General features: G+C 47.3%; 7 protein-coding genes and 1 pseudogene across 13 annotated transcripts; 3 read left to right on the top strand and 5 right to left on the bottom strand.

Moving 5' to 3' along the window:
• Positions 1-16,095: 16,095 nt before the first annotated feature.
• TXNIP (thioredoxin interacting protein) lies at positions 16,096-22,755 on the bottom strand. The gene is made up of 8 exons (XM_026717634.2): positions 22,263-22,755; positions 20,994-21,066; positions 20,736-20,883; positions 20,273-20,375; positions 19,393-19,649; positions 18,504-18,660; positions 18,097-18,248; positions 16,096-17,794 (listed from the first exon to the last, which is right to left on the bottom strand). The coding sequence occupies exons 1-8, from the start codon at positions 22,510-22,512 to the stop codon at positions 17,756-17,758; spliced, it is 1,179 nt and encodes a 392-aa protein (XP_026573419.1). The 5' UTR covers positions 22,513-22,755; the 3' UTR covers positions 16,096-17,755.
• An 8,094-nt stretch (positions 22,756-30,849) lies between these two features.
• On the bottom strand, positions 30,850-41,782 carry LOC113447421 (intelectin-like protein). Of its 4 annotated transcripts, none has more exons than XM_026717636.2 (8): positions 41,645-41,782; positions 40,284-40,357; positions 37,885-38,043; positions 36,926-37,173; positions 35,811-35,969; positions 35,216-35,336; positions 34,307-34,410; positions 30,850-31,121 (listed from the first exon to the last, which is right to left on the bottom strand). In XM_026717636.2, the coding sequence occupies exons 2-8, from the start codon at positions 40,342-40,344 to the stop codon at positions 30,969-30,971; spliced, it is 1,005 nt and encodes a 334-aa protein (XP_026573421.2). In that variant the 5' UTR covers positions 40,345-40,357; positions 41,645-41,782; the 3' UTR covers positions 30,850-30,968. The 4 variants fall into 4 exon arrangements, with proteins under 4 accessions (XP_026573421.2, XP_026573420.2, XP_087769899.1 ...); XM_026717635.2 differs by having other exon boundaries at positions 41,590-41,727; XM_087913773.1 differs by having other exon boundaries at positions 37,885-38,034; positions 40,284-40,355; positions 41,590-41,703.
• Positions 41,783-46,119: 4,337 nt separating this feature from the next.
• On the bottom strand, positions 46,120-47,591 carry LOC113447462 (interferon-inducible GTPase 5-like; the record flags this gene model as incomplete). The annotated part of the gene is given in 2 exon segments (XM_026717683.2): positions 46,120-47,456; positions 47,458-47,591. Coding segments are annotated over 2 exon segments (1,059 nt in total), but the record flags the coding sequence as incomplete, so codon positions are not given.
• A 14,634-nt stretch (positions 47,592-62,225) lies between these two features.
• On the bottom strand, positions 62,226-98,494 carry MAP3K11 (mitogen-activated protein kinase kinase kinase 11). The gene is made up of 10 exons (XM_087914128.1): positions 97,309-98,494; positions 81,753-81,933; positions 80,442-80,590; positions 76,753-76,928; positions 75,388-75,628; positions 73,551-73,664; positions 70,252-70,378; positions 68,494-68,585; positions 65,649-66,017; positions 62,226-64,134 (listed from the first exon to the last, which is right to left on the bottom strand). Exons 1-10 carry the CDS (start codon positions 98,027-98,029, stop codon positions 63,695-63,697), a joined length of 2,610 nt encoding a protein of 869 aa, XP_087770254.1. The 5' UTR covers positions 98,030-98,494; the 3' UTR covers positions 62,226-63,694.
• Positions 98,495-101,774: 3,280 nt separating this feature from the next.
• PCNX3 (pecanex 3) lies at positions 101,775-157,495 on the top strand. The gene is given in 37 exon segments (XM_087914120.1): positions 101,775-102,789; positions 113,362-113,555; positions 115,000-115,102; positions 116,525-116,564; positions 117,511-117,606; positions 118,511-118,550; positions 118,552-119,807; positions 120,907-121,036; positions 121,132-121,271; positions 121,274-121,300; positions 122,281-122,377; positions 123,369-123,504; positions 126,134-126,294; positions 127,329-127,482; positions 129,442-129,474; positions 130,051-130,222; positions 131,626-131,736; positions 132,535-132,626; positions 134,009-134,118; positions 134,267-134,372; positions 136,290-136,382; positions 137,795-137,945; positions 139,149-139,296; positions 140,808-140,985; positions 141,782-141,890; positions 142,745-142,874; positions 145,151-145,209; positions 145,832-146,047; positions 147,410-147,663; positions 148,295-148,525; positions 148,686-148,789; positions 151,321-151,468; positions 152,217-152,447; positions 153,103-153,377; positions 154,440-154,633; positions 154,932-155,344; positions 156,808-157,495. Coding segments are annotated over 37 exon segments (6,480 nt in total). The 5' UTR covers positions 101,775-102,636; the 3' UTR covers positions 157,003-157,495.
• Positions 157,496-160,870: 3,375 nt separating this feature from the next.
• Positions 160,871-212,036, top strand: SIPA1 (signal-induced proliferation-associated 1). 3 transcript variants are annotated; one of them, XM_087914146.1, is made up of 17 exons: positions 160,874-161,004; positions 172,214-173,430; positions 176,178-176,302; positions 179,000-179,188; positions 180,657-180,831; positions 181,678-181,781; positions 183,276-183,433; positions 189,211-189,811; positions 192,782-193,056; positions 193,373-193,600; positions 196,258-196,348; positions 197,466-197,640; positions 198,523-198,621; positions 199,147-199,222; positions 203,072-203,153; positions 204,668-204,752; positions 209,714-210,211. In XM_087914146.1, the coding sequence occupies exons 2-17, from the start codon at positions 172,515-172,517 to the stop codon at positions 210,085-210,087; spliced, it is 3,753 nt and encodes a 1,250-aa protein (XP_087770272.1). In that variant the 5' UTR covers positions 160,874-161,004; positions 172,214-172,514; the 3' UTR covers positions 210,088-210,211. The 3 variants fall into 3 exon arrangements, with proteins under 3 accessions (XP_087770274.1, XP_087770272.1, XP_087770273.1); XM_087914147.1 differs by having other exon boundaries at positions 204,619-204,752; positions 209,714-209,926; XM_087914148.1 differs by lacking the exon at positions 204,668-204,752 and having other exon boundaries at positions 160,871-161,004; positions 209,714-212,036.
• A 6,286-nt stretch (positions 212,037-218,322) lies between these two features.
• Positions 218,323-221,711, bottom strand: LOC148124548 (insulinoma-associated protein 1a-like; annotated as a pseudogene).
• A 9,180-nt stretch (positions 221,712-230,891) lies between these two features.
• Positions 230,892-282,181, top strand: LTBP3 (latent transforming growth factor beta binding protein 3). 2 transcript variants are annotated; one of them, XM_087913770.1, is made up of 27 exons: positions 230,892-231,362; positions 238,343-238,633; positions 240,778-240,992; positions 242,610-242,715; positions 243,749-243,823; positions 244,986-245,108; positions 245,625-245,783; positions 246,763-246,951; positions 251,598-251,614; positions 253,596-253,674; positions 254,689-254,781; positions 256,538-256,663; positions 258,708-258,839; positions 259,793-259,921; positions 260,417-260,536; positions 261,664-261,786; positions 263,275-263,397; positions 265,741-265,860; positions 268,171-268,299; positions 268,399-268,560; positions 269,526-269,609; positions 270,561-270,689; positions 271,482-271,619; positions 277,831-277,992; positions 278,883-278,960; positions 280,516-280,647; positions 281,718-282,181. In XM_087913770.1, exons 1-27 carry the CDS (start codon positions 231,035-231,037, stop codon positions 281,861-281,863), a joined length of 3,708 nt encoding a protein of 1,235 aa, XP_087769896.1. In that variant the 5' UTR covers positions 230,892-231,034; the 3' UTR covers positions 281,864-282,181. The 2 variants fall into 2 exon arrangements, with proteins under 2 accessions (XP_087769896.1, XP_087769898.1); XM_087913772.1 differs by lacking the exon at positions 261,664-261,786 and having other exon boundaries at positions 230,942-231,362.
• Positions 282,182-283,240: the final 1,059 nt, after the last annotated feature.

Below are 283,240 nucleotides of genomic sequence, written 5' to 3'. Positions count from 1 at the left end.
TAGAGATGGTGTGAAGTCTCCAGCCTTGAGCAGGGGGTTGGACTAGAAGACCTCTGAGGTCCCTTCCAGCTGTCAACTCGTAAAACATTCCTATGATTGTTTCCGAGTTGCCATGGGGGCGGGAACCTGAAGGAGCAGATCTGCAATTAAAACCAGAAGTGCATTCCACGCTTATCTTACAAAGATTGTAGCTAGGTTACCGGATCTTCTGCCCACGGAAATCCTTCATGGGAGAATCTGATTGATGACACATGGGGTGGGGGGATGTCATATCCCTGGTGGAGACTGACTCTGAGGGAGGGGAGGTGTGGCTCCGGAGGTTGTGGAGGAGGCTGGGGAAGGGCAGAGGCCGGCTGAGCAGTCAGAGGAGGACCCAGGCCCATCCCCTCTCCATCCTAGGGCACGCAGGGAGGAGAGGATAAGGGAGAGACGTGGTCTACTCAGGAGGAGAGGGCCTTGATCCTCTTCATGGGCTGCAACTGTGACATAGGATAAGAGGACGGACATGTGTACGGGCGAATGCTGGAAACCAAGTGTGGAAATATCTCTAGTTTATTGTTCCTCTCTGAGTTTGGTGTCCTTCCCAGTGTGTGTTGTTATCTGTGGTTGTCCTCCAGCCCTTATCTTGCCTGGATATTTGAAGCTTGGAAGTAAAATGAAGGAATCAAAGGGACTTCACCTGTTTTTTGTGACTGTGTTTATTTTGTATCCTACCCTGGGTTATCACAGGGAAATTTACGGTGACTGTAAATTATGTATGTCAGAGTTTGCTTCATACGGGTTAATGGCGGCTTGTTGCTCCTAATAAATATTTTGGGTTCTTTTGAAGCTTGGCTCGAGGCTCTTGATTTAATTAGAGCAATCGCCAGAATCCTGACACCAGCCCTATGCTTCTATGTTCTATGAAAAACCATTTTGAGTGTGGTAGATCCAGAGCTGTGCAGCCTTTGAACTTCAAAAATAATAATTCTTGGTCTACAAAACCAACCTATTTTCTCGGGACACTCAATTTCTCTGTGAGAACAAAATAAATGAGATCAGCCTTTTCAACTTTTCGATCCGCAGAAGCTTCCAAGAACCACTCTCACTTTCCACAACATCTCAAGGTCATCTGACATTGGAGACGTGAAGCCATCAAGACATTCTTGATCAGCCTATCTCAACCGTGGCCAGTTGAACATGGGTGGACGTCAACTCCCAGAAGTCAATATGGGTAGACTTTATGGATGGGTAGACTTCAACTTCCAGAATTATAGAAGGGTGTTTTCAACCTTGACCACTTGGAGTTGGGTGGACTTCAAGCCCCAGAATTCTTACTGACTGGGGAATTCTGGGAGTTGAAGTCTACCCATCTTCAAGTGGTCAATGTTGAGAAACGCTGCTCTAAAATATTTATTTACCGAAGGGATTGAGAAGGAATTCTATGGATGCAACTACGCCAACATGGGATTTGTCTGCAATGCGTGTGTATGCAAGAGGCTGTTACTATTAGGTTACTCCTAGCAAACTGACCTTTGTACACACAATAGCTTCCTGTTGCTCTGATAGGGAAAGTTGTGGAACACAACAAAGCAATAAATCATGGTTGTCCATTCCTTGACTCTCTCTACTCATAGATGATGTTTCAAGTGGCTATTTCAATCATGTACAAGCATGCGGGATTGTACGAGCTCAGGATAGTATTTTAAGGTCTTGAAAACCTCCATGTTTATTTCATATTTAGAGGTCTTGAGCCCCGGTGGCTGAGAAGTTTTGTTTAGTGGTATGGTGGCTGTTGGTTGAGTTTTTTTCTGCTTTTTTTCCACCCTCTTTTTTTTTGTGTGTGTGTGTTTTTAATAGCTTCACAGTGACTTCTCAGAAAAATAGAAAAGGCATGGAAAACATGTGCAGAAAATCTCTTATGCGCAGCCTGGCTCTGCGTTGGCGTCAGAGGCAACCTCAAAATGGCTGCTCCAAATTCCAGGTTCTTGTCCCGGACAGTGAAGGTTGGCACACATGGTTTTGGGCAACATACAACAGTCCTCAACATGTGACCACAGTCGAGCCCGACATTTCCATTCCTAGGTGAGACAGTGATTAAGCAAGTTGTGGGCCCATTTTATGACTTTTCTCGCCAGAGTTGTTAAGGGAATCATGGCAGTTGGTTAGGTTAGGAACACGGTCGTTAAACATGTCAGAAGGTCGCCAAAGGGGGAAATCACATAACCCCAGGACACCGCGACTGTCGTAATTATGAGTCAGTTGTCAAGCGCCAGAATGTTCATCATGCAACCACGGGGGATGCTGCAATGGTTGGGCAGGGGGTTGGACTAGATGACCTACAAAGTCCCTTCCAACTCTGTTAATCTGTTATGTATCAGAAATGGTGTAGGGCAGTGGTGGCTAATCTTTTTGGGCTCGTGGCAAAAATTGTGCGCACGTTTGCATGCTCGCGCTCACATACACCCAGAAGGCAATGCACGCCCCCCCCCCAGTCAGCACCCCCTGCTGCCCCCTTAACTGCACTGCACCTCACAGCTGATTTTTGGCTGCTTTGAGAGGCCTGAGGAAGGCTTCTGCAGGCTTCTGCAGGTTTTGCAGGCCGAAAACTAGGCCCCTTTCGTCACTTCTGGTATTTCCAGAAAAACAGGAAGTGATGAACTGGGCCTAGTTTTCATCCTGAAAAGCCCGCAGAAGCCTGCAGAAGCCTTCTTGAAACCTCTGGGAGGCCGAAAAAGGCCTCAAACCGGCTGAAAATCAGCTGTGAGGCATGCGCATGCGCTGTGAGGTAAGTTTGCCTGCAGCTTACGTGCCAGCACAAATGGCTCTGTGTGCCACCTGTGGCACATGTGCCACAGGTTTGCCATCCCGGGTATAAGGTCTCCTGCTTGGGCAGGGGGTTGGACTAGATGACGTACAAGGTCCCTTCCAGCTCTGTTATTCTGGTTGTACGTATGAAAAATGGTCATAAGTCCCTGCTTTCACTGTCATTGTAACTTTGCACGGTCACTAACCAAATGGTTGTAAGTCAAGGATTTCCTGTACTCCTGTTAACTAGGGGAGGGCCATTTGACCCCACCCCTCCCAAACAATGGCTTCCCTTAATGACATCATTCACTTTATGACTGCGGTATCCCCTTAATGACCATTGTAAAAAAAAGGTCATAAAACCAGTTCGGTCATCCAATGACCAGTTTTTGTGATGGTCACAACTTATGACCATAGTTAATAGGCTCATTTACGGTCATAATTCGAGGAGTTCCTGTAGAGCAGAGCAGAGCAGAGAAAAATGCTTTTCTTAACTAATGAATCCTGATCTCTTACTGAAAAATCTTCCATCTTGTTCTTTCTTGGACTTTCTGGCATGTTTACTTGGCTACTGTTGTGGCCCGCCAATAGCCAGTGGAGCTGGTGGCAGATTCGAACAGTGAGGAGGTTGGGGAGAAACATGGGCCAGTCCTGGAGTCGGGGAAGGCTCTGACGAGGGCTCTGCGTCGGAGGCAGAGATGGGGCCAGTGTCATCCGACGGTTATCAGCTGACTTCAGAGTCAGAGATCAGTGGGGAAGAAGAACAGCTGGAGCCTGTTTCGACTACGCACATGCGCAGAGCTGCCAGACGAAGGGAACAGCTGAGGAACAAGGGTTAACTTGGGAGTAAAAGCACAGGTGGATGGTGAATGGCCCCTCCCATAGGGAATAAAAGAGAAGTGAAAGGGGAGTGGGGTTTGCAGGAGACAATTAGTTCGTTTAATGAGTGTGAAGATTTGTTCCTGACTCCTTGCTAAGTAATTGCTGCTACAGCCTGGCGTTTGGAAGCTACCGGCCTGGCAACTCTCCAAGCCTGATAAAGGTCTGTGATTGTAAATCAACTTTGAAAGATTGTTTTGCCAGGACTTTGCTGGATGTGAATGAGAGGAATTCACATTAGCCTAAATAGAAGGTTTTTTTGTCGGGACGAGGGGTGTGCTTTGGGATTTGGGAAAGACTCGGCCAAAACAGCTCCTGAAGGATAGGCCTCACATGAAACTAAGAGCGCAGCTCATTAAGCGTCCTGGCCTGGGGCTTTCCTGGGTCACAGTGTGGGAAAATATCATTAAAAAGGTTTCCGCTTAGAAAAAGAAAAAAAATAAGGCTCTGCAATTACGGTGTTTTTGCTGCCAAGGCATCTTAAAAAAAACAACACCTGAATGTATTCTGGGCCAAAGCGATGCGCGTTTGTTTGGCCTCTACTGCATCATTTCTTTCCCAAAAAGATTTTCAAAATTGCATTATTTATTTATCTGTTTGTGTATTATTACATTTTTATGACACTCATCTTGCCTGGAAGGTGACTCTTGGCAGGTTGCAAGTTACAAAACAAGTAGGAAAATCATTAAAACTTAAATCATTAAAATCGGGAGTCTCCAAACTTGGCCGCTTTAAGATTTGTGGACTTGCTGGCTGAGGAATTCTGGGATTTGAAGTGCGTATAAAGTGGCCAATTTTGCAAACGGCCGTTCTGGACTGTTGCAGGATGCAACCAGAGTCTCCCATTTTGGATCGCAGGATATGACAAGCCTGTACAAGTCATCTATGCGAGGACAGGTTGCAGAATTCTGTTTCCCTCAATGCCGTGACTGCGAATGGTTTAGCAGTTGCTAAATGAGGAATAAGCTTAAGGCTACTCTGCCTTCTTGCCTACTAATAGCCCGGCTGGTTGGTGAGAACTGAAGTCCAACCGTTCTTCAAATTAGTCTTTTGCTCTCAGCAAAATTATTTCTTATCACATGCAAAATGCTGATTATCACTTCTCCATGTTCAGGTGCAGGCAACACAAGTGGGACTCATTATTATTTTATTTTATTTTATTTTTTTAAACCCCAGGCACCGATCATTCCTATTATTCCTTCCTCTCCCTATTTTCCCCACAACAACAATCCTGTGAGGTAGGCTGAGTGAAGAGAGAAAGACTGTCCAAGTTACCTAACTATTGTTCCTATGGCAGAACTAGAACTCACCGTCTTCTGGTAATTGACCCGAAGTCGCCAGCTGGTTTTATGGCTAAGGTGGAACTAGAACTCACTGTCTACTAGGGATTGGTCCAAAGTCACCTAGCCAGATTTCATGGCTAAAGTGAAACTTGAACTCACTGTCTCCTGGTGATTGGCCCAGGATCACCCAGCCAACTTTCATGGCTAAGGCAGGACTAGAACTCACCGTCTCCTGGTGATTCACCCAAAGTTGCCAGCTGGTTTTATGGCTAAGGTGGAACTAGAACTCACTGTCTACTAGGGATTGGTCCAAAGTCACCTAGCCAGATTTCATGGCTAAAGTGAAACTAGAACTCACTGTCTCCTGGTGATTGGCCCAGGATCACCCAGCCAACTTTCATGGCTAAGGCAGAACTAGAACTCACCGTCTTCTGGTAATTGACCCGAAGTCGCCAGCTGGTTTTATGGCTAAGGTGGAACTAGAACTCACTGACTACTAGGGATTGGTCCAAAGTCACCTAGCCAGATTTCATGGCTAAAGTGAAACTAGAACTCACCGTCTCCTGGTGATTCACCCAAAATCACCCAGCCAGCTTTCATGGCTAAACAGGACTAGAATTCACCATCTCCTGGTAACTGACCCAAAGTCATCGAGCTGGTTTTATGGTTAAGCGGGAACTAGAACTAATCTTCTACTAGTGATTGGCCCAAAGTCACCTAGCTAGCTTTCCTGGCATAGGCAGGACTAGAATTCACTGTCTCCTGGTGATTGACCCAGCCAGGATCACCCAGCAAACTTTCATGGCTAAAGTGAAACTAGAACACACTGTCTCCTGGTGATTGGCCTAAAATCACCCAGCGAACTTTCATGGCTAAGGAACAACTAGAACTCACCGTCTCCTGGTGCCTTAAGCTTTAGACCAAACTGCAAAATGGGAGCTGCTGGGGGCTCCCCGGTGAAAGAAAATGTCACTCTAATTCCCAAACGCCATTTTTAGCTCCAGAGCATTGGTCGGCTCTGGCCAGCATGCGCTGCACTGGGTTGCGCTATGGGCCCTGTTTCCACCGCAACCCTCCACATCCTTTCTCCTCCCGGCCTCCCCTTTGCCCCGGTTGGCTCGCAAACCGCCTTCCCCACCTGTCCCGCAGGCTGGCCGTGCCATGGAGTTGATCCAGGACAGCCCCCATTGCGGAGCTGATCTGGGCGTCAGACGCCCGCTTGGCAGAGGCCGGTCATCGAAGGATATTGGACAAAGGTCAGCCTCTCGGTAGCTGCTGAGTCCGTCCCCAGGCAGGGGGCAAGGAGAGAGAGGGAGAGAGATCGAGATCCAACCTAGAACGAAGGAGAAATTTCCTGACATTTAGAACAGTCAGTCAGTGGAATGGCTTACCTCCGGAAGCTGTGGGTGCTCCGTCACCGGAGGTTGTCAAAATGGCAGAATAACGGAGTTAGAAGGGACCTTGGAGGTCTTCTAGTCCAGCCCCCTGCTCAAGCAGGGGAACCTATACTATTTCAGACAGGTGACTGTCTAGTCTCTTCTTGAAAGCCTGCAGGGATGGAGCACCCACAACTTCTGGTGGCAAACTGTCCCACTGGTTAGTTGTTCTCCCCGTCAGGAAATTTGTAATTAATTCCAGACCGCTTCTCTCCTTGATGAGTTTCCACCCATCGTTTCTTCTCCTGCCTTCTGGTGCTTTGGAGAATAGCTTGACCCCTTCCTCCTCTTTGTGGCAGCCCCTCAAATACTGGGGGACTGGTATCGTGTCCCCCCCACCAGCCCTTCTTTTCACTAGACTAGCCAAACCCAATTCTTGAAGCCGTTTTTTGTATGTTTTTGCCTCCAGCCCCTCATCATCTTTTTTGACCAGAAAACCATTTATCTGAAAGGCTCTATGGAGATTGTCAATCATTCATGTCATGGGAATCCCCCAAAATTGCTTTTCCAAAGGGAAACTGGACTGTCTCGATAGTTTTCCTTGCAAACATTTCAATTCTCATCCAAGAACCGAAGAAGCTCCTTGGATGAGAAGCGAAACATTTTCAAGGAAAAACAAAACCAAACACAAGGAAGTCCAGTCGCCTTTCGAAAAGCACCTGCGGGAAATTTTTCAGACCTGGTACAGGGTCTCCTGCTTGAGGAGGGGGTTAGACTAGAAGACCTCCAAGGTCCCTTCTGCCTCTGCTGTTCTGTTATTCTAGGGTTTCCCTGTAGCTGAGCAGAAGCTTATTTAGCCTAACTTTGATTCTGTAGCAGTAGCACCTGCTCTTGTGGCTCAAGGGACAGTCTCAAGGCACAAGAGCCCCCGCCTTTCCTCCTGTGTGGGGGGGTTGCAGGGAGACCCTTTGCAACAGGCCCCCAAAGGCAGTCAGATTAACAGATCGACAGATTAACAGAGTTGGAAGGGACCTTAGAGGTCTTGTAGTCCAGGCCCAATGGGCCGGGGACCACTGGTGGTCTGCAAGAAAATGTTTGTGGTCCACAGAGAAATGTGCCCCCCCAAGCAATTAATCCAGTCTGTGCGGGAACACAAGGCTACAATGCCCACATGGCGTGCGGGAACACAAGGTTTGCACCGCTTGCATTGCGAACAACACGAGGTAGTGAGGGGAGATGGGAAAGGGGGGGAACTTTCCCCACGCGCCTGGCCTGGCCACCGGGCTGCTTCTTTCCGCTTCTTTCTTCTTCTGCTTTTGGCTGCACGCAAGGAAAGTAGCAAAAGTCTTTCTTTCTCTCCCCCAAAGTCTGCCAGAAATGAGTCTTTGGGACCCTGCAAGGCCTCCTGCTCCAAGAGGCTGCGCCGGCAAAGACTCATTTCTGGCAGAGTTTGGGGGAGAGAAAGAAAGACCTCTGCTGCTTTGCTGCTTTCCTTGCATGAAGCCAAAAGTCTCTCTCTCTCTCTCTCTCTCTCTCTCTCTCTCCCCAATCCCGAGACGGAGCTGGAGATGGTATCTTGCGATCCCAAGTAAAGAATGATTGATTGGTAGGAAAACGAGGTGGGGAAATTTCCTGCAGACTTTTTGGGGGGGATTTTCCCAGGGTCTCTGGTCTGCAGGATTTAAAATGATGAGTTTGGTGGTCCCTGAGGTCCAAAAGGTTGGTGACCCCTGATCTATCCAACCCGCTGCCCAAGCAGGAGACTCTATACCAGTGGTGGCTAAACTTTATGGGCTCCTGTGCCAAAAATTGTGTATGCACTTGCACACTTGCGTGCCAGTACCCAGAAGGTAATTTCCCCCCCCCCCAAGCCCCCTATGCATGTGTGCACAATCCCCACCCACCCACCTCCGCCACCCCTTTACCTGCACTGCACCTCACAGTTGATTTTCGGCTGATTTGAGGCCTTTTCCAGTATTGTCGGAAAAACAGGAAGTGATGAAACAGGCCTAGTTTTCAGCCTGCAAAGCCTGCAGAAGCCTTCCTCAATCCTCTGGGAGGGTGAAAAAGGCCTCAAACCCGCTGAAAAACAACTGTGAGGCACATACATGCACAGTGAGGTACGTCTGCCTGCAGCTCGCATGCCGGCACAAATGGCTCTGTGTGCCACCTGTGGCATGCGTGCCATAGGTTTGCCATCACGGCTCTACACCAATTCTGACCAATGGCAGCCCAGTCTCTTCTTGAAAGCTTCCAGGGATGAAGCTCCTACAACTTCTGAGGGCAACTTCTGTTCCACTGGTTGATTGTTCTCACTGTTAGAAAATTTCTCCATATTTCCAGGTTGAATCTCTCCTTGTTCAGTTTCATCCATCCAGTGTTCCATCCATTCAGATGCCTTGGAGAATAGCTTGACCCCTTCTTCCTCCTCTCTGTGGGAGCCCCTCAAATATCGGAAGGCTGCTATCCTCTCTTCCCTGGTCCTTCTCTTCCCTAGACCAGCCAGGCCCAGTTCCTACAACTGTTCATCATATGTTTCAGCCTCCAGTCCCCTCATCATCCTGATTGCTCTTCTCTGCACTCTTTCCGGAGTCTCCAATCTCTTTTTTATAGTGTGGTGACCGATACTGAATGCAGGTGTGGCCTTACTAAGGCTTTATAGAGTGATATTAGTACCTCCCTTGATCTTGATTGCATCCCTCTGTTAATACAACTTAGGATTGCATTGGCTTTTTTGGCTGCCGCTGCACACGGCTGGCTCCTATTTAGCTGGTTGTCCACTAAGACTCCAAGATTCCTTTCCCCATTAATGCTACTGAGCATGCTGGAACACTACTGGAAGGCTGCTCTCCTGTCTCCCCTGGACCTTCTCTTCCCTAGACTAGCCAGGCCCAGTTCCTGCAACCGTTCATCGTACGTTTCAGCCTCCAGTCCCCTCATCATCCTGGTTGCTCTTCTCTGCACTCTTTCCAGAGTCTTGAGATCTTTCTTATAGGGTGTTGTCCAGTCTAAGGAGAAAGAGTTGTTTTGCCACAGACATGGAATCTCAAATCCTCCCTTTGGAAGAACAAGAGCTGAAGACACGTGGACGTCTCTAAACGGTTGAAGACGAACGGCTTCCCTCCAGAAGTTGTGTTTTTTCCGTCACTGGAGGCTTTTAAGAAGAGCCTCTTGCCTGAAATGGTATACAGTCTCCTGCTCAAGCGGGGAGGGGTTAGACTAGAAGACCTCCGAGGTTTCTCCCTGCCTTAGGATTCTATATTCTATGAGACTGGTTTGGCTCGGGGCTCCTCCTTTGCAGCTCAGAACGGGACTTTTGGGTGCAGGGCTGGCTCTTGGCTCCCCAAGCGAGATTTCACCGGTTTTGTGGCTTCCACAGGGCTTGTTTACCCTCCTTCCTACCAGAGCTGGCAGCTTACCCATATAAACAGTCAGCTGGGGCAGCTCCAGATATTTCTCTCCTTTTATTTGTTTTTTTCCCCGCTGTTGAGGAACCCACGGAGTGAGTCACTTAATAGCCAGTCCCCAAGGTTGTTCCTGAAGGAGAGGAGAGGCTGGGTGAAAGCAAAAGGGAAACGTTACAATTTTCTGCGGGGGGAAAACAGGTGTTTTCTGGCCCAAGACTTTGGAATCTTGACTCAACAGGCAGCAAACTCGTCTTCTCCTGGTGGGAACTGCAGCCGAATGAATCCAGAAGTTTAAAGTTTGCATCTCCCCAGCTGACGATTTGGAAAGATATTAACTTCTGGCTAATAATTCCACAACATCAGGAGCATTCATTTGAACATCATCCCGCGGCACTGACATGCTCAGCATCAGTCAATTGCAAAAGGGGGGCCGTTTTGAGAACAGTTTCCATCCTGAGACCTTGAGCCCCATCGAACCAGAGGTGGCATTCACCAGGTTCTGACCAGTTCTGGAGAACCGGTAGCGGAAATTGTGAGTAGTTGAGAGAACCAGCCAATCCCACCTCTGACTGGCCCCCATCTCTTCTCTGCCTCTCATTGAGTCCCAGCTGATCGGCTGGGTCTTCTTTGGTTGCCCTGCACAGGAGAATGGAGCTGGAAAGCAGGTTAGTGGGGTGGGGAGGGAGGGGGATTTTGCAGTACCCTTCCCCTGCCACACCCACCAAGCCATTCCCCCAAGCCTCGCCCACAGAACCGGTAGTAAAATAATAATAATTCCACTACTGCTGATCAAGCACCCACATCTGTCTATCCCAGGGAAGGGCTCCAGAGGTGTACAAAAAGGTCAACTCCAGTCTCAACATCTGGCTGACTGTATGACAAGCCATAACAATGGTGCAAGAAACACCGTTTGCCTGTGAGTAAGAGCTGGTGAGATATTAAAATAGAGAAAGACCTAGAAAATAAAGACATGACATTGTTCTGGGACTTTAGACTTCCGACAGAAAGGCACCTCCTGCATAGCCTGCCAGACTTAACGACTGATTAAAAGAGACAAAAAGAGTGCAAACAGTGGAAGTGGCAGTAGCTGGAGAGAAGGCACTGGAGAAAATAATAAAATACAAAGACCTGGAAATAGAAATAGAATGACCGTGGCAAAAGAAAACAAAGGTAGTAGCAATAGTGACAGGCACCTTGAGGGCAATAGCAAAATATCTGGCACGTTATTTGAACGCCCTCATAATTGACAAACTCAATGCCCGTCAATTGCGAAACAAACTTGGAACAGCTTAAAATCCTGCAATAATATTTGTAACCCCCATCTGCCTATCTCAGGTCCTCGAGGCGAACACAAGAGGTAGACAAAAATGCCGTAAGATCCTGGCATGGCGTCTCCGCAATACCCTTCCATTTTCGCCCTTTCAACATGCTGGGTTTTTCCAGCAGGACGGCTGCCTTGAGGGGACGACCCTTCTCCACACCATTCTTTGAAGGGTCCATACAAAGCGTGGGCCTTGTGCAATGCTGTTTCCGGATATTGCCAAGGCGTTTGATACCATATCCCATCACACATTGTTTCGTGTCACTGTAGCTGCTGGTCTACCACCTGCCTTGGTGTTGTACCTTCAGCACCTTTGCGGTTCCACAGTCTAACTGGCAGGAACCACTACGACTTGTGGTCAGGGCGTCCGGCAAGGCAGTCCTCTGTCTCCGCTTCTTTTCATCATGGTCGTGGAGGACATTGTCACAGCTTCTCTGCCCAGCATTGGATAGGACCTCAACGGCCGTCGGATTAGCAGTATTGCTTATGCTGATGACCTGGTTCTGTTTGTGGAGGAAGTCCCCTCGGCTTCAAGAAAAACTACATCTTTTATCCGAAGCCCTTACTCAAGCTGGAATGGCATTCAACGCCAAGAAGTCCCTGGGCCTCACCATCGCCAGGGATGGAAAGAGAAAGTGCGTGGCCCTGTTACCAACCACCTACGAGTGCGAGGGGGGCAGCATCAGCCCTCTTGAGCCAGGGGATTCGGTTCGCTATCTCGGCCTTCAGTTTAACCAGAAAGGCCGCGTGATCCCCAAGCACACTGGCAAATTGGACTCTCTGCTCCAGGGGCTCTTGTGGGCGCCGCTAAAGCCGCAACAGCGGATGCTGTTACTACGAACATTCTCGGTGCCCAAATTCATCCGTGAGCTCATACTGGGTCACGCGCACAGGAACACTCTGTGAAAACTGGACCGTCTGATCCATGCGGCGGTGAGGCACTGGCTGCGATTGCCCAAAGAGATCCCCTTGGGCTACTTCCATGCACACATCAAAGTTGGAGGCCTGGGGCTGCCTTGTTTTTCTATTTCTTATCTCATTGCTCCAGGTGTCACGACTCGAGAAGATAGCAACCCATCCCACCACGCTGTTTCAGATTGTTCAGCGCCAGGATGCACTTGGTTTTCTGCAGTGCCGGATGAACTGGCCGTGCAGAGTTAACGCTGCTGCTGTAACAACGAAGGCTGAGGCACGGGCGGAGTGGAAGACTGCGATCCTGACATCCTTCGACGGTCGGGAGCTGGGGGTCCCCAGGATCGACGCAGCCAGCCACGATTGGCTATTATGCCCCTCCCGAGTGTTCCCCCACCTGTATCTAAGGGGGATCCAGTTGAGGGGCGGCGTGCTCCCTACGAGATCAAGGAGTGCGTGGGGTGCCGATCGCCAGACCACCGACAAGACTTGTAGGGGAGCCTGCCAGGCCTTGGAGACGATCAACCACGTCCTGCAAGTTCGTGAGGTGACACATGATGCCCGATGTGCACAGCACAACCATGTGGTGTAGCACCTGGATCAATTCCCATGATGGCAGGACCTCTGTCTGAGTGTCGAGCCCATCATAACATCCGGCACTTCATTCATTAAACCGGGTTTACTTGTGGAGACGATGAACCGGCTCTGGGTTGCGGATGTCTCCAAAGTGTCCGGTTACCGAATGCGGGAGACCCGGGACATCAAGGCCTCCAAATACAGACAGCCTGACCGCATCGCCGATATTCACGGATGGGCCGCTATTTCCCCTCCTGTCTCGGTGCGCTACCTCCCTGTCATCACTTCTAACCTGGGACTGCTCTATGAACCATCCGGTGCTGGGCTACGGACTTTGGGCTTGGGCCGCAGGGACTGCCTGGACGTTGATCTCCTGACCATCGCAGGCTCGCTCAAATGTTACAATGTTTACACGCGTGGAACTGGGAAAGGTTGATTCCGGATCTTGGGTGACATGTGATTAATGACACTGCCATAAACGGCGACTCCACTAGTGTCACCATCTTTAGCGGATTTTCGCTCTCAGAGAGGTTCCTCCCTCTGATAATTTATGATAAATATAGGGGTGGCACACTCTCATTGGTAATTGTGGGGAAAACCTTTTTGAAATGTTTGAATTGAGATGGAATTTTTGAAACGATGAAATAACAATACGCGATGCAGTTGCAAATCTGACAGATCAAAGTACAAAGCACAATGAATATGAAGGTATGAGAATTATTTAAAGTTAAAAGAAACAGGTCAAGAAATGAACTGAACATTTATTAAATAAGCTTGAGGAAAGTATTTGAGAAAATTAATAGAAAATATGTAAAGTAGTGGTAAGATATGAAACTAAATGTGAAAGATGAGTATGTAATCAAAGTCATGTTTGTATGGGAATGTGAAAACCCGGGATCACGCTGTTCACTAAAGAAAGTTGTTTTTAAGACGTGGAAAACTGAAATTAAACTTTTACAAAAAATAAAATAAAGCCAAATCCAGTCTCAGCACCTGACTGATTGCATAATCAGCCATAATAGTAATAATTAACAGTTCAGTAGGGCCTTTTGCTCGAGCAGGTTGGACTAGAAGACCTCTAAGGACCCCTCCGGCTCTGTTCTGATTATGATTCTGAGTCGAGCGTGCCTCCAGATGTGGTGGGTGCTCCATCACTGAAGATTTTCAAGAAGAGACTGAACAGCCACTTGCCTGAAATGGTTGCAGGGTCCCCTGCTTGAGCAGGGGGCTGGATTAGAGGACCTCCAAGGTGCCTTCCAACTCTCCTGCTATTCTGTCATTCTGCTGGGAGCTGAAAAACAACCCCGCCCCACCTATCTCACAGCCTCTCCTTGCTCCCTCAACAGCAGATCTGACCAAAGGAAGTCCCAAAATAGGCGCAGCAAGAGGAACATTTCCACGAATTCTCTCCTACGTCCTTTTTGGGAGCATTCGAATCTCCAGGGATCAATACATCGATTGATTAATGCCTTCCTTCAAGGCCAGGGCTTGGGAGACCCACGTTCCTCAGGGCAGGCCAGGATGGAGGCTTCACTGGGCCCAGCCTGGTTGCCAGAGTTGGCGCACTCTTCGCTCAAAATCGACTTTCCAATACCGTTACAGGCATTCCTCGACTTACAACCGCAATTGAGACCAAAATTAGGGTCACAAGTCAAGGTGGTTTTAATGCCAGGTCACCAGGGAAAGGGCCGGGGGGGGCTGAAACTGATCTAAGTTTGTGCACTCAGTCCCTTTGTTCAGTGCCATGATAATTTTGCTCGCTGAAGGGGCGTTAAGCGGGGAGGAGTACCTGCATTGGGTTGGCGTGTTGAAGTTGCATCGGGGGAGAAAAGACTAGAAAATAAACTAGCACTTAGAAAAAAGGATTCGCACAACACACTCGATCCAGGTGGATGAAACACAAATACAATGTGGGTCCAACCGTGGCAACTTTTAAGTCAGGTGGACTTCAACTCCCAGAATCCCCCCAAACAGGAAGCTTTAAGAGGGGCGGATTTCCAACTCCCAGAATTCCCCATCCAGTAGGCTTTAAGAGAAGTGAACTTCAAGTCCCAGAACACGCCCCCCCCCCGCCACCCCCAGCCAGCAGGCTTTGAGGGGTGGGTTGCATTTCCCAGAATTCCCCAGCCAGCATGCTTTAAGACGCGGATCTTCAAACTCGGCAGCTTGAAGACTTGTGGACTTCAACTCCCAGAATTCCTCCTCTTCCTCCTCCAGTCATGTTAGCTCAGGGATTCTGGGAGTTGAAGTCCACAAGTCTTAAAAGTTGCCAAGGTTGGGCACCCCTGTAGTAGACCCAAACCAGATTATGTCTGCCTGTGATGGATGACCTACTCCATACACTATGCTGAACCACAAACGCATCCTGGCTTGCTGTGCAGATGTTCCCATTTTGTGCGGGAGAGTCCGAAGAACTGAAAGTAGAGTAGCTACTGGGAGAGTAGCCAAACGGAGACTTCCAGGTTACACAACCAACAGTATCAGCAGGATGATGATATATCCAAACGCCCAGTTTATCAGTTAAATTTTACTTTGATTCCCACCCAACCCTTGGTGCCAAGGAGTTATGGGTGCATCACTGGAGGCGAAGACTAACTACTGCACGGTATAACTAGGAGAATAATGGTTGTAATTATGATGTAAAATGTATATTCAAAAGAAAACCACATTGTATGAGAAAAATGGTTGCAATCAGGGTGTATAAAACTTATGTGTACTTAAAATGAGATTTGATACAACCATACGCTGGCATTGCAGAAATGGAAACGTGATGTATAATAAATGAAAATGTATAATAAAAAAGACCAGACAATTATTTGTCCAGAATATCGATCTCTCGCTTGGTTGGGACTAGATGACCTCTGAAGTCCTTTCCAAGAGTGTTGTTATTCTGTTCTTCCTGCCTCCTTGCAGGAGGAAAATTTTTGGAAGGAAACATCGCTGGAAAGATTTGAGGCATAGAATGATTAAAGTGGGATTTTGTTTTCCAGATCTATCTTCCACTTATGGCTGTACTCATTTTTGCCAGTATCAGGATGTTAAAAACTTCAGTCTTTTCAAAGTTAGGGCAGAGCCCACCCCAAAGGGTACTAATGACCCAGTTTTCACCCCCACTCCCACCCAAAAACTACTTACAAACTGGCTTCAAAGTTTCAAGCCACTGCAGGACCCCCGCATCCGTGTTCCTACACCCTTACAACTGACCGCAGGGACGTAGTAGCCCCCATCCTGCTGGGTGGCTAGCCTGAAGGGGTGAGAAGCAGGCCCAAATCTTGCAGTGACCCCTGAAAAAATAACCTTGTGCTCCTCTTTTAAAGAGAAACACTCACTTAACGTCCAGAGTCAAGAAGAGTAAGGGTTCAAGTTGTTAAGCGAGACCATCCCTTTCCAGGCTCTATTTGGATTGCAATCATTACGGTCACACAACGTGTAAAGAATCACCTGCAAATTAAGTGCTTACATACTTGCATGTATTTATTTGCACCTGTAAAATTTTGTTCAGAGACACCAATCTTGAGCCACGATCCCCCCAAATCAGAACCAAAAACACTTGGCAGTTTTAATGTTTTGATAATTTATTAGGAAAAAATGGCTTTTTATATAAGTCCTAGTTCAACGGTACAAAATATAATTAAGTTGCAGATAATACAAAAACACAAGCAGAACAAGTGAAATGAAAACACATTTTTAAGAAAGAAAAAAATAACCAGCACACCCATTTGTGACACACACAAAAGTATTTGTGGCGACAACATCTGGGATGAATTAACACTTTGGCAATGCAGTGCAGTCATTTCAAGTGCATTTTTTGTTTCCCCGACGGGGAGAAAACACACAAAAGTCGACACAAAGTCATCGGGAGTGTCGCAGGACGGCCAGTGACCAAAAATAAACGCTTTCCCACACGGCTTTTCTCAAAATCTTGAAGCTCTTGCTATGGATCATCATCTCTGCGTACATTCATTTATTTTTTAAAAATGCAGATTTTCTGGCACCCATTTGACAAGAGCGTTTTTGGTCTCCCGAGGCCCCCGGAAAGGGTGGGGTGGGGGGGTTCAATGGGGCCGCTGAACCTCCTCCTCCCATCTATGACCTCCCACCTCAAACCTGCCGACCTATGCCCCCCACCCTACCTCTGAACCAGAACACTAACACTTATCCCCACCTATCAAGGAGATCCTAGGCAAAAGAGGGATTTCTCCCTTGCGGACGACAGGTGGGGTTTGCTTAACAGGTTTATAGACAAAAGGAAAAAAATACAGGATTTAAGTGCTATAAAAAATACAAAAACAACCCAGGAGGACCCAAGTCAGCGCTCTTCCCCTTGCATTGTTCAACAAGCTTTACAGACTATTTTATTTTTTGCAGATTTAGGCTCTTCCGCCTTTGGATGCCTCGCGGTTTATTGCTTGTACAGCGGTTCCCCGCACACTCCTTCTCTTCTCTCACCTCTTCTCCCACCTCGAGGCTGGTGAGAAGGAAGCCCACTCCTCACACCACCTCCTCTTTCCGGCCTCCGATCCCCTTTTCTTCCTAGCCCCCCTTCTTCCCTCCTGACATGCTCCTTCCCTTTCCAAGGTTGGTGGGGTTTGAACAAACAAAAAAAAACACCGAAAAGGCTGGAAAAAAAACCAGCCCCCACCAATATGAGCAGCTCAAAAGAAATTCTCCCCTATCAAAACCCTCCAGGCCTGCGCCATCCACGTCACACACCGCCTACAAAATCTGTAGAGCGGACTACCAAGCCCCCCCCAAAACCTTGAGCCTTCCTCCCCCCTTTTCCTTGTCAAGGAGGGGGACAAAACAATGAGACACACAAACAGGACTTTTCTTCCAAGAAGCTGCCTCTTAACACCCCCTCACAATCGCATCGGCACCGGTCAGTTTGCAGGGGGGCGCGTGCTCTGCCACCGAGGGGCTCTGAGGAAGGAAACGCCCCCTCCCTCCCCTCATACACGCCCCCATTTTTTGGTCATCTGGAACCCAGGTGTGCTAAGGCACTAAGGAAGTCGGTTTCGGCTCCTCCGCGGCGACTTTTGTTTCCTGAGAGGTCAATTTGACAACCTGGAAGGTTTTTTTTTTTTTCCTTCTGTGCCTTTTCTTCTGCTGCGTTGCAGAATTGCTACCAAGGGCAATTTTTTTTTTTTTGAAAAAAGAAAAAGTCCAGAAAGAAGCTGGATAAAATCACAGCCACACCGGAGTTTCCTTCAGCGTTCACTGGACAATGTTGTTGTTCACAGTGCAAGGATCGACCTGGGTGGGGGGGAAAAAACGTGTAAAATGGAGATGAAATATATGTGCAAGCTAAAAAGATCTAAGAGGTTTCTTAAGAAGAGGCTGGACGGTCAGTCACTAGTCTGGGATGGTCTAGGGCTCTCCTGCTTGGGCAGGGGGCTGGACTAGAAGACCTCTCAGGTCCCCTTCCAGCTCTATTGATTGAACTCACTCGCAATGGAAAGACCCTGCCTGCTCGCTTACAAGACCCAATAACTTGCCCTACCCAAAACTGACTTGGGTAGTAGCCCCTCCCCACTTCCCTTCAGAAGCAGCCTCACCTCTGTGTAGGTTGGTGGCGGCATGAATTTGAACTCGGGAGCGTACATGAAGATGGGGCTGTCGAAAGAATTGTCCAGCTCATCCAGGAGTGGAGTGGTGGGGCTCTCGATCCGGTGGTCTTCAGGGATGATATCCAGGTAGCACGGAGGTGCTAAGAGGGGAAAGAGAGCAAAGGTCAGTTCTGGAGGGTCGAGGGGCTGCAGAGGACACCGCAAGGTTTAGATCCTTTGCAACTACAAAACCCATGAGAGAGAGAAGGCTCATAGGGCGGTGGGTAGAGGCTCCTCAGAAGGCCCCACCACCATCACAGCCAACCTCCAAACGGAGGTCGGTGCGGAGACTTTCCCTTCTCCCCCTGGACGTTGAAGCAGGCGGACTTAAAGGACCTCGGAGAGGGGCTCCTCACCTTCTGGAGTATCGGGGATGTTGAGGTCCACCCAACTCATCTCGGAGCTGGTCTGGCTGGCCATGCTGGAATTGCGGCTGCCAAAGCTGGACTTGTTGCCAATGACCAGGGGCAACTCCAGGATGATCTTCTTGGAGCCGGGGACGCTGACGTAGATCTATGGAAGGGCAAGAGGAACACGGGGTGAGGGGGCTTGGCTTGGCGGGAAAGTCACACCTGGTTAAGGGACTCCTTCCTCCAAAGTTTAATCCCACAGGCAGCCAAAACAGGGGCACTCCGGAGCACGTCCTTGGAGGAAAGTGGCTTAGGGTGGGGCCCTGGGCTTTAGGCTCTGGGGCCAAGCCAGAGCCAGTTTGAAGCTGGACAGGACCAACAGCTTAAGGAATTAAAAACCGGGCCCCGAGGCTTGATCTAAGTGCTTGAAGAGGGCTCTGTGGTTAGCTCCTAGCGCTGATGTTAACTAGCTCAGGGGTCTCTCCAACCTTGGCAACCTTTTAAGACTGGTGGACTTCAACTGGCTTCCCTGGCTGAGGAACTCTGGGAGTTGAAGTCCACCAGTCTTAAAAGGTTGCCAAGGTTGGAGAGACCCCTGAGCTAGATGGGCAATGAGACCAGCTGCAAGAAAACCAGCAAGCTCAAGACAGCCCCAGGGACACCCCTCCCCGCCTCACCATCTTCCTCTTCACAATCCCCACCTTCCTCTATGAAGACCAGATGAGGTTCCTGGCTGCGTTATGAAACGTCCGCCAGGAAACCAAGCAAGCTCACAGATAAAACCCCGAGCTACAAATATCCCCCCCTCTTCTACTGATTTAACTAGCTCTAACCCGACCTGCAACAGGGGCAAGAGTCGTGGGAGCGGGCCTCTTTTGCCTCCAAGGTGGCTCACCTGCAGGAAATACTCCACTCGCAGGATATTGCAGCCCAGGATGGATGGCTTGATCTTCCTGACTCGGAGCGTCTTTCCCCGCCAGGACTCGGACATGCCGGAGGTGATGTGGTTGCCTCGGACGCAGGAGAGCTTCTGGGAGAACATCTTGGTCTGCCCGTTGGCCAGGTAGGTGTGCTTGGCCACAATGGCTGCCTTGGGCACCACGATCCGGGAGCAGGTGTTCTCGAAGTCGGCATTGATGCAGATGTCATCGCCTGGAGGAAGGCAGAGGAGAGGACGGTGTTAGACCCTCAAGAGCCCCCAAAAGCCTCTGCCCTGAGAAAAAAAGACCCTGTATTCCAGTCACCTATAAATCCCTCAAATTAATTCAATGTTTCCCTGTGAGGTTTTCTAAACAAGACACCCCCAAGATTTCACGTTTGAATGCAGATTCTACACAAAAACCTAGATACGTTGTTTATCTATTTAAGGCAAGATTTTTCACTCAAATCAACCCAGATCTACACACACAAAAACCCTAGGTAACCCCTTCCAACCTTTAAACTAAATGTTACCTAGTGTTTTCCACACTTATCAACCCAGAATCTACGCAAACACCTAAGATAACAAATGAGCCTTGAATGAAATTACTTTTACCTATTAAACGTATGCAATATAATGTCATGAACATAGAAAAGCTTAAGATTTTGGAATGAAAACACCCAGAATCCCAGACAGAGATCAAAACCCCAGATCTGGACTTAAAAACTCAAGTGTTGGCAACCCTGTTTTTTATATCTGCTCCGCCTTCAGTGGGTGAGCTAAATGAATTTTACCAACAAGGTTTACCAGGTGGGAGGTAAAATGCAGAAGAATTGCCATGCTGCAGGAATCTCACCTTCACAGAATCCTTTGCGGTCAATCCTGGCACTAACAGAGACGTGTCCGTCTGGGATGAACATACAAGAAACTTTCTTCTCCTTTTTGGCTGAGACAGGAGACTGGAGAGACAAAATAAAAGTCAGGTACTTGATAACAAGCATCTGATCCACTCTAAATTATGTTTGACTGGATTTTTTTTCCCCTTGCAAACTCTTCCCTAGCCAACTTCCTTCAAGTCATAGTTAGAAACTAATGATCCAGAGACGTTCTGCTTTGCTTCCCTTGGACGCAAGCGATTAACTCCCATCCAAGGAAGTCACTGCACAAGCCCAAAACTTCACCCAAAAAGTTTGGGAGAAGATTGGCAGAAAAAGACAGAAAAACATCCAGGCATTTAAAGTTGCAAATTCTAACTAATGTAACCCTGGCGTGATTGATGGACAGCAAAGCTCAAAGTAAACCAACAGGGGGATAGTTACCATCAGATCTGGAGTGTTGACGTCAATCTGATCCATCACTTCAAAGCGCTTCTTCACCTCTTGAGTTGGGAAGGAGGGGCGATCCAAGAAGGCCTTCACCCAGTAATCCACACAGCCATACTTGCCCTTAAAAGTGGTGCCGAGGGGCCTGAAAGAAACCCAAGCAGGAGGTCAGACAAAGGAGAACAAAGGCCGATCCACGATGGATGGGAAGATTTTACCCCGATTTAAATAGTCTTTACTTGATCTCTTACTTACCCTTGGGGCAGTTCAAAGTTGAACTTGTATTGGTAGGTGTTTCCAGGTCTCAGCAAAACTGAACCATCTTTATCTAGAAAAATACAAGAAACAAAAGAAAGGGATCAGATTTGTGGATTCTTTTTCACGCTGAAAATTAACCTTTGCAGCAGCAAAGAGGAACCTTCCTCAAAGGGTTTCCAGAGGTTTCCCCATTTTAAAATTTAAAAAAAAAAATGCAACAGCGTTCATTCACCTTCTTTAAAAACTCAGAAAGGAGTTAGCTGTGATCTCCAGCCAAGTTTTGACAGCTAGAGCCTCTCTTCTAAAGGGAACACCTGGGTAGTTTGGGGAATTCGCTTCCGATTAAAACGGATTGCCAGAATTGCCTCCTGCCAGGGACATCCTGTACCACCCAAAATGTCTTGTCTTGGGAAACAGCCAACTCAGGCAAAATTTAAAAACTCCAGGATGCCCCTCCTCCTCCCAGTTCCCTCTCTCACATGTTGGAAGGGACCTTGGAGGTCTTCTATCCAACCCCCCCCCCCTTGCTCAAGCAGACGACCTTGTACCACTCCAGGCAAGTGGGGGTCTTTTTCTTAAAAAGGGCATTTTAAAGACCCCCTAGGGAATTGCTCTCTCCTTGGTGAGCTCTTCTTGGTTTATCAAACTTCTCTAAAAGAGGATCTGTTCCTCCTCGCACCTAAAACCTTCCTTCACTCCAAAGGTGGCAGATTCACTTGGATGAACTGGGTGGCTGTAGAAATTGAATATACGCATTCAATATATTTGCAGACCCAGGCAACTCAGGGGTGCAAAACTGGGTTTTGCTTAGGAAAATTGGGACCTTAAAAGTTTTGGAAGCCTCGGCCAAAAGCTTGAAAGTTTTTTTAAAATTCGACTTCATTTAAGTTTTAAGGTCCTGGAAGAGATTTTTTAGCAGAGAAAGATTGCTATTTCTACTCCAAAAGCTTGTTTCATTCAGCCCAGGGCAGGACTAGAGCCCGGCCACTCTTTAAAGAGGATCGGACTACAACTCCCATAACTGCGCTGGGGAGTCCTGGGCGTTGTAGTCCATCCTCTCAGAAGCGGCTGAGGGTCGAGACGCCCCGATCCGGAGGATGCCCACTCGCTCCCAGCCATGCCAAACATGGAAAGCCACCGATAGGGGCGCTCCCCACCCCCCCCCGCCTCAGGTGCATGGGACTTGGAGTCCCCCACTCCCCAAGCAGCCCCCCCCCCCAAAAGAAAGAAAGCCGAACTCCTCGGCGAAGCTCCCCGCTGGCTCACCGGTGGGCTGGTCCTCCAGCTGGAGCACCGATTCGTGGCGCAGGTACTCCATCTCCTGCTTGCACTGCTGCGGGCCCCGGATCCACAGCACGCGCGCCACCCCGCAGGCCAGGAAGCGCACGGCCGAGACACGCGTGACCTCGGCCACCTCCACTTCCACGCGGCCGGCCACTTTCTCACCGCTGGAATACACGCGGCCGTTCTCTTCGAACTCCAGCCGGAACGCCTTGACCCGCTTAAAGACCACCATGGTTTTGTGGGTCGGTGTATGTCAAATGGCAAAAACGCGAAGAGATTGCAAAAAAAATAAAATGCAACGCCTCTCCGGACTCCCGAGAGGTTCCTTTTTAAAGAACTAGGAAGAGCGAGACAGAACGAGCGGCGTATGTCACTTTTCGGAACGAACGCAAACACCTGCTCTCGCTCAGCTGCTTCCCAGCTTCTGGCCGGGTCCGTGCCGCAGGCGGGGCTTTTATACCCGCTCCCGCCCTCCTCTCCCCGCCCCTCCGTTGTTGATCTCAGCGCTCGCCATGCGGCCGGCTCGTGGACCCGCGTGCTGAGCTCGTGAACAGCGCTCCCATTGGCTCCCTCGCCGAGTTTACGATCCCGGCAGCCAATCGGAGACCAGCCGGCGGCGCGTGGACACCGTGTGTGGAAAGCCCTTGCCGGCCGTGCTGAACACCCCAGCAGCCGGGAAAGACCCATCACCCTGAGTGACGGTTCAGGCGACCAATCCAAATCCGACAAAAGAAAAGAACGCTACGTCCTTCGCCAATCAGGTGCGGCGTCTCGGGTGGGGTTGTTCTAATTGCAGAAACTTCTGCTTTCTCACCTCCTTGCTTGCGTGATTCAATTTCAAACCTGAATACGTATATATAAATATTTTATCTCCTATCAATAATAACACAGGTCAGCATATTTGATAAAGGGACTGTAACCTTGGCTGGGGAACCTCTACGTTGCAATTTCCAGATTAAGGCTAAGAAGGAGCAATAATTTTGGCCAAAATAAATGGCATAGCAATGCTAAAAAAGATCCTGAGGTAAATGCGCGACGTTTTCTCAACCGCTTCTCCAATGAGGGACAGGGGTGACCCATAAAAATAACATAAAAATAAAACTCAGGGCTAAAAAGTGGCCCTAAACATTTAGTAAAACAAAACAAAATTGAAGGCTTTTTTTTAAAATAAAGTATTGTGGAAAGGGAACTTCATGAGGACAGGGGTGACACCCAAGCAGGAAAAGCCCAAAGGGAACATCAGGCCAGCCATAAAACAAACTTGCATAGGAAAAGAGATTTAATAAAAGGTATTGGAAGAAGCCCCCTAGACAAAAGCCAAGTAATTAAGAAAGCTAGGGAAACAAGAAAAAGAAATCCCTTACAAACAACAGGTCATGCCAAATCAGCAAAACAAATAGACACAAAATATATTGCAAAGGAGACAGACAGGAGATTGCCACCAAACAAATATAAGAAAACATTAGGATGAAACTGATAATCCAATCAAACCACCCGCTGGAGTTTACCCTCTGGCGGAAATGAAGACAACCCCTGATAGGATTTAAAACATTAAGAAATACAAACGCAAGCACACACACACACAAAAGGAGAAAAAGGTATAAAATCAGAGTTTATTATACAAAGATGGCTAGCCCCAGGAACGCAGACTTCTTGCTATCTCTTGCCTTCCTGAAAATAAAAGGAACCCGCTTCCAAGCAGTTGTCTCTGTCTGTGTCCTTGCACTGGAGCCCTCCCAGCAGGAAAATCGAATCCTCAAAAGAAAGGCATTTTCCAGCCTTTCAACAGTATATTTAAAATAAAGTCATATATTTATTACAGATCCAAACCTGTCCATCCAAGTGGAGCAAAGAATCCTGTGCCATCTTTTTTTTAATACACACATTTACATGTAAATGTGTATATATACCATGAAAGATAGAAAGATAAAAGCCACATACAAGAGAATAAAACAGTGAACTCCATTTAGTAAAATACAAGCAAACACGAGGTCCCCTTAAATAATTAGCCAATATTCCTAGATCAGAGCTGGTTGAGGATAATTTTTATTTTAAAAAGGTCAAAATGTGACTTGAAAGGCAGCATAGCAATGGGAAATGCTAGGAAATACACAAAAACGTGATATATTTTCTAGTTTGTTCCTTCTATTCTCTACTTTTATTGGTGATTGGAAGCCTTTTGTTGGCTTTTTTTTACATTAAAATGAAAATAATGAGTTTGTGATTTATGCCTTTCATATTTAGACAGGATAAATTACAGAAAGAAGAATATGATGTAACTTTAGAGAGGCTAAACTATATTTGGACTTATATCTGCTGTAAATATAGAAAACAGCTTCTTTATATCTTTTTTCTTTTCTGTTTTTCTTCAGTATTTTTTCCTTTCTAGTTTTTTAAATCTTTCTTCTCCTTGCTTTTTCTCTCTCCCTTTCTTTCTCCCCTCCCTCCCTCCTTTTTTACTTTCTCTTTCCTTCCTTCCCTCCTTTCTTTCTCCCTCCTTTCTTTTTCTCTTTCTCTCTCCTTTCTCCTTCCCTCCCTCCTTCCTTCCTTCCTTTCTTTCTATCCTTCCTTTCTCCCTTTCTTTTTTCTTTCTTTCCCTCCCTCCCTCCCTCCTTTCTTTCATTTTTCTTTTCTTTCTCTCTCCTTCCTTCCTCTCTCTTCCTTCCTTTCTCTCCCTTTCCCTCCCTTCTTTCTTTTTCTTTCTTTCTCCTTCCTTTCTATCCTTTCTTTCTCCTTCCCTCCTTCCCTCCTTCCCCTTTTCCTTCTTTCTCCTTGTTTCTATCTTTTCCTTTTTTTGACTTTTATCTTGTTTTCAAGACTTTGTAAAATTATGAAATAATTATGTATCAAAAACATAGTTTTCATCAGTTCACCAACCTGTGAAACCAAAAGGAAACACAACCTCAGCTGAAAAGGCTGGTTGCCTTTTAGAAATGGGGCTGTACAAATAAACAGGAAGCTTCTAAGACACAAATACATTTTAATTTTTCCTGCCTGTTTTCTCCTCTTTCCCTTATGTCTTTGTTTCACTTCCCTGCAAATTACATCCCACCCCCCCACTGCATTGAAATGTCATTTAGGGCAGGGGTCTGCACTGCTGCTGGGGAATTCTGGGAAGTTGAAGTTCAGAAGTCCTTAAAGTGGCCACATCTGGAGAACCCTGCTTATTAATAAAGTTTAATAAAGTTTATCCCCCCACCCGTTTCATCCGGAATGGGCTTAAACTGATCTTAAGGGACTAACCCTCTCCCCTTTCTCTTAAGCAAGTCATGCATTCTGAAAATACCCGAGAAGACTGCAGGGCCAGTAGCCAAGCCTGGCTTGCAATCCGAAACAGATTCCAGGCATAGCAGCCTCCTCAAGTGCTTTTTTGGCCACAGGGCGTTTAACCTTTGGCACCCTGAACTCAATGTGGTCACCAATGTTGCCCAATGACCTGCGGGTGTGTTTCTGTCTTCTATACAGAGATGCAAGTCCACAAGTCTTAAAGTTGCCAAGGTTGGAGACCCCTGTCCTAGAGAACATCGATGTCCAGATTTTTACAGTGGGGAGTTTTGTGGGACTAGAAGACCTCCAAGGTCCCTTCCAACTCTTATTATTCTATCCTGCTCTATTCTATAGTCTGATCTATTCTAGTCTATATTCTGTTCTATACAGGTAATCCTCAACTTACAACTGTTCACCTAGTGACTGAAGTTCCAACGCTCTGAAAAAAGTGACTGGACAAGAAGCAACGGATGGAAACTAACCAAGGAGAGAAGCAACCTAGAAATAAGGAGGAATTTCCTGATGGTGAGAACAATTAATCAGTGGAATGGCTTCCCTCCAGAAGTTGTGAGTGCTCCAACACTGGACATTTCTAAGAAGACACCGGGCAACCATTTGACTGAGATGGTAGAGGGTCTTTTGCCTGAGCAGGGGGTTGGACTAGAAGACCTCCAAGGTCCTTTCAAGTGATATGATTCTATGAAAGAGAATAGCTGACTGATCACCCCTTAGATGTTCACGGGGGTGGCAACGCTAAGCAAGAAAACACCTCATTCCATAATGACTCACAACCTGAGACATCACACTCGCATACAACACCAAGGGGATGAGAGTATTTGAGGCTGATGTTTGAGTCATGATATCATTTTATTCCTGATATGCTCGCAGTAGCTTCAAATGCCTGTGGAGCCAGAACAAAAACAAACTTATCACATAAAATAATTTAATCAAGCTTATCAATCCCAGCTAATGTATTGCTTAGTCTGTTTTCCAAGTTTAGTCCAAGTGTCATTCTTTATTTTTATCCCGTGACAAGGATAATAAATCTTTAGCCTGGACTAAGCATGTCTTGTTAATGCAATTACAAGTAGTTCTCGACTTACGACCATATTTGAGCCCAACATTTTTGTTACTAAGCAAGACAGTTTAACTCAGTGTTGACCCATTTTACAACCTTTCTTATCACGGTTGTTAAATGAATCATTGCAGTTGTTAAATTAGTCACCCAGTTGTGAAGTGAATCGGGCTTCCCCGTTGGCTTGTCAGAAGGTTATAAAAGGAGATCACAAGACCCTGGGCATGGCAACCGTCATAAATATGAGTCGGTTGCCAAGCATCTGAATTTTGATTATGTGATTGTGGAGATACAGGAATGGTCGTAGGTGTGGAAAATGGTCCTAAGTCACTTTTTTCACTGCTGTTGTAACTTTGGTAATTAAATGAATGGTTGTAAGTTGTGGACTGCTTGAACTCCAATTCCACTAATGGCTGTCAAGGACGTGGTTCTAATTTTCAAAGCATAGTAGGTTACAAAAGCAAGGGTGTCCAATCTTAGCAATTTTAAGTCTTATGGACTTCAACTCCCAGAATTCCCCAGCCAGCATTAGCCGAGTTGAAGTCCCCAGGTTTAAATTAACAGAGTTGGAAGGGGCCTTGTAGGTCATCTTATCCAACCCCCCACCCAAGCAGAGACCCTACCATTTCTGACAGTTCGGTCTCTTCTTGAAGGCCTCGAGCGATGGCGCTCCCACAACTTCCAAAGGCAACTTCTCTTCCACTGGTTAATTGTTCTCCCTGTCAGAAAATTCCTCCTTATTTCCAGGATGAATCTCTCTTTGATCAGTTTCCACCCATTATTTCTTGTCTGGCCTTCAGGTGCCTTGGAGAATAGCTTGACACCCCCACCCCACCCCGCTTTCTCTCTGTGGCAGCCCCTCAAATACTGGAAGGCCGCTATCCTGTATCCCTCTTCACTAGACTAGCCAGGCCCAGTTCCTGCAATTGTCCATCATATGTTTTAGCCTCCAGAGACCCCTCATCATCCTGGTTGCTCTTCTCTGCACTTTTTCCTAGAGTCTCGACTTCTTTTTTATTGTATGGTAACCAAAACTGGATGCAGTACTCTAGGTGTGGCCTTACTAAGGCTTTATAGAGTGGGATTAGTTACCTCCCTTGACCTCGATTGTGTCCCTCTGTTAATGCAGCCTAGGATTGCCTTGGCTTTTTTGGCTGCCACCGCACCAAAGTTGGACATCCTTAGAACGAAGGCAAAAAATAATGCTCCTTCCCCTGCTAACAAACAACCAAAGAAAGGAAAGAAGGAGACCACCATTATTGTTTTCTTTTACCTTCGGACACTTCAAGAGTCACAAAGAAAAGGGGGTCCAATTATTCCCCAAAGCACCAAAGAAGGCAAGACAAGAAGCAACGGATGGCAACTAATCAAGGAGAGAAGCAACCTGGAATAGAGGAGAAACTTCCTGACAGTGAGGACAATTAACCAGTGGAACAACTTGCCACCAGAAGTTGTGAGAGCTCCAACACTGGATGTTTTTAACAAGAGACTAGCCACTAGACTGTCTGAAATCATATAAGGGGCTGGACTAGAAGACCTCCAAGGTCCCTCCCAGCTCTATTCTATTCTAAAAAAGATGGATGGATTTCAATTCCCAGAATTCCCTTGGTTGGCTGGGAAATTCTGGGAGTTGAACGCCAAGCCATTTGGAAGTTGACAAGGTTGAAAAACAATAATGTAGGTATTTAAATAATTGATATGACAACTTATCTCACATGATCTGACTGAGAGTATATAAAGTTGTACATCTAAAGTCCTCAGTTGCGAAGCCAGACATTTTTGGGTTCAATTTCACTTTTGCCTTGGATTTAACCAGAGATCATCTCGCCAAAGTTCAGCTTTTTGTTTTTTTGGCCTTGGCCCCTTTGTGGGTACCATTCAACTCCCAGAATTCCCAGCCAGCCTAGGGAATTCTGGGGATTGAAGACCACAATCTGTGCCACGGTAAGTCAGAGCAAAGCACTGTCTGCCTGCAAACTCAAAATCCACTCTCTGTGCCCATAAACAACTCAGAACAATCAGTCACACAGAATTATGAGTGGTTTTTCTCTTTCCCTAAATCCTATATTTGCTGTGACATGCGATGACACACTAAGGCTAAGCAAATAATCTTTAGTATCCGAATGACAAATCTTTTCTGTGGGATATGATCATAGTTTTATGGATAAATACTGTCCTCTTGTGGCGATTGTTAGGACTTCACCCTGGCATTCTGACCTGAGAGCACTAGAAAAAAAATTAATCTTGGCTCTTTGCAAGGACTAATCTTTATAAGCTGGAATGCCTAATTAATTCATTTATCTTTTTATTTATGTCCCACCTTTATTATTTATATAAATAAGCATCCAGCCCAGCCCACCAGGAAGGCAGGTGTTTTCCCTGCTAGTCATCCGAAATAGATTTTTTCTGACCTTCTTATTTTTAAATGGTAATATTTTTATTGAAACTTTAAAAATACAAAAACAGCAGAATAACGCAAACTAAGAAAAATATAGAAAAAAGGGAACAAACCAGAAAAAGGGAAAGAGAGAAAATCTGTGAAAGAAAATCTGTACTGTATTTCTTGATTTTTCTGACTTTCTGTTTCAGGTCATTTAATCAAAAATGTTAATCGGAAAAGGGCTAGCTGACTTCGTAGAAAGGATAAAATAATTATTTCTGTTTCTTTTGCTGTTTCGATATTAGTTTTTCAATTGTGTTATTATAGAAATTTTTAAGATAGTGGTACTTCTGGCAATTTTGACGTTATGATTTCTTTATATATATCTCTTTTCTATTTTCCTTATTGTTTTTCTTTGTCTCTGCATTTTTTTTATTTTTATAGTTTTCTTGCTTTGTATTGTTTTCTTACCTTCACATTGGTAAACCTTAATGCCAAGGATTGTTTTGAAAAAAGAAAGACAAAACAGAAGCCAAAATTCAATGTGCTGTTATATTTTTATTGCGTAGCATTGTCAGATTGTATGTTTTAATAGTAAATTTTTCTGCTCTGAGACAGGTGCCTCGGTCTCCAGATTCTGGAATTTTCAAGTATATTTTAGGTTTTATTTTTTTTTCCATATCGATATTAGTGAGTTTCTTATATAGTGATTTTGAACGTATCTATAAACTTCATTTTGATAATACCATAGAAAGGCATGCCATTCTGATTGTAGATTATAGATTAACAGAGTTGGAAGGGATCTTGTAGGTCATCTAGTCCAACCCCCTGCCCAAGCAGGAGACCCGGACTACACCGTTTCTGACAGATGGGCAGTCCAATCTCTTCTTGAAAGTCTCAAGGGATGAAGCTCCCACAACTTCTGAAGGCAACTTCTGTTCCCCTGATTGATTGCTCTCACTGTCAGGAAATTTCCCCTTATTTCCAGGTTGAATCTCTCCTTGATCAGTTTCCATCCGTTATTCCTTGTCTGGCCTTCGGAGGCGTTGGAAAATAGCTTGACCCCCCCACCCCCTCTCTGGGGCAGCCCCTCAAATCATGTCCTTCTAAATATAACAGTCTCTTGTGTCTAAGGTTTATTCTTTTAACCATGTTAAAAGAACATGCTTGGTAATATAAAAACCAATCTGGTAGTCCAAACTCACCGTTTTCTTTAGATTCTTGTAACATTTTAAATTTTATGCTTGCTTTTTTCCCTTGCCAAATAAATTTCAGCATCAATTTGTTCAGATCATCAAAGAATTTATTTTCAATTTTTATTTGGAACAGGAAGAGCAGTTTTGGTAGAATATTCATTTTTATCGTAGCAATCCTTTCTAACATTGATACATGTAGGTTTTTCCATTTTTCTAAATCGAATTTTGTTTCAGTAGCTTTATATAAGTAGCTTTTATTGTTTGGGAATAAGTATATTTCCAAATATTTAACTTAACTTTCTTAACTATTTGAAAATTCACTTTTTTCTGCCAGATTTTCTTTTTGTTTTGGTGTAAGGTTTTTAACTATCTTTAGTTTTTTTTCTCTATTTATTTTCAGTCCTGGTATCTCTCCAAACTTCTCTGTCTCTTTTAACAATTTCAGAATTGTTTTCTACAATAAATACCAAATCATCTGCAAACACTTGTAGTTTATATCTTTCCTCTCCTATCTCCATCCCTTAATTTCTAAGTTTTGTATTTTTTTTTTCTTTTTATATCTTTCTTGCTTTGTATTGTTTCCTTATCTTTGCATTTGTAAACCTTAATGCCAAGGTTTATTTTGGGAAAAAAGAAAAGACAAAACAGAGGTCAAATTTGAACGTGCTGCTTTTATTCTTGTTGCAGAGCATTGTCAGATTGTGTGTTTTAATCATAAATTTCTCTGGTCTGGGACAGGCACCTCCATATCCGGCTTCTGATTTGGCCGTTCAGCGGTAGAAGATCAGCACAGTGGCATCAACCATGGTTTTTGAAGTGCTCCATCCACGGTGAGTCCCGTAGCCATCCCAGTCAAAGGCGGCAAAATCACCACATTGACGGGGGTTTTCTTCTGGGAAAAAGCCCCCTCCTCCAACGCAGTGCTGAGGAAGGTAAAAAGGGACTTAAACATCTTACATATTTCCACATACATACATACATACATACATACAATTAATATATAAATAAAAAGAAAGCAATATGTTCAAAATCCATATATACAATGCGTTGCCTGGTTACATTTCTTGGAATAATAGTCATCATAAACATAGTAATAGTCTTCTCTAATGATAATTTCATGAAAACAGTGCTTTTCCCTCATCACATTGATACACATTAATTAGTAAAACTAATCAAAATTAATCACAATTAATAAGTTGCAGTAAACAACAACCCTTATCGTGGGATTAATCTTTCTCTTGTAATATTTGCATTTCTAACTCTTGTTTCTCTTATTTACATATTTCCTGAGAGTGACGATAACTAATTAGTGCCTCCAAAAGCCTCTAAAAAATGAAAGGTTTTCTAGAAGAGATTGGACAGCCATCTGTATAGATTCTCCTGCTTGAGCAGCAGGTTGAACTAGATGGCCTCCAAGGTCCCTTTTGGCCCTAGGATTCTATGTTCTAAAATGCCAAAGTGTGTTCTGTGTGCATACATGACAGGGTGTAAAACTATAACACACATTCATATCTAGCAAAGGCGAACCTGAATTCTAGGAAGGAAAAGCACAGCTCAAAAGGATATACGTGTCCTTGACTTGATGCTTAGCAACTGTTCAAAGTTACAACAGACTCTCCGAAAGATACTTAAGACTTGGATTTTAAGTTTGGTGAGTGTGATCACATTGCAGGTAGTCCTTGAGTTAGGATCACAACGGAACCTAACATTTCTGTTGCTAAGTGAGAAATTTGTTGAGTTCTGCCCCCTTTTATGACCTTTCTTGTTACAGTTGTTAAGAATAGAATAAAATAGAATACCTTTATTGTCATTGCATTCCACAAATACAATGAAATTTGAAAGCTACCCCAGCACAGTGCCCCAAACACCACATCACAGTCACACTACAGGGTATTTAACAACAACAACAGCAACAACAACAATAATACTGAATCCCAAATGCACTGTTTGATTCAAGACAATTACTGCCTTGGAAAGGAAACTGTTTCTCAGTCTATTAGTCCTCATTTTAAGACATCTATAACGCCCTCCCTGATGGTAACAGTTCGAAATATGAATGTCCAGGATGAAAATGGTCTGTGGAGATTTTTAGTGGTCTAGAGAGGAGTCTGGTCTTCGCAATCTCTTCCAAAGAAGAAAGAGAGCAACCGATTATTTTTTGTGCTGTGTTTATAACTCTCTAGAGCATCTTCTTATCCACTGCAGAGCATCCAGCATACCACACCGTTACACGGTATGCCAAAATGCTCTCGATAGTAGAACGGTAAAAAGTAACCAGCAACTTCTCACCTAAACCACACTTTTTCAGCAACCTCAGAAAGTTCAGGTGCTGTTGGGTCTTCTTTGCAGTGGCCATAGCGTGAACCGACCAAGTAAGGTTGTTGGAAATATGAGTTCCTGGAAACTTAAAACTATGAACTCTTTCCACACAAGTCTCCACTGATATATAGAGGCTCTGCTTTGCAAGTGAATCATGTCCGTTGTGAAGTTAGCAATAAGGTTGCTAAGTGAATCTGGTTTCCCCGTTCACTTTGCTTTGTCAGAAGGCCACCAAAGGGAAACACGTGACCCCGGGACACTGCAACCATCATAAGTATGAGTCAGTTGCCAAGTGTCTGAATTTTGATCACGTGACCATGGGGATGCTGCAACAGTTGTAAGTGTGAAAAAACAGTGGTAAGTCACTTTTTTCAGTGTTGTTGTAACTTCGAATGGTCAGTAAATGGTTTTAAGATGAGGCTTATCTGTATAAGGTCTCCTGCTTGTGCAGGGGGTGGGACTAGAAGACCTCCAAGGTCCCTTCCAGCTCTATGATTTTATGTTCTAATATACCAATTAAATTCCACAGTGGGCTGTGTACATGGAAGGTGGGGTACAAAATTATAGAACCCCCCCCCAATTCCCCTCCTCCATCAGAGGTGAAACTGAATTCTACAAATGAAAAGCACAGCTCAAGGGAATGTATAGATAATCCTCAACTTATGACCGGCTACTTAGTGACTCTTCAACGTTACAATGGACACACCCCCATTCAAAAGATATTTAGGATCAAGATTCAAAGTTATGACAGCTGTCTAACCACCCCCCCTGCAATCACATGATCACCTGGTTAGATCCCTAGCATATGCTTATATATTTAATTTTATTATTCAGCTTCTATGGGGAGGTGGCGTTTCTGGCTGTTTGTAGCAGTATGTCAAGAGTGAAAAACATGGCAGCTATGTGCCTTTTCGTTTCATCTCGCCATTAGAGTAAGGGGGGGAAGTGTTGATCACGAATGGGTTAGTTAGAGAAACAAAACTTCTCCAGCTTCCCCTGAAGCTGGTGAGAGGATCCTGAAAGCTCTTAAAGGACATATTAACAGGTGTGAAGAAGAAGGCAGATGTTTTCCGTAATGAAGAAAACTCATTTACATGAGTTACGTGTAAGTCTGGGGCTTTGGCTGGGAAAACCATTGTTTCCCCGTTTCCCCGAAAATACGACCTACCCTGAAAGTAAGTCCTAGTTTGAATTTTACACGTGCGCCCAATGTAAGCCCTGCCCCTAACATAAGCCCTAATTAAGATCCCACCCACTCCAGAGTGCACGGGTAAAAATTAAGCTACCTTTGGACAGTTGTAGCCAGGCCTCACACACCCTGACACCTGCCTTGCCGGCCCATCTCTTCTGCAGCCAGCAAGGCTAGCAAGGCTTTCCTGAAGGTCTCTGTGGCAGATAACAAAGCTCTGGATCGATCCAGGGCTCTCTTAACAGCTGCAGAGTCCTTCAGGAAAGGCTTGCCGGCCACAAAAGAAGAAGTTTCTGAAGGCCTCTGACAGTGAAAAGGAGGCCGGGGGCGATGCGTGCAAGTAAGGCTAGTCAGTGGGTGACATTCCCCGAAAATAAGACCTGGTGCCTTTTTTGGTGGCAAAAAAAGGGTCTTATTTTTGGGGAACACGATATTATGTTCTCATGGCTGGGAATTTCAGAATTAGTTTTATTTCACCGTTACCATGCCACGTATTCAATAAACAGTAAGGTTTTCAGAAATAAAATGATCCTGGGCTACTATTTGGATACTCAAGTGGGAAGTTGACGCAGCATTTGTCAGGAAGGCTGGGATACTCACATGTTCTGAGTTGCATCCGGTGACTTTAACGCCAGAGCAGAGAGCCAGTGCTGCCTTCTCATTATTAAACACCCGGAACTGGGCGAAGCCAGCGACAAATTCAGCTGAGAAACGGAAGAGAGATACTAAATGCAGTTGGGAGCCCTAACAATCTGTAATTATTTTCACAATCTTGGTTGATGACAATCGATAATCAGAGACTTCAACTCCCAGCATTCCCCACATCATGTTGGTGAGCTGAAATCCACGCCAGTGGTGGGATTCAAAACATTTTATGACTGGTTCTGTGGGCATGGCTTGGCGGGCGTACCTTGGTGGATGTGGCAAGGGAAGGATACTGCAAAATCCCCATTCCCTCCCCACTAACCTGCTTTCCAGCTCCGTTCTCCTGTGCAGGGAAACCAAAGGAGACCCAGCCAATCAGCTGGGACTCGGGAGGCGGAGAATAGAGGGGAGGCGGGGCCAGTCAGAGGTGGTATTTGCCGGTTCTCTGAACTACTCACAACTTCCACTTCCAGTTCTCCAGAACTGGTCAGAACCTGCTGAATATCACCTCTGAGTCCACCCATCTTTAAGTATGTTGGCTGGGGAATTCTGGGAGCTGAAGTCCACCCACCTATAAGTGGCCATGTTTACATAATACTCCCATTCCTATTGCTGTTTCCTTGCAGCTGGATTTTTGAGGGCTACAAAATGCCCCCCAAGGTGAGAAAAATACATTGTTAACCTAACCTGCTCAACCTGCTTTCTAAACTATTTCAAATGGGCCACCAGTTTTGGAAAGGAGTTCCTTCCTTTACTTTCCTCCTGGATCCTAGCTTCAAAAGAGGATGTCCCAGCCTAGGAGCCACAGGAGGTCCAACCACCCATATTGTGGGGCAGCCCTCTAACCAAGACAAGGATGCTTACACCGCCCATTGGGAGAGTACAACTCTGCAGTCTTCTGGGCATCGCCAACATCATAAACAACAGGGGTAGTGGGGCCATTATCTTTTGGACAGTTGCCACCGCCATATTTCACCGGGTATTTCTGGAAAGCAAACACAGCTGGATTATTTTCATGCATGACCGGTCCATCAGCAAAGCAGACAGAAGTTGAAAACGTTTTATGGTGTCCTCTTCAACCCGGCTATAGGACTCTGAGATGAACTGAGGCCCAGTCATCAAAACTGAGCTTAGTTTGTGGTGATTTCTTGGACCACGATGACCAAGTGAAGGTCCAACTAGAAGTTTTCTGGAGGTCAAGAAGAAGATGGTTGGCTTTGATCCTCTTTTGAGATGCCTTCTTCCCCTTCCTAGTTCTAAGATATTGTTCTGAGATTCTGGTGGTCTTTCAATCAATCACCAAAGCCCAGAGTTGCTACGAATGCAATCAATCAAATCCATCAATCAATGCATATTTAGCATTTTAGGATCAGCCAGATCGGGTCCAAGAGACAGACGTGGTCATATTTGGTGAGACAACAGGCAGAAAGGCAGAAAAAACCAGGTTGGTTGGGCTCACCTCATAGAGCCGGAGAAGGTTACCCCCTTCCCCAGACAAGAAGCCTGTCTCGGTGTGGTATCTCAAGAAGGAAACCTCCCGCCATTTCTTCATCGGGTTGTTGTTGGGAACGTGCCATATGGCGATATCTCGGACTATAAGAGAGTAGTAGCCTGGGTTCTGGAAAAGAAGAGACACCGTGCAGAATCAAGGAATAACAGAGTTAGAAGGGACCTTGGAGGTCATCTAGAACACTGGACGAGGCTTCAAGAGTCCCTTTTTAAGAGCCTTTGAGGAACTCTGAATCCTGAGATCCTGCAGAATGACACATTGATATGAAACAAGACATGGAGAGGACCTATTATCTGTCCTGTCCATCTGCTTTTCTTCAGGGACATAAAGATTACGGGTGAGAAGGTTTGACCCTAGCAACACTCCAGAGGGGTGACCTCTCCCCTTCCCCCATTGACTAGAAACACTTCTTGAAAAAGGAGCAAAATTACTGGGCTGTCACAGATAAAGGGGTTCAGCATGTTCTCCAAACCACGAGAAGGCAGGACAAGAAGCAACAGATGGAAACTCATCAAGGAGAGATGCAACCTAAAATTAATCAGAAATTTCCTGCCATGGGAGAACAATTAATTGGTAGAACAGGAGTTGCCTCCAGAAGTTGTGGGAGCTCCGTCACTGGAGGTTTTCAAGGAGAGCCTGGACATCCATTTTTCCAGAAGGTTATAAGGTCTCCTTGAACAGCGGGCTGGACTAGAAGACCTCCAAGGCCCCTTCCAACTCGGTTAAGCTTATGAAGTAAGGCACACTCCAAAAATTCAACATAATCATTGCTGTGTAAGTCTATAGCCACGTGTGCCCAACCCAACATGAGTCAGGACATTTTGTGCCCAAACTGGCCTGTGCGATCATCTTCGGACATACCACATTTAGGTTCAAGGTAACCACCGATGTTGAGAGTTTCACCAATGATTGTGGATGAACGACATTTGCTGTTTTTGCATCGAATATTAAACATAACCCAGAGCTCCCTGTTACGACCAACTCTTTGAGTCTGATTTTGGCCTGTGGCTAAAAAAAGGCCCTTTAAAAAGTTTGCTTCCCCCGCTCCAATGAGTAACTCCTACCTTGTAGTCATCGCTCGTGGCTGCTATGGCTGTCCCAAAGGTGTTATTGTTGGACCAGTTTCCATCTCCGTAGGGGAAGTTGGCATTGCTTCCTTGTTGGCTGGACCAGCGATCGCCAGTGGTGCATTTCCCGAAGATGTTGTTCTCATGGACGCTGGCCACCAGAGTCCAGCCCCCTCCGTTAGTGGTCATGTCGCAGAAGGTCTGGTAGATCTCACCATCTTCACTGACCAGGATGTACAGTCCATCTGCCAATCAGCATATATGTATATGTATATGTACACACACACGCCTACATATATAAATACACACACACACACACACACATCTATATCACACACATACATATTTATGTTCAATTGTTGGTATTTCAAAATGACCAGGAACCTACAGTTCTCCGCCTCTCCATTCCCCCTTCCCTCCTCCTCTTCCTCCTCCACTTCCTCCTTTCTTTTTCCTCCTCTTCTCCTTCCTCTTCCTCCATTTCTCCTCTTCCTCTTTTCTTTTTCCTCCTCGCATCCTCCTGCTCCTAATTCCTTCTCCTTCTGTTTCTCCTCCTCCTCCTCCTCCTCCTCCTCCCTTTTTCCTCCTCCCTTTCTCCTCCCCCTAATTCCTTCCCCTTCTGTTTGTCCCCTTCCTTCTCCTCCTCCTTTCTATCTCCTCCTCCATCTGCTTTTCATATCTATAAACACCATTTCATAATAACCAATGTCCATAAATGGTAGAAGATAATGTCAATTTTGAATTATAACGGTAAAAAGAGCTGTAATGACTCCAAACTATACAACTGAGATCTATACAAATTATGTTAATAGAAATTAAATAGAAGTCAAAACGGCCGCCACAACCATGCAGTCAAAGCCCCCTCCTCTCTTTCCCATGCCTCGCAGTGCCCATCATGGACCGAAATACCCAGAAGTGGAGAGATTTGATGGGGCTAAAGCATCCTCTTTACTCACCTGGAGACTCTGGCACGGCAGCCTTGATTTCCTTGCAGCTCTGGTAGGGCCTCTGGGGTTGGCCTGGCTGGGAGGGCTGGCAGGAAGTTTCCCATTTCCTCAGCAGGTCCAGGACATCTTTCTGGGCTGTGGCGATGCAGCAGCCGCTGGCTGTCAAGACTATTATTATTGTTACTTTATTGTCAGAGTACAACATGTGTACAATGAGATTGGCTGAGCCTCCCTTCATTGCAAACTCCCACCACCACCAACACAACTCACAGTGAGGACAGAAGTCTCTAACCTGGTCCCAATCTTATTACACTAGGTGACCTTGTTGTACAACATGCTGGCTCCACAAGTCTGTCCAACTATGTTGACGTGAACTTATTTTCCATTCAGGAGTCTGACTGCCCACGAGTAGAAACTGTACTTCAGCCTGTTGGTGCGGCTGGCTCTGCTTCTATATCTCCTGCCTGATGGTAGGAGAGTGAAGAAGTGTTGACTGGGGTGTGAGTCGTCCCTGAGAATTTTCCTCACTCTTCTAAGGCAGCGAGCCTGAGCGAGGTCATCTAGTGGTGTCAGGGAACAGTCCATGGTGTTTTGTGCTGTGCTCACCACCCTCTGTAATGTCTTTCTATCCGCAGCTGTCAAGCCAGCATACCACACCATTGGGGGGGTGGGGGGGGGGATGATAGCAGGATTCTACAAAGAATACCGCCCCAAAGAAGAGGGGGTCAACTTATTTTCCAAAGCACCAGAGGGCAGGACAAGAAGCAACAGATAGAAACTAATCAAGGAGAGATGCAACCGGAATTAAGGAGAAATATTCTGATAGTGAGGACAATTATCCAGTGGAACTGCTTGCCACCAGAAGTTCTGGGAGCTCCATCACTGGAGGTTTTTAAGAAGAGATTGGACAGTCACTTATCTGAAATACTAATTTGTTTTTTTTTTCCTGTTGCATTTCTCCTAATCCCTCTGTTTCAGTTTGTTCTTTTCCTGAAAACAGTCTATGCCAGCAGCTGTACCCAGGGAGATGTTTTCTGGTATGGCATTAGGCGTGTCACATTTTCCAGCTTCCAATTTCTAAACATTAGGCATGCTCAAACCTTGTGACATGCCTTGGTAATTGTAAATATACTCTGGTTACTTACATATAATTTAGATGTGATGGTAAACAACTATGTAAATATCATAAATTTTCAGACCAGCAATTCCCTAGTACATATCAAAGAACATTATTCTGTGTGTAGTGAGCTTGGCGGAGGATATCTTTATCATTTCACTCCAGAGAAAGGCTCAAAAACAGGAAAACCTGCTCAAGTGATGGCAGATAATCTGATGTATTTCATGAAGAAGAAGAAGAAGAAGACAGGCATTGACAAAAGCTTGAAGGCCGCGGGAGTAGATTCTACAAATGTTAATATTGGTCATCACTGGAGGTTTTCAAGAAAAGACTGGGCAGTCACCTGTCTAGAATGGTACAGGATATCTTGCTTGAGCAGAGGGCTGGACTAGAAGACCTCCAAGGTCCCTTCCAGCTCTGTTCTATTCTATTCTATTCTATTCTATTCTATTCTATTCTATTCTATTCTATTCTATTCCATTATTTCATATTCTAGTCTATTTTATATTCTATATTCTATTCTATTCAATTATTTCATTATTCATTTTAATATTTAATAATAAATTTAATACTAATTTAATATTAATGAGCCTTGGTGGCACAGTGGTTCGAGTGCAGTATTGCAGGCAAACTTCTGCTGACTGCCGGTTGCCTGCAATTTGGCAGTTTCAAATCCCACCAGGCTCAAGGTTGGCTCCGCCTTCCGTCCTTCCGAGGTGGGTCCAATGTGGCCCCAGATTGTTGGGGGCAACATGCTGATACTGTAAACTGATTAGAGAGGGCCGTAAAAGTTGTGAAGCGGTATATAAGTCTTAAGTGCTATTGCTCAGTGCTACTGATGAAATAATTTCTAGAAAGAGTGCAGACAAGAGCCCAAAAGATGATTATGGGAACTGGAGGGTAAAATGTATAATGAAGGGTTGCAGGAATTGGGTATGTCTAGTCTAGAGAAAAGAAGGACCAGGGGTAACAGGATAGCACTGTTCCAATACTTGAGAGACTGCCCCAAAGAAGAGAGGGTCAACCTGCTCTGCAAAGCACCAGAAGGCAGGACAAAGCACCTGACAGTGAGGACAAGTAGCCAGTGGAAAGGCTTGCCTTCAGAAGTTGTGCACTCCATCGCTGGAGGGTTTTAAAAAGAGATTGGGCAGCCATGTGTCCATGACATTTTAAGGTCTCCTGCCTTGAGAAAGGGGTTGGACTAGAAGACCTCCAAGGTCCCTTCCAGCCCCAGGATTCAATGATTCTTTGAGAACCCATTTTCCCACAAATCCACCGGTTAGTCACTCACCTGCAGGTTGTGCCTTTGCAAAGGCAGCCCAGGCCAGCAGTAGAAGAGCCAAGAACATCATTGTGGATGAGCCTCTAGAGAAAAATGTGAATATTCATACCGCCTTTTCTGAAGAACAGATCTTTTTTTAGGAATAAACAGGATTTAAATCTCAAAGTACTTGGCTACTCGGCTTTTACGGTAGATTTACAAGACTTTTTTGGATCATAATCCCTGTGAGTTTGGCTTATAAAAAATTGAATTCTTTTAGATGGACAGTGAGAGCAGTCAATCAGTGGAACAGAAGTTGCCTTCAGAAGTTGTGGGAGCTTCATCGCTGGAGGCTTTCAGAAATGGTGTAGGGTCTCCTGCTTGGGCAGCGGGTTGGACTAGATGACCTACAAGCTCCCTTCCAACTCTGTTAATCTGTTAGATTGGGAGTCTCCAAGCTAGGCAACTTGAAGACTTATGCGTGCTAGCTGGGCAATTCTGGGAGTTGGAGCCCACAAGTCTTAAAGTTGCCAAGTTTGGAGAGCTCTGTTTTAGATGGAGACTTTGGGAGAAGTTGCCACAAAAAGAAGCAACAGCAGAGGATCGTAAAAAGCAATTAAAAGGTTTTGGGGGGACACAATTTAGGTAAGGCACTGATTTAAGACTGGTTTGGGAAGCAAGTAAGGCCCTGAAGTAAACCCAGACTGTTATAGGGTCTCCTGCTTGAGCAGCGGGCTGGACTAGAAGACCCCCAGGGTCCCTTCCAACCTTATTATTCTATGTGATTTATTAGAGGTTAATTTTATATGACATACTAGTGAACTCTAAAAAGAAAAGAAGAGTCGAAAGCAAGAGCTTCCTAAACAGTGTGACAGCAGATCCAGGGACACAAGAGTCTCCTTCATTGGATGGGAAGCAGAGGCAAAAAGGTCTAGGTGACCTCAAGGATCTTTCCATATCTGTAATTCTATGGCTCTTGCTTAATCTGATGACTGAAATCAGTTCGGTTCTGGAATTGCACAGTGCAGTGAGCAATATCACCAAACCTCACCATATGTTAAATCAGATTTTAAAAAATGCAATGATGGTTAATATTGTAATATTAAGAAACTTATGAATGCTGGTCTTAAGCTGGTCTTTGGCTGTTGGGTTGAGCCTGCTGTGAGAACGCAGCTTTCAATCCCCATTTAACAAATGTCTCCATTTTTCTACTACCATAAATAAAAAAGGCACATTTAAGTATTGCACGTTGCAGAATCCATGCTTGTTCCTGGCTTTTCCATCTGCACCCCAATAATCAAACCCCATTCACCTTCCTGGCAAATTTCTGACTTACCTGGTCAATCTCCAGTGTTTCTTTGATGAATGCCTTGAGCACAGGTTTGTCTTACCTGGACGAGGAAGATCACTTCGCCTGAAGAAACCAGGAAGCTCAAATCAGCCTGGTCTTCTCGCTCGGGTTTATTAAGCAGCTGGATTTCGAAATTCACCTCCCCGTCACAAGAGGAAATGAAAAGCAGGAAGTCCTGAAATGAAGAGGGGCTTTTTACACCCACAAGATAAACAAGTTTCAGGAACAGTTTTGGCCAATACAGAAGTCAAATAAATAGGATAATCTTGGTGCTGTATGAGCTTGGTGTTTTCCCAGCAGATGTTGTTTTGATTACAACAGAATAACAGAGTTGGAACGGACCTTGCAGGTCATCTAGTCCAACCCAAACAGGAACCCTACACCATTTCTGACAGATGGCAGTCCAGTCTCTTCTTGAAAGCTTCCAGTGATGAAGCTCCCACAACTTCCGAAGGCAACATCTGTTCCATGGGTTGATTGTTCTCACTGTCAGGAAATTCCTCCTTATTTCCAGGTTGAATCTCTCCTTGTTCGGTTTCCATCCATTTCTGGCCTTTGGGTGCTCTGGAGAATAGCTTGACCCCCTCCTCCTCTCTGGGGCAGCCCCTCAGATATTGGAAGACTGCTATCCTGTCTCCCCTGGTCCTTCTCTTCCCTAGACTAGACTAGCCAGGCCCAGTTCCTGCAACTATTCATCGCATGTTTGAGCCTCCAGTCCTCTAATCATCCTGCTTACTCTTCTCTGCACTCTTTTTAGAGTCTCAATCTCTTTTTTATAGTGTGGTGACCAAAACTGGATGCAGTACTTGTTGATGTAATTCCCCGTTAGGAGAATGAACGCATACAGGGAGATGTATTTGAGAGAAGTGTTTGAATAATACACACACAGTACACAGATACACTGTACAGTAAATGTAGGTTTAAGCAAAAAGAAAGGTTTAAGCAAAGTTCAATATAGGCAGTCCAAAGTCATTCACAGGTAAGATCAGTCAGTTTTCAGTCCAGGGATAATCCAATAACAAAGTCCAGTATCATAAGCAGTTCAGTATCAGACTTACATCAAATCCAGTAATATCAGTCAATTAGAAGGAACGGCAATACTCTCCAACAGAAGGAAACAGAGATACACATTCAGACATGCTCTCTTCTGAGACTAAGACTAAACAACCCAGGTTTCTGGCTCCATCTTATGGCCGTTTGAGTAACCACACCCAATTGCAGTTTTGCATATTCTTAAAGATACAGTTTTAAAATGTCTATCCTGGTTTATATATTTCTAACCCAAATACCTGTTAGGTGACTTATATTCCTAACAGTACTCTAGGACAGGTGTGGTCTTACTAAGGCTTTATAGATCTTGATTGTATCTGTTAGATCCGTGTATCTGCCATTCTTCAATTGGAGGGGGGTTTGATACAAGTAAACCTTTTTGATATAACCTGAATATCTTAATTCTTGTATTGAATCTGTATAACTTGCACACAATATACAACTGGAGACTGGAGTCCAGAGGCCTGGAAACTTGTCACCTCTTGGAGAGAGGAGAAGGGGCCATAAAAATCCCAGCTCCAAAAGAAACTTCTTGGGAAGCTCTTCTCAACTATGTTCCCAGGAAAAAGGGGAGGGGGATTAACACGTTGCTTCTTTATATTGACAAAATCCACACCGGACTAAGGGGGGGAGGGGTTCTAACTCCCTTTATCTAAGCTGCATGCCTGGAGGGATATCAGACCTTGCTTTGAACCTCACCTGGATCTTTTTCTTCTTCAATAAAGAATTCCTTTTGAAATACCCAGTTTTCCAAAGTTCATTCTTATTGTTTGAAGGGGAGAGAGTGTGGGCCTCAGAGTATCCCTCTGTTGATGCTATCTTAGGATTGCATTGTGCTTTTTGGCTGCCGCTGCACACTGCTGCCTCATATTTAACTAGTTGTCCACTAAGGCTCCAAGATACCTCTTGCAGTTAAGCCTGGTTTCGCCCAATCTATATGTGTGCTCGTTTTTCTTGCCTAAGTGTAGGACTTTACTTTTCTGTACATTGAATTTCATTTTGTTAGATAGGACCCAGGGTTCAAGTATGGATCTTGAGCCTGTCTTCTGGGGTGTTGGCTATTCCTGCCAGCTTGCAAATTTGATGAGTTCCCCTTCTATTCTATTCCCTCATCTAAGTCATTTATGAAGATATTGAAGAGTCCTGGGCTTAAGACAGAACCTTGTGGTACCCCAACTGCTTACTTCCCTCCATGTAGACTTAGACCCATTAAGGGCTACTAGTTGGTTATGGTTTGTCAGCCAGTTACAAATCCATCTAGTGGTGATGCTATCTATCCCACTTTTTTTCTAGCTTACCAAGAAGGAGGTTGTGGTCTACTTTGTTGAATGTCTTACTGAAGTATTATGTCCACAGTATTTCGCTGGTCTACTAATTTAGTCACTATGTGGAAAAATGAAACAAGATTGCTTTGGCATGATCTGTTTTCAACAAACCCGTGCTTGGCTGCTAGTTATTACTTTAGTCATTTATAGGTGTTGGCAGATCTGTTTTTTTTTAAATTACCTGGTGGTCATGTGACTGGGTGGACATGGCTTGGTGGTCATGTTATTGGCTGGGTGTGGCCAACTCAATATCACTCACATTGAGGCATGCATCTCCTCGCCTGGCCTCTCATGACTATGGGGATGCTGCAACAGTCGTCAGTGTGAAAAGTGGTCATAAGTCACTTTTTTTCAGTGCCATTGTAACTTTGAATGGTCACTCCACACAAGCAAAGAACCAGCAAAGGAGAGGAAAAAACTCCAGAGAAGTTCCTGAGACAGGAAGTCTAGTCCTACCAAGAATGTAATAAGAGTTAACGGAGAGGCAGTTTCTGTAAGCAACACCAGAATGTTTCCTTCCTGCCTTCCTTACAGGATTAGGGCAGTCATTTCTTCTAAGAACTGGTTCTCCGAACTGCTTAGAATGTTAACAACTGGTTCTAGCGAATAGGTGCGAACTGGTAGAATCCCACCCCTGATTGTGTTGTCTAGGTATTTAATTTATTTAACAATACAAATTGCATTCTTAATCTCCACCCTTTTTTCCAACCTTTGGTAAAATAAATTTGATAATTTGATAATATTCTATGCTCTCTTTCTGCTTAATTTTCAATGTCAATATATCAATTTCTGCACAATCTGGTATCTTCCTGACTATCTCTTCAACTTACAGTGTTTCTTCATTTTTCCAGTATTGTGTGAAAATAATCCTCATTGTTGTTAAGACATGTAATATTAAATACATCGTTTTCTTATCAAGTTTTTCTGATATTATACCTAATAAAACAATTCAGTTTATAGTCTATATGTTTCCCTATCATCTTTTCTAACCACCTGTGTATCTCTGTCCAAAGCCTTTGAATTTTTGAAAGATATGGTAAAATGGTTCTGAGATGACATCTGCCAGCTCCTGTAAACTCTGGGGTGTAATCTGTCAGGTCCCGGTGATTTATATTCATCAAGATCAGACAGGTGTTCTCTTACCATTTTTTTTTTGTTTATTTTAAGTTTTATTTCTAGTCTGTCTAGTCTGTGATGACCCGGAGCGTATCAGAAATATAACAAAAACCAAAATGTAAATAAAGGTCCTTTAATGCCTTCAACTTGGCTTCCCTGTTTAATTGGTCACAGTTAAAGATTCAACTATTTTCAAAATAACATTCCAAATGAAATTCAAAGAGCAGATAACGAAGCAAAAACCAAAAACAAACCGCACTGAATAAAGTTCCACGACAAACCAGGATAAATAATTACCAACTTCAGGAAGATAACCAGGTACAGTCTGTTGGAAGAACGCCAACCAAGATAAACCTCATCTAGGAATAAAACGCTAATTTGTCTCTAGCATCTGTTAGCATGCAGGTCCAGACTTTTATGCAGATCTCACACCTGCAACCCATGAAGAGGATCATGGCCCTCTCCTCCTGAGTAGACCATGTCTCTCCCTGATCCTCTCCTCCCTGTGTGCCCTAGGATGGAGAGGGGATGGGCCTGGGTCCTCCTCTGACTGCTCAGCCGGCCTCTGCCCTTCCCCAGCTTCCTCCACCACCTCTGGAGCCACACTCCCACTCCCTGTTGGCTGTTCCTCCTCTCCCTGGGAGTCATTCTCCCCCAGGGGCACCACATATTCTGTTCTAGTTATGGTTTTGGTAGCTTGGACTATTGTTGTTTTTTTTTTCTTTTTATTGTTTCAAGGAATGAGTTAATGCTGCCTGTTACTTCCTTGCTGTCTTCTGTTAAGTGAACTGTTTGTTTCCTTGATTTTTTTTGGCTATTTATATGTTGGAAGAAACCTTTTTAAAAATATCTTTGACTTTTGTTGCAACTCTTCGTTCAATCTGAGTCTTTGTTCAATCTCTTTGAAAGTTTCCAAGGATGAACCTCAATCACCCTTCCAGATGTTGATTCTGATGGAAAATGCTACTTTCCAGAGACATCACTGGGGGCAGACAGAGTAGAGAAGAGAAAGAAACTCCAGGGAGTCTTGGGGACTTAAATGGGACACATTTGTAAAATAATTTACAAACTGCAGCCTGCTCAACTGTTGGCAATCTCCGGGTCTCTTGGGCAAAGTTACAAACAGAAATGGGCCAGTCACACATTGCACAAAGATATTTCATAAGCATAGCTGGTTGGGGATTTCTGGAAGTTGAAGTCCACCCGTCTTAAAGTTAACATGGTTGAGAAACAGGAAACGAGAGACAACGGAGTAAACACCTCAGGGAAGTACTCCATTTGGGGGAAATAAATCAGATTAGTGAGAGGGTTACTCCTGATTTACTCTCTTAAGCAAACGACCCTGGTTTGAAAGAACATCGGAGAAGATAAAAGTGTAGCTTCTTTTCTAGAACTTCATGGTGTCCACCTTGGACGTAGAGACCCTTGAAAACCCCTTAAGAATTTCCCTGGTTCTCCAAGATTTTTGATACGGATGTCTCAGCCTCACTTGTGTCCTTATGGCTCATAAACACCTTGACCAGAAGCCTGTGGGCTTCGGTTGCCACATCCTCCACAATTTTTTTTAACATGCTGTAGACCACAGCAAACGACAACCCTACGGAGGCCATGGGCACAAGCTGCTTTGGTAGGTTGGGCGCTCTGCTGGCTGCTTGGACGAGCAGTTCCACCACAAGTGCTTTGTTGACTGCATGAGCCAGTGGACACCTGACCAGGGCCTTCAACTGCTCAACGGGCTGGACTACATGTTCAGCGGTCTTCCTTAAGGACTCCTCTTCCAAGTCAAAGCAGATGCAGTAACCTCGCATGGTTCTGACCAGCAGATCCACATTACACACCACCGAAATATCGGGGATAGCTTCGGTCCGGATGCCACAGGCCACCACGGCCACCAACCACAAGTGTTCTAGCATCGCGTCCTTCTTCTTCTCCAAGATGCGATGGGAAATGTTGGGGGTGGCAAGGAGGAATGAATGGCTCTTTGGTAGATCCGGGTTCTGCTCCAGAGCCTCTTCCAGAAGGTAGAAGTCATACTTGCTGAGTAAAATACTGGAAATAAGGAAGATCTTAGGAGATCTCACTTTCTCGGCTTGAAGATCTTGAAGGCAATCTTCCCGGATCTTCTGCAAGGTGATCATCTTGTTGAAGCTAGATGGGTTGCTCTGACGGACTGAGTGGAGATCTGCCTCTACTTTGGAGCAGACAAAATAGTATCCTTTGCCAGCTTTCTTGAGATAATGAGCCAGCTTAGCATGGAAGGACCTGAAGTGATGAGAAGCAATGATTAAAAAGAAGTCATAGGAGGCCACCTCCATCTTCTCCATGTAACGCTTGGCACTGAAGCCTGGATTCTAGACATGGATCCCACAGGATTACTTTGGGGTACTTGCGGTATGGATAAGCCACAGCAGTTTTATGGGTCTCCATCTTCCCAGTAAGGGCTGCCCCTTCATCTTCCTCACAGAGGTCCCGAAACGTGTTGATGAAGTCCGCCCTGATTCTCCTGATTCTCCTATGGAGTCAACAGCTTAACTTTGCTGGTCAACCCAGGGAGGAAGATCTGAAGAACCAAGGGGGAGAACATTGCATTAGTAGACGTTGTGTGATAAAAGAGAAGCCTCTGCAGAGATGGTATTCAACAGATTCTGACCAGTTCTGGAGAACCAGTAGCGGAAATTTTGAGCCGTTCAGAGAACCGGCAAATCCCACCTCTGACCTGCCCTGCCCCCATCTATTCTCTGCCTCCTGAGTCCCAGCTGATTGGCTGGGTCTCCTTTGGTTGCCCTGCACAGGAGAACAGAGCCAGAAAGCAGGTCAGTGGGGTGGAGAGGGAATGGGGATTTTGCAGTAACCTTCCCCTGCCACGGCCACCAAGCCACACCCACAGAACTGATAGTAAAAAAAATGAATCGCACCACTGGGCCTGCGTGCATATTTTTACCATGAAGGGGTTGATAAAATGTGATCGTGCAGTGCAGTGACCTGGCCTGGGCTGCCACTATGAGAGTCACAGATAGGATGTTAGCCCTAAAAGAAGGGGTGGGCTTCTAATGGTTCAGACCGGTTCCATAGAACCGGTTGTTATGATTCTGTATATTTCGGATCATTGTTGAATGAAGAATCTTTGAATGACCAGGCTGTGTGCTTTATAAAACCTTGGATGTCTGTCTCGGCACTGATGTTTCATAGCCTCTTTTCCATGCTGTCTTTCCTAGAGTCACATTGCCATTTTCCCACATATTAGCATCATGGGAACAAAATCCAGGAACCAAAAAAGGGAGGCTCTGCCTTCTCATATCTCACCCCGAAGTGGAGTTTCCCAATTATGTTGGAATAGATTTGAAGATAGGCCAAGTGTGATCTCCAGATTCGGGAATTTTACAGTCCAAAGCTATATTGGATTGATGTCAACTCTGCGGCAAAAAAATAATTTCAGCGTTATCTCTCCATCACTCTCAAGTCTAAAAACATACAGGTAGTCCTTGATTTATGACCACAAATGGAACCGGAACTGCTGTGGCAAAGCAATGTGGTCATTAAGCAACTTGCATGTGATTTTGTGATTTTTTTCATTAGGCAAATTTCCCCAAGTGAGGTGGTGGTTCAGTGAGTCACGCCTGATTTTACAACCTGTTTTGCCATGGTGGAAAAAACCAGAGCTTCTTGATGTGAGAGCAGCCGCCACCTTGCTTGTGCCTTCTCGTCCAAGCTGCTGGGTGTTGCCCCGGTTCTTTCTGCCACATCCGCGCAGCATTTTTTCCCCAATTCTAGCTATGCCCTTGGCTCTTGCCGCCGTGGGAGCCCAGCACTGCGGTTCCCCCTCACTCCAACCAGGAGCCTCTGCTCATGTCAAGAAGCTGACGGCCGGGCAGGAGGAGGCCAAGATGGGATGCTGTTTCCAGGCCAGTCCTGCTGGCGGATGGGCAAGCAGGCAGCCCTCCGGGAAGAGCACCGCACTGGGTGATGCGGCGATGGCAGCAGCCGGAGCATGTCACAGATGTTCGCTTTCTTCCTTTCGTCCCCCAGAAGAACTGGGTGAAGCCAGAGTTTGCACGAAGCAAACGTTACAGATTCCACAGGAAGCAGACCCCACCCACGTTCTGTGCAGGCACATTGTCCTGAGTCTGTTTAAAAAGTATACATTGAATTACAACAGACCTCCTAAACAGAGTGCCAACCTGAAAATGCAACAGGGTTTGGCTGTCATTTTGTATACTAACTAGAGGCTTTCCCTGTAGTGCCAAACCAATCAAATCATAAATAATACTCTAATCGAGGTGCTACCAGCTCTGGCAAGCAATCAAACAGCCAACAACAGCCTAATCTAGGAATCACCAAGAACACACCCACCAACACTTGTACATAAACAAAGAGCAAACATCACTCCTTCTAGCACTGAAGATGTTCCTAGTAGGGTCACAAAACGTCTGCAAGAAAACTACCAGGCTCCAAGAGTCTCAAGGTCAACCCTGAGCTACAAATATTCTTGCCTACTCCAATTGATTGATCACTCCCCGTTTCTCTTTAAAAAGACTTTTATTAAAATGATCCCACTATAAAATAGAAATCAAAATAAAGAGGGAAGGAAAGGGGGACAGAAAGGTGTAAGTTAATAGGGTTTGTGGTTATAGGAATGGCTACTGTTGACTGACTTGAGGCTGTAATTTTATTCTGCATTCCGCCAAAATCAAAGTCGGAAATGGGCTGCATATAAATGAATAAAGATACATTTAATGAGTCAATAGATATAGAATCTGTATGAGCAAGCCTCATAGATAATCCAGTCAATTTAAAAAAGCACAAATTGTATAAGGGTGTATTCACACACTTGCATAATGCTTGCAAAATATATATATATTTTCCCACGTCATTGTAGTTGTGCTTTTAAAGTTGTAGCAACGTTTTGGCAGAATCTCATCTGCCAAAACGTTGCTACAACTTTAAAAGCACAACTACAATGACGTGGGAAAATACCCGAACGAAGCTGAATGCCATACATGTAAGTACCCGCAAAACTTAAGAAAACATATATATATATATATATATATATATATATATATATATATATATATAAACAGTAACTATTTAGTTTCATAATGATATATTGTACTTTATTTATTTTTTTCTATTGTATTCATCTTCCTTACTTTTTTTTTAAGCACTCGTTCCTGTATTTTTCGATAACGTGCAGTATGCAATATGCTTGAGCAGGGGCTGGACTAGAAGACCTCCAAGGTACCTTCCAGCTCATTCATTCTATTCTATGTGTCTTTGCATTTTCTGCCTTTCTGCTTCCTTCTTTTCTGTGATTTTTTTTAAAAAAGCAATACAAGTAGTCCTCAACTTACAACAGTACATTTAGTGACTGTTCAAAGTTACAACGACTTGTCACCACTTTTCACAGTTACAATCTTCAAAATATCCCCATGGTCACGTGATCAAAATTAAGAGTCATGGCAATTGGCATGACTGTTGCTGTGTCTCAAAATTGTGTGATCCCCTTTTGCAACCTTCTGACCAGCAAAGTCAATGGGGAAGCCAGATTTGCTTAACGACCGTGCTACTAACTTATCAATTGCAGTGATTCACTTAAAAACTGTGGCAAGAAAGCTTGTGAAATAGGGCAAAACTCACTAAAGAAACGTCTCACTTAACAACAGAAAGTTTGGGTTCCATTGTGGTCGTAAGTCGGAGTGGTGCGGTGGCCTAGAGGTGGAGCTCTCATCTCACAATCAGGAGGCTTGTGAGTTCAATCCTAGGTAGAGGCAGATATTTTTCTCTCTCTGGGCATGATGAGAATATATCTGCTGAACAAAACTCCGTATTGGTGACAGGAAGGGCATCAGGCCAGTAAAACACTCTGCTAGCTCCATTCAGTGGCCCAGACTCCACTCCACAAGGGATTATGGGGTCATTAAAAGAAGATGGTGGCAATTGTGGTCGTAAGTCAAGGACTACCTATATTACAATATATTAAAAAAGAAAGGTAATAACGCTTCTGTGGTGCAGAAACTATACCAAGGAAAGGAGAATTGGAGGAACAGCTGATGGAAAGTCCTCCAAATGTGCAGCTGCTTCAGGACAGGTAAGCCTTGACTTATGACCACAAATGGAGCCCAAAATGTATGTTGCTGAGACATTTGTTAAGTGAGTTTGGCCCCATTTGACGACTTTCCTCACCACAGTTGCTAAGTGAATCACTGCAGATGTTAAGGTTGTTAAACGAATCTGGCTTCTCTCCTGACTTTGATGGTCAGGTGGTCGCAAAAGGGGATCCCGTGACCCCGTGATGCTGCAACCATCATAAATACGAGACGGTTACCAAGCATCCGAATGCAAATCACATGATCATACGGACACTGCAATGGACACACCTGCAAAAAATGGTCATATACGTCGCTTTTTTCAGTGCCGTTGTAACTTGGAACAGTCACTAAGGGAACTGTTGTAAGTCGAGGACTACCTGTATTCATTCCATGGCGGGACTCTGTGCAACAAGCTGGCACCTCAGGTGGGTTTAGAAGCAGTTTGGAAAACACAGTCAGTCTTCAACGTACGACCACAATTGAGCCCAAAATTTCTCCTGCTAAGCGAGACAGTGGTGAAGGGAATTTTGTCCCATTTTACGACCTTGCTTGCCACAGTTGTTAACTGAATCACTGCTGTTGTTAGTAACACAGTTAAGTGAAACCGTCATAAATATGAGTCAGTTGCCAGGCATACATTATATTATATATATTATATCATATAAGGGTAGTTTGGAGGGAGGAAGCTAAATGCGATATTGAAGTTTAAAGCTTGTTAAAGTCAAAGAATAAGATGCATTGGAAAGTTTCCTTTTTTAAAAAAAAAGTTCTTTTGTTTATTTGTTTTTAAAAAGTTTAGTACTTTGAGGAAAAGGGGAGGGTGAAAGAAAGGCAGAAGAAAAGGTGTCCCCCCCCCCTTTCAGTAAGGCCCAAAGATTTCGAAAGATATACAACCAATTTTGTAAATAAAAATGGTGACAGTTCACAGAGATGACTAGGTGCAAATGTTGTTATTTCCATTGTGTTAGAAATAAGAAAAAATTCAAAAATAAAATGTAGATGAAGAGAATAGTATATTATAGCATTAAGAAGACAATTCTTTATAGATATTTGCTATCTTGATGTAATCCTACTGTAAATATATTTTCTAATACATTTACTCATTGTTAAACATGTACCTGCAATCTATTACATCCTCCTGTAATCAAGTAATGCCACCCCTATTTCCTCCAGGATTAGGAGGACAATAGGATATAAGAGATAAACCATTGCCCCAACTTTCTTTAATCCGTTGGTTCCCCACTCTCTTCTGTGGGGAGGGGAACCTCTGCAGCTTGTCTGGCAAACTGATTGGTGTCTGGGGACTTCCATGGAGCTCTCCTGCCTCTGGCCGCTGTACTGGGCCTTGGTTGTGGAACTTGGTTGTGCAGGGGCCAGACATTCGGAAGCCCGATGACCAGCTTGGCCACCACGGTAGCATTTGATAATTCCTGTAGGTTGGGCAGGTTTGGTCAGAGGACGTCTGGCCAAAGTTCTCCTGCGGGGTCTCTCAGAGGGAGACTTTTGGTGTGGGTGAATTTCTCTATCCAGAACAATGGACACGGCATACCAGTCTTGCAGTCGCTCTGGTACCCCTCAGATGCCACAGGCTTTTCTGACTTCGGGATCAATGGCTTCTTTAAAATAGTGCAGAAGTATCCTATCAGGCCAATGCATGAGATTACCTGTGGCCTGTCTAAAGTCCCACACAAAGCCTTTTATGGGTTGATTACCTTGCTTCATCTCCTTTATTTTGTCTTCATTTTCACCTACTCTGTCGCGGTCTTCAAATCTGGCCCCGAACAGCTCAACAAATATATCTGCATCATTTAGCTCTGCAACGTCCTCATTGTGTAGCTGGGCTATCTAGGCGGAAGCGTCTCCTTCATTCAGCTCATCTGTAATTGTGGAAACTAGGGCGTGGTCTGTTTCGTATTGGTTTCCAAATTGATCTACATGTGCCCAGATTCAGCTGAGGAAATAAGCAAGTTTTTCAGGCTTCCCATCAAAAGTTGCTCTAAAAACCTTGGTGGCGCTGGCCTGGATAGTGGAATCGCCATGGTGACCGCCGGCTGAGCTGGAATCTGTGGGGGTGCTGCTGTGGGCAGCAGGAGGGGGTCCCTGCAGGGGTGCTCCGAGGGGTGACGGAGCTGGAATCTGCTGTGCTGCTGCTGCTGCTGAAAATAGGGGCTGTCTGCTGAACATGTTGCCATGTCGAAAAAGTGGGGTTGGCTGCAGCCTCCTGCTGGATCTGACCCCATTGCTGTGCCAGGATTGTTGCTGCAAATTGGGCCCATGGTTATCCCGCATCAGGTGGTGCAACTGGTGCTGGCATCCACTGGCACTGGACCCACCCATGACCAAAATAGAACCCCCAGCCTGGGGGAATACACTCTGCCGGAGGTAGCATAACCGCTGGCTGGTGGGGGGGGGCAATTGGAGGTTGTAGCATCCCAAATGTTGGCTGCATCTGCTGTCTCCCCTTTGCTGCTTGTCCCTGCCATGCTGAGCCAATTCTTCGGTCCTCTCTAGCCGAGTGGAATGTTGCTGACGCCCCGTTGGCTCCACTGCCTGGTCCTAAACCAGGAAAAGTGAACGTAGGTTGTGTTAAGTTCATCTCGGTTAGAGAGGTTGGGACTGTGGGACATAACTTCCCACTTCAAGTCGCTCAAAGTGCTCCGGGAGCTCTGCCAACAATTGGCTTTGGGATGGAGGCAACAGGTCCCAGTCTAGGGAGTTTTCCGACTTCAAAGGCCCCATGTCTGTCCATTCTGGCTCGTGGCCCGACTTCATTGGGCCGGAGAAGGAAAGGTGTTTAGGCAGCTTCTCCACCAGTTCCATCTCTGGATTCAGATTAGTCTGGCAGCTTTTTCAGGTATCCATTTCTTTGGGCCGAGTGCCTAGCCTTCGTCTCTCCACTGCAGATTCAATGGTTTGCAAAATTCTTCAGAAGGAGAACACCGGGTCTCGATCAGTCCCCCGGTATCCATTCCCACTGCTCCTTCGGTGATCTCCTCCTTCTACTCCATCTTTGCTGAGTCTTTGCACTGCCTGAGCTTTAGGTCGGTACTGGGGCATCCTGGACAGCCCCCTTTCGGGGTACTGGTTGGAACTTGGAGATTCAGGATACTGTCAGCGTTCCAGAAAACCTCCACTCCAAACAAATAACTCCGAGACAGACATCCTCTCCAAAGTTCTTTTATTAGAGTAATAAACTGGCACATCTGGGAATCCCAAATCTGAAAGTTCCGGTTTCCTTGCAATAAGTAAAAACTACAAATCAACCCCCTGCACCCTTCATTGCATCACATGCCCCAATCCCCATCCGTCCCAGCTTGAGACGTCCTCTCCACCAGGTGCAGAAATAACATGACCTTCAAATTAGAAGAAGAATGCTATTATATCTAACCTCATGCTCTCCAAGAAATTCCCCCCTCCCATTTTCCCAGGCTCAAGAAAGTGGCAGTGTTGAAGCGTCTGGTGCTAATATGGCTTCCAAAGCTGACAAAACCACAGCTGGATTACTTCTATGCATGACCGATCCGTCAGCAAAGCAGACAGAAGATGAAGACGTTTTATGGTGTCCTTGTCAACCCGGCTCTAGGACCAGTCATCAAAACTGAGCTTAATTGTGGTGAATTCTTGGACCACGAGGACCAAGTGAAGTTTTCTGGAGATCAAGAAGAAGATGGTTGGCTTTGATCCTCTTTTGAGATGCCTTCTTCCCCTTCCTAGTTCTAAGATATTGTTCTGAGATTCTGGTGGTCTTTCAATCAATCACCAAAGCCCAGAGTTGCTACGAATGCAATCAATCAAATCCATCAATCAATGCATATTTAGCATTTTAGGATCAGCCAGATCGGGTCCAAGAGACAGACGTGCTCATATTTGGTGAGTCAACAGGCAGAAAGGCAGAAAAAACCAGGTTGGTTGGGCTCACCTCATAGAGCCGGAGAAGGTTACCCCCTTCCCCAGACAAGAAGCCTGTCTCGGTGTGGTATCTCAAGAAGGAAACCTCCCGCCATTTCTTCATCGGGTTGTTGTTGGGAACGTGCCATATGGCGATATCTCGGACTATAAGAGAGTAGTAGCCTGGGTTCTGGAAAAGAAGAGACACCGTGCAGAATCAAAGAATAACAGAGTTAGAAGGGACCTTGGAGGTCATCTAGAACATTGGAGGAGGCTTCAAGAGTCCCTGTCAGGTGAAGCTCCATTCAAAATCCAAGAAAGAAAACCTTAGGCTCCATTGTTCTAGAGAAAAGGACTTTTACTGAAAATTGAAGTGGTAGCATCAGAAGAATACAAGATCTGAGGCAATAGGCGCGAAAATCACATATAGAAAGTTATTTCGTGTTCCCACCCCCAATAGTTCAAATTGGCCATCCAATCTGAGATGTGTATAATGTCACGTGGTGCATCTTCAGGTGGTGTATGTTCAGGTTTTAACAAACCGACATGAAAGACAGGGTGAATCCTTCTAAGCGTCTTTGGCAATTGTCATTGCACTGCAACCGGATTCACAATTCATACAATTGGGAAAACTTCCACATATTTAGGTCCCAATTTTTTAGATTTCTGGGTTGTTCGTAAATACTTAGTGGACAAGAAGACTTTATCACCCACTTGGTATGGTTTTTGTGGAGCACTCTTTTTGTCTGCTTGTTTTTTATGAGTTTGATGAGCATCATCTAATGCTTTACAGGTAACCGGCTAGGTAAACTGGAGTTGGGTTATCCACTCTGTCAATGATGTAACATTGGGTTTCTCTTGTGGTAGCTCTGGGATGGGTACAAAGTCTTGACAAATAGCTACCCATAGCTGGAGTACAAAGGACAAAGGTGTTTTGCATTTTAACTTCCTAGAGGCTGGTGGGAGGAGCTGCTGGCTGTTTGTGGGGGAGGCAGAGCGTGAGATCATATAACTATAAACCAAAAATAGCAATAATACATTCAGGGTTGGTGTGTTTGAGTTGTGATTTTATTTTATTTCAAAATGACTGGCTTAGTTCAGTGTAGTACTTGTTTTGCTGCTGTCTTTCGCAGAAATCTTTTCAGACTTGGATACTGTCCTCTTTGTATACAAATTACTAGTCTACAAGGACAGATTACCTACCTAGAATCTCTAATCTGTGCTCTCCAAGCAGAAATTAGGTGCCCAATCCAGCCACGCCAAGCTATTGTGCTGCCACACTATCAGCCCCCTCTACCACAAAGATCCTGCAGGAAAAGGGCAGTATGAACAACCATGGGATCTGGCAGGGTGAGAGCTGTGGACCATAAACACAAAGCTTTTGCTGTGTCCCAGCATAACAGATACAGTGCCCTTGCTGACCTTAATAGGGACATTAAAGGGACAGGTCAAGATACTTGTGATAATGATAACTCAAATAAGCTGGGGATCGTGGTCCAAGAAGAAGAACTTACTTTTGGAAAGGGGAAAGTGTGAATCAGGTATTACGCATCAGTCACGCAAGAACAGCAAGTTATCCCAAAAGAGGAGCCTCCTCCTGGCTGGGGACTCAATTGTAAGGGATGTAAATTTAGGAAAGGATACGGAAGTTTTGAAAGAGATCAAGTATCTGCCAGGTGCTACTGCCAGTAGAGACAAGAGGCGTATTCTTAAAATAGTCAAGAATGCCAGCAAGGACTGTGATGTTGATGCTATTATACATCTTGGTACAAATGATCTGTCCCCAAAGGATGTACTACTCTGTGCAGAAAGACTTCCAGAACTTAGGGTATGAACTTAGTAGTATGGGCTGTAGGCTTATCTTTTCAGAGGTTTTACCAGTATACTAGGAACAAAAAGGGAAAGGCCAGCAAGTAGCAGAGTTTAATGTGTGACTAAAGGAGTGGTGTAAAAAGGAAGTTTTTGATTTTATTAGTCATGATGTCTGCCAATGAAAAACTGTACAGAAGAGATGGTTTGCATCCATCAAAGAAAGGGACTGAGTCAGTGGTGGAATTCAAATTTTTTTACTACCGGTTCTGTGGGCTTGGCTTATTTTGTGGGCATGGCTTGGTGGTCATGTGACTGGGTGGGCATGGCTTAGTGGTCATGTGACTGGGTGGTCATGGCTTGGTGGTCATGTGACGGTGGGCGTGGCTAACTCAATGTCACTCACATCAAGGGGTGCCTCACCTGGCCCCTCCCCTCCCAGCCATTCCTTGTCACACGCAGCCTCAACTTATCTATAGTTCTGGATTGATGTAGCACAGCTATCCACGACCACCACACTAGCAATCACCAACGTGTTAACGCACCTGTTTGTTACGCACGGACTACCCGACGCCATTGTCTCCGATAATGGCCCACAGTTCGCATCAATAGAGTTCAGCCGTTTTGCTGCCAACCTGGGCATCCGTCACATTTTCACAGCCCCATTTCACCCTGCCAGTAATGGGTTGGCGGAAAGAGCCGTCAGGACCACGAAAGAAGCCCTCGCCAGGTTCAGCAGGGATGACTGGCATCACAAACTCTCACGGTTCCTGATGAGCCAGCACTCAACCCCCTGTTCAGTCACCAATAAGTCCCCAGCGGAGCTCCTGATGGGCCGGCGCCTGAGGACTGTATTGGACAGACTTCACCCACAATACTGCCCTGACTCTCCCCTCGCTTCCACTGCGGGGGTTAGACATTTTATGTTACAGGAGCCGGTATTCGCGAGGAATTTCGCTGGGGACCCCCTATGGACTCCGGGCGAGGTCATCGCCATCACCGGGCCGAGATCGTATAGGGTCAGGCTGGAGGATGGTCGCGTCTGGAGGAGGCACATAGACCAACTGCGGAGGCGCCACAGCACCCTTGCCAGCAGAAATCCAGAGTCACCAGACGAAGGGGAACCGCCCCATCCGCCTCTCAGCCTCATCGCACCCAACGTCCAGTCCGCACCAACAGTCGTTCCGGTCAGCCCGAACTCGGACAACAGCGCCCCGAGAGTTGACCAGCCTGATCCAGCCCACGGGAACTCACCCCCAGCATCCAACCCTGTGAGTCCCGAGGATGCCCAATCCGGAGAGCGCGTTGGCGACACGCTGCCGGCTCAACCGTCACAGACTGATCCTGAACGGACAGACAATGTTCCCGAGCTGCGCCGTTCCGGGCGCCAACACAAACCCCCCGTCTACCTCAAGGACTATGCGTGTTCGCATCTGGGGGAAGGGTGTTATGTCCTGAGGACTCTAGGAGTTCTCACTCAGGTCCACTCACTTTGTGTGGCGTTCTTCCCCCTTTCCTCATTGGTTGATTCTCCCCAGCAGCCAGCTATAAAAGCAGGCTGCGGGGTCCAACCAGTTGCTGATTGCTGCGAGCCAGTTCCAGGCGTGGCAAGCACGGTCAGCCCTTTATTGTTATAATAAAGTATTGTTGCACTCATGCTCTGGTTCAGCCTCTCATTGCTCAAACTTAACACTGACTCTATGGCAAGATCTCAGTTTTTACCAGCCCGCCCGGAAATTTATTCTTTTATTTTCCAACGGGGTCTGAAAACAATGTCTAACTCAGCCAGCTATCAAGGAGATCTGGGGGCTGCTAGAACTACAACCTCACAGCTTCTCGACACTCAAGAGGAAGCCAAGCGGCTGGTGGGGTTGCAAATCGAAGAAAAACCGGTGGTCTGACTCCAATGGTCTTTGGGAGTTGGATGGAAATTGCCGGAAGAGACCCCTTCTGGGGTGACAACTGCCACATGGCGTCAGGGAGAAACCGCATGGCAGGAGGAAAATCAAAAAGACTTTTGCTGAGCCAAGCTTTGCATCTGTTTAGTGAGGCCGTGGAAGGGCGCAGATCTGAAGAAAGGTATGAATGGCTGACTCGTGAAGAGCCTGGGGGAGAGAGGAGGGAGGGAGGCAAAAGTAATTGGAGCTCTGCCAGCCATCCCCATAGCTCAGCCCAAGCCAGCTCAAGTGGCTACTGCCCAAGTCCCCCCTGGGGGGGTGGGGGGAAACAGTCCCACGGAGGTACCGAATTCCAAAAGTTCCTTGTCTGGAAGTAAAATACGGAGGAGATCCCAAGGAGTTAGGGTTTTTCCTAGTCCAAGTTTGGAGCCATATGGAGGAATATGGTGAGGATTTTGCCCCAGAGGCAAGTTAGGTGTGTCGCCAGAGCATTAGAAGGGGACTGCAGCAAAGTGGATGGTCACCTGGCCTAATGATGATGACCCACAATTGAGGATGAACTATGATCTGTTTATGGCAGCCTTGCTCACCCAATTCGAAGATCCTCTTGCTGAACTCAAAGCTAGGATTAGGATGAAAATCAGGGGCGAACGTATACCCAGGAACACACCCAGGAATGTAGACAGCTGGCATGCCGTATTCGAGGGTGGTCCCAAGAAGCTCTCAAGGATGGGCTGAATGAAGATGTTTATCCAAGCTGTATCTCCAGAAGAGATCATAGAGACTTGCAACTCTGGTACGTGATGGCCGCAGGATGTGGAGATCGATCTGCAGATTGCCGTACTAAGCTTGATCTAAAGGGGGCACCGGCAGGAGTGGAAAAAGTTGAAAAAAACCCGGCCAAGGTGCATGAAACCGCCCTGAAAGTGGAAGAGGTTGTAGAGTTCGCTCCCCCGACCCCTTCTGGCAAGAGTGAATCCCACTCTGACAATGACCCTCATCCCAGTGAAATTAAGGGTGCCTGCCTCTGGCCCCCAGGGGGAAACACTGGCCCTGCTGGACTCTGGGTGTTACTAGACGTGTAGTTAGCTCCGAAGTCGTGGAGAAACTGCGACTGAGGCTAAGAACTTTAAAAACTCCCGTAGCCTTTTGCCAACTGGATGGATCAGTAGCTGGGGGTGGCCTTGGCCCATTTTCTAACAGAGCCAGTGGAAATGTCAATGGGGAGGCATCGAGAGACGTTGGGTTCCATGGTGGCCCCTGGGATGGAGCGCCCCTTATTACTTGGACAGCCCTGGCTTAGGAAATGGAATCCCCAAGTGAATTGGAGGAAAGGGCTACTGCGCATATGCACAGACCAACCCCCAGAAGCAGGGTAAGAAAGCCCCAGAATTCCACAGAGTTGGCATCGATGGGCAGTGAAAGCATTGTGGGATAGGAAAAAATCCCTGAAGAGTATCGGGACTTAAGGGAGGTTTTTTAGTGAGGAAGCGTTGGATGCGGTCACCCCCCCTACACATTGCAGCATTGAGATTCTGCCAGGGGCGAAGCTCCCTAAGCCTAAACTGTATTTGATGACATCACGAGAATTAGAGGAATTGTGTTTGTTTATTGATAAGAACCTTGAGTGAGGTTTCATCCAACCTGAGATTATATGTAATGTAACTGTAATTGAAGATTACGAAATGGAAGGACAAAACAATTTGTAAACCAACCGGCACACTGTATGTACACCTAAGGAAGATAGCTTGATGTTTTTATGTTTTGTTTATGTTTGTTTTCAAAAACCAATAAAATTTAATAAAAAAAAAGAAGAGACTGGACAGCCACTTGTCTGAGATTGTATAGGTTCTTCTGCTTGAGCACGGGGCTGGACTAGAAGACCTCCAAGGTCCCTTCCAGATCTATTCTATTCTAGTGACAGAATAAGACCCTGTTTTAGCCTCCAGTCCCCTCATCATCCTAGTTGCTCTTCTCTGCACTCTTTCTAGTCTCAACACCTTTATTATAGTGCGGTGACCAAAAGTGGATGCAGTATTCTAGATGTAGTATTCTATATACCAGCGGCAGTAGTTCCTATCTACTGATCAGTATTTATATTAGAAGAACAATCGTTGGGCAGGCTGATGTCCTTCCTTCTAGGAAAAAGATTTTGGGGACCCCTCAGGATATCCTGGAAACTTGGCTAAGGGGATGATAACCAGCTGCCACGCAGCACAAAGGATGGATAAATTAGAAAACAAAATTCCTTATCAGGTTGTAACCATATCCTTTCCTTTCCTCGCTGGTGGTAGGAAGGCACATGACCTGCTTTCAGCAGCAAATTTAAATTTATTGCAATGTTTTAGTTGAAGCAGAGGAGGGCAAAAAAATGTCAGGGATTCCCCTCCTCCCCGGTTCATTTTTGCAAATGGATTCACAGCCTCAGAGGTGAAGTTAAGTGAGCCGCATGATTCACTTAAGAACCGCAGTGCTTCACTTAACAACCAGACTGTCGGAAAATCAAATGGGACAAAGTTAACAAGGGCCTCGCTTTAGCAACAGAAATTCCAGTTTCCTTAAATCTGTGATTGCAGAGATCATCCACTGTGGATAAAGGAGCTAGTTCCTCACGTTTGCCAATAGAGGTAAGTCCTTGAATTGCAACCGCAAGGGAGCCCAACATTGGCTGGAGGGGTGGGTTGGACTAGATGACCTACAAGGTCCCTTCCAACTCTGCCAATCCGTTGTGAAGTGAGACATTTGTTAAGTGAGTCATTGCACGACCTTTCTCGCCACCGTTGTTAAGCAGATAGCATATAACAGATGCAGAGTTGGAAGGGACCTTGTAGGTCATCTAGTCCAACCCACGGCCCAAGCAGGAGACCCTACACCAATTTCTGACCAATGGCAGTCCAGTCTCTTCTTGAAGGCCTCGAGCGATGGCGCTCCCACAACTTCCGAAGGCAACTTCTGTTCCGTTGGTTGATTGTTCCCACTGTCAGAAAGTTTCTCCTTGTTTCCAGGTTGAATTTCTCCTTGTTCAGTTTCCATCCATGATTCCTTGTCTGGCCTAGTGAATCACTGCAGTTGTTAAGTCGGTAACCCAGGTCTTTAAGTGAATCTGGCTTCCCCATCGACTTGGCTTGTGTCCCAAGGGTCCCAAAAGGGGAAAATCCCGTGACCTTGGGACACAGCAACCGTCATAAGTATGAAGCAGTCACCAAGCCTCTGCATTCTGATCCCACGAGCATGGGGTTGTAACGGTGACAAAACGGTCATAAGTCGCTTTTTTTCAATGGCCCTTGGAACGTAGAACGGTCACTAAATGAACTAAAGTCCGAACACTCCCTGTATAAGGAGGGTGGCATAAGTGCAATGCGGATGCCACCCAATTCCATGCGCAACAATGCTCAATCGCCTTTTATTTTGTAGCCGATCCGAATTCCCAAACAGACACCTTCGCACAATGGCAATATATCCGGAGGTTTATTTGGTCTCGTTTCACAGGCTCGGCCCGTCCGGAGCTGGGACGGTCCTGAACACAGTTGGCTCCCCGCTCCCACCCTGCTCACAGGAGTGTGTGCATGCGTGCACATATATGGAGGAGGAAGTCAGAGGGAGCCCGGCACACGTGTGAATTTCAAGTAGGGGAAAGAAGAACACAGTAGAATTGCACACTCAAAGTGCTTTTGGGAATGTGGGAATTTCCTCTGCTTTTCGCTTTGGCCTCAAGTCAAGGGCTGAGGAGGGGGCCGCTTGATGGACACCTGCCCCCACATTTGGTCCCCTGCCTGTTACCCTTGGCTGTCGTGCCCCTGTCGGAGTCTGAATCCGAGGAGGAAGCCGAGCAGCTGACAGGGAGCGGGAGTGTGGCTCCGTTGGCAGTGGAGAAAACTGGGGAAGGGCAAAGTCTGGCTGGGCACAGCAGGAGAGAGGTAGAACAAGGGAGAGGGAGTTCAGAGGAAGACTCAGGCCCACCCCCTCTTCATCCTAGGGCACGCAGGGAGGATTGGAGAAGGGAGCAATGTGGGTTGGGTGACTTACGGGGGAGGAAAGGGCCCTGATTCCCTTCATTAGCTGCAGCTGGGAAGAGAAATGCAAGTTGAGTGCGGCAGCTGCTGGGAGCAAACATGAGTTTATCTTGTGTTGACTTTGGTTATCTTGTGTTCCTGGCATCCTCCCAACTGGGTTGATTTACTGCCGTTCTTTCACGCCTGGAATTCCTTCTCCTGCCCTGTTGGACTAATGACCTCATTTTGCCTTGATTGGAGTTATAGTTCCAGTTTTTGCTGACCACGTTTTGGACTGGATTCCCTGCAGTTAAAGGCTGTTCCTGGGAGAGTTTTCCTCCAGCCCAGAAGGTAACCAGGACATTGGGGGCAAAGTTGGAGCTAATAAAGGGACTCCTACTGATCATCTGACTGGGTTGCCTTTGTGCCACGCCCCTTTGGGTCATCACATTGCCTCTCTTGGTGTGCAAAAAGACAAACTTTGGGCAAAGGCCTCACTTGGCTGCATATTTTTTTTCCGGGTGAGATGGAGGGAGGGAATGGAAAGTTAACTAGGACTGTGGGGGGCAGGGGGTCCTGTGGTGGGAGGAAAGGGAGCCGAGGTGAGAACCCAGATAGCTGCCTGTCAGGAGGAGCAGGGATGGCAATGGGGAAAAGGGCACCACAAGGCGATCCACATTGGCCGCGACAGCTTAGTGTTCATTGCATAGTGGAGATTTGGGGAGGAAATTAGCCCCTCCTCCCTTTGTGTGACCGCCCCCAGCAAAGTTTTCACCACTGAGGTTCAAGGTCTTTTTTTTTAAAAAAAAAATTCCTTCCCTGTAGAACAGCCGTCTGTGGTCCTCGGATCTTTGGCCACGCGACGGGCCATGGCCCGTGTCCCGTGAAGCCCGGCAGGCGTATTTCCAGAAATGGTGCGTCCCTGGTCATTTGGGGACCGGGTTTCCCCGTGGGCAGGAGGTCTCCCCCCACCAGGAGGAGGCTGGCAAGTCGTCTGGCGGAGTTGGGAGAGGTCTGGAGGTCCAGCAAACTGCGGGGTCGAGCGTCCCTGGGGCAGCCCGTGCGGAGGTCCTGAGAAAAGGGTCGGCGGGCGCCGAAAAGTCCCCCCAGGCGAAAGGATCTGAAACGGGCGCCCCGAAAGGATTGGTGCTTTCGGGAGCGAGTGGTTTGAAGTGACGTGGACCCAGGGAGGGCGACTGGACTGGGGTGACCGCTGGCGAGGCCCGGGATCCCGACGACACGAAGCTCCAGGGGTCGATCCGGCTGCGGAGAGGGGAGGGGCGGGGGCGGGAAATGAGGGTTGGGTGAAGGGAGGGGCGAGGGGAACGGGGGCTGCGGGGGGAGGAGGGAGATGGGAAAGCGCCATCTGCAGAAAGAGGGGAAGAGAAAAGCTGCAATTGACTCTAGGGAAGACATTCGGGTGCATCTAAACTGCAGATAGGCGGACTTCAACTCCCAGAATCCCCCAACCATCGTGTTTTAACATGAATGGTCTTCAATTCCCAGAATCCCCCAGCCAGCATGCTTTAAGTTGGGTGGACTTTAACTCCCAGAATCCCCTGGGCATCATGTTTTAACATGAATGGACTTTAACTCCCAGAATCCCCCAGCCAACATGCTTTAAGATGGGTGGACTTCAACTCCCAGAATCCCCAACCAGCATGCTTTAAGTTGGGTGGACTTCAACTCCCAGAATCCCCCAACCAGCATGCTTTAAGATGGGTGGACTTCAACTCCCAGAATCCCCAACCAGCATGCTTTAAGTTGGGTGGACTTCAACTCCCAGAATCCCCCAGCCATCATGTTTTAACATGAATGGACTTTAACTCCCAGAATCCCCCAGCCAGCATGCTTTAAGTTGGGTGGACTTTAACTCCCAGAATCCCCTGGGCATCATGTTTTAACATGAATGGACTTTAACTCCCAGAATCCCCCAGCCAACATGCTTTAAGTTGGGTGGACTTCAACTCCCAGAATCCCCAACCAGCATGCTTTAAGTTGGGTGGACTTCAACTCCCAGAATCCCCCAACCAGCATGCTTTAAGATGGGTGGACTTCAACTCCCAGAATCCCCAACCAGCATGCTTTAAGTTGGGTGGACTTTAACTCCCAGAATCCCCCAGCCAACATGCTTTAAGATGGGTGGACTTCAACTCCCAGAATCCCCAGCCAGCATGCTTTAAGATGGGTGGACTTCAACTCCCAGAATCCCCAGCCAGCATGCTTTAAGATGGGTGGATTTCAACTCCCAGAATTCCCCAGCCAGCATGCTTTAAGATGGGTGGACTTCAACTCCAGAATCCCCAACCAGCATGCTTTAAGTTGGGTGGACTTCAACTCCCAGAATCCCCAGCCATCATGTTTGAACATGAATGGTCTTCAACTCCCAGAATCCCCAGCCAGCCTGCTTTAAGATGGGTGGACTTCAACTCCCAGAATCCCCAACCAGCATGCTTTAAGTTGGGTGGACTTCAACTCCCAGAATCCCCAGCCATCATGTTTGAACATGAATGGTCTTCAACTCCCAGAATCCCCCAGCCAGCCTGCTTTAAGATGGGTGGACTTCAACTCCCAGAATCCCCGGCCATCATGTTTGAACATGAATGGTCTTCAACTCCCAGAATCCCCAGCCAGCCTGCTTTAAGATGGGTGGACTTCAACTCCCAGAATCCCCCGGCCATCATGTTTGAACATGAATGGTCTTCAACTCCCAGAATCCCCCAGCCAGCCTGCTTTAAGAGGAGTGGGCCAGCAGACTTTAAGTTGGGTGGACTTCAACTCCCAGAATCCCCCGGCCATCATGTTTTAACATGAATGGTCTTCAACTCCCAGAATCCCCCAGCCAACATGCCTTAAGATGGCTGGACTGGTGCCACTCACCCCACTTTTGAGCCTTAGTGGTCCGGCCTTCTGCGAGTTGTGCCGCCCGGGGTGACTCTTGTGTCCAGAGAGGTGGCAAGGCTGTCCTGTCCCCCACCGAGTCCAGTTCAATGAGGAGATCAGTGGCAGCCTCATCCTTGCAGGGCTCCACCTGTAAAGCAGGAGTAGGCTCTCTTCGGGGAGATGGCTTCCTTGAAGTTGGCCCCTCCCTGGGCCCCTCCGGAGAAGGGACCGGCAACTCTCGGCCCAAGCCCAGGGAAGCCAGCAAGGCCGAACCCCGGAGTAAAACTCTCTGGATGAGCCGGGGCCCGTTCAGCCTTTCCAGTGGTGGCTCCTCGGTTTCTGCAGAGTTGACGACAGGAACGTCGCCTGGAAAGAAAAAGATAAGCAGTAACTTTAAATGAAACTCCAATTTAAACCCGGGTTGGGTTGGGTTTCCTCTCATTAGCCTATAGATTGGGGTCTGTTTCTTTCTCTTAAAATATTTAACCTCCCTTTTTAAAAAAAAAATTTTTTTATTTGTATATTTTAAAAAATCATCTCTTTGGGTGAACGATGTGGTTCCAGGTTTTTACATTTCAATACAAACGTGACCTTAATTACATATTCATCTTTCATGTTCCATTTCATATCATATTGTTATTTTTTCCATTTTCCTTTAAATATTCTCAAGTATTCTTATATTCATTGCACCTTATTTTATCCATTTCCAGTTCATATTGTAACTTATTTCATTTGTCTTTAAATATTCTCATATCTTGTTTTACAATATTATCTAAAATCCTTGTTTCATTTCTATATTCATTATACATATTTACTTTTATCTGTCACATTTGTCACATACTGTAATTCCATTCATTATTCAGTAGATGTCGTCTTAATTGTAATAAATCAAAAGTTGTCCCCTTTAATGGTCAATCTGAGTTATTCGAAAATATTTAACCTCCCCTGATGGGCTTCCAGAATGAAAAACAAACAAACAAACTAGGTTAGGTTAGTTAATATATTTTTAAAAAAAGGCCCAGCATAAAAGGAAAGATAAAGAGGAGGGAAGAGGAAAATTAAGATGTTCTATCCTTTTCTAATTAGTGTTCTAACACTAATTTTTGGCTTGGAATAGAGCTAATTCGTGATATAATAACTAAAAATGACTATTGGGACATTTTTATATGTCTGTTTAGGACAGGGGTCTTCAAACCTCATAAATCAAGGCCTATCTTATACTTCTTAAACCAAGGGTCTTCAAACTTGACAGCTTTAAGGCTTGTGGACTTCAACTCCCAGAATTCCTGAGCTAACATAACTGGAGGAGGAGGAATTCTGGGAGTTGAAGTCCACAAGTCTTAAGGCTATCAAGTTGGAAGACCCCTGTAGTAGGGGGTCCTATTGCCATCCTCCAGGAGCCAATCCTGCTCTCCCCTCCCTCTCTTCTCACTGGCTGCTGGGAGTTGCACCCTGTTTCCCCAACAATACGGCCTCCCCCAATAGGAAGTCCCAGCATGTTTTATAGGCATGAAATGAAATTAAGCCCCTCTCCCCAAATTAAGGCCTATATTAAAACATGCGAAATAGGGGGGAATGGTGGGGGGGCCTTGCTGTTAGGAAGTACTTTTGTGGCACACCCAGATATGGTGCTGCCTGCGTTGACCCTGATACGAAGTGCCCCACTAATGCTGAGGTCAACATCCAAGCCGTCACCGCCCACCCACCCGAAGATGCAAGGGGGGCAGGAATTAAGTCACCCCCGAAAAGACGGCCTAGCCATTTTTTCAGGGCTCAAAAAAAAAAAAAAAAAAGACCCGGCCTTATATGAGAAACACGGTAGTTGCACAGGTTAACACCTGTTCAGAGGTCTTCAAACTTGACAGCTTTAAGACTTGTAGACTTCCAACTCCCAGAATTCCTCCTCTTCCAGTCATGTTAGCTCAGGAATTCTGGGAGTTGAAGTCCACAAGTCTTAAATTTGCCAAGTTTGAAGATCCTTGGTTTAGGAAGTATAAGGTAGACCTCGATTTACGATGGTTGAGCCCCAAATTTCTGTTGCTAAGAGAGAGAGTTGTGAAGCGAGTCTGCCCCGTTTTACGAGCTCTCTTGCCACGGTTGTTAAGTGAATCCCTGCAGTTGTTAAATTACGAACAACGTCGTTAAGCGAATCTTGGCTTTCCTATTCACTTGGCTAATCAGAAGGTCGCAAAAGGGGAATCAAGTGACGCTGTGACCGTGTCATAAATATGAACCCATTGCCAAGCGTCCGAATTCCGATCCCGTGACCAGGGGAGATGCTGCAATGGTCGTAAGTGTGAAAAATGGCCATCAGTCATTTTTTTTCCCCTCAGGGCTGTTTTAACTTGGAACAGTCACTAACCAAAACAATTTGTCAACTCATAAAACATTTTGTATACACGTTTTATAGTTTCCAACAGAGAGAAGTGGGGGAGAGTCTCAAAGAGCAGGCGGCAGTGTAGAATCGAAAGTACATTCCGTTCATATTTTCTTCAAAGACTGATTAGATGGCTGAAGCTTCCGCCAAGAAAAAAAATCTAACTGGAGAGCATGATTGATGACTCTTGCCTATGGATGTGTTTTGTTGGAGAATATGAATTATGATACACCCAGAGGGGTGGGGGGGAAAGCAAGATCAAGGGTGACGGTGAATTGCGTATCTCAGAGTCGGCTACGCCCAGGGCAACGCTGGCATGTTAACTTCTAATAAATCCTTTCAAGTTTTGGGAGTGTGGCTCGAGGCTCATGGTTTAATTGGAGTAACTGCCCAAATCCTGACACAGTTGTTAAGTTGAGGACTGCCCTTAATTGCAACGAAACTGATCAAAAAGAAGAGACTCACCATTCTGGCTGGGCTGAGAGTGGAGTTGTGAGGGAACAGGGGAACCGACCGGTTCTACGTACCACGTTGTTTCTTCTGGCCGCGATCTTCTCCTGCCGTGGAGAGACACAAGGACTGGGTGACAATTTTGAAACTGTGGGTCTGTGGGAGTCCCTGACTCCGCCAACAATATTTTCATTATATTCCCCATTTGATTCTGGTGCTCACTGTGAGCTGTTAACTTTTAACAGATGGACAGAATTGGAAGGGATCTTGTAGGTCATCTAGTCCAACCCCCCGGCCAAGCAGGAGACCCTACGCCATTTCCGACAGATGGAAAGTCCAGTCTCTTCATATTTGTTAAACGTGGAACAAAATCACGGAGGATTTGCTAGGATGGGAGAAATTATGTTTTATCATTGTTGGGTGAATTTCTTGGATAAAAAGCAACGTTCTGTGGGTTCGTTGATAGTCCCTGAACTTGCAGGTGTTTCATTACCCAACTAGGTAACATCATCAGTGCTAGAAGGGGAGTGGGGTTTGCTCTCGTTTTGTATACTTGTGGCTTGTCCTGTCAGTGTTGGTGGGAATATTTTTGGTGGTTCCTTCATTAGGCTATTCACTTGTTTGTTTGAGTTGGCAGTTCCTTAATTTGGGGTACTGTTTATTTCTGATTAGATTAACAAAGTTGGAAGGGAATTTGTAGGTCATCTAGTCCAACCCCCTATCCAAGCAGGAGACCCTACACCGTTTCTGACAGATGGGAGTCCAGCCTCTTCTCGAAAACTTCCAGGGATGAAGCTCCCACGACTTCCGAAGGCAACTTCTGTTCCATGGGTTGATTGTTCCCACTATCAGAAATCTCCTCCTTATTTCCAGGTTGAATCTCTCCTTGTTCAGTTTCCATCCACTATTCCTTCTCTGGCCTTCGGGGGCTTTAGAGAATAGCTTGAGACTCCTTCCTCCTCTCTGGGGCAGCCCCTCAAATATCGGAAGGCTGCTCTCCTGTCTCCCCTGGTCCTTCTCTTCACTACACTAGCCAGGCCCAGTTCCTGCAACCGTTCATCATATGTTTCAGCTTCCAGTGCCCTCAATATCCTGGTTGCTCTTCTTTGCACTTTTTCTAGAGTCTCAACGTCTTTTTCACATCTCTTCTTCGTGGCAAGCCCTGAGATATTGGGAAACTGCTATCATGTCACCCATCCTTCTTTTCCTTAAACTAGGCAAGTCTTCTGTCCATCCTTCCTTCCTTCCTTCCTTTTCTCCCTCCCTCCCTCCCCCTCTTGCTTTGGAGAATAGCTTGACCCCCTTCCTCCTCCTCTCTGAGGCAGCCCCTCAAATATTGGAAGATGCTCTCCTGTCTCCCCTGGTCCTTCTCTTCCCTAGACTAGCCAGTTCCTGCAACCGTTCTTCATATGTTGGAGCCTCCAATCCCCTCATCATCCTGGTTACTCTTCTCTGCACTCTTTCTAGTGTCTCAGTGTCTTTTTGATAGTCCAATGACCAAAACTGGATGCAGTACTCTAGGTGTGCAGGATGCATGGACTTCAACTCCCAGAATTCACCAGCCAGATTACAAGACTGTGGGGAAATCTTTCACAATTCTGAGCGGTTCTTAAGCGAGGAGCACCCAATTTCGTTGTAGGGAGGAATGTCCAAAATGGGGACAGGGTACCCCATTCCGCTTCCTAATTCGAGCTGCATAAATCCTATTAATTCATTGGTAGAAAGGAGATTGCTCCGACAGATGGCGAAGGGGGTGAGATAGATGCTCTCTACCTGCCGTTTTGCGTACTGCCCTCAGACATCTTAGGGGAGCCTGGGCTCTTGGTATGGCCATTCCAGGTCTCATCGCCCCGACGAGATGCTTGTCGGTTCCAGGATTGATCGCTCTCACTCGGTTCCACTGTGGGGAGGATAAACAAACAACGGGATAATTAAACAAACCGTACACTGCTGACTGCTGCAATACAGGTAATTCTCGACTTGTGACACAATTGAGTCCAACATTTCTGTGATGACCCAAAGGGGCGTGGCACAAAGGCAACACAGTCAAATAAGCAAGAAGAGTCTCTTTATTACCTCCAACTTTGCCCCCAATGTCCAGGTTACCTTCTGGCTGGAGAACAGCCTTTGACTGCAGAAAATTCAGTCCAAAACGTGGTCAACAAAAACTGTAACTTAAAGTCCAAACAAGCCAAACCCGAAGTAATGAGTCCGGCAGGGGAGGAGCAAGAATTCCAGACGTGAAGGCACAGCAATAACTCAACACGGTTGGGAAGACGCCAGGAACGCAGATAAGCAAAGTCAACACAAGATGAACTCACGTTTGCTCCCAGCAGCTGCCACACTCATCATGCATCTCTTTTAAACTCCCAGCTATGGCTAATGAAGGGAATCAGGGCCCTTTCCTCTCCCGTAAGCCAGGCAACCCACGTTGCTCCCTTCTCCGTTCCTCCCTGCATGCCCTAGGATGAAGAGGGGGTGGACCTGGGTCTTCCTCTGAACACCCTCTCCCTTGTTCTACCTCTCCCCTGCTCTGCCCAGCCAGACTTTGCCCTTCCCCCGTTTCCTCCACAGCCAACAGAGCCACACTCCTGTTCCCTGCAGCTGCTCGGCCTCCCCCTCCAAATCAGGGGCATGATAATTTCTGTGGCTAAGTGAGACATTTGTTAAGGGAGCTTTGCCCCATTTTTACGACCTTTCCAACCACAGTTGTTAAGCGAATCATTGCAGTGGATAAGTTAGTCACACCGTTGTTAAGTGAACCTGGCTTCTCCATTGACTTGGCTTGTCGGAAGGCTGCAAAGGGGGGGGGGTTGAAATCACATGATCTTGGGACACAGCAACAGTCATAAGTATGAACCAGCTGCCAGTCTTCCAATATTTGAGGGGCTCAAAGCACCTGAAGGCAGGACAAGAAACAACAGATGGAAACTCATCAAGGACAGAAGCAACCTGGAACTCAGGAGGAATTTCCCGACAGTGAGAACAATTAACCAGTGGAACAGCCTGCCACCAGAAGTTGTGGGTGCTTCATCAACCTAGGACAGGGTTCCCCAACCCCAGGGCCATGCCCCACTACTGGGCCTTTAGCTCTTCAGAACTGGGCCGTGCAAGTGGAATCTATTCAGGCCTCCTCCTCCTCCTCTAATAAGTAAAAGTAATATTCGAATTACAATTGAGACTGGACCTTTCGTGGCTAAACAATGTAGTAATCAGTGTCAACTCATAAAATATTTCTATGGTCATTTTAGAGTTGCCGACAGAAAGGGAGGGGGGAAAGGGGTTTGAACGAGCAAGTGCGGCAGCTTGGAAATCGAAAGTGCATTCCATACATAGTTTTTCAAATATAGTAATTAGGTGACTGAAGTTTCTGCCATTCTAACACGATTGATGACTCTTGGCTATGGAGGTGTCCCATTGGAGAATATGAATTATGATACACCCAGGGGGTAGGGGGAAAACCAGGGTCAAGGGTGACAATGAATTATATGTCTCAGAGTCGGCTCCACCTAGGCAGTGCCGGACATGTTAACTCCCAATAAATCGTTTTGAAGTTTTGGAAGTTTGGCTCAAGACCATGATTTAATTTGGGGTAATTGCCGGAATTCTGACAGCCAGCCACGATAAGTCCTTACAGGAGCGTGTCTGATTTTATTATCTTTTTGGCTGCAGTCCCTAAGTGAGTCACCAGGGTAATTATACAAATCCAGCCTCCCCCGCTGTCTTCGCGTGTCATAACCGGATGAGAAGATCTTAAATAGTGATCCCGTGATTGCGGGATCCCACCACCGTTGCAAATGTGAGCCCCATGGCCAAGCCCCTGAGTTTCGATCACGTGACTGCAGGGAGGCTGCAATGGTCTTAGGTTTGAGGACCAGCTTCAAGGTACTTTTTCCCCCGGGGCCTTCCTAATTTTGAACAGTTGCTAAACGTGGGGATCTGCGTTGGTTTCCGAGCTTGGTGGTTGCAGATGGCTGCAGATGGTTTATTACCCAACTAGGGTAACATCATCAGTGCTAGGCAGTGGGGATTGCGGAGTGGAGGAGAAGAGGAGGGGGAGGAGGAAGGAAGGAAGGATGGAAGGATGGGGAGGAGGAGAATCACTAGGGGTCCTTGGCGCTCTCTGAGCTTGGTGGTTTTCTTGGACATTTCATCACCCAAAAAGGTAACTTCAGCAGTGCTAGAAAGGAGGGGGAGTTTGTGGATTGGAGGAAAAGGAGCTGAGGAGGAGGAGGAGGAGGAGAAGGAGAAGGAGAAGGAGAAGGAGAGGAGGAGGAGAAGGAGGAGAAGAAGAGGAGGAGGAGGAGGAGGAGGGGGGAAGGAGGAGAAGAAGAAGAGGAGGGGAGGAGGGGAGGAAGAGGGGAGGAGGAGAAGAAGAGGGAGGAGGAGGAGGGGGTGGGGAGGAGGAGGAGAGGAGAAGAAGAAGAAGAAGAAAAGAGGAGGAGGGGGGAGGAGGAGGAGGAGGAGCCGGGGAGGAGGAGGGAGGGAGGGAGGAGGAGGAGGGGGAAGGAGGAGGAGGAGGAGGAGAAGAAGAAGAAGAAGAAGAAGAAGAAGAAGAAGAAGAAAACTGTGGGATCCTTGGTTCTCTCTGAGCTTGGTGGTTTTCTTGCAGTTATTTCATTATTCACTAGGTAACATCATTGATGCTCAAAGAGACCAACCCCCCCGTCCCTCCTACCACTGATGATGTTATCTAGTTGGTAATGAAACGTCTGCAAGAAAACAATCCAGCTCAGAGAACACCAAAAGACCCCTGAGCTACAAGTATTCTATCAGTTGCTAAATTAATGCTCCAAACCTCACTCACTTCTAGAACCAATGCGGTTACCTAGTAGGGTAATAAAACACCAGCAATAAAAACCACCAAGCTCGGAGAGCACCCCACATTTAGCAACCGTTCAAATTTATGACGGCACTACAAAAAAGTGACTTGCAGCCAGTCCTCAAACTTCAGTCCATCGCAGCATCCTTGCAGAGACGTGATCCGATCGTCGTAAGTTGAGGACTTCCTCTGTCGGCATCTAAGCTTGTTGAGAATGTGTTTTGCGGGGATTTGTCCGCTCCACACTCACACTGGATAGCGCGAAATCGTGGGAACGTGGGAGAGCCACCGGCTCCTGCGTCAAAGACGTCCTTCCTTTTATCCAGCCCTGGAGATGCTTGGACCGTGATGCGATGCTTAAAATCTGAGAGAAGAAAAGGAGAGGAAAAATAACCATGAAAACCACCTTGAAGCTGATGGAGTCAAACCTAGCCGTTTTCTGCACTCGTCAAGCTGTGAGTTAACCCTGGTTGGGGATTTTCTCAGTTTTTTTTAAAAAAGGGAAATGTTTTTTTTAAAAAACCCAATTAAAACGAGGTGAACCTGATTAAAATGTGGTGAACAGAACAATTTATAAAAGTTTAACTGGTATAAAACAGGGATCTCTAACTTGCCGACTGGGGAATTCTGGGAGTTGAAGTCCACAAGTCCTAGTTGCCACGGTAAGAGACCCCTGGTGTAAAAAAATATTTAAGTAGGTCAGGAAAAAAAAAAAGAAATTCTGCCTATTCCACACACCCCATAGGGGTCTTGGAGCATTTTGGCTGGTTTTATAGAACTCTGTTTTGGGATCGATTGTATTTTTTCTTCCAATGTGAACGACATGATGAAGTTTGGGGTTAGTACTACCATAAAATACAAGATTGTTCTAGAAGGAGCCAATGAATTTGGAGAGGGAGCCATTTTTAATTGCTCCCAGATCAAACATGGTCTCCTGATAGGTGAGTATGAGACTTCTATTTCCCGGAATCCTCGGGGCACCACATTTATTTCCCAGAATCCCTGAGGGCACCACATTTATTTCCCAGAATCCTCGAGGCACCACATTTATTTCCCAGAATCGAGGCACCACATTTATTTCCCAGAATCCTCGAGGCACCACATTTATTTCCCAGAATCCTGAGGCACCACATTTATTTCCCAGAATCCTTGAGGCACCACATTTATTTCCCAGAATCCTCGAGGCACCACATTTATTTCCCAGAATCCCTGAGGGCACCACATTTATTTCCCGGAATCCTCGAGGCACCACATTTATTTCCCAGAATCCTCGAGGCACCACATTTATTTCCCAGAATCCTTGAGGCACCACATTTATTTCCCGGAATCCTCGAGGCACCACATTTATTTCCCAGAATCCTGAGGCACCACATTTATTTCCCAGAATCCTTGAGGCACCACATTTATTTCCCAGAATCCTGAGGCACCACATTTATTTCCCAGAATCCCTGAGGGCACCACATTTATTTCCCAGAATCCTTGAGGCACCACATTTATTTCCCGAATCCTCGAGGCACCACATTTATTTCCCAGAATCCTGAGGCACCACATTTATTTCCCAGAATCCCTGAAGGCACCACATTTATTTCCCAGAATCCCTGAGGGCACCACATTTATTTCCCAGAATCCCTGAGGCCACTACATTTATTTCCCATAATCCCTGAGGGCACCACATTTATTTCCCAGAATCCCTGAAGGCACCACATTTATTTCCCAGAATCCCTGAGGGCACCACATTTATTTCCCAGAATCCCTGAGGCCACTACATTTATTTCCCATAATCCCTGAGGGCACCACAATATTTCCCAGAATCCCTGAGGGCACCACATTTATTTCCCTGGTTTCCCATGTGTCCTATATTTATTTCCCAGAATTCCTATTTCCCAGAACGCATTTCCCAGAATCTCTGTGTGCGCCCCATTCATTTCCCAGAATCCCTCAGTACACCGTATTTATTTCCCAGAATCCCCGAGAAGGCTGGCCCGTTGCCATGGCAACCCGCAACAAGTTACCAGGGCCGTCTTTCGCAAAACCAAACCTCCCCACCGCCACCACCAGGCGGGCTCTCTTGCACCCGGCCTTCCTACCGAGCGGCATGCTGATGCGCTCGCTGTCCCTCCCTCGGAGCTTGTTGCGCTTGAAGGTTCCCTTGCGCTTCTTGACGTGCGGCCGGTCGCGGTTCATCTGCTGGATCAGGAGGCTGAGTTCGCGCTCGAAGACCTCCAGCTCCCACTGGGCCAGTTCGTGTTCTCGCTGGCGGAGGAATTCCTCCTGGGACTTCTGCTTCAGGGCCGCCTGCTTCAGCTCTTCCTCCCGGCTCAGCAGCTCCTGGGGAGAGAAACGGATCCCGAACCGTCGGGATTGTTAGCTGCCATTTTCAGGATCTGTTGTAACTTGGGATTGTTATGAAGCGACTGGATGTAAGGCCTCAAGGCCTCCCTGTATTTTAATTATTTTTAATTTGTTTTTATGCTTTGGGACGTACACCACGCAGAGTCCAAGGCTGAGGTGGGTGGCTATAGAAAACAGAACAATCAATCAATCAATCAATCAATCCACATTTTATATCTGGGCCCCAGAACTGAAGGCAGGACAAGAAGCAACAGGTGGAAACTAATCAAGGAGAGAAGCAACCCGGAATTAAGGAGAAACTTCCTCACAGTGAGGAACAATTAACCTGTGGAACGACTTGCCACCAGAGGTTGTGGATGCTCCATCACGGGAGGTTTTTAAGAAGAGACTGGACAGCCACCTGTCCGGAATGGCACAGGTAGTCTTTCAACTTAGGACCACAATGGAGCCCCAAAATTATGTTGCTAAGCAAGACACTGCGTGTTCTAGAAAACCGCAAAAAGAAGCTTTGATTTCCTAGATAGGCAGACCTCAATGGAGCCCCACATTTCTGTTGCTAAACGAGACAGCTGTTAAGTGAGTTTTGCCCCGTTTTCTGACCTTCCTTCCACAGTTGTTAAGTCAATCACTGCAGTCGGTTAAATTCGAAACACGGTTGTTAAAATGAATCCAGCTACCCCATTAACTTCGCTTGTCAAAAGCTGACCGTACGACCCTGGGACACCGCAACTTTCATAAATACGAGTCAGTTGCCAAATGTGTGAGTTTTGATCGCCTGACCACAGGGATGCGGCAACGGTTGTAAGTGTGAAAAACAGTCATAAGTCGCTTTTTTCACTGCCGCTGTAACTTTGGAACGGTCACTAAACGAACTGTCATAAGTCAAGGACTACCTGCTTTAGGGTGTCCTGCCTTGAGCAGTGAGTTGGACTACAAGACCTCCAGGGTCCCCTCCAGCTCTTGTTATTCGTTTAACTGCAGTTAAACAAATGACAGAGCTGGAAGGGACCCTGGAGGTTGTCTAGTCCAACCCGCTGCTGTTCGGAAAGGGGACACACTCACACCACCCCGTTCCCCAGCCTTTCCCCTGGGATTCTCACCTTCTCTTTTGCACGCAGCTCGTCAAACATATCCTGGATCTCCACTTTCCAGTCGTCCTGCATGGAATGGAAGGACTCTTGTGGCAGGTCGTGGAGCACCTGTCTTTCGAGGACTGTCAGCTGGTCGAGGATGGAGGCAAAGCTGGGGCGTGCGTGGGGGTCCTGCTGCCAGCACTCTGGCGGGAGGGGGCGGGAAAATAAAAGGGAAAGGAGTCAAATAACGGAGTTGAGAATCAGCCGCCCCTTGGAGACTGTGCAACGTCAAGGTGCCGGGCCGGTCTGCTAACGAACGCCATCTTGGAGCGGTGCGTAAAGGCAGGGACCGTGTTCTCCTTCAGAGACAGGTTGAAGCAGAGGTGGTCTTCAGCCGGTTCTGACCGGTTCTGGAGAACCCGTAGTGGAAATTTTGAGTAGTTCGGAGAACTGGCAAATCCCACCCCTGAATGGCCCCGCCAACCCCATCTATTCTCCACCTCCCAAGTCCCAGTTGATCAGCTGGGTCTCCTTTGGTTGCCCTGCACAGGGGAACGGAGCTGGAAAGCAGGTTAGTGGGGTGGGAAGGGAAGGGAAGGGGGATTTTGCAGTAACCTTCCCCGCCATGCCCACCAAACCACACCCCCAGAACCAGTAGTAAAAAAAATTAAGTCCCACCGCTGGCTGTTGAATGATTCGAGGAGAGAAGAGGAAGAAGGCAACTGTTGGAATAGCGTGTGGGGAAGACCTTGGGAGATGTGGCAAAGAGAACAGTCAGATAAAGGCAGCATAGCCCTCAAACTGCATAATGGATGGAGAAAGAAGCTCAGAAGGGACCCTCCCTAGTGTCTCAGGCTGTAAAGGGGTGGGGAGAATATAGATCTATGGACAGAGTATGAGCAAGTATGTGGGAAGACCTTGGGAGACAGAGTGAAGAGACCTGCACAGTAATGGTCGGATGAGAGAGCGGACAGGGCAAGAGGCTGTAAAGGAGATGACTATAATGGTATGTGGGGAAGACCTTGGGAGAGGGAGCAAAGAGATACGCCCCAGGAATGGTCAGATAAGAGGCAGTATAACGCTTGGCTGTGTAATAGGTAGGACGAGAGGCTCAGAACAGACTCTCCCTAGTTTCTCAGTTGGTAAAGAAGATGGCAGGCATGGTATGTGGGAAAGACCTTGGCAGACGGGGCAAAGAGATCCTGCCAAGGGAACAGGCAGATAAAAGACAGCACAGCCCTCAGCTGCATAATGGGTGTAAAAAGGCAACTCAAATGGAACCTTCCCTAGTTTCTTAGGCTGTAAAGCAGGCTTGTCCAACCCGCGGCCCGCGGGCCACATGCGGCCCAGGTCGGCTCGTAATGCGGCCCAGTGCCCACCCCAACCTTCGTGCAAGAGGAGGAGCCAGCGAGGAGGAGGAGGAGAGGCAGGCGCGAGGCGAGCGCCACGCCAAGCAGCAACAGAAAAGGCGGCCGCCATCAGAGCGCTCCTCGTGCCGAGGCAGCCGCAGCCCAAGAGTCCCGCTCCGCCATCTCCTGCTACTGCCGCCGCCAGAGCTGTTGTAGCGCCTTCTGCCCCTGCTGCTGCCCCCGCCGCTGCTGCACCGAGCCTCCCGGTCCTCACCTTCCAGTCCTGCCGCATCCAGCCGGGCCATTTGCAGGAGGAGAGGTAGGCGCGAGGCGGGCGAGCTTTCTCCCCCCCCCGCCCGTTCCTTTCTCCCTGGTTGACTATTTTTATGATATCTTATGAAAAAAATGTTTTCTATGGTTTTTTTTGGATGATCAGGTATCGTTACTGTTATTTTATTTTATGTGCGGCCCAAACCAAATTTTCATCTTCTAATGTGGCCCAGGGAAGGTGAAAGGTTGGACAACCTGCTGTAAAGGGAGGGTCCTGTTCTGATCTAGGCTTCCCCCAAAAGCACTAAGCAGGCTTTTTGTCCTGGCAAAACCCCTTTTATTAAACGAAGGTGAATTTCTTGCATCCACATTCAGCCAAAGGTCTGGCAAACAGTCTTTCAAGGGTCTGATGAGGAGCACAGGCCTTATCTAGCCTGGCGAGTTGCCAAGTAAATGTTTCCAAACGCAGTGCTGACAAGGAAGGGCTCGGCAGAGATCGTCACACTGCTGCAAGGAACAAGTTGTTTCCTGCAAAAGCCCCCTCCCCTTTTGCTCCTTCACCATCCATCTGTGGCTTTACTCCCACGTCGACCCTTAGTTCGTAATTGTTCTTTCCTTTTGGCAGCTCTGCACATGCGCAGGCTGGGAACGGGCTCCAGAAGCTCCTCCGCCTCACTGCTGTCCAAGCCCGAATGCAGCTGATGACTGCCAGCCTGCCCTGGCCCCATCTCTGCCTCTGATGCAAAGCCCTTGTCTGAGCCTTACTCAGCCTCCAGGCCCGGCCCACGTTCCTCCCCAGCCTTCTCACTCTCCGACTTGGCTGCCAGCTCCGCTAGCCACCGGTGGGCCACAACAGGGGAACAGAATCTAGATCTATGGAAAGGGTTCAGAGTGTCAGGTACATGGGAAAGAGTTTGGGAGGCAAAGAGAGGAACAGTCAGAGAAGAGAAAGCTGAGCCCTAAGAAACTACGTTGATACGTTGCTAAGTGAATTCCCCACTGACTTTGCTCGTCAGAAAGTCGCAAATGGGGATCAAATGACTCTGGGATACTGCAACCATCATGAATATAAATCCGTTGCCAAGTGCCTGAATTTTGATCACATGACCCTGGGGATGCTGCAAAGGTCGTAACGGTGAAAAACAGTCTCAAGTCACATTTTCCAGTGCCGTTATAAATTTGAACTGTCACTAAACGAACGGTCATAATTAGAGGACCTATCTGTACTGGGAACAGTGCTGAAAGCCTAGATTTCCACTAGGTTAACAGAAGAGTGTCAGGATTCCGGCAATCGCCCTTATCACTCCTTATCGCCCCTCCCCTCCCACTTGTGACTGTATGACTGTGACTTTGTCACTTGCATCCCAACGATTTTTATTGACAGTTTCCTCGTATGATTTGATTGCTTATTGTACCCTATGACTATTATTAAGTGTTGTCCCTGATGATTCTTGACGAACGTCTCTTTTATCTACACTGAGAGCATTTGCACCAAGAGAAATTCCTTGTGTGTCCAATCACACTTGGCCAATACAGAATTCTATTCTATTCTATTCTATTCTATTCTATTCTATTCTATTCTATTCTATTCTATTCATCATGATTAATTAAATCATGATTCTCGAGCCAAATTCAACTTCAAACTTCAAAGGATTTATTAGAGGCGACATACTGGCCCTGCCCTGTGTGAAGCCAACTCCGGCATACGTCACTTACAGTCCCCTGTGACCCTGTTTCCCCCCTCCCCACTGGGTGTGTCATAAATCACATTCTCCAATTGAGCACGTCCACAGGCTGGGTGTCATCAATTACGTTCTCCAATTAAACATATTTGCGGGCAAAAGCTCTGGTAGTTTAGTTACAGCCTTTTAAAGCTAAGAGTTGGAATGTGCTTTTGCTTCCAAACCGCTGTGCGGCTCTTCCAGATTTCCTTCCTCCTTTCCCCCTTTTTTATGGCAACTCCTAAAACAGGCATAGGATTGTTTTAAGGGTTGACAAAGAGAAGGGAAACATTTTAAAAGAGACTTTTTGTTCCAAACTATCTGAGCTCTGCTCAAAATCCCCCATTTGGCCTCTTGAGATATTTCTTTTTCTTACCCGTCATTAAACGTACAAAGGGTTCCGGGCACGTAGATGGTATCGGGAGGGTGAGTTTGTTGACGGCAACCCCATAAGCCACAGCCAGCCCGTCAATTCCCCGGTATGGAACTTCGCCGGTGAGCAGTTCCCATAGGAGCACCCCATAACTAGAAGAACACGAAGAAGAAACAGGGAAAAGGTTACAGGTGGTTCTCAACTTACAACCGTTTATTTGGTTGGGACCTTGGAGGTCTTCTAGTCCAGCCCCTTGCTCGAGCAGGAGACCCATTTCAGACAAGTGGCTGTCCAGTCTCTTCTGAAAAGCCTCCAGCAATGGGGCCAAACTTCAAAAGATCATTTGATAAAAAGTTGTAAGTTGAGGAATAACCCCCATTAGTCGTCTACCTGATGGGTTCGTCAGTTCGAGTCTCACCAGGCTCAAGGTTGACTCAGCCTTCCGTCCTTCTGAGGTGGGTAAAATGAGGACCCAGATTGTTGGGGTCAAGAGGCTGACCTTGTAAACCGCTTAGAGAGGGCTGTAAATGCACTGGGAAGTGGTATATAAGTCTGAGTGCTATTGCTATTTTCCTTCCTTCCTTCCTTCCTTCCTTCCTTCCTTCCTTCCTTCCTTCCTGTCAGAATGCAGAATTGCAAGCAAACTCTGCCCACAGTCCAGGAGTTCGATCTTGACCAGCTCAAGATTGATTCATCCTTCCCTCCTTCCGAGGTGGGTAAAATGAGGACCCAGATTGTTGGGGGCAAGAGGCTGACTCTGTAACCCTCTCACAGAGGGCTGTCGGGCACTATGAGCAGTATACAGGTAAGTCCTCGACTTACGACTACAATTTCTGTTCCTAAGGGAGACGTTTCTGGCCACCATTGTGACGTGAATTGGTGCAGTTGATAAGTTAGTCAAACGGTTGTTAGGTGAATCTGGCTTCCCTATTGACTTTGCTTGTCAGAAGGTCGCAAAAGGGGATCACATGACCCCCTTGGGACACTGCGACCGTCATAAATATGAACCAGCTGCCAAGTGTCTGAATGTTGAACACGTGATCGTAGGGTTGCTGCAAAACTGTGAAAAAAGGATCCTAGGTTACTATTTTTTTTAGTGCCGTTGTAACTTCGAACTGTCACTAAACGAAGTTGAGAATTACCTGTTTTAGTCTAAGAGCTATTGCTATTCACGCATTTAAATAACTCTTTTTTTTTTTCTTTCCTGGCAAGGCTGCCCATCAGTTTCCACACAGGGCCAAAGGGCCAAACAGGTTTTGAACCTCCAGCCCTTCGTCCACCTGGAGAAACTTCCTTCTTTCTCTCCCTCCTTACCTCCAGACGTCGCTACCCCGGGAAAAAGTGGAATTTTTGATGACCTCCGGCGCCATCCAAGCGTAAGTCCCGGCTGCGCTCATTTTAGTGGTTTTGTGCCATTCCCTGGCCAGGCCGAAATCAGTGATCTTTAGGGTTTTCCCGCTGACCTCGCCGTCGTCCACGTATTCGCTCAGCAGAACTGTAGAAGGAGGGGGGGGGAAAAAGAGAACGCTTTCAGACAACTCCCGAAAGAAGCAAGCTGTGCTTTTTATAAAAAAAAAAAGCTGGTTCTGGAAACTCTTCGCTGTATATGTGCTCTGACCGAGGCTTCCCAAGATCACAAAGCAGATTCCTCATCCCGATAAAACCCCTTTTATTTACGTTAAAGTAAACTCCTCTCCAGCAAAGTCTTTTCATGAGATTTCACAATCGCAGACCTTTATCAGGCTTGGAGAGTTGCCAGGCCAATAGCTTCCAAACGCCACGCTGTAGCAGCAATTACTTGGCAAGAAGTCAGGAACAGATCTTCACCTTAATTAACTGAACTAATTGTCTCCAGCAAACACCCCTCCCATTTCACTCCTCTTTGTTCCCTATGGGAGGGGCCATTCACCATCCACCTGAGCCTTTACTCCCGAGTTGACCCTTGTTCCTTAATTGTTCCCTTCATCTGGCAGCTCTGTGCATGCGCACACTGGGAACAGGCTCCAGCTGTTCTTCTTCCCCACTGATCTCCTACTCCAAAGGCAGCTAATAACTGTTGGACGGCCCTGGCCCCATCTCTGCCTCCGACGCAGAGCCTTCCCCCGACTCCAGGAATGGCCCATGTTCCTCCGTAACCTCCTCACTGTCCGCTGTCAGGACACGACAATAGGTAGTCCTCGACTTATGACCACAATTTGAGTCCCAAACTTCAGTTGCTCAGCGAGATATTTGTTAAGTGACTTTTTTCCCCATTTTACTATCTTTCTTGCCACATTCGTTAAGGGAATCGGGGCACTTCTTAAATTAGTGACACGGTTCTTAAGTGAATCTGGCTTCCCCATTGACTTGTCACAAAAAGCGATCACATGACCCCTGGGGACACTGTGACCATCGTACATGTGAACCAGTTGCCAAAAGCGGCCGAATTTTGATCACGTGTCCCCTGGGGATGCTGCCAACGGTCGTTAAGTGTGAAAAACGGTCATAAGTCAATTTTTTTCAGCGCTCTTATCACCCCGAATAAGCAGTTGTTATTTCTGTGGGGGACTTGAAACATTTGTAAAGGGAGCGTGGCCCCATTTTACGACGTCCCTGGCCACCGTCATCAAGTGGATCACTGAAACTCGGTTGTTAAGTGAATATGAGTCTTTCCCCCATTGAGTTTGCTTGTCAGACGTGATCCCATGACCCTGCAACTGTCGTAAATATGAGTCAGTCCCCAAGCGTCTGAATTTGGATCACGTAACCACAGGAGGGAAATGTTACAACGGTTGTAATTGTGAAAAAGTCCCTTTTTTTCAACTCTGTAGTCACTTTGGCCACTAAATGAACTTGTTGTAAAGTCGAGGAAAACCTGTATAGGAAAACAAGCTAGCTAAAGTTAGGTAAAGTTTGTGAAATAATAATCCAGGTTCAAACCCAACGAGCGCTGCAGTTTGTTTTCAGCCCTCATGTCTTTTGCCAAACTGGTTCGTGGTTGTGTGAATGCAACCTTGGTATTCTTTCTGTCTCCCTTTCAAACAAGCCCAGCTCTGATTTCTCCTTGTTTTTCTTCCATTTTCACTGCAATTAATTCTGCCAGGAAGCCACCCTTGGTAGCAATTCCTTGCGGCTGAAAAGGTTTCCCCAAGTTAGCCAGTTTAGACACCATGCCAAGCTTCCTTCTCTTTCTTGGCACACAAGCTGGCAGGAGCCGTCCCAATCTCCGACTTAAGTTGGCGTTTCAGCTGAATACAGGAATGGGAAGGTGCTTAGAGATCTTCTAGTCCAACCCCCTGCTCTGGCAGGAGACCCTATATACCGAAGCTAAAATCTCTCCAGTATTTCTCAGAAAATTTTTAGTTTATGGAAAGGAGGTTCAACTAGAAAGCACCGAAAGATTTAAAGCAACAACAAAAAATGACATTAACAAAACAAAAGGATTAAACAAATTCTACAGAGGAATGATGGAGTCTGTCATCTGCACCTCTATAACTGTCTGGTTTGGTTCTGCAACCCAACAGGACAGACACAGACTGTGTCACAGAGAGTGATTAGGACTGCAGAAACAACAATGGCTACCCACCTGCCTTCAATCGAGGACCTGAATCCTGCACCCCGAGTTAAAAAGAGGGCTGTGAAAATATTTACAGACCCCTCACATTCCAGACATAAGCAGTTTCAACTCCTACTCTCAAAACGACGCTGTAGAGCCCTGCACACCAGAACAACTAGACACAAGGACAGTTTTTCCCCAAACTCCATCACTCTGCTAAACAAATAATTCCCTCAACACTGTCCAACTGTTTACTAAGTCTGCACTACTATTACTGTTAATCTTCTCATCACTCCTTATCATCCATCCCCTCCCACTTGTGACTGTAACTTTGTCACTTGTATCCTTACGATTTATATTGACTGTTTCTTTGTATGATTTGATGGCTTATTGTACCCTATGACTATTATTAAGTGTTGTACCTGATGATTCTTGACTCTGATGAATGTCTCTTTTCTTTTATGTACACTGAGAGTATTTGCACCAAGACAAATTCCTTGTGTGTCCAATCACACTTGGCCCATACAGAATTCCGTTCTATTCTATTCTATTCTATTCTATTCTATTCTATTCTATTCTATTCTATTCCTATTCTATTCTATTCTATTCCTTCCAATATCTAATTCTATTCTATTCTATTCTTAACTCTTGACGAATGTCTCTTTTCTTTTATGTACACTGAGAGCATTTGTACCAAGACAAATTCCTTGTGTGTCCAACCACACTTGGCCAATAAAAGAATTATATTTCTATTCTATTCTATTCTATTCTATTCTATTCTATTCTATTCTATTCTATTCTATTCTATTCTATTCTGTTCTATTCTATTCTATATATTCTTTTATTCTTCTGTTCTATTCTATTCTATTCTATTCTATTCTATTCTATTCTATTCTATTCTATTCTTAATTCTTGACGAATGTCTCTTTTCTTTTTATGTACACTGAGAGCATTTGTACCAAGACAAATTTCTTGTGTGTCCAACCACACTTGGCCAATGAAGAATGCTATTCTAACACATACACACCTTATGTTCACCCTAGTTGAATACTGATTAGTATACTTATTACAGCAATGTTGGTTTCCCAGCCCTTGTGAAAACAGACCGAAAGAATTTCAAAGAATTAAACTTCTAAATCTACTTCCAAGTTGTTAGCCTGTCATCTATAAAATAAATTAATAACAAAACGATTAACAGCCAAATAAAACACCCATCTCTTTCTGGATCTGGCAGTGGCCGCTCCAATACAGGCAGTCCTCGACTTATGACCATAAGGGAGCCCCACATTCCTGTTGTTAACCGAGTTGTTTAATGGAGTTCTGCCTCATTTTACGACCCTCCTTGCTACGGTTCTTAAGTGAATCGCTGCGGTTGTTAAGTTAGCGACATGGTTGTTAAGTGAATCTGGCTTCCCCATTGACGTCGCTCATCAGATGGTTGCAAAAGGGGATCACGTAACTCCGGGACACTGCAACCGTCATAAATACGAGTCCGTTGCCAAGCTTTCTGAATTCTGATCATGGGAATGTTTGCAAAGGTCGTAAACAGAAAAAATGATCGTAAGTTGCTTATTCTTCAGTGCCGTTGTGACTTTCACTGGTCACTAAATGAGCAGTTGCAAGTCATGTAAACAGAACAACAACCTCGCTCCGGCATTCTGGTTGGCGAACCAGGTTGCAAGCACAGGCCCTTTGCACATGGTCAGAGGCCCTCCTGCCACTCTTGATTTCAACGCTCCCCAAAAACCCGCCGATAGTGGAACAGCCCTTGGTCGAAATCCCAGCAAGGGAACCCAGAATAACAGGGATGGAAGGGACCTCAGAGGTCCTCTAGTCCAGCCCCCTGCTCAGAATACAGAATAACAGAGATGGGAGGGACCTCAGAGGTCCTCTAGTCCAGCCCTCTGCTCAGAATACAGAATAACAGTGTCGGAAGGGACCTCGGAGGTCCTCTAGTCCAGCCCCCTGCTCAGAATACAGAATAACAGAGATGGGAGGGACCTCAGAGGTCCTCTAGTCCAGCCCCCTGCTCAGAATAACAGAGTCGGAAGGGACTTCGAAGGTCTTCTAGTCCAGCCCCCCTGCTCAGAATACAGAGTAACAGAGTCGGAAGGGACCTCAGAGGTCCTCTAGTCCAGCCCCTGCTCAGAATACAGAGTATCAGAGATGGGAGGGACCTCAGAGGGCCTCTAGTCCAGCCCCTGCTCAGAATACAGAGTATCAGAGATGGGAGGGACCTCAGAGGTCCTCTAGTCAGGCAGGAGACCCTATATCTAGACTATTCCAGCCAAATGACTGTCCAATCTCTTCTTAAAAGCTTCCAGCGATGGAACGCTTCTGGTGGCAGGCTGTTCCACGGGTTAACTGTCCTCCCTCTCAGGAAATTCCAAGTTGCTTCTCGACCCAGAGAGGTCGGTTGGGCTCCGTTCCCACCATCCGTAGGCAAGGCAGACATTTCGTGGGGAGGCGGCCTCACTGGACACTCCATTGTGTCTGCGGCCGGCTGGAGAATCGGCCTATTGTTCTGCCGAGCCAGGCTAGAGGGTGGACCTCGCCGGCCACCAGGGTTTCTCCGTGCACCTTTTCCCCAGCTGCTCTTCGAATTTCCCTTCCCCGCCGGGCCCTCAGACGGAGGAAGCCAGGGGAAGGGAAAAAAAAAACCCACAAAACTGGCAGGAAACAAGTTGGAGGAAGCCAAGAGGGACCCCCCCCCCTCCATTAAACCCCCCCTCCCCTCCCATGTAAGCAGGGCATTGTTCCCAGAGGTTGCTGAGCTGCGCTGTTTGTTCTTCCCTCTTGGGAAAAAAAGAAATCTCCCGAGCCACAAAAAGGCCTTGAGAAGAAGAACATCACCCCGCTCACCGATGAACAGAGTAGGGTGGGACCTTGGAGGTCATCTAGTCCAACCCCACCTCCCGCCCAAGCACGAGACTCTACACCATTTCTGACGCTCTTCTTGAACGCCCTGCAGGGATGAAGCTCCCACAACTTCTGAAGGCAACTTCTGTTCCATTGAATATAGAATAACAAGAGTTGGAAGGGACCTTGGAGGTCATCTAGTCCAACCCCTCCCCCCCGCCGCCCAAGCAGGAAACCCTATACGATTCCAGACAGGTGGCTGTCCAGTCTCTTCTTAAAAACCTCTAGTGATAAAACACCCACAACTTCTGGTGGCAAGCAGTTCCACTGGTTAATTGTCTTCACATGTGGTTGGATGAGATGAAAAGAAGACGAATGTTGGAAATGTAATATATGAAACAACAAACGTATATAGCTGAATAATTGTTTATAGGAAATATATATATATGCGATATTGACCCAAAACCATGTCAAACCGACCGTATTCAATTATTTTGTCCAATAAAATATATAATTTATAAAAAAATAAAATTAAAAAAACAAAAAAGACTAGGAAAGCCACTAGTCCTCATGAATACCCTCAAACTAACCTCTAGTGACCTCACCCCATGCCTAAGCGGTCTGCAAGGGATAAGTGCATAAGCGCATCGTTGCGCCTACTGTCCCTGTCCTATCGTCCCCCCATGATCCGTTCCTATTTCTTGTATTTAAACTTATGTTTATTCTTGTTTCTGTTCTATTGTCAGCTTCTGACAAATAAATAAATAAAACCATTCTGGTTTTTCTTCCCCGAAAACCATAAATAAGAGTCACGACATTTCCGGTAAATGTGTGCCCGTCCGCCAGCGCAGGGCGCCCCCCCCCTCCCCACCCCCTCAAGTTTGCTTGAAGGCAAAGAAAACGAGCTTTCGTGTCGCAACCGGTCTGCGAAACCAGCAATAAGGAAGGAAGCGACTGGTGAAACGAGATCCCCGTGGCGAGATGAGAAAGCGGAAAGGAGGCAGAGGATGCAGCTACTGTGCTGCTGCACAACAACACACACACACACACACACACCCTCCCCAAATTCACAATTTCCTGTGCTTGCCAACTCCTGAAAACAGGAGCGGCAGCGAAGAAAGGGGGTGAGGGGGGGGGCAGGGGGAGTAGGAGAGACATCAAGTGTGAATTTGAGGTCAGCAAAGCCAAATCTAGAAATTAATCTGCTGGCCACGAAACCGACTCTGGATTTTTATCCCCAGTGTAAGACTAACAGGGGAATAAACAGAGTTGGAAGGGACCTTGTAGGTCATCTAGTCCAACCCAAGCAAGAGAACCCTACTTTGGATTATTTAAACCCGTGATGGCGGGCTTAAACCTTTCAACCTGTGGCACGTGTGGCAAAGGTGGCACACGGAGCCCTCTCAGTGGGCACACACGCTCTGGTATGCACATGCACACCAGCCAGTTGGTCTCCAAATACAGGCCATTTTCTGTGCCATTTTCAGGGAACTTTCCAGGCGTTTTCAGGCTGTTTTTCAGGCCATTTTTAGCATGAAAATGGCCAAAAATGCCCCCCAAAACAGCCAAAAAACAGGCTGTTTTTCAGGCCATCTTCAGGTGAAAAACAGCCTGAAAAAAACCACCTGAAAATGGCCAAAAACGGCTCCAAATACAGCCAAAACACAGGCCGTTTTCAGGCCAAAAATGGCCTGAAAACGGCCCCCCCAGTGGCTAAAAACCAGACACGTGGCCAGCTGATCTTCAGTCTTCTGACAGGCGCACCTGCACGGACATGCATACGCATCCCAATTTGGGCACTCGGTACCAAAAGGTTCGCCATCACTGATCTAAGCGTTATCCTCCTTCAACGAAAAGGGCCAAATTCATGCGTGAAGTCCAACCAACGCTATTCATGCTGCTTTATAATGTCGCCCTTGGAATATCGCATCCAGTTTCGGTCATCACGACATTAAAAAAAAAAAAAAGATGTTGAAATTCTAGAAAGAGTGCAGAGAAGAGCAACGAAGAGGATTAAGGGACTGGAGGCTAAAACGTACGAAAAATGGTTGTTGGAATTGGGTATGTCTAGTTGAATGAAAAGAAGGACGGGTGGGGGGCATGATAGCAATATTCCAATATTTGAGGGGCTGCCCCAAAGAAGAGGAAGGGGTCAAATTATTCTCCAAAGCCCCTGAAGGCAGGATAAGACGCAACGGATGGAAACTAATCAAGGAGAGAAGCAACCTGGAATTCAGGAGAAACGGCTTAACAGGGAGGACAATTAACCAATGGAACAACTTGCCACCAGAAGTTGTGGGTGTTCCATCACTGGACGGTTTTAGGAAGAGACTGGATAACCATTTGTCTGAAATGGTCGAGGTTTATCATCCTAAATCCAGTCATTATGATCATTTTTCACACTTATGACTGCAGCAGCAAGCCCGTGGTCAGCTGATCAAAATTCAGATGCTTGGCCACTGACTCATATTTATGACCGTCGCAATGTCCCGGGATCCCCTATTGCGACCTTCCGGCAAGCAAAGTCCATACGGGGAAGCCAGATTCCCCAGCCTGAGAACTAGCCATGTTATAACCATGGTTAATTCCTGAGCAACACCGTTGGAAATTGTGGGGTTTCCGTTGGTTTTCCGGAGGGGCTGGCCAATAAACTGCTGGTAGACTTACAACAGTTCGTTTAGTGACCGTTTGAAGTGACAAGGGCAACTGGAAAACGTGACTTATGACCGTTTTTTCACGCTTGTGACCAACCGTTGCAGCATCTGCACAGCCACCTGATTTACATTCAGATCTTTGGCAACTGATTCATACTTACGACTGTTGCAGCATCCCGGGGTTATATGATCCCCTTTTACGTTACTCACTTAACGAACTACAGTGATTCCGCTTAACCATTGTGGCAAGCAAAGGAGCAATAATTCACTTAGCAAACGTCTCGCTTAGCAACAGAAATGTTGGGTTCATTTAGGACAGGAAATGGCGGACTGCCTGTGATAGATAAATCCATCTGCTATAAATTATATTTTAAAGTTCAGGTTTTCCTAACCACTCCGAATGTCTGAAAGCAACCTTTTGCCTGTCCCATTTTCACTTCTGATAAACAGGTCTGGCAGGTTTTTCTACGATCCTTTTAAAACCCGCAGGATTGGAAGTGGAGGCCAAAAAAAATGGTGATTGTTTACAAACCGTGAGAACCGAAATTTATAGCAAGCCACCCAGTCTCTCTCTCTCTCTCTCTCTCTCCCCTCCGAAAATAGCAGCTTGCTACTTTGCTATAATTGCTATATTTCTCCATTTACCATGATTCATTTAGCAACTGTTCAAAGTTACTCTGGCACTGAAATGGTGACTTACAACTGGTCCTTAAACTTACGGCGGTTGCAGCATTTTCCCCCAAAATGACCAAAATTTGGGTGCTTCGCGAGTGGCATATAGTTATGGTGATGGTTGCGGCATCCTGTGATCACAACTTGTGACTTTCCAACAAGCACATTTAATGGGGGAAGCTGGATTTGCTTAACAGCTGAGTGATTCGCTTAACAACTGAGTGATTCGGTTAACAACCATGGGCAAAAAGTTATAATCTTGGGCGCGACTCTCAGAAGTGCCACCTTGTTTAGTTATGGGAGATCTGGTACCCTCTGTGGTCGTAAGTCAAGGTGCTTCTTGACATGGGATATGCAGGTAGTCCTCGACTTACAACCACAGTTGAGCACAACATTTCCATTGCTAAGTGAGACGTTTATGAAGCAAGTTCTGCCCTCCCCCCCATTTTAAGGGCTTTCTTGCCAACTGGTGTTAAGTGAATCACTGCCGTTGTTAAATTAGTTGCAAATATTGTTTCCCTGAATGCCGCGTCCGTTGTAAATTGAGCCCAAAATTTCTGTGGCTAAGTGGAGCATTTGTTAAGTTTTGCCCCATTTTGCAACTTTCATGCTGCGGTTGTTAAGCGAATCATTGCAGTTGTTAAGATAGTAACATTGTCGTTAAGTGAATCTGGCTTCCCCGTTGACTCGTCGGTAGGTCGCAAAAAGGGATCCCATGACTGCAACGGTCATAAATGAGTCAGTTGTCAAGGGTTTGAATTTTGATCCCATGGCCATGAGGAAGCTACAACAGTTGTAGGTATGAAAAATAGTCCTAGCTCATTTGTTTCAGTGCCATTGTAACTAAGTGAACAGGTCACTAAGTGAATTGTTTTAAGTCGAGGACTACCTGTAATAACACAAGAGCAAAGGACATGCACTCTGCACATGCTCAGAAAATGCCATATTTTATTATTATTCACCTATCACGATCCAAAACTGTTAGAAGATTGAGGTTAAACCCCAGTTTCTATTAGACGCTGTGTAGGAAAGTCTATGTTTTACTAGCTTGTTCCTAGAGGGATTTCACAATTACACAAGGATTACAACGCTCCAGGTTCGAATCCTACGCTGAATCGAACCAGGGCTCCATCCTTCTATTAGTTGTGGCCTGCCAGCGGCCAGTGGAGCTGGCGGCAGACTCAGACAGTGAGGGGGCTGGGGAGGAACATGGGCCGGTTCTGGACGCTGAGGAAGGCTCGGACGAGGGCTCTGCGTCGGAGGCAGAGATGGGGCCAGGGCTGTCCGACAGTTATCAGCTGCCTTCGGAGTCGGACATCAGTAAGGCAGAAGAACAGCTGGAGCCTGTTCCCAGGGTGCGCATGCGCAGAGCTGCCAGGAGAAGGGAACAGTTAAGGAACAAAGGTCGACTCAGGAGTAAGGACAAAGGTGGGCAGTGAATGGCCCCTCCCATAGGGAATAAAGAGGAGCGAAAGGGGAGGGGACAATTAATTCAATTCATTAGAGTGAAGATCTGTTCCTGACTTCTTGCCAAGTAATTGCTGCTACACATGGCGTTTGGAAGCTATCGGCCTGGCAATTCTCCAAGCCTGATAAAGGTCTGCGATTGTGAAATCTCATGAAAAGACTTTGCTGGAGAGGAGTTTACTTTAACGTAAATAAAAGGGGTCTGCTTCATAATCTTGGGGAGCCCAGATCAGAACACATATACAGGAAGGGTGAAGATGGCGTAAACCGTGTTTTAAAAATCAGGTCCCAGAAGGTCCGAGAAGTTTGGATGCCTCAGAACACTACAACACAACGACCGCTTAGTGCGTATCACCACATTTCCGTTTTGCAGGCAGGGCAAGGACGGAAGGCAGGAAAGTGAAACCATTTTGGATTTTAGGAACAACAACAAGAAATCCTTAAAGAGGAAGGCTGAAGAAGAGGTGTCTCCTCTAAGAGAGAAATCTCATGTCTGCCCTTGTGGCTTGTGAGAAGACACAATTATTCTCTCCTTGTTGCCCTGCAGCCTGAAAAGGATATGAAATTTAAAGATCAAACAATATTTGGGGTTTTCCCCAAAGACGAGATAAAGAGCAGCGGGCCAAAACCTTTCCTGAATTGAATGCAAGTCCTGGAATCCACATAATTTTCTTGTCGGAAAGACTGGAGAAAAACAAATGCAAGAAAAGGTCGTAAAATGAGACAAAAAAACCAAGACACCTCACTTCAGAAAGGTTACACTTAACAACAGAAATGTTGGACTCAATTGATTCGAATCCAGCCCTTGCTAACTGGCAGGTACCTGTAGTTCTCAACTTGCAACAGCTCACTGAGTGAACGAAGTTACAACGGCACTGAAAAAAGCGACTGAGGACTGTTTTTCACACTTACAACCGTTTGCAACATCCCCATGATCACATGATCAAAATTCAGACACTTGGCAATTGATTCATATTTGTGACGGTCGCTGGGTCATGTGATCCCCTTTTGCGACCTTCCGACAAACCAAGTCAAGGGGAAGCCGGATTCACTTAACGATGGTGTTACTATCTTAACAACGGCAATGATTCGCTTAACAACCGCAGAATGAAAGGTTGCAAAATGGGGCAAAACTTAACAAATGCTCCACTTAGCCAGAGAAATTTTGGGCTCAATTTACAACGGACACGACATTCAGGGAAATGATATTTGCAACCTTCCCAGCTGTCTTCGGACAATCAAAGTTAATGGGAGAAGTCAGGTTTATTTAACGAAGGTGTGACTCACTTAACAACTGCAGCACTTTGCTTAACAGCAGTGGCAAGAAAAGGTCATAAAATGAGGCACGACTCCCTCAACGACAACCTTGCTTAGCAATGGAAATTGGGCTCCCAATTGTGTAAGTTGAGGACTATCTATGGTCTGTTTTCCAAACTGGGAAATAGACTGTTTTTCAAATGCAGGTAGTCCTCGACTTACGACCACGATTTGAGCCCAAAATTTACATTGCTAAGCGAGACAGTGGTTCAGTGAATTTTGCCCCCATTTTATAACCTTTCTTGACACAGTTGTTAAGTGAATCGGTGCATTTGTTAAGTCGGTTACACTGTTGTTAAGTGAATCGGGCTTTCCCATTGACTTCGCTCATCAGAAGGTCACAAAATGGGATCGCAGGGACACTGCAACCGTCGTAAATATGAGTCAGTTGCCAAGCGTCCGAATTTTGATCACGTGACTATGGGGATGCTGGGACTGTTGTGTCTAAGATAGAGTCTTAAGTTACTTTTTTCAGTGCCATTGTAACTTCAAACAGTCACTAAACGAATGATTGTAAGTCGAGAACTACCATTAACCTGCATTTTTCCATATATTTATTTATTCCTTGTCTTGTGCAAAGTCAGTGAGAGTCCCGATGAGAAGGGAAAGTTGCAGTGGGTCCTTTCCACGTTTTTCTCATCCTTTCCCCCTCCACCCTCTAGATCAGGGGTCGTCAACCTTGTGGACTTCAGGGACCACCAAACCCATCATTTTACATTTTACATGCCACGCACCTGAGACCCTGGGAAAATCCCCCAAAAAGTCTGCAGGAAAATTCCCTGCCCCGTTTTCCTAACGATCAATCGTTCTTTATTTGGGATCGCAGGAGACGGTCTCCAGCTCCGTGAGAGAGAGAGAGAGAGAGAGAGAGAGAGAGAGAGAGAGAGAGAGTGAGAGAGTGAGTGAGAGAGAGACTTTTGGCTTCATGCAAGGAAAGCAGCAGAAGCCGCAGAAGTCTTTCTTTCTCTCCCCCAAACTCCGCCAGAAAGGAGTCTTTGTGTTCCCGCACAGCCTAGATTAATTGCTTTCGGCAGTGCTTTGAGGGTGGCATTTCTCTGCGGACCACCAAAATTTACTTGCGGACCATGAGTAGTCCCTGGCCCACTGGTTGGCAACCATTGCTCTAGAGATGCATTTATTCGGTTTTAAATCCGGGTTCAAATCCCCCTCTTGAGCCAGGATTGGTCACAACGAAGCAAAAGGAAAATCAATGCAATTTTAGGCAAATCATTTCATCGCAACTTAGCACCCCAAAACAAATGAGAGCACAATTTGTTTGCCTCCCTCATCAAACCGACCTGCAGCTTCTCATATGTCTGGTTGGGGATGATGGGACCCGTAGTTCAGCACATGGGAAGGGTTAATAGGTGGAAGATCATGTTTCAGAATTAAATGGGTTAAAATAAATCCAGAGAACATTCACCTGGGACACCTCTTAGACTCATGATGTTGTAGGCCTGGAAGGAACGCCAAAGATCATCTAGCCCATCCCTTTGTAGAGTACAAGAACAGCCGTTAAATTTATTCATGAGAGGTGGCGATTCAGGTTCTTCCTTAAAAAACCCCAAAACATATGTAGTTAAGACTATTTTCAAGATACCTTCAGGATGTTTCCCCCTAATATATCTTACTATCTTATCCAACACGTTTAGGCAAACCCTACCCTGACAAGAGAGCGGGGTTGGGCTAGATGACCTCTGATATCCTTTCCCAGCTCAGAAACGGGTTTTGCATGAAGAAATCTTCATTTTTATTGAGGATTTCCCTTGACTTACAAACACAACCGAACCGCCACATTTCTGTTTGCTAAATAAGGCAGTTGTTAAGGGATGTTTTCCCTGTTTTACAACTTTGATTGACACCGTTGCTAAGTGAATCACTGCCATTGTTAAGTAAAGGACACAGTTGTTTAAAATGAATTTGCTTGTCAGAAGGTCGCAAAAGGCCACCACACAACACGGTCGTAAGTATGAAAAATAGTCATGTCGCTTTTTTCAGTTCCCCTGTAACTTCCGACTTAGGACCCCAACTGAGCCCTGTTGTGATGTGAGAAGATTGTTAAGCAAGTTAGCGATGTTCCTCGCCACTGTTGTTAAGTGAATCACTGCAGTCCTTAAATGAGGATCATGGTGGTTAAGTAGTTTCCCCATGGACTTGTCAGAAGGTCGCAAAAGTGGATCATGGGGACACTGCAACCGTCGTCATAAATACGAGTCAGTTGTCAAGCCATCCGAGTGTAAATCACATGAGGAATGCTACAACGGTCGTAAGTATGAAAAACGGTCCTAAGGCACCTTTTTTCAGTGTCGTCGTAACTTTGCGTGGCCACTAAAAGAACTTTTGTAAGTCGATTATTACCTGTGTTTGCATTCCTACCTTGCAAAATTTAAACACGGCAACGCATCAACTCTGCCCATGTGCAAAGTTATTATTTTTTCTTTTCCCAGTTATCCTACAGAGCCCACCCCGCTTGCCCACAAAGCGAGCCCCTTCTAACTCCTTTGCAAATCATTGGCCAAGAACCTCCCAGTTTGTCCTGCCGATTTCCAGCGGAAATCTGTCGGCTCTTGTTTTGCATGGAAAGAAAAACAGGCCATCTCGCCTTTTACGAGAGGAAACGCAAGGCGGCCATCGCCGTCACTTCCTCCTTGTGGCCACTCGGGTCAGGTTGAGTCATCAGCTGGTGGCAAACTTCAGGATCAGAATAAGGGATCATACTGGCCATACTGGGGGAGGGGGGGGGGGGAGCAAATAGGATGGGCTGGGCCTTTTCCTAATGTATGCCCGCCTCTGGTTTAGAAAATCCTGCCCCGTGCCCATCCCAGCTAAGCAGAAACTGTGAAGAAAGGAGAGCACTTTGCGTATGCTCAGAGGCACGCTTGTCTCAGACCCAGGAGAGCTGGGGGAGGCTCGTGTCTCTAGGAACTGAGGGCAAAGTGAGCCTGGATCTAGAACTGTGTTTTCTCAATCGCTGCCGCTTTAAGATGGGCGGATTTCAATTCCCAGAATTCCTCAGCCCGCTATATTTACTGGGAAATTCTGGGAGCCGAAGTCCCCCCCACCCACCCCATCTTAAAGCGGCAGAGGTTGAGAAGCATCGATCTAGATTCTAGAGCAGTGTTTCTCAACCTTAGAGACTTTAAAATGGACTTCAATTCCCAGAATTCCCCAGTAAGCACAGCTGGCTAGGGAATTCTGGGAGTTGAAGTCCCCCCATCTTAAATTGGCCGAGGCTGAGAAACACTAATCTCGAGCAGTGATTCTCAACCTTAGAGATTTTAAAAATGGACTTCAACTCCCAGAATTCCCCAGTAAGCACAGCTGGCTAGGGAATCCTGGGAGTTGAAGTCCACACAACTTAACGGGGCCGAGTTTGAGAAGCAATAATCTAGAATTTGAGGGAATCAATTAATTTGTGCTGGATCCCACATTCCCCCCCCCCCCCACACACACAGGTTGTTAGCAAGATGGGGAGGGGGTGAGAGATTTTGAACGCTACCCCAACATTTCAAGGGACCCCTTCAAGGAACCCCAGGTAGATCGGAGGAATCTGGAAACTGGTTGGGAACAAAAAGAACGGGAACCTCCCAAATTAGAATTTATTTTAAGGTTTCTGGATGTAGGAAAGTCCAAAACTTCAAAATGGCCTCTTTTTCTGCACAATTTGTAAACAGGACTTTGATTGGACCAGTCGCTGTTTTGACATTTCGGAACGTCCCACGGGTACCTTCTCTAGGCAGGTGGTTTTACCCAGAAAGAAAAACAAAAAATAAAATCCTAGGTAAATAAATATAAATTATATCTATATATCTATATAAATATAAATATAAATAAAAATATAGAAATAAATATAAATAAATACAGGTAGTCCTTGATTTTAAACAGTTCATTAAGTGGTGGTTCGAAATTGCAACAGCACTGAAAAAAAGTGATTTATAAACGATTTTTGCTCTTATGACTGACAGTTCCCTACGGTCATATGATCAAATTTGCTTGGCAACTGGCATGTACTTATGACAGTTTCCGTGTTCTGGAATCATGTGATCACTTTTTGGGACCTTCTGACAGGCAAAATCAATGGGGGAGCCAATTTTACACCGGCAGCGATTCGCTTAATAACAGTAGCAAGGAAGACCATAAAACAGGGCAAAAATGCCTTAAACAAATGTCTCGCTTAGCAACAGAAGTTTCAGTCATAAGTCGAGGACTAAGTGTAAAAAACTGGCAAGAACAATCCACGTGGTGTTAAAAAAGGAGTAAACAATTCAGAGCCAGTCTGAATTGGGAGCCAACGTCCTGCTATGCTGTGGCCCTTGTAGCCAGACCCGGGTTCAAATCTCAGCAAATCTCTCCCCGAAAGACTTACTGTTGTTGGATTTCAGGTCCCGGTGGATGACGGGCACGATGGCACCACAGTGAAGGTACTCCATGCCCTGCGCGATCTGGACGGCCCAGTTGATGAGGATGTGTGGCGGGATGCGGCGTCCGGCCAGCATCCGGCTGAGCGGCCCTCCGGCCGCGTACTCCATCACCAAACACAGGTTGGGCCCCTGCAGGCAGACGGCCTTCAGGGCGATGATGTTGGCGTGCTTCAGCATGGCGAAGAGGCGGGCCTCCTGGCGAACGCGCTCGGCCGTGGTGCTGATGTCCTCGTCCGGGTCCTGGCGGGCCGCCTTGACTGCTACCAACTGCCCCCGCCAGCTGCCCCGGTACACCTTCCCAAAGCCGCCCACCCCAATCACCTCCTCCAGCGTCAGGTCCCGAAAGTCGGCCTCAGGGGGGTCCCCGCCCGGCGGTGCATAGCCCCCCGTCTTGGGCGAGACGTAATTCGAAGGGAAGATGCCCACCCGGTCGTTCAGCTTCCCGGCCCACCAGCCTTCGTCGCCGGAGATGGCCGAGTCCCAGGACAGGACTTCCACCAAGTCCCCTTTCCGCAGGGTCAGCTCGTCCGTGCTGGCGGCCTCGTAGTCAAACAACGCCGTCCAGACCGGGTTGGCGTAAGTGGTGGGAGCCCCGACTCGGGGGCCGGCTGGACCCCAGCCGCCCACCAGAGGGGCTTTCCGGAACATGCTTTTCAGTGGCTCCATGGCGCCCTCCCGGCCTCATCGGGTCCAGGAGCATGGACCTTCCCTCGGCCAGCGGGAGGAAGGGAGACCACGGGGAGAGCTCGGAGCTAGCTCAAACCCCCTCCCATCACGAGGGGGAAAAGCGGAGCCACGTCTGCAACCCCCAGCCGGGCTCTACATGCCCTCCGAGGCTTCCCTGGCGCCCTCGCCGGCGCCGCGATCTCTTCCTCCTCCGTCGGCGCGGGCGGAGGCCCCGGGTAAGATCTCGCCTTCCGCGCTCGGGTTGCTTCCTCCTCGAAGCGTCCCGGATCCGATCCAGCGGTGGGTTTCCCGGACCCCTCCCGAGGAGCCCCGCGGCTAGCAGCGGAGGCAACCCGGGCTCTGGAAAAGCGCGCCCCGACGGCTCCTTCTTTCCGGCTTCGCCCCGGGTCGGTGCGGCGGAGCGGTCCTTTTTCCGCGCAGAGCGCCGGACGGAGCGAGGCGGGCAAGGCAGGGCGAGGGCGGGTCTCCCCCTGGCCGGGACTGCCCCGCTTTGGAGGCGGGTCTCCCCGGCTGCCTGGCGCTCGGAAGACAAGGCGAGGCTGGCCTGGAGCTGGAACCGAGCCCAGCGCCGCCTTCGCCCGCTTTGCCAACCCGGAGGTGGGGGATGGGGGAGCGAGGCTGCGTCGCCGCTCCAGATTCCCATGAAGTTGGGGCTGATGGGAGCTGGAGTGCCTCGCCCTGGGGGGATCCCTTGGGCGGGGGTCGGGGCTTGGAAGGAAGGAGGAATCTGGGTGCCCGGGGAGGCTTTTTACTTTATCTATTTTTATTTTATTTCTTTTCTTTGCGGGATTTGCTGCTTGCACCGAATAAGGAAACCCGTGCATCTTTTGGAACGTCTGAATGGCTCTTTGTTTCCAGCCGGTCTGAATTAACTCCAGATGTTGTGAATGCTCCAACGCTGGAAGTTGTTAAAAAAGATGTTGGACAGCCACATGTCTGAAATCATATAGGGTCTCCTGATTGAGCAAGGGGTTGGACTAGAAGACCTCCCAAGGCCCCTTCCAACTCTTATTCTGATTGATTGAAATATAACTCCTTTTTTTTTCAGAAGGGTTTTTAGCTGATGGCAATAGCAATAGCACTTAAGACTTATATAGCGCTTTACAGTGCTTTTACAGCCCGCTCTAAGCAGTTTACAGAGTCAGCCTATGGCCCCCAACAATCCGGCCCCTCATTTTACCGACCTTGGAAGGACAGAAGGCTGAGTTGACCTTGAGCCAGTCAGAATCGAACTGCTGGCAGAGTTAGTCTAAAATATTGCATTATAACCACTGGGGAGGGCAGGAAGGAAGGAAGGAAGGAAGGAAGATAGCACAGCACAGCTTCACAGTGCTTTCCAGCCCTCTCTAAGTGGTTTACAGAGTCAGCCCCCCCACCCCCAAAACCATCTGGGTCCTCATTTTACTTACCTCTGAAGGATGGAAGGCTGAGTCAACCTTGACCCTGATGAGATTTAAAATTCCAGGCAGCCGGCAGTCAGCAGAAGTACTGCACTCTGTGTAGTATCAATTGTATCAATATGGATAGTCCTAGATTTAATTTACACGAGGCCTCTAAAATCTGGGATCCATGATTCTTGGGGGTAGGGAAATTTGGATGTGTATGTGTGTGTGTGTGTGTTTGTGGTTGCTTCAGCGCTGCCCTATGGCCACAGCCCTTGCCCAGAGGTTTAGTAGACTGATGCCTAGCCCAGGTCCTTCCATCAGCTACCACCGGTCAATAGTGGTCAAGCTGTTAGGGAATCAGAAGTCTCCCACTGATATTTTGCCCATCATCATTCTGCTTTGGTGTTTCGCTTATGGAAATAGCTCCAAAATGAGGATGCAACAGTTATGACAGGTTATTTAGTAAGTATTAAAAAATAGCTACGGTAAATAAAAATTATTGGGGATGCAAAATTTGAGACAACCAATAGATGGTGGCAAAGTTTCTTTTCTGTATCTCTGCTACCATCTAGTGGTCATCTTGGAGACCTTCAGGCGGTCCTGGGGCTTTATATCGAAATTTTGCAATTAATTTTAATATATAGTGTCAGCAAGAACCAAGCTATGGCTCATGACTTGCAAAGCCAGGAATTGAAACTCGTTTCTCATTGGGGGAGAAGATCGCCATTCAATGAGAACGGACCCATAGCAAGTAGGATAATGCTTAAATGCCCGCCCTTTTGTAGTAAAGTTACCAGAACAATTGACGTCAAGAATTTGCGCGTGCGCATTGTCATCAAGGGTCTCCCTTGGAGGATGAAGTCCGCCTGTCTTCCCTCGGCCGAGCTGATTCGCATGCGCATTTTGTTCCGTGGCAGTCTTTTGCGCACGCGCACCACCGTTTCCTTTAAACGGTGGATAAGGAAGCGTGAAGTCTGTTGGGACAGACTGTAGGAAGGGTTATCACCTAGAGATAGTAAATTAGAGGTGGTCATTTCATTATCTGAGTGGAATGTTTCTGGGTTGCTTTAACGACTTTGACATATTTGTTTTTATCACTGGTAGGAGAGTGGGAACTGATATTTTACCATCCTTCCCCAATAGTATCGTGTAAGTGCAGCCTGTTCACGGTCGGATTGAATTGGACTGAATGGTAGGAGTACAGTTTACGCCAACCTGGTAATGCTGGCTGGATTATATTTGTAGGAAGAACATCCATAATCCTACAATGTATTTTAGTATTGTCAGTACACACATTTATACTTCAATTTATAATGTTTACCTGCTTATTCTCTCTCAGTATTCATGGCATATGGTTTATATCCTTTCACATCGTCTTTGCATATTTTGTGCTATCTATCAACACATACCTTGGCTTTCATAAATTCTATCTGTGCATACTTTTATATTTTTACATATAAAGTATAAGATTTTATTCTTATCTAATGAAATACACACACACATATGTAAAATGCATAAGATGGATATAGTGCACACAGTTTTGCTTTCTTGTGCACTATTTATCTACTCATATTTTTCTCTATCAATAAACAACTTTATTATGGTCATTAAACAGCACAAATATAACACACACATTTTCTTCCATACAGTTTATCTTCTTTATCCTTTATGTAGTATCCCTGTACACATCCATACACACATATACCTTTGCTATACATGTTTAACTTGCTTATTTTCATTTAGATGATTATTTTTGTCCTATTTTTTAATATTAACCAGTATGTAAATATAAACACCCATCTGTTTGCTTTCTTACTTTACGTATTAATATAGACGTGTGTTTATGTGTGTATGTGTGTATATAAACATACAGTATACACACATATATATTCAAACACACACACACATATACACATATATGAACCTGCAAATGGGTTCAAAATAATATTGAAAGATGGGAAAATAGATACTTCATGTATATATTTCATATATAATTTTGAACCTGTTTACTGTCTAAAAACTACACATCAGACGTTTTCAATAGAAAATAATTTAAAAACACAAAAATGAAATACAAAACACATCTGAATTTCATCTGCACCGATTTAGGGAAAAGTGGGTTTTTTGCTTCATTTCTGCCTCCAGCATATTGCAAATTGCTCAATAGGAGAATGTTAATTGACGGGAGCCAATTAAAACCTGAACTCGGATTCACGTCGCCCCGTCTCTCTTTCTCTCTCTTTCTCCCCCTCTGCTCTTTCATAGCTCTTAGGCGGCCAGGCGGCCGAGTCCCTCCCTCTTCCTTCCTTCTTCCGCCTTGACTTCCGGTCTCGGAAAGCGGACGTGAGGGGACTCCGCATGCGCAGTGCCGCCGCTTCTCCTTGCAGCTGCTCGGGCGCTTCTTCCGGCCTCCCCCCCAATCCCCGATGAGGTGCGAGCGCCGAGAGTTTCCCCCCCCGCAGCCGCCCTCCACACTCGGCTCCTTAAGGCCAAGCGGGGCTGACCCTTCACCCCGGAAGTGAACGAGACCCCGGAATTGTTTGACTCAGGGGAGGGGAGGCTCGGGGGCCGTTAAAGGATTCATGGTGCCCCCGGTTTCCCCAGGGGACCCCGGGAATTGGAAGCGGAGCCTCCTCTCTCCGCCCCCCCGGCCTTATAGCACCCCCCGCAATCCCGGCAGAGGCTCTCATGGCCCAGGCGTGGAGGGGCCTCCCCTTGTAGGCAGTGTTGGGGGCCACTGGTCACCCCTGCTGCCTCGGACCCCCTTTTGCGGGGCGGCCTCCCCTCCCAGAACCCCCTGCGTGGCTACCCTGCCTGGGTCCTCCTCGGGACGCCCCCATGGCGTGAGGGGCGGGCCTGAAGAAGAGGAGCAGCGGCACCCAGAAGAAGGTGCCCCAAATTGTGGGGGCAGCTTCGCCTCCGCCTGCCATCCCTGCAGGGTCGTCCGGGGCCCCTGGAGAGCCCTTGGCACCCCAGGAAGGGCTGGTGGGCCTCCCCACCTCCCGGGACCCCGGAGGGGCAGAGGCGGCGGGTTCTGGATTCCCCAGCCCTTCCAGATCATGGGACTCAAGCTGCCTTAATGAAGGCCCCTGGGAGCGCCAGCTGGCCAGTGGTGTTCCCTCGGGAGGAGGAGGAGGAGGAGGAGGAAGAGGAAGAAGAGGACGAAGAAGAAGAGGAGGAGGAGGAGGCCCCACCGTGGATATGGGGTCGCAGGTGCTCCAGATCTTACGCCAGGGCGTCTGGGCTTCGCTGACCGGCGGCTGGTTCTTCGACCCGCATCAGAGCACTTTCTCCAACTGTTTCCACCTCTACACTTGGATTTTTCTGCTCATCCTCCCTTTCCTGCTCTACATGGTGAGTCCAGGGGAGAGGGGCTGGAAGGGGGGGGTCATAACCCCTAAAATCTGGGGCCTGAGCTTCTGTCACTCATTTCCTCATTCATCCGTTAATTCCTGGGCAGGTACAGGCAGTCCTCAGCTTACGACTTAAATTTCAGCCCCAAGTTACCTGTCGCTAAGCGAGATGTTGGCTATGTGAGTTTGGCCTCACTTGCAGCACTTTCTAGCCACGGCCGTTAAGTGGGTGAACTTCTGTAGCTAATTTCCTATTCTGTCAGTTAATTTCTGGACAGGTAGTCCTCGGCTTACGACCTAAATTCAGCCCCAAATTATCTGTCGCTAAGCAAGACCTTGGTTAAATGAGTTTGACCTCACTTGCGGAACCTTTCTCTCCACGGTCGTTAAGTGGATCGCTGCAGTGATTTCACTGAACTTACTTGAGTAAGTGAACATTCGTTCTCGCCACGGTCGTTAAGTGGATCGCTGCAGGGTTTCACTGAACTTAAGTGAGTAAAACATGACGAAGTCAGTGCGGAAGCCACTTAAAGTCAGCAACCCAGTTGTGAAGCGAATCTGGCTTCACTTGTCAGAAGGTCGCAAAAGTTTAGTTTAGTTTACTTTATTGTCATAGTACTTCATACAGCAAAATCAAATACCCTCTTCAGTGCACATCATGACCACGACCATGAAAATAAACCCAAACACACATCCTTCACCCTCCACACATTGAACCAAAAACCCCCGACACCGTACCAACCCTGCACTGTACAGCGGAATTCAGAAGAGCTTTTGCCCTGGGATAGAAGCTGTTTTTCAGCCTATTTGTCCTTGTTTTTATTATTATCCTGTTGGTAATAGTTCAAAAAAAGGGTTCCCAGGATGAGATGGATCTTTGAGGATGTTTTGAACTTTCTTAAGGCAGCGGGAGATATAAAGCTCTTCCAAAGAGGGGAGAGGGCAACCAGTGATCCCCTGAGGGGCAACAATGTTCACCCTCTGGAGCACCGTCCTATCTGCCCCTGTGCAATTGGCAAACCCTACAGAGATGCAGTGAGTTAAGATACTCTCTGTGGTGCAGCGGTAGAAGGTCACCAGCAGTTTCTCATTCAATTGTTGTTTCCTGAGAAGCCTCTGGTAGTAGAATCTCTGCTGGGCCCTTTTGACCAGGGCTGCAATGTGAGCCCCCCAGGTCAGGTCCTCTTTTAGGGTGACACCCAGAAACTTAAAACTGGCCACTTGCTCCCCTCGGTCTCCGTTGATAAGCCAGGGCTGGATGTCTGATCTGATCCTTCTATAGTCCACTATCAGCTCCTTGGTCTTATTGGTGATGAGGACCAAGTTATGGTCTCCACACCACAAAAGCAACCATTGGTCCACCTCATCTCGGTAGGCAGACTCTTCCCCCCCACCACAGAGATGTGGACTCACCTTAAGGAAATCAAGTTAGTAACATGGTTGTTAAGTGAATCTGATTTCCCCATTGGCTTGTCAGAAGGTCGCAAAAGGGACAAGACACTGCAACTGTCATAAATGTGAATCTGTTGCCAAGCATCTGTTTGTTTGTTTTTTGAGTATATGTTTTATTTTTATTCATGAACATTTTGAATACAGTGCATTGTCAGGGCATGTCATTTACAAAAAAGCAAAAGAAAAAAACCAACAGAACTATCAACACATATACTTATAACAACAATGATAGTATAACAAAATAATCTTAACTGAATTTCTTTGTATTAGCTTATTTATACCGTAGTTCTATTAATTAGATCAACGTGTTTATAATTGTCGACCCTCTTTATGTTTAATTCTTACCTAATAATAATCTTTCTGCATCTAATTTGTTTTTTTTTTAATTTTTTTTATTTTTTTTTATTTTTTATTGGTTTTTAAAAACAAACATAAACAAACAAAACATAAAAACATCAAGCTATCTTCCATAGGTGTACATACAGTGTGCCGGTTGGTTTACAAATTGTTTTGTGCTTCCATTTCATAGTCTTCAATTACAATTACATTGCATATAATCTCATATTGTCAATCAAAAATTAAATACCTTAATATCATTATTAATCATTTGACTATACTTTTATTCATTCATGTTTTACAAGATAATCATAATTTACTTAGTTTATTTTATAACAGTTCATATTATCATCCCAAATCTATCCTAAAATCATTTTGTAGATATAATAAGAAAGAAGTACCTCTTTATATATTTATTATTTTCTAAAAGTCTACATATTTCATTACTGTATTTTTTTGTCTAACCATTGATAGAAAAGATCCCAAATTTTATAAAATTGTTTATCCTCTTGTTCTCTAATTTCAAATGTCCATCTACTCATTTCAGCACATTCCAATATTTTCTTAATGATTTCCTCCTGTGATGGTATTTTCTCATTTTTCTAGTTTTTAGCAAATACAATCCTAGCCGCTGTTAATACATTTACAATCAGGTAGTTCAAGTCTTTACTATATATTTCAGGTAAAATTCCCAATAAAAATATCTCCGGTTTCAAGTCTATATGTTTTTTTGTCATTTTTTCCAACCACGTGTGGATTTTAGTCCAGTATTTTTTAGCATCCGCACAAGTCCACCACATATGGTAATATGAGCCAGGTGTCTGATGACATTTCCAACATTTTTCAGATTTATTCTTGAACATTCTTGCTATTTCTACCTCTTATCTCTAACCATAAGTGCCTGGGTTTTGATCACGTGGCCATGGGGGATGGTGCAACGGTGGTAAGTGTGAAAAGCAGTCATAAGTCAATTTTTCCAGTGCCGTTGTAACTTAGAACGGTTGTTAAATGAATTGTCGTAAGTGCAAGGCTGCCTGCAATTCTTTCCAAACTTCCCAAAGCGCCTCACTTCTTCTCTTTATCTCCCTGTTTCTTTTCCTTTCCTTTAAAACCGGGGTCTCCAACCGTGGCAACGTTCAGCCTGGCAGACTTCAACTCCCAGAATTCCCTAGCCAGCAAAGAAATTGCAAAGCTGGCTGGGGAATTCTGGGAGTTGAAGTCTGCCAGGCTTCTAGTTGCCACGGTTGGAGACCCCTGCTTTAAAACACGTAAAAATGAAGGCTCCTGTAACCCCCCCTCTGCTCGATTTTAGCAAGTGCTGGGAAAGAAATTGGTGATGGTTTAATCCAGGCTCACCTCTTGCTCTGACGGGGCTGCTCTCAATTCTCCCCATCGATGTTATGTGGCAGCTTTCTCAACCCTCCACGTTGCTTTCCCTGTCTTTTTCCCCCAGGGGGATTACAGCTGACTCATATTTATGACAGTGGCAGTGCCCCAGAGTCACGTGGCCCCCTTTGGCAACCCTTCTGACCAAGTCAATGGGGGGACCAGCTTCATTTAACAACGTGCAGCTAATTCAACAAATGCGGCAGAAAAGCAGTAAAAATGGGGCGAAACTCATTTAACAAGTTTCTCACTCAGCAACAGAAATTTGGGGCCCAATTGTGGTCATAGGTTGAGGACTACCTGTATAAGGCCGTTTTCCTGCCACTGTTGTAACTTTGGTCACTAATCGAATTGTTATTCATCGAGGACTACCTAACCTCTTGTGTGTACAGGCAGACCTTGACCTCGCAACAGTTCATTTAGCGACCATTCAAAGTTACAACGGTGCTGAAAAAAGGGACTTACAACCGTTTTTCACACTTACGACCTTTGCAGTATCCCTGTGGGCCATGTGATCAAAATTCAAAAGCTTGGCAACTGACTTATATTGACGACCATTTGCTGTGGCCTGAGGTTCTGTGATGCCCTATTGAGGCCTTCTGACAAGCAGTCTATGGGGGAAGCCAGATTCACTTAACCGGGTTAGTAACTTACCAACTGCAGTGATTCACTTAACGACTGTGAGATGAAAGGTCATAAAATGAGAAAACTCGCTTAACAAATGTCTCATTTCACAACAGAAATGTTGGGCTCCATTGTAGTTGTAACTTGAGGGCTACCTGTATAGTGGAAAGGTAGAGTTCTAGATGAAGAATTATAAGCCTTGTTAGGAGAAAATTTGTAGGTAATAAACAAGAATAGAAATAGAAGTAAAAATAAAAACAATACTGTATAGGCCATCTTAAAACGTAAGGAATTCCTCTCCGGTGCATAAGCTCTCAAGTGTAGATGAAAAAACAACAACAAAGTACTTTAATAATCATAATAACTCACCTATCAAATGTCTCACTTAACAACAGAAATTTTGGGCTCCATTGTGGTCATAGGTTGAGGACTACCTCAAGTTCTAGATGAAGACTTATAAGCCTTGTTAGGAGAAAATTCGTAGATAATAAACAAGAATAGAAATAGGAAGAATACTGTATAGGCCGTGTTGAAACAAGGAATTTGTCTTTGATGCATAAGCTCTCAGTGTACATGCAAAACAACCAAGTGCTGTTGTCAGGCTTCCAAGTGATGAAATCCATTAATAATCATAATAACTCACTTATCAAATGTCTCCCTTCACAACATAAATTTTGGAGTCCATTGTGGTTGTAAGTCAAGGACTACCTGTATAGTGGAAGGGTAGAGTTCTAGATGAAGAATTATAAGCCTTGTTAGGAGAAAATTCGTAGATAATAAACAAGAATAGAAATAGAAGTAAAAATAAAAACAATACTGTATAGGCCATCTTAAAATGTAAGGAATTCCTCTCCGGTGCATAAGCTCTCAAGTGTAGATGAAAAAAAAACAACAAAATACTTTAATAGTAATCATAATAACTCACCTATCAAATGTCTCACTTAACAACAGAAATTTTGGGCTCGATCGTAGGTTGTGGTCGTAGGTTGAGGACTACCTGTATAGTGGAAGGGTAGAGTTCTAGATGAAGACTTATAAGCCTTGTTAGGAGAAGGTCCATAGAAAATAAACGGAAATAGAAATAGAAGGAGTACCGTATAGGCCCTGTTGAAACATAAGGAATTTGTCTCTGGTGCCTAAGCTCTCAGTGTACGTGCAGAACAGCAAAGTAATCATCATCATAACTCATTTATCATATGTGTCAGTTAATAACATAAATGTTGGGCCCCATTGTGGTCGTAACAGTTCGTGGCTGTGGGAGAGGATTACCCAGTTGCATTTCCTAAATTGTGTTGGATCTGGCTTCTTAGAGAATGCAACTTAGCTGATACGTGCCATGAAATGAAGACGGCATAGAATGGAAAGGCAGGAGATTAAGGAGTCAGCAGCAATTCTTACGGCAGAAATAATGGTTTTTAATATATATTAAAGGTGATCCAAGCAGTCCTCAATTTACAACAGTCCCTTTAGTGACCGAAGTTACCAAGGCACTGAAAAAAAAAGTGACTTAAGGAATGTTTTTCACACTTAGGACCAGTGTAGCATCTGTCAACTCATAAAACAATCCTATATGCCTGTTTTAGGAGTTGCCATAAAAAAGGGGGAAAGGAGGAAGGAAATCTGGAAGAGCCGCGCAGCGGTTTGGAAGCGAAAGCACATTCCAACTCTTAGCTTTAAAAGATTGTAACTAAACTACCAGAGCTTTTGCCCGCGAATATATTTAATTGGAGAACGTAATTGATGACACCCAGCCTGTGGACGTGCTCAATTGGAGAATGTGATTTATGACACGCCCAGTGGGGAGGGGGGAAACAGGGTCACAGGGGACTGTCAATGACGTATGCCGGAGTTGGTTTCACACAGGGCAGGGCCAGTATGTCGCCTCTAATGAAACCTTTGAAGTTTTTTGAAGTTTGGCTCGAGAATCATGATTTAATCAGAGCGATTGCTGGAATCCTGACAGCATCCAGCATGGTCACAAGATCAAAATTCAGACGCTTGGCAACTGACTCATATTTATGACCTGCAATTCCCCCTTTTGCGACCTTCTGACAAGCAAAATCAATGGGGAAGCCACTTAACAACCGAGTTACTCACTTAACAACGGCAGTGATTCATTGAACAAACTGTCGCAAGGAAGGTCTTAAAAATGGGGCAAAACTCAATAGACGGTCTCCTCAAGCAACAGAAACGTCGGGCTCCATTTTGGCCATAAATTGAGGACTGCCTGTAATAATGAGAGTGTAAACCAACCTTTCTGTCTGGTTGGTGACCAGAATATCGGTATTCCTGCAACCCTTGAACGAGGGCGAAAATAACCTGCAGATCATTTTAGTGCATTAAGGAATCAATAAGAGCGCTGAAGGTTCTGGAAAAGTTGGATTCTTAACATCAATTAATTGCCATGGGATCGTTCCAGAGTTTTGCTTTCATAGCCTGGATTAAAATCTGCATTGCTTTTTCCCAAAGCCAGATGCCCGAAACAGGGAAACCCTAAAACTTAGGTTGAATTTCAAGCCGAGCAAGCGAAGCGGCTGAGCGCCCTGGAATTTTGCTTTCAGGCAGGGAGAATCAAACGCTGCTTAATGCACATCGCGGAGTGTGCAAGTTAGTCCTTGACTTGCAACTGTTCGTTTAGTGACAGTTTAAAGCTACAGCGGCACTGAAAAGAGGGACCTATGGCCATTTTTCACACTTAAGGACCATTGCGGCCCTCCCATTGTCACATGATCGAAATTCGGAGGCTTGGCAACGGGTTCGTATTTATGACGGTCGCAGGGTCTCCCTGGGTCATGCAATTCCCCTTTTGCGACCCGGCGAGCAAACTCAACGAGGAAGCCAGATTCACTTAACAACCGCAAAGAGTCACTGAGCAACTTGCGGCCAGACAAGTTGTAAAACGGGTCAAAACTTGCTTGACTAATGTTTTCAACTTAGCAACATGAATTTTGGTCTCCATTGTGGTTGTAACTCCAGGACTACCTGTAGGAAGTTTTCTTCCTGTGGGGGCCCCAAAGCTCAGTTCTTCCTTGCAGATCTGAAGGGCAGCTGAATCCAACTGGGGTGCCTTCCCCAAAATTCTATTACCAGATTTCCCCAATCAGTGGTGAGTTCGATTCCCATTTTAGGATGAAAGCTGGCTAGGTGACTTTGGGCCAATCACCAGGAGATGCTGAGTTCTAGTCCTGCCTTATGCATGAAAGCTAGCTGAGTAACTTTGGGCCAATCAGCAGGAGATGCTGAGTTCTAGTTTTGCCTTGGGACAAAAACTGACTGGATGACTTTGGGCCAATCACCAGGAGATGCTGAGTTCTAGTTTTGCCTTGGGACAAAAACTGACTGGATGACTTTGGGCCAATCACCAGGAGATGCTGAGTTCTAGTTTTACCTTAGCCACGAAAGCTGGCTGGGTGACTTTGGGCCAATCACCAGGAGATGCTGAGTTCTAGTTTTGCCTTGGGACAAAAACTGACTGGATGACTTTGGGCCAATCACCAGGAGATGCTGAGTTCTAGTTTTACCTTAGCCACGAAAGCTGGCTGGGTGACTTTGGGCCAATCACTCTCCCTCTGCCCAATCTACCTCACAGGGTTGTTGTTGTGGGGGGAATAGGAAAAGGAAGGAGCATTAGTCAGTTACTTAACTGTCAGTTATTACTTAACTGTCTTGAGTTAAGTAAAGGCAGGATAAAGATGGAATGAATAAATTAAAAAAAAAATAGATAGAAATGTCTGATTTTGTAGGAACAAGACGAGGGCTGAATCTTGATAATTTAAATAGGTGAGTGGATGTGTCAACTGTGCAAATACAACGCTTTAATCAATCTTGCACTTTTTAAGAATTTTTTTTTTTAAAAAACAAACAAACAGGAAATAACAACAATCCTCCTCGTACAAAGCAGCCCTCTTTGTTTGGACAGACGCTGCAGAGAGAAAAGTGGGAACTTGTCGGCTCTTGTTCCAAACTGCAAGGCAGGGAATAGTGGGATTTAATTACAGGAATTAACCGAACCCTTGGCGTGGGGGCAGGAACTCCTGTATATAGTAAGAGGGATTGAACAGTGGGATTGGCGGCCCTGAAGACGGGAGCTACCTTTTTTTTTAATATAGGAAGTCCTCAACTTATGACTCTGGTGGTTATTATTTGCTAAATGGGTTTTGCCCCCTTTTTTATGAGCTTTCTTGCCACAGTGAGTGAAGCGCCGTACTTTTTAAGTTGGTCACAGGGTTGTTCAGTTGAATCGGGCTTCCCCGTTGAGTTTGCTTGTCAGAAGGTCGCAAGAGGGGATCGTGTGATCCTGGGACGCTGCGACCGTCGTAAATATGAACCAGTCGCCGAGCATCTAAATTCCGATCACATGACCATGGGGAATGCTGCAATGGTCGTAACTGTGGAGAAAAAAAACAACCCGGCCGTAAGTTACTTTCTTCAGGGCCGTTGCAACTTCGAGCGGTCCTTAAAACAGATTGTAAAATGGAGACTACCTGTATTTTTAAGCCAAAGTTGGACGAATCGTTTTGAGGATTACTTTTGAGTTGAGTTCCTGGCCCGACAAAGAGAGGGGGGGGCATTCTGGGACCGGAACGGCATTTTTTCAGCTCTTCCTTTGAATTTTAAAAAGAACAACGCCGGTCATCCCTTAGGTATTCATGAAAGGATTGCGGCAGTCAAAACAAACTGAGCTGGGAGTTGAGTTCAAATGATACCGTTAAAAGGCAGGGAAGAGGTCTAGGGCAGGCCCAGGTCAAATCAGGAATCCATCCCTAATTTGAAGTGTTATTTCCCACTGTGACTCAGAAGGGAGCAGGGATTTTTTTAAAAGAGGCACAGGGATGTCCAACCTTGGCAACTTGAAGACTTGTGGACTTCAACTCCCAGAATTCCTCAGCCAGCAAAGCTGGCTGAGGGAATTCTGGGAGTTGAAGTCCACAAGTCTTCAAGTTGCCAAGGTTGGACACCCCTGGTCTAACGTTTCCTCTGAATCCAGTGTTTTCCAACCTTAGCAACTATAAGATGGGTGGACTTTAACTCCCAGAATCCTCCAGTTTCCTTTAAGATGGGTGGACTTCAATTCCCAGAATCCTCCAGTCAGCTTGCTTTAAGATATGAGGGGGGTTTCAACTCCCAGAATTTCTTAGCTATCCTGCTTTAAGATGGGCGGACTTCTACTCCCAGGATCCCTCCAACCACCCTGCTTTAAGATGGGTGGATTTAGTTCACTTAACCGCTTGTTGGGTTCCATCCAAGGCTTCCCCTTATAATCCAGAGAATCTTCTGGAATGTTTTCCTGCTTAGGATTTTGGAGGAGGGGTGTGTTTGTTTTTGGGGGGGGGGCGGTGTTGGGCAACCTACAACCTGCGACACTGCAGTCCAGTGTGTGGCTGCTGTTGGTGGCATCACGTCACTCGCACCCCTATTTTAGGGTATGAGCTGCGAAACATGCAGAGATGCACCTCCCCTCCTGCCTCTCCCAACGGGGAGGCTCACATCCTCTTTTCTCCCAGGGCCCATCTAGCCACACTCTGCACCAGTGTTTTTTTTTTTTGGTGGGGGGACACGGGGGGGACCCCACCCTTACAATCAAGCCTTGAACTTCTCCATCCGTTTCCCGCAGAACAAACCCAGAGTTTCAGAGTTGCTGTAATCACACAGCAAGGACCAGCCGTACTTAACGGAATAAAAGGGACCTTGGAGGTCTTCTAGTCCAACCCCCTTTGGAAAATAGGTAGACTTTCCCTCTTCTTTGGGGAAGCTTAGCCGAGCCTCCTTCGCTTCATGGTGTTGAAATTTCGCTTTCACATCCTGCTTTCTTTTTAATTTTTCTGTGCAAAACTGTCAGGATAGATACAGGAAGTAGAATAGATCATGCATTTGACCTCTCCATAACTGTTTTACACTTCTCTGACCTGTGCCTTGTGCATCCCCCTTGTAGCCTTCTGCACCCTCACCATTGTGCACCCGACTCACACACCCACAACTCTGGGAAGCCGGCTTTTGTACTGATTAAACGTTCTCCCTTTCAGGAATTTCCTCCTTATTCCCAGGTTGAATCTCTCTTTAGTGATCCTCCAGCGGTGATTTATTGTCTCGCTTTCTGGTGCTTTGGAAAATTAGGTAGACTTCCCGTCTCCTTGGTGGCAGCGCCTCAAATCTTGGAAGACTGTTACCAGGTCACCCCTGGTCCTTCTGTTCACTAGGCAGACCCAATTCCTACAACCACGGACCTTGTGAGGTCTCCTAGTCCAACCCCCTGCTCAAAGCAGGAAACCCTACAGCATTTCAGACAAATGGCTGTCCAGTCTCTTCTTAAAAACCTCCAGCGATGGAGCAGCACCCACAACTTCTGGTGGCAAGCAGTTCCACTGGTTAATTGTCCTCACTGTCAGGAAATTTCTCCTTAAGTTTCCAGGTTGCTTCTCTCCTGGGTTAGTTTCCATCCGTTGCTTCTTGTCCTGCCTTCTCAGGGGCTTTGGAGAATAAGTTGACCCCGCTTCCTCTTTGTGGCAGCCTGTTAGATATCGGCAACCGATTCATATTTATGACTGCACTCTAAAAAGACCATAGAAATATTTTATGAGTTGACAGCCAGATTCACTTAACCGCCGGGTTACTCCTTGAAGAACCGCAAAGGTTCGCTTAACAACCACGGCATGAAAAAAGTCGCGAAATGGAGCCAAACAAAAACGCCTCACTTAACAGCATCCATTTTGGGGCTCGGTCGTGGCCGTAGGCGGAGGACTCCCTGCCTTGACTTTGTGACCTTCTCCTTTGGCAGGTAATGCCCCCCAGCATCATGGTCGCCGGGATCTACTGCGCGGTGGTGGCCGTCTTCTTCACGACGGTGAAAACCGTCAACTACCGTCTCCACACCATGTTCGACCAGGGGGAGATCGTGGAAAAAAATTCGGTGCTGGTAGAATCTGGCAAGGCCGATGAGAGAGCAGCTGCTGACGACGACAATTTGACCAGGTGAGTAAAGGCAGCACAGGGCAGGCAGTCCTCGACTTAAGACAGTTCGCTTAGCGACCGTCCGAAGTTACGACGGCACTGCAAAAAGAAAAGCGACTTAGGAACGTTTTTCACACTGAGCGACCTTGAAAGCATTTCCTGGGATCCAGATTCAGACGCTTGGCAACTGACTCGCATTTACGACCCTTGCCGTGTCCTGGGGGTCACGTCATCCCCTTTTGCCGACCTTCAATGGGGAAGCCCGATTCGCTTAACAACCTAACTGAGCAACTGCAGTGATTCAGTTAACAACCGTGTTGCTATCTTACAACCACAGCGATCCACTTAACTGAGGCCAGGAGGTTTTAAAACGGGGCACAACTCACCTAACAACGGTCTCACTTACCAACAGAAATTTGGAGCTCAGTTGTGGTCATAAGTCGAGGACTACCTAGATTCTCCAGTTTAGGGAACAATTTCCAACCTGGGATGAAGAAGTCGGTTTTGAGATTTAACAGATGAGCAGTGTTGGAAGGGACCACTGGTGGTCAGCGAGAAAATTTTGGTGGTCCACAGAGAAATGTCACCTCCAGAGCACACACACACACACACCCGCCAAAGCAATTAATCCAGGCTGCGTGCCGCCCACATGGCCCACGGAGACCCTCCCTCCCTACTCACTCCTTACCTGGCAAATTTCCCTGTTAAGTTGCTATTTTCCCTTTGTCCGACCATCAGGCGTTCTGCTCTGCCGGGAGATTTCGATTAGCTACAAAGCAGGAAATCTTTGCATTTCTTGCTTTCTAGCTAACCTTTAGATCTTTGGCTCTGCTTTTAAGCAGAGCCGAACCTTCCTTAGAACCGAAGCAGCGCAGACTCAGGTAGGTGATGGCAGAAACACAGACCTCTAAGTGAATCTTATTCTGTGAGCAACTCAATCTGCCTGCCTGCTTTGCCTGATTTGGGGTAAAAGTTGCTCTTTTTTTAAATAAAAAAAAAATCAATATTTATATAAATGTTTATAATTTTTACATACAAGCCACGCCCAGGCAGTCCCAGGACCACCAAGCCAGGCCCACAAATTAGGCCACGCCCACAGAACTGGTTGTTAAGAATTTTAAATCCTACCCCTGCCTGTGTGTGTGTGTGTGTGTGTGTGTGAGAGAGAGGGAGGGAGAGAGAGGGAGGGGGAGAGAGGTTAGATCCGATCTCTCTCTCTCTCTTCCTCTCCCACCAAGGTCAGCAAGCCACCATCGGTCAAAATTCATAATAGTGGGATTTAAAGTTCTGCCTTTGTTGGTCCCTGAGGTCCAAAAGGTTGGCGACCCCTGATCTAGTCCAACCCCCTGCCCAAGCAGGAGACCCTACCTCGTTTTGTATAAGCCTTTGTTTGTTCCTTTCTTCCAAGGTGGAATTCCATTTTTTGGGGGGAGGGGAATTGGACTTCACCCCTTTTCCTCTGCAGGGACCCCGGAGGCGTCGAGATGACCGTGTTCCGTAAAGTGAGTTCCACCCCACCGGTGAGATGCAGTTCGCAGCATTCTGTCTTCGGCTTCAACCAAGTCATGGTAAGGGGGAGAGAGTTTGCGTTGAATGTCCCAAAGGTACATTTTTGTCAAGAGGCAACTGGGCTTTCCGGTTTTTTTCTTTGAAGACGTTTCGCTTCTCCTCCAAGAAGCTTCTTCGGCTCTGACTGGATGGTGGGGAATGGAAGGATCGATACTCCTTGCAGGCAGCTGGTCATTTGCCTCCTTTTAGAGGGTTGTTGAGGCCACTTGGAGGTTTATCTGTGTCTTCAGGGTCACCGATGGGTGTGGAAGGACCCATTTACCTGAGGACACCAATAAACCTCCAAGTTCACTTAACAGCCAGGTGACTAATTTGTCAACTGCAGTGATTCCCTTAACATGGGAGGCAAGGAAGGTTGTAAAATGGGGCGAAATTCACTGTCTCGTTTAGAAAATGTGAACTCCGTTGTCATAAGTCGAGGACTACCTTTACAGATGAAGCTTCGCTCGTTTGCTCGCCCACCGCTCATCTCCAGCTGTGCGTCCCAGTTCCTAACAGGCCACAGACTGGTTTCGTCTGTGGTCTGTTAGGAAGTGGGATTTGTGTCAGTGGTGAGACTCAAATTTTTTCACTACCGGTTCTGTGGGCGTGGCTTGGTGGGCGTGGCATGGCTTGGTGGGCGTGGCAGGGGAAGGATATACTGCAAAATCCCCCTTCCCTCCCCACCCCCCTAACCTGCTTTCCAGCTCCGTTCTCCTGGGCAGGGCAACCAAAGGAGACTCAGCCAATCAGCTGGGACTTGGGAGGCGGAGAAGAGATGGGGGCGGGGCCAGTCAGAGGCGGTATTGGCCGGTTCTGTTCAAAATGTCCGCTACTGGTTCTCCAGAATCAGTCAGAACCAGCCGAAGACCCACCACTGACTTGCGTGTTGTATGAACCCAACTCCATCTTTCACCATAAGCTTGGCATTTCTGAAGTGACATTAACCCCAGATTATTCAAAGATCTTATTTATTTATACATCACATAAAAAGCTGAGTGCTTTTTATAGGAAGCTCTCTAGCGGGGATGGGCAGTATAGAAATTCGATAAAAGCCCTAAAAATGAACTCAATAAATAAATGTAACGAACTCCTTTCAGCTCCCAAGAACTTACGTCCGTCCCCGGAATGGAATTTTCTGGGCTATTTTGCAAAGAAGCTGTATAGATCACGGGTATCCAAGCGTGATCCACCGTAAGACTTGTGGATTTCAACTCCCAGGAATCCTCACCCAGAATGGCTGGCTGGGGAATGGTGGGAGTCGAAGTCTGGAAGTCTTAAAAAGTTGCCAAGGTTGGACATCCCTCTATAGACGCCAATCTGGAAATAAAAAAATAAAAAATTGGAAGGCGGGCCCTCCTGCGGGGAAATTTCCCTACCGTTTTCTGTAGAATTCTTTTCCAGACCTTCGAGGTTTGCCTCACTGTTGCCTTCCCTCCTAGGATCTGCTGCCCCACCTGGAAGATGGAGGCCCTGTCCGAGGTAAGCAGCGGAGAGAGTTAAAAGTAGTTAGGAAGGGAAGGGTTAAAAACCCGGGGTGGGATTCAAACATCCCAGGAACTGGTTCGCTGCCCAGTTGCTGGGTGGCCGGAGCCTCCTGCAACGTCCGGGAGGGAGGGCCGTTTTTCAGCTGCCCCGGGCTCCGGAGGCCCTCCCAAAAAACGGAAACAGGCCCCCTTCCGGAACGTCCCGTTCGGCCTGTTTTTTCGCCGTCCCAGATCCTCCTTGCAGACCCTGCCCTTCCCTGCGTTCAAAAGTGGGGCCCGTGGAGGCTCCTGGGAGGGGCAGGGCAGGCCGGGGCCAGCCGATCGGTTCAACTACCGGTTGGGTGAACCGGGTATCCATTTAACCTCCGGTTCACGCGAACCGCTAGACTCCCACCCCTGGTTAAAAACAAGATCGAGAGGGACGACGAGTGCTTCCCCAACAGAGGTGAGCAGCCACGGCCCCTTGGCAACCTATAAACTTCAACTCCCAGAATTCCTCAGTGGGTCGAGGGAGGTCTTGGGTTCCCCCCCCCATGGTTTTCTCCACTCTGAGATATCTCCTGCATGGAGATATTTAACCCATGCTTAGAGTAAAGCAAGGTGGGATCGCTTTCATTGCACGTAATGCAGTTAACGAATCCTCGGGTTACGAATGTAATTGGCGGGCTCTATTACGTCCGTAACTGGAGGATTACCTGTATTCCTGACGGTTGCCGCTTCCTGGGGTCAGTTGATCATAACTTGCCAACCTTCCCAGCCAGCCAAGCAAAGCCAGGTGGGTGGGTGGGGAAGCTGCATTTGCTTAATGACCAAACGGTCCGCTTAACAGCTGTCTTGCTTAGCAACGTGATTCTGCTCCCCGTTTTGGTTGTGAGTTGAGGAGGGGCGATAGAGGAAGCAGGGAGATGGAGGAAGTCTCCCTCAAAAATCTTCTCCCGCAGATATCAAGGAGCTCGTCCGAGAACAGGGAAGCAACAACGTCATTGTGACGGCCGCTGACCGAGACATGCTTCAGTGCTGCTCCCCAGAGAGTCACGGTGAGTTCTAGGATCCCGGGGAACGGGTTTGGGAAAGGAAAGACGGTCAAGCGAGGTGAGAAAAATTGCTCAAAGGGTAAAAGAGAGCCAGTCTGGCCTAGTGTGTAAGGCAGTAGGGGAGGAGCTAGGAGACGGGGAGTTCTAGCCATGCAAGAGAGCTGGGTGACTTTGGGCCAATCGCCAGGAGGGGTTCGTCGGTAAAAGACAGTGACTTGGGCGGTGAGTTCTAGTCCCGCCTTAGGTATAAAAGACAGCCAGGTGACTTTGGGCCAAGAACCAGGAGATGGTGAGTTCTAGTCCCGCCTTAGGCAGGAAAGACAGCCAGGTGACTTTGGGCCAAGAACCAGGAGATGGTGAGTTCTAGTCCCGCCTTAGGCAGGAAAGTCAATGGGTGACTTTGGGTCAATCACGAGGAGACGGTGAGTTCTAGTCCCGCCTTAGGTATAAAAGATAGCCAGGTGACTTTGGGCCAAGAACCAGGAGACGGTGAGTTCTAGTCCTGCCAAGCACGAAAGCCAGGTGACTATGGACAATTCACTAGGAGATGGTGAGTTCTAGTCCTGCCTTAGGCACAAAAGCCAGCTGGGTGACTAGGTCAGTCACCAGGAAATGGTGAGACGTAGTGCCAAGTTAGCCTTGAAAGCCAGCTGGGTGACGTTGAACCGATCACTTTCTGCCAGCCCAACCCACCTGGCAGGGTTGATGTTGTGAAATAGGAGGAGAAAGGAGTATTTAAGTATGTTTCCTCCCTTGAAGTCATGTTAAAAACTACATAAAGGCAGGATATAAAAATCTAATAAATAAAATAAAACTGGCTCCTCCCCCTCCTTCAATATCCCAGAGGTGGAAATGTGACCCTAACTGTGTCTTCTCTCTCTCTCTCTCTCTCTCTCTCTCTCTGCAGCCGAACCTCCGGCTCCTTCTGCAGACCCGGAGGGCCCGAAGCCCCCTGCTTTCGATCCCCAAGGGAGGAGACCCCTCCTCCCACCTCAGGAAGCAGCCCCCGCCCCTCCCTGTCCAGACCTCTGTCCAGAGCACCGATTCCTCCGAGCAATCTCCCCAGGGCACGGACGGGGCCCAGGCCCCACGCTGGACACCCAGCGAGTCAGAGAGCGTGGGGGACACCCCTCTCAGCCCGCTCCTCAAGGGCAGCTTGAGCGAGGAGCTCAGCCACAGCTTCCTCAGCCTGGCCCTGCCGGAGTCCAGCAGCCACAGCCGGCGGGAGAAGCACCACTCGGGGGCCGAGTACCAACCCCTGGAGCCCCGTCCCGAAGGCCCCCACAAGGCCGGCTCGTCCGACAGCTGCTTCAGCGGCACCGATAAGGAGACCCCCAGCACCTTGAGCAGTTACCGCAGCGAGAAAACCAACTCTACCCACTTGGACAGCCCTTCCTTGGGGCCCGGCCACGAAGAGGGGGTCCCGGGAGAGGAAGCCGGCCCCTCCTCGCCTCCCCCGGCCGACGGGGGCAGCGACACGGACGCCCTGTCCGACAGCGAGCTGATCCGTTCGCCCGAGCTGGCTTTCCTGGGGGAGCTGAGCTTCGACACCCAGAACACGTTCAACTCCCTGGAGACGGTCAAAGGGGACGGCGAGGCGTGGGGGGGCCCCAAGCCAGAGCAAGTGGTCCGGCCGAAGGATTTGGGGCTGAAGAGCCGGGCCCGCCTCTCCCGGAAGCACGGCAGCTCCTACCTCCCCATGCGCACCCTCCTGGACAGCAAGGCCTACACCGAAGGGTTCTTTGCCGACGAGGACTCCAGCGATTGCAGCGACCTCAGCCGGGCGTCGAGTTTGCACTCGCAACACAACTACAGCTCGGACAGTTCCTCCAGCACCTCCTGCTACTCTCCCGAGCGCCACGCCCCGGCCCAGCACAGCCGGCATGGCGTCCCCATGGCCGAGACCAAACCCCCTCCCCCTCCGCCGGACAGCTCCACGCTGCCCGCCCTGCCCTGCCATTACGCTCAGCGCACCGGGAGCACCACCAGTGCCAAGACTCACGCCCGGGTGCTCAGCATGGACAGCAGCGGCCAGCTGGCCGAAGGGAAGCCTCCCGGCCCTCTGACCGTTTCCAAGTCGGACCTGGAGTCTCACGCGGGGAAACTGACTGGGGAACAGGAGCTGGGCAGTGCCGTGCGCAGCCAGTCAGCCAACCAGCCCGGCTGGCGGGGAGAGCTGCAAGCCGAGGGGGCCATCGGGGGAGGTAAGGCCTCTTAAATGGGGCTGTGCTCCCGACGGAAGGCACTATTTGTAGTTCAGGGTGGAAATGTGTGTGTGTGTGGTGGTGGTGGGGGCGGTTTCCGTGGGTGGGAGTATCTGAATTTGGCTGCTTTCCTGCAAACATTTCATGACCCAACTAGGGAAGATCATCAGTGCTGGAAGGGAGTGGGGTTTGGAGAAAGGAGGAGGAGGGAGGGAGGAGGAAGAAGAGGAGGGAGGAAGAGGAGGAGAAAGATGAAGGAGAAGAAGAAGGAAGAAGAGGAGGAAGAAGAGGGAGGAGGAGGAAGAAGATGAGGGAGGAGAAGAAGAGGGAGGAGGAGGAGAAGGGAGGAGGAGGAAGAGGAGGGAGGAGGAGGAGGAAAAGATGAAGGAGAAGAAGAAGAGGGAGGAGGAGAAGGAAGAAGAGGGAGGAGGAGGAAGAGAGAGGGAGGAGGAGGAGGAAGAGGAGGGAGAAGAAGAAGAGGAAGAAGACGAGGGAGAAGAAGAGAGCGGAGGAGGAAGAAGAAAGGAGGAGGAGGAAGGCGGAGAAGAAGGGAGGAGCAGGAGGAGGAAGAGAGGGAGAAGGAGAAGAAGGAAGAAGAGGAAGAAGAAGAGGGAGGAGGAAAAGTTAGTCCTTGATGCTCTCTGAGCTTGTCAATTTGCTAGCAGATGTTTCATTACCGAACTATTTAACATCATCAGTGCTGGAAGGGAGTGATTTTCCCTGGCAGTGTTGGTGAGAGTCTTCTCGGTGGTTCTTCCTAGATCTGGCTGTTGTTTACTGTTCGATTGTCGGTCGGAGTTGGTTTTTCCTGGATTGGAGTTTTGTGTATTTCTTGAGTGTTGAGCCAGTGTTAATTTTGGCATTCATTCTACTCCTCTGGGTGTTGATTGCTGGTGAAGGACCAAAACACTGACGATGTTACCTAGTTGGGTTATGAAAGGTCTGCAAGACAACAAGCTCTCAGAGAGCACCAAGGACCCCACAGCAAACACAGGGCATGAAGCTCAGCTGATCAGGGGAGAAGCCAGTTTGAGCCAGTTGTTGTTCGGCGGTTCACAACCCCGTCACGCCCACGCTGGCTTCTCCTTTTCGCTTCCAGCTGCCCCCGGGGAGGAGCTGTCCAAGACGGACCAATCCAGCAACATCAAGCGCGTGCAGGCAATGCGACGGAGGCACAACGCAGGAAGCAACCCCACCCCGCCATCCTCCGTAATGGGGTCCCCCCCGAGGTAAGCCGGTCTGCCAGTGGCTTTTGCCCACGGCAGCTGGGGCTCTCCGGCCTCTCTCACACACACACCCTTCTCTCTCCGTTCTTTATGTGCAGTTTGCAGGACCTCCAGCGGGGCCGAGCCTCCTCCCACTCCCGGGCGCTGACCCTGCCCTCGGCCCTCCAGTTTGCCAGCTCGCTTCTGCTGCCCCGCGGCGCCATCCATGAAGCCTGCAACTTTGACGACACTTCCGAGGGGCTGTCCATTACTTCTACGACGAGAGCGGTGAGTGGGGGAGTTGGGGGGGAGGACGGACCTGGCAGCTCCATTAACGGGGAGGGAACTTGTACTGGTGGCTGTTCTGACCAAGGCTTCCCAAGACCGTAATTAAGCACACACTTAGTGAAAACAACTCTTGTTTTATCTCAGTGCTGGGAATTACGTTCATTCCCAGCCGGTAATAAGTCCCAAACTGTCCCTCGAGATAAGCACCCACCTTTCTCTCCTTTGAATTGCTGCCAACAACTAGAGTGCCAAATGAATTATAAAAAACCGACCAAAGTACAAAATCCACACAGAGCTTCAAGGATTAATCCGAACAGAGCAAACGACTTTGCTTCCTGCAAAGGTTTTCCTACCTTTGCCTGTCCTTTATACCTTTGGGGAGGGGCAGTCACCTCCCAGCCTTACTCCCGAGTCGCCCCTTTTGTCTTAGCTGCTCTCGCCTTCTGGCAGCTCTGCGCACACGCACACTGAGCACAGGCTCCCCTTGTTCCTCGGCCTCGCTGCTGCCAGGCTCCGAAGGCTCCGGAGTCAGCACCCCACTCCCAGGTGGTCCTGGCCCCATCTTTGCATCGGAGGCAGGACCCTCATCTGAATCCTCTCCAGACTCCCAGTCTGGTCCCCGTTCTTCCCCACTGTCCGATTATTCTGCCGTCCGCACAGGCTGCCAGCGAGCCACAACCACTAAGCCAGCCCATTACAGTTGTAAGTTGTTGTCGTTAAACTTAAATCGCAGTCAGGATGCGGCCCATGGTTATAAATGCAGGCTGGTTGGTTGCTGAGTGAGCAGGATGCAGTCATGTGACTGTGGGTGGTGGTGATGGGGAATTCCAGCCATGGATTACATTATCCGGATTACATCCCAGAGTTTGGAAGGAGCTGGCAGGTGTTATTTTGGAGACTTTGGGGGGGAAAAAGTGCAGAGGAGCAAACTTAAGTTGATTCAAGTCTCTCAATGTGGCCCATTTTACTCTTCTGTCCAGGCGTCCGGCGCTCCTACACTTTCGGTCTTGCCGGGGGCGGCTACGAGAACCCAGTGGGGCAGCAAGTGGGCATGGAACACGCCACCAACAGCGGCTGGTGAGTCTCTGTTTCAAGGGGCCAAAATGTATTCTGACCATGGCTTCCGAGACCATAATTAAGCCCACGCTTAGTGAAAACAACTCTTGTTTTATTTCAACGCTGGGGATTATGTGCATTCCCAGCCCGTAATGAGTCCCAAACAGTTGCTCGAGATAAGCACCCACCTTTCTCTCCTTTGAATTGCTGCCAACAAGTAGACTGCCAAATGAATTATAAAAAACCGACCGAAGTACAAAGTCCACACAGAGCTTCAAGGATTAATCCGAACAGAGCGAACGACTTTGCTTCCTGCAAAGGTTTTCCTACCTTTGCCTGTTCTTTATACCTTATGGAAGGGGCAATCACCTCCCAGCCTTACTCTCGAGTCGCCCCTTTTGTCTTAACTGTTCTTGCCTTCTGGCAGAGAGAGAGAGAGAGAGAGAGAGAGGAAAGAGGGAGGGAGGGAGAGAAGGAACGAGAGAGAGAGGGGGGAAGGAGAGAAAGAAGGAGGGAGTGAGAGAAGGAAAGAGGGAGGGAGGGAGGGAGAGAAGGAGGAGAGAGAGAGGAAGGAAGGAAAGAGAAGGAGGGAGGGAGGGAGAGAAGGAAGGGAAAGGAAAAGGGAGAGAGAAGGAAAGAGGGAGGGAGGGAGAGAAGGAGGGAGAGAGAAGGAAAGGGAGGGAGGGAGAGAAGGAGGAGAGAGAGAGGAAGGAAAGAGAAGGAAGGAGGAGAGAGAAAGAAGGAGGGAGAGAGAAGGAAGGGAAAGGAAAAGAGGGAGAGAGAGAAGGAAAGATGGAGGGAGGGAAAGAAAGAAGGAGGGAGAGAGAAGGGAAAAGGGAGGGAGGGAGAGAAGAAAGGAGAGAAAGAAGGGAGAATGGAGAGATAGAGAAGGAGGGAGGGAGAGAGAAACTTGCTGGTGTCCAGCAATTAAAAAAAAAAAGGAGGAGGATTTAGTCCAGCAGGGACCGTTCCATCGCTGATTGTCTCGTCGCTCTTCTGTTTGCCTCGGCAGGGACAGGCACTCCCATTCCTCCAGTTTTAACTCCGCGGAAGTTCCCGAAGGGACCCCCGCCCTCTCCCTGCTGCAGCCGCGGCCGGTGGTCCTCCAGGGGATGCAGGTGCGCCGGGTGCCCCTGGAGATCCCGGAGGTGAGCATTTGGAGGCTGATCTCGAGGCTCTTTCAAGCGCTGCTTTTCAAATGTCTGTGAAGAGTATCAGTCGGGGGGGGCGATTCAACCGGTATCCACGGCCGCTTCGGTGAGCGCACACTCCGCCCGCGTACTCCAGAGGTGGTATTCAGCAGGTTCTGGCTAGTTGTGGAGAACCGGTAAGCGGATATTTTGACTAGTTCAGAGAACCGACCAATACCGCCTCTGACTGGCCCCGCCAACCCCATCTATTCTCCGCCTCCCATTGAGTCCCAGCTGATTGGCTGGGTCTCCTTTGGTTGTCCTGCCCAGGAGAACGGAGCTGGAAAGCAGGTTAGTGGAGCGGGGAGGGAAGGGGGATTTTGCAGTACCCTTTCCCCTGCCACGCCCACCAAGCCCCGCCCACAGAATCGGTAGTAAAGATTTTTGAATCCCACCACTGGCGCTTGGGCGTCTGCCCCATGTTTAGCAGAGCTAATATTTCCCTTCAACTGCAGCTGAAGAAAACAGCGGTGGCACTTGGCAAGCTGCTCTGCTAGGCGAATCAGCTGTGCTCTTATAAAAAGTCATAAGGCACAGGAAAGAGCCGGGGCCGGCGGGTGGGCCCTCATGCTCGTGGGAGCAAACCGGTTTGGAGCCAGTTGATCCTTGGAACCGAGGGTTCAGCCGAACTGGTTTAAACTGGGAAATCCCACCCTTAGTATCAATCATTCAGGTCATGGCTATCCCAAAGGTGGCTTGGCACCAGGAGGAGGAGGAAGAAGGAAGGAGGAGGAAGGAGGAGGAGGAGGAGGAGGAGGAGGAGGAGGAGGAAGAAGAAGAAGAAGAAGAAGAAGAAGAAGAAGAAGAAGAAGAAGAAAAGAAGAAGAAGAAAAGAAGAAGAAGAAGAAGAAGAAGAAGAAGAACAAGAAGAACAAGAAGAAACACGATGCAAACTCTTTAATTTCGCAACGTACGGACAGAACTTAATAATAGTTTTTGTTGGGAAATAAACGTGACTGTCCTAGACCAAGCCAAGTCCAAAATCGCCAGGGTGTTTCTAGAAGCCTGGCACTATGACAAATTAGCTATCAATAGACACATAGATAAGAGTAAGATAAGATTTAAGCGGAGAGGAGAGGAGGAGAAGAAGAGAAGAGAACAGAAAAAGGAGAGGAGAGGATAATCTTCATTTTCAGTTTTTTACTGAGCACACTGGCACCCATTAAGAGTGAAATTCTGTTGCCTACTCTCAAAAGAAAGTATATGTATCTACGAATACACGTACATCACACACATATACACGTGCTTTTTTGGTATATGTGTTTTTTTTATTCATAAACATTTTGAATAAGTGTATTGTCAGAGCACATCATTTACAGAAAAGCAAAAAGAAAAACAAATGTATTAACATATACCGATAATACTAATAACAGTGTAACAGAATAGTTTTGATTATATTTCTCTTTGTAGCTTATTTATGATTCTGTTAATTAACATTGGCATATTTATAATTATAAACCCTCTTTATATTTAATTCATACATAGCAATAATTTTTCTTCACCTAATTCCACCTCTTATCTCTAACCACTCGTAAAATCTATTCCATGTTAAATACTATTTTGTCCTTTGTTTTTAATGTCAATCCATCTCTGCACAGTCTAATATACACATGCTATATACTGTACATACATATACATACCTACACCCATACTCATACACACATCCACACGCATATTAATCACTGTCCATCTTGAATATATACCAGAAAGAGGAAACTTGAGAGTTCACAAGGTTGGTGCTATATGGAACAAAGCTGTGACTGAATCTGGATGTTCTTTGAATCTTTGAATCTGGATGTGCTTTGGATACCCTGAAGCCCCCTCCCAAAACAAGGAAAACAGGTCATGGAGACGATGTGTAGCGTCCCAGAAAATCCTGTGGACCTTGCTCAAGGATCGCTTGTAGGCGATGTCCTGCATGGAAGGGAGCGAACGAGCAACAATAATAAGCAACAACAATAATAAATAAAGAAATAAAAACCATAGACATCTATGGACTAGGCAAAGAGACAGTCAACCAGCCCAAAAGAGAACAAAAAGACTCCAGCAATTCACCACCAGCAACCAGATCAGGGTAGATTAAGTCCAAGACTGACCTCAGAAGAACAATCAAGCCAACAATACCCCCAATCAAGAAACTGCCAAAGAAGCCAACAGTAAACAGCCCAACCAAAGAATCTCTTAAGACTGTCCCCTCCAACATCGACAGGGCAAGCCACTAAAATACAGACTCGGAGCAAATTCCACTCCTGACTAGTACTGATGATGTTACCTAGTTGGGTAATGAAACGCCTGCAAGAAAACAGCCAAGCTCAGAGAGCACGAAGGGCCCCTTTGGAACAAATCAAAAGAGAATATCGTGGGTAGAAAGGACGGGTCCTCGGTGCTTTCTGAGCTTGGTTGTTTCCGAGCAGATGTTCCATTACCCAAACATCATCCGTGTTGGTGTTGCCAGCTGAGGAATTCTGGGAGTTGAAGTCCACACCTCTGGAAGATTTAAGAAACGCTCGCCTATACTGTATTTTCTATTGTGTTGAGGACGTGAAGGGGAATAGAAACGTTTCCATTGTTTGTTTTCTTTCCCCAGTTTGACCTTCTGGACCAAGAATCCCTGCACGAGTCCCAAGAAAACACCCTCATGATCGAGGATAAGTGTCACCCTCGACAGTACTACAAATTTTGGCTTCTTCCCGGGCACTGGATGCGAGTTCGCTACGACCGGTTGGCGCTGCTGGCTCTGTTGGATCGGTGAGCGTCCAGTTTGAGGGCTTTTCTGGGCTTATCTTAGGAGAGGAGGCATCTCTTAACACAAAAAGTGTGAGACAAACAGACACACACGCCTCCTAAACTGGCATAAAATGGCTGGCTGGCACCTTCTCACTTTGAGTCAACTTAGCAGCCCAAATAAACCCCCCAATTCTGCTAATTCGACTCGGTGGAGCGAGGCATGTGAGAACTTCAAACCGTGAAGACAATTCCAGTGTTTCTTCCAGCTATTTGCACAGGGGTGAACACAACTCCCATCGTTCCCGGGCGACTGATCCAGGGAATTGGGAAGTGGGTTATCATGTCGCTATATTCTTGGATGTGTTCCTTTTGCCTTGTTTATTGTTCTGTTATTTCACTTCTGTTGACACTCCCTTCGTCTTCCTTTTAATTATCGTAAGCTGCCACGGCGAGATAGATGGCAAATGAATTTGAACAAATAAATAAGTTTGCTTTGGGCACAGTATTAAGGCGATCGCCTCCTTCATTAACTCCATCTTTGGCCTAAGAATGCAACGTGCCAGTAGATGAATTCAGAATATTTAAGTGGAAAGTACATTTCCATGGCTAAGTAATGCGATTCGAAAGCAAAGTTGTGCAAAATGTACTGAAGGAAATTTGTAGCCGCAGTTCAGGGCTGACGTAACTTCCTTCCTTCCTTCCTTCCTTCCTTCCTAGCTCAAGGTTGACTCAGCCTTGTGTCCTTTCAAGATCGGTCAAATGAGGACCCAGATTGTTGGGGGCAAGAGGCTGACTCTGTAAAACAAATTAGAGACGGTTGGAAAGCACTGTGAAGCATTATATAAGTCTAAGTGCAATTTTGCTAAGTTTGAGAACTCAGCAAAGGTGTGTAAACTGTGACCCCCAGGATTACTTTCCTCTGCTTCCCCCCAAATTTGGATGGATTCCCCAGCCCCTACAAAAGTTATTTATTAAAAACCGAGAGCTTTGTGTGTTGGAGGGCGAGCCAGCTGTTCGTTTGTTTTATCCATTTTTTCTTATTTCTCCCCTTCCAGGAATCGTCAAGTAGCCGAGAACGTGTTTGTGGTGTTCTTGGTGACCCTGGTGGCCTTCCTGGGCTACCTCCTCCTCCTCCAGGGCTTCTTCCAAGACATCTGGGTCTTCCAGTTCTGCGTGGTCATTGCCAGCTGCCAGTACTCTTTGCTCAAGGTGGGACCAGAGGGGTGGCCTTCAAACATTTTAGCAAGGGGTGGCTGGGTGGGTGTGGCCTAGTCGGCCTCCTGCACCACGGCCGGGGCGGAGGGCGTTTTTGCCTTCCCCGGGCTCTGGAGGCTTTCCCTGAGCCTCCGGGAGGGAGAAAATGACCTCCCCAGGCTCCCGAGGCTCCCTGGGAGCTGGAAACAGGCCCATTTCCGGCCTTCCCAAACTTCCAGGAGGCCCGTTTTTCACCCTCCCTGAGCCTCCGCGCACATCCTGCACTTACCTGCATCCAAAATGGGCCACGTGGGGGCTCCTGCGAGGGCGGAGCAGGGTGGGGGCAGCCAGGAGTGGGATTTGGGCAGGGGTGGGATTCCAATTTTTTAACAACCAGTTCTGTGGGCGTGGCTTAGGTGGTGGGCATGGCTTGGTGGTCATGTGACTGGGTGGACATGGCTTGGGGGTCATGTTATTGGCTGGGTGTGGCCAACTCAACATCACTCACATTGAGGCACGCCTGGCCTCTCGTGACTGTGGGGATGCTGCAACAGTTGTAAGTGTGAAAAATGGTCATAAGTCACTTTTTTCAGTGCCATTGTGACTTTGAATGGTCACTCCACACAAGCAAAGTACCAGCAAAGGAGGGGAAAAAACTCCAGAGAAGTTCCTGAGACAGGAAGTCTAGTCCTGCCAAGAACGTAATAAGGGTTGACGGAGAGGCAGTTTCTGTAAGCAACACCAGAATGCTTCCTTCCTGCCTTCCGTACAGGATTAGGCCAGTAATTTCTTCTAACAACCGGTTCTCCCAACTGCTTAGAGTGTTAACAGACGGTTCTAGCAAATAGGTGAGAACTGGTAGAATCCCACCCCTGGATTTGGGGGGTCTCCGAACTGCACAGAATCTTAGCTAGGGGGCTCTCCCGAACCCCCCCGAACCTCCCTGGGTGAAACAAAGGCTTCACCTGCCTCCCACAGCCTCCGGCAGGTTTGTTGAGAGTATAAAATATAGAGAACAGAGCTGAGTTGAGTACAATAGAATAGCATAGCAATAGCACTTAGACTTACATACCAGTTCACGGTGCTTTCCAGCCCCCTCTAAGCGGTTTTACCGAGTCAGCCTCTTGTCCCCAACAATCTGGGCCTTCATTTGACCCACCTCGGAAGGAGGGAAAGCTGAGTCAACCTGGAGCCTGGTGAGACTCGAACTGCTGGCAGCTGGCAGTCAGCCGAAGGAGCTTGCAGTACTGCACTCTAACCACTGCGCCACAGCAGCTCTTGGTGAGAGCGGTATGATTTGGCTCGAAAGGCTCTTCCTGGGGAAGTAAACGCTTCCAGGGAACCTTCCTGGCACAGACCGAGCAGTTAGCCGAGGCACGAAACAACGGAAACCCCTCAGAACAGAAATTCTCTCCTATTTTTATATACATTCTGTTCTGTTCTATAATTCTGTTCTATTCTATTCCCATTCCATTCTATTCTCTATATTTTATATTCTCTTCTATCTTTATATACATCCTATCCTATCCTATCCTCTATATCCCATTCCATTCTATTGACCTATGTGAGCTATGACCATTTTTTCACACTTACGATTGTTGCACTGTCCCAGTGTCGTGCAATCATTTCTATTTTTTTGGGTCTTTGTCCAACCTCTTTGCGAAGTAGACACAAGGTCTTATGGCCAGGCTAGGCCTATACCAGTGTTCCTGAACCTCAGACCGCTTCAAAAGTGCCGACTTCAACTCCCAGAATTTTGGGAGTTGAAGCCCACATGGTTTCGGTTGAGAAAGTCTACCCTTTCCTTGAATGTTGGACCTAGGAAGGCTCACCTTAGAGGTCCATAACAAAAATCTACCTTAGAACTCAGTGTTGGGTTGAATCCCCCCTTCGGTTATTTCTGAGTTGGGGAATCATCAGAAGCAAAGGACCAACTTTTTTTCCCCCTCTTTTTATTTCATTTTTTTTTTCCAGAGCGTACAGCCCGATGCCGCCTCTCCCATGCACGTGAGTATTGGACAAGGAGGAATCTGAACAGATTTAATAGGGGCAGGTGTGGAACTGGGGTTAAAGCAGCGTTTCTCAACCTTGGCAACCGTAAGATGTGGGGATTTCAACTCCCCCAATTCCCCAGCTAAGTTGAAGTCCACGTCTTTTAAAGCGTTCTGTCTGGGGAATTCTGGGAACTGAAGCTCACCCGTCTTTAAGGATGCTGGCCGGGGAATTCTGGGAGTTGAAGTCCACATCTCCTCATCCATGGTAGCTGGGTAAATCTGGGCGTTGACACCCATCTATTAAAGCATGCCGACTGGGGAATTCTGGGAATTGAAATCCACTCATCTTTAAGAGTGTTGGCTGGGGAATTCTGGGAGTAGGAGTCCACATCTCTTAAACCATGCTAGCTGGGGGGTTCTGGGAATTGAAGCCCACCCATCTTAAAGTTCCTGAGGCCGAGAAACCCCGACCTAAAACCAATTCTTGGGTGGGCAACTGGTGACCCAGTTCTTTCTGGGCCAGGCCCTGAGTGCCATAAATCTCTTGCCACCTTCCCAAAGCTTTTCCAAGCTTCGTTTTTCCTGGCAGGGACACAACTGGATCATTGCCTACAGCCGGCCGGTTTACTTCTGCGTGGCTTGCCTCTTGATTTGGCTGCTGGACCTGTGCGCTCGGATTGGGCCCTTCCCTCCCATCGCCCTCTACGATGTCACCCTCTTCTCCACCGACTTCTTCTACTGCACCCGGGACGTGGCTATCGGTAGGCGACCGGTTGCGGGGTTTGGGGAGAGCTCAGGCATCGTTAAAGCAACTCATGGTGGTGTCGTTAGTCGCGAAGGCGTGTCCGACCCTTTGCGTCCCCATGGACAACGTTCCTCCAGGCCTTCCTGTCCTCTAGCATCCACCAGAGTCCCTTGAAGCTCACACCAACTTCTTCCATGACTCCATCCAGCCCCCTCCTTCTCTGTCCTCCCCTTCTTCTTCTTCTTCTTTTGCCCACAACCGTTCCCAGCATTCGGTTCTTCTCCAGCGAGTCCTTCTTCCTTCTCATGAGGTGGCCAAAGTCTTGGAGTTTCCTCTCCAGGATCCGGCCTTCTAAAGAGCAGTCAGGGCGGATCTCCTCTAGGACTGACCGGTTGGGTGGCCTTGCAGTCCAGGGGCCTCGCTGGAGTCTCCTCCTCCAGCCCCAGAGTTCAAAGGCCTCCATTCTTTGGCGCTCAGCCTTCCTTGTGGTCCAACTTTCACAGCCATATTGTCAGCGTTCCAGAAAACCTCCACTCCAGCCAATCACCGCAAGGCAGACATCTTTTCAAAAGTTCTGTTTTAATTGGATAGTAAACTGGCACACCTGGGGAATCCCGAATCTGAAAGTTTTTATTTATTTATTTTAATTTATTTTGTCAAGCAATTATAAGATAACAGGTATAAGTATAAACATAGTTATGAATACATCAAATGGATGCAGGAAGAAAAAATAAAAAGAAACAATAGGACAGGGACGGTAGGCACTATTGGTGCGCTTACGCCCGCCCCTTACAGACCCTCTTAGGAAAGGGGTGAGGTCAATAGCAGACAGTCTAAGGTTAAAGTTTTTGGGGTTTGGGGAAGAAACCACAGAGTCAGGTAGAGTATTCCAGGCATTGACCGCTCTGTTGCTGAAGTCGTATTTCCTGCAATCCAGTTTGATGCGGTTTACCTTGAGTTTGTATCTATTGTGTGTTCTTGTGTTGTTATCGTTGAAGCTGAAGAATTCATTGCAATAAGTAAAAAAGATTACAAATCCACCCCCTGCACCCATCATCGCATTACAGGCCCCAATCACCATCCATCCCAACTTCAGACGCCCCCTCACCCAGGTGCCGAAATAACTTGACCTTGAATTAGAAAAAGAATGCTATTAGGCCTAACCACATACACTCCAAGAAATTCCCCCCCCTCCCATTTTCCCAGGCTCAGGAATGCGGAGTGTGGAAGGGTCTGGTGTCAATATGGCTTCTAGAGCTGACACATATATTTCAACTGGGAAAACCATAGCCTTGACTCTACACACGGTTGTTGGCAGGGTGATTTGTCTCTGCTTTTCAGTACGCTCTCTAGGTGGTACGCGGACATGATGTCGCCCTTGGCCTAATTTTTTTTTTTCCTCTCTTTTTTCCCCTCCAGTGTTCACGCTTTGCTTCCCGGCCATCTTCCTCTTTGGGCTTCTCCCGCAAGTCAACACTTGCTTCATGTACCTTCTGGAACAAGTCGAGATGAACATCTTCGGTGGGACAGGTGAGGAGGGGAAGGGTTTGGGGGAGTGGGGATATTTTGGAAGCGGGTTTGGAATTTGACGAGTGTAATAATAGGGGCGAATATTTGTGCCTCAGGCTTGAACTGGCGGCTCCTTGGTGCTCTTTGAGCTTGGCTGCTCTCTTGCAGATGTTTCATGAGCCAACTATGTAACAACATCAGTGTTAGAGGAGAGTGGGATTTGAGGAGGGGGAGGAGGAGGAAGAGGAGATGAAGAAAGTGGAGGAGATGGAGATGGAGGACTGAATTTCCTGGTGCTTTTTGAGCCTGATGGTTTTATTGCAGACATTTCAGGAGCCCACTATATAACAATATCAGTGCTAGAAGGGAGGAGGAATTGAGGAGGAAGAGGAGGAGGAGGAGGAGACAAAGACTAGGAGGAGGAGATGGAGAGGAAGGAGAAGGAGGACTGTGTGGTCCTAGGTGCTCTCTGAGCTTGGCTGTTTTCTTGAAGACGTTTCATGACCCAACTAGGGAACATCATCAGTGGGGTTTTGCTCCTTGTTAATAAGAGATGCTTCCAGGGTGGAATAGCCCTCAACTTACATTCATTGAGCGTCCGTTCCAAAGTGACACCTTCCCCTCTGCAGTTTTCTCTGCTGGCATTTTATTTGTTAGCTTTGTTCCAGGAAGTTTCTTCAACTTCCCGGTCGAGCCTCCCACCCTGAAGTCACTTGGTGGTGACCTATCCGCGCCCGGCTCGCTCAGCCTCTGAGATCAGCCAAAAGTCAAGCAGAAACTTGCTATTCACTGCCCCTGTTTTTCCTTTTCCACGTCCAGCGGCTACCAGCCCCCTCACCGCCTTGTTTGCCCTGCTCCGCAGCATCCTCGTGGCTGGCCTCCTCTACGGGTTCTGCCTCGGAGCCATCAAGGTATCGACTCTGGGAAGGAGGGTGGCTTTGGGGGAGGGGAGGATTATCTACAAGGGGTCAGCCCCCAAAACGACGTTTCTAGTCCCCAGGTTTGACCACACTGAGCGAGTGTCTAGCCTGGATCCTGTTCCGTGCTTGACTTGGGGAAAACAGATCGTAAAATATCCCAAAGGACTGGACTTTCTGTTTTGTTTTTCCTTTGAAGACATTTCGCTTCTCGTCCCAAAAGCTTCTTCTGCTCTGACTGGATGGTGAGGAACGGAAGGATTGGTACTCCTCACAGACCGCTGGGCGTTTGGGTCCTTTGAGAGGGCCGTTGAGGCCACTTGGAGGTTTATCTATGTTCTCAGGGTCACCTGAGAGGTGCAAATGGGTGTGGAAGGACCCATTTATCTGAAAACACAGCTCAACGTCCAAGTGGCCTCAACAGCTCTTTAAAAAGGATGCAAATGACCAGCTGTCTGCTAGGAATATAAATCCTTCCCTTCCCCATGCCCCAGTTGGAGTCTGACTCCGAGGGAGAGGAGGAACAGCCGACAGGGAGTGGGAGTGGGGCTTCAGTGGTTGTGGAGGAAACTGGGGAAGGGCACAGGCCAGATGGGCATTCAGAGGAAGACCCAGGCCCACCCCCTCTTCATCCTAGGGCACGCAGGGAGGAGCAGATAAGGGAGAAATGTGAGAGGCGTGGTCTACGGGGGAGGAAGGGGCCCTGATTCCCTTCGTGGGCTGCAGCTGGGAGGACTGTTTAAAAGGACAAACTGCCCATGGCAAAGTTGCTGGAAGCAAAGGAGCTTATCTGTGTTTTGGCTTCCTTCTAACCGTGTTTGCTGTGTTATCTGGTAGAAGTCTGCAATTAATCATCCTGGCCTGCCGTATTAATTCCTTCACTGTGGTTTGTGTTGGGTTTTTTTATTTCTAATGAACTTTACTTTGGGTGCTGGCTGCCTTTGCTCCCTCACTCCGTAGACTTGTTTTTTTTTTAAGAGTTTTGATATCCTCCTGAGGGCAATTGGACATTGGGGCTGAGTTGGAGGCATTAAAGGGACCTTCTCCTATTTTTGCGATGTTGTTATTTTTGTGTCACGCCCCGGGTTCATCACACATCCAGTCAGAGGGGAAGAAGCTTCTCGGATGAGAAGCGAAATGTCTTCAGAGAAAAACCAGAAAGTCCCGTTCCCTCTCGACAAAAATAAAAAGCATTTTTGGGACAACTGTGACCTGGATGGACTGAGAATCTCCGTAGACATCCTAAAATACGTTGTTGCTGCTCCTGGACAAACAACCTGGCTGTGCTTTGTAAACAAACCTGTGCTTTGTGCCGTCGGTACGTTGGCAACACCTGCATGCTGGACTTCCCTTTGTGTTCTCTTTCCGCTTTCCAGGTCCCGTGGGGTGACCAGCATGTGCCCGTCCTCTTTTCGGTCTTTTGCGGCATCCTGGTGTCCCTCTCCTACCATCTCAGCCGCCAGAGCAGCGACCCCACCATCCTCTGGTCTGTAGCCCCCCCCACACACACACACCCATCCCAAACCTTGGGGGGGGGGGGTTCGCTAGGGAAAAGACGAGATCCTGTTGGCTTGGATGCTGCTTTGGAATCCAACCAACCGTTTTTTTTCTTTCCTTCCCCCGACGACGGTTAGGTCTTTCATCCGCACCAAGCTTTTCCCCGAGTTTGACAACCGCAACGTGGACAATCCCCCGGTTGGTGTGAAGGATCCCCTCCCGGAGAAACTGCGCAACTCCCTGGTGAGGAAGGCCCATGCCACCCCTTCGGTTAATGGGGAGAAGGAACCAAACAAGGGGTGTCCAACCCGATTTCATGGAGAGCCACCTCAGGGTTGTGTTTGACGTTGGCGGGGGGAGGGTTGGGGCGTGGCCATTAAGGGCGTGGCCAGCTTGACCTCACTCGTGTCAGGGTGCCTGTCATGGCCCGAGCGCTCTGCTAGGGAAAATGGACTCCTGATTTCCGTTTTGGGCTGGGACAGCCTCCTGCAACCCTCTGCCATCAAAACATAACCCTGTATTCACTGGCAGAGGCTTGCAGGAGGCCTTCCCAGCCTAAAACGGAGATTGGGAGCCTTGTTTTCACTGGCAGAGGCTTGCAGGAGGCCTTCCCAGCCTAAAACGGAGATCGGGAGCCTTGTTTTCACTGGCAGAGGCTTGCAGGAGGCCTTCCCAGCCTAAAACGGAGATTGGGAGCCTTGTTTTCACTGGCAGAGGCTTGCAGGGGGCCGTCCTAGCCTAAAATGGAGATTGGGGCCTGTTTTCACTGGCAGAGGCTTGCAGGAGGCCGTCCCAGCCTAAAACGGAGATCGGGAGCCTTGTTTTCACTGGCAGAGGCTTGCAGGAGGCTGTTCCAGCCTAAAACGGAGATCGGGAGCCTTGTTTTCACTGGCAGAGGCTTGCAGGAGGCCTTCCCAGCCTAAAATGGAGATTGGGAGCCTTGTTTTCACTGGCAGAGGCTTGCAGGAGGCCTCCCCAGCTGAAAACGGAGGGAGCCTTGTTTTCACAGAGGCACCATGGGCTGGTCCATTGTTTCCAGGGTGGACCTGAGGGCCAGATCCGGCCTGCAGGCCTTGAATTTGACACTCCTAAACTAAACCATGATGAAAAAGGGTGTCCAAGGAGATCCAGCCGTGGAGAAGGTGCATGCCAAATCCAGAGCTTCTGGCTTCTCCTTTCGTGCTGTTCAGCATATCCGCCCCACTGTGTTAAACAGCAAAAAAAAAACCCTCCAGGGACAGGACCCCACAGGAAAACCTTTTCCTTTCCCCCTGAACCTCCCACTGTCCAATGTCCACCAATCAATTGTACTTGATGTATTTTGGAAACAGCCTGTCTGCCTCTGAGTCATCCCAAGGGATGACCTCGGGGTTTGAGCCTGTCTCACGCATCCAGGTGACACACTCCCGTTACTGTTGTCTGGTTGCGAGCAGCGCTGCATAGTGAATCAACCGTGACAATAGCAATAGCGCTTAGACTTATATACCGCTTCACGGTGCCTTTCCAGCCCTCTCTAAGCAGTTTACAGAGTCAGCCTCTTGCCCCCCAACAATCTGGGTCCTCGTTTTACCCACCTCGGAAGGACGGAAGGCTGAGTCAACTTTGAGCCTAGTGAGAATCAAATTGCAGGCCAGCAGTCAGCAGAAGTAGCCTGTGTCCACTCATAAAACATCCCTATGCCTGTTTTAGTAGTTGCCATAAAAGACAAAAAAAAAAGGTGTGGGGGAGAAGGAAGGAAGGAAATCTGGAAGAGCCGTGCAGCAGTTTGAACGCGAAAGTACATTCCAACTCTTCTCTTAAAAGATTGTAGCTAAACTACCAGAGCTTTTGCCCATGAATATATTTAATTGAAGAACGTGATTGGTGACACCCAGCCTGTGGACCTGCTCAATTGGAGAATCTGGTTTATGAGACACCCAGGGGGGAGAGGGGGAAACAGGGTCATGGGTGACTGTGAATTACGTATGCCAGAGTTGGCTTCGTACGGGGCAATGCCAGTATGTTGCCTCTTAATAAATCCTTTGAAGTTTTTTGAAGTTTGGCTCGAGAATCATGATTTAATTGGGGCGATTGCTGGAATCCTGACAGCCTGCAGTACTGCACTCTAACCAACGGCGCCACCCTGGCTCAATACCTCTTTTGTCCTTCTGCCCAATGCAGCGCGAGATCCTTCACTCCGACCTCGTCATGTGCTTCATCATCGCCGTGCTGACCTTCGCCATCAGCGCCAGCACCGTCTTCATTGCTCTTGAGGTACCTAAGACAAGAACATTGAGAGGGGTAGGGAAAGGGAGGGAGTCGTGGGGTGGGCAGTGGGTAGCGGCTTGGTGTGTGTGGGTGCAGGGGAACACTGGCGGTACAGGTAATCCTCGACTTACTACAGCTCGTGTCGTAACCGTGCAAAGTTACACCGGCACTGACTTACGGCTGTTTTTCACGCCTACGACTGTTGTGGCATCCCCAGGGTCACATGATCAAACTTCAGAGGCAACTGGCTTGTATTTTGTGATGGTTGCCACCAAAATTGTGGGTTCTTCAACAGTGGAGGTTTTTAAGAAGAGATCGGAAAACTGTCTGAAATGGTTGGTATAAGGTTTCCTGCTGGAGGGGGTGGGGTCAGACTAGAAGACCTCCAAGGTCCCATCCCACTCTGGTAATTCTGTTATTCGTGCGATCCCCTTTTGGGACCTCCTGACACGCATGGTCAGTGGGTGTTGTGGTTTGCTGGCAACCTGTGCAGCGGAATCAGACCGTGGGGAAGACACAGGGACCAGTCCAGGATTCTGGAGAGGACTCGGACGAGGGTCCTGCATCCGATGCAGGGATGGGGCAGGGGCCATCTGGCAGTCGGGTGCTGCTTCCAAAGTCTGGCAGAAGCGAGGCAGAAGAACCAGGGGAGCCTCTTCCCAGGGCGCGTATGCGCAGAGCTGCTAGAGGGTGAGAGCAGCTGAAACAAAAGGGGAAACTTGGGAGTAAGGCTGGGAGGTGATTGCCCCTCCCATGTGGTATAAAGGACAGGCAAAGGTGAAGAAACCTTTGCAGGAAGCAAAGTCGTTCGCTCTGTTCAGATTAAACATATATTCTGTGTGGAGTTTGTACTTCAGTTGGTTTTTTTACCGTTCATTTGGCACTTTAGTTGTTGGCAGCAATTCCAAGGAGAGGAAGGTGGGTGCTTATCTCAAGGAACCGTTTGGGACTCATTACGGGCTGGGAGTGAACATAATTCCCAGCGTTGAAATGAAACGAGTTGTTTTGACTAAGCGTGGGCTTAATTACGGTCTCGGGAAGCCTCGGTCAGAACAGCGGGGAAGCCAGATCCCGTGTTACTAACTTAAAACCACTTCAGTGATTCACTTCACCGTGGCCCCAAAAACAGTCGTAAAAGGGGACCGCACTTGCTTAACAGCTGCCCCACTGAACAGAAGGGCTCGACTGTCGTAAGTCAAGGACTAACTGGATGGATGGGTGGCCGTGTGTAGTGGAAGGTGTGCGAGCCCAGCTCCTGCAGGGCTGGTGTGGTTACGTGACACCCCCCCACACCACCCCCGGGGTCATAAGTTCCTTGGAGGGGAGTCCGTCGTAACTTCAAACGTTCGCGAAACGGACGGTCATAAGTCGAGGACCGCCTATAACCTTTGCATTTCTCCTTGTTCTGCCTTCCTCAGTCCGTCCTAGGCTACGTGCTCTACGCCCTGGCGGGGCTGGTGGGTTTTGTCACCCACTACCTCCTCCCGCAACTCCGTAAGCAGCTGCCCTGGTTCTGCCTCTCGCAGCCCGTCCTGAAACCCCGAGAATACAGCCAGTTTGAAGTCCGGAGTAAGTGCCACCTGGAGCGGGGCGGTGAATGGAGGGCCTGGGGAGGCTCTGGGCCGTGTGACTGTCCCGCTCATCCCCAACCCCTAGGCGTGCTGGTCGCCAGTGAAGGCAGCGGTTGGGCATCGACCGGATGCCCCCGTGTAATTTCTTGCGGGGAAAAAGGATTGTATCTAGAGCGCCGGTGTCAGCTGTGGAATGCATCGCTGCCACACAGCGGGAGAAAGCGGGAGAAAGGTTGCTTGAGTAGCTCTCAGCGGACCAAAGATCATCCTTTGGATAGTTCAAGGTTACAGAGCGTGGCGCCGAAAGAAGGAGAGCTTACGTTGTTGGGATTGGTTCACGTGATGTGGGGATGAGGGAAAAGAAGGGGATGGTTTGCCGGTTGGGACTTTGTGGGGAAGCCGGGAGAAGCTTTTAGTTCTGGAATTCCACAGAATGTGCGCCAGGTGCTCCTCTAAGAAAAGTGTTTGGAGATGACCTGCGTCTTGGAGTGACTGACAGGAGTGGATTTTCCCTGGAACGCTGACAGCAGGATCTGAGCAATTTAAAGATGGGTGGACTTCAACTCCCAACCTTCCTCAGCCAACATGGCCTCTGCCAGGAATTCTGGGAGTGGAAGTCCCACCCCTCTTGAAGCAGGCTGGCTGGGGGATTCTGGGAGTTGAAGTCCACCCATCTTAAAGCAGGCTGGCTGGGGGATTCTGGGAGTTGAAGTCCCACCCCTCTTAAAGCAGGCTGGCTGGGGGATTCTGGGAGTTGAAGTCCCCCCCCTCTTAAAGCAGTCTGGCTGGGGGATTCTGGGAATTGAAGCCTACTCCTCTTAAAGCAGGCTGGCTGGGGATTCTGGGAGTTGAAGTCCACTCCTCTTAAAGCATGCTGGCTGGGGGATTCTGGGAGTTGAAATCCACCCATCTTAAACATGCTGGCTGAGGGATTCTGGGAGTTGAAGTCCACTCCTCTTAAACATGCTGGCTGGGGGATTCTGGGAGTTGAAGTCCACCCCTCTTGAAGCAGGCTGTCTGGGGGATTCTGGGAGCTAAAACAGTGGGCTCAACTGTAGACAAGTTGTAGACCAGATTGGGAAATTGCAGAGTCGCTGGGCTTTAGCTTGTTCCAAGCGGGTTATCTGAGGCGATTTGGGATTGAAATGGGGGGAGTGAGGTGGTCTTCATCCTTTTCTCTTGGCCCCTCCTGTCCTTCCAGGCGCTGCTGAGTTGATGTGGTTTGAGAAGCTGTACGCCTGGCTGCAGTGCGTCGAGAAGTACGTCATCTACCCGGCTGTGGTGCTGAACGCCTTGACGATCGACGCCCACTGGGCCAGTGGCCCTCGGCAGGAGAAGCTCTGCATCCCGTAAGCCCATCCCATCCAGCCTGCAGTCCCACTGGCGGGGGGAGGGGCATCACAAAGGAGGCAGAGCTTATGACATCATCGTCATCATCATCATCTGACGCGCCATAATCCCTTGCCGGGTGGAGCCTGAGCAACTGAGTGAAGCTAGCAGAGTGTTTGAATGGCCGGATGCCCTTCCTGTTGCCAGTGAGGAGTTTTGTTCAGCAGATCTATTTCTCAGGGTGCCCAGAGCGAGAATAGAGCCTATGATACCACATTACAAAATGTCCAAAGGAGGAAAAAGCCTACAATGCAAGGATACCTGTATTGTTTTGCGACGTCCTGTCACACGTACAAAGGGGGGCAGAGTTTATGGACAAGGCTCCTTCTATGGGCTGGGGTGTGTGTGCAGTGGTCGGAAGGCAGGATTTCAGGCTAATTCTGCCGACTGCCAGCAGTTCGATTCTCACTGGCTCTGGGGAAAATGAGGACCCAGATTGTTGGGGGAGTAAAAGGCTGACTCTGTAAACCGCTTAGAGAGGGCTGGGAAGGCACTGTGAAGCGCTATATAAGTCTAGTGGTATTGTTATTCTATACTGTCCCTATTCCCATTCCCAATTCCCTATTCTATTCCATTCTATATTCTATTCCTATTCCTACCATTCTATTCTCTATATTTTATATTCTCTTCTCTGCTATTTTATATACATCCTATTCTCTTCTATATTCTATTCTATTCCATTCTATTCTATTCTATTCTGTTCTGTTCTGTTCTGTTCTATTCTATTCTATTCTATTCTATATTCTATATTCTATATTCTATTCTAGTCCTAGTCCCATTCCATTCTCTATATTTTATATTCTCATCTCTTCTATTTTTATATACATCCTATTCTCTTCTATATTCTATTCTATTCTATTCTATTCTATATTCCATTCTATTTCTGTTCTAGTCCTCGTCCTAATCCTAGTCCCATTCCATTCTATTCTCTATATTTTATATTCTCGTCTCTTCTATTTTTATATACATCCTATTCTCTTCTATATTCTATTCCATTCCATTCCATTCTATTCTATTCTATTCTGTTCTGTTCTGTTCTGTTCTGTTCTGTTCTGTTCTGTTCTATTCTATTCTATATTCTATATTCTATTCTAGTCCTAGTCCCATTCCATTCTCTATATTTTATATTCTCATCTCTTCTATTTTTATATACATCCTATTCTCTTCTATATTCTATTCTATTCCATTCTATTCTATTTTATTCTATATTCTATTCTAGTCCTAGTCCCATTCCATTCTATATATTTTATATTATCCTCTCTTCTATTTTTATATACATCCTCTTCTATATTCTATTCTATTCCTAATTCTGTTCTTCTTTTCTGTTAGGTTCTATCGCTGACCCCTCCCACAATAAATGGGAGGGGCAAATCTTTCAAGACTTTTCTTTCTTTCTTCCTTTCTCTTGTCTCTTGGAGAGAGGGATTGGTAACGGTTGTCGCCGTCTTTCCTCTCCCTAATCCGACCGTAGGTGCCGAGCTCTTCTCCTCACGGTGGCCGGCATGAAGCTTCTGCGGAGTTCCTTCTGCTGCCCCCCACAGCAGTACGTCACCCTGGGCTTCACCGTCCTCTTCTTCCAGTTCGACTACAAACAGTATTCGGAGGGTTTCCTCACCGACTACTTCATCATGTCGATCCTCTTTAGCAAGGTGGGTGCTGGTTTGGGCCTCTCCCCACCCCCCACCCCTCTTTGTGCCTCGAACGCAGGTCTCCAAACTTGGCCACTTTTAAGGCTTGTGGACTTCAACTCCCAGGATTCTCCAGCCAGCTGGCTCTGAGGTATTTTGGGAGTTGAAGTCCAGAAGTCTTCAAGTTTCCAAGTTTGGAGACCTCCGGTCTAAGGTCTCCTGCTTGAGCAGGGGGTTAGACTAGAAGACCTCCAAGGTCCCCTCCATTTCTGTTCTGATTGAAACGGTCTAGGGCAGAGGTCTCCAAACTTGGCAACTTTAAGGCTTGTGGACTTCAACTCCCAGAATTCCTCAGCCAGCCATCCACCACTCCCTCCCCCCTCTCTCTTTAGCCTCTCTTTCTTCCAACTCCTTTTCTTGGAGGACCATGCACAGAAGGGCTACCAGCTATGCTGGCTGGAGAATTCTGGGAGTTGAAGTCCACAAGTCTTAAAGTTGCCAAGTTTGGAGACCTCCGGTCTAAGGTCTCCTGCTTGAGCAGGGGGTTGGACTAGAAGACCTCCACGGTCCCCTCCATTTCTATTCTGATTGAAATGGTCTAGGTTAGAGGTCCCAAACTCCCAGAATTCCTCAGCCAGCTATGTTGAAGCCCACAAGTCTTAAAAGTTGCCAAGTTTGGAGGTCCCTGATCTAAGAGGAAGAGACCCCGTGGCCCGCAGAGATTTCCAGCTGTGCTTGGGGTTTGTGGATATGCAGGTAGTCCTCAACTTTCTCTTTTTCTCCCCTCTCTGTGGTTTTCGTTGTTTCTCTTCCCCAGCTGTGGGACCTGCTGTACAAGCTCCGGTTCGTCCTCACCTACATCGCCCCCTGGCAGATCACCTGGGGCTCCGCCTTCCACGCCTTTGCCCAGCCCTTCGCCGTGCCACGTATCCTTTTCCGAGACGGGGAGGAAGGAACTGGTCTGCCTTCCCTGGCTAAAACCAAAGGAACAGTTAACCTGTGGAACTCGGGGCCTCGAGAAATTTTGAAGAGAGCATTTGTTTATTTGTTTGGGTGTTTATGTATTTATTTATGAAGCCAAGAAGGGAAGGAAGGAAGGAAGGGATTGCAGGAGGGAGGAAGGAAGGGATTGCAGGAGGGAGGGAGGGAGAGAGGAGAGAGAAAGGAAGGAAGGAGAGGTTGGGAGGGAAGGAAGGAAGGAAGGAAGAAAGCAGCAAGAGGGAAGGAAGGAAGGAAGGAAGGATGGATGGAAGGAAGGAATTTTCAGGTTACAGTTCTGCCCTGGACTCAGCTTTCTTTTCTTTTAACCCAGTTTTTTGGCAACTTTAAGATGGCTGGACTTCTGTCTGCAAAAGTTGATGGAACGAGCCGAGATGGCTCAATTGATCGCTTTGAATAAAGAATAGGGAAAAAAAAAGTTTCGATGCTATTATCTTATTCTCCTGCACCAAAGGGAGTCAGAAATCAATTCCTTTTCTTTCTTTCTTCCCTTCTTTCCCCTTTCCTATTTTTCCCTTTATACTTTTGTATTTTATACTATAAACTTTTTTTTTTTTTTTAAAAAAAAGAAAAGATGGCTGGGCTTCAACTCCCAGAATTCCCCAGCCAGCCGTGAAGAATTAAGTCCACCCATCTTAAACGTTGTCAAGGTTGGGAAGCACTTGTCCTGGGTTCAGATCTCTCTCCAGCTCATTCCTTCTGCCTATGACAGAGATTTGGAAATAAAACCTGGGTTATCTCTGGCTTGTTTGACGTGTCCTTAACCCTTGCCTGGGCCCAGATTCAGCCATGTTGTTCCTCCAGGCTGTTCTCTCTGCGTTGTTCTCCACGCCTCTCAACCCGTTGCTGGGCAGTGCTGTCTTCATCATGTCTTACGCTCGCCCAGTCAAATTTTGGGAGCGCGATTACAAGTGAGTCGGGAATATTTATTTTATTCGTTTGTTTGTTTGTTTGTTTTTGTCAAACGTGTACAAGATAACAAGCATAGACAAGAACATAAACAAGAACAAAGAGAATAAATCAGAGGTGGGTATTCAGCCGGTTTGGACCAGTTCTGGAGAACCGGTAGCGGAAATTTTGAGTAGTTGGGAGAACCGGCAAATCCCGCCTCTGACTGGCCCCGCCCCCATATCTATTCTCCACCTCCCGAGTCCCAGCTGATTGGCTGGGTCTTCTTTGGTTGCCCTGCACAGGAGAACGGAGCTGGAAAGCAGGTTAATGGGCTGAGGAGGGAATGGGGATTTTGCAGTAACCTTCCCCGCCACGCCCACCAAGCCACGCTCACAGAATCGGTAGTAAAAAAAATTGAATCCCACCACGGTTGTGGCCTTGTGTTTGACACCCCTGTTGTACATGAAGGGCGACCTAAAGTCTGTGTTCAGTCTACAATCAGCATCATGAAATCGGATTGATGAGGTGTCTCTCTCAATTTATCGCATCGAATTGGGCGATCAGATGCAGGTTGCAATTCTTCAGACATCCACTAAGGGGCAGAAGCATTCTTGTTGAATAGAATATGGAGTGGAATGCAATAGAATAGAGAATGAAAGAATAGAATAAAACAGAATAGAATAGAACAGAACAGAACAGAACAGAACAGAACAGAACAGGCAGAGGGAAAGGAAAATACGATTAAAAGGGGAAAAAAAGAAAGACCGGGAAAACTTAGAAAAGGGAAAGCTGGCTAAAATTAAAAGAAATGTTAAGGCCAAGAGATTTAGAGATAAGGGTTAGGGATAATATAAGGGGGATACCACATGGGAATATGTGTTAGTATTTTTCCTTTCTTTTTATTGGAAATATAGATGGGGAAGTTTGAAATTTAAACGTTGCTGGGAAACACTTTATCATATAACTATATAACTATATATATATATATGTTAGTATATGAATTTTACTGTTAACCTTTTTTTTTGCATATATATATATATATATGTGTGTGTTTTCTGAGGTTCTCATGGGTATTTGTATGTGGATCTTTGTTTGGGTTTTCTCCGCGTAAGATTCGAAGTATCTAGGCAACGTTTCGATGAAGTCTCATTCATCGCCTTCAGGCTTGTGTCTTCGGCTCTGTGCTTCTCAGAGTGATATGAGCTTGCAGCTGCTTCTTCCTTTTAACTGCTAGTGGGGTGTGACTTGATTGGGTGGGGGCTTGGCTGTGTTCTGATTGGGTGGGGTGTGTTCTCATTGGTAGGAGGGTTGGCCGTGTTCTGATTGGCTGGAGGCGTGTTCTGTTCAGGTGGGGGCTTGGTTGTGCTCAGGTTAGTCTTAGTTGCTGGGGATTTGAGCTGGTGAGCTGTGATCCTGCTGTTTGGCTTCGAGTTCGTGGTCGTGCCGCATCTTCATGGTGGGTGTCAGTTTGCTTCATGTATGGCTCGGAGGGTTTTGAAGTGGGTAGTGATGCAGTTGAGTGCGGCTTTGAGCCTGTGGTCGTGTCTCATCTCAACTCACACCCACACAGAAGATGAGACACGACCACAGACCAGAAGCCAATGAGAACACACCCCCACCCAATCAGAACACAGCCAAGCCCCCACCCAATCAAGTCACACCCCCACTAGCAGTTAAAAGGAAGAAGCAGCTGCAAGCTCACATCACTCTGAGAAGCACAGAGCCGAAGACACAAGCCTGAAGATGATGAATGAGACTTCATCGAAACGCGCTCAGATACTTCGAATCTTACGTGGGAGAAAACCCGAACAACCAAAGATCCATATATATATTATTTAATGGATAATAGAAATGTACAATGTATTTTATTACGATTAAAATAGGAAATGAAAAACTATTGAATTACATAGATTGAGGGGATATACCATGTGGATCCTAAATATATTTATCTTTTTTTTACTCTTTTCAAATTGTTTATTATATGCTGGTCTAGAGAAAGCGAAGGATGACAATGATGTATGTAAAATAAAATAGGTGGTAAGCTGAAAATGGAAATAATAAGGGGATGAAGAATAGAAAATATATGTATGAATGGAATGGTAATTATATCAAATCAATGAATTGAAATATGAAATGGAAATCTATTTAAAGATAAGTAGGATGGATAATGACTTGAGGTGATATTATATAAGATAGATGAAAATGTAAGTATGACTATACAATACAATAACAACAACACAACACAACACAATACTTGCCTCTTCCTGATCTAATCTGCTTCCTTCCTTCTTCCCAGCACCAAGAGAGTGGATCATTCAAACACCCGACTGTCTACCCAGCTTGACCGCAACCCCGGTAGGTTATCGGACAGCCCATACAGTGGGCAATCACGCAAGGGAAGAGATGGGTACACGTAATCCTTGATTTAGGACCGTTTGCTTAACGATCGTTTGAAGTTACAGCAGACCCCCTCAAAAAGCACGTAACGATTCAGTTCTGACATTCCGAGGGCCATTGCTCTCACGGTCATGTGCCGATTTTGTGGGATGCCGTTAACGGCCATGAATGTGGGGATGGGGGCACTTTTTTCAGGGCTGTTGTGACTTCCAACACTCGTTTTTAAAAAATGTAAGTTCGAGGACCATCTGCAGATCTTCTTTTAACGACTCCATAATCCCTTGCGGGGCGGAGTCCGGGCGACTGAATGGAGCTGTGTATTGAATGGCCGGTTGCCCTTCCTGTTGCCAGCATGGAGTTATATATTCAGCAGATGTATTCTTATTTGTGCCCAGAGGGAGAAAATATCTGCCTCTACCTAGGATCAAACTCACAGCCTCCTGATAGGGAGGCGAGTGCTCCGCCTCTAGGCCACCGCACCCTGAGGTCCACCTGCAGATCTTCCAGAGGAAATGAAGCCGGCTGCTCCTTTCTCCGGAGTGCTTGGCTCACCCGCTCCTTTGCTTCTGCCATCCTGCAGGTGCCGATGACAACAACCTGAACTCCATCTTTTACGAGCACCTGACCCGCTCGTTGCAACACACCCTCTGCGGGGACCTGGTGTTGGGGCGCTGGGGCAACTACACCACGGGGGACTGTTTCATCCTGGCCTCGGATTACCTGAACAGCCTCGTCCACCTCATCGAGATCGGAAACGGCCTGGTCACCTTCCAGCTGCGAGGCCTCGAATTCCGCGGTGAGCCGAGGGGGGAGCTGCGGTTGGGTGGGCGGGCGGTCGAGGTAACCAGAGAAGATTTTTCCAGACAAATGCAAACTAGCCGTGCCTCTTAACAACAAATCCATCTCATAATCAAGTAAGACCCCCAAATCAAAGTTTTTTATTTTTTTCCCCCCGCACCTCAAGCACAAAATCCAGAAGCGGCCTCCATGTAGCGACAAAAGTACTGATAGTCTTTGATTTGGATCAAAACTGGGCAGGGAACCGGCGGCTGGGATTTTTGAATCCTGTGTGGTTGTGAATTGAAATGTCCTTCCCTTTTCGTGCATAAAGCAAGGATACTTTTTGGAGTAAAGAGTCGTATGTTAATTCAGAAAATAGACACGAAACTAGAAAAAAAACTTTTCTTTTGGGTTTAAGGGGAAAAAAAGACTTGGGAAACAACAACAAAAATACGGAACTTAGTTTACTTTACTTTATTGTCATTGCACCTCATACAACGAAATTAAATAGCAATATAATTTTATTATATACCGCCTTATAGTGCTTTCCAGCCCTCTCTAAGCGGTGTACAGAGTCGGCCTCTTGCCCCCCAACAGTCTGGCTCCTCATTTTACTGACCTTGGAAGGACGGAAGGCTGAGTCAACCTGGAGCCTTTTAGGATTGAACTGCCGACTGTGGGCAGAGTTCGTTTGCAACTCTGCATTCTAACTGAAAGGAAAGGAATAGCAATAGCAATAGCACTTCTGCCGCTTCACAGTGCTTTTACAACACTGGGAAGGAAGGAAAGGAAGGAAGGAAGGAAGGAAGGAAGGAAGGAAAGTAATAGCAATAGCACTTATACCGCTTCACAGTGCTTTTACAACACTGGGGAGGAGGGAAGAAAGGAAAGAAGGAAAGAAAACAATAGCAATAGCCCTTAGACTTATATACCACTTCACAGTGCCTTCATAGCCCTCTCTAAGTGGTTTACAGAGTCAGCCTCTTGCCCCCAACAATCTGGGTCCTCATTTTACCCACCTCGGAAGGACGGAAGGCTGAGTCAACCTTGAGCCTGGTGGGATTCGATCTGCCAAATTGCCGTAGGAGTAGCTTGCAGTACTGCACTCTAACCACCCAGGCTCCTTCTTCCGTCTTATGTAATGCCATCTTCGGTGTACATTATGACTCTGAGAATAAAACACAAACCCACATCCTTCACATTCTATACAGTTGAATTGACGGCCCCTGGCGTTGCATTCCTATTGCACTAGAGGCAGTGGAGTTTGGCTCTTACTTATGTCGATGGCGGCAAGACGCCTGTGCGCCATCTCATATCTCAGCCAGAAACTTTTTAACTACGTTTTTTTTAAAAAAAAAAAACCTTTTTTTTCCCCCAGGAACGTACTGCCAGCAGCGGGAGGTGGAGGCCATCACGGAAGGCGTGGAAGAGGACGAAGCCTGTTGCTGCTGTGAGCCGGGCCACCTTCCCCGCATGCTGAGCTTCAACGCGGCCTTCGGGCAGCGCTGGCTGGCTTGGGAAGTGGCCGCCACCAAGTACGTCCTGGAGGGTTACAGCATCAGCGACAACAACGCGGCCTCCATGCTCCAGGTGTTCGACCTGCGGAAGATCCTCATCACGTACTACGTGAAGGTGAGGAGCCTCGCCCTGCCCCCTCCGCCCCAGGGGGGCTTTTGTCACACCGGGATCCGGATCTCTCTCGGTGTGAGAAAAGATTTTGTTTGGAGCCTCCGGAGGTTTAGGGTGGCTTGAGCATAACATGAGCTCGACCACTGTTCTTTTAAAATCTTGTTTTACACTTTGCTGTGATTAGCAAGCCCAAGTGGAGATTAAATGTTTAACCCTTTAACACTTCTCTTCCTTTCCTTTTTACCTTCCTTTCTTCTGATCTCCCCTTTCCTCCTTCCTTTCCTTCCTTCTCCTCTTACCTCCCTCCTCCTTTCCTTTCCTTCCTCCATCTTTCCCTCCCTCCTTCCCATTCTCTTCCTTCCCTCCCTCCTTCCTTCCTTCCTTCCTATCATCTTCCCTCCCATTCTCCCCTCTTCCCTCTCTCCCTCCCTTATCTTCCCTCCCCCTTTCCCTCCCTCCCTCCCATTCTCTTCCTTCTTCCTTCCTTCCCTCCTTCCTGTCATCTTCCCTCCCCATATTCCTTCCTCCCTTCCATCCATCCATCCATCCCATTCTCTTCCTTCTTTCCCACCTATCTCTCCTCCCTCCCTCCCTTCCTCTCTCCCTCCCTGGCCCCTTTCCTCTCCCCCCGCAGAGCATCATCTACTACGTGACCTGCTCCCCGAAGCTGGAGGAGTGGATGGGGAACGAAGGCATCCAGGAAGCCCTCCGGCCTTGCACCGCCCTCAACTACGCTGACAGCGACCCCACCTTCAACCTGAACATCGACGAGGACTACGACCACCGCATGGCGGGGATCTCCCTGGCTTCCTTCTGCAACATCTACCTCGACTGGATTCAGTACTGCGCCGGGCGCAGGGAGAAGGTGCAGTCGGGGGCCGGAGGGAAGAGAGGCAGCGTGGGGGGCAGGATTACCTGAGATGACCCGGTTCGGGAACTCGGCAGGCCCTCCCAATTTCTGGAGAGCGGGTCCACAATGCCCCTTAAAATTCACCTCCCGCCTGTCACCTTCCTCCCTCTTGCAGGCCGTGGACCGGGAGTGGAATTCCCGCCTGGTCACCCTGTGCTTCGGGCTTTGCATCCTGGGCCGCAGAGCCCTGGGAACTGCCTCCCACAGCATGTCAGCCAGGTGAGAGGGAGCCCACGTTCAGGGGTGGGATTCAGATTTCTTAACAGCCGGTTCTGTGGGCCTGGCCTAATTTGTGGGTGTGGCTTGGTGGTCACGTGACCGGCTGGGCGTGGCTGGTGTGTAAATATTGTAAATGTTTATGTAAAGATTGAATTTTTTATTTTAAAAAAAGAGCAACTTTTACCCAAAACCAGGCAAAGCAGGCAGGCAGATGGAGTTGCTCCCAGAATCACAGATTCACTCAGAGATCTACCTTTCTGCAATCTGCTGCCTGAGTCTGTCACCTAAAATTTGCTAGCAAGCAAACTCACAAAATTGACTCACAACACACCATGTATGTAAATACTGAAATTTTTATTAAAAAGGAGCAACTTTTACCCAAAACCAGGCAAAGCAGGCAGGCAGATTGAGTTGCTCCCAGAATCGCAGATTCACTCAGAGATCTTCCTTTCTGCAATCTGCTGCCTGAGTCTGCACTGAAAAAATAGCAGCTTCGGTCCTAAGGAAGGTTCAGCTCTGCTCTTAGATGAGCTAGAAAGCAAGAAGTCCAACGATTTCCTGCTTTCTAGCTAATCTAAATCTCCCGGCACAGCTGATGGTCGGGAGTTAAAAAAAGGAAAAATAGCAACTTACCCAAAATTAGGGGAAGGCACTAGGTGGGCACGTTTGATGGTGTGCATGCCAGGTAAGCAGTGAGGGGGCGGGGCGGGGCAGGGCGGGACCAGCCAGTGGCGCGACTTGCCGCTTCTCCGAACTGCGCAGAATCGTAACAACCGGTTCTATAGAACTGGTCCGAGCAGGTAGAACCCCACCCCTGCTCATATGTCCTTTTTTCTCCTGACACGGGTGCAAAAGCTACGCAAGCCGGCATTGACTCCACGTGGTTTTCCAAGAGGGGCCAATAGGATAATCCAACGTGTTAATATTTAATTACGGAGATGTTTTTCTCCAGCCTTCTCAGGATGAGCTTGGACTATAGATTCCATCATCCCTGGCCATTTAACCGGGGCGTGGTACAGCCTTGTAGTCCATCGGCTTCACGGGCGTCTATGCTGAGAGGCGGAATTAGCACAAAACAGCTGCTAAGAGTGGTGCAGGTGGCCTAGAGGGGGCGCTCTGGCTTCACAATCAGGAGGCTACGAGTTTGATCCTAGGTAGAGGCAGGTATTTCTCTCTCTGGGCACGATGCGAATATATCTGCCAAACAAAACTCCGCATTGGCAACAGGAAGGGCATCCGGCCAGTAAACCGTTGCTAGCTCCAGCCTGCAAAGGATTACAGGGGTCATTAAACGACAAAAAAGACCGAAAATCGCTAAAATAACATTCGGCTGTTCATTGTTTCATGTTGGAATTCATTTCATTTCTTAAGAAAAATCCCTTCATCAAGAGTTGTTCAGGCCCCGGTCTCCTTTTTTCATTGGCCTCACAACCAGCTGACGAGCCTTTGGATACAAGCCGCCAGATGTTGCAGCAGCGCAGGCCTGCGAGGCTGTTGTCTCAACATCTGTGAAGGGCACTGCTTGGAAGAAAAAGTTTGAAGGCTACCCACCTTGATAAACCGGTGATAAGGAGGCACGGGCCAATCGGAGCCTTGGATCACCTCTTCCATAGTCCCTGTCCCTCGGGGCCAGCAGTCTGAAACATCTGGAAAGCCCTGGATGAATAGAAGGGAATGTTTTTAGCTCAGGCTCTGGCTTGGTTCTCTGTGAGCTTGGGTGGCTTTCTTGCAGACGTTTCATGACCACACTAGGTAACATCATCAGTGTTAGAAGGGAGTGGGGTGTGCAGAGGCGGGGAGGAGGGGAGCAGGAGACAGGCTGTGGGTCCTTGGGGCTTTCTGAACCGTGTGGCTTTCTTGCAGATGTTTCACAATCTCACCGGATCACATCGACACCGCATTGACACTAATCAGTGCACCAGGGCAGTTAAAACATGGATGGTGTTAACTAGTTTGGTAATGAAATGTCTGCAAGAAAACCACCAACCACCAGTCGTCATCCTACTCTTCTTCCTCCCCTCTCCTTCCTTCCCTCTTTCCCCACCTTCCTCTCGGTTCTATTCCCTTTCAACACTGATGATGTTACCTAGTTTGGTCATGAAACGTCTGCGAGAAGAGCACCAAGGACCCCACAAGAGAATATTGGTACCTTGAGGATTTGAACTGGTTTGGGTGCTCTCTGTGCTTGGTAGTTTTCCTTCAGACGTCTCACGATCCTTCTAGGTAACATTATCAGTGTTAACAGGGAGCGGGGTTTGCTTTCTCTTCTCCCCCCACCCGTGTCACTGAGGGATGTTCCCTGTCTCGATAATGAACCATCTGGCAGGAAAACCACCAAGCTCAGAGAGCACCAAGCACAGTCCTCCTCCTCCTCCTCCTCACTCTGCACACACTCCTCCCTTCCAGCACTGATAGCATTGCCTAGTTGGGTCATGAAACGTCTGCAGGAAAACCACCAAGCTCAGAGAGCACCAAGGATCCCATTACATTGGGTTGTCTTGGTGTAACCTTGCCGTGGTCTCTTTCCGTAGCCTGGAGCCCTTCCTTTACGGTTTGCATGCCCTGTTCAAGGGCGACTTCCGAATCACGTCGCCCCGGGACGAATGGGTCTTTGCCGATATGGATCTTTTGCACCAGGTGGTGGCGCCTGGCGTGCGCATGTCCCTGAAGCTGCATCAGGTAAATCCAGGCCTTTCCGGTTCTTTTTACTCTGGAATCGTTTGGTGAGCTGCAAAGTTGCCTTGTTTTGAGTGGGAGGGAAGTAGAAATGCTTGAGAAAGCCCGTTTGGGGTACTAGGGAAGCTACCTGGCTAGCAAATGGGAGACTGTGAGTTCTAGTTCTGGTTTGGGCATGAAAGCCAGCTGGGTGACCTTGGGCCAATCACCAGGAGACAGTGAGTTCTAGTCCTGCCTTAGGCATGAAAGCCAGCTGGGTGACCTTGGGCCAGTTACCAGAAGGTGATAAATTCTAGTGCCACAATAGATACGAAAACCAGCTAAGTGGTTTTGGGCCAGTCACTAGGAGACGTTCTTGTTCCAAATTAGCCATAAAATCCAGCTGGATGACCTCAGGCCAATCACCGGGAGACAGTGAGTTCTAATTCTGCCTTGGGCATGAAAGCCAGTCAAAGAAAACTGCTGGGATTCGTCCAGGAGAATTGGACACGATTGAATGGAAGAAAAAGGAAAAAGAAATGCTGTGTGTGTGTGTGTGTGTGTGTGTGTAAATCCACAAAATACCTGGCAGTTCATCAAAGTTGATGCAGGGGCACCGCTGAGGATTCTGGGAGTCGAAGTCTGCCGATCGATAAGTGCTGCAAAAGGTGGAATTCTGGGAATTGGGGATGGTCTTCCCAGGAGATGGAGGGGTGGGTGGTTCTCCCCTCTCCCCCCCATAGACGTGACCCCTCCCTCCCTCCTTTGCAAGGACCACTTCACCTCCCCGGATGAATACGACGACCTGGCGGTGCTGTACGATGCCATCAAGTCCAACAAGGAGAAAATGGTGATTTCCCACGAGGGGGACCCCGCTTGGCGTAGCGCCATCCTCACCAACACGCCCGCCCTGCTGGCCCTTCGCCACGTGATGGACGACGCCAGCGACGAGTATAAGATCATCATGCTCAACAAGAGATACCTGGGCTTTCGGGTCATCAAGGTGGGGCAAACCGAGATTGGCAGAGACCACATCTATCTCCATCCATCCATCCATCCATCCATCATCTATCTATCCATCCTCTGTCTGACTATTCCTCCATCCATCCATCCATCATCTATCTATCCATCCTCTGTCTGACTATTCCTCCATCCATCCATCCATCCATCGATTATCCATCCATCCATCCACTGTCTGTCTGTCTATCTATCTCTATATCTGTCTGTCTGTCTATTCATCTAATACATCCATCCATCTATTATCTCTCTTTCAACTGTGTATCTCATTTATCATCATCTCTATCTATCATCTCTATGTCTGTCTGTCTGTGTCTATCATGTCTATATCAATCTCTATCCCTCCATATCTATCTATCTATCTATCTATCTATCTATCTATCTATCTATCTGTCTATCTCCATCCATATCTATCCATCCATCCATCCATCCATCCATCATCATCTCTCTCAATTCTCTGTATCTCCTTTATCTATCATCTCTATCTCATCTATCTCTCTCTGTCTGTGTCTATCTATCGTGTCTATATCTATCCATATGTATTTATCCACCCATCCATATCATATCTGTCTGTCTGTCTGTGTCCATCCATCCATCCATCCATCCATCCAATCTTCCCTTCTGTTCCTTCTCTGGCCCAGGTGAACAGGGAATGTGTGCGAGGCTTGTGGGCCGGGCAGCAGCAGGAGCTGGTCTTCCTCCGGAACCGGAACCCGGAACGTGGCAGCATCCAGAACGCCAAGCAGGCACTGCGCAACATGATCAACTCCTCCTGCGACCAGCCCATCGGCTACCCCATCTACGTCTCCCCGCTGACCACATCCTACGCTGGCAGCCACCCCCAGCTGCGCTCGCTCTGGGGCGGCCCCATCAGCCTGCACAACATCTCCGCCTGGTTCATTCGGAGCTGGGAGAGGTGAGGCAGGGAAACCCTGCACACTCAGTGGGATTCAGGTTTTGTGGGCGTGGCTTATGTGGTGGGCGTGCCTTGGTGGTCATGTGACTGGGTGGACGTGGCTTGGGGGTCATGTTATTGGCTGGGCGTGGCCAACTCAACATCACTCACATCAAGGCACGCATTTCCTCGCCTGGCCTCTCGTGACTGTGGGGATGCTGCAACCGTCGTAAGTGTGAAAAATGGTCATAAGTCACTTTTTTCAGTGCCATTGTAACTTTGAACGGTCACTCCACACAAGCAAAGTGCCAGCAAAGGAGGGGAATAAAACTCCAGAGAAGTTCCCAAGACAGGAAATCTAGTCCCGCCAAGAACGTAATAAGGGTTGACGGAGAGGCAGTTTCTGTAAGCAACCCCAGAATGTTTCCTTCCTGCCTTCCTTACAGGATTAGCCCAGTAATTTCTTCTAACAACCGGTTCTCCCAACTGCTTAGAGTGTTAACAACCGGTTCTAGCGAATAGGGGTGAACTGGTAGAATCCCACTCCTGACCCACAACCGAGGAAGGAAAGGAAGGAAAAACATTAGTCCAGTAACAGGTCCGATCCAGTGGTGGGATTCAAAAATTTTACTACCGGTCCTGTGGGCAACCAAGATGCTTAGGGAACTGGAGGCTAAAACATATAAAGAACGGTTGCTGGAACTGGATATGTCTAGTTTAATGAAAAGAAGGATTAGGGGTGACATAATAGCAGTCTTCCAATATTTGAGGTGTTTCCACAAAGAAGAGGAAGGGGTCAAGCTATTCTCCAAAGCAACAGAAGGCAGGACAAGAAGCAACGGATGGAAACTAATCAAGGAGAAAAGCAACCTAGAACTAAGGAGTAGTTTACTAACAGTGAGAATATTTAACCAGTGGAACAACTTGCCACTAGAAGTTGTGGGTGCTCCATCACTGGAGGTTTTCAAGAAGAGGCTGAACGGCCATTTTGTCTCCAATGGGGTAGGGTTTCCTGCCTGAGCAGGGGGTTGGACTAGGTGGTCTCCAAGGTCCCTTCCGACTCTGTTCTCCTCTGCCCTGCAGGTTGCAGAAAGGCTGCGGAGCCGGCTGCAACAGCGGAGGCAACATTGAGGATTCAGACTGTGGTGGGGGCTCATCTCTCAGCAATAACCCCGCCGGGCACAGCGGGCAGGGCCCCGGGAGCACGGCTCACAACCCCGGGCCACCGCCGGCCAACCCCACCGAGACGGGGGCCACGGCTGCCCAATCTCAGGCAGGTAAGAAAAACCGCCGGGGTTGGGGCGAACTTGCCAGGCTCGATTTAAAGCCGAGGTGTCCAACCTTGGCAACTTTTCAAGACTGATGGACTTCCAACTCCCAGAAGTCCTCCAGCCAGCGCGTCTACTTCCAAGTTGGCAGAAGCCGGAGCGTGGGACGGGAGCTCAGCCCGTCCCGCAACCGGGTCTTGAACGCGCCAGCCTGCTGATGGTCAGCCCAGCATCCCAACCACGTGAGCCGCCGCCTGCCCCTCCCAAGACCGCCGTGACCACCCGTGCCTTGTTCTCTCGCCCGCAGAATCCGATCCCAGCCTTCCTCCTCCAAACCAGAGCTGGCTGGTCCAGCCCCAGCTAAGCCAGACCGATGGACGCGCCCCGCCGACCCCCGCCGCCTCGTGGCCTCCGGGCCCCCATTTCCTGGGAAGCCAGCTTTCCTGCGCCAGCTCCTTGGCTTCCGTGGCCGAGGGCACAGGACGTACCCCTCTGCCCCTCCACCCCAGCCTCGGGACTCTCTCCCCTTTTGTCTACGAGGGTCTCTGCAGCAAGTGGAGCCTGCCAGCCCGCAAAGGACTGAACGGATTAGGGGGCAGCGAGAGCGAATTCCCACCTGGCACTCCGCCTCCCCACACGATGGACAGCTCTTCTTTAGCGTCTAACGCGGCTGCTGCTGCCTTGGGGACACTCAGCATTGGAGGGAGCCCTAAAACTCAGGTAGGTCACACACACACCCCCCATTCCTTTTACACCATTCCTTTTTTTAAGAAAAGAAAACGGGGACTCCCACATATAAGAGGCCGCCGGACTCTTTGTCAATCATTAGGCACATTCCCCATTTTTTAATCAGCTACTGAGTCCCGTGGGGATGCATTGGTCAGAGTACACTATTGCGGGTCAATTCTGCCCACTGCCGGCAGTTCGATCCTGACCGGCTCGAGGTTGACTCAGCCGTCCGTCCTTCCGAGGTGGGTAAAATGATGAAGACCCCGATGGTTGGGGACCAGAGGCTGACTCTGTAAACCGCTTTGAGGGGGCTGGAAAGACACTATGAAAAAGTGCTTTGCCTATAAGTGCTATTGCTATTCTCTTTTATTTTCTATTCTCTTCTATTTTCTCTTCTCTATTATTTTTTATTTTCCAATTCCTATTGGTATTCTACTCTGTTCTATTTCTTCCAATATTTATTCTGTTCTGTTCTGTTCTCTTCTGTTCTGTTCTCTTCTATTCTCTTCTATTCCAATATTTGTTCTGTTCTATTCTATTCTATTCTATTCTATTCTATTCCAATATTTATTCTAGTCTAGTCTAGTCTAGTCTAGTCTATTCTCTTCCAATATCTATTCTATTCTATTCTATTCTATTCCAATATTTATTCTATATAGTCTAGTCTAGTCTATTCTCTTCCAATATCTATTCTAGTCTAGTCTAGTCTAGTCTATTCTTTTCCAATATCTATTCTATTCTATTCTATTCTATTCTATTCTATTCTATTCTATTCCAATATTTATTCTATTCTATTCCTATTCTGTTCTATTCCTTCCAATATTTGGTCTAGTCTAGTCTAGTCTCTTCCAGTATCTATTCTATTCTATTCTATTCTATTCTATTCTATTCTATTCTATTCTATTCTATTCTATTCTATTCTATTCTATTCTATTCTATTATATTCCTTCCAATATTTGTTCTATTCTATTCTATTCTATTTATTCTATTCTATTTCTATTCCAATATTTGTTCTATTCTATTCTATTCTGTTGTTCTGTTCCTATTCTGTTTCTATTCTATTCTATTCTATTCTATTCTATTCTATTCTATTCTATTCTATTCTATTCTATTCCAATATTTATTCTATTCTATTTTGTTGTACTTTAATCTATTCTATTCCTTCCAATATTTATTCTATTCTGCTCCATTCCATTAAATTTGCCATGTGGCGCAGTGGTTAGAATGCAGTACTGCAGACTTAGTTCTGCCGACTGCCAGCATTTCGATCCTGACCAGCTCCTGGTTTTTGTTTGCCTTTAAATCAAAGCGGTCCGTTTCCCCACCTCAGTTCAGCTCCCATCAACTTCTGCATCCGTTCGGGGGCTCAACGCGCCCTTCCATTTTTTCCTGCGCAACGCCGCTGCCGCCCACCCGATATATGACCGCCTGCCTTCGCTCCCTTTCTCCCGCAGGCTCCTGTCCCAGGACCCGTCCCCGAGGCCGCCACCAGCACCCCCAGCCCCCTGCCTCTGGAGCCCCTCTCCGCCGCCCCTCAAGAAGAGACTCTGTTCGCGGAGCCCGAGCCCCTGGCGGCCGAATGGGGCCGGCAACGAGAAGACGAAGACAGTCCGGCGGCCGGCCAGCCCCTTCTGGATCACCAATACTGAATTAGAAGTTGGGGAGGGCGGGGGGGCGTGGGAGGCACCCACTCAGAACTATGGGCTGGTCCCATTTGGACTCTTCCTGGCTTCTCCGCTGGTCACCCATCCCTCCCCACTCTTCTGTCCCTTCACACAAACCAACCTGAACCGTGTCTTTTTTGGGGGGGCGGGGGGGGGGCGGGGCTTGGTCTGCAAGACTAAGGACAAGCAATACAGGCTGTTCCAGCCTTGCCTGCAATTTCTTCCGTTTGCACCTCCCTCCTCCTTCCACCGTCTCCACCCTGCCGCCCCCCGAAATACCTCCCACTTGCCTGCAGGGGCAGGCTCACCCCTCACCCCGCCAGTCCCAAGGGACCCGCCTTGCTCCCGCGCTCTGGCCGAGCGATGCTCAAGGCCCGTCTCATCCCCGGCCCCTTTTTCTTTCTTTCTTTCTTTTTCTCCTCCTCCTCCTCCGTCTGCTCTTGTTGTCCCCTGGGGTTAATAATAACGATAATAATTCTTTTCGTTTTGTTTTGGTTTTTCCACCCGGGTCTTCCTCTCCCAGGATGGTGGAGTCGGGGATGGGGGAGAATCTCTTTTTTTAAAAAAAAAGGCCGACGGGGGCGGGGGCCGGAATCAAAAGCAGCCGGAGAATTTCGACGTTCAGGATTTGGGAAAAAGCGGGGAAAAGACGCAGAATGTCGGTTATTGGGGTGTCTTTGCAGAAAAGGGGGGGGGGAAGAGAATCGGAGAGGCGGCGTTTTCGATAGTTTTCTCATCCTTCTCTTCGTGTCTGCGGAGATTCTCGAGTCCTCCAGATCATGGATGTCCCAGAGGTGCCTTTTTCCCCCCCACCCAAGAAGCAACTGGACTCTGTTTTTTCTTTGAAGATGTTTCCCTTCTCAACCAAGAAACTTCAAAAAAAAAGAAGAAAGACGGTCATTTGTATGACATGGTCTCGGGTCTCCTGCTTGAGCAGGGGGCTGGACTAGAAGACCTCCAAGGTCCTCTCCTAATTCTTATTCTAACTCTACTGTGTTCTGTTTGATATATATTCTGTTCTGTTGTTCTCTTCTACTCTCTGTTCTGTTTCTACTCTACTTTATTCTACTCTATTCTAATTCTTATTCTAATTCTATTCTGTTCTGTCCTATATATATTCTGTTCTGTTGTTCTATTCTACTTCAACTCTGTTCTGTTCTACTCTACTCTATTCTATTCTTATACTAATTCTATTCTGTTCTGTCCTATATATATTCTGCTTCTGTTGTTCTATTCTACTCTAACTCTGTTCTGTTCTACTCTACTCTATTCTATTCTTATACTAATTCTACTCTGTTCTGTCCTATATATATTCTGCTTCTGTTGTTCTATTCTACTCTAACTCTGTTCTGTTCTACTCTACTCTATTCTATTCTTATACTAATTCTACTCTGTTCTGTTCTATATATATTGTGTTCTGTTCTATTCTACTCTGTTCTGTTATATTTTCTATTATATTTACTATTCAATATATATATATTCTGTTTTATTCTACTCTACTCTGTTCTATTCTAATTCTATTCTACTCTGTTCTCTATTTTCTTCTTCTTCTTCTTCTTCTTCTTCTTCTTCTTCTTCTTCTTCTTCTTCTTCTTCTTCTTCTTCTTCTTCTTCTTCTTCTTCTTCTTCTTCTTCTTCTTCTTCTCCTTCTCCTCCTCCTCCTCCTCCTCCTCCTCCTCCGTTCTACTCTACTGTTCTATACTGTTCTATTTTCTGTTCTGTTCTACTCTACTCTACTCTACTCTACTCCATCTCCAAGGTTACCTTGTGTGAACTCGACCTCCAAACTAGATGCTGCTTGGGTTCTCGGAAATGCAGGGGGTGGGTCCCAAACTGGGTCCCCTTGTCTTCCTTGCAAAATTTCACTTGAGCAATATTGGGCGGGGGGGGGGGGAGGCATTTCAAACTATTGCTGCAGCTCATTAAGACCCAGATTTCCCCGCAGTTGGTCCCCCGAAGAAAGAGAGGGGTCATTCAAAGGTGTTTCCCTGTGTTGATTCTCATGTAAGTTAACCAGGTGAGAGGCGCTTCAGCCGGGGACGCAACATCCACTACGCTTCCCATTAAAGCGGGTGCAAGTTCGCGCATGGTCTCCTTCCTGTAAATAGGTCCTCCCCGGGACCAAAAAGGCACATTCAAGGTTGCGCAGAACAAGGGCTTCATCCCCTGCCTGTCTTCCTCCCCCCACCCGCTTAAGAGAAAAACCCAATCTGCAGGTGGTCCTCAACATCCGACTGCAATTCTGCCCACTGTTGTTAAGCGAGACAGTTTTGAACGGAGTTTTCCCCGTTTTGCGACCGTGCCCCATGCTGGTTAAGCAAATCGCTGCAGTTTTAACACAGCAAGGGGATCGCAAAGTACATCGGGTTTCCCCACTGAAATTCTGTCAGTAAGTGAGGTGGTTGTTAAGTAGAGGCTTTGCAAACCCGTCTTGTCAACAGTTGTTAAGGGAATTGCTGCCACGGTTAGTCGCCTGGTTGTTAAGAGAATCCGGCAATGTCACGGACATTGCTTGTCAGAAGGGCCCAAAAGGGGATCGCTGCGACCGTCATAACTACAAATCAGTTGCCTGAATTTTGATCCCGTGACCGTGGGGAGGCCCTAACCATCCTGAGTCGCTTTTTGCAGTGCCCTTATGGCAACCTTGGTCACTAAACAGGCCGCTGTAAACAGAGGACAACCTGTACTTGGACCACAAAGCTAAGAGGGCAGAGGGAAACCTTGGTTCCGCTCTCCGGCAGGCTTAGCCATGATGGCGCAGTGGTCAGAGTGCGGTACTGCAGGTTCCTTCGGCTGATTGCCGGCTGACTGCAATTTGGCAGGTTGAATCTCACCAGGCTCAAGATTGACTCAGCCTTCTGTCCTTCCGAGGTGGGTAAAATGAGGACCCAGATTGTTGGCAGCAAGAGGCTGACTCTAAACTGCTTAGAGAGGGCTGGAAAGCACTATCAAGCGATATATATGTATTAGTGCTATCTTCCTTCCTTCCCTCTCCTTTCCTCCGTCTCTCTCTCTCTCTCTCCCTCACTCCCTTCTTTTCTTTTTTTTCTATCTACCCTCTTTTCCTTCTCCTTCCTTCCTCTCTCTCTCCCTCCCTCCCGCCTTGCCTTCCCAGTGGTTAGAATGCAGTATTGCAGGATGACTCTGTCCATAGCCAGGAGTTCGATCCTGACCAGCTCAAGGTTGATTCAGCCTTCTGTCCTTCCGAGGTGGGTAAAATGAGGACCCAGATTGTTGGCGGCAAGAGGCTGACTCTGTAAAGTGCTCAGAGAGGGCTGGAAAGCTCTGTGAAGCGGGATATAAGTCTAAATGCTATTGCCCTTCCTTCCTTCCTGTTAGAATGCAGAATTGCAAACAAACTCTGCCCACACAGTCAGCAGTTTGATCCTGACCAGCTGAAGCCTTCCGTCCTTCCGAGGTGGATAAAATGAGGACCCAGATTGGGGGGGTGCAGGCAGAGTCTGTCTCTGCAAACGGCTTAGAGAGAGCTGTAAAAGCCCTAGGAAGCGCTATATAAGTCTTAAGCGCTAGCTTACACTCAAGACTTCTATAGCGTTTCCTAGTGCTTTTACAGCTCTCCCTAAGAGAGAGAGAGAGAGAGGAGAGCCGAAGCAGAGAAGGGGGGGGGATCCCACCAGGCGCTCTGCACATGTTCAGAAGCTCCTTCCTCCCCCCCGTTTGCCCGCTGCTCTTCCTTCCTCCCGCCCAGCAGGAAACCCAGATTTCCTCGCTCGGCCCCGCTGCGCCTCCTCCGCCTCCTCCTCCTCCGCTGCCGCTGCTGACGCCGCCCGGCGCCCCCTCCCGCTTCCTCCCCGTCCTGGGTCTGCCCGCCCCCCGATCGGGGGAGGAAGGCGAGGGCGGGGCCTCCGCCTGGGCCGCAGGGAGCGGACACGGCCAGTCCACGCGGGGCAAGAGAGAGAAGCGGCCGCCGGAGGAGGAGGAGGAGGAAGAGGAGGCAGCGCCCCGCTCCAGCATCCGCCGCAAGAGGTGAGGCTTTGGGGGAAACCGACGCGGCTTTGCCTTGCCGGACACGCATCTTCTTTGCACGCGTGGGCTTCCGGACACGCATCTTCTTTGCACGTGTGCACCGGGGCGGAGGCGGCACCCAGGATTTCGGACCCGAAGCCGCCGCCCCCCAAAAAAAAATTACAGGGAAGAAGGGAACCGGGGACGTTGTGCAAAGCGCCGCTTTTGCAAAAAAAAAAAAAAAGGCGCGCGCCTCCCTCCATTCAGACGTCCGGCCGGGCAGACGCGGGGAGGGGAAAAGCTGGCTTGCCGTCCGCCCCCCCGCCCCCGGAGCCTTTCCGTCCTCGGGCACGAGCACCGGCGAGCCCGGGATGGAGCGGGGGGGCGCTCGCCCGCCCGCCCGCTAGCGACCATATGGCGCTTTTGCAACGTGACAGCAGCCGCTTCTGCTGCTGCTGCTGCTGCTCGGGAGCGCGCATCCGGGGGAGACCCCCTTTTGCCTTGCAGCCAGGAAGCGGGAGGAGAGGATGCGCGCTCCCGGCTTTCGCGTTCCCCCCTCTCTCTCTCTTGCAGGCGCGCGCGCCCGAGAGATGCCCGCGTCTTCTCATCGCCGCTGCTATTGTGTGTGTCCCCCCAAAAAAGCAAAAAATAATAATAAATTAAATTAAATCAGATTTCCCCACCCTCCAAATTCCCCTCCCCCAAGATTCCCCAGACCGGAGCAAGAGCATGTGCAGAGTGCCCTTTGCTGAAAAGAAAAGACGGGGGAGATTCGCCTTTGGAAAGGAAAGAGGTTCAGCCGTGGTTTCTGGGCTGGTGGGTGGGTGGGTGGCTCTTTCTACTTGCACCCCCGCCTGTTATTATTTGCACGCCGACCCTGCGAGGTTGGCCTGCTTGGAGAGCCATTTCCACTCTCCCACCCCCAACCTGCAATGACAGAGCCCCAGGATGTGATCCAGATGTTGCGAGCGAAGGCATCATCGTCTCTTCCCCCTGGGAGAGGGAGAGGTGGGTGGATGGAAGGAAGGGAGGGAGGGAGGACGCCCGTCCTTGGCCTCGGGGTGGACTCCGATTCCCATCCGTGGGTCAGCAGCTGGCTGGAGATGCAAAGAGCGGTCCGAGCACATCTGCAGGGCATCTGGCCGAGGAAGATGGGAGCTGCTCTTTGGAACACAATGGCTTCTTCTGCCTGGGGGGAAAATATATACATATACATATATATATATATATACCCTGGTTAGCAACCGGGCGGTCAATCCCAGAAGGATGGAAACATCAGGACCGGGTTGAAGCTCTGCGGTCGTAAAACATGCCCTCCCCCCTTGGAAAGGGAGGGGGAGTAGTTGTGACAGCTGGATTTGTCTTGTGTGCAGCTTTGTGTGGCTCTGGTGCATTCGGTCTATCCAGATGTGTCATTTGCACCCTCCTTTTTTTTTTTTTTTTTTGGCAAGCGTAGATGAGTATTTTTCAACCTTGGCGGTATCAAGAGAGGGGTGGACTTCAACTCCCAGAATTCCCCCAGCCAGCGTTGGCATGTGATGAGAGATGATGGGAGTTGGAGTCCCTTTAACACAGTATTTGGGGGGGGGTTGGAGGGGGCTCGTGGGTAGCCTTGCCTTCCACACAGAGGGTGTGCAAAAATGACACTCTTGGGCTCCAAGAAGGATTTGCACCTGGGGTGTATGTGTATTTGTGTGTGTGGGCTGCTGGCTGGGGAATTCTGGGAATTGAAGTCCAGCCACAGATTGAAAAAAAAAACAAACAGTTAATTTTAGGCTGAGCGTTTGGTGGAAGCATCTTCCCAATTAGGTGGCAACAGCAGAGCGAAATTAACACACTCTGGCAAGGAATTAATTCTGGAGCTCTTTTGCAACCTTGGATCTTTTTCACAATGAAGGAAATCTTCCTCCCGGGATCGAAATCATGCAAAAATTTGGCTTCCTTTATAATATATTCTATTCAACACTCCTTCCTCTTGAAAAAGCCAGCCTGCAAAGATTAAGAACAGCAAAGGTTCACCCAAAAAATATCCTGGAATTTGATTCAAACCATCAAAAAGAATCCACAATTCTTTAAGTAGCGCTATTAAAATAACAATGGTTGGAAGGGATTTGCATCCCAAAAAACTGTTTGGGAAAAAAGCAAATATTCATTCCAGGGAAACCAAAAGAACAATAAATAAGATTGTAGGGTTTAAAAAGCAAAGGTTCTAGTCCTTATGGTTCTGAATTTAAAAAAAAACAGATTATACACTGCAGCTAATTCATGCAAATGAGATGATTGGCCCAACCAGCACAGTTGTTGATATTAAAAATCAGTACAGATTTTAGATCTGGCCATTTAATATTTCCAGAAATGTCAGGATTTAAATCTGGTTTTCTCTGGTTAGCTTGAAACTTAGGGGTTTATTTTATTTTTTTACTGTGGTGTAGCATGTTGTGCAAACTCAACCTTAGAATAGAATAACGGAGTTGGAAGGGACCTTGGAGGTCTTCTAGTCCAACCCCTTGTTTAAGAAGGAAAGCCTATACAGCATTTCAGACAAATGGTTATCCAATCTCTTCTTAAAACCTTTCCAGTGTTCAGGGTAAGGTAGAGACCCAAATCATGGCTTAATCCAGGTTTGATTGTTAAATCAGCCCAGCCACGCTGTGTTCTGTGCTCTTGGCTATCCTGGGGTGCCCAAAACTATCAGAAACCGGATCAAAAGATCTCCTTTTATCCATGAGACTTGAACTCAAGTCTCTCCTGAATGCCAAGCAAACTTTCTTCCTTTTGGGAAATCTGCCTTCTTGCAACTTAAATTCAGGAGCCAATAATCCACTTTGGTGTGAGTTTTAGTTTTTTAACGCCACCCTTTGCATGGGGTGAAAAGGAATGTTTTGAGTGGCATCTACTCTGGTTCCAGCTTCCCCTAACCCTTGAGATGTGTTGGAACAGCAGCTCCCATCATCCCCAGCCAGCGTGACTCTTGACCTCAAAAGCTAGGGAAGAATGGGATTTGCAGCACAGCAAAGTGCGATCAGTTGAATGTGCAATTGATTTACGGCCACAATTGAGGCCAAAACCTCTGTTGCTAAATGAATTCTGCCCCATTCTAGGACCTTTCTTTCAACAGTCATTAAGCGAATCGCTGCAGTTGATAAGTTAGTAACCCGGTTGTTAAGTGAATCTGGCTTCCTGAAGGATTTAACTTGTCAGAAGGTCGCAAAAGGGGATCACTTGACCCCAGGACACTGCAGCTGTCATAGATATGAGTCAACTGCCAGGCCTCTGACTGCAACAGTGACGGCAACAATGTGAAAAACGGTCACACTGTTTTCAGTGCCGTTGTAACTTTGAACAGTCACTAAATTGAGGACTATCCATACTTTATAAATCCAAGAGAGATTCAACCTAGAACTAAGGAGAAATTTCCTGACCGTGAGAACAATTAACCAGAGGAACTGCTCGCCACCAGAAGTTGCACTGGAAGTTGTTAAGAAGAGATGGGCCTGAAATGGCAGAGGGTTTCCTGCTTGGCCAGGAGGTTGGACTAGAAGACCTCCCAGGTCCCTTTCAACTTAGTTATTCTGTAAGATGCCACCGAGAATCCTTTGGCTGTCTTTGCTGCTGCAGGGAGACCCAAACCGCTCGTTTCAGATCCTGGCTAGTCAAGTGCTTGTCCAGTTCCCCGTGGAAAGAGATTTATACTTGCGCTGCCTAATTTAACCTTCAAACGTCGCCACGGCTGGCATTGTGGTTAGGCGAAGGGTTGCCGAAGGCAGGTGGACATTAAGTGTCCAGGTATTGAGGTCCTTTTTCTGTCAGGCTTTGGCGGCAGGGCATGGGACGACAGACGATGGGAGTTGGAGTCCCTTCGCAATATTTGGGGGCTCACGGGTCACCCACCTCCTGTGCGAAGGGCGTGCAAAATGAAACCGCGTGCTCTAAAAAGGATTTGCGAATGGAGTTTTTGCTCTGGGCAAAAAGCAATGAATTGCAAATAGATGGGAAGAGGGTTATCTCCACCAAGGGCTGCATTCACACGGCCACTTAACCTGGTTAGTGCATTAACTCGGTTCCTAGATTTGCACAGTAGCTTGAAGAAGTGTAGCCACAATTGAGATCAAAATTTCTGGGGCACTTGTTAGAGTAGAGTAGAATTAGAATAGGATAGGATAAGATAGGATAGGATAGGATAGGATAGGATAGGATAGGATAGGATAGGATAGGATAGGATAAAAGAATTTATAGAATAGAGTAAAAGAATATATAGAATAGAATAGAGTAAAAGAATATATAGAATAGAATAGAATAGAAATATAATTCTTTTATTGGCCAAGTGTGATTGGACACACAAGGAATTTGTCTTGGTGTAAATACTCTCAGTATACATAAAAGAAAAGATACATTCATCAAGAATCAAGTCACAGCCAAATTTACGAGGTCCTTTTGGCCACGTTTCTCGAGCCAATCCACTTTGGTTGTTAAGTGAATCAGGCAGTCGTTAAGCAAAGCCAACATCCACTGGATTTGCTTTTCGGAAGCCGGCTAGCAAGTTTGCGATCACATGACCTGGGACGCAAGCAACCATTGTAAATGAATTCTGGTGGCCGAGTGCCTGAATTTTGATCATATGATTGTGGCAATGCGGCATCGGTAGTCATAGGTGTGAGGACTGGTCGTACGTCACCTTTTTCAGGGCTGGTATAAAATAGTCACAAAACAGTTGCCTGTAAAGTCTGTTCGCATTGGGATGTGAATTTAACTTTGGTTTTCTCTAACCAAGTGTAGCCTGTTGAATAACTGCTGTTGTTATGTTAGTCACCCAGTCATTAAGTGAATCAGGCTTCCTCCATTGACTTTGCTTGTCAGAAGGTCGCAAGAGGGGAGCACGTGGACACTGCAACCATCATAAATACGTGTCAGTTGCCAAGTCTCTTCAGTGCTGTTGCATCTTTTTGAATGGTCACTAAACGAATTGTTGTAAACTGAGGACTATAGAAACTTTGACCAAAGCCAAAATAGCAGAGGGAAACCTTGGTTCTGCTCTCTGGCAGACTACAGATAATCCACGATTTTACAACAATTCGTTTAGTGAGCGTTCAAAGTTACAACGGCACTGAAAAATGCCTTACAACTGTTGTAGCATTAACATGGTCATGTGATCAAACTTTGGCCCTTTGACAACTGACTCGTGTTTATGATGGTTACAGAGTCCTGGGGTCCCATGATCCCCTTTTGCAAGCTTCTGACAAGCCATGTACACGGGAAAGCCAGATTCGCTGAACAGCCGCGTGGCTAGCGCAGTGTCTGCAGTGATTCGCTTAACAACGGTGGCAAGCAAAGTCATAGAACAGGGCCAAACTCAGCAAATGTCTCTCTTAGCCCAATGTCTACGGAGATTCCCCGTCATCCAGGTCATTTTTGTCCCAAAGGTACTATTCCCTCCTGCCCCGCAAGAGGCAATTGGACTTTCTGTTTTTTTTTCTTCGAAAAGGTTTCGCTCCTCATCCGAGAAGTTTCTTCAGCTCTGACTGAATGGTGGGTGAACAGAAGGATTCAGTCAGAGCTGAAGGAAGCTTCTCGGGTGAGGAGCGAAACCTCTTCAAAGAAAGAAAAAAAAACCCAGAAAGTCCAGTTGTCTCTTGGAGGAAAAAAGCACCTCGAGGTCTCACTTAGCCTCGGAAATTTGGGGCGCGATTGTGGTCATACGTCGAGGACTCCCTGTATAGTTCAGCCTCATCCCGTTCCCCGCAGGGACGCCAGCTTGCTTTCAATGCCACCCTGTCTCTTTTGCGAGCCGGCTGGAGGCTGACGCAGCCCGAATGGCACTCGTCCCCCTTGACCTGCCCTTCCAGAGGGAGAAAGCCCCCATTCATCGCAGCTAGAAATCCAGCTGCTAAAGGAGTGGCCGAACGGGGACCCTTGCCCTTTGACCTTTGCTTTTCCAGAGTGCCCTGCTTATGCAGAAAAAGAGCCCGGGGTGGTTTTTTTGGGGGGTGGGGGATGAATGGGGGGTGGGGGTATCTCCCAGAGGTGGGGGAAGACATACATACACTAGACACAATAAAGATTGTTTTCGGGTGGGTGTGAAAAAGATCCTGGGGTGTTTTTTGGCGGGGATGGATGTGGGTGTAGGTAGGTGGTAGGTAGGTAGGAAGGGAAGGAAGGAAGGAGAGGGAGAGGGAGGAAGAAAAGGGGGAGGGAGGAATGAAGGAGGGAGGGAGGGAGGAAAGGAAGGAAGGAAAGGAGGAAGGAAGGAAGGAAGGAGGGAAGGAAGGAAGGAAGAGAAAAGGAAAAAGGGAGGGAGGAATGAAGGAGGGAGGGAGGAAGAAAAGGAGGGAGGAAGGAAGGAAGAAAAGGAAAAGGGAGGGGAGGAATGAAAAGGGGAAAGGGAGGGAGGAAGGAAAAAGGAAAAAGGGAGGGGAGGAAGGAGGGAGGAGGAAGAAAAGGGGAAAGGGGGAGGGGAAGGAAAGGGAGAGGGAGGAAAGGAAGAAGGAAGGAAAGACTCTGATTACTTCTTCTTGCACACCTTTCATGACCATACTAGGGAACATCATCTATGCTAGAAGGGAGTAGGATTTGTGGAAGGAAAGGTGGAAGGATGGATGGATGGAAGGAAGGAAGGAAGGAAGGATCATTTGTTGATAGGCTGGGCGGGGGGAGAGGAAAAGACCTTGGGAGAGGAAGCATAGCTGCTGAATGAGCAAAGGGACTTGACCAGCGGAGAAGAGGGGAGGTGGCACACACACACCCCCCATAGACACAAGGTTGAGGTTGTTTTCGGGTGGGTGCAGAGACCAGATTGAGCCAACGGCCACCACTGTGATTTTCCTATCAAGGGGAACCGGGGGGGGTGCAGGGGGCTACCTTCCCCATTTCGCCCCCGTCCCCATGGTGTACATTTTGGGTAAGGGGGAGAAACGAGCGTCGGGTCCAAAACCGGCCTGGGTGGTTGACGTTACAGCCGCGCTTCCTGTTTTGCAGAGGAAATGCAGCAGAAGCGGAAGTCCGAATTCCCTGCCCCCCCTCCCCAACCTGTGGTGTTTCTTCCTCTTTGCTGACCCTCCTCCCCCACCCCCACCCCAAGACAAAAGCCGTCCACGTAACATCCTCAGGAAAAAGAGGTCGGCTTTGGCCGCAACCACGTCTCAACACCCACACAGATAGTAGTAGCTGGGTTGTGTACCTAAGACAGCACGTCCCCTATGCGCAGCCGAGCAAAAGGCCCCCTCCCTCTCTCTGGGAGATACACCCCATTCATCCCCCCAAAAAAACCCTGGGCTCTTTGTCTAATGTGTGTGTGTGTGTGTGTGTTCCCTCTTCCCCACTGATCAAGCCCCTTTTCTCAATCAATAGTCATGCTTCCCTTCCCCAAGGTCTTTTCCTCTTCCCCTGCCTATCACCAAATGATCCTTCCTTCCTCCCTTCCCCTCCCTCCCTCTCCTCCCTCCCTCTCCTTCCTCCCACCCTCTCTCTTCCTCCCTCCCTTCCCCTTCCTTCTTCCCTCCCTCTCCCTTCCTTCCTTCCCCTTTCCTCCCTCTCCCTCCCTCCCTCTCCTTCCTTCCTTCCTTCCTTCCTCTCCTTCCCCCTCTCCTTCCTCCCTCCCCTCTCCTCCTCTGTCCATTCCTTCCTTCCTTCCCTCCTTCCTTCCTTCCTTTCTCTCCTTCCTTCCTTCCTTCCTCCCTCCCTCCCTTCCTCTGTCCATTCCCCTTTCCTCCCTCTCTCTCCTCCTTCCTTTCCCTCCTCTCCTCCCTCCCTCTCCCCTCCCTCCCTCTCCTTCCTCCCTCCCTTCCCCTTTCCTCCCTCCTTCTCCTTCCTTCCTTCCTTCCTTCCCCCCAATGGAAAAAATCTCCGGGCAGAGCGTGCCTTACTTTCCCTCTGCTTAGGGGGCCGTCACTGAGACCCCAGGAGGGGCCGATCCAGCCCTTCCCCCATCCCTCTGCTCAGTGGACAGGAGCACTTCAGGCCAACATTGCTATCAACCTTTCATGGCTGAGCGAGAGACGGTTGTGGAGTGAGTTTTGCCACGCATTTTACCAGCTTTCCTGCCACCACTGTTAAGCGAACCACTGCGGTCGTTAAGTGAGTAACAGAGCCGTTAAGGGAATCCAAGCCAGACTCAGCCGCTGTCCGAATCTTAACGGCACCCAAACACCTCCTTCGCTGGGGAGCCTTTGTCGTTTTCACCCAACGGTGGCATATTGTGTGCCGTGAAACCCACAAGTCCCCATCGAGGCCGTTCAGAATTATTTGGGCAAGCGGAAGATCTGCCGCCCGGCAGCCCTGAGCGATGATGCATTCTGGCAGTTTTCTTCAAAAGGCAAGATAAATATATTCCGCCAATTTGGAGAGGTGAGGGGGGGTTGCCCCCACCCTACCCCACCCCCCTTTTTTTTAAGCTGGAAAGTCGGGGATGGGAAAGGGACAGTGGAACCATTGCTTTTATTTTACCGACTCGACTCACAGCTGCAACGGAGCCCAAATATTATGTTGCTAAACGAAGAAAAATGGCTTAAGCGCAATGGTGGGATTCAAAAATGTTGACTCCCGGTTCTGTGGGCGTGTCTTGGTGGGCGTGGCAGGGGAAGGGTATACTGCAAAACCTCCCTTCCCTCCTCACTCCACTAACCTGCTTTCCAGCTCCATTCTCCTGTGCAGGGCAACCAAAGGAGACCCAGCTGTGGGTGTGGTTTGATGGGCGTGGCATTCTGTGGGCATGGCTATGTGGCTTTGTGGGCGTGGCAGGGGGAAAGTGACTGCAAAATCCCCATTCTCTCCCCGCCCCACTGACCTGCTTTCCAGCTCCGTTCTCCTGTGCAGGGCAACCAAAGAAGACCCAGCCAATCAGCTGGGACTCAGGAGGCGGAGAATAGATGGGGGCGGGGCCAGTCGGTGGCGGGATTTCCTAGTTCTCCTAACTACTCAACATTTCTGCTACCGGTTCTCCAGAGCGAGCTAGAACCGGCTGAATTCACCACCTCTGGTTATGTGAGTTTTGCCCCCATTTTTGCAATCTTTCTAGCCACCGTTGTTAAGTGAAGCAGGGAGGTGGTTACGTTAGTAACACAGATTGCTAAGTGAATTTGGCTTCCCCTCCCCATGGACTATGCTCATCAGAAGGTCACAAAAAGGGGTCGCGTGATCCCTGGGACGCTGCAACCGTCGTAAATAGGAGTCAGTTGCCCAGCGCTTGGATTTGGATCAGGTGACTCTGGGAATGCCGCCACGGTCCTAAGTGTGCAAAAGTTTGCAAAACGGGGATCGCGTGACCCTGGGACAGAGCGATGATTGCAAATATGAAGCAGGTAGAAATTGTGTTCACTTTAGACCAGTGCTTTTCAACCTTGGCCACTTTAACATGTGTGGACTTCAATTCCCGGAATCACCCAGCCAGGTTGCTTTAAGATGGATGGACTTCAACTCCCAGAATCCTCCAGCCAGCCTTCTTTAAGAGGAGTGGACTTGAATTCCCAGAATCCCCTAGCCAGGTTACTTTAAGAGGAGTGGGAATTGTATTCCACCACACCCTAAATTTCCCAGTGTTGAAAAAGGGTTCTAACAATAGTAGTAAATAGTAAATGTTGCCTGTTTTTTTTTTTTTAATAGAATTCAACTGAATAATTTTTCCTTTCTATTTTATTTCTGGAGACGTGTCTGCACATATTGCAAAGGAACCAAAATAGCCACCTTTATGGAAACCCGAGAAGGAGAGCTTCATCATCATCCCAGTCGGTTGTTCCTTGCACGCAACTTTGGGGAAGGGTACCTTCCCCCCCCCCCCCCCCCGCTTTTTAGAAAGCCGACTTCCATTTCCTTGCACTAATTTTTATTTTCTGGGTCATGGAAGAAAGAGCGCGCTCTTCTTAAGCGCAATGCCCTCTGGCTCGGAGGTTGGTGGTTGTGCGCTTGCATCACATGCCACGGCGGAGTAAGCCGGCCTTTTTCCTTTGATTGTTTGCAGAAGTATGTTTTTGCACTTCCTCCGCTGGCTGCCGAGGATGAGAGAGCAAGAAGAGATTCCTGCCCTGGGGGTGTTTCGGTCGGAAGGCCGCCCTTTAACGTCTGCAAAAATGTGATCTCGAGCAGTTCCCAGACACTTCCTTTTTCTCCTCTTGCGTTCTGTCTGAAGAGTGGTAGGAGGTGTTAATACCACTTTAGCGGGCCTTAGTAAGATCACACTTTTATTTATTTTACTTATTATTTCTTCGTTTGACAAACATGTACAAGACAACAAGGATAAGTATGAATATAAACAAGAACAAAGGGAGTTAAATCAGAGGCGGTATTCAGCTGGTTCTGACCGGTTCTACAGAACCGGTAGCAGAAATTTTGAGTAGTTCAGAGAACTGGCCAATCCTGACTGGCCCCGCCAACCCCATCTCTTCTTTGCCTCCCGAACCTCAGGCTTTTGCCCCCCAACAATCTGGGTCCTCATTTTACCCACTTTGCATGGTTGAAAGGCTGAGTCAATCTTGAACCGAACAGGATCAAACTCCTGGCAGTGGGCAGTTTGCTTGCAATACTGTATATTCTAACTCATTTTACCCAGCTCAGAAGGATGGAAGGCTGAGTCCACCTTGAGCCGTTCAGGGTTGAACTGCTGAATGGCTGGCAGCGTGACTCTTGTGGTATAGGATCTACTGCTTGACCAGGGGGTTGGACTACAGGACCTCCGAGGTCCTTTCCAACTCTGTGACTCTATTCTGTTAAAATGCATGTGAAAAGTACCCAAATTCATGGCTCTCCGAGGACGTGCAAGGGAGATTCTACAGGGGAAATTCTACTTATTGGGAAAAGTCACTTCTGATGGTTCTCACATGCACAACCGTTGTAGCATCCTTGGGTCACCTGCACCAGAATTTGGACACTTGGCAACTGACTCGTTTTTATGACGGTTACAGAGTCCTGGGGTTCCTCGCGATCCCCTTTAGCCACCTCCTGACAAGCAAAGTCAATGAGGAAGCCAGATTCATTTCACCTTGTTATTAACTGAACAGTGGTTCACTTAACAACGGGCAAGAAAGGTCATAAAAGGGGGCAGAACTCACTTAACCAATGTCTCACTTAGCAACCGATGTGTGGGCTCAACTGTGGTCGTATAATGCCTACATGAGGCAAAAATAAAGCAATGTCTGTATTTTTTTCATAAGGTTAAATATTCGGGGACGATGTGCTTCACTCCGATGCAACGTGCATTCCAACCCTGTTTGTAACGTTTCGTTGTCTCTTTTCTTTGTCCAAGAAACACTTCCAAGATGACGCGGGTCCGTTGCCCCTTCCCAGCTTTCGCGACCGCCATGTCTGCAGCATGCTGACTCACAACGGTGGAGTAGAAGAGGGCGCCAGGAATTGCTCCTCTCCCGAACGGCTTGCAAGCGTCTCTCCATGGGGAGCGCACTGTCTTTCTCTGTCCATCTGACCCTCACCACTGGCTGTCTCAGGAGCCCGCGATTGGCTGGCGAGCCTGAGAGGCGGCAGGGCCTTCCCTCCAACCAGAGACAAGGGCGGGATCCGGAATCCTGAGCGCACGCCGGCCAGTGGCGATGCAGTCGGACGATCTCTTCGTTCGCAAGATGCGACGCCACTCGAACCGTCCACCACTCACCTCCTTCTCGTTCGACAACTTCCGGGCCCCTAAGCCCCAGGCGTGCGAGGGCCCGCTCGTGGGCCACTGTGGCCCGCCGCTGAGGTCGCCGCAGCGCAGCGGCCTAATGCATCGCAGCAACAGCGACGTGACCCTGAGCGAAGGGGAGCTGACGACTGCTGCAGGGGCTCCCAGCTCCCCGTTGCCGCTCTCCGTGGCATCCGTAACAGGGTTCCAGCAAAACAGCAGCAGCAGCCCCAGCATGCCCTCGAAGAGCATGGCGCCCCCTCGAGCCCGGGCACACAGCCACGAAGAGTCACGGGCGGGCAGCCCCACCGCCCGGCGTTTCCGCGATCCCCTGCTCCTGCTGGGACTGGCAGCCTCGGATGTCTGGGAATCGGATGGGAGCGGCGCCCCGTCGACAGAGACCAGTGTATCGCTTCCCGCACCGGAGGCAGCCACGCCGGTGTGGGGCCGCCACTTGGCTCACTATGACGTCCAGAGTATCCTCTTTGAGCCGGGCGAGGGGGTCCGGGAAGCCGCCAGGCAGGGCAACGTCACCACGGGTGCCTCGGCAGCTTCGCAGTGCCGTACAGCGGACGTGACGCCGATTCTTGAGGACGGGGCGGAAGAGGAGGAAGGAGGCATACTGGTGCTCAGCTGTTCCGCCTTTCGGGTAGAAGCCGGAGGGGAGGTCGAACAAGGGCTAGGCCAGCACCGGGGGCTGCCCACGGGCTTCCACTGTCCAAACATGGCCGTTTCAGTGCTGGAGGAACCCCGTGAAAGTTACGGACAGAGGAGCAGCCGAGTGATGCACGCCATCGAGTATGCCGATCTCGGAGCCTGTTACTACCGGAAGCATTTTTACGGCAAAGGTGAACGAGGGGCGGCAGGGAGAATGGGTTGGAGGAGCAGAGCAGAGGGAAAATGGCCAATGAGCTGCCATTTTTTGTAAAATTTCTCATAAAATTGAAACACAGGTAGTCCTCGACCTGCAGCCATTCATTTAGCGGTACTGAAAAAAAAGTGAGTTCACGGTCTGTTCAGCCACTTATGACCGTGGCCACATCCCCTTGGTCACGTGATCAGAATTTTAAGAGCATGGCAACTGGCATGTACTTATGACTGTTGCAACATCCTGGAGTCTCACGATTCTGCCATTTTTGAGCTTCCCAGCCGGTTTCCAGCAAGCGAAGTCAAGCCGGCTTGACTTAAGGCCCACACGATTCCCTTACCGACTGCAGTGTTCCGCTTAACAACTGTGGGAAAGGCGTAAAGTCAGGCGCTTCTCGCTGAACCCCTGGTTTGCTCAGCGACGGAAATACTGATGCCGATAACGGTCGTAGGTTGAGGACAACCCAGACATTTTAAAAAGCCATATTTGAGTGGGGTAGAAATAATCTCTGGTTTAAAACTGAAGTTCAGGAGCTGTTTCCAGTTGGAGTTAAGTTCTTCCCTTAGATTTAATCTTCGAATGCAAAGTAATTTGGGACATCAAAGCAGTCTGTCCTAACCAGATTAGCCATTCTTCCCAGGATGGAAGACTTTGATGTTTGTGTGGCTAAGAACTTCTCTGTCCTTCCCTTGGTTTTAAAATAGAAGCTAGAACAATCTCTGTTTTGCCTGAGTTTGTTTCCCTTTCACATGACAAGTTTTCTCAGAAGCTGCCGTGGCTCATTCTCTTCGTCCTCTCTGCGTTAGAGTTAAATGAGCCATCTTTTTTTAAAAAAATTATTATTATTTATTGTATTTTGTTTTTACAAACAGTCCATCTTTCATTTAAACAATGTGTGTCATCTTGTTACAAATACCTTGTGCGATAATATTTCTGATTAATACAAATTCCATACCGTAACAATAATAATTTCATCCTTATTTTAAACTACTATACATGATATCTCTTATTGTTATAACGACCCCCTTCTTAACTCCTCCTCTATATTCTTGAATTTAATTTCTAACTTCCATTTTTATTTTCCAACCATTGATAAAATAGTTCCCATATCATATAACATTCAGTTTGTTCTTTTTCTTCAATTGACCGTGTTAATCTGTTGATTTCTGCACGTTCTAATATTTTCCTGATCACATTTTCTTCTATTGGAATCTTTTCACCTTCCCAGTTTTGAGCAAATACTATCCTAGCTGCAGTTAATACATAAATAATTAAATATGCCTTTTCTTTGCTATAACTTTCAGGTATCATCCCCAACAAAAAAACAATTTCAGGTTTTAAGTCTCTGGGTTGCTTTTTCCTCTTTTCCAACCATGTATGTATTTTTGTCCAGTATCTCTTAGCTTCTACTCATGTCCACCACAAACGAGGAAAATGTCCTTTTCTTTTTTCTTAACCCAAATCGGGGAATTTTTGGAGCAAATGAAGAGAGTGTAACCCTGGTGGAAGTTGGCGCGGCCTTTCTCGGGCCACGTTTTGGCCTTTCCTTGTTTTAGGAAATTTGCTCAACTACTGTAGCTTCTCCTGCTTTTCCAAGGGAAAATGTATTGAAAAAAAGTGACTTACGGCTGTTTTCAGACTTACAACCGTTGTAGCATTCCCACGGTCAAAACTTCAGTTCCTTGCCAACTGACTCATATTTATGACGGTTGCAGTATCCCAGGTCTTGTGATTCCCCTTTTCTTGACCTTCTGACAAGCAAAGCCAATGAGGAAGCCAGTCACCTAACAACGGTGTTACTCACTTAGCAACCGCAATGATTCACTTCACAACTGGCAAAAAAGGTCATAAAATGAGGCAAAACTCAATAAATGCATCATTTAGCATCAGGAATTTTGGGTTCAGTTGTGGTCATAAGTCAAGGACTACCTGTAATTCAATGGCCCACTTGGTACAATAGGCTAAAAATAAGAACTTTGAATTCCCACAACATGCTGGACCCCAACCTGAGATTGAATTTAGTGACATAGATGCCTTTCAGTAAACCTTTTTTTTTAAAACTGGTCTTTTCCACTCGTGTTTCTTGACCTTGGCCACTTAAAAGATGCGTGGACTTCAATTCCCAGAAATCCCCAGCTGGCCATGAATGGAGGGGAAAAGAAGAAGGGAAGGGAAGGAAGGAAGGAAGGAAAAAAGGAAAACTATTCATTTATTTTAGAGCAGTGTTTCTAAAACTCGAAACTTGAAGACGTGGGGACTTCAACTCCCAGAATCCATGCTGGCTGGGGAATTCTGGGAGTTGAAGTCCACACTTCTTAAAGTGGCCAAGGCTGAGAAACACAACTGGAGAAGAAAGGTAAAAACAAACAAACAAAGGTTTATTGAAAGGCATCAGTCAGTGTCAGTAAAAGACCAAACAATTGCAGTTCACCATCTAGGCAACATACATTTCATCCTTGTGTTATCTTTCCTTTTAGATTTTTCGTGCTGTGCGTTATCTCCACTTCCTGTGGTGCAGGGCCCTACTATAACAATTACCATTTCCTTTTTGTAAAAAAAAAAAAAAAATCCTGTGTTTCCTCTTTTCAAATATTTTTGGTTTTAGGCCGGTGGAAAGGAGAAACCTTGGCACTTAAACGCAGCTGCGTGTTCCAAGGGTGTGTGCTCTCGCCTTCCTTCTCTGTGTGCCTTAAATAAACACATGGGTCCTTCCGCTGTCTTCCCCAGAACATCAAAATTTCTTCGGGGTGGACGATCAGCTGGGCGCTGTGGCCATCTCCCTCCGTCGCGAAGAGAAGGAAGGAAGCGCCGGCCCGCAGTACAACTACCGCCTGATCATTCGCACGAGCCAGGTGGGCATCGCTCTCGTGCACCAAGGGAGGGCGAAGGTGTGAATTATGGGTTGTGGGAAGGGGGTGGGAGATGCCCAGAGTCTCTCCTGCAAGAGAGCGGCTGCCTTGCAAATGGTCTGGGTAGCCTTTGACTTAACGACGGTTTGTTTAGTGACCGAAGTTGCAACACCGCTGAAAAAAAAATAGCAGACTTCTATACCGCTTCAGAGTGCATCCGTTCCTCGCATCGATATTTTTCGAGCTCGGATGCTTTGAGATGGGTGAACTTCAACTCCCAGAATTTCCCAACTGGCTTCGAACAAAGGAAAATAGCAATAGCAATCGCACTTAGATTTTTGTACACCGCTTGCATGCTGCATCTATTCCTTACATTAGGGGTAGGGAAACTTGGCTCTCTTCTATCACTTATGGACTTCAACTCCCAGAATTCCTGAGTGAGCCATAAAAGGTTCCCCATCCCTGGCCTACTGGTTTTTCAGTTGTGGGGGAAATCAATTTTTGACTTGAATGGGACTCTTGAAATATATTAAACTGTTCTGTCCCACCTGCATCCACAGATGAAACTTCAAGTTATATAGTTCAAAATACTTTATGTAAACAAAACCAGAGACAGAAGATTCAGTTGCTCTGTTATCAGAGTCCTTTGGCAATCCTCCTAGAATCTGTCCGGCAATTCCGTAAAGTTCGTAACTCACAACGCAGTAAATCAGACGCAAGTCTTTCCAAGGCAAGATTCACTTTGTTTCCAGCAAAGATTTCAAAGTCGTGCGCTCCCTTATATCCTCTAAGAAAGGGCGTGTTAGTCTCATTAATTAATCCTTTGCTGGACGTCTCTTTTCTAATTGAGATTGACGTCTCAATCTTCTCCTAGTTCTGGCATCCAGCCAGCATCCGGCAGTTTCATCACAGCTTGAATCCTCTGATACACTTTCCTGATTAACAGTTAGCACCTGAGGTGCAATCAGGGAGGGAATTCCAGAAGAGGAAGACGCCTCTGAAACTTCTAATAAATGAGGCTCATCTCTCAGATTCAACTCCTCTTCTTCCCCCAGACTCCTCTCAACGTCGCTCAGCAATGCAGGCTCGAATCTCAATGCCAGATCTTCCTCCTCACTCGAGCCTACATCTGCTGACTGCCCTGGTTCAAACCTCGGAGGCACAACATTAAACAGTCCCATTCAAGTCAAAAATTGATTTCCCGCACAACTGAAAAACCAGTAGGCCAGGGATGGGGAACTTTTTATGGCTCACTCAGGAATTCTGGGAGTTGAAGTCCATAAGTGATAGAAGAGCCAAGTTTCTCTACCCGTGCCTTACATCAATATTTTTCAACCTTGGATGCTTTAAGATGGGTCGGGGAAGGGAAAGTTCACGGAATATCCTAGGGCAGTGGGTTCCTGTGCCAAAAATTGTGCGCACGCTTGCACGATCACGCTCGCGTGCCAGCACCCAGAAGGCGATGCATGCCCCCTACGCATGCACGGGCAATCCCCACCCACTCCCTTGCCCACACTGTGCCTCACAGCTTCTTTTCGGCCTCCCAGAGGCTTGAGGAAGGCTTCTGCAGGCTTTGCAGGCCGGAAACTAGGCCCGTTTCATCCCTTACGGTATTTCCAGAAAAACAGGAAGTGACAAAACGGGCCTAATTTTCGGCCTGCAGAAGCCTTACTCAAGCCTCCGGGAGACCGAAAAAGGCTTCAAACCAGCTGAAAATCAGCTGTGAGGGACGCGCGTGCACAGTGAGGTTAGTTTGCCTGCAACTCATGTGCCGGCACAAATGGCTCTGCGTGCCACAGGTTCGCCATCACGGTCCTAGGGTGCATCAACAGAGGGATTGGAATCAAGATCACATGAAATGTTAGCGCCACTTTATAAAGCCGTGGTAAAGCCACATTGGGAATGCTGCATCCAGTTTTCAAGGCCACGATGTCAAAAAAAAAGGTGTTGAGACTGGGTAGGGCTAGTTTAATGAAAAGAAAACCTGGGGTGACACAATAGCATCTTCCAATGTGGAACAGCTGGCCACCAGAAGTTGCGGGTGCTCCATCAACTGGAAGCTTTTAAGAAGGGACTGGACGGCCATTTGTGTGGAATGATGTAAGGTTTCCTGCTTGGGCAAGGGGTGTAGGACTAGAAGACCTCCGAGGTCCCTTCTAGCTCTGGTATTCTGTTAGTCGGAAGAATTCAGCAATCATTAATTGACAAGATGTAAGGGCAGTACTCGAGTTACGACTAATGGAGGCTGCCTATTATAGTCCTTAACTCGTGACAGCTGCAAAACGGTCGGTCATGCGTTCGAACTCGGTTTTACCACTTTTTCTGTAAGAAGCAGCAGCCTGGAACTAAGGAGGAATTTCCTGACCGTGAGGAGAATTGACCAGTGGAACAGCTGGCCACCAGAGAGGTTGTGGCTGCTCCAGTCACTGGAGGTTTTTAAGAAGAGATTGAACAGTCATTTTTCTGGAATGGTGTAGGGTTTAATGAACTTTGGTCTCCTGTTTGAGCAGGGGGGGTTAGACTAGAAGACCTCTAAGATCCCTTCCAACTCTTATTATTTCTAGGAGTAGTAGGAGAGAAGGGTCTCCTGTTTGAGCAGGGGGGTTGGTCTAGAAGACCTCCAAGATCCCTTCCAACTCTGTTCTGTTATTTTGAACGTCCTTTTTCCCCCCTTTTGACTTCTCGTTCTGTCCCTCCCAGCTGCGGACGCTCCGTGGATCCATTTTGGAGGATGCCCTGCCCCTCACCGCTCGCCATGCCTCTCCCCGGGGCGTCCCCCCCAAGAAGCTGCTGGAGCACATCATGCCGGAGCTCAACCTGCCGTGTCTCCGTCTCGCTTCCAGCTCCCCGAAGGTCCCTGAGACGTTGCTGAAGTTGGATGAGCAAGGGGTAGGTTGGATGGCGCGTTCCCCAAAATTTGGGCAGCGGGAATAATGCTCTTTTCCCTCAGAAACCTGGTGTGATGACCCAGGGTGGGATACAAAAGCAACCAGGTCACAAAAAACAGGTGAAGTCCCTTTAATTCCTTCAACTTGGCTTCAAAGGTCCAATTATCATTGACTGGAGGAAAAAAACTCCCCTACAAACAGTTGTGAAAAGGAAGAAATTCCATTCAAACTCAGAATACATATAAATTATAAATAGGAAAAAACAACACAAGCCACACTCAAGCAATTAATGAGACAAGGCAGGATAAAGAATAGAATAGAATAGAATAGAATAGAATAGAATAGAATAGAATAGAATAGAATAGAATAGAATAGAATAGAATATTGGAATGAAGAATAGAATAGAACAGAACAGAATAGAATAGAATCTCTTTATTGGCCAAGTGTGATTGGACACACAAGGAATTTGTCTTGGTGTAAATACACTCAGTATACATAAAAGAAAAGATACATTCATTAAGAATCATCAGGGACAACACTTAATAATAGTCATAGGGTACAATAAGAATAGAATAGAATAGAATAGAATAGAATAGAATAGAATAGAATAGAATAGAATAGAATAGAATATTGGATTGAAGAATAGAATAGAATAGAACAGAACAGAACAGAATAGAATAGAATATTGGAATGAAGAATAGAATAGAACAGAACAGAACAGAATAGGATTCTTTATTGGCCAAGTGTGATTGGACACACTAGGAATTTGTCTTGGTGTAAATACACTCAGTATACATAAAAGAAAAGATACATTCATTAAGAATCAAGAATCATAACGTACAACACTTAATGATAGTCATAGGCTTGAAGATGTCCACAGATATTGAAATACACACACTGGGAAGAACGCCAGACTCAGATAAGAACTGAAAGACTAGAAATATTTTCATGCTTTGTTTCCAGCACTGGGCCATGCACATTTTTTCCTTTTGAACAGTCCTCACAGCTGCAGCCCATGAAGGGGATCAGGGCCTTTTCCTCCCCCATAGACCACACCATTCACGTTTCTCCCTTATCCTCTCCTCCCTGCGTGCCCTAGGATGAAGAGGGGATGGACCTGGGTCTTCTTCTGACTGCCCAGCCAGCCTCTGCCCTTCCCCAGCCTCTTCCACAACCTCCAGAGTCACACTCCCACTCCCTGTCGGCTGTTCCTCCTCTCCCTCAGAGTCATGACACCTGGACAGGCATTCCTCAAGTTATGACCGTAATGGAGCCTGAGTCTTTTCTTAAAAACCTCCAGTGTTGAGGCACCCACAAGTTCTGGAGGCAACTTCTGTCCCAGTGGTTGATTGTCCCCCCTGTTAGGAAGTTTCTCCCTAGTTCCAAGTTGCTTCTCTTCTTGATGAGTTTCCATCCGTTGCTTCCTGCCTTGCCAGCCCTCAGCTCCGCTATTGTTTCGGTTCTTGCAGCTTAGCTTCCAGCGCAAAGTTGGGATCCTGTATTGCCGGGAGAAACAAGGCTCGGAAGAGGACATGTACAATAACGAGAAGGCCGGGCCCACCTTTGAAGAGTTCCTGAACCTCTTGGGCGAGCGAGTCCGCCTGCTCGGCTTCGACAAATACCGTGCGCAGCTGGACAACAAGAGTAAGTGTTGGGCATGATCAGCTTCTGCAAGTGGCTCTGCAAACGAATCCAGGTTTGCACAAACTCAGGCCCAGTGTTGCGCGCAGTCCCATCCTTGGAACAAAGGAGTGCTCAGTCAGTACTAAAAACTTATTTCATGACATGGTTGATAAGGTGTAAAGGTATGTAAAAAACACCTTGAAAAAATGGTGTCAAAGGACGAACGGATAAGAGACCAATCAGCCTTCTAGCTCCCTAGTTTCTCAGGCAGTAAAGGAGAGGGGAGAGAATCTAGATCTAGGGAAAGATTTCAGAGTGTACAGGTAGGTGGGAAAGACTTTGGGAGGTGGAGCAAAGAGACCTGCCCAGGAATGGTCAGGTAAGAGACAGCATAGCCCTCAGCTGTGCAACAGGCAGGACAGCAGACTCCGAAAGGACTCTCCTGAATTTTTCAGTCTGTGAAAGAGACAGGGAGGAGGAGAATTCTAATGTCGGTCTTGCAAGGTTCTGTTAACCTAGCTTTACATTAAAGTAGAGTTAAGCACATCAGGGGGTGTTAATGTGAGGCCGGATTTTAGGAGGGGATTTTAGCAAAACCAGCTCCCACCACCTCATCTGAAGGAATCCTGAGCGCAAGTGAAGGAGGAGTCAAAGGTGTCATTGGCTTAGAACAGTTGTGCGGCCGTTGGATTCCATTGACTCTTATCTAGCTGACCATGAATTGATTAGATTCTTCTGCGCAAGCTTGAATGAATCTTCTGTGCTTCAATCTTAATGGGTGTTTTTTTTTTATTCTTTGTGCCTGTCAAAGCAGTTAAAAGTCACCAAAACAATGTTTCCTCCTCCCTTCTTGCCCTATCTTTGCAGACGACTCCACAGGGACTCACTCCTTGTACACCACATATCAGGATTATGAGATTATGTTCCACGTCTCCACCATGTTGCCCTACACACCAAACAACCGCCAGCAGGTGAGCAACGTTTTAGTTTACCTCACTCTATTGTCATTGCGCCTCTTACAACGAAATCAAACACCCTCTTCAGTGCACCTCATGACCATGAAAATAAACACAAACACACATCCTTCACCCTTCACACATTGAACCGAAAACCCCCAACACCACACCAACACTGCACTATACAGCAGAATTCAGCAGAGCTCCTGCCCTGGGATAGAAGCTGTTTTTCAGCCTATTTCTCCTTGTTTTTATGATTATCCTGTACCGTTTGCCAGGTGGTAATAGTTCAAAAAAAGGGGTTCCCAGGATGAGATGGATCTTTGAGGATGTTTTGAACTTTCTTGAGGCAGCGGGAGATATAAAGCTCTTCCACAGAGGGGAGAGGGCAACCAATGATCCTCTGAGGGGCAATGACATTCACCCTCTGGAGCGCCGTCCTATCTGCCCCTGAGCAATTGGCTAACCCTACAGAGGTGCAGTGAGTTAAGATACTCTCTCTGGTGCAGCAGTAGAAGGTCCCCAGCAGTTTTCCATTCGGTGGTTGTTTCCTGAGAAGCCTCCGGTAGTATAATCTCTGCTGGGCCCTTTTAACCAGGGCTGCAATGTGAGCCCCCCAGGTCAGGTCCTCTTTTAGGGTAACACCCAGAAACTTAAAACTGGCCACTTGGCTTCCATTGATAATGTGTGTGTGAGTGTGAAGTTGCAGAAGAGAAAGCAGGAAAAAAACCAATATGGAATAGAGTAGAATAGAATATAGAATAGAATAAATATTGGAAGGAATAGAATAGAATAGAATTGAATTGAATAGAATAGAATAGAATAGAATAGAATAAATTTTGGAAAGAATGGAATGGAATAGAATAGAATAGAATAGAATAGAATAGAATAGAATAGAATAGAATAGAATAGAATAGAATAGAATAGAATAAATATTGGAAGGAATAGAATAGAATAAATATTGGAAGGAATAGAATAGAATAAATACTGAATAGAATAGAACAGAACAGAGCAGAATAGAATAGAATAGAATAGAATAGAATAGAATAGAATAGAATAGAATAGAATAGAATAGAATAGAATAGAACAGAACAAATATTGGAAGGAATAGAATAGAACAGAACAGAACAGAACAGAAAATACGGAATAGAGTAGAATAGAACAGAACAGAACTTCTTTATTAGCCAAGTGTGATTGGATACACACAAGGAATTTGTCTCCGTGCTCTCAGTTTACATTCAAGCAACAAGTGACAAACCAGAATCCTAAAATACAATCATCCTAATTCATAGGTACAACACTCAGTGATAGCCACAGGATACTAACGCAAGCACCATAAATCCTGATAGGATTCTAAATAAAAGCAATCAACATAAGTCATGGGATACAACAAGGAGTCCTGGTCGTAAGGATCTAAGGAAATAGGTCATAGGAGTGCTGAGAGAGGTGCAGCCTTGCTACCGTGGACGGTTTGATAGCCTCTCTCTCTCTTTTATTCTTCCCTTTCAGCTGTTGAGGAAACGGCACATTGGCAATGACATTGTCACCATCATCTTCCAAGAACCGGGAGCCCTCCCCTTCACACCCCGCTTGGTTCGTTCCCAGTTCCAGCATGTTTTCATTGTGGTTAGAGTACACCATTCCTCCATGGATCATACCACCTACAGGTGAGGAGGGGGGGGGCGGTGGAAATGCTGACAACACCATCCTAACAACATCCTCCTGATCGTTTATAGTGGGGTTTTCCTGGATTGCCTGGATATCAAAAGAGTTTTAATTATGGTTTAATCACCCAGAGGTCACCTGCAAACCAAGATTAGATTAGATTAACGAAAGGGAACTTGTAGGTCACCTAGTCCAACCCCCCCCCCCGGCCAAGCAGGGTTTGGCTTCAGTTTGGGTTGATTTTCACACTTGGGAAGGCTGCCACGTTGCGTGCAACTGTCGATTCTGAAGATTAAGTAGTGTGCAAATCTGAACAATAAATTTGCAATAATGAAGGCGCTTTTCTGTCCATCACAGGCCTGTTTCTTCCTGACATTCTGGGTTCATTAATTTAAGAGTTTGGCCTATCTTACCCCACTCCACCCCGTGATACACGCAGAATCTGGGTTCACACAATTCACTGAACTCAGGTTTAAAAAAAGCCAGTACAGGTAGTCTTCAACCAATGGTTCATTTAGCTACAAAGGTTCATCTACCTGTATTATGTTGTGATGACCCAGGGTGTGCAACAAAGGCAACACAGCCAGAGAATAAGTATGAGTTCCTTTATTAGCTTCCACTTTGCCCCGCAACTTCCCAGTTACTCTCCGGTCTGGAGAAGAACTCCCCCACAAACCTGCAACAGCCTTTGGCTGCAGATACTTTAGTCCAAAAGTTGTAAACAGTAAAGTTCAAATTATAAATCCAACAAGGTAAGGTAAAGTAAGGTAATAAATCCAGCAGAACAAGATAAGGAGTTCCAGAAGCGAAGCAACACGGCAGTACATCAAACCAGTTGGGAGGATGCCAGGAACTCAGATAACAGCAGCCAACACTAGGTGAACTCAGCGTTTGTTCCCAACAACTGCCCCTCCCATCTGCCTCTCTTTTAAATTCCATTCCCAAGTGTGCCTTGTGAGGGAATCAGGGCCCTTTCCTCCCTCGTAAGGCATGCAACCCACGTTGCTCTCTTCTCCGTTCCTCCCTGCATGCCCTAGGATGAAGAGGGGGTCGGCCTGGTTCTTCCTCTGAACTCCCTCTCCCTTGTTCTACCTCTTCCCTGCTCTGCCCAGCCTGAGTTTTGCCCTTCCCCAGTTTCCTCCACAGCCAATGGAGCCACTTCGAGGGTGGGGCATGATATATATTCATATAACATGCAGTTCCCAGTTGCTTCTGGTGGGCAATGAATCCAGACCTGTCCTTCCCCATGTTAATTTTGTCTTGCGTGTTGTACGAACCCTGCCCCAAGAAGCAATTAAACTGGCCACTAAAATATAGAGAGAAGCCCAACAGGAGGACAACTTAGAGCTTAGAATAACTTTGTTGTCACTTTAAATGCACACTAATTGGCATTTGTTAAAATGGATAACTTCCATCCTGCTGAAATGAGTGAGTTAAAAGAGTTCCGATCTCCCCATTTCCTTTACAGTAAACCTGACCTCATTTTGGCTTACCAGTTGTTTGACGTTTGAATAACATCAGCTCGATTTCCGGGGAGATAAACTTAGCCAAACCTCCTTCACTTCATAGTGTTGAAATTTCGCTTTCACATCCTGCTTTCTTTTTAATTTTTCTGTGCAAAATTGTCAGATCATGCATTTGACCTCTCCATAACTCTTTTACACTTCTCTGACCTGTGCCTTGTGCATCCCCCTTGTAGCCTTCTGCACCCTCACCATTGTGCACCCGACTCACACACCCACAACTCTGGGAAGCCGGCTTTTGTACTGATTAAACGTTCTCCCTTTCAGGAATTTCCTCCTTATTCCCAGGTTGAATCTCTCTTTAGTGATCTTCCAGCGGTGATTTATTGTCTCGCTTTCTGGTGCTTTGGAAAATTAGGTAGACTTCCCGTCTCCTTGGTGGCAGCGCCTCAAATCTTGGAAGACTGTTACCAGGTCACCCCTGGTCCTTCTGTTCACTAGGCAAACCCAATTCCTACAACCACGGACCTTGTGAGGTCTCCTAGTCCAACCCCCTGCTCAAAGCAGGAAACCCTACAGCATTTCAGACAAATGGCTGTCCAGTCTCTTCTTAAAAACCTCCAGTGATGGAACAACCACAACTTCTGGTGGCAAGCAGTTCCACTGGTTAATTGTCCTCACTGTCAGGAAATTTCTCCTTAAGTTTCCAGGTTGCTTCTCTCCTGGGTTAGTTTCCATCCGTTGCTTCTTGTCCTGCCTTCTCAGGTGCCTTGGAGAATAGCTTGACCCCCTCCTCTTTGTGGCGGCCCCTCAGATATTGGAAGATGTTACAGATTAACAGAGTTGGAAGGGACCTTGTAGGTCATCTAGTCCAACCCCCCGCCCAAGCAGGAGACCCTACACCATTTCTGACACAGGGCAGTCCAGTCTCTTCTTGAAAGCCTCCAGTGATGAAGCTCCCACAACTTCTGAAGGCAACTTCTGCTCCATGGGTGGATTGTTCTCCCTGTCAGAAAATTCCTCCTTATTTCCAGGCTGAATCTCTCCTTGATCAATTTCCATCCATTCTTCCTTGTCTGGCCTTCAGGTGGCTTGGAGAATAGCTTGACTCCTTCTTCCTCCTCTCTGGGGCAGCCCCTCAAACACTGGAAGATGCTCTCCTGCCTCCCCTGGTCCTTCTCTTCCTTTAGACTAGCCAGGCCCGGTTCCTGGAAGTGCTCCTCGTATGTTTTGGTCTCCAGTCACCTAATCATCTTGGTTGCTTGCTCTTCTCTGCACTTTTTCTAGAGTCTCAGCATCTTCCTTATAGTGCGGTGACCAAACTGGGTGTTTGGATGTGGCCATACTAACTCTTTGTAACGTGGATAAAGGGGGTGGCATGTTTTCAGTGGTGCCCTGGTTGCAGGGCAGGCCCTCCCAAATCGTTGCAAAAGGTGTACAAGGTGAGGATGGGCCTAGATTACCCTTTCTTTGTTCTTTGATGCTTTTGATAACAACAACCAAAAAAGGCATAAAGTTGTCCTGTTGATTCACACTTTCGCATGTGATGCGTTGGAAAACTTCACGCTCACGAGTTGGTTTGTTGGTCGAATGTGCTGTGGTTTTTAGTGTGATTCAGAAAACATTTGCACCCTGAGTTCTGCACTTGTGGGAAATGACTGTGCCTTTATATTTGTCAAAGGGTGTTTTTTTAAAAAAACATAATCCTGTCTGGAGTGTGCAGATTATAAGAGAGCTGGAGGTTTAAATGCCTCCAAATATAGGTTTTGATTTGCAGCAGTGCCTCCTCATTTACTGAGATGAATCGCTTGCCATTATTTGATTATCCTAAAAATCCTATCATATCTATCTACCTACCTATCATCTCTCTCTCTCCCCCCATCTCTCTGCTTACCTAGCTACCTAACAGATCTAACAGATAATCAAGAGTTGGAAGGGACCTTCTAGGTCATCTAATCCAGCCCCCCACCCAAGCGGTAAACCCTACACCATTTCTGATAAATGGCAGTCCAATTTCTTCTTGAAAGTCTCAAGTGACGGAGCTTCCACAACTTCTGAAGGCAACTTCTGTTCCCCTGGTTGATTGTCCTCCCTGTCAGAAAGTTTCTCCTTATTTCCAGGTTGAATCTCTCCTGGTTCAGTTTCCATCCATTCTTCCTTCTCTGACCTTCGGGGGCTTTGGAAAATAGTTTGATCCCTTCCTCCTTTCTGTGGCAGCCCCTCAAATATTGGAAGACTGCTATTCTGTCTCCCCTGGTCCTTCTCTTCACTAGACCAGCCAGGCCCAGTTCCTGTAACCGTTCATCGTAGGTTTTAGCCTCCAGAGACCCCTCATCTTCTTAGTCGCTCTTCTCTGCACTCTTTCTAGAGTCTCAACCTCTTTTTTATAGTGTGGTGACCAAAACTGGATGCAGGACTCTAGGTGTAAATCATCAAATAAAAATCAGAATCCTGTCCTATAAACAGGGTTCAGTGAGTTATTAAAGAGGGGGAAAAAATTTACATGCCATCTTATTTCCTATCGGTAGAATTTCACATCTTAATTGTGGTTCTTTTTGTTTTTTAAAAAAACCTTTTCTGTGGCCTGAGAAAGTTCTCTCTTCCTCTCCACTTTGGTTCCATTACGCACAGAAAACAGTTGGGGTTTTTTCTTTTTGGAGGGGGGGTGTTTGGTTTTTTGAGAACGAAATGTGGTGGAACGAGTTGCAGTCCTCCGTGTCCCTTTGGCAATGAAAAAAAAAAATGAGATACAAACCAATCAGGCCACAATTTGGAAGTGCCTTGTTGTGGGGCTCGCTCCAAAAGCCGGTGGCGTTTTTAACATTGCCAGCCGTTGATGAAAAGGGCCTGCGTGAGATGAGTGAGAAAGCTGCGTTTTGGAGGAAAAAAATACCCGTATTTTCCTCTGTGGTCATTTGGTGCATGAAAAGAGCTCTTTGTGTATAGATCATACCAGAAAAGAATTTCTTGAAAGCTTTTTTTTTCTCCCTTTTTTTTTTTCCAAAATGCGTCTGTTCTTAAGAATTGGTTTCTTAATGTGGACTAGAAATCCTTCCATGCGTGCACCCAGAAGAGAAGCTGGCTTGGTTCTCTTAACGGAATTAATGTTTCTCAAAAAGGCGGAAGTGGATCGACAGCACTCACTTCGGCGTTATTTCTTGAGAAGTTATTTAAACCAAGAACTGCCCTCCCACCAGCACTGGAGGTTTTCAAGAGAAGGTTGGACAGCCCTTTCACAGAATAAAAGAGTTGGAAGGGCCCTTGGAGGTCTTCTAGTCCACCCCCCCTGCTCAAGCAGGAGAACCTGTAACATTTGAGAGAGGTGGCTGTTCTGTCTCTTCTTAAAAACCTCCAAACCCCCACAACTTCTGAAGTCAACTTCTGTTCCACTGGTGAATAGTTCTCGCTGTCAGGATAATTTCTCGTAGTTTTAGGAAGTTTCTCTGTTCGTCCTGGGATGGTATAAGCAGTCCCGCCTTGGCCAAGAGATTGGACTAGAAGACCTCCAAAGGTCCCTTTTGCAACTGCCAAAGAAGACTTCGGGTATCTAGTTCAACCCACTGGAGACCCTATCCCATTTCACAGAAATGGTTGTGAAATGTCTCGTTTAAGAACAAAAATGTGGGGCTGAATTATGGTCATAAGTGGAGAACTGTCTGTAAAGGTATCTTTTGTGGCAGGGGTCTCCAACCTTGCGCCCTTTAAGCCTGGAGGACTTCAACTCCCAGAATTCAGCTTTGCTGGCTGGGGAATTCTGGGAGTTGAAGTCCTCCAGGCTTAAAGGGCCCAAGGTTGGAGACCCCTGTTTTGTGAGGTTGTTATTTTTTTTTTAATTTGGAGTTTTGGCAGGGTGTCTGTTCTTGCAGGCCACTAGGGGGCACTGCAGGAACGGCCATGAAATCCCACCAGGCTGTTCTTTGGCTATTCTTTCCCCTCCCCCCACTTCAGTTTTTGGTCACCTTTCCTGTACAAACACCCACAAACCTGTTTACCTTTCCTCTACAAACACCTACAAACCCTTTTTTGCCTTCTCCGACCCCTCCGCAGAGGCCCTGTCCTTACCTGCGATCCAAAATGGGCCGCCTGGCAACTCCTGGGGTGGGGCGGGGTGGGGCCAGCCAGTCGTCGGAAGTACCGGTTCCCAGAACCAGACGTAAAAGTAACACCCGGATCGGGCGAACCGGTGCGAACCTGCTGAAGCCTGTCCCTGGTTTTGATCCTTGTGAGACAGGTGCTCCAAACGGCTCTCCGTGCAGAGGCGTTTAAATTCCCCAGGGGGGGCCACATCAGTGACCATCTTCCTTCCCTCCATCCAGCGTGGCGGTCAGCTGCACCGAGGACATCCCTCACTTCGGGCCTTGCATCCCGGCCGAGAACTGTTTCCTGAAGGGCCCGGCCTTCCGGGACCTTCTCCTCGCCAAGGTGATCAACGCCGAGAACTCCGCTGAGCGGTCGGGCAAGTTCCACGCCATGGCCACCCGGACGCGTCAGGAGTACCTCCGCGACCTGGCACTCCACCACGTCACCACGAGCACGTTGGAGGCCTCCACGTCCCGACGGCCTCTGATCACTTTGCCGGCAGCCAAGAAACGGGAGAAGTCCAAAGTTCCCAAGGGGGCTGAAGCCCACAGCGCGGGTGCTTTGGTGTGGGGTGTCTGGGCCCGGGACGGGAGCAAAGAACCCAACAGCAAGACATTGGATCTCCGGTGCTTGTTGGGCATCTCCTCGGAGTTTCTAGTCCTCATTGATGCCCGCGAGAAGAGAGTGGTTTTTAACTGCTCGTGCCGGGATATCCTCGCTTGGACTTTCTCGGAGAGTTGCACCTTGGACCTTTATTACGAGACCGGGGATTATATTTGCATGCGTGTGGACGAGGGCCAGGCATCCGACATTCGCGATATCGTCCATCGGCTACAAGTAGGACATTATTTATTTGTGGGTTTTTTTTGCAAATTTGCCTCTTTTTCTGGAATTCCTTTTGTGTGGGCCAAATGTTGCTGCTCCTTCTGGGATTTTAGATCCGGGTGGGCTTACAGCTCTTCCTGTTGGGAGGGCATTGCACTCTTCATATGCTCAGAGGCGATCCAGTGTGTGCAGGTAGTCCTCGACATACCACACTTTATTTAGTGACCATTCGAAGTTATAACGGCACTGAAAAAAAGTGACTTGGGACGGTTTTCTCATTTATCATCTGAACAAAAATTCAGTTGCTTGCCAACTGACTCGTATTTATGACACTTGCGGAGTCCTGGGGGGAGGTCATGTCATCTCCTTTTTGTGTGATCTTCTGACAAGCTGTGGGGAAGCCAGATTCACTTAGCAGCCGTGTGACTAACTTAAGGACTGTAGTGATTCACTTAACAACTGTGGCCAAAAAAAGGTCATAAAATGCGGCAAAATTTGCTTAACCGCTGTCTTGCTTATGAGCAGGGGTGGGATTCAAATTTTTTAACAACCAGTTCTGTGGGTGTGGCTTAGTTGGTGGGCGTGGCTTGGTGGTCATGTGACTGAGTGGACGTGGCTTGGTGTCCATGTTATTGGCTGGGTGTGGCCAACTCAATATCACTCACATCGAGACACACATCTCGCCTGGCCTCATGACTGTGGGAATGCTGCAATAGTCATGTGTAAAAAATGGTCATAAGTCACTTTTTTCAGTGCCATTGTAACTTTGAATGGTCACTTCACACAAGCAAAGTGCCAGCAAAGGAGGGGAATAAAACTCCAGAGAAGTTCCAGAGACAGGAAGTCTAGTCCTGCCAAGAATGTAATAAGGGTTATCGGAGAGGCAGTTTCTGTAAGCAACACCAGAATGTTTCCTTCCTGCCTTCCTTACAGGATTAGCCCAGTAATTTCTTCTAAAAACTGGTTCTCCCAACTGCTTAGAGTGTTAACAACCGGTTCTAGCGAATAGGTGCGAACCAGTAGAATCTCAACCCTGCTTAGGAGCAACATAAATGTGGGGCTCGGTTTGTGGTCGTAAGTCGAGGACTACCTACACCAGTGGTGGCAAACCTTTTTCGGCTCCCATACCAATAATTGTGCATGCGCTCGCATGCCAACACCCAGAAGACAATGCGTTCTGCCCCCCCACACCCCTGCATGCGCGATCCTCACAGCGCTGTGCATCTGCAAACGCGATTCCCCTTACCATGTGCTGCATGTCCGCGAATGTGCACGCAATTACTCCCACACGGTGTACGTCTCTGCACATGCGCGCATGATCACTCCCATGTGCCATCCATTTGCGCATGCGCACACGATCCTTCTACGCGCCGTGCATCTTTGCACAGGCGCCCGCGACCCCCAGCATGTGCTGCATTTCTATGCGCAGGCGTGAGTGTCTCCTGATCACCCCCGCCCCCGGCGCATGCATGCCAGATACCCGACAATCGGTTGTTGGGCAGCGGTGCATGTGCAGTGGGGCTTTTCCGGTCAAGCTCTCCTGTGCCAGGGGAAATGACTCTGCGTGCCACTTCCGACACGCGTGGTGTAGGTTCGCCATCACAGACCTACCCTATGACTTAGAAAGCTTGCATTTTAGGATGCTGTAACCTCTGACCCAGTATAGATGGATTTAAACTCTCTTGCTGGCTGGGGAATTCTGGGAGTTGAAGTCCACATAAGATGAAAGTGGCTGAGATGAAGAAACAGTTGGCCCTAAAGCCAGGGGTGTCAAACTCGATTTCATTGAGGGCCGCATCAGGGTTGTGTTTGACCTCGGTGTGTGGGGGCAACGTGGCCATGGTGGACGTGGCCAGTTCCACGTCAGTCATCGAGGTTCCGTTTTCAGCTTCGTTTTTGCTGGCAGAGGCATTGCAGGCTGTTCCTTCGCTGTTTCCAGGGTGGCCCGAGGGCCTAAACTCACTCCTGGCCTAAAGTCACCTCAGGTGCTTCTTTGCTTAGGGGAGGACTAGAACTCAGAGCATCCCACTTCCTAGTCCAACTCGCTCACCGCTGTGCCCAACCATCTCAAAAAACGTGGAGCCATTCGCCAAAAACTTTTGTGCCGTCCCTGAAAATCACTTGTCTGTTTTCCGCCCTTCCCTTCACTTTATTGATTAGCCATATCGAAGTGCCCAGACACAAATTATTACTAAAATTATTACTAAAATACTAAAACCAAATTGAAATGGAAGCGGATAAAGTACAATTTAAAATGAAACTGGAATGAAATAAGATTTGAAATGAACTTGGAATAAAATACAATCATTTATCATTTAATCTACATACTTAAAAGCGAAAGACCACTCACGCATCATCACAAAATCTCCAGAACTGTAAAGCCTACAAACTTGAAATCTGACACGTAGGTTCCTCTTGGCTTCTAGGTGCTCACTAAGAAAGGATTTTTCCAAATGGCCATCAGAGCATTTAGAGTATTTCCTATATTATTATTATTATTATTATTATTATTATTATTATTATTATTATTATTATTATTAACATGCTCTGATGCTAAGGAGTTCTACTCCCCCTCCCCACCTGAAAAGAAACCTGTTCCAAATGCAAAACACAAGCAAAGGGGTTTCAGTTTTACAGCACCAAGCGGCTTTAGTACAGAACAGTTGAGCTAAGCCACGCCCAGGCTCCTTGCTATCTCTTTGCTCACACAGCAAATACTGCTTCAGTTTCCAAACAGCCCTCAACTCTCTCACACGCTGACAGGACGCTAGCCAGATGACTACCGATGGATGCTGGTAGGCAGAGGCAGAATTTTTTCTCCCTTTCTTTTCCTCCCCCCAAACTAAGCCCGACCACATCGTTTTGTAGAGAAGCACGGGGATCGAGCTAGTTTGTAGATAAATAAAATATGAGAACATTATAGTTTTGTATCGCCTCTGCAATCTACCCCAATCTCACCCCCTCCCTGCCTTCCTCTGCCAGCTGGTGACCCGCGGGTGCGAGACCAGGGAACTGACCCTCTTGCGGAACGGCGTTGGCCAGCTGGGGTTCCAAATGGACCACGAAGGGTTTGTAACCGAAGTGGAACGCTTCACCTTTGCGGAAAAAGCCGGGCTCCAGCCCGGGGCCCGACTGGTACGGGTGTGCGAAAGACCCTTGCCCGGCCTGACGCCTCCCCAGACCGCTGAACTCCTGCGGACGGCGAAAAAAGTCACGATCACTGTTGTTCCTCCAGACGAGAACGGAAGGCCTAGGAGGTGAGCAGATCCGTGCCAGTCAGCGGTGGGATTCCACCAGTTTGGGCCGGTTGAAGTGAACCGGTAGTAAAAAAATGCTACCGTTGGGCTGAAGCGATATTTCTTTCTTTTTTTCTTTTTCCTCCCGACCGCCAGCTGTGCCAGGATCCCCCTCGCTGTCTTACTGCTTTGCCCGGGAGGCAAAAAGGGGCACGCCCCGCCTGTGCTGCCATTTTTTTGCCTTCCTGGGTCTCACGGAAGCTTCCTGGGAGTAAAAACGCTCCCTGTCCCGTGGTGTGAACTTGCGCCCTCAATTATGTTCACTTTCTTTGGACAGGAGTTTCTCCGAGCTCTACCAGAAATCGCTGCAGGAGAAGCGGAGGAGCGAACCCCCGGTTGGAGACACCGAACTGACCCGGCCAGCCAGCGAAGTGATCTTCAAACCGGCCACCTTTCAGCTCCTCCATTCCTTGTCTCTGCAGGATGGGGCGCCTCACCTCTTGGCTGAAGAGAGGACCGAATTCTTGCAGAGCCACAGCGACCAAACCCCAGCCCCCTCCGACCCGTAAGGAACCCCCGTAAATTTAGTCGCAACTCCTTCGTACACCCCGCCATCACCCATCTTAGCCGAGAGTCCCTGGGCGCTTCCGCCTCTGTCCTTCTTCTCTCTTTTCTGCCTCGTGGTATCGCTGGAGTCGAAAGTGTCAGCGTTCCTATGAAACTTTATTTATTTATTTTATTTTTTAATTTAGTTTAGTGTCAACTCATAAAACATCCCTATGCCTGTTTTAGAAGTTGCCATTAAAAAAAAAGGGTGGGGGGAGGAAGGAAAGAGAGCAGTGCAGCAGTTTGGAAGCGAAAGTACATTCCAACTCTTTATCTTTAAAAGATTGTAGCTAAACTACCAGAGATTTTGCCTGCAAATATGATTGGAGAATGTGAATGATGACACCCAGCCTGTGAACGTGGTCAATTGGAGAATCTAGTTTATGAGACACCCAGGGCGAGAGGGGGAAACAGGGTCACAGGTGACAGTAAATTATGTATGCCAGAGTTGGCTCCATACAGTGCAGGGCTAGTATGTAGCCTCTAACAAATCCTTTGAAGTTTTTTGAAGTTTGGCTTGAGAATCATGATTTAATTAAAGGGATTGCTGGAATCCTGCCATTTAGTTTGTCAAGCATGTATGAGAAAACAAGTATAACAAGTATAAAACAAGTATGAACACAACATGTAAACATATAAATACCGTATAAACAGGTATAAGTATATATACATAATAAATGGGAACAGTAGGACAGGGATGGTAGGCACGCTGGTGCGCTAATGCACACCCTCTTACAGACCTCTTAGGAATGGAGCGAGGTCCACGGTAGACAGTTTAAGGTTAAAGTTTTAGGAGCGTTTGAGGATGGAACAACAGTCAGGTAGTGAGTTCCAGGTGTTGACCACTCTATTGCTGAAGTCGTATTTTCTGCCATCCAGTTTGGAGGGGTTTACTTTGAGTTTATATCTATTGTTTGCCTGTGTGTTATTGCGCTTGAAGCTGAAATAGTCTTTGACAGGTAGGATGTTGTAGCAGACAATTTTGTGTCAGACCGAAGGCGGCATAATTCTAAGTTGTCCGGGTCCAAAATATCAAGCCAGGTGGCATAAAGTATTCTACTGCAAGCGGAGGAGTGGAGGACTCTTCTCGTGAAACGCCTCTGGACTCCCTCAGTTGTATTCATGTCCAGTGTGGAATCCACAGTGTGGATTCCAGGCAGATGAGCTGTATTCGAGAATTGGTCTGGCAAAGGTTCCCGTAATCATTCAGTACTCAGAAGTAAGAATTTATTGAAGAAGTCATAGTGGCACATCTAGGAAAACCTGAATCGGAGAGTTCCGGGTTTCCCCTCGCCAATTGAAAATCACAAACCCATCCCCTGCACCCATCAGCGCATCACATGGCCCAGTCACCCATCGTCCCAACTGGAGACATTCCTCCAGCCACTCCTTTCCAGGTGCAGGGTAACTTGTCCTTGACTCTGTGAAAAGAATGTTGTTGAGCCTAATCTTTCTCCCCTCTGTGAAATTGTTAAGTGTGTTTACAGCGTAATTACTATTGTGAGACAATCCAGGAGCAAAACACAGAGACTTTGTCTTTTAACAGTGGTTTATATACAAGACTACTACAGTATATACATACATACATGTGTTAGGCAAATACCAGGCAAGCAATCAGTCTTCAACTCTACACAGCTGTTCACACAAGGACTGTTTCTGTTCTAATATTGACAGATTTCCCCTGTGAAGTCTGACTCAGTTGATTTCTGCTCCTTATTCCTTCCTTCATAACCAAATACCGTGTTTCTCATAAAATAAGGCCGGGTCTTATATTTTTTTGAGCCCCCCAAAAACGGCTAGGCCGTCTTTTCGGTGGTGACTTAATCGCCCCCCCCTGCATCCTCATCTAGAGCGCCCCGCGGGCAGCCTCGCCCCCAGCCTCTCCTAACGGGTGATCATGGCGAAGCGCAGAGAGCTCCTTACTCCCAGCAAACACCTTTGCTGCAGACCCAAGACCTTTGGCACCCGCCGCTGTTCCTTTCCCTTCTGCCCATTCCACTGCAATGTTTGGAGTTGCCGCTTCCGTGTTTGGAGTGCCGCTGCCATTTGGAGTGCCGCCGCCATTTGGAGCACCGCCGTCATGTTTGGAGCTGCCATTTCCACATTTGGAGCTGCCGCCGTGTTTGGAGTGGCAGCGGCGCTCCAAATGGCGGTGGTGCTCCAAACAGTGGCAGTGCTCCAAATGCGGAAGCGGCAGCTCCAAACGCAGCGGCAGCTCCAAATGCAGAAATGGCAGCGGTGCTCCAAACAGCAGTGGTGCTCCAAATGTGGAAGTGGCAGTTCCAAACGTGGCGGAGGCATGGGCAAAAGGGAAATCAACAGCGGCGGGCGCTGAAGGCCTTGGGTCTGCCGCAAAGGTGCTTGGCAGGAGTAGGGAGCTCTCCGCGCTCTGCCATGATCGCCCATTAGGAGCAGCTGGTGGTGAGGAATTCCTGCCCGCGGGGCGGTTCCTAACGGAAAGTCTCCCCGCCCTTCCCCCCATTTTGCATGTTTTAAAATAGGCCTAAATTTGGGGGGAAGGGGCTTAATTTCATTTTATGCCTAGAAAACATGCTGGGTCTTCCTATTGGGGGAGGTCGTATTGTTGGAGGAACACGGTATTTCTTGTCTTTGCAGGATTCCACCCAAAACTTTCTCTCTTACCTCCAATCCTCCTCCAGACATAATCTTGGCAACCACTCCCAAAGCCCTCCCGGATCGAGATCTGGTAAGTGTTTCATAGAATTGGGTGTCGAGGGGGGGACCTCAAAGGCCATCTTGTCTGACCCCATGAGAATGCAGGAAATTCTCAGACCACACCTGTTATGATGACCCAAAGGGGCGTGGCACAAAGGCAACACAGCCAGATAAGCAATAAGAGTCCCTTTATCAGTTCCAACTTTGCCCCCAAGGTCCTGGTTACCTTCTGGCTGGAGAAAAACTCTCCCAGGAACAGCCTTGGGCTGCAGAGAATCAAGTCCAAAACATGAGCAACACAACTGTAATTTAAAGTCCAAACAAGCCAAACTGAAGTAATTTGTTTGGCAAAACTCATATAGTTAGGAAGATGCCAGGAACACAGATAAGCCACAACAACACAGGATAAAGTCAGGCTGCCTTTCTTACCAACTGTCTTCCCAGCTGTGGCTAATGAAGGGAATCAGGGCCCTTTCCTCCCTGTAAGCCATGCAACCCACGTTGCTCTCTTCTCCGTTCCTCCCTGCGTATCCTAGGATGAAGAGGGGGTGGGCCTGGATCTTCCTCTGAACTCCCTCTCCCTCGTTTTACCTCTGCCCAGCCGGACTTTGCCCTTCCCCACTTTCCTCCACAGTCAAGGGATCCACACTCCCGCTCCCTGTCAGCTGTTCGTCTTCCTCCTCGGATTCAGACTCTTGACAGGGGCACGACACCTGTCCCAAGAGAATCAACCTAGCATGAAGATGCTTATTCCCCTGATAGGCAATTTCTACCCTCACAAAATGGCAATGCAGAGAATCCTCAATGTACCAAAACAAGGAGGACCTGAATTTTTGGTCACTTAACAAATTTCTCACTTAACACCAACAAAAAGTGGGCTACATTGTGGTCATGAGTTGAGAACGCCCTGTATAATCTACCTGGAAGAGCTGCCAGGAGTAACATTTCCCATGAATCTGGAGACCCAGCTGGGAACTCTGGGCATTGTAGTCCCTACCTTTTTGTAGAGCATGCTGGGACCGGGCCGGGGACGATGATGTCGGGGGAGAAACTTGGCAGTTTCTCCAAAATGGCGGATTTCTCTCTGGGCCAAACCATCCATGTCAGACCTAACCTACCCCTCCTTTCTCCCTTCGTTGCGTTTGCAGGACCATCCGAGAGAGGCGGTAGTGAACCATCACACGCCTGGCCTGGTAGCTCAGGAGGCCAAAGGCTTTCCGTCTTCCCCACCACCGGGAGAGAAGGCCTTGCCGTCTCTGGAAGCGAGCGACAGCAATAAGTTTTTGCCCCGGACGCTTTCGCTACGGAATTCCATCACCAAAAGTAAGGAAGTTCCCACACTGGCTTTTCTCTCCTCTCTCCTCTCTCTCTCTCTCTCTCTCTCTCCCTCCTTCCCTCCCTCCCTCCCTCTCTCTCTCTCTCTCTCTCTCTCTGTGTAAAGTGTGGGTGCACAACATGCTACAATGGGGATGTTTGGAGCGGAAGTCAGGATTCTCCAAAGTGGTCGTGTTGAGGATTCTTCCCCTTTCCTTTTCCATTCCTCCTTCCTCCTCTTCCTCTTCCTCTTCCTCCTCCATTCTTCTTTCCTTACTTCCTTCCTCTTCCTCCTCCTCTCTTTTCTCTTCCTCTTCTCTTCCTTCTTCTCTCTTCCTACTCACCTCCATTCCCTCTCTCTTCCTCTTCCTTTCCTTCTTTCTTTCTTCCTTCCTTCCTTTACTCACTTCCTCTTCCTTCCTCCCTCTTCTCTTCCTTATTCTTCCTCTTCTCTTCTCATGTCTTACTTTCCTTCCTTCCCTCCTCCCTCCCTCTCTTCCTCTTCTTCTTCCTTCCTCTTCCCCTTCTTTCCTTTCTTTCTTTCCCTTCCTTCTTACTCTCACTCTTCCTTATTCTTCCTTCCTTCATTCCATCCTCCTTCATTCTTCCTCTTCCTCTTCTTTCTTTCCTTCCTTCCTTCCTTCTTCCCTCTCTTCCTCTCTTCCTTCTCCTTCCTTCTTCTCTCTCCTCCTCTTCCTTTTCCCCTTCCTTCCTCCTATTCTTTCTCTTTCTTTTCCTTCCTTCCTAATCTCCTCCATTTCTCCTTTCCTCTTCCTTCCTTCCTTCCTTTTCCCCTTCCCCCAAAAGGGGAAATCTCCTTAGGGGTCACCCCATCCCTCCCAGCCCAAGTCACTTGGCGGTGAAGGTTTTTCTTCTCTCTTCCTGCCACAGTTCTCTCTGACGCTGGGGAATCCCTGGAAGACGAGTGGGACTCCATCGCCAATCTGGCATCGGCTTGTAACAACATCCTGGAAGCACTCTCCCACGAAGGTGAGTGGCAGGAGTGGATCGATTCCTGGATGGATCCCTGTGGATTGATGGTCTTTGATGAGGTTCGAGCTGCCTTAATCCAGCTTAACATATTTTGGCCCTTTAATCTAGAGCAGTGTTTCCCAGCGGCAGCCATTTTGTGATGTGTGCTGGCTGGGGAATTCTGGGAGTTGAAGTCCACACGTCTTAAAATGGCTGCCACCGGGAAAACCCAGCCTTAGCGTTTCCAACACAACTTCAAGTAGGAGGGAAAAACATCATCAGTCAGAGAAAATCTTATCATTCAAGGCCTTTTCTTGGTTTCCTCTGAGATCTTTTCCTGCTGGTTTTTCATTCGCCACCTGGGTGGCATCACAAACTTCAGTCCATGTAGCTTTTAATTTTTTTCAAGCTGAGTCTTTTTCTCTGCCTCGTTACTCCCTGGAAACGGCAGAAGTTGGGATATAGGCTGTTTTTGCTTTGCAAAAAGCAGTTTGTTTCCCTGATAATTGTCATCCTTACTTGTGCCTTGTTGTGTGACTTCAGGCCAGCATATTCTGGAGAATCGAGAAGGCTCCACGGGGACCCAGAGATGCGCCGGTCAGCCACAAGCCATTGATGAGTAAGAAGGAAATGTGTGTGTGTGTGTGTTTGTGTGTGTGTGTGTGTGTGTGTGTGTGAAGCTTGAGATATAACAGGGGGAAATTAAAGAGGGATGGAGACCTTGTCCACCTTGTTTCCTATATGCTGTCCAGAACAGGATTTTCTCAATCTTGGCAGATTTAAGATTAAGTGGACCAACTCTCAGAATTGCCCAGCCAGCTTGATCTAGGATGGAGAGACTAAAAATGCCAGTATTCCCCAGCCGGCGTGATTTAAGATTGGTGGTCTTCAACTCCCAGAATTCCCCAGCCGGTATGCTTCAAGGTGGACGGAGTGCAAGTCCCAGAATTTAGAGTGGAATAGAATAACAGAGTTGGAAGGGACCATGGAGGTCATCTAGTCCAACCCCCTGCTTAGGCAGGAAACCCTATACCATTTCAGACAAATGGATATCCAATCTCTTCTTAAAAACTTCCAGTGTTGGAACATCCATAATTTCTGGAGGCAAGTTGTTCCACTGATTAATTGTTCTAACTGTCCGGAAATTTCTCCTTAGTTCTAGGTTTGCTTCTCTCCTTGATTAGTTTCCACCCATTGCTTCTTCTCCTTCTCTCGGGTGCTTTGGAGAATAGCTTGACCCCCTCCTCTTCTTTGGGGCAGCCCCTGAGATATTGGAACACTGCTATCGTGTCTCCCCTGGTCCTTCTCTTCCCTAGACTAGCCAAGCGCAGTTCCTGCAGCCGTTCTTCAAATGTTTTAATCTCCAGTCCCCTCATCATCCGGGTTGCTCTTCTCTGCACCCTTTCCAGAGTCTCAACGTCTTTTTATATAGTGTGGTGATCAAAACTGGATGCAGTGTTCTAAGTATGGCCTTACTAAGGCATTATAAAGTGGCATTAAGACTTCATGTGATCTTAAATGATTCACTTAAAAACTATAGCAGGAAAGGTCGTAAAAAGCGGCAAAATTCACTTAACAGCTGCTTCATTTAACAAGAGAAATGCTGGTCTCAATTGTGGTAGTATGTCGAGGACTACCTTGAATTAAACCAAGGGTCTTCAAACTTGGCAAGTTTAAGACTTGTGGACTTCAACTCCCAGAATTCCTGAGCTAACATGACTGGAAGAGAAAGAATTCTGGGAGTTGAAGTCCACAAGTCTTCAAGCTGTCCAGTTTGAAGACCCCCTGATCTACAGTATGTATATCTATCTATCTATCTATCTATCTATCTATCTATCTATCTATCTATCTATCTATCTATCCATCCATCTATCCATCCATCCATCCCCCCCCTCCCTCTCTCCGTACCTACCTACCTATTTACCTATCTATCAATCAATCTATCATCTATATATCTATCATCTATCACAAAGGTCTTCAAACTTGGCAAGTTTAACACATGTGGACTTCAACTCCCAGAATTCCTCAGCTAACATGACTGGAGGAGGAAGAATTCTGGGAGTTGAAGTCCAGAAGTCTTAAAAATATCGAGCTTGAAGACCCCTGATCTATATCTATCTATCTACCTATCTATCTACCTACCTACCTACCTATCTATCTCTCTAATCAATATATCTGTTAATCATCTATCTATACCTATATATCCTCTGTCTCTATAACATCTATAGCTCTGTCTATTTGTATCTGTTTATCTTATATCTATCTATCCTATCTATATCTATCTATCCTATCTATCTATCATCCATCTCTAATCAATATCTATAGCTATCTGTTAATCATCTATATCAAGGGTCTCCAAACTTGGCAAGTTTAAGATTTGTGGACTTCAACTCCCAGAATTCCTGAGCTAACATGACTGGAGGAGGAAGAATTATGGGAGTTGAAGTCCACAAGTCTTCAAGCTGTCCAGTTTGAAGACCCCTGATCTATATCTGTCTGTCTGTCTGTCTGTCTGTCTATCTATCATCATTTGTCTCTCTAATTAATATATCTGTTTGTTTATTAATATATCTATCTATACCTATATACCCTCTGTCTCTAATTTATAACATCTATAGCTCTATCTGTAAGACCCCTGAATTGAAGACCCCTAAATGAAACCAATGTAACCCTGTTTATTTTTTAAGCACTGCCATCTAGTGGACTCTGGCCTCAACATAACTTTAATATTTTTATTCAATTAATTAATCAAAATTATACCAATAATGTTTTTCCTCCCTGGACAGAAATGTTCCTTTCCAAACAGAAGCTTGGCCTGCAGCCAATCTCCATACGTATTTTGCTGCATTCAGCTCCATGCGGCCGTCTAAGCATTCTGGTGGGGGAAAAATTGGCTTTGTAATACAAGAAGTCCTCGAATTAATGACCACAATTGAGCCCAAAGTTTCTGTTGCTAAGCGAGACATTGGTTAAGTGAATTTTGCCCCGTTTTACAACCTTTCTCGCCTTGGTCATTAAGTGAATCGCTGCAGTTGATAAGTTAGTAACACGGTCATTAAGTGAATCTGGCTTCCCCCATTGACTTTCCTTGTCAGAAGGGCGCAAAAGATCACGTGGCCTTGGGAACACATCAACGGTCATAAGTACGAGCCAGTTTGCCAAGCGTCTGAATTTTGATCACATGATCATGGAGATAAAAGGAATTCTGGGAGTTAAAGTCCACCGTCGTAAAGCTGCCATAAGTGGCTACCCCTGATTTAGCGACAGGTACTCCTCGACTTACGACCACAGTTGTAGCCCAGAATTTAGGTTGGTAATAGTGAGGCATTGGTTAAGTGAGTTTTGCCCCACTTTGCAACTTTTCTTGCCACAGTTCTTAAGTGAACCACTGCCGTTGTTAAGTTAGGAACATGGTTATTAAGCCAATCCGAATTGAATCTGAATCAGTGACAGTCGCAAAAGGGGATCAAAGGACCCTGGGACTCTGCGACCGTCATAAATGTGAATATGTTCCCAAACATCTGAATTTTGATCACGTGACCACAGGGGAAATGCTGTAATGGTTAGAAGTGTGAAAAACGGCCGTAAATGGCTTTTTTCACTGCCATTTTAACGTCGAATGGTCAGTGAAAGAACAGCTATAATTCAGGAGCCTCAGTGGCGCAGTGGTCAGAGTGCAGTACTGCAAGCTACTTCTGCAGCCAGCTGCCTACAGTTTGGCAGATCGAATCCCACCAGGCTCAAGGTTGACTCAGCCTTCCGTCCTTCCAAGGGGGGTAAAATGAGGAGCCAGATTGTTGGGGGCAAGAGGCTGACTCTGTAAACCGCTTAGAGGGGGCTGTAAAAGCACTGTAAAGCGCTATATAAGTCTAAGTGCTATTGCTATAAATCGAGGATTACCTGTTGTCAGGTTTCCGGCAGTTACCCCCAATTAAATCCTGAGTCTTGAGCCAAACTTCCAAAACTTCAGAATGGTTTATTGGGAGTTAACATGTCTGACACTGCCTGGGTGTAGCCAACTCTGAGACACATCATTCATTGTCACCCTTGACCCTGGTTTTCCCTCCATCCCCTGGGCGTATCATAATTCGTATTCTCCAATGGGACACCTCCCTAGCCCAGAGTCATCAATCGTGCTCTCCAGTTAGATTTTTGTGCAGCAGAAACTTCAGTCACCTAGTTACTATCTTTGAAAACATTTATGGAATGCACTTTTGATTTCCATGCCGCCTCACTGCTCCCCTCTCCCTTTCTGTTGGCAATGCTAAAATTCCCATAGAAATATTTTATGAGTTGACACCTGTATTGTTTTCAAGGCAGCCCAGCCCAGAATGGGATAATAAAATCCTACCCAAAGGCTGATGGGGAGACGCATTTCCTGGAGTGTGCTTGTTTGTGCACGCCTGGATTGACTCACAATTAACGCGCTGCCCCCGTCTTCTGCTTTCGTTTGCCAAACCGCTTTCAGGTCTCAGCACGCCCTCAGCCTGGCCGACAAAGTTTTGTACTTGGAGCTCAAACTGAAGGAGCTGCAGGACGATCTTCAGAAGGTGAGGACGAGAAACGCAGGCAAGGAAAAGAAGCCCGCCCACCCCCCCCAAAAAAATATCACAGCGGGGGGGTGGGGGTGTCCTAGGTTTCGAATGAGGAGAGTCAGAGACAGGGAGACCGCGATTGAAAACAGCCGCAATTTGGAGCAGAATTTTCCGCTGCTAAGCAAAGGGGATTGTTAATCAACTGGTAGCCGATTCTATGACCTGTTCTCCACCCGCAGTCGTTCAGCGGGTCGCTGAAGTTGTTAAGCGAATCCAGCTTCCCCCGTTGACTTTGGATGTCAGGCGTTGACTGGGAAGCTCCCCAGTGGGCAAGTGACCTTGGGATAGGATGGGATAGAAATAGAATAGAATAGGATTAGGATTAGAAATAGAATAAGGAGTAGAATATAGAATAGAATAGAATAGAATAGAATAGAATAGAATAGAATAGAATAGGATTAAGATTAAGATTAGAAATAGAATAAGGAATAGGAATAGGAATAGAATAGAATAAGGATTAGGAATATAGAAATAGAATAGAATATTAGACTAGAATAGAAATTAGACTAGAATAGAAATTAGAATAGGATAGGATAGGATAGAATAGAGTGAAACAGAGAATGGAATGGAATAGAATAGAATATAGAGGATAGAAATAATAGAATAGAATAGAATAGAATAGAATAGAATAGAATAGAATAGAATAGAATAGAATAGGAATAGGAATAGGAATAGGAATAGAAATAGAAATAGAAATAGGATAGAATAGAATAGGGATTAGGGTTAGAAATAGAATAGAAATTAGAATAGAGTAAAATGAAATAGAGTGTAATAGGATAGGATAGGATAGGATAGGATAGGATAGGATAGAATAGAATAGAATAGAATAGAATAGAATAGAATAGAATAGAATAGAATAGAATGAAATAGAGAATGGAATGGAATAGAATAGAATATAGAGGATAGAAATAATAGAATAGAATAGTTGGAAGGGACCTTGGAGGTCTTCTAGTCAACCCCCCTGCTGAAGCAGGAGAACCTATACCATCTCAGACAAGTGACAGTCCTGATGGATACGGCAGCTGTTGTAAATAGGTGCCAGTTATCCATATTTTATTGACGTGACCACAGGGATGCTATCGCAGCCATAAGTAAGAGGAATGGCTGTGTGTCATCCCCCACCCCCCCGCGCTGTTGTAACCCCAAATGGTCATTAAACGAATGGTTACAAGTTGAGACATAGCCAGTTCCTGCAATTAGTGTTTTTGCATCCTGAGACGCAACATAAAACAGGCCACCGCGCTTCCTAGGGTGCGGAGTTAAGAGCTGTAATTTTATTTCTTCTGCTGCACCGTTCAAAAGAGTAAAATTGCAACGTCTATAAATTAATACACAAAGGTCCGGCAGACCGATTAAAGGCAGTTTGGTGCTGTGGTCAAGATTTGAGGCCAGAAATGTGAATTTTTAGTCTCGTCCTCAGGGTAGACGCCTCCTGGGTGACTTTGAGCCTGTCTCTCTCCGTCTCTCAGCCCAAGAAAGCCACTTCCGAAAAGTTTGCCACGAAAACGGCAGGGACTCATCCCGACCGCCGCCAGGACTCGAAGGAGATGCTAAGTGAGCCGTAACATTTGGAGCCATCCTTCCATTGTTAAACAACTTTAATTAAACAGAGCATTCCTCTGTTTTGTTTTGTTTTTAAAGCCACTAATTGGGAAATCTTGTCCCTTTCTTTCAAATCTCTCTTTTTGCAAATCTGCCCAAAGCCTGCTTCTTCTTTTTCCAGACAATTCTGCAGCTTGCCCACACGCAGAGTCATCTCCTGATTGTTATATCTCAGGCACCAGTGCTTCACCCTGTCTGGTTTTCTCTGGTTTAATCCAAGAGGGTTTTGTTTATCTTTGAATCATGAAGGGGAAAAATTTTCTCCTTCAGGAGAGGTGAATTCACTCAGCCTGGCACAGTTGTTAGGGCGATCCCTCCTTGGAACAGAGAACCTAGCGTTGCCTTGTGCCAGAGGTGCTTTTTCAATAAGCAACTGGACTTTCTGATTTTTCTTTGAAGACGTTTTGCTTCTCATCCCAGAAGCTTCTTGGATGGTGGGGAATGGAAGGATTGATACCCCTTGCAGACAGCTGGTCATTTGCATCCTTTTTAGTGGGTCGTTGAGGCCACTTGGAGGCTTATCTGTGTCCTCAGAGTCACCTGAGTAGTTCCCAGCAGTTCCAAGAAGGCTCCACACCCCATTTGCAATACTAGGTGACCCTGAGGACACAGATAAACTTCCGAGTGGCCTCAACGACCCACTAAAAAGGATGCAAATGACCAGCTGTCTTCCGTTCCCCACCATCCAGTCAGAACTGAAGAAGCTTCTTGGATGAGTCTTCAAAGAAAAACCAGACAGTCCGGCTACCTCTTGGAAAAAAAAGCACTTTGGGGATAACTATGACATGGATGGTTGAGAATCTCCTTAGACGTCTAGTTTCGTCTTCCTTTCGTGTCACAATATAAAATAGAGGTTGAGATACTAGAAAGAGTGCAGAGAAGAACAACGAAGACGATTAGAAGACTGGAGACAAAAACATACGAAGAAAGGTTGCAGGAATTGAGTATGTCTCGTCTTAACCAAGAGAAGGACTAGGGGTGACACGATAGCTGTCTTCCCATATTTGAGGGTCTGACACAAAGATAAGGGGGGCAACCTAATTTCCAAAGCCCCCAGAAGGCAGGACAAGAAGCAACAGATGGAAACTCATCAAGGAGAGAAGCAACCTAGAACGAAGGAGGAATTTCCCGACAGTGAGAACAATTAATCAGTGGAACTGTTTGCCACCAGATATTGTTGGAGCTCCCTCATTGGAGGCTTTCAAGAAGAGACTGGAAAGACACTTGTCTGTAATAGAGGCCTCTTGTTTGAGCAGGGAGGGTTGGACTAGAAGACCTCCAAGGTCCTTCCAACTGGGATCAACAAAAGGGAAAGGAAAAGAGGGAGGTGGGTCAGGCCTGCACCCCCCTCCCAATTTGGGGAAGTTCTGAAGTTCACTTATCTTAGAGTTGCCAAGGTGGAGAAACACTGGCCTATGTCATCATCCCAAATTGCCATTTGCATGTCTGAACTGAGCCCAAGAGAGCTTAAAATAGTTGCATAGAAGAATAGATAAGTCATAAACTGCAGGAATTTGTCTAGACTGTCACCAGGAATTAAAAAAAAAAACTGGCTTGAAGGCACGCACATCACACACACACACACACACACACACACACACAAATAAATATACAAACAATCCTAAACTTGCTTTCACACTTTGGGGATTCCCAATATCTTGATCTGCGTGGATACTTAGAAATGAGGTTTGGGAGATATAACTTGAATGCAGTAGGAATGACTTGCAATAAAATATTAGTGCAAAAATAAATCCAAGCCAGATATGAAAGGGCCCCAAAGGCAGAATGTGACCCATATCAAGGAAAACATTTTTTTTTAAAAAGTGACTGGGAGTTTTGCAGAGAGAGTCACAAAACTTGACTCACAAAATAAGCACAGCCCTGCGGGCAGAAGTCAGGGAAGGCAGAGGAAGTTGTGGTTGGCTGGAGTTGCAAGGTTCCTGGGAAAAGAGAAGGCAGAAGTTAAAGGACCAAGAGAAAATAAATATATCAATATAAATAAAGCAGAAAATGGACGTAATAAAGGTTGGAGGAACCCAAAGTTTGTATAAACTGATTTTATCTCTGCTTATTTTATTTTGCTTTTAATCTCAGGCATTTAAGAAATGGCAATGGCAACGTTTCTCCATCTTAGTAACATTGAGATACCTGGACTTCAACTCCCAGAATTCCCTGGCCAGCGTGGATTCTGGGAGTTGGAGTCTCCATGTCTTCAAGTTGCAAGTCTGAGAAACATTGGTATGAAATAAATGAGTAGTTTTTCCTTTTTTCCTCCCTCCCTCCTTTCTTTTTTTCTCTATCCTCCTTTTGTTGCTTTCTCCATCCCCCACTCTTCTTTCGTTTCCTTCCTTCCTCCTCCCCATCCCAATTTATCCTTCCTTCCAACCTCCCTCCCTCCTTTCCTTCCAACCTATTTCCCCTCCTTCCCTTCCCTTCCTCCCAATTTCTCCTTCCATCCTTCCAACCTCCCTCCCTCCTTTCCTGCCAATCTATTTCTCCTCCCTCCCTCTGAACCTATTTCTCCTTCCTTCCTTCCTTTTCTTTCTTCTCCTTTTTCCCTCCCTCCCTTCATGGCTAGCTGGGGAATTCTGGGATTGGAAGTCCACAGTTGCTAAGGTTGAAAAATGCAGTTCTCTGCCATCGTCCGTTTGAATGTTTTTGGCTCATTATTTATGAACCCCATGTTGGAGCTTGCCCCAGAAAGAGAATGACACACCTGGGTGTGCATGTAAATAAAATTTTAGCGAATGCATAAATTCTTTTCAATTCTGGATCCAGAATTCTTGGATCTTAATCCAAGATCACTTCGGCTGCCCTGGGTGTCTTCCTCAGTCCTTAGTTCCTCTGCCTTTATTTTGCTGGCTCAGTAAATACCTCGGTGGCAGACGGCCAGCAGGCGAGCATCCCAAAACAAGGAAAACATTTCAACACAAAACCAAACTGAAAAACTAACAGTGGGGAAGAGGGGGAAAAAGAAAAAAAAAAGCAATGGCCTCGGTCTGATTTGCAAATGCAAAAAAATAAAATAAAATAAAGAGACAAGGGAAAAACAGAAAGACGTCATGCAAAAAAATCTGCCAGGAAATAAGATTATTTTGGTTCTGGAAGAGAAAAACCAGGAGAGAGAAAATTCAGGGTGTGGTTCAAAAAAAGTGGCTTGTCGTTTATCCATTTTCCTTTGGTCAGCGTTAAGCTTTGCATGTCAGCCTTTGCCGCTGACCTGGGGAAGGATGTGGGGCGGGGGAGCGTTTAAGTGACAGGGCCCCTCCTGATGATGTCATTAAAGTAGGCGGAGTCACAAATCCCGGGACCCCTGCATTAAATCACAACAGCAAATTAATTCCGTTCCTAATACGGTTTTGCGTGGGATACATGCCAACAGTGGGTCTTTATTTTCTGTATACAAATATAAGTCGTCTATTTACGCAGTCCTATACAGAACAGCCATTCGTTTAGTGACCGTTCAAAGTTACAGTGGCACTGAAAATAGCGACTTACGGCCATTTTTTCCACGACTGTTAAGCGTCCCCGCAGTCCCGTCAAAATTCAGACACTTGGCAAACTGACTTGTATTTATGACGGACACAGTGTCCTAGGAGGCGATCCCCTTTTGAGACCTAATGGGGAAGCCAGGTTCACTTTGCAACCAGGTTTCTAATTTAACAACTTCAGTGATTCACTTAACAACAGTGGCAAGGAAGGTCATAAAACGGAGCAAAACTCATTTCACAAACGTCTCATTTAGCAACTTAAATTGGGGATACAATTGCGGTTGGAAGTTGAGGACTACCTGTAATGTATTTGATCTTTATCCACACAATACTGGAGTCCGTGCTGGGCCATTGTGATAATTTTTCTTATTGCTTTTTGTTGTCTGTGTTGTCACTCCAAAAAGTTTGGGGTCATCTCGGGTTATCTCATTATCTCCTAAAATGCCTTCCTCCTTTTTTGTAAATATTTTTTGTAAATAGTTCCTAAAATGGTCTCAGGTTTCCTCAGGCTGTTCGGATGCTGAACTTGGCATGGGCTATTTAGAGATTGGGACTCGCGTCTGTTTAAAATCAGCTTAAAATCAGAGAGAAAGAGAGACAGAGAGAGAGAAAAGGAAAGAGTGAGGGAGAGGGAGAGATGGAAAGAGAAAAAAGGACGGAAGAAATGAAGGAAGGAGAGAATGAGGGAGAAGGAAGGGAGGGAGGAAAGAATGAGGGAGGGAGAGAGAAAAGGAAGGAAGGAAAGGAGAATGATGAAGGATGGTGAGAAAGGAACAAAGGAAGGAAAGAAAACGGGAGGGAGGGAGAAGGAAGAAGAAAGATGGAGAGAAAAAAGGAATGAGGGAGGGAGGGAGAATGGAGAATGAGGGAGAAGAAAGGAAAATGATGAGAGATGGGGAGAGAAAGGAACAAAGGAAGGAAAGTAAAAAAGGATGGAGGCAGGGAGAGAGAAGGAAGGAGAATGGAGATGGAGAGAAAAAAGGAAGGAGAGAAGGAGAATGGAGAGTCAGAAAGAAGGAAGGAAACTAAAGAAAGAAGAGGGATGGAGAAAGAAACGAAGGATAGAGAAAAAAGGAAGGAAAAAAGAAAAAACTTCATTTATTTCCAAGCAGCGTTTCTCAACCTCGCAACTCAAAGACTTCAATTCCCAGAATCCCTGCTGCCTGGGGAATTCTGGGAGTTGCAGTCTACCCATCTTAAAGTTTGAATTGAACGAAAACACGGCGCAAACTCCCCATTTTTTCAGTGTGCGGGTTTTCCTAGTTAGGGCCACTTACTTTGTCACCCGGTTTAAGCCGGGACCACAGCCAGGATGAGGGCCCTCAAGGCTGGGGGGGCCAGTGAATGACGAAGCCCCTTCCCCACCCGATCCTCTTTCTGACCTCCTTTTTTACCCCTGACCCCCCCCGCCCCCCCTTGCAGGAAAAAGCCGAAAAGGCGGCTCTCCAAGCCGAAATGCAAACCCTCCAGCAGAACACCAAGCGACTGAAAGAGGCGTCGGAGACGGCCGCGGCCCAACTCAGCCAAGTCACCCAGATGTTGGGGGGAGGTTCCTCCGGCCCCCACTGCCCGTGAGGAGGAGGGGGGAGCGCCCTCTGCCCCTCCACGGCCGGCCACCCTCCTGCTTGGCCCAGCCCTGGACGGCTCCACCCGATTTTTCCTCCCTCAGGAGCGGGGAGGGAAAAGGGCACCCCCAGGAGATCCAGGAATCCGAGGGTGGTTTGTTGCGGGGAAACAAAACCGCCACTCGCAAAGCCTTGCCTCGCTCTGGAAGTTCAGCCCTCCCCGTTTTTTGAGAGGGGAGGGAGGGGGCCGCTGCCTTCCCCCACCCCCAAAAGATGAAGCCGGCGGGGGGTGGGGGTTGGATAATTGAACGAGAAAAAAGACCCCGACGTGGCTGGTCGGCATAGAATTGACAGTTTGGAGTCCCATCGCTCCATCTCCGCCTCTTCGAAGGGCGCCTGGTTTTTGCCCCATCCTCAGGTTCAGCTGGGCGTGAATTTGAACTCGGGTTCGAAGGCCCCCCCCCCCTCCCCAAAAAGGGGAGGTGGGGGGGGGCGGAGAAGAAGGGCCACCTGGGATTCCAGCCTGCCTTTTCACCTTCTTTCTGGAAGTTGCAAAATTCAGCCACGGATATATATATTTTGGGGGCGTGCAGGGTCTCTGCTGAGCCCTCCTGGAGAAGAGCCCCCTCCGGGGTCTTCAGTGGGCGGGGGAGAAAGGAGGGCGGGTGGGGCAAAAACCTCCCGATAAAATGCAATAATTGCAAGTGGCTTCCAGGCAGGGTTGGGGTTATATAACTCGAGTCTCCTTGGAGTTTAATCTTCCCTTTCTCCCCCCACCCCCATTCCCACCGCACTGTCTTGGATGGCACGGCGTGCTTCCGGTTCAATTTACTGTGAATTATTATTATTTTTTGAAAGCTGTGATAGGACTAACCTCCTACCCTCCCAAATATATATATATATATATATCTATATATATCTTCTGAGTTGTCCTGTCCGGTCCTTCCTTTCACCTGTACACCTTAACCTGTAGAGGTTCCTGTAGAATGGGGCGGGGTTTGCTCCTGATTTCGTCTTCCCAGCATCGGCCCCCACCCCAAAATGGTGCTATCCATGACTTAGATTTCCATTCCTCTTCGTTCACATCCCCAATCCAACTGGGAGAGGGTCCACTTTCTGGGGCTCTTCTGTGTCTCTTGTAGTCCACAGTCTGTCCGTCTTTCCTTCCTCCCCTTTTCTTCTCTTCTATTTATTTTCCTTGGCCTCCCTTTTCCTTCCTTCCCTCTTTCATTCCTTCAGTATTTTGTTTTTTCCTTCCCTCTCCTCCCTCCCTTCCTTTCATTCCTTCACTATTTCCTTCCTTTCCTCCCTTCGTACATTCACTGTTTCTTTCCTTCCCTCCCTCTCTTCCTCCCTTCTTTCATTCACTATTTCTTTCTTCCACCCTTCCCTTCCTTCTTTCATTCACTATTTTCCTTTCCTCTCCTTCCTTCTTTCATTCACTATTTTCTTCCTTCCCTCTCCTTCCTTTCCTCTCCTCTCCCCTTCTTTCCTTCTTTCCTTCATTACTTCCTTCCCTTCTCCTCTCTGTTCTTTTCTCTGCTCCCTCCCTCCCCTCCAACTTCTTCACTCCTTCTCTCTTCCATTCCTTCCCTCCCTCCCCTACAACTTCTCCACCACTCCTTCTCTCTTTCCTTTCTTCCCTCCCTCCCTCCTACAACTTCTTTGCCACTCCTTCTCTCTTTCCTTCCTTCCCTTCCTCCCTCCCTTCTTCCCTCCCTCCCTCCAACTTCTTCACCACTCCTTCTCCTCTCCTTCCTTCCCTCCTTCCCTTCCTCCCCTCCAACTTCTTCACCACTCCTCTTTCCCACCTTCCTTCCCTCCCTCCCTCCCCTACAATTTCTTCACCCCTCCTTCTCTCTTTCCTTCCCCTCCTCCCTCCCATCCAACTTCTTCACCACTCCTTCTCCTCTCCTTCCTTCCTTCCTTTCCTCCCTCCATCTTCTTCACCACTCCTTCTTTCCTTCCCTCCCTCCTTCCCTTCCTCCCCTCCAACTTCTTCACCACTCCTTCTCTCCTTCCTTCCTTCCTTCCTTCCTTCCTTCCTTCCTTCCTTCCCAACTGTAGTTAAAGGAAGGCGTGTGAATTCCTTGTCTGGCCTTTGCCAAGGGCTGCATTTGAACTGAATGTACAGATTTTCCACCCCCCTCTTCGTGCAATAAAAAGTCTTCACAGCTCCACTTTGGGCTCTCTCCTCATCTTTTGGGGGACCCCGGAATCAAGCGGGGGGGGGAGGCCGGGGTGGTGGTGGTATGTGGTTCAATCCAGGGAGGGCAAAGGAAACCAGGACTAACCAGCAGTGGTTAAGAGTTGTAACTTTGTGGTCGTAAGTAAGTCGAGGGCTACCTGTGATAGACATCCCCCCCGGAACTCCATCACTGGCAGCCCAACTCCGACCCCTTAATTTGGGATTTTTCCTCCTTTCCTCTCTTTCTTTGCTGCTCTGGAGGAATCGAATGCAGGTTTCCTCTCAAAAATGCATTTTGATTGGGGGTCATTAGAGCAAAGCCCGGAATCGTTCCTCTCTTCAGGATTTTCATAGGGAAAAGAAGGGGGGACGTGGGGCAGGAGACATAGAGCAGAATTCCACTATTTGAGGGGGCTCCCCCAAAGAAGGAGGAGGGGGGGGTCAACCTATTCTCCAAAGGCAGGACAAGAAGCAACGGGTGGAAACTAACCAGGGGTGGGAAACTAACCAACCAGTTCGGCCTAACCGGATGTTAAATTTGCATTTGGTTCACCAAACCAGTAGTTGAACCGACTGGCTGGCCCCGCCCAGCCCGCCCCTCCCAGGAGTCTCCGCGCGGCCTGTTTTGGATGCAGGTAAGTGCAGGTTCTGCGTGAAGGCTCTGAGCAGGTGAAAAACCAGGCCGAATCGGAAGTGGGCCTGTTTCTGGCTTCCGGAGCCCGGGGGAGGCCGTTTTTTCCCCCCTTCCACCCCCCAGAGGCCTGAGGAAAGCCTCCGGACTCTGGGGAAGGCAGAAAACAGCCCTCCCGGAAGTTTTGGCAGGCCACACCCATCGTGGCCACGCATACCCAGCAATTTTTGACTCCCACCCCTGAAACTAACCCAGGAGAGAAGCAACCTGGAACTAAGAAGAAACGCAGTGAGCAAAATTAGCCAGTGGAACGGCTTGCCACCAGAAGTTGTGGCTGCTCCGTCGCTGGAGGTTTTTAAGAAGAGATTGGGCAGTCAACGTGTCTGAAATGGTATAGGATCTCCTGGGCTGGACTAGAAGACCTCCAAGGTCCCTTCCAACTATTCTATTCTACTCTAGTTTAATGAAAAGAAGAACTAGGGGGTGACATGATAACCATCTTTGCATTTGGTTCACCAAACCAGTAGTTGAACCGACTGGCTGTCCTAGAGAAGAGAGGGTCAACCTGTTCTCCAAAGCATTTGAAAGCAGGACAGGAAGCAACGGATGGAAACTCTTCAAGGAGAGAAGCCACCCAAAACTAAGAAGAAATTTCCTGACAGCGAGAGAACAATCAGCCAGTGGAACTGCTAATTGTGAATACTCCCATCACTGGAGGTTTTAAGAAGAGGCTGGACAGCCATTGGTCTGAAATGATCTAGGGACGTGATGGCGAACCGATGGCACGCAGAGCCATTTGTGCCGGCACACGAGCTGCAGGCAAACTTACTGCGCATGTGCGCGCCTCAGCTGATTTTTGGCTGGTTTGAGGCCTTTTTCGGCCTTCCAGAGGCTTGAGGAAGGCTTCTGCAGGCTTTTCAGGACGAAAACTAGGCCCGTTTCATCATTTCCTGTTTTTCTGGAAATACTGGAAGTGATGAAACGGGCCTAGTGTTTGGCCTGCAGAAGCCTTCCTCGAGCCTCTGGGAGGCCGAAAAAGGCCTCAAACCGGCCAAAAATCAGCTGTGAGGCGCAGCGCAGGTAAGGGGCCGGTAGGGGTTGGGGGTCAGTGGGGTTTGCGCACGCATGTGTAGGGAGCACGGGGAGGCGCGCATTGCCTTCTGGGTGCCGGCATATGAGTGCGAGCATGTAAGAAATCTGGAAAGATGATCAGCCCGGCTGTCCCCCCACGCACACCCCTCCCTTCCTCCTCGTGTGTGGGGCCCAGAGCCCCTCCTCAGATCCCTCCCCATCCCAGTATTCCAGCTTTGGCAATCTCCCTGGGATTTTGCTTCCCTGGGCACCCAACGCAGACCTTGGCTTGTTAGACTCGCCGGCCTGCTATGTACTTAGCGGTTGGGTTTGGCCATATAATTAAGTGGGCTCAACCTTCTTCGGTTTGGCCGAGCATTTGTCCCGTTGGCTCCCTTCCGTTCCCCGGCCTTCCCCATCTTCTGCGGCAAAGATTCTCTCAGATTCTCTCAGATAATCATGAGCCAGAAGGGACCTTGCAGGTCATCTAGTCCAACCCCCCCCCCCACACACACACACCTAAGCAGGAGACCGTATACCATTTATTGTGGGGATCCTCCCAACACTGGGAGGTTTTTTCCAGAAGAGTTCGGACAAGCTGTGTGTCTGCCACGACCACAACGGAGGCCCACCTTTCTCTTTGCAGCAATAAGTCGAGGACTGGCTGTATTTGGCAAGGGGCAGCAAGCTGGCTTTCTGATCTCTTCGTTATTTTGCAAGCATTCTGTTATTTGTGACTTCGAAAGGCCTCCTTTTGCAGACAGGAAAACACCCAGATCTGGGCATGAGGGGGAAAAAACCAACAACCTTCTTTTTAAGTCTTCCAAAGTTGGCAATAGTTTTAAGAAAAAAAAACAAAAAGAAAATTGGGGGCTGCTTTTCTGCTGAAGGAAGCGGACCGAGCAAAACGCCGGGACGGGATTGAAGTGGCTATCGTTTTACAGGCGTTTCCTACCGACCAGGAAATCGGCCCCGATGGCAGAAATGGGAGGGAACCTGGTTTGCGGTTTAGGATGGGTGCCCAGCTACGGCTGGACTTCCCGGAATGTCAGGGTTGGTCCAAAGCTGGAACAGCACAGTTGAAAACAGCACACCTTGTTGCAGCTTGTTTGTCCTTTCTTTCTTTCTTTCTTTCTTTCTTTCTTTCTTTCTTTCTTTCTTTCTTTCTTTCTTTCTTTCTTTCTTTCTTTCTTTCTTTTCTTCCCTACCACCTACGTCCCTCCTTTCTTTCCTCCTTCCCTGTCCCTTCCTTCCCTTCCTCCCTCTTTCAGGTTCCTTCCTTCTTCCCAATTTTCCTCATTTCCTCCTTCATTCCTTCCCTCTGTCTCTCCTCCTTCAACCCTCTCTCCTTTTCTTTCCTTCCCTCTTCCCACCTCTCTTCCTTTCTTCCCCTCCTCCCTCCCTCCCTCCCTCCCTTATTTCCTTCATTCCCTCCTTCTTCCTTCCACCTTATGTCTCCCTCTCTCCCTCCCTCTCTCCTTCCCTTCCTTTCCTTCTTCCCACTTTTTCTGTTCCTTTCTTCCTCTACCTCCCTTCCTTCATTCCCTCCCTTTCCTCCTTCCCTCTCGTCTTTTCTTTCCTTCCTTCTCCCCATCTCCCTTCCCCCTTCCCTCCTCAGTTCCTTTCCTACATCCTTCCTCCCTCCCTCTCCTTTTCTTTCCTTCCTTCCCTCTCATCTCCCTTCCCTCCTTCAATTCCTTCCTTTTCTACATCCTCCCTCCCTCCCTCCTTTCCTTCTTCCCACCCCACTTCCTTTCCTCCTCTCACCCTTCATTCCCTCCCTCCCTTCCTCTCTCCTTTCTTTGTCTCCTTCTTCCCACCTTCCTTCCTTCCTCCTCCCTCCTCCCTCTCTCAGTTCCTTCCTTTCCTCCCTCCTTCCTTCCCTCCTTCCCTCGTGTTTACTTCATCCTATAATCATGTCCAACTCTTTCAGGACTCTTGCCAGAGAGAAGCGACCACGGACGGTGTACCTCTTTAAGACAGCGGAGTTGGCCAGTTCAGAGTTCCCAGAAAGGCTCTTGCAGCAGAGATCCAGATTTTTTGGGGGGGGGGGGGGGGGGCGGGGGCTGCCTGCTGTTTCTGTTGCTGTTCAACCCTCCCAAGATCACAGCAGAGCCAGTCTTCCAGGTTTTTTCTAATCCGCCTCCCCAAGTCTATTACGCCTGAGTCCAAAAATCAATTTTGCTTTAAAAATAAACAACTCCAAACCTTTCCAGAATGAAGAATGAAAACACACAGCTCAGCCTCCCCGGAGATGTTGCCAGGAACAGCTCTTGCTGTCTTTGGAGCCTGAACAACAACAATTGAAAAGAAAAGAGAAAGGAAAGGAAAGGAAAGGAAAGGAAAGGAAAGGAAAGGAAAGGAAAGGAAAGAAAAGAGAAAAGGAAAGGAAAGGAAAGGAAAGGAAAGGAAAGGAAAGGAAAGGAAAGGAAAGGAAAGGAAAGGGGAAAGAAAGGAAGGAAGGAAAGGAAGGAAGGAAGGAAGGAAGAAAGAAAGAAAGAAAGAAAGAAAGAAAGAAAGAAAGAAAGAAAGAAAGAAAGAAAGAAAGAAAGAAAACAGATAACAGATAATCAGAGTTGGAAGGGACCTTATAGGTCATCTAGTCCAACCCCCACCCTCGTCCAAGTGGGAGACCCTACACCATTTCTGACAAAAGGCAGTCCAATCTCTTCTTGAAGGTCTCAAGTGAAAAGAAAGAGGAGAAAAAGAAAGAGGAAAGAAAAAAAGATGAAGGAAGGATAGAAATGGGAGTGAGATGGAGGAAGGAAGGAAAGAAAGAAGAGGAAAGAAAGAAAGAGGAAAGGGAGGAAGGAGAAGGAAATGAGACGGAGGAAGGGAAGGAAGGAAGGAAGGAAGGAAGGAAGAAAGAAAGAAAGAAAGAAAGAAAGAAAGAAAGAAAGAAAGAAAGAAAGAAAGAAAGAAAGAAAGAAAGAAAACTTGTGCCAGCCCCCGACCGTCTAGATAAAATTTCCTGGGCACTTTTAAAAAAACGTTAAAATTCCACAGCTCAAGCACAGGATCAAAAACAGGCATACAATTCCTGAACATTGTCCCAAAAATACATTTGCTGCACCAGAAAGGAACCAAGCATCAAGTATCAAGAATTCTCTAATGTTTTGGCAATACAATTTTCTGCTTGGAAGAAGAGGAATGTGTCGAGAGTGCTGTTATTCAGAAATACACGTTTGAAGCCCCCTCCTCTTTTCCCCCTCCCTCCCTCCCTCTCCTGCACCACCCTTGCTTTCCAGATAGTGAAAAAAAATAAAAAAAATTAACCCCAAGTCCTCAAAAGTTTTCCATGTGAAATCAAGAGTAACTCTGAGCATGTACAAAGAGAAATTCCCTCCCTCCCTATTCCCCACCAGCAAATAGGCGCCTAGCTGGGAAAATAACTTGGCAGAAAAGTTTTGGGTTTTTTTTTTTTCCAATTTTCCCTTTGACCATTCAGAAAATACACTTAACTTCTATGAGACAGGAAAATATCCAGCAGGGCCTTAAAAGCAAATTCCTACACGGAAAGGTGTCGTTTTAAGCCTTCCCTCCTGGTGCCATCCTTCTGATTTTTCTTACATTAATTCCTAAAAAAAGGCAGCTAAACCCTTGAACTCCACACTTACAACAAGAACAGGGATGAAATCCTGCCACAGGGGAACCGCTTCACAAAACATGAATTCCAAAGTTTGTTTTTTTTAAATCAATTTCCTCTGAACATTATTAAGAAAGAACCAAGAATTAAGTTTCACTTGAGATTTAAAAAAATAATAATAAGTGCCTGGTTTATGCATTAAAAAAAACCCGCACCACATTAAAGATTTGCGTGCACCTGAATTCGCCACAGATGGAGTTGCTTTTTAAAAAATGCTGCAAAATTCCCAACTTTTTTTTATTTTATTTATAGGCCAAGGTGGGATGGAGACAACTTGGGAAGTTGGACATTTCAAATGCGGGTGGTCCTCAACTTAACAACCATTTTAAAGACATTTGTTAGGTGAGTTTTTACGACTTTTCCTGCCACGGTTGGTTAAGTGAATCCCTGCCGTTGTTAAAGGAAGAACATGGTCGTTAAGTGAATTTGGCCATCCCAATTGGCTTGTTGGAAGACCGCAAAAGGGGATCACGGGGGACATCTCCCCCCGGGGAAACTGTGACCGTCATAAATACAAGCCGGTTGTCCAAATTTTGATCAAATGTCCACAGGGATGCCTGTAAAGGTCTATTTTTCAGTGCCGTAAGTAACTTTCAACGGTCACTCAATGAACCGTTGTAAGTCGAGGACAGCCCAACTTCTTTCCCGCATTTTACACCCGTGGAAAATTCTACATGTTCCTTTCACACATGTAAGAAAACGCACAAGAAAGGTTTAGATTTTTTTTAAGTCTTTTTTTTTTTTTTACTATTGCTTCCCTTTCACAAATATTCTCCCCATAAAGCAACACCCTCTTTTTAACCCCTTCCCCTCAAAGGAAGCTTTATAGCAAAGCTTTTTCTAAGCATTGTCCCCTCCTCCATCTGCGGAGAGCTAATCTGGGGGTGCAGGGAAGAGACCTCTGCATCCAAACCTCCCCATCTCTGTCTCTCCTCTTGCTGAAAAATGACAAATGCAAAGTTTTCTCATCCAGGCGCACAAATCGGCTTTCGCTTCTACATGTTCTGTCTGGGGACATTCGGTTTCTGCCACCTGTCCATCAAAATGTCTAGGAAAAGTTTTAAAAACCAGCAGGTTTCAAATCTTTTCAGCCTCGGTGGGAAGCCTCTGCCAGCTGCCTTGGGAAGAAGCAAGAATTACAATGGCTTTTTGGGCCAAGAAGCCGGTACAGGGCCAAAGTTGCCGGGCAGGCGCCGAGTTTCGGAGAGCACCGTGCCGGCGGCGGCATGGAGAGCCAGGTGCTTGCCTAGATAAGCCCTCCGTCGGAAGCGTTTGGGGCAGTGCGGGCAGCCGTAACTCCCCTCCGAAAGTTCGGGGTACAGCAGGGCACCGGAATCGCGGGCCGGTTTGGGGTTCTCGTTCTCCTTGGTGCCCTCTGGGTGTCCCTCTTTCCGGGGCTTGTGCCAGCGGCGGTGAGAAGCCAGGTTGGCCGGGCAGCTGAAAGCTTTGCTGCACTCGTGGCAGCGGTACTCGACCCGGGCGATGCGAGAGCAGCAGTGTTGTGCCAGGGCCAATGGGCCCGGGTAGGATTCCTGGCACAACTGGCAGACGAAGGCGCCCAGCAAGACCAGGCCTCCTCGGGCCACGCCGGCTCTCTTCAACGGCTTGGCTTCGGCACAGACTGAGCCCAAACCAGGACCTTGCGAGGTGCAGGCTGGTGCGGATTCTCCTGGTGCCGGAGACCCAGCATTGAGGTCCCGGTCGTGGCAGCTGGAGAGTGGAACCGCACTGATGTGGCGCAAAGGTGCCAGGCTGGGAATCTGGGATTCGGGCAGCTGCCCAACATTGGGCTGTCTTCGATGGGTTGCAGGCCCCGGTGGGAAACGTTCGTCTGGCGGAGTCCGGATCCGGTATGAGACGGGTGCTCCTCGGTGCGTCCTCTTCACTAGGAACCCGCGTGGCATTTTAAAGGGGAGACTTTTTTGGGAAAAAAATCTGGAAGAAGAGAGTTGGCGTCTTTGGACCACGGTGCTTCTCCACCCAGATGCTCCCGAGACGCCGATGGGCTTCGTCCACAGCTGAGAACCTGTGGCGCGGCTGCTCGGCTGGGCTGGTGCGTCTTTCCTCCTCGCTCGGCTGGCTGCAGCTGGCCTGTGTGGGCAGGGGCGTCTGCCCCCCACCCCCCATATAAAGGCCTGGGGCTGCTTTTGTGCAACCTGGAGGCCCCAGATGGCTGGTGTGCAGGAGCCAATGGGGGCTGATCTGGCTGCGTGGCTTCAAATCCCCGGGGATGGGCGGATGGGGGGGGCGGATGGCGGGAGGAGCCGGGGCAGCAGATGGAAGCTCTGGCGTGTGGACCCTGCCATTATGCAGACCGGGGGCACGGATGGCACACGCCAGCACAAAAGGGATGGAAGTTGATACCCTGGGGAGGCTGAGAGCATCAATGGGCCCTGCAAGGGGGGGGAGGAGGGAGGAGGAGGAGGAGGAGGAGGTGGAAACCAGAAGGCCAGATTAACCTTTTCGGGCCCCTTGCGCAGAGGGAGGCAAGAAGCGAAGCCCCTCAGACTGGATTTAATTCCACCGGTGGGAGACAAAACAGGTGCCAACTGGAATCTTGGCTTGTTCTGGGTTTGGTTGTGTGAATGCAACCTGTTGAGTCAGTCAGTGCCCCTGGGTGATGAATCAGACCAGTTTAGACACCGAATCAGTCAGTTGTGGAGCTGCGGGACGACCCCAAGCCAACCGCTGAAGTTCCCTCCTTGTAGAAGGAGGGCAGGGGAGAAAGGTTGAAGAAGGGGTGCCCTTACAACTAGTAGAACTCAGATTCTTCCTGCTGTTGTATTATTGTAGGTAGGGGGAAAAAATGCCATTAAACAGGGCAGGATCTGTATGCAGGCAACAGTTTTACGCCCTTGTAGAGGCCACTTTGCAGCCTTAGCAACCCTTAGAATGGGCGAAGATCAACTCCCAGAATCCCCCAGCCATTAAACCAGAATTTAATGTGAGCACACGTAGCTCCCTGGCTCATTGTGGTATGTTGGGCCTTGAGGAAGCAGCTCGTGCAGCCATAGCCGAGATTAATGTGGTTTGTGGGTTTGGGCAATGAGTGAACTAAGGCCATTGTGGCTTATGGAGCAAATCGTGGCTAATGCATTGCTGGGCCAGTCAAGACTTAACAAGACAATTGTGGTTACTCTGATCAGAGTAAAGCTTTTTCCTTCCTTCTTTCCTTCCTCCTTCCTCCCTTCTTCTTTCCTTTCCTTTCTCCCTCCTCTTTCTCCTTCCTTCCTTCTTTCCTTCCCAGCTTCGTTCCTTCCTTCCTTCTCTTTTTCTCCTTCTTTCGTTCACTTTCACCTTCCTTCCTTCCTTCTTTCTCTCTTGGCTTTTTCTTTCCTTCCACCCAACCTTTCCATTGCTCCTTCCTTCCTATCTTCCTCCTTCCCTTCCTTTCCTCCCTCCCTCCCTTTTCTCCTTCCTTCCTTCCTTCTTACCTTTGTTTGTTGCTTCCTTCCTTTCTCCTTCCTTCCTTCCTTCCCTTTCTCCCTCCTTCCTTTCACCTTCCTTCCTTCCCTTTCTCTTGGCTTTTTTTCTTTCCTTCCATCCAACCTTTCCATTGCTCGCTCTTTCCTTCCTTCCTTCCTCCCTCCTCCTTTTTTTCTCCTCCCTCCCTTTTTACCTTCCTTCCTTCCTTCCTTCCTTCCTTCCTTCCTTCCTTCCTTCCTTCCTTCCTTCCTTCCTTCCTTCCCCCAAATAAATGCCTCTGCAAGCCTGCACAGAGGCCACATGATTTTTTTTTCAACTTACGTGTAGAATATCTGCTTGCGTGCGGGAGATGTAAGTAAGATGCCTTGAGGGTGGAAGGCAGCTCCAGTTTTGAATCTCTCGGGGTGAGTTGTAACGGGAACTGAATGGTGAAGGAAAAATGCTTGACGCATACGTGCAAATCTTGGTCTCCGTCCACATTTCTTAGGCCTGAGAGCTGCTCCCAAAATTCAGGCTCCGTCTTTGCCTCGTATATTTTCGACCAGGGAGTAAAAGACGGCAGGATACCAAGGTCAGTCCAGAGAAACTGAAGCCCTCTTTGAAAACAGAACGGCAAACACGGGGTGCAAAATGGAGTTTTAGCCGTAGATTAAACAGCAGATTTATTAGAAGCCAGCAAGCAAGCGAGGACTTTTATTCCCGCCTCTGAATTATGACCTGTATCTAATTTCAACAATTTCTCACTTGCTTCGTCTTTCAAATGTCCTAGAGCAAAAAAGCCATTGGATTAGCCTGAATACTTCGCTCTTTTCTTCCTGCAGGGCTGGAAGAGGCCTTGCTAGATCAGCCCTGTCCTGCCCAGCCCAGTCCTCGCAGGTAGGCCCTCTGTACATGCTCAGGGGCCCTTTGTTAAGGATGGCTGGGATGATGAGAAGGTGCTCCAAGGTTTTAGCCTGGCAGTGTTCAAGTCAGATCCCCAAGTGTCCAACAGGTAAAGAGGAGGAAGGGATGAAGAAGGGAGAGAGGGAGGGAGGGAGGGAAATAGTGAATGAAGAAAGGAAGGAAGAAAGTAGGAAGGACGGAGAGTGGGAAATAGGGAAGGAAGGAAGGAAGGAAGGGGGAGTGGAAGGAGAAGGAAGGAAGGAGAGAAAGAAGGAAGGAGAGAAAGAAGGAAGAAAGGGCAGGGAGGGAAGAACAAAGAAGAAAGAAGAAGGGAGGAAGGAAGGAGAGGAAGAAGGGAGGGAGGAACGAAGGAAGGATAGAAGAGGAAGAGAAGAAGAGAGGAAGGGAGGAAGAAAGGCACAGGGAGGGAGGAACAAAGGAAAGAGAAAAAGAAAGAAGGAAGATAGTGGGAAAGGAAGGAATAAAAGAGAGGAAGGAAGAAGGGGAAGGAGGAACGGAGGAAGGAAAGAAAGGAAGAGAGAGGAAGGAAGGAAAGAGGAAAAAGGAAGAAAGGCAGGGAGGGAGGAACAAAGGAAGGAAGGAGAGGAAGAAGGGAGAAAGGGGGAAGTAGGGAAGAAAAGGGAAGGAAGGAAAAGAGAGAAGAGAGGAATGAAGAAAGGAGAGGAGGAGAAAAGGAAGAAAAGAAAGGAAAAAGGAAAGGGAAGAAGGAAAAAAAACAGGAATCTGATCTTGCTGGCCAGGAAAACCCACCCATTTCCACGAGAGATTCTCATTTTCCAATGCAGCTTCGGGGGCCGTTTCTTCCCTTCCACCCTGGGGATCCCCTTCCAGGGCAGCTTGGCCAGGACTCTGGGACACCAGAGAACCTCCGGCCAGCCCTGCCGGTTGGCCACCTTCCCCCCCCCTCCCTCCCTCCCTCCCTCCCTCCCCTTTGTTCAGGGTTTCATCTGGGCGCATTGTTTGAGCCCAGCGCAGTTGGTCTTGGCCTCTCCACCCTGCAAAGGGGGAAAAAGGAGGTGGGTGGGTGGGCAGATGCTTCCCCTTCACCAGACCCTCCTCCCTGGGGATGGGCGGGAAGGGGGGAGGGCAAGGAAGGCCTCCTGGTGCATTAACATTTTGCAGCATGCGTGCCCTCCCCCTTCTCTGCCCCCTCCCCTCCCCAGGAAGCCAAGGAGTGTGTCTGAATAGCCGGAGACACGTGCCTCTCCTGACCTCCTGACTGCCCCCTCCCCATAAAGCTGCAGGGGGCTTCCTTGCAGATGCCAGACAGTTAGACACCTCCCCTTGGCTATCACACACACACACACACACACACACACACACACACACACACACACTATATATATCAGGCCTGGCTGCAGTTAACCCTTTCACACCAAGGCCCGTTGGCCAGAGACCAAGGGCAGAAAAGTTGGGGTGCACAACCACCAGAATGTTAAAAATAAAAAAAATCCGTGTCCCAAAATGGTTGGCGGCTTTATGAGGCCTGTGGACTTCCAACTCCCAGAATTGCAACGTATAGAACTGGGATGGCGAACCTATGGCACGCATGCCACAAGTGACACACATTTGTGCGGAGCACGTGAGCCGCAGGCGAATTTACCTCACTGCGTATGCGCGTGCCTCGCGGCTGATTCCCCCCCACCCCTTGGTTTGAGGCCTTTTTTTTGGCCTCCCGGAGGCTTGGAAAAAGGCCTCAAAGAGGCTTTTCAGGCCGAATTATAGGCCCGTTTCGTCACTTCTGGTATTTACAGGGCTTGCAGAGACTCTGAGAGGCCGAAAAAGACCTCAAACCAACTGAAAGGTGCAGTGCAGGTAAGGGGATGGCGGAGGGGGGTATTGCGTGCGCATGCGGTGTGGGGAGGGGGGCGTGCATTGCATTGTGGGTGTTGGCATGCTAATGCGTGCGTGCTGGTACATGCGCAATTTTTGGCACAGGAGCCCAAAAAGATTAGCCATCACTGGTATAGAACATAGAATAACAGAGTTGGGAGGGACCTTTGGAGGCCATCTAGTCCAACCTCCTGCTCTAGCAGGGGAGTCTATTCCAAACATTAGCCTCTACCTAGGATCGAACTCACAGCCTCCTTATTGTGAGGTGAGAGCTCCATTTCTAGGCCAAATTCCCCAGCCTGCAAACTAGCCACGTTATAACCATGGTTAATTCCTGAGCAACATTGTCTGTTGGAAATTGTGGGGTTTCCGTTGGTTTTCTGGAGGGGTTGACCAATAAGCTGCCAGTAGACTTACGACAGTTCATTTAGTGACCATTTGAAGTGACAAGGGCAACTGGAAAATATGACTTATGACCGTTTTTTTTCACACTTGTGACCATTGCAGCATCCCGGAGGCCACATGATTTGCATTCAGATGCTTGGCAACTGATTCATACTTACGACGGTTGTAGCGTCCCAGGGTTACATAATCCCCTTTTGTGACCTTCGGACAAGCAAAGTCAACAGGGAAGCCAGATTCACTTAACAACGGTGTTACTCGCCTAACAACTGCAGTGAGTCCACTTAACAACTGCGGCAAGAAAGGATGCAAAATGAGGCACAATTCCCCAGGCTGGAAGTCTACCCCTCTTAAAGCATGTCGGCTGGGGAATTCTGGGAGTTGAAATCCACCCATTTTAAAGCATGCCGGCTGGGGGATTCTGGGAGTTGAAATCCACCCCTCTTAAAGCATGCTGGCTGGGGGATTCTGGGAGTTGAAATCCACCCATCTTAAAGCATGCTGGCTGGGGAATTCTGGGAGTTGAAATCCACCCATCTTAAAGCATGCTGGCTGGGGAATTCTGGGCGTTGAAATCTACCCATCATAAAGCATGCTGGCTGGGGGATTCTGGGAGTTGAAATCCACCCATCTTAAAGCATGCTGGCTGGGGGATTCTGGGAGTTGAAATCCACCCATCTTAAAGCATGCTGGCTGGGGGATTCTGGGAGTTGAAGTCCACCCATCTTAAAGCATGCTGGCTGGGGGATTCTGGGAGTTGAAGTCCACCCATCTTAAAGTATGCTGGCTGGGGAATTCTGGGAGTTGAAATCCACCCATCTTAAAGCATGCTGGCTGGGGGATTCTGGGAGTAGAAGTCCACCCATCATAAAGCATGCTGGCTGGGGAATTCTGGGAGTTGAAATCCACCCCTCTTAAAGCATGTCAGCTGGGGGATTCTGGGAGTTGAAATCCACCCGTCTTAAAGCATGTCGGCTGGGGGATTCTGGGAGTGGAAGTCCACCCATCTTAAAGCATGTTGGCTGGGGGATTCTGGGAGTTGAAGTCCACCCCTCTTAAAGGTGCCAAGATTGAGAAACAATTATCTAAGTACCATAATAGCTGAATTACACACACACACCATCAGGATCTCTCACTATAGTCCTGTCTAATTAGCATCCTGGGAGTTGTGGTTTTGCCCGTTACAACATATGGCTATGAAAGCTTCTGTTCAGTCAGAAAACACGAACAAAGAAAAACCGACGTGTTTGAATTACGGAGCTGGAAAAAGCTAAAAATCACTCTGAGATAACTTCTCCTCCACCCTGCTTAAAGGAGGCAGCTGGCTCCTCCTTGGAAGCTTTTAATAACTTAAATAACAGAGAAAAGCACCTACATTTTAAATGCGGAATGAAAAACGGGATGCCTGACAGAAAAAAAACACAATGCAAAGTGTGTTAAAAGAAATGGAAGAAACGGCAGAGGTTCCTTCAAGATCACAAAGAGGAGAAGGAAATAAAAGAGTTGATAACCACAACTACAACATCCAAAGGCCTGTGAGTATTTAGGAGGGGTGGTTTAGTTTTTAGTTTACTTTATTGTCATTACACCTGTGCAACAAAATCAACACCATCTTCAGTGCACATCATGACCACAACCATGAAAATAAACCCAAACACACATCCTTCACCCTCCACACATTGAACCGAAAACCCCCGACACTGCACCAACCCTGCACTATACAGCAGAATTCAGAAGAGCTCCTGCCCTGGGATAGAAGCTGTTTTTCAGCCTATCTGTCCTTGTTTTTATTATTATTCTGTACCGGCTGCCAGATGGTGATAGTTCAAAAAAAGGGTTCCCAGGATGGGATGGATCTTTGAGGATGTTTTGAACTTTCTTAAGGCAGCGGGAGCTATAAAGCTCTTCCAAAGAGGGGAGAGGGCAACCCATGATCCCCTGGGCCATGACGTTCACCCTCTGGACTGCTGTCCTATCTGCCCCTGTGCAATTGGCAAACCCTACAGAGGTGCAGTGAGTTAAGATACTCTCTCTGGTGCAGCGGTAGAAGGTCACCAGCAGTTTCTCATTCAGTTGTTGTTTCCTGAGAAGCCTCAGGTAGTATAATCTCTGCTGGGCCCTTTTGACCAGGGCTGCAATGTGGGCACCCCAGGTCAGGTCCTCTTTTAGGGTAACACCCAGAAACTTAAAACTGGCCACTTGCTCCCCTCAGTCTCCATGGATAAGCCAGGGCTGGATGTCTGATCTGTTCCTTCTATAGTCCATTATCAGTTCCTTGGTCTTATTGGTGATGAGGACCAAGTTATTGTCTCCACACCACGAAAGCAACCATTGGTCCACCTCATCTTGGTAGGCAGACTCATCCCCCCCCCCCCCAGAGATGAGTCCCACCACTGTTGTATCACTGTTGTGTCTCTCCCCCACCACCGATCCTTGATAGGTGCAGCCTCAGTTTACCTACTTATTACATATATTTTTTTCAAGTCAACCTTCCTTTAAATACAGGCAGGCCTAAACATAAAGCATAAAGTAAAAAAATTGGGGAGAAATGGTGCAAGGATAATAAGAATTTTGCAAATTCCCAAACACAACCTTAGGGTTTTTCAATAATAAGAACGTTGCAACTTCCTAAAATAAAGCCTTGAATCTTTTCTCCTGCTACAAAGCACCCTTTCTTTAGTCTGTATTTATTTTTCCTTCTGGACAAAATCATGGACAAAAAGTAGCCATGTAGCCACAGAAGGCTCAACTCTTCTTTTGTTTATAAATAGTTTTATCCAATTGCAAGTCCTTATCTTCCAGGCCGGTATCCTAACTTTGCATTTAACCTGTCTTTTCACAGAATAACCGTAGAACAAGAGTTGGAACGGACCTTGGAGGTGTTCTAGTCCAGGGGTCGCCAACTTTTTGGACCTCAGGGACCACCAAATTCATAATTTTAAATCCCGTGGACCAGAGTGCCTGGGAAAATCCCCAAAAAAGTCTGCAGGAAAATTCCCCACCCCGATTTCCAACTGATCAATCGTTCTATATTTGGGATTGCAGGATACCGTCTCCAGCTCCATTCTCGAGTGGTGGGGAGAGACTTTTGGCTTCATGCAAGGAAAACAGAAGCAGCAGCAGAAGTCTTTCTTTCTCTCCCCCAAACCCCGCCAGAAATGAGTCTTTGTGAAACTTGTCATGCCGGCACAGCCTCTTGGAGCAGGAGGCCTTGCAGGGTCCCAAAGACTCATTTCTGGCGGAGTTTGGGGGAGAGAAAGGAAGACTTTGGCTGCTTTCCTTGCGGGCATCCAAAAGCAGAAGAAAGAAGTGGAAAGAAGCAGCCCGGTGGCCAGGTGAGGCGCGTGGGGCAAGTGGGGCAAGTTCTCCCTCTCTGCCCTTTCCCCCATCCCCTCACTACCTTGTGTTGTTCGCAATGCAAGCAACACAAGCCTTGTGTTCCCATGGGCCATGTGGGTGGCGCAGCCTGGATTAATTGCTTTTGGGGGTGACATTTCTCTGCAGACCACCAAAATTTATTTGCGGACCACCAGTGGTCCCCAGCCCACTGGTCGGCGACCACTGTTCTAGTCTGATCACCTGTTCAAGCAGGAAACTCTATACCCGTGATGGCGAACCTATGGCACACGTGCCACAGGTGGCACTCACAGAGCCATTTGTGCCGGCAAGCGAGCTGCAGGCAAACTTACCTCACTGGGCATGTGCCTGCCCCACAGCTGATTTTCGGCCAGTTTGAGGCCTTTTTCGGCCTCTCAAAGGCTTGAGGAAGGCTTCTGCGGGCTTCTACAAGCTTTGTAGGCCGAAATCTAGCCCCGTTTCGTCATTTCTGGTATTTTCGGGAAAAACAGGAAGTGACGAAACGGGGCTAGATTTCGGCCTATAAAGGTTGTAGAAGCCTGCAGAAGCTTTTCTAAGCGTTTGAGAGGCCGAAAAAGGCTTCAAGCCATCCGAACATCAGCTATGAGGCACAGTGCCGGAGGCGGTGGGGAGCGAGGGGTTATTATTGCGCATGCATGCATAGGGGATGTGGGCGGTCTTCTGGGTGCTGGCTCGCGACTGCGAGCATGCAAGCACACACACCATTTTTAGCACAGGAGCCCAAAAGGTTAGCATCACGGCTCTATACCATTTCAGACAAGTGGCTGTCTAATCTCTTCTTAAAAAACCTCCAACTTCTGGAGGCAAGTCATTCATTCCATGGATTCACAGTGGCTGGCTGAGGAATTCTGGGAGTTGAAGTCCATAGGCCTTTACATCGTCAAGTTTGGAGAGCCCCCCCTTTCTTTACACCCATATTTTGGAGACCCTTTTTGAGAGCCCCCCTTTAAACTGGCCAAGTTTGTTACGCACTGAAAAAGTACGTTGCGATTTCACCATTTGTAGCATCTTCAACGTCAGGTGAACCAAGTTTGGATGCTTCGCACTGACTCATAATTACGACGGCTGCAGTGTCGTACGATCCCTTTTTGCAACCTTCCGACCAGTCAGTTGGGGAAGCCTGGTTCACTTAACGGCCCTCTTAACAACTCAATAACTGGATCGATGCATTTAACAACGGTGGGAAGAACGTTCGTAAAACGGGGAAAAACTAAACTTTTGCTTAGCAACAGGAAGTTTTGAGGTCAGTTGCAGTCAGATGTCAAGGACATCCTTTAATCCTATGTTTTCAGTACTCTCAGGGCCCTGCTATCTGCTCTTGGGGGGCATCAAAAGGGGAGGAGGCTGCTGTGTGGAAATTACAAAAATCTAAAGACCGGGCGTGGGAGAGATTTTGATTTTGGATCTTCACAATGGACAATTCATCACCAGGAGTTTTTTTCTTCACCTTCCCAGCTGGACTGTCTCCAAAGCAACTCGGTTTTGTTCAGAAAGAGAAACGGCCGTGTCTTTGCTGGTGCAGGCGGGGACATTTCCATATCCGATTACCTTTGTCAGAAATGGTGTAGGGCCTCCCGCTTGGGCGGGGGGTTGGACTAGATGACCTATAAAGGTCCCTTCCAACTCTGATTTATCTGTTATATCTGTTATCTGAATTTGGGGTCAAATGGTTCCTCTTTAAAAGAACTGTTTAATTCAGAGTAAAGGAGTGTGACATCAGATTCACTATCTAGTGACTTCTGGGCAGCATAGGAATGTATTAAGATAGACAGCTAGGTGTGTGTGTGTGTGAAAGAGAGAGAGAGGGAGAGAGAGAGAGGGAGAGAGAGAGAGAGGGAGCTAGGCAGAGAAATGAGATGGATGGATGATGGATGGATAGATGTAGAGAGATAAGATTATAGATATAGGGTGGTAGGTAGATTTAGATAGACGTAGAAAAATAGGTAGATAGATATAGGTAGCGTGAGAGAAAGTTAGGGAAGGATGGATGGAGAGAGAGAGGTGATAGATATAGGTAGGTAGGTAGAGATACTGTAGATCAAGGGTCTTCAAACTTGACAGCTTTAAGACTTGTGGACTTCAACTCCCAGAATTCCTGAGGTGACATGACTGGAGGAAGAGGAATTCTGGGAGTTGAAGTCCACAAGTCTTAAAGCTGTCAAGTTTGAAGACCCCTGCTGTAAGATGGATGGATGGATGGATAGATAGATAGACAGAGACAGACAGACAGACAGACAGATAGATACGCCTTAAAATCAAACGCGCTTCCCAAAGCCACCCAGAACGGACTTTTTCTTTTAAACCACAGGGAGAGATCTGAAACTTCCAAGAACTCCAGGAAAAGTTTGGGAAAATTGAGCTCCCACCACGAACCAACCATGATGGGAGACAGGTCAGCTTCTCAAACTCTTCCATACCCCTGCCCTGCTGGCCGTGTTCTCCTTCGCTCTGGGATGGAGGGGAGCAGTGCCTGGGGGGGGGTGTGCAGGCGGGCAGGAGCAAAATTTGGGGAGGAAGTTTAAAGAGAAAGTTTAAACTTTGGAGGGAAAGTTTAAAGTTTGGGGGTGAAGTTTAAACTCTGCTGGGAATGTTTAAAGTTTGGGGGAAAATTTAAAGTTTAGGGGCAAAGTTTATAAAGTTTGGGGAGGAAATTTAAAGTTTGGGGAAAAGTTTAAATTTTGGGGGAAAAGTTTAAACTTTGGGAGAAAGTTTAAAGTTTTGGGGAAAGTTTATAAATTTTGGGGAGGAAATTTGAAGTTTGGGGAAAAGTTTAAATTTTGGGAGAAAGTTTAAAGTTTTGGGGAAAGTTTATAAATTTTGGGGGAAAGTTTAAAGTTTTGGGGAAAGTTTATAAATTTTGGGGAGGAAATTTGAAGTTTGGGGAAAAGTTTAAATTTTGGGGGAAAGTTTAAAGTTTTGGGGAAAGTTTATAAAGTTTGGGAAGGAAATTTAAAGTTTGGGGAGGAAATTTAAAGTTTGGGGAAAAATTTAAAGTTTGAGGAAAAGTTTAAATTTTGGGGGGAAAGTTTAAAGTTTTGGGGAAAAGTTTATAAAGTTTAGGGAGGAAATTTAAAGTTTGGGGAAAAGTTTAAAGTTTGAGGGGAAAGTTTATAAAGTTTAGGGAGGAAATTTAAAGTTTGGGGAAAGTTTGTTTGAGGAAAAGTTTAAATTTTGGGGAAAGTTTAAAGTTTTGGGGAAAAGTTTATAAAGTTTAGGGGAAATTTAAAGTTTGGGGAAAGTTTAAAGTTTGAGGGAAAGTTTATAAAGTTTAGGAGGAAATTTAAAGTTTGGGGAAAAGTTTAAATTTTGGGGAAAAAACTTTAAACTGGGGAGAAAGTTTAAAGTTTTGGAGAAAGTTTATAAAGTTTGGGAGGAAATTTAAAGTTTTTGGGAAAAGTTTATAAAGTTTGGGAAGGAAGTTGAGAGTTTCGGGGCAAAGCGTATGAAGTTTGGTGCGAGAGTTTAAAGTTTCGGGTCCGGAGGCGCCGGGGGGGGGGGCGGGGGGCATCCCCGCCGCCCTTCCCCGCGCCCCCTGCCGGCCCGGCCTCTCCGGCGTCTCCTGGCGGCGCTCCCAGATTCCTGCCCCCGGCCGGAGATTGGCTGCGCCAGGCGGGCCGGAGAGAGCGAGAAGCCGCCGCCGCCGCCGCCGCCGCCTCCTCCTCCTTGCCAGCCTCCGGCCGGGGCGGCGCGGGATGCCAAGATGCCCCCGGCGGGCGCGGCCGTGCTGGGGCTGCTGCTGCTGCTGCTGCTGCTGCTGCAGCTGGCGGTGCCGCGGGCGCTGGGCTGGCCGGGCCGGGGGTCTTCTTCTTCTTCTGCCGCCGCCTCCGCCGCCGCCGCCGCCTCGGGCCCCTTGGAGCGGGCGGCGCTGGCGCGGGAGCGGTTCAAGGTGGTCTTCGCGCCGCTCATCTGCGAGCGGACCTGCCAGAAGGGCCGCTGCCGGGACAGCTGCAAGCCGGGCAGTAACATGACGCTGATCGGGGAGAACGGACACGCCATGGACACGTTGACCGGCTCCGGGTTCCGCGTGGGTGAGTGGCGGAGACCCTCGGCGACCGCCCTCGCCCTGCACCCGGGGCCCGCTGGCCGTGGGCGGGGAGCGGGGAGGCTCCCACCGGCCACGGGGTGGACTTTCGCGCCCATCGTTTGCTTTGGGGGCGGGAGGGGAGTGAGGACTACAATGCCCATCCGCCTCCCCATCCCCCCACGACGGGGTGGACTTTCGTGCCCATAGTTTGCCTTTGGAGGGGGCGGGAGTGAGGACTACAACACCCATCTGCCCCCCCGTTACAGGTTGAAGTTTCGTGCCCATCGTTTGCTTTTTTGGGGGTGGGAGTGAGGACTACAATGCCCATCTGCCTCCCCGTGACAGGGTGAAGTTTCATGCCCATCGTTTGCTTTTGGGGTGTGTGGAGTGGGACCACCCCATCTGCCTCCCCATCCCACCCCGGCGAAGGGTGGAAATTGGTGCCCATCGTTTGCTTTTGGGGAGGGGAGTGAGGAGTACAATGCCCATCTGCCTCCCCCATGACAGGGTGAAGTTTCATGCCCATCGTTTGCTTTTGGGGTGTGTGTGGAGAGAGGACTACAATGCCCATCCGCCTCCCATGCCACCCCTGTTAAGGTGGAAATTGGTGCCCATCATTTGCTTTTTTTGGGGGTGTGGAGTGAGGACTGCAACCCCCATCCGCCTCCCCCAGCCCGGCTCCTTGCAACCTCAGGGCCAGGGATGATGGAGACGGCTCGCTGCCCTCATTCTTTCCTCTTGAGGAGTCTTCTCAGATGGCACGGACTACCATCCGCCTCCCCCAGCCCGGCTCCTTGCAACCTCAGGGCCAGGGATGATGGGAGACGGCTCGGCTGCCCCTCATTCTTTCCTCTTGAGGAGTCTTCTCAGATGGCACGGACTACACCGCCCATCGCTCCCAACCTTGGTTACACCACCCCTAACCACCCCCAAGCTTGGGTCTCTGCAATCTTCTTGTTGATGGGATGTATTATACTCCTGGTGCACGGACTACACCACCCATCAGCTCTCCTCTAGCCCGGGTCCCTGCTATGTGCTCTTCTGTCCAATGGTTTCCACTTGAGAAGTCTCTTAAATGGCACGGACTACACCACCCATCAGCCACCAGATTGTCTCTTGTGGATGGGACCTGTTGTACTGCCTGATGCTTTCCACTTTGCCGAGTTCCTTAGATGGCATGGACTACACTATCCATCAGCCTCTCCAGGCTGGTTCCCTGCAACCTCTTTGTTGATGGAACGTATTCTACCACCCAGTGCATGTCCCTCTATTGGTACGCACTACACCACCCATCAGGCCCAGCTTGGCTGTTTGCAAACCGGTCTGCAGGAGGAGTTCCCCTGCCCATTGCTTTCCACCTTGGCAAGTCCTTTAGATGGTGTGGACTACGCTGCCCATCGCCCCCTCCCGATCCCCTCTGGGGTATCTTCCAGATGGACAAAGCTCCCAGCTCCCATCAGGCACTCTCCAGCTCTTTTTGGTGACAGTTCCCATCATGCACACCCTCTGAGCCATCAGCCTGTGCCCGGCCCCGTTTTGTGCATCGCTTCTCCCCCTTATCTTAAACTTGGGAGTTGTAGTCCCACTTCAGGAGGGCGCCTGGTTGGGGAAGGCCGTTCTCCCAGGCGCTTTGGATTGTGGGTAAGAGCCAACAAGCCAAAGAGAAACTCACTTGTAGCAATTAACTTAGGTTTGTTTACGTTGCCTCCTGTTACTGGAAAAGGACCGATTTTGGATTTATTTCCTGGGGAAACAGTGAACGAGAAGGCCCCGAGGGATCTGAGTTTGTGTGGCATGCTGAACTGGCGTGGTTTTAACCTGGGTTAATTCTTGGTTTGCTTCGCGTGGGACTTAGCATCCTTCAAAGACGGAATTGGAAGAAATATTAAGAGATCATCTAGTCCGACCTGCTGCCCAGGGCCAGGAACCTATTTCGCTGGCATGCCTGTTAGTTCATGTTTCTCAACCTTGCCAACTTGAAGATGTGTGGACTTCGACTCCTAGAATTCCCCAGCCAGCTTTGATCAGGATTGAACGCAAAGTTTTGCTGGCTGGGGAATTCTGGGAGTTGAAGTCCACATACTTCGAGCTGCCATGGTCGAGAAACACTGCTGTAGAATATCCTCTTCCTCTTTATAACGGCTGTCAATTGTGCCTGCTTTCTCTTTAGGCTAATTGCAAACCTAAAAACCAGCATCTTTCAGCAACCAGGTTGAACGTGTTGTGGGAACCCGGCTCCCTTCCCCACCGAACCTCCTGGCCTCAGACATCCTGGCCCCTTTTGCACTTGGTTCAGTTTTCTCTGATCCTGTTCGCCAAACTCAGCCTTGCGGTTTGCAGAACAGCTTTGTTTGGGGTTTTGGGGGGGGCAAACCCCACTGGTTATCCTTTGTGGCTAAACGAAACAGGGGGTCAGGGTAATGTGGGAGCCCAGGCTTGACTTGCGCAGGCCGAATCTGGCTCGCCTTGTCCTTTGCAAAGCAAGCTTGGTTTTGCACGGGGATTGGTTAGCGTGGAGTTTTGCTTTTCTGTTGTATTTGGGGGCCGGACGGAGTGCAGTCGGGGACACTTTGCACATTGTTTTTGATTCCTATGCGCATGTGCACCCTGGTTCCATGTTCTCTCTCTCTCTCTCTCTTTCCTCTCTCTCCCACTCTTTATCTGTCTCTCTCTCTCTCTGTCTCTGTCTATCTCTTTCTCTCTCTCTCTCTCTGGGTCTCTCTCTCTCTCTCTTTTTCTCTTTCTCTCTGTCTCTCTCTCTCTCTCTCTTTCTAGGTCTCTCTCACTCTCGTTCTCTCTTTTTCTCTTTTTCTCTTTCTCTCTGCCCCCCCTCTCTCTGTGTCTCTCTAGATCTCTTTTTATTTCTTTCTCTCTCTGTCTCGGACTCTGTCTCTTTCTCTCTTTTTCCTCTTTGTCTCTGTCTCTCTCCTTCTCTGTCTCTTTCTCTTTTTCTATCCCTCTCTTTTTCTCTCTTTCTCTTTCTCTTTCTTTGTCTCTTTCTCTCTCTCTCTCTTCTCTCTTTCTACCTCTCTCTCCCTTTCTTTCTCCACCCTTCCCTGTCTATTCTCTTCTCTTTCGCTGCTGGAAAAGTTGACTTCACATCTCAGCCCCATCTCTGGGGCCCCTCGAGCGTCCAAGCCGCTCGGAGCTGCTGGCCAAGCAAACTCACACAGAATCGGAGACCAACGCTTACACGCACACACACACACACATGCACGCACACAACCTCCCACCCAGCCAGTTTGTGCAAGAGCCAGCTTGATTCAGAAGGGGCTTCATTTCAGTCACAAAGCCAAGTTCAAACTAGAATCAGCCAGTTGCAGCAAGTGGTTTTTATTTTATTTTATTCATTTGCACACCCTTCTTTGCACACTTGGCTGTTCTCACACGCTCAAGAGAGTGGAAGATCTAACAATCTCTTGAGCCGGCTAGGGTTAAACTGCGATGAGGTTCTTGGAGGCTTAATCTGCTGTGTGAATCCAGCTTATTTCGTTAGTTCAGGGGTCCCCAAACTTGGCAACTTTGTGGACTTCAACTCCCAGAATTCCTCAGCCAGCTATGCTGGCTGAGGAATTCTGGGAGTTGAAGTCCACAAGTCTTAAAGTTGTCAAGTTTGGAAACCTCTGGGTTAGTTTATGGTTCAGATATACTGTGCAAATGTAAAACATGGATTAATAGGGGAGGAAAATTCCCGATTTGTCTTGGTATCTCTGGATAAAATAATGCTTATTAAGGAAAGCTATTTTTCTGCCTTACAGCATGCTGGGAGTCGAAGTTTATACAACTTTAAAAGTTGCCAATTGATTTCAAATAGTAGAGGAATAAAATGTAGAAATATAAAGCGCAACATAAAGCAATTATATTTCTAAATTAATGAACACAGTCAACTGCAAATTGCTTTCAAAATGAAAAGATAAGAGTCCAATTTATAGTGCCTTTTAAATATAAAATTAGTCCTGCACTCAACTAGAATTTCAGTTACTAAGCAAGGCAGATGTTAAGGCTTCCTTTGGGCCTCAGTTGTTCTGTGAATCAGGCAGTCATTAAGCAAATCCAGCTTCCTCTATTGCTTGTCGGAAACCGGCTATGAAATCACACCCCAAGACGATCGCATAACCTTGGGATGCTCAACAGGCATAAAGACATGCCAGTTGCTAAGCACCCGAATTTTGATCACATGATGAGGGTGAGGACCGGTCATAAGTCACATTTTGCAATGCAATTGTAACTTGGAACGGTCACTCAAAGATGGATTGTAAGTCGAGGACTTACCTGTATTATTAAAATGGCTTTGGCAACGAAGTAATTTTAATAATACATTAAATACATTATTAATCACGAAAATAAGACCGGAGTAAGAATCGATGGAGAGTAAGATGTAATATATGCTAATAAACTTCTGAATAAATAGATAGCTGCCTTTGAATTTATTGCCAGGCAAAAAATATCTAGGAAGTACAGTGAGGTCCTCAACTTATGACCACCATTCAACCCCAAATGTCTGTTGCTAATTATTGCTAGACAGAGGTTAAGTGATTTTTGCCCCATTTTACGACTTCTCTTGCCACCATTTTAAAGTGAATCACTGCTGTTGTTAAGTGAGTCGTACGGTTGTTAAGTGAATCGTGCTTCCCTGTTGACTTTGCTCGTGAGAAGGTCGCAAAAGGCGATCACATGATGCCGGGAACGCTGCAACCGCCATAAATATGAGTGACTTGCTGAATTTTGATCACGTGACCAGTGATTCTTGAGTGGTGGGGTGACCTAAAGGTGGAGCGCTTGCCTCACCATCAGGAGGCTGTGAGTTTGATCCTTGGTAGAGGCAGATATTTCTCTCTCTGGGCACAATGAGAATATATACACCTGCTGAACAAAACTCCTCATCGGCAACAGGAGAGGCATCCGGCCGTTAAACATTCCACTCCATTCAGTTGTCCAGACTCCACCGCTCAAAGGATTACAGGGTCATTAAAAGAGGATGATGATGATGACCAGGGACTCTGTGACCCTGGCAAGTGTGAAAACTAATTGTAAGCCGCTTTTTTCAGTGCTGTTGGACCTTTGAACAGTCATTAAATGAATGGTGGTAAGTCGAGATGCGTTGGACAAAACTACGGAAAGGCGTTTGGCTGCCGTCATCGAAGCGGAAAGCCGTGTTAATGGTAGCAATTGAAGGCCCAGGGTTAGAAAACGGAAGGCTGCGCGTTCGAGTCCTGCCACCTGTATCAAACCAGCTGGGCAACGCTAAGCCAACATTCACTCACTCCCAGGTCTAGGAAAGTAGCCAGGGCAAACCGCTTCCCAAAAACGTGGCCAAGAGCTCTGCTGGGACGTGGCCAGGCCACCGCTGGCAGTCAACCCCTGACTCGAAGGGACCCAAACAGACTGAACGTGTTTGAAGCCGCTGCTTGTTTCTCTTCCTGTGCAAAGTGTGTTTGTTGTGTTGGCTATTTCAGGAAAAGCAGTGGAAAATTTGACGGCAGCCCACGCTCGGCCTTCTGGCCTGGTGGAGCGCAAATCTTTTCCAGAAGACACAAGTTGACACCTGCAGTCGCGCCTCTGTTTTGGAAAGAGGCAAGGGTTGTGCGTCCAATTTCTGATTCATGCCTCGGTTTGACAAAAAACACACACACAAATGCATATCACGGTCTGAACCCCTTTGTAACTGCCGATTCAGTCTTTGAAAGTAGAATTGAAATAGAATAGAATAGAATAGAATAGAATAGAATAGAATAGAATAGAATAGAATAGAATAGAATAGAGAATAGAAGAAAATAGAAGAGAGAATAGAAGAGAAGAGAATAGAGAAGAAAATAGAAGAGAAGAGAAGAGGAGAGAAGAGAAGAGAAGAGAAGAGGTGAGAAGAGAGAATAGAAGAGAGAATAGAATAGAATATAGAATAGAATAGGGAATAGAATCGAATAGGGAATAGAATAGAACAGAATAGAATGGAATAAAATAGAATAAGGAATAGAATAGAATAGGGAATAGAATAGAATAGGGAATAGAATAGAATAGAATAGGGAATTGAATAGAATAGGGAATTGAATAGAATAGAATAGAGAAGAGAATAGAGAATAGAATAGAATAGAATAGAATAGAATAGAACAGAATCAAGTAAGAATAAGAATAGAATAGAATAGGGAATAGAATAGAATAGAATAGAATAGAATAGAATAGAATAGGGAATAGAATAGAATAGAATAGAATAGAATAGAATAGAATAGAATAGAATAGGAGTTGGAATGGACCTTGGAGGTCTTCTAGTCCAACCCCCTGCTTAGGCAGGAAACCCTACAGTATTTCAAACAAATGGTTATCCAGTCTCTTTTTCAAAACCTCCAGTGTTGGATCCACAACTTCTGGTGGCAAGTTGTTCCACTGGTTAATTGTCCTCACTGTTAGGAAGTTTCTTCTTCATTCCAGGTTGCTTCTCTCCTTGATGAGTTTCCACCCGTTGCTTCTTGTCCTGCCTTCAAAGTGCTTTGGAGAATAGCTTGACCCTCCCCTCTTCTTTGTGGCAGCCCCTCAAATATTGGAATATTGCTATCCTGTCTCTCCCAGTCCTTCTTCTCATCAAACTAGACCTACCCAATTCTTGAAACCGTTCTTCATATGTTTTAGCCTCCAGTCCCTTAATCCTCTTTGTTGCTCTTCTCTGCACTGTTTGTAGAGTCTCAACATCTTTTTTACATGGTGGTGACCAAAACTGGATGCGGGGTTCTTTAATTAAAACTTTAATTTTAACTTTTTTTGGGGGGGGGCGGGGGAAGCCCCATCGATATTCCCAATGTCCAATTTTCAAGCGAGGGATGTAAACTACCCAAGGAGAGAACCAAGCTAGAAATAAGGAGAAATTTTCGGGCGGTGGCAAGGTTGGGTTGATGCGTAGGAAGCCAAAAAGAGGTGTGGGGGTCTGGCCCAGGCAAAATTAACAGGGGTGTCTTTTCCTCTCTGTGTCCCGCCCCCCCTTCCCTGCTGCAGTTGTCTGTCCTCTGCCTTGTATGAACGGTGGTCAGTGCACATCTGGCAACCACTGCCTGTGCCCCCCGGAATTCACCGGCCGCTTCTGCCAGATGCCCGTGAACCGCCAGGGACAGCAGGCCCGGCCCCCCAGCGATGGGTCCCCCACGGAGACGGGTTCCAGCAAACACGCCATTTACGCCGTCCAGGTCATGTCGGATCACCACAGCGACAGTCCCTCGGGGCCGGGTTCAAAAGGCACCGTGAGCCATTCCAGCTTTATGGTGCCTTTAGGGCATCACTCCTCCGAAGGTAACGGGAGAGAAAGTGGGGGCTGGGCTCGGGGGCTGTTTGCGGGGGTCGGGGAGGTTAGGGTGAAGCGATAAACCCAGGGTGGGATTGAAAAATCCCAACAACTGGTTCTCTACCCGGTTGCTGGGTGGGCGTGGCCATGGTGGGCGTGGCCTACCAGAACTCCCAGGAGCACCGTTTTTCGTTTTCCCCAGAGTCCGGAGGCTTCTCTCGGGCCTCTGGGAAGGCAAAAATGGCCTCCCCTGGCCTCCAGAGGGCCTCCGGAAGCTAGAAAGTTTCCGGACTTTTGGAACTTCCAGAAGGCCCGTTTTTCGGCCTCCCAGAGCCTCCGCGCGGATCCTGCACTTACCTGCATCCAAAATGGGTGCGTGGGAACTCCTGGGGTGGGAGGGGCAGGGTGGGAGGGGCAGGGGCGGGCCAATCAGTTCAACTACCGGTTCGGCGAGCCAGATGTAAACTTAACATCCGGTTCGCTCAAACCAAGCCGAACTGGCTGAATCCTACCCCTGGATACCCCTGGTCGGAGGAAAAGCAGATTTCCTCCAAATAATAAATGCCGCCTTAATAGGATAAACGGCCCAGATATTAATCCATAGAACTCCTATTCAAGTCTCATGAATCGATGTATTTCCAAAGGCAACTTATAACTTACGCATCACTTCTTGAATTCCTCAAACCTTACAAAGTCGAATAGGTATTTCCGTCAGGAGAAGGGAATGTTTGTAGTTCAGGGTTGAAATGAGAGGTCCTTGGCGCTCTCTGGGCTTTTCTTGGAGACGTTTCATGACTCAACTAGGTAACATCATCAGTGCTAGTAGGGAGTGGGGTTTGTGGAGAGAAGGAGGAGGAGGAGGAGGACTTGTGAGGTCCTTGGTGCTTTGTGAGCTTGGTTGCTTTCTTGCAGACGTTTTATTACCCAACTAGGTAACATCATCAGTGCTAGTAGGTAGTGCTAGTAGGTTTGTGGAGAGGAGGAGGACTATGCGGTTCTTGGTTCTCCTGAGCTTGAGACCAGGAGGAAGAAGAAGAGGAGGAGGACTGCAGAGTCCTTAGTGCTCTCTAAGTTGAGTTGTCTTCCTGCAGACATTTCATGACCCAACTAGGTAACGTCATCAGTGTTAGAAAGGAGTGGGTTTACACTTGGTTAATGAAACGTCTGCAAGAAAGCACCTTTGCTCAGAGAGCCCCAAGCACCCCAAATTTCCATTATATGTGTACCACAGTATTAGGAACACCTTTGATATATTTGTATTACTGTTGTCTACTGTATGCCATGTGCTAAATAAATAAATTCACTCCTCTGCAGAACTGAGTTTGCAATTTGAGATCCGTTCTGGCCACTGAAGGGCCGAGCTGGGAATCTTCGAGCATGTGCAGAGGGTTTTCCAGAAGCCCCCAGCTCCAGGGTTTCATCTCTTTGTTCCCAGTTTGTCATTTGTCTGCTGGTTGATGAACAAAAAAAATCCTTGGTCAAAAATTCAGCACCGTACTTTATTTTAATCTATTATATATATGAAAGTGAAATGACGCTCAGGCATCATCACAAAATCTCCAGAACCGTAAAGCCTACAAACTTGAAAACTGGCATGTAGGTTCCTCTTGGCTTCTAGGTGCTCATTAAGAAAGGATTTTTTGAAATGACCATCAGAACATTTAGTATTTCCTATATTATTATTAACACGCTCTGATGCTAAGGAGTTCTACTCCCCCTCCCCACCTGGAAAGAAATCTCTTCCAAATGCAAAACACAAGCAGAGGAGAGGAGTTGCAGTTTCAGTTTTGGTTTCAGAGCACCAAGCAGCTTTAGGACAGAACAGTTCAGCTAAGCCACACCCAGGCTCCTTGCTGTCTTCTTGCTCACATAGCAAATACTCCTTCAGCTTCCAAACAGCCCTCAACTCTCATGTACACTGACAGGATGCTAGCCAGATGAATATTGGTGGATGCAAGGTAGAATCCTGCCCCCCCCCTTATTTTCCTTCCCCAAAACTAAGTCCGATCACATTGTTTCGTAGCAAAGCACGGGTATCGAGCTAGTTTTAAATTGATCCGTAACTCGGCTGTTTCATTGACGCTTCAAACGGCGTAGTAGCCACTCCCTTGTCCTGCTTCCAACATCCTACTTTATTTTTTTTTGCTCCCAGTTCAGATGCACCAACCGCTGGTCAATGTCCGTGTCCATCATCCGCCGGAAGCCTCTGTGAAGGTCCACCGGATTGATAGCCTCAGCTCGGAGGGGAGTGGGCCAGGGGGAGGCCACCATCTAATCCAGCACCCGGCTCCAAAACCGGCCTACACTCGTCCCCCAACCCAGAAACCCCTGGGGCGCTGTTTCCAAGAGACGCTGCCCAAGCAGTCGGTGAGTGGAACGGGATTTTAGCCAGCTGTTCAACCGGTAGAAAATCAAGCCTCCATGCTCAAAAGCAGTGTATCTGATCCAGTCAGCTTCAAGGCCAAATAGCAAAAGAGGAATCCTCTAGCACAGTGTTTTTTTCAAGCTTGGCAACTTTAAGATGGCTGGGCTTCAACTCCACCCCTTTTAAAGCATGCTGACTGGGGAATTCTGGGAGTTGAAGTCTCTCGTCTTAAAGCATGCTGGCTGGGGGATTCTGGGAGTAGAAGTCCACCCATCTTAAAACATACTGACTAGGGGATTCTGGGAGTTGGAGTCCACTGATCTTAAAGCACGCTGACTGGGGGATTCTGGGAGTTGGAGTCCACCCATCTTAAAGCACGCTGACTGGGGAATTCTGGGAGTTGAAGTCTCTCGTCTTAAAACATACTGACTGGGGATTCTTGGAGTTGGAGTCCACCCATCTTAAAACATACTGACTGGGGATTCTGGGAATGGAGTCCACCCATCTTAAAACATACTGACTGGGGGATTCTTGGAGTTGAGTCCACCATCTTAAAACATACTGACTGGGGATTCTTGGAGTTGGAGTCCACCCATCTTAAAACATACTGACTGGGAGATTCTGGGAATTGAGTCCACCCATCTTAAAACATACTGACTGGGGATTCTGGGAGTTGGAGTCCACCCATCTTAAAACATACTGACTGGGGGATTCTTGGAGTTGGAGTCCACCCATCTTAAAACATACTGACTGGGAGATTCTGGAATTGGAGTCCACCCATCTTAAAACATACTGACTGGGGGATTCTGGGAGTTGAGTCCACCCATCTTAAAACATACTGACTGGGGATTCTTGGAGTTGGAGTCCACCCATCTTAAAACATACTGACTGGGAGATTCTGGGAATTGGAGTCCACCCATCTTAAAGCATGCTGGATGGGGAATTCTGGGGGTTGGAGTCCACCCATCTTAAAACATACTGACTGGGGGATTCTTGGAGTTGGAGTCCACCCATCTTAAAACATACTGACTGGGGGATTCTGGGAATTGGAGTCCACCCATCTTAAAGCATGCTGGCTGGGGAATTCTGGGGGTTGGAGTCCACCCATTTTAAAACTGTCAAGTTTGAAAAAAAAAACCCACTCTTTTGGCTGGATCACAGGATTAGATTTACTTTTATTCCCACTCGGTATTAAATTTCACAATGTACAAAGCCACACACTAATCTCAGATGTTGCGTGCTTACCTTACCTCAGATACATGCACACACTTCAGGAACTAAACCATACATTGGCTTCAGGGGATGGCGAGAATTACCCAAAACTACGAAGAAAGGACCTGAAAGCTTCTAAGAGACTAACTCACAAAATTCCCAGTTCTGTTTTTAGCCTATTCCGGCATGTTGGTGCGCCAATGTAAAATGGTTCCTCACTGAGGACTAGATGCTTAAACTGCAAGAGATGGTTCGCATTTGGTCACACACAGGCTGTAGAGAGTGAGGTTGGGGCAGGACTGGGGTGGGGTGAGGCAGTTTAGAGCTTGGCCTTTCAGGAGAAAATTGGTGAATGTAATCTTTTTTAAAAAATTTCTTCTCTCTTTCCTTTCCGGTGTGGACTTCAGTGTGGGAGCAACCCACTTCCGGGTTTGACGAAGCAGGAAGATTGCTGCGGCAGCATTGGCACCTCCTGGGGCCAAACCAAATGCCACAAATGCCCCCACCTGCAGTGTAAGCCTTCAGCCCTCCCCCGCTCTTTTCCTGGTGCCCTTCGGGGACCTCGCACCACCCAGCGATCCCCAGCGCAGGTTGCCCAGGATTCTGTGGATGCATTCCTCGCCTGAAAAAAAAAAACCACGAAATTATCAAATCGAATTCTATTGAACTGAATACTTTATTTGGCCAAGTGTGATTAGACACTCAAGGAAGTTGTCTCCGTGTACAGATAGTCCTCCATTTACGACCACAATTGTGCGCAACATTTCTCTTGCGAAATGAGACAGTTGTTAAGTGAGTTTTGCCCCATTTTACGACATTTCTTGCCACAATTGTTAAGTGAATCACCACAGTTGTTAAGCTAGAAACACAGTCGTTAAATGAATCTGGCTTCAAATCATTCTAGGAAACGAATAAAACAATATAAATTGTAAAGATACAAACAACATGGTTATAGTCATAAGTAGGAAGAGGTAGGTACTGGGAAGGATGAGAAGAATAATAGTAATGCAGACTTTGTAAATAGTTGGACAGTGTTGAGGGAATTATTTGTTTAGCGGAGTGATGGCGTTCGGGAAAAAACTGTCCTTGTGTCTAGTTGTTCTGGTGTGCAGGGCTCTATAGCGTTGCTTTGAGGGTAGGGGTTGAAACAGTTTATGTCCTGGATGTGAGGGGTCTGTAAATATTTTCACAGTCCTCTTTTTGACTCGTGCAGTAGGCAGGTCCTCCATGGAAGGCAGGTTGGTAGCCTTTGTATTTTTTCTGCAGTCCTAATTACTCTCCAGAGTCTGTATCTGTCCTGTTGGGTTGCAGAACCAAACCAGACAGCTATAGAGGTGCAGATGACAGACTCAGTAATCTCTCTGTAGAACTGGATCAGCAGCTCCTTGGGCAGTTTGAGCTTCCTGAGTTGGCGCAGAATGCTCAAACTGCAGAAATAACATTAAATTTTTAATGTTTTTTTTTTTTGAAAATGTAGGCGTTGGAAGGCAAACAAGTAGAGGAATGTGGAAGTCTTAAACGCTTGCTGTGTGCTCTTTTTTTCCAGATTTGGGTGTGCAAAAGACAATGGGGAGCGATTGTCCTCAAGGATACAAGCGACTCAACAGCACTCACTGTCAGGGTAAGGCTTTGCGATTGTGGTGTGTATGTTCCACATGTGTTTGTGTTTGGAATTTGAATGTCAGCGAACTGGAAAATAAAATCTGCTGTCATTGGTGCCCTTGAACCCGAGATTCTGCATTTTCTTTTCTTTTTTTTTTGTATATTATTTTATTTTTATTCATAAACATTTCTAATACAGTGTATTGTCAGGGCATATCGTTTACCGAAAAGCAAAGAAAGAACAAAAAGGAATATTAACATAAATGCTAATGACAATAGTAATAACGTAACATAATAGCTTTAAGTAGATTTCTCTTTATATTAGCTTGTTCATAGTTCTGTTGATTATTATCTATATATATAAAAGCAAAATGCTACTCATGCATCATCACAAAATCTCCAGAACCGTAAAGCCTACAAACTTGAAATTTGGAGGAGAGGAGAGGAGTTTCAGTTTCCAAGCAGCTTTAGTACAGAGCGGTTGAGCTAAGCCATGCCCAGGCTCCTTGCTGTCTCCTTCTTGCTCACACAGCAAATACTCTTTCAGTTTCCAAACGGCCCTCAACTCTGTCACACGCTGATAGGACTTTAGCCAGATGAATACTGATGGATGCTGGAAGAGGCAGAATTTTTTCCCCCTTATTTTCCTCCCCCAAAACTAAGCCCGACCACATAGTTTCGTAGCGAAGCAGAGGTATCGAACTAGTATTGGCATATTTATAATTATAAACCATCTTTATATTTAGTTCATACATAGCAATATTATCATTCTTCCTCTAATTTTATACCTCTTATCTCTAACCGCTTGTAAAGTCTGTTCCATGTTAAGTAATATTCTGTATCTTCTTTGTCCTTTATTTTTAATGTCAATCTATCCATCTCTGCACAGTCTAATATTTTCCGAATGACCTCTCACTTTCTACTGGGGTGTGGCACATGGGACTGGAGGTGGCCTCTGCATAGGGGATGAGTAACCTCGGGGCAGTCTCAGAATCACTTCCTTCTATCTTCTGAATCGGGAGGATATTTGGAAATCGGAGGTTTTAGCAGAAGGAATTACGACCAGACGGAAGTTTGAATGCCAGGATCAGTCCTCTTCAATCCTGCTCCCCATCATACAAGCTCGAAGCTACAAGAGCTACAATGATTAATAGTTATTTTTGGCTTCCCCCCCCCCACAGACATCAATGAGTGTGCCATGCAAGGCGTGTGCCAAGGAGGAGAGTGTTTGAACACCCAAGGAAGCTTCCGTTGCGCGTGTAAACCGGGGCAGGTTTTGGGACCTTCGCGCACCCACTGTGTGGGTATGTATCTCTAGAGGTTGGGGTGGCAGATATGGTTCTCCCTCTCTCTCCCGCTCCCTCCCTCCCTCTCCTCCCCTCCTCTCTCCCCTCCCTCCTCCACTCTCCCTCCCTCCTTCCTTTCCTCTCTCCCTCTTTCCCTTCCTCTCTCTTCCTCCCTCTCTTCCCTTCCCTTCCCCTCTCTCCCTCCCTCCCCTCCCTTTCTCTCTCCCTCCTTCCCTTCCTCTCTCTCCCTCCCCTCCCCTCTCCCCCTCCCTCCCTCTCTCCCTCCCTCTCCTTCCCCCTCTCTCCCTCTTCCCTCCCTCTCCCTGTCCCTCCCCTTCCCCTCCCCCCTCTCTCTCTCCCCTCTCACTCCTTCCCTTTCTCTCTCCTTCCCTCTCTCTTCCCCTCCCTCCCTCTCTTTTCCCCTCCCCCCCTCTCCCTCCCTCCCTGTCTCTCCCTCCCCCTCCCTTTTTTTCCTGTGAACTTCTACCTCCCCTGATCTCTTTCTCTGTCCCTCTTTTTTGGGGGGGAGGGCAGCGGAGAAAGGCGGGGAGAGGAGCCTGTGTTTCCGACTGGTCAGTCCCGAGCAGCAGTGCCAGCACCCGCTGTCCACCAAACTGACACGCCAGACGTGCTGCTGCAGCGTGGGCAAAGCCTGGGGCATCCATTGCGAGCGATGTCCGGCCGACGGAACGGGTGAGTCGAAGGGCAGGCGAGCGGGGACCGAAACGGCGCTTGTCGGCTCCCTCGAACTCCATCCGCTCGGATCTTGCTTCCCTGCCCTGTTTGCGGCTCAGAGTTCTCTCTCTGTCTCGGTGCTCCGTTATTGTCTTCTGAATGCTGGGCCGCTTCTCTAGCTCGGGACGGGCTGCAGGTAGTCTTTGACTTACAACCGGTCATTTAGTGACCATTCAAAGTTACAACAGCCCTGGAAAAAGTGACTTTAACGTCCGGTTTTCACACTTATAACCTTGGTAGTTTCCCTGTGTTCATGTGAACAAAATTCAGACACCCGGCAAACTGGTTCATACTTATGACCATTCCTGTATCCTGAGGTTACGAGATCACTTTTTGCAACCTTCCGAGATCAGTAAAATGAGAAGTCAGATTGTTGGGGACAATAGACTGACTCTAAACCACTTAGAGAGGGTTGTAAATCACTGTGAAATGGTATATAAGTCTAAGAGCCATTGCTGCTTTCCATCTTTCCTTCCTTCCTTCCTTCCTTCCTTCCTTCCTTCCTTCCTTCCTTCCTTCCTTCCTTCCTTCCTGCCTGCCTGCCTGCCTGCCTGCTAGAATGCCGCATTACAAGCAAACTCTGCCCACAGTCAGGAGTTCAATTCTAACCAGCTCGAGGTTGACTCAGCCTTCCATCCTTCCAAGATTGGTAAAAGAAGGAGCCAGATTGTTGAGGGCAAGAGGCTGACTGTAAAACGCTTAGAGAGGGCTGGAGATTACTGTGAAGCGGTATATAAGTCTTAAGTGCTATTGCTATATCCCCGCTTTGCCATATTGTCCTGGAAAATCATCTCCTCCGTTGCCCCTTTTCCAACACAGCTCCCGTTTTCCCTTCCTCTCGTTCTCCGCTCCTCAGTCCATTGCTTCACCGCGCGAATCTTACCTGCAGGTTGGAGGGCCTCTGACTGTCTCGTTTTTTTCTCTCCCGGTTGGATAGCGGCATTCCGAGAAATCTGCCCTGCGGGGAGAGGCTACCACATTCAAACCTTGCACCAAACTCTGACCATCCAGGGAGAGAGCGAGTTCCTACTCCAGATCCACCCGGATGCTACTAGTGACTTGCCACCACCACGGCCGGAGCCTCCCACCCTTCTTGCCCCGGACAGCGATTCCCAGGAAGCAGAAGGTTGGTTTGCTCACGCGGGAAGGGAAGGGAAGGGAAGGGAAGGGAAGGAGTTACTCAGCGAGCTGGGGGTAGTTGGAAGGTGAAAGTAGAGCCGTGGGCACCTTCTCAAAATGGCTGTCTTGGCAGACATGGCTGGGGCAATGCAGGTAGTCCTTGACATAGAACAGTCCATTGAGAGACTGTTCGAAGTTATGACGACACTGAAAAAAGCAACACAACCATTTTTTAAAATTAGGTATTTTTATTTGAATGTATATGACCTTGAACATGTCATCTTCCATTAAACAGTGTGTCGTCTGGGTGCAAATATCTCTGTGCTATTACAATCAAAATTTACAGTATTCGTTACATTGATAATAATTATCTATTCTTACAATAATTAGAATAGAGTAGAATAGAAGAGAATAGAATAGAATGTGGAATGGAATGAAATGGAATAGAACAGAATAGAACAGAACAGAATAAATATTTGAAGGAATAGAATAGAATAAATATTGGAAGGAATAGAATATAGAGTATAATATAATAGAATAAATATTTGAAGGAATATAATAGAATAGAATATAGAATAGAATAGAATAGAATAGAATAGAATAGAATAGAATAGAATAGAATAGAATAGAATAGAATAGAATAGAATAAATATTTGAAGGAATAGAATGGAATAGAATAGAATAGAATAGAACAGAACATGGAACAGAATGTAACGGAAGGGAACGGAACAGAACAGAACAGAACAGAACAGAACAACAGAACAGAATAAAATTCTTTATTGGCCAAGTGTGATTGGACACACAAGGAATTTGTCTTTGGTGCATAAGCTCTCAGTGTACATAAAAAGAAAAAGGGAAAAAATACATTTGTCAAGAATCATTGGCATAACACTTGATAGTAGTCAAAGGGTACAAATAAGCAATCTAATCATACTCGGAAACATAATAAGCAATCAAATTATAGTAGTAAACAGTCAATTAAAAAACCATAAGGATACAAGTTAAGTTACATTCATGCAGTCATAAGTGGGAGGAGATGGGTGAAAGGAAGGATGAGAAGATGAATAGTAATCGTTTTTTATTTTATTTTATTTGTCAATTGCTTACAAGATAATAGGTATAAGTATATACATAGTTATGAATACCTGAAATGGGTACATATAAGAAAAATAAACAATAGGACAGGGACGGTAGGCACGTTGGTGCGCTTATGCACACCCCCTACAGGCCTCTTAGGAAAGGGGTGAGGTCAATGGTAGACAGTCTAAGGTTAAAGTTTTGGGGTTTGGGAAGAAACCACAGAGTCAGGTAGAGGATTCCAGGCATTGGCCTCTCTGTTACTGAAGTCGTATTTCCTGCAATCAAGTTTGGTGCGGTTGACCATGAGCTTGTTTCTATTGTTTGCTCTTGTATTGTTATGATTAAAGCTGAAGTATTCACTGACAGGTAGGACATTGCAATGTATGATTTTATATACTATACTTAGATCGGACCGAAGGCGGCGTAGTTCTAGGTTTTCTAGGTCTAGAATTTCGAGTCTGGTGGCATCAGGTATTCTGCAACGAGTAGAGGAGTCTAGAACTCTTGTGAAATATTTCTGGACTTTCTCAACTGTGTTAATATAAGATACATAATGTGGGTTCTAGACTGATGAGCTGTATTCGAGTATTGGTCTAGCAAATGTTTTGTATGCTCTAGTTAGTAGTGTAATATTACCAGAGAAAAAGCTACGTAAATAATAATAATAATAATAGTAGTAATAGTAATAATACAGACTTAGTAAATAGTTTAACAGTGTTAAGGGAATTATCAGCATTATGACTCTATTCATTTGTCCATTTTAACATATCTTCTAATGAAAATATAATACTAAATACTAAATTAGGCATAATAATCTTAACAATCATATTAATAATCACCATCATATTATTTACATCTCTGTCTTAATGTATATTCTTTATTTTACTAATCTCCTTTTATTTCTCACTTCTGTTTTTATTCTCCAACCATCCATAAAATAGCTCCCATGTTGTGTAATATTCAGTTTGTTCTTTCTCCGTTATACAAGCGTTAATCTATTCATTTCTGCACATTCTTATGACCATTTTTAACATTTAGAACTTGTAGCATCCCCATGCTCAAAATTCAAAACGCTTAGCCACTGATTCATATTTATGACGGTTGAAATTTTAATGTGATCCCCTTTTGTGACCTCCTGACAAAGCAAAACTGATTCACTTAACAACGGGGAAACCCGGTTCACTTAACAACAGTATTGCTAACTTAGCAACATCAGGGATTTGCTGAACAACTGTGCCAAGAAAGGTCTTAAAAATGGGGCACTTAACAAAAGTTTTCCTCAGTCACAGAAATTTTGGGCTCAACGGTGGCCAAAATTTGAGGACTCCCTGTATTGTCCCCGTGCAAATATTTTTCCCTTTTTATTCATGTCTTCACACAAAATCTCATTTGTGTTCTTCCTTCCGGAAGCCGGCTAGGACCGACACAAACAGCGATTGCAGGATTGTGGGAATGTGCAATATTTTTGTAAGTCACCTTTTTCAATGCTGTTCTAACTTTGAATAGTCACTCAACAGATGGTCGTAAGTTGAGGTCTAACTGTACTGGGTATCTACTCCTGGATGAACTCACCTGCGGAGAAGCTGAACTCAATATTTGCGTGTATTTTGGCAGCTAAATTTTTAAACTTCAAGTAGTTCCACCATTAAGGTTCCTTTTTGATTCTGTGTTTCTGTATTCTGCTTTTCTGCCAGATTTCGTTCCCTGTTCCTTAATCTCGGCTATCCAAAACCATTTGGGCATTTGTTCCACGGCAGGTTGTGATTTTAAAGTCAATTTTCCTTTTTGGATTACCCCAGTCTCAACTCAGCTGAAACAACAACAGTGTAAAAAGTTTTTTGCCTTTTGCAAAGTTTCATCTTGCCAGGTTGCGTGGTGCAGTTTTGACCCTCAACGGCATGAGGTCTAGAAAGTTGGCTTTTCTTTTTTTTTCTTTTGTTTGCAAAGCGAACCCTCCCAGATAAGGAAAAAATATCCTAAGCTGAGATTTGAGACTTTATTTCGGACTGAAGGAGAGTTTGGATTCAAATCATAACTTGAAGCACATCAAGATATCTTTGTTTCTGCCAAAGAACAGATTTGAAAGCTCTTTTATAGGTTTGCAGTTAGTTATTTGACTTGGTTTACTGCCAGCCACCCAAAATCAAGTGATTTACTGCAGTCTTAAAGAAGAAAGAACATTTCTGGACTTTATAACTGGAGAGAGAGAGAGAGAGAGAGAGACATTTTAAGCTGCGGAGGAGTTCTTTCTTTTTAAAAAAGAATTGGATTTTTTGATGGAAGAGGTGTGTGCTGTATGTTAAAAAGAGAAACAAATAAGTCTGTAGTCCCTGGAACGCCAGGAATGCCACTTCATTTGCAATCTCTCCAACCGGAGAGCAGCTCGTAAAAATAATATTTTGCTTAGGGTTTTTTTATAAGCTTTTTGAAAAAACGCCACAGTGGAACTGGATTGGACACTGGTTATTAAGGATATGTGAAATAAAAAGGGAAGGGAGGGAGGGAGGGGGAAGGAGGAAAGGAGGAAGGAACAGAAAAAGGAAGGAAGGAAGGAAGGAAGGAAGGAAGGAAGGAAGGAAGGAAGGAAGGAAGGAAGGAAGGAAGGAAGGAAGGAAGGAAGGAAGAAGGAAGCAGTGGGAGGAAGGAAGGAGGAAAGGAGAGAGAAAAGGAAGGAAGGAACAGAGGGAGGGAGGGGGAAGGAAGGAGGAACAGGAAAAAGAAGGAAGGCAGAAAGAAGAAGAAATGGGAGGAAGGTAGGAGGGAGGGAGTGAGAAAAGGAAAGAAATGGTGGGTGGGAGGGATGGGGAAGGAAGGAAGGAAGGCAGACTATTTCAGCCATGGATAAAAACTAATTAAGGAGAAAACCAAGCTAGAAATAAGAAGGAATTTCCTGACCATGAGAACAATTGCAGGTATTCCTCGACTTACAACAGTTTTTTAGTGACCACTCGAAGTTACAGCAACACGGAAACAAGGAGCCTATGACCGTTTTTCACACTTAAGACGGTGGCAGCATCCCCATGGTCACATGATCAAGGTTCAGATGCTTGGAAATTGACTCCTATTTATGACGGCGGCAGTGTCCTGGGGTCATGTGATCCCCTGTTGCGACCTTCTCACATGCATAGTCAATGGGGAAGCCTGATTCACTTAACAACATGTTACTAACTGAACAACTGCAGTGATTCACTTAACAACTGTGGCAAGTAACATGGAGAAAAGTTCACTTAACAACTGTCTTATTTAGCAACAGAAATTTCTAGCTCAATTGCGGTCGTAAATCGAGGACTGCCTTGGAATCAGTGGAATGGCTTCCCCTCCAGAAGTTATCGGTGCTCTATCACGGAAGGCTTTTAAAGAAGAGACTGGACAGTCATTTGTCTGGAATGGTGTAGGGTTTCCTGCTTGAGCAAGGGGTTGGACTAGATGACCTCTGAGGTCCCTTCCAACTCTTGTTATATACTGTTACTCGTAATTGTTTAGATCAGTAGAAGAATGGAGTATGCTCACAGAGGCACTAACTCTCATCAAAAGTTCTAACCATCATCCTATCTCTGGTTTTATGTTTTGCAGCTGTTTCTCCAGCCATGGTAAGTGTGAGGCCCACTGAAGAACTGTGGAAGAGGTAAAAAAAAAATATGTGAAAAAAAATTAATTAATGGCCGTCTTCAAATCTAACACAATCTCAGAGAGTTATTTAATGGAATCTGAGCCACCAGGAGATGATACAGGGGTCTCCAGCGGTCATTTGAATCGGTCTTCTGCTTTTCTTTTTAATACATTTTTAATTTTATTTAAAATACATTCAATTCATCTTCCATTTAACGGTGTGTCATCTGGGTACAGATATCTTATGCAATAATAATTACAATTACAACCATATTCAGTTAATTTTCTATTATTATCTTATTAATATACATAATGTCTCTCTCACTATAACACTCCTCTTAACGTATTTAATTCTATTAACCTATTTTCTATATTTCACTAATCTATTAGCTATTGCTAGCTTCCATATTTTTTTCTCTAGCCATTGATAAAACATCTAATAGTATTCAGTTTGCTCCTTCTCTTTAATTGCAAACTTTAATCTATTCATTTCTAATATTTTTGGTCGGCCTTCTGCTTTTCAACCTATTATCCAAAGCACCAGAGGGCAGGACAATAAACAATGGATGGAAACTCATCAAGGAGAGATCCAACCTACAACTAAAGAGAAATTTCCTGAGAGTAAGAACAATTAACCAGTGGAACAACTTGCCACCAGAAGTTGTGAATCCCCCATCACTGGAGGCTTTCAAGAAGAGATTGGAGAGCTATTTTGTTGTGGCCTGGTGGTGGCTAGTGGAACTGGCAGCCGAGAGTGAGGAGGTGGGGGAGGAACATGGGCCAGTCCTGGAGGCTGAAGAAGGCTCGGACGAGGGCTCTTCATCAGAGGCAGAGATGGGGCCAGGACTGTCTAACGGTTATCAGCTGCCTTTGGAGTCGGACATCAGTAGGGCAGAAGAACAGCTGGAGCCTTTTCCCAATGTGTGCATGCACAGAGCTGCCAGGAGAAGGGAACAGTTAACGAACAAGGGTCGACTCAGGAGTAAAGGCTCAGGTGGATGGTGAATGGCCCCTCCCAGAGGGAATAAAGAGGAGGGAACGGGGAGGGGTGTTTGCAGGAGGCAATTCGTTCGTTTAATGAGGGTGAAGATTTGTTCCTGACTCCTTGCAGTGAGGCAGGGGAGCAGCTGGAGCCCGTTCCCAGCCTGCGCATGTGCAGAGTTGCCAAAAGAAAAGAACAAGTATGAACTAAGGGTCGACGTGGGAGTAAAGCCACAGATGGATGGTGAATGGCCCCTCCCATAGGGATGAAAAGAGGAGCAAAAGGGGAGGGGGCTTTTGCAGGAAACAACTTGTTCCTTGCAGCAGTGTGACGATCTCTGTCGAGCCCTTCCTTGTCAGCACTGCGTTTGGAAATATTTACTTGGCAGCTCGCCAGGCTAGATAAAGTCTGTGCTCCTCTTTAGACCCTTGAAAGACTGTTTGCCAGGCCTTTGGCTGAAGGTGGATGCAAGAAATTCACCTTCGTTTAATAAAAGGGGTTTTGCCAGGACAAAGAGTCTCCTTAGTGCTTTTTGGGGAAACCTAGATCAGACCATCTAAAATGGTACTATAGGGTCTCCTATAGGGGGTTGGACTAGAAGACCTCCAAGGTCCCTTCCAACTCTGTTATCCTGTTTTTGTTTTGTTTATTCCAAAAGGAATGATTTTGGACATAATCTCATCGATTCACCCTGATGAAGGACAAGGTTGCAAATCCCAGTGACGTGAGATCACCAATTGCAACCTTCTGATAGGCAAAGTCAGTGGGTCATTCCCTTCAGAAACGTGCAACTGGCTTAACAACGGCCATGATTCACTTAACGACTGTGGCAAGGAAGGTCGTAAAATGAGATAAAACTCACTCGATATCTCCTTTAAAGAGCATAGTTTTGGGGCTCAGTCGGGGTCTTAAGCTGAGGACTCCTGCTATCTTGTCTTCCCGTTCATTGTCTCCTTCTCTTCCCTTCTCAATCTCTCCAGGTGCCCAGAGACACGACGATTTCGGAAGAGCAGGGTGTGGTTTTCGGCAACACCCCAACTTTGGGTCCTCGGTACCCCGGTGAGTGAGAGGAAAAACACTTCTCTGTGCTGGTTCCCCCAGCCTCGTTGTGGGGGCATTTTCAGTGGTTGCAGGAGCTGGGCCTGGCTAGTCTAGCTTGGGCGGAGGGTTGGACTAGATGACCTACAAGGTCCCTTCCAACTCTTTTAATCTGGGTCTGTCTGTCTGTCTGTCTGTCTGCCTATCTATCTATCTATCTATCTATCTATCTATCTATCTATCTATCTTCTATTTATCTATTATCTGTCTATATCAATCTATCATTTATCTATATCTATCATCTATCATTTATCTATTATCTATCTCTATCTATCTATCATCTATTTATTTATATCAATCTATCATCTATCTACATCTATCATCTATCATCTATCATTTATCTATTATCTCTATCTATCTATCTATCTATCTATCTATCTATCTATCAATCAAACAGATGTTGAGACTCTAGAACAGAGGTCTCCAAACTTGGCAATTTCAAGATTTGTGGACTTCAACTCCCAGAATTCTCCAGCCAGCTGAGGAATTCTGGGAGTTGAAGTCCACAAATCTTAAAGTTGCCAAATTTGGGGACCCTTGCTTAGAAAGAGTGCAGAAAAGAGCAACCAGGATGTTGAGGCTAAAACATATGATGAACAGTTGCAGGAACCGGCTAGTCTAGGGAAGAGAAGGACCAGGGGAGACAGGAGAGCATCTTCCAATATTTGAGGGGCTGCCCCAGAGAGGAGGAGGAAGGGGGTCAAGCTATTCTCCAAAGCCCCTGAAGGCCAGACAAGGAATAATGGGTGGAAACTGAACAAGGAGAGATTCAACCTGGAAATAAGGAGACATTTTCTGACTGAGAGCCATCAATCCAAGTTGCCTTCAGAAGTTGTAGGAGCTTCATCCCTGGAGGCTTTCAAGAAGAGACTGGACTGCCATCAGTCAGAAATGGTGTAGGGTCTCTGCTTGGGAAGGGGGGTTGGACTAGATGACCTACAAGGTCCCTTCTAAATCATCTGTTAATCTTTGCAGTGGTGATCACGAAGCCCACCGTCGCGGTCGTGGTGAAGTACCCTGAAGAGGACCGAATGGATGAATTTTACATGCCTCCAACTCAAGAGACCGGTAAGCACCATACTATCAAATCACGTTTCCCCCCTACTCTTTTTCTGAAAACATGTTTTTCTAAAAAATACAGATAGTACTTGACTTACAACCATTCCTTTAAGTGGCTTTGAAGTTACAAAGTCTCTGAAAAAAGTTGACTTGGGACCATTTTTCCTACTTCCATGGCAGCATCCCCCTGGTCGTGTGATTTACATCGCGATTGCTTAACCCCTTTGGCGTCCCTTCTGACAAGGAAAATCCATGGGGGAAACCCAGATTCACTTAATGACCGTGTGACTAATTTAAAAAAGGCAGGGGCTCACCTTAACAACAGTGGCAAGAAATGGGGCAAAAATGACTGAACACATTTCTCACTTAACTACATTACATGCAAGGTTGAGGTTGTGACTATAGAGTGGCAGCGATGGTCATCAGTGCGAGGACAGATTGTTAAGTCACTTTTTTCCCAGCCCTGTTATCACTTGGAACGATTGTTTTATATATATTTATATTTTTATATATATATATATATATATATATATATATATACACATATATACACACACACACACACACACACACACACACACACACACACACACACATATATATACACATATACATACATACATCATACATACATACATACACATATACATACACACACACACACACACACACACACATATATACATATGTATATGTATGTATCTATATATATATATGGAATAAAATAGAATAGAATGGAATGGAATGGAATGGAATGGAATTCTTTTATTGGCTAAGTGTGACTGGACACATAAGGAATGTGTCTTGGTGCATCTGCTGTCAGTGTGCATAAAAAGAAAAAAATACATTAATCAAGAGTCAAGAATCATCAGGTCCAACACTTAATGATAGTCCTAGGGTACAATACGCAATCGAATCATGCTAGGAAACAGTCAATATAAATCGTAAGGATAGAAGCGACAAAGTTACGGTCACACAGTCACAAACGGGAGGGGAGGGGTGATTAGGTGTGATGAGCAGATTAATAGCAATAGCAGTTAATAGTAGTAGTAAATTTTTTATTGTTTTTTTTAATATACAACATACCATTCCATTTCAATCGTGTGTCTATTTAAGTACATATTTCAAATATTTAACCATTATAAATAATGTTCTTATCAAATCTACAATACAACAATAATCTTAAGCTCATATACATAATACTATCACCTATAGCTATTGCCTTAATTTCTCTAATTATTCTGTGAATGCATCAAATCTTTTTTTTTTAATTTGTTCTATTCTCTATCCATTGATAAAACATATTCCACACCTTGTAGTATTCAGTTTCTTCTTTTTCTTTAATTTCTAGTGTCAGTCTGTTCATTTCTGCACATTCAAATATTTTTTTTTCAGTTCTTTTCCTCTCTATCGGTATTTTATCACTCTTCCAATTTTGGGCAAATACAATTCTAGCCGCTCTTAAAACATACATAATTAAATAAATATTTTCTTTACTATAGCCTTCTGGTACCATTTCTAATAGGGATATTTCAGGTTTCGGATCTAAATGTTGTGTAATCTTTTTTTAATCACTTGGAATGGTCGTTAAACGAGTTGCAAATGGCCTGTATGTAGGTTTCCTCTCGTTTCGAACTTTCCGGCTGGGATTGAAGGCTCCGTGTTGGGGGGGAAAAAAACGACCATTATCCAATCGATGGAACAATTGTGGCAATTTCCAATGGTTTTTTTCCGCCCCCTGCCTTTCTCTCTCTCCGCCACACAGAGGTGGACATTTGCAAATTAAACCGCAATATTTGCAACCACGGGGAGTGCATCCCGACTCGATCCGGATTCACCTGCCAATGTTACCAAGGTTATCGGTGGCATCCTCAGCACAGGTATTGCGTAGGTAAGAGGCGGTTTCCTTCAAAGGTTTCAGCTCAATCAGAATAGAGTCGGAGGTCTGTCTAGTCCAACCCCCTGGTATAGGGTCCCCTATGGGGGGGGTTGGACTAGAAGATCTCCAAGGTCCCTTCCAACTCTGCTATTCTATTCTATTCTATTCTATTCTATTCTATTCTATTCTATTCTATTCTATTCTATTCTCTATACTATTCTATTCCTTATTCTATATTCTCTTCTATATTCTATTCTATTCTATTATTTTATTCTATTCTATATTCTATTATTCTGTTCTGTTCTGTTCTGTTCTATTCTGTTCTATTCTATTCTATTTTCTATTCTCTCTTCTTTTCCCTTCCCTTCCCTTCCCTTCCCTTCCCTTCCTTTTTCTATTCCTATTCCTATTCTTATACTTATTCTGTTCTTATTTTGTTTTGTTTTGTTCTTATTCTATTCTTATTTTTATTCTATTCTATTCTTATTCCATTCCTTTCTTATTCTTATTCTGTACTTATTCTATTGTTATTAAATTCTATTCTTATTCTGTTCTGTTCTATTCTATTCTATTCTATTCTATTCTATTCTATTCTATTCTATTCTATTCTCTATACTATTCTATTCCTTATTCTATATTCTCTTCTATATTCTATTCTATTCTATTCTATTCTATTCTATTATTTTATTCTATTCTATTCTATTATTTTATTCTATTCTATATTCTATTATTCTGTTCTGTTCTATTCTATTCTATATTCTATTATTCTGTTCTGTTCTGTTCTATTCTATTCTATTTTCTATTCTCTCTTCTTTTCCCTTCCCTTCCCTTCCCTTCCTTTTCCTGTTCCTATTCTTATACTTATTCTGTTCTTATTTTGTTTTGTTTTGTTCTTATTCTGTTCTTATTTTTATTCTATTCTATTCTTATTCCATTCCATTCTTATCCTTATTCTGTTCTTATTCTATTGTTATTAAATTCTATTCTGTTCTGTTCTGTTCTGTTCTGTTCTGTTCTATTCTATTCTATTTTCTATTCTCTCTTCTTTTCCCTTCCCTTCCCTTCCCTTCCTTTTCCTGTTCCTATTCTTATACTTATTCTGTTCTTATTTTGTTTTGTTTTGTTCTTATTCTGTTCTTATTTTTATTCTATTCTATTCTTATTCCATTCCATTCTTATCCTTATTCTGTTCTTATTCTATTGTTATTAAATTCTATTCTATTCTATTCTGTTCTGTTCTGTTCTGTTCTGTTCTATTCTAATTAAACTCTGTTTTATTCTATTCTGATTCTACTCTATTCGATTCCCAGCCAAGTGGCCCTGGATGGTAGGTTTTGTAGTGGGACACTTCTGCAGAATGCCAGATTGAATAGAATACAATAGAGCTGGAAGGGACCTTGGAGGTCTTCTAGTCCAGCCCCCCGCTCAAGCAGGAAATGCAATATCATTTCAGACAAGTAACTGTCCAGTCTCTTCTTAAAAGCCTCCAGTGATGAAGCACCCACAACTTCTGGTGGCAAGCAGTTCCACTGGTTTACTGTCCCCACTGTCAGGAAGTTTCTCCTTAATTCCAGGTCGCTTCTCTCCTTGGTGAGTTTCCGCCCGTTGCTTCTTGTCCTGCCGTCTCGGGGGCTTTGGAAAATGAGTTGACCCCCGTCTTCTTCTTTGTGGCAGCGCCTCAAATCCTGGAAGAACCGCTATTCTTCCTGGTCCTTCTTTTCTCTAGACGGGCCAAACGCAGATCCTGCAACCGTTGTTCTTCGTGTGTTTTATGCTCCAAGGCCTTTAATGATCTTAGTTGCTCTTCTCTGCGCTTTCCCCCCAAAGTCTCAACGTGGTTTTGGGTAATGTAAGGTTGGGCTAGAAGACCTCCAAGGTGCCCTCCAACTCATTCTGCTATTCTGAATAAACAGAACAGGACTGAAGCGAAGAAGCTTCTTGGATAAGAACTAAAACGTTTTCAGTGAGGGGGGGGCGGGGGGAACCCCCAAGAAAGTCCAGTTGGCCTTTGATCAATATACCTTTGGGATCCCCGTTCTTCTTTTCTGCTCCACAGATGTAAACGAGTGTGAACTGGAGCTGTGTGGCAACGGGAAAGGCGTGTGCATGAACACCGGTGGGTCCTACAATTGCCACTGCAACCGGGGCTACCAGCTGAAAGTGCAGAAGGGGATCAGATCCTGCACAGGTGAGTCTTCCAAGAATTGGAGGGAGGGAGGGAGGGGTGGAGGGATGAAGGAAGAGAGGGATAGGTGGAGGGGTGGAGGGAGGAAGAGAGGGATGGATGGACCGATAGATGGGTGGACGGAGGGAGTGATAGGTGGAGGGATGGAGGGGGGAGGGAGGGAGGGATGGATAGGTGGAGGAAGGGAATGAGGGAGGGAAGGAGTGATAGATGGAGGGATGGATGGGTGGGTGGATGGATGGAGGAAGAGAGGGATAGGGGGAGGGAGGGAGGGATGGATAGGTGGAAGAAGGGAAGGATGGAGGGATGGATAGGTGGAGGGATGGAGGGAGAAAGAGAGGGATGGATGGACCGATAGATGGGTGGATGGAGGGAGGGATAGGTGTAGGGATGGAGGGTGGGAGAGAGGGATGGATAGGTGGAGAGATGGATGGGTGGATAGGTGGGTGGATGGAGGGTGGGAGAGAGGGATGGATGGATGGATAGATGGGTGGATGGATGGAGGAAGGATAGGTGGAGGGATGGAGGGAGGAAGAGAGGGTGGATGGATGGATAGATGGGTGGATGGAGGGAAGGATAGGTGGAGGGATGGATGGAAGGATGGATAGATGGGTGGATGGATGGAGGGAAGGATAGGTGGAGGGATGGAGGGAGGAAGAGAGGGGTGGATGGATGGATAGATGGGTGGATGGAGGGAGGGATAGGTGGAGGGATGGATGGGTGGGTGGGTAGGTAGATAGATAGATAGATTTATATATCGCTTCACAAATCTCTCTAAGCGGTTTACAGAGTCAGCCTCTTTCCTGCAACCATCTGGTTCTACCGACCTCGGAAGGATGGAAGGCTGAGTCAACCTTGAGCTGGTCAGGATCGAACTCTTGGCAGTGAGCAGAGTTGCCTGCCATGTTGCATTCTTTCTTCAATCTTTTGCCTCCTCCTCCTCCTCCTCCCATTAGATATTGATGAATGCGCCCGGCCCAACATCTGCGGAGACGGCGGTTCCTGCATCAACTTCCCAGGACATTACAAGTGTGACTGCCATCCCGGATATCGGCTGAAGCCCTCCCGGCAGCCGCTGTGTGAGGGTACGGTTTGGGGAGCCGGGTCGGGAATTCTCAAGTCTGTGGGGGTCTTTAAGGTTTTCTTTTAGACATTTCACTACCAAACTAGGTAACATCATCAGTGTTGCTACACTGAGGCACTGATCAGTGTCAATGCACTGATGCTGCTACATAGTTTGGTAATGTAATGTCTGCAAGGAAATAATTAAGCTCAGAGAGACACAAGGACTCCACAGTCTTCCTCCTCCTCCTTTTTCATTTTTTTCAGCGCCGTTGTAACTTCGGTCGCTAAATGAACTGTTGTAAGCCTAGGGCTCCCCGTATCTTCGACACCTCTCTGAGATCTCACCCAGGTTTCCTTCCCCTTGGCAAAAAAAAGGCCAAAAGCAACATAATCTTTTCACCCAATGGAAACAACAGGAGAAAAACGGCCCAATGACGCAAAAATATGAGTTTTGTTAAGAGTTTCATCGACACCGACATATTTTTCTTTTTCCTAAAAATTGTGTTGTCTCTCAGATATCGATGAATGTCTTGACTCTGGAACTTGCCCTGATGGGAGATGTGAAAATAAACCCGGCAGTTATAAATGTATCCCCTGCCAGCCAGGCTTCCGGGCCCAAAATGGCATATGTAACGGTAAGACCAAACGGCAACTGCTCTCAGCTTTAGGAAGATTCATGGTGGTGGTGGTTTTTTTAAAAAGAGTTAAGTCTCTAGTCTTCATGACAAGAAAAAAATACCAGATTTTGTGGGGTTTTTTTTAAAGAGTTAAGTGTCTAGTCTTCATGGCAAGAAAAAAATACCCGATTTTGTGGGTTGTTGTTTTTTTTAAAGAGTTATGTATCTAGTAGTCCTCATGGCAAGAAATAAATACCAGATTTTATGGTTGTTGTTTTTTTAAAAAAGAGTTAAGTGTCTAGTCTTCATGACAAGAAAAAAATACCAGATTTTATGGGGTTTTTTTTAAAGTTAAATGTCTAGTCTTCAGGACAAGAAAAAAATACCAGATTTTATGGTGGTTCTTTTTTTTAAGAAAAGAGTTAAGTGTCTAGTCCTCATGACAAGAAAAAAATACCAGATTTTGTGGGTTTTTTTTTTAAGAGTTATGTGTCTAGTAGTCCTCATGGCAAGAAATAAATAGCAGATTTTATGGTTGTTGTTTTTTTTAAAAAGAGTTAAATGTCTGGTCCTGAGGACAAGAACAAGTATCAGATTTATGGTTGTTTTTAAAAAGAGTTAATCATCTAGTCCCCATGATTAAAAATGCCAAACACTGGTTGTTTTTAAAAAGACTCTAGTCCTCATGACTAAAGAATATTGTCAGACTTTCTGGTTGTTGTTTTAAAGAGTCTAGTCCTCATGATTAAAGAAAAAAAGACTTTATTGGTTGTTTTAAAAAGAGTCTGATCGTCATGGCTGAAATATATTGTAAAACTTTATTGTCCTTGTTTTTTAAAAAGAGTTAAGTGTCAGGGTTCCGACCCGATGCCCTAATTAAATCTAGTGACAGGTCTCCAACCTTGGCCACTTTAAGACTTGTGGACTTCAACTCCCAGAATGGGAGTTGAAGTCCACAAGTCTTAAAGTGGCCAAGGTTGGAGACCCCTAAGTGTCTAGTCCTCATGATGAAAAAGAAATAATTGGATTCTATGGTTGTTGTGGAAGGCCTCCGACGTCCCTTCCAACCCTACGATTCCATAGGGTCCAAGCATCGAAAGAGCTCATTCTCCTGTTCTTCTCCCCCCCCCCCCACCCTCCCCCAGACGTGGACGAGTGCACCGAGGACACGGCCTGCAAACACGGCTGGTGTGAGAACCTGGCCGGCTCCTTCCGCTGTTCCTGCGGGGAAGGCTTCGTGCCGGCCGCTGATTTCCGCAGCTGTGTCGGTAAATCCCTTTCCACGCCCCATGCAGAAAAACTCCTCTCGGTCTGTGGGGGAAAAGTAAAATCCCCCAAGGGCTGTTTTTCCAACGACGGAAGCCTCGTGGCTAAACCGGCAGCTTCGAAGCACGGGAGACCTTGCTGGACCCTTAACCAAGGGGAATCCGTACACCAGAATTCCCCAGTGTTTTCGGCTTGGTGGACTGGCTTGGGGCTTGGGGGATGGTTGTGTGCAAGTGGCTGCACGCATGCAGCTCCCCTTTGCACAAGCAGCGGGCATGTATACCTGGCACTGACTTAAATGGAGTGCGTCCGCTGCTTGCACAGGTCAGGGCGTATGTTCTGACCCGGGCTTCCCAATATCACGAAGCACACCCCTCGTCCCGACAAAAAAACCTTCTATTTAGGCTAATGTGAATTCCTCTCGTTCACATCCAGCAAAGTCCTGGCAAAACAATCTTTCAAAGTTGATTTACAATCACAGACCTTTATCAGGCTTGGAGAGTTGCCAGGCCGATAGCTTCCAAACGCCAGGCTGTAGCAGACAATACTTGGCAAGGAGTCAGGAACATATCTTCACCTTCATTAAATGAACTAATTGTCTCCTGCAAACCCCACTCCCCTTTCGCTCCTCTTTATTCCCTATTCGAGGGGCCACCTGTGCCTTTACTCCTGAGTCGACCCTTGTTCCTTAAGTGTTCCCTTCTCCTGGCAGTTCTGCGCATGCGCACCCTGGGAACAGGCTCCAGCTGTTCTTCTGCCTTACTGATGTCCGACTCCGAAGGCAGCTGATAACTGTCGGACGGCCCTGGCCCCATCTCTGCCTCCGACGCAGAGCCCTCGTCCGAGCCTTCCTCAGCCTCCAGAACCGGCCCATGTTCCTCCCCAACCCAACCTCCTCACTGTCTTGAGTCTGCCGTCAGCGTGTGTGCTTGTTGCTGGGCATTTCTGCAGCCTGGTTGCAAACCCCACACGGCCCACTTGTGGGCTGCGGCCCAAAGACTGGGGACCCCTGATATAATCTAAAAAAATGTCTGATCCTTCTGTTACTAAATTAAAAAGGGGGCCGTCCTGAGTAAGCCCCTTCAAGGGGACCCTGCCTGAGTTACTCATCAGTTGGCCATCTTCAATCCACGCTCTTAGAGTTTGGGGTTTATTATGCTTATTTTATTTATTATGCATATGCACCAAGACAAATTCTTTGTGTGTCCAATCACACTTGGCCAATAAGGAATTCTATTCTATTCTATTACTAAACTGGCAGCCTCGGCATCCTGGCCTCCCTCGCAGGGCTGTTGGGAGGAAATGGCCCCCGATTCACATAGTCAAACACCCAAATTCTCTCCTGTGTCTTTAAGACTTCCTTGGTTGGCTCCAATTCCCACTCCTCCCCAGCCACGATGGGCAAAGGATTATGGGAGCAGTAGTCCCCCCTCCCCGCTTCTGCAAGGCCACGAAGCAGAATGGGATTAATTCTTCTTTTCTTCCCGCAGATGTCAACGAGTGCCAGAACGGTTCGCTGTGCGCCCACGGAGTTTGTGTGAACACGCTGGGGTCCTTTAAGTGCCAGTGCCCGGTGGGCTTCCAGGCAGTGAAGGACGGGCCACGCTGCAAAGGTGAGAGAGGGAAACCAAGGGTCTTGCAACGAACTCCTGGGAAGCGTTCTTTGTGGCGGGGGAAAGAGAACTTTTGAGCATGTGCAGAAGGCTCGTCTGTCTGCGTTTTCCGAGCCTCTGAAGCCGTCGGTTGTGTGAATAAAATTTGGGGCCGGCGTTTCGATTGAAAAAGATTAAATAGAATACAAGATTCTGTTCAGTGTTTCTCCAGTGTATAGCGACATTAAGATGTGTGGACTTCCACTCCCAGAATTCCCTGGCCAGCATGCATGATCGGCTGGGGGATACTGGGAGTTGTAGTCCACACGACTTAGTGCTGCTAAATCTGGTAAACACTGGCGTAAATTGTCTATTCTCCTGAGATTAGGGAAAAGGGAGGGCTGTGTGAATGGGCACGTGGGCATATCCAGAAGGTTTCAATACAGGCAGGAACCCAAAAAATTCTAATTAAGGCAACGCCAATGAGGAAACGCAAACAAACGCAGACCAATACTGGCAGGTCAAGTCACTGCAATGGGCAGCAAACCTCACACCCCCTCACACCGATGGCAATACCTAATCGGGTAATAAAATGTCTGCAAGGAAATCACCCAGCTCAGAGAGCAGCAAGGATTAAAATGCTCAATCTCGGCCACATTTTAGCTACCAAATCTATTTAAATACCGTGTTTCTCCAACAATACGGCCTCCACCAATAGGAAGCCCCACCATGTTTTATTGGCATAAAATCAAATTAAGCTCCTCCCCCCAAATTAAGGCCCATATTAAACATGCGAAATGGGGGGGAATGGCAGGGGGGGCCTTGCTGTTAGGAAGTACTTTTGTTGCATGCCCGGATATGGTGCTGCCTGCGTTGGTGGGGCACTTCGTATCGGGAGACCTTCCGCCACCGTTGCTTTCCCTTCTCCCTTGCTGCTGCAGCGTTTAGAGCAACGCCGCGGCGTTTGGCGCAGCCATGCGCGGCCAGTCAGGGCTCCTCCCTGCAACCGGAGCCCTGCGGAGACACTTGGCTTCAGGCGCTCCTGTCGCCGCCTTCCCTTTGCCTTCGAAGGCAAAGCCAATGCTTTAAAAGCGACGCCCTACTACAACAAAGCCTCCCCTGCCCGAGAGGGCAGCCCAACCCCACGTGGGAGGCAAATCTCCCGGGGGCGCAGCGCACAATCGGCCCACCTCGGGAGCGCCCAGCTGCCATCCCTGCCTGGCGCCGGGCAGAGTTCTTCGCTGGGAAAGCGAGCCGTGGGCACACGCACCCACTCGCATTCCTGGCTCTGCCCAGGCCACACGGCTCCGGCGTGGCCCTGGTGGGATGAGTGGAGGGCCCGGCAGGGAGGCGCTCGCTGCCTTAGTGAGAGCTCTGCCGCCGGGAAGGAGGGCCCGCCTGTCAGCTGCTCTGGGCGCCCCAGGCGAAGCTCTTCAAACTCTGCCCAGCGCCAGGCTGTTGCCGCCCACCCACCCGAGGATGCAGGGGGGGGGGAATTAAGTCACCCCCGAAAAGACGGCCTAGCCGTTTTTTCGGGGATCAAAAAAAAATAAGCCCCGGCCTTATTTTGTGAGAAACACGGTATTCTATTCTGTTCTGTCCTATCCTATCCTATCCTATCCTATCCTATCCTATTTTCCTCTGTTCTGTTCTGTTCTATTCTATTCCATTCCATTCTATTTCATTCTATCATTATTCTATTCTATTACTCTAATCCATTCTATTATTATTCTGTTTTATTATTATTCCATTCTATTCCAATCCATCCCATTGTATTAATTTTATATGCTCCAATGACTGGGCAGCATATAAATTTATTTAGATAGATGATAGATAGATAGATAGATAGACAGACAGACAATGAGAGAGATGATAGATAGATATATGATAGATAGATGATAGATAGATAGATAGATAGATAGATAGACAGACAATGAGAGAGATGATAGATAGATAGATAGATAGATAGATAGATAGATAGATAGATAGATAGATAGATAGACAGATAGACAGAATGAGAGAGTAGAATGAATGAATGAATAGAATGAATGAATGAATGAATGAATGAATAGAATGAATAGAATGAATGAATGGAGGACAGAGTGATTGATTTGGGGGCTGAGATGTGGCTATGACTGAGCATTCTTACAAGTAGCATGAGAGATAAGAGTGCCAGGAAGCATGTGCAGAGTTCTCTGCCACTTCCTGAGGATCAATCCTGACCAGCTTTATAACTGCACCTGTCAATTTGAGATTATTCCCACTAGCCTCTGGGCTAGAAAACATGACTTCGGAGCAACTTGCTATCCCTGCCCCATCGTTTTTATTTTATTTTATTTTATCCGACCCTTTCTGCCCTTCCAGATGTGAACGAATGCGACTTCCCCGCTGCCTGCATTGGGGGCGAGTGCGTGAACACGGTGGGCTCCTACCAGTGTCTTTGCCGGACTGGATACCAGTTGGAGAGGAATCGAAAGTGCCAAGGTTTGTGTCTCTGGGTGTGTCCGCGTGAGCGAGCTCGCCTCCCGTCTCCCTCGTCAGCAAGTTGGGGGCTCAGAAGGGAGCCCCATGTTTTTGTAGAAGGGGCACCTGATCCGTGATTCAAGGTGTGCCCAGCTCACCTGTTAGGACCCAGGTGGACAAGCCAAGTCCGGCCTTTAGAGCAGGGCTCTCCAACCTTGGCAACTTGAAGACTTGTGGACTTCAACTCCCAGAATTCCTCAGCCAGCTGGTTGAGGAATTCTGGGAGTTGAAGTCCACACAGTTACCAACTTTGGGGACCGCTGAAGTAACCAAACTGGATTCACACAGCAGATTAAGCCTCCAAGAACCTCATCACAGTTTAACCCTAGCCAGTTCAAGAGATTGCTAGATGTTCCACTCTCTTGAGCGTGTGAGAACAGCCAAGTGTGCAAAGAAGGGCGTGCAAATGAATTTTTTTAAAAAAGCAAACCACTTGCTGCAACTGGCTGATTCTCCCGAATAGCCTCGCAGCCTTTCTCTGGGCTCGCTTCAGCTCTGTCCTCCTCAGATCCGTGAGGGAGGCAGCTGTTCCTCATCCGAGGGGGATCGGCTACCTATCAGACCCACTGCCCTGCCCCTGGGGGAGGCTGACTCTGAGGGTGAGGAGGAACAGCCGACAGGGAGTGGGAGTGTGGGCTCCGGAGGTGGTGGAGGAGGCTGGGGAAGGGCAGAGGCCGGCTGGACAGGCAGAGGAGGACCCAGGCCCATCCCCTCTCCATCCTAGGGCACGCAGGGAGGAGAGGATCAGGGAAAAGTGAGGTCTACTCAGGAGGAGAGGGCCTTGATCCTCCTCGTGGCTTGCAGCTGGGAGCTAGGAATATAAGTTTGTAACTGCGTAGTCAGAATTGCTGGAGTCAAAGTTTAGTGTTTCCTTTGAAAGAGGTTTATCTTTGTTGGTAGATAAACTTATCTTTGAGTCCCATGGACTCTCCCCGTTATCTTCCTGGAATGTATGATTAATTATCTTGGTTTGTGTTTTGGTTTTCTTTTGGCCTCATTATTTACTTTTGTGACTTTAAACTGTGCCTAATAAAACAGTGAAGTTACGTTGAAGGCATTGCCAGACTTTAATGTATGTTTTGGGGTTATTTTGAGAGACTACGGGTCATCACACCCACTGCCTGTCAGAAGCCAATCACACACACACACACACCCGCTCTGTGAAGGCAGCCAGCTCTCCGTCTGGTCAGATGCCCGAGGGGCTTGGGACAGACTTGTCCTCAGTCCCTGGCCTCTCCAGACATTGCCAAAGGAGACAACACCTGCCATCCCTGTCAGACAGTCTCCGGTCCAACTTCTCCTCTTCCTCCTCCAAACCAGGACCCTGTTCATTACCAAGGCTTCCGAGACTGTAATTAAGCACATGCTCAGTTAAAACAATTCCTGTTTTATTTCAACTCTGGGGATTACGTTCATTCCCAGCCCGTAATGAGTCCCAAACAGTCCCTCGAGATAAGCACCCACCTTTCTCTCCTTGGAATTGCTGCCAACAACTAGAGTGCCAGATGAATTATAAAAAACTGACCAAAGTACAAAATCCACACAGAGCTTCAAGGATTAATCCGAACAGAGCGAATGACTTTGCTTCCTGCAAAGGTTTTCCTACCTTTGCCTGTCCTTTATACCTTCTGGGAGGGGCAGTCACCTCCCAGCCTTACTCCCAAGTCGCCCCTTTTGTCTCAGCTGCTCTGGCCTTCTAGCAGCTCTGTGCAAAAGCGCACTGGGAACAGGCTCCCCTTGTTCCTCGGCCTCACCGCTGCCAGACTCCGGAGGCTCCAGAGTCAGCACCCCACTCCCAGGTGGCCCTGGCCCCATCTCCGCATCGGAGGCAGGACCCTCGTCCGAGTCCTCCCCAGACTCCCGGACTGGTCCCCGTTCTTCCCCACTGTCCAATTCCGCTGCTGTCTGCACCGGCTGCCGGCGAACCACAACAGGCCCCGATGGGACCATGAGATCACCTGTTCCCCATGGATGATCCGTTCTGTGTGTCAGGATCGTCTGGTACAAAACTGTCTGCAAAAGCTGCGGGGATCCCAGCAGGATTCACCTTCCCGGAGGCTCAAGGAAAGCCTCCGGAGCGTGGGGAGGGCAAAAACGCCCCCCCCCTCCCCACCATGGTGCAGGAGGCCGGCTAAGCCACACCCACCGTGGCCACGCCCACCCAGCAACCAAGCAGAGGACCCATTGCTAAAATGTTGGAAGCCCACCCCGGAACCCGAGGTAGGAGCAGTTTTCTCTTCCTGCCCCAAACACCCCACTGTGCCTCCCCAGATATCGACGAGTGTGCCCGAGATCTTGACCTCTGCCAGCCGCACGGGGTGTGCGAGAACACCGAGGGCTCCTTCGTGTGCATATGCGAGGAAGGATTCACGCTCGCCAAAGACCGGCAGAGCTGCGAAGGTAAAGCGGAGAGCGCGAAGGGGCGGGGGTGTGTGTGTGAGGTGGGGACACCGCCGGAGGTGAATTCCCGACAACGGAGTTGAACCTTTCCCCTGGCAGAGCTGCCCCACCATAAGAAGGAGTGTTACCTGAACTTCGATGACAGCGTGTTTTGCGACAGCGTGCTAGCCACCAACGTGTCTCGCCAGGAGTGCTGCTGCTCCCTGGGGGCCGGCTGGGGAGACCACTGCGAGATCTACCCGTGTCCCGTTCTCAACTCGAGTAAGTTGGGCATCTCCTGGGTCCGATTCTCAGTAAATTTGAAAATTATCCTTGTATTATTGTACTAGCTGGATACCGGTGCTTCGCTACGAAACTATGTGGTTGGGCTTAGTTTTTGGGGGAGGAAAATAAGGGGGGGGGGGAATTCTGCCTCTGTCTACTAGCATCCATCAGTATTCACCTGACTAGCGTCCTGTCAGTTGAGGGCTGTTTGGAAACTGAAAGAGTATTTGCTCTATGAACAAGGAGACAGCAAGGAGCCTGGGCATGGCTTAGCTCAACTGTCCTGTACTAAAGCTGTTTGGTGCTGTGAAACTAAAACGGAAACTGAAACTCCTCTCCTCTGCTTGTGTTTTGCATTTGGAAGAGATTTCTTTCCAGGCGGGGAGGGGGAGTAGAACTCCTTAGCATCAGAACACGTGAATAATAATAATTATTATTATAATATAGGAAATACTCTAAATGCTCTGATGGTCATTTCGAAGAATCCTTTCTTAGTGAGCACCTAGAAGCCAAGAGGAACATAGGTGCCAGATTTCAAGTTTGTAGGCTTTACAGTTCTGGAGATGTTGTGATGATGCGTGAGGGGCCTTTCGCTTTCATATATAGAGAAGATTAAAAAAAGAAAAGAAAATCATCCTTGTTCCAAACTCAGCTTGAGACAGAATGAGAGAATAACAGTTGGAAGGGACCTTTGAAGGTCTTCTAGTCCAACCCTCTCATCAGGCAGGAAGCCTGATACTATTTCAGACAAATGGCTGTCCAATCTCTTCTTAAAAACCTCCAATGTCCGAGCATCCGTAACTCCTCAAGAGCTGTGGTGGCACAGTGGCTATCAATCCGAATGGAGCTGGAAGGGACCTTGGAGGTCTTCTAGTCCAGCCCCATGCTCAAGCAGGAGTTCCTATACTATTCCAGAATCGTGAGTTGACCTTCCGCTGTCTCTTCTTCCTTCCCTGGACCAGTTGAGTTCCACACTCTGTGCCCAGATGGCAAAGGATTCATCCTGGATGAGACCATCCTGAACTACGGCATCCCAACGCATCGAGGTGAATTTTGGGGGCGCTCGGCCCTGAAGGACGGAGGAGGGAGGCCTTGTGAGGCGGCCTTGGTGGGAGCAGAGGGGGGGCAGCGTCTACTCGCCCCCCTCCGGGGAAGCCGGACAAAGGGGAGCAGCTCTGGGCCTGGAGGTGCTTCTGGTCTTCTCGGCGTGGCCATCAAAGCAGGATGTGGGGATGGTTACATCTCGGGGTTGGCCATAAGACCCTGTGGCATTTTGTTTAATGGCCTTCTCTTTCTCCTTCATCTCTTTCTCCTTCTTCTCTTTCTCCTTCTTCTCTTTCTCCTTCTACTCCTCTTCCTTCTCCTTCCATTCTTCCTTTTCACCTCTGGCATCACTTTCTTCTTCTTTTCTTCCTTTCCTTCTTCTCTTCCTCCTCCATCTCCTTTCCCTTCTTCCTTCTCCTCTTTTCTCGTTTTCCTTCTCTTCATCTCTCTTGTCTTTTTTCTTCCCTTCTTCCCTTCCTCCTTCTTTATCTCCTTTCACGTATGTCTTCTCCTTCTCTTTTCTTGTTTTCCATTTCTTTGTCTCTTTTTCCTCCTTCTCCACCTTCATATGTTTTCTTCCCTCCCTCTTTTCTCCTTTTCCTCCTCCTCCTCTTCCTGCTCCTTCTTCACCTTCTTGGTTTCCATCTCTTCATCTCTCTTCTTCTTCCTTCTCAACCCCTGTCTTTTTTCTTCTCTTCTTCACTTCCTCCTTCTCTTCCTTCTTTATCTCCTTTCTTGTCTGTCTTCTCTTGTTCTGTTGTTGTCCTCATCTCTTTGTCTTTTTCCTCCTTTTCCACTATCTTTTTCCTTCTTCCTTTCCTCCTCCTCCTCCTCCACCTCCTCCTGTCCTCCTTTTCCTGTTCCTGCTCCTATCTCACTCCTTCTTCATTCCTTTCTTTTCTTCCTCCCCTGCTTTCCATCTCTTCCTCTTTCTTGTTCCCTCTCCTCTCCAGACATTGACGAATGCAGCCTGTTTGGCGAAGAGATCTGCAAGGAAGGGAAGTGTGTAAACACCCAGCCGGGCTACGAGTGTTACTGCAAGCAAGGCTTCTACTACGATGCCAACCTCTTGGAGTGTGTCGGTAGGAAGGGAAGCCCAGAACGGGAAGTAATTTTGACCTCTGAGTAGCAACAGAGGAAGAGTCAGGCCATCAGAGCTGACTTGCCATTGTCAGGGTTCCGGCGATTGCCCTCATTAAATCATGAGGCTCGAACCAAGCTTAAAAAAATTCAAAAGATTTATTAGGAGCAAATGAAGCCAACTCTGGCATACATAATTTACAGTCACCTGTGACTGTGTTTCTTCCCTCCCTCCTGGGCGTATCATAAATCAGATTCTCCAATGAAGCACCTTCATGGGCCGGGTGTCATCCATCACATTCTCCAATGAAGGATTTTCATGGGCAGAAGATCCGGTAGCCCAGCTACAATCTTTGTAGATAAGGGTGGAATGTACTTCTGATTTTAAATTGCCGTGATGCTCCTTCAGATTCTCCCTTGTTTATGGCAACTCAAAAACAGGCTTAGGAATGCTTTACGAGTTGCCAGCCATTCAGAAATGGGGAGGGGGGGGATTAGTAGATACCTAGGGAGAGGCATGCTGAGGAACACATGTGAGCCTCCTGTGGCCTGAGAAAGTTGCAATGGTTGTTAAATATGAAAACTGGTTATAATTCACATTTTTCAGTGCTGTTGTATCTCTGAAGGGCCACTAAATTGAATGGTTATAAGTTGAGGATCACCTGTAATTATAAAGGAGAAAGATGCTGTAATTCTAATTTGAGGCTTTGTGAATTAGCATTTGGGATCCCGGGCTTTTCTGTCAATCTGGAGACTCCTGGCTGTGAGTTCCTACTCTCTCTCTTCTGTCCTAGACGTGGATGAGTGTTTGGACGAGTCCAACTGTGTGAATGGACGCTGCGAGAACACTCGGGGCAGTTTCCACTGTGCCTGCCCAGCCTCCACCACGTACGATCCGGCCCAGAAAAAGTGCATCCCAACCAGCAAAATTGGTGAGCGCTTGCTAAATGTTTTTAAGGGTGTATTTCTCAACTTTGGACACTTTAAGATGAGTGGACTTCAATTCCCAGAGTTCCCCACTCAGTATTTTGGTATTTTTTCCTCCCTTTTTTCCTGTCACTTTTCCTTCCTTCCTTCCTTCCTTCCTTTCCTTCATTTCTTTCATGCATCCTTCTATTCTCCTTCCCCTTCCTTGCTTCTTTCCTTTACCTTTTTCCTTTCTTTCTTTCCTTCCTTCATTTCTTCCATGCATCCATCTATTCTCCTTCCTCTTCCTTTCTTCCTTCCATCCTCCTTCCTTCCTTTTTCTTTCCTTCCTTCCTTCCTTCCTTCCTTCCTTCCTTCCTTCCTTCTTTTTTTCTTTCCTTCTTTCCTTCCTTCCTTTTCCTTCATTTTTCATGCATCCATCTATCCTCCTTCCCCCTTCCTTCCTTTTCCTTCCTCCCTCCCTTCCTCCTTCCTTCCTTCCTCTCTCTCTCTCTCTCTTTTCCTTCCTTCCTTCCTTCCTTCCTTCCTTCCTTCCATCCTTCCTTCCTTCCTTCCTTCCATCCTTCCTTCCTTCCTTCCTTCCTTCCTTCCTTCCTTCTTTTTTCTTTCCTTCTTTCCTTCCTTCCTTTTCCTTCATTTTTTTCATGCATCCATCTATCCTCCTTCCCCTTCCTTCCTTTTCCTTCCTCCCTCCCTCCTCCCTTCCTTCCTTCCTTCCTTCCTTCTTTTTTCTTTCCTTCTTTCCTTCCTTCCTTTTCCTTCATTTTTCATGCATCCATCTATCCTCCTTCCCCTTCCTTCCTTTTCCTTCCTCCCTCCCTTCCTTCCTTCCTTCCTTCCTTTCTTTTTCTTTCCTTCTTTCCTTCCTTTCTTTTCCTTCATTTTTTCATGCATCCATCTATCCTCCTTCCCCTTCCTTCCTTTTCCTTCCTCCCTCCCTCCCTTCCTTCCTTCCTTCCTTCCTTCTTTTTCTTTCCTTCTTTCCTTCCTTCCTTTTCCTTCATTTTTCATGCATCCATCTATCCTCCTTCCCCTTCCTTCCTTTCCTTCCTCCCTCCCTCCCTCCCTTCCTTCCTTCCTTCCTTCCTTCTTTTTTTCTTTCCTTCTTTCCTTCCTTCCTTTTCCTTCATTTTTTCATGCATCCATCTATCCTCCTTCCCCTTCCTTCCTTTTCCTTCCTCCCTCCCTTCCTTCCTTCCTTCCTTCCTTCTTTTTCTTTCCTTCTTTCCTTCCTTTCTTTTCCTTCATTTTTCATGCATCCATCTATCCTCCTTCCCCTTCCTTCCTTTTCCTTCCTCCCTCCCTCCCTTCCTTCCTTCCTTCCTTCCTTCTTTTTCTTTCCTTCTTTCCTTCCTTCCTTTTCCTTCATTTTTTCATGCATCCATCTATCCTCCCTCCCTCCCTTCCTTCCTTCCTTCCTTCCTTCCTTCCTTCCTTCCTTCTTTTTCTTTCCTACTTTCCTTCCTTCCTTTTCCTTCATTTTTTCATGCATCCATCTATCCTCCTTCCCCTTCCTTCCTTTTCCTTCCTCCCTCCCTTCCTCCCTTCCTTCCTTCCTCTCTCTCTCTCTCTCTCTTTCCTTCCTTCCTTCCTTCCTTCCTTCCTTCTTTTTCTTTCCTTCTTTCCTTCCTTCCTTTTCCTTCATTTTTTTTCATGCATCCATCTATCCTCCTTCCCCTTCCTTCCTTTTCCTTCCTCCCTCCCTCCCTCCCTTCCTTCCTTCCTTCCTTCCTTCCTTCCTTCTTTTTCTTTCCTTCTTTCCTTCCTTCCTTTTCCTTCATTTTTTTTCATGCATCCATCTATCCTCCTTCCCCTTCCTTCCTTTTCCTTCCTCCCTCCCTCCCTTCCTTCCTTCCTTCCTTCCTTCCTTCTTTTTCTTTCCTTCTTTCCTTCCTTCCTTTTCCTTCATTTTTCATGCATCCATCTATCCTCCTTCCCCTTCCTTCCTTTTCCTTCCTCCCTCCCTTCCTTCCTTCCTTCCTTCCTTTCTTTTTCTTTCCTTCTTTCCTTCCTTTCTTTTCCTTCATTTTTTTCATGCATCCATCTATCCTCCTTCCCCTTCCTTCCTTTTCCTTCCTCCCTCCCTCCCTTCCTTCCTTCCTTCCTTCCTTCCTTCTTTTTCTTTCCTTCTTTCCTTCCTTCCTTTTCCTTCATTTTTCATGCATCCATCTATCCTCCTTCCCCTTCCTTCCTTTTCCTTCCTCCCTCCCTCCCTCCCTTCCTTCCTTCCTTCCTTCCTTCTTTTTCTTTCCTTCTTTCCTTCCTTCCTTTTCCTTCATTTTTCATGCATCCATCTATCCTCCTTCCCCTTCCTTCCTTTTCCTTCCTCCCTCCCTTCCTCCCTTCCTCTCTCTCTCTCTCTCTTTTCTTTCCTTCCTTCCTTCCTTCCTTCCTTCCTTCCTTCCTTCCATCCTTCCTTCCTTCCTTCCTTCCTTCCTTCTTTTTCTTTCCTTCTTTCCTTCCTTCCTTTTCCTTCATTTTTTTCATGCATCCATCTATCCTCCTTCCCCTTCCTTCCTTTTCCTTCCTCCCTCCCTCCCTCCTTCCTTCCTTCCTTCCTTCCTTCCTTCTTTTTCTTTCCTTCTTTCCTTCCTTCCTTTTCCTTCATTTTTCATGCATCCATCTATCCTCCCTCCTCCCTTCCTTCCTTCCTTCCTTCCTTCCTTCCTTCCTTCCTTCCTTCCTTCCTTCTTTTTCTTTCCTTCTTTCCTTCCTTCCTTTTCCTTCATTTTTTCATGCATCCATCTATCCTCCTTCCCCTTCCTTCCTTTTCCTTCCTCCCTCCCTTCCTCCCTTCCTCTCTCTCTCTCTCTCTTTCTTTCCTTCCTTCCTTCCTTCCTTCCTTCCTTCCTTCCTTCCATCCTTCCTTCCTTCCTTCCTTCCTTCCTTCCTTCCTTCCTTCCTTCCTTCCTTCTTTTTCTTTCCTTCTTTCCTTCCTTCCTTTTCCTTCATTTTTCATGCATCCATCTATCCTCCTTCCCCTTCCTTCCTTTTCCTTCCTCCCTCCCTTCTCCTTCCTCTCTCTCTCTCTCTCTTTCTTTCCTTCCTTCCTTCCTTCCTTCCTTCCTTCCTTCCATCCTTCCTTCCTTCCTTCCTTCCTTCCTTCCTTCCTTCTTTTTCTTTCCTTCTTTCCTTCCTTCCTTTTCCTTCATTTTTCATGCATCCATCTATCCTCCTTCCCCTTCCTTCCTTTTCCTTCCTCTCCTCCTCCCTCCCTTCCTTCCTTCCTTCCTTCCTTCTTTTTTCTTTCCTTCTTTCCTTCCTTCCTTTTCCTTCATTTTTCATGCATCCATCTATCCTCCCTCCTCCTTCCTTCCTTCCTTCCTTCCTTCCTTCCTTCCTTCCTTCCTTCTTTTTCTTTCCTTCTTTCCTTCCTTCCTTTTCCTTCATTTTTCATGCATCCATCTATCCTCCTTCCCCTTCCTTCCTTTTCCTTCCTCCTCCCTTCCTCCCTTCCCTCTCTCTCTCTCTCTCTTTCTTTCCTTCCTTCCTTCCTTCCTTCCTTCCTTCCTTCCTTCCTTCCATCCTTCCTCCCTCCCTCCTTCCTTCCTTCCTTCCTTCCTTCTTTTTCTTTCCTTCTTTCCTTCCTTCCTTTTCCTTCATTTTTTCATGCATCCATCTATCCTCCTTCCCCTTCCTTCCTTTTCCTTCCTCCCTCCTTCCTTCCTTCCTTCCTTCCTTTCTTTTTTCTTTCCTTCTTTCCTTCCTTTCTTTTCCTTCATTTTTTTCATGCATCCATCTATCCTCCTTCCCCTTCCTTCCTTTTCCTTCCTCCCTCCCTCCCTTCCTTCCTTCCTTCCTTCCTTCCTTCTTTTTCTTTCCTTCTTTCCTTCCTTCCTTTTCCTTCATTTTTCATGCATCCATCTATCCTCCTTCCCCTTCCTTCCTTTTCCTTCCTCCCTCCCTCCCTCCCTTCCTTCCTTCCTTCCTTCCTTCTTTTTCTTTCCTTCTTTCCTTCCTTCCTTTTCCTTCATTTTTCATGCATCCATCTATCCTCCTTCCCCTTCCTTCCTTTTCCTTCCTCCCTCCCTTCCTCCCTTCCTCTCTCTCTCTCTCTCTTTCTTTCCTTCCTTCCTTCCTTCCTTCCTTCCTTCCTTCCTTCCATCCTTCCTTCCTTCCTTCCTTCCTTCCTTCTTTTTCTTTCCTTCTTTCCTTCCTTCCTTTTCCTTCATTTTTTTCATGCATCCATCTATCCTCCTTCCCCTTCCTTCCTTTTCCTTCCTCCTCCCTCCCTCCCTTCCTTCCTTCCTTCCTTCCTTCTTTTTCTTTCCTTCTTTCCTTCCTTCCTTTTCCTTCATTTTTCATGCATCCATCTATCCTCCTCCCTCCCTTCCTTCCTTCCTTCCTTCCTTCCTTCCTTCCTTCCTTCCTTCCTTCCTTCTTTTTCTTTCCTTCTTTCCTTCCTTCCTTTTCCTTCATTTTTTTCATGCATCCATCTATCCTCCTTCCCCTTCCTTCCTTTTCCTTCCTCCCTCCCTTCCTCCTTCCTCTCTCTCTCTCTCTCTTTCTTTCCTTCCTTCCTTCCTTCCTTCCTTCCTTCCTTCCTTCCATCCTTCCTTCCTTCCTTCCTTCCTTCCTTCCTTCCTTCCTTCCTTCTTTTTCTTTCCTTCTTTCCTTCCTTCCTTTTCCTTCATTTTTCATGCATCCATCTATCCTCCTTCCCTTCCTTCCTTTTCCTTCCTCCCTCCCTCCCTCCCTTCCTTCCTTCCTTCCTTCCTTCTTTTTCTTTCCTTCTTTCCTTCCTTCCTTTTCCTTCATTTTTCATGCATCCATCTATCCTCCTTCCCCTTCCTTCCTTTTCCTTCCTCCCTCCCTTCCTCCCTTCCTCTCTCTCTCTCTCTCTTTCTTTCCTTCCTTCCTTCCTTCCTTCCTTCCTTCCTTCCATCCTTCCTTCCTTCCTTCCTTCCTTCCTTCCTTCCTTCCTTCTTTTTCTTTCCTTCTTTCCTTCCTTCCTTTTCCTTCATTTTTTTCATGCATCCATCTATCCTCCTTCCCCTTCCTTCCTTTTCCTTCCTCCCTCCCTTCCTTCCTTCCTTCCTTCCTTCCTTCCTTCTTTTTCTTTCCTTCTTTCCTTCCTTCCTTTTCCTTCATTTTTTCATGCATCCATCTATCCTCCTTCCCCTTCCTTCCTTTTCCTTCCTCCCTCCTTCCTTCCTTCCTTCCTTCCTTCCTTCCTTCTTTTTTCTTTCCTTCTTTCCTTCCTTCCTTTTCCTTCATTTTTCATGCATCCATCTATCCTCCTTCCCCTTCCTTCCTTTTCCTTCCTCCCTCCCTCCCTCCCTTCCTTCCTTCCTTCCTTCCTTCTTTTTCTTTCCTTCTTTCCTTCCTTCCTTTTCCTTCATTTTTCATGCATCCATCTATCCTCCCTCCCTCCCTTCCTTCCTTCCTTCCTTCCTTCCTTCCTTCCTTCCTTCCTTCCTTCCTTCTTTTTCTTTCCTTCTTTCCTTCCTTCCTTTTCCTTCATTTTTTCATGCATCCATCTATCCTCCTTCCCCTTCCTTCCTTTTCCTTCCTCCCTCCCTTCCTCCCTTCCTCTCTCTCTCTCTCTCTCTTTCCTTCCTTCCTTCCTTCCTTCCTTCCTTCCTTCCTTCCATCCTTCCTCCCTCCTCCCTTCCTTCCTTCCTTCCTTCCTTCCTTCTTTTTCTTTCCTTCTTTCCTTCCTTCCTTTTCCTTCATTTTTCATGCATCCATCTATCCTCCTTCCCCTTCCTTCCTTTTCCTTCCTCCCTCCCTTCCTTCCTTCCTTCCTTCCTTTCTTTTTCTTTCCTTCTTTCCTTCCTTTCTTTTCCTTCATTTTTCATGCATCCATCTATCCTCCTTCCCCTTCCTTCCTTTTCCTTCCTCCCTCCCTTCCTCCCTTCCTTCCTTCCTCTCTCTCTCTCTCTCTCTTCTTCCTTCCTTCCTTCCTTCCTTCCTTCCTTCCTTCCTTCCTTCCTTCCATCCATCTGATTTAACAGATTAACAGAGTTGGAAGGGACGTTGTAGGTCATCTAGTCCAACCCGCCGCCCAAGCAGGGGACCCTACACCATTTCTGACAGATGGCAGTCCAGTCTCTTCCCTCCCTCCTTTCTCTCTTCTTTCCCTTCCTTTTTTTACAAAAGTTGGGTTGCCTAAAACCGAAGCCACGGTCCCCAGATCTCGCCCTGTTGAATTTCTATCCCATCGCCCCCGTTTCTCTTCTCTTCTCCTCCCCATCCTCCCACCCCCGGCTGCAGACAAAGTGACCGATCGACGGGACGTCTGCTGGCAACTCCGGGGCGAGGATGGGATGTGTTCATCGCCGTTCGGTGGCCAACAGCTGACGTACGAGGAGTGCTGCTGCCGCCATGGCAAAGGGTGGGGTTACCAGTGCCACGCCTGCCCACCACGCAGCCCAGGTAACGGGGGGCGTTCCCGGAAGACTGGCACCTCGCCTGTCCTTTTGGCACTGGATCTGTATTTCAACGACAGCATGGGAAATCCTCCCAAGGTGGGCTGATTCGGAAGGTTGAAATTCTAGCCAAATCTTTTCCGAAATGAGCGTTTACATTTGGGAGCTGAAGATCTTTAGAGCATGTGCAGAGGTCCCGTACCTTTCTTGCACAATTAGGGAAGGTGCATTTGCAGGAAAGTTCAAACTGCAGCATCCTTCTTTGTGCCTGAGGGCTTGTTTGAGACCGTTTGAGCCAGTTTGCGTTAGTGGTTAAGGCACCAGGCTAGAAACCAGGAGACTGTGAGTTCTAGTCCCGCCTTAGCCATGAAAGCCAGCTGGGTGACTTTGGGCCAATCACCAGGAGACGGTGAGTTCTAGTCCCGCCTTAGGCAGGAAAGCCGATTGGGTGACTTTGGGCCAATCACCAGGAGACGGTGAGTTCTAGTCCCGCCTTAGGCAGGAAAGCCCATTGGGTGACTGGGCCAATTGCTAGGAGACGGAGAGTTCTAGCCCGCCTTAGGCATGAAAGCCAACTGAGTGACTTTCGGCCAATCACCAGGAAACGGTGAGTTCTAGTCCCGCCCTAGGCAGGAAAGCCGATTGGGTGACTTGGCAGTCTCTCAGCCCAACCTACCTCCCCGAGTTGTTGTTGTGGGGAAAATAAAAGGAAGAAGGAATTACAAATATATTCCGCACCCTGAATTATTTATGCAAATAATTGGGATACAAATATAATAAATCTTGTGGGCGCTCTCGCAAAATGGCTCCTCCGCTGCTGTGCCAGCTCAGGGCCGCTGCCCACCTCCGGAAGACCAGTGCCCGGGGACAAGATGATGACCATTTCTCTCTCCCCAGGTTCCAACTGCCAGTCTGGTCCGAGCGAAAGCAATTCCTTCTGGGACTTCAATACCCCGTTCGGGGAGGTGCATAAAGGTGAGCCCAAGTGGGGAGCAAAGCCCACCTGCACGGAGAGCATCCTTGACTGTGGAACTCCCTGACACAGGACGTCAGTAGGCCCAAGAGGCTCGATTGGGCAAAACGCCGAAGAGCACCTTGCAAATCGCGCTGGCTGGGTTTTTGCCCCGTTCTGTCCAGTGTCTGGGAGGTATCGGGGAAAGAGCACCACCCAGAGCTCAAGGGATTTGGTCCTCTAGGAGGGGGCCTTTAGCCTGAGCAAAGCGGCTCTTCTGATGTTCTGCCAGGCTGGGACCCCCCAGGGCTGTGGTGGCAGCTTCACCGGTGCAGCTGAGGGACCAGAAGCAGGAAGAGGAAGGTGGGGATTATGGGTGTGATTAGTCACGTAAGGTGGTCTGTCTACCTACCCACCCTCTTCTCTTCCTCCCTTTCCTTCCTCCCTTTCCTTCCTTCCTCCCTCCCTCCTCCCGTCCATCCCTTAATCCTTTCTCCCAGCTTCCTCTCTTCCTTCCTTTGATCTCTTAATCCTTCCTTCCTCCCTCCCTCCCTCTGTCTCTCCCTTCCTTCCTTCCATCCATCCATCTCTCAATCTTTCCTCCCCTCTCTACCTTCTTTCCTTCAAACTCCCCTTCCTTCCATCAATCTTCCAGTCCTCCCTCCCTCCCTCTCCCTTCTTTTTCATCCTCCCTCCCCTCTTTCCCTCCATCCTTCAATCCTTTCTCTTTCTTCCTTCGATTTCTAAATCCTTCCTTCCTCACCTCCCTCCATCCCTCCCTCCCATCCATCCATCTCTCAATCCTCCCTCCCCCTCCCTCCATTTCTTCAAACTCCCCTTCCTTCCTTCCATCTTTCAGTCCTCCCTCTCTCCCACTCTCTCCCTTCTTTTTCATCCTCTCTCCCCCTCCCTTCCTTCTTTTTTATCCTCCCCTCCCCCTCCCTTCCCTCCTTTGATCTCTTATTCCTTCATTACTTCTTTTCTTCCTCCCTCTCATCCCTCCCTCCCTCAATACTTCTTCCCCGCCTTCTTTCCTTCAGACTCCCCTTCCTTTTCTTCCTTCCTTCGTTCCTTCCATCCATCCATCTCTCGTGCCTTTCTTTCCTCACCCTCCCCACCTACCCTGCTCCCTCCCTCCCGTCGCACGTCCTCCCCTCTTTTGTTCAAAACTAGCAAAAAGCGCCATAAACTGAGCTCACGTGACCCCAGAAAGCCCCCACTGGCCATAAAGTTGAGCCATTTGCCAAGCACCCGAATGGTGGCCATGGGATTGTGGGTGTGTGCGCGTGTGCAGCCATCCTCGCTCCAGAACCAAATCCTAAGTAGCTTTCGGGAGGCCCATCATAACTTCGACCAGTCACTAAGTGAGAGGTCGTAAGTGGAGGACTAACCTATACCTGTTTTCTATGTTTGCCAGTGTTCTTTTTTTTCTTTTTTTCCTGGCTGAACTGAACGGCGGTTCTGCCTCTGGATGCAGGAAACATCTGGCTGCACGCTGGGAGCACACAGCGGGAGATTCCCTGCCTTTTGCAGATGTTTGGGCCTTTCTGATCACATCTGTTTCCTTTTGGCTAACAGAGGCCGACAGTTCTGAAGAGGATTCGGACGAATGCCGCTGCCTGAACGGACGCTGCGTCCGCACCCAGCAGGGTTCTGTGTGCGAATGTCCCACCGGCTTCCAGTTGGACAGCACTCGCACCCGCTGCCTGGGTAAGAGGGCTGGGTGGAAGGCTCCCCCGCTCCTGGGCCACCCTGAGATTCTCGGCCAGGTGAACCCTTGCGAGGATGTGGCAAGCGAGCGTTTACTTTCATGCTCTCAGGATTAGGTGGAGACTCTGGATTCAGTGCAGTCTATCTTAGGATGCCAGCAAACAGGCTCACCCTTTGTGGCACCCTGGTCATGGATGCATCAACTTACAATCACAATTCAGCCCAGAATTCCCATTGCTAAGTGAGACAGTTGTTAAGTGATTCTTGCCTCATTTTACCATCTTTCTTGCCACCATTGTTAAGTGAATCAGTGCAGTTAAGAAGATGGATGGATGGAAGGAAGGAAGGAAGGACGAAAGGAAGGAAAGATGGAAGGAAGGAAGGGAGGGAGGGAAGGAAAGACGGAAGGAAGGAAGGTAAATAGTAATAGCACTCAGACTTAGATACTTCTTCGCAGTGCTTCACAGCCCTCTCTGAGCAGTTTGTTAGAGTCAACCTCTGGCCCTTAACAATCTGGGTCCTCATTTTACCGACCTTGGAAGGACGGAAGGCTGAGTCAGCCTCGAGCCGATCAGGATCAAACTCCTGACTGTGGACAGAGTTTGCTTGCAATTTTGCATTCTAACTGGAAGGAAGGAAAATAGCAATAGCACTTAGACTTATATACCGCTTCCCAGTGCTTTCCAGCCCTCTCTCTAAGCGGTTTACAGAGCCAGCCTATGGCCCCCAACAATCTGGGTCCTCATTTGACCCATCTTGGAAAGCTAAGTCAATCTGGAGCCTGGTGAGATTCGAACTGCCAAACTACAGGTGCAGCCGGCAGTCATCAGAAGTTGCCTGCAGTACTGCACTGTAACCACTGCGCCACCCTGGACGCTGCAATGGTTGTAAGTGTGAAAAACGGTCCTAAGTCCCTTCCCCCACCCCCAGGGCCATCGTAACGGTCACTAAACAAAACGGTCGTAAGTTGAGGAGTACCTGTGAGCAGGATATTTTTTCTTTTTCTCCCCAAGGCCGAAAACGGAAGGAGCCTCCTTCGTCCGTCCTGTGACCTCTTCCTTCCTTTGTAGATATTGACGAGTGCCAGGAGCTCAACCAACGAGGCCGTCTGTGCAAAACCGAGCGTTGCGTGAACACCAGCGGTTCCTACTTCTGTACCTGCAAGTCCGGCTACTCGCGGTCCTGGCCACACGGAATCTGCGTTCCTCAACGATAGCGTGGCGTATCGACCACGGCGTGGAAAGTTGGGGGGGACACGTGTGGCCATCCTTGAGCGCCCTCCCCGGTCGTGGGGTGCTTCTCGCTGTCCACCATCGGAAAAACTGGACCTTGGCCTGAGAGCAGCTTTTTGGGGGGGTCTAAATTCCCCAAGGCAGTTCTCACTTTATTATATGAACCTTTAAAAAAAAAAAAGAAAGTTGTACCAGCTACTATGTGGGGCATTGAATTTTTTGCTATAGAATTTTATACCTATTTCCGTTTCTGTTCCTTTTTAACCCGCTGGATTTGTTAGGGTTTTGTGTTTTTTTTTTTTTTTAAACGGTTTGCACTTGTTTCTATAGGATTCAGAAATTTTAAAAAAAATTCTTTTGTACATAATAGACATTGCTGGAAGGAAAATAAAAAACGGAGACTTCAAAGTATTAAAAAAAAAAAGGAAATTGCCATACGGATTTGACGGTGTCTGATTTGCTCTCGGCGGCAGGAGAAAGGAAAGGCTTGATTACAACATGGTGTCAACTCATAAAATAGTTCTATGGTCTTTTTCGAGTTGCCAACAGAAAGGAACGGGGCAGCAGTGCAGCTGCTTGCAAACTGAAAGTGCATTCTACAAATGTTTTCAAAGATAGTAACTAGGTGACCGAAGTTTCTGCCGTGCAAAATTCTAACTGGAGAGCATGATTGATGACTCTGGGCTACGGAGGTGTCCCATTGGAGAATATGAATTAGGATACACCCAGGGGGAGAGGGAAAACCAGGGTCAAGGGTGACAGTGAAGATGTGTCTCAGAGTCAGCTGCATCCAGGCAGTGCCGGCATGTTAACTCCCAATAAATCCTTTTGAAGTTTTGGAAGTTTGGCTCGAGACTCAGGATTTAAATGGGGGCAACGGCCGGAATCCAGTGGGGCATTTTAACATTTTCAGGCAAAAAGCACGTTTATCCCTACCCAAATATTTATATTTTTAACCATCAATCCCACATCTCTGATTCTATGGGATTGCTGATATTTTTTAAAAAAGTTATGCTCCTTTGTGGACAACTGAGCTTTGTGGATTCCTATCACACATCCCCATGGTTTGCTCAGTTCATCCAATTTTATGAATTGGCACAAAATACTGCAACTACAGTAGAATCATGAGTGGTGCAGGTGGCCTAGAGGTGGCGCTCTCCCCTCACCATCAGGAGGCTGTGAGTTCGATCCTAGGGAGAGGCAAATATTTCTCGGCACAATGAGAATATATCTGCCGAACAAAACTCCGCATTGGTGACAGGAAGGGCATCCAGCCAGTAAACAGCTCCATTCAGTTGTGCAGACTCCACTCCGCAAGGGTTTATGGCATCGTTAAAAGAGGGTGATGATACAACTAGGAT

The sequence above is a fragment of the Pseudonaja textilis genome, chromosome 16, assembly GCF_049901715.1.
Source record: "Pseudonaja textilis isolate UNSWEBS1 chromosome 16, rPseTex1.2, whole genome shotgun sequence".
NCBI classification, from domain to species: Eukaryota; Metazoa; Chordata; class Lepidosauria; order Squamata; family Elapidae; genus Pseudonaja; species Pseudonaja textilis.
The sequence above is the reverse complement of the archived record's forward strand: the minus strand, read 5'-3'. Positions and strand labels throughout refer to the sequence as shown.

Coding starts and splice junctions, on each gene's coding strand:
- MAP3K11 (XM_087914128.1), bottom strand. CDS start 98,029: ATGGAGCCACTGAAAAGCATGTTCCGGAAAGCCCCTCTGGTGGGCGGC. Junction 81,934..97,308: donor GGACCTGAAATCCAACAACA/GTAAGTCTTTCG, acceptor CTCCTTCTACAG/TTCTGCTGAGCGAATACGTG. Junction 73,665..75,387: donor GCGCATCAGCATGCCGCTCG/GTAGGAAGGCCG, acceptor TTCTTCTCTCAG/ATTTTAAGCATCGCATCACG.
- SIPA1 (XM_087914146.1), top strand. CDS start 172,515: ATGCAGTCGGACGATCTCTTCGTTCGCAAGATGCGACGCCACTCGAAC. Junction 179,189..180,656: donor TGAAGTTGGATGAGCAAGGG/GTAGGTTGGATG, acceptor CGGTTCTTGCAG/CTTAGCTTCCAGCGCAAAGT. Junction 183,434..189,210: donor ATGGATCATACCACCTACAG/GTGAGGAGGGGG, acceptor CCCTCCATCCAG/CGTGGCGGTCAGCTGCACCG.
- LTBP3 (XM_087913770.1), top strand. CDS start 231,035: ATGCCCCCGGCGGGCGCGGCCGTGCTGGGGCTGCTGCTGCTGCTGCTG. Junction 253,675..254,688: donor TTTGGGTCCTCGGTACCCCG/GTGAGTGAGAGG, acceptor TAATCTTTGCAG/TGGTGATCACGAAGCCCACC. Junction 268,300..268,398: donor AGACCGGCAGAGCTGCGAAG/GTAAAGCGGAGA, acceptor TTCCCCTGGCAG/AGCTGCCCCACCATAAGAAG.
- LOC113447421 (XM_026717636.2), bottom strand. CDS start 40,344: ATGATGTTCTTGGCTCTTCTACTGCTGGCCTGGGCTGCCTTTGCAAAG. Junction 34,411..35,215: donor GTACTCTCCCAATGGGCGGT/GTAAGCATCCTT, acceptor TCCGTTTCTCAG/CTGAATTTGTCGCTGGCTTC. Junction 31,122..34,306: donor CCGGATGCAACTCAGAACAT/GTGAGTATCCCA, acceptor TACCTTCCTCAG/CACTGCGTTGGAGGAGGGGG.
- TXNIP (XM_026717634.2), bottom strand. CDS start 22,512: ATGGTGGTCTTTAAGCGGGTCAAGGCGTTCCGGCTGGAGTTCGAAGAG. Junction 21,067..22,262: donor GCTGGAGGACCAGCCCACCG/GTGAGCCAGCGG, acceptor GTATTTTTCTAG/ATAAAGATGGTTCAGTTTTG. Junction 18,249..18,503: donor CATCCCCGATACTCCAGAAG/GTGAGGAGCCCC, acceptor TTCCCCTCTTAG/CACCTCCGTGCTACCTGGAT.